Source organism: Ranitomeya variabilis, chromosome 5 (genome assembly GCF_051348905.1).
Source record: "Ranitomeya variabilis isolate aRanVar5 chromosome 5, aRanVar5.hap1, whole genome shotgun sequence".
Classification (NCBI taxonomy): Eukaryota; Metazoa; Chordata; class Amphibia; order Anura; family Dendrobatidae; genus Ranitomeya; species Ranitomeya variabilis.
Genome location: NC_135236.1, coordinates 101,838,146 through 102,126,503, shown reverse-complemented (window position 1 = coordinate 102,126,503; position 288,358 = coordinate 101,838,146). Strand labels below are relative to the sequence as shown.

Genomic DNA, 288,358 nt, shown 5'->3' with positions numbered 1-288,358 from the left:
TTTCCGTGGTCGGATCAAATTTCTCATGGGCTGTGAGAATACCATCACAAGGGTGAGCTGAATCATTTTCTTTTTTCCTGTTCAGATGTAAAGTTGACATGTGGGAAATGTTATTTATTAACTATTTTGTGTGATATGACTGATTTAAGGGCATAAAAATTAAAAGTTTGAAAATTGAAAATTGTCAAGATTTTTGCCAAATTTTCATTTTTTTGATAAATAAACGCAAGTTATATCGAGTAAATTTTACCACTGACATGAAGTACGATATGTCACAAAAAAAAACAGTCTCAGAATCAGTGGGATACGTTGAAGCGTTCCAGAGCTATAACTTCATAAAGTGACAGTGGTCAGAATTGTAAAAATTGGCTTGATCATTAAGTACCAAAAATATTAGACTTCCACAAATGCATAATGAGGCAAATTATTCTGCCACACTTCTCAGAAGTTACACATTAAAAGCAGCTGTGTGTCTGAGTATGATAGAAAGAGATTGTCACACTTAGCAAACTAATCAGAAACAAAGTTAAGAAAACAAGTAAAGTGATAAGATCCAGTTACAATTGCATTCTAAGGGTACTGTCACACTCTGCAACTTTCCAACGATCACGACCAGCGATACGACCTGGCCGTGATCATTGGAAAGTCGTTGTGTGGTCGCTGGGGAGCTGTCACACAGACCGCTCTCCAGCGACCAACGATGCCGAAGGCCCTGGGTAACAAGGGTAAACATCGGGTTACTAAGCGCAGGGCCGCGCTTAGTAACCCGATGTTTACCCTGGTTACCATCGTAAATGTAAAAAAAACAAACCGTACATACTCACCTTTCGGTGTCCGTCAGGTCCCTTGCCGTCCGCTTCCCGCTCTGACTGAGTGCCGCCGTAAAGTGAAAGCAGAGCACAGCAGTGACGTCACCGCTGTGCTGTGCGTTTACTTTCCGGCCGGCAGTCACAGTCAGAGCGGGAAGGAGACGGAAAGGGACCTGACGGACACCGAAAGGTGAGTATGTACGGTTTGTTTTTTTTACATTTACGATGGTAACCAGGGTAAACATCGGGTTACTAAGCGCGGCCCTGTGCTTAGTAACCCGATGTTTACCCTGGTTACAAGCGAACGCATCGTTGGATCGGTGTCACACACACCGATCCAACGATGACAGCGGGAGATCCAGCGACGAAAGAAAGTTCCAAACGATCTGCTACGACGTACGATTCTCAGCAGGGTCCCTGATCGCTGCTGCATGTCAGACACAGCGATATCGTATGGATATCGCTGGAACGTCACGGATCGTACCGTCGTAGCGACAAAAGTGCCACTGTGAGACAGTACCCTAAGGTAAAATCACTTATCTTAATGGATAGCAGTGTAATCGCAGAAGCAATGACTGTTGTCCGTTACCAGTCACATTGTATTGTAAGGCTACTTTCACACTTCCGTCTTTTTAGATCCATTGAAATGCGTCGTTTTGGGAAAAAAACGCATCCTGCAATTGTGCCCACAGGATGCGTTTTTTTCCCATAGACTTGTATTGCCGACGGATCGCGACGTATGGCCATACGTCGCATCCGTCGTACACTGGATGCGTTGTGTTTTGGCGGACTGTCGTCACGAAAAAACGTTCAAGGGAACGTTTTTTCGTATGTCGCATCCTGCACTTTGAAGTGCGCATGCCCGGGCGGAGATCTCTAGCTCCTCCCCGGGACTTTAGAATGGGCAGCGGATGCGTTGAAAAACTGCATCCGCTGCCCACGTTGTGCCGAATTTTAACAACGTCCATCGGTATGTTGCGCCAACGCTTTGTGACGGCCCCGTACCGACAGAAGTGTGAAAGAAGCCTAAGATCAATCTTCATCATGTGATTAACAACACAAATACCCTACCACCACCTGTAAGTCAGTTTTAAGTTATTAAAAAATGGCATCGAAAAGCTCTCTCATTTACAAGGGCTGATAAAATAGAGGGGTATATTGTAGCCTGGAGGGGTATAGTGTTCACCTAGGCTATTTTACACCTCTGGGTATAGTTTGGCCTAGGAAAGTTTATCCTTTTGGGTATACTCTGTACCAAACTATACACCTGTATACCTGTGCCAAACTGTATTTGGGATTTATCTGGATAGGGGTTAATATGACGTGTTACAACGGGTTCAACAAATTCCTAAAACATTGATTTGCATCCATCAATCAATTCACTCATATCTACATACACTGTGTGCACAACTATTAGGCTGTGTGCACACGGTCAGGATTTTTCACGTTTTTTTTCACGTTTTTTCACTATAAAAACGTGATAAAAACGCTTAAAAACGCATACATATGCATCCCATCATTTATAATGCATTCCGCCATTTTTGTGCATATGTTGCATTCTTTCTGCGAAAAAAATGCATTGCGGTAAAAAACACAGCATGTTCATTAATTTTGCGGATTTTTTGCGGATTTCCCACTATATTATTGCATTGGAAAATCTCCGGGAAAAAAACGAAAAAAATCCACGCAAAAAACGCATACGGATTTATTGCAGAAAATGTCCGGTTTTGTTCAGGAAATTTCTGCAAGAAATCCTGACGTGTTCACATAGCCTTAGGCAATTGGTATTTCTGATTAATTTTTATTATTTATTTATTTATTTTACTCATTTATGTAGCACCATTAATTCCACAGCACTTTACAGACATCATCACTGTCCTCATTGGAGCTCACAATCTAAATTCCCTATCAGTATGTCTTTGGAGTGAGGAGGAAACCCAGGCAAACACAAGGAGAACATACAAACTCCCTGCAGATGTTCTTGGTGGGATTTGAACACAGGACCCCAGAGCTGCAAAGCCACAGTACTAACCACTGAGCCACCATGTTGTCCATTATTGAACAGCTACAGTGCTGTCAGTCAACGTCAAAAGGTTAAACTTGAAACCTGAGTATTTAAGAAAGTAAAACTGAAGTGTTGTCTTTCTTAAGAAAATACCTACAGTATATGTGCAGAATTATTCTGCAACTAAATGAAAAACGTAAATTTTCCTATCTCTATGGGAGGTGGAGCCGCATATTCATCACTGTAATGGGTGGCACCACGTGACCGCTCATACAGGAGAAGCAGCGGCGCGGAGAGGAGAGAGGAGACATCGCGGGAGCTAGGTGAGTATTTCTCTGCATCTGCAAGGGGCCGGGCGGCGCACTGTGAATGGGAGGACACCAGCAAAGTTTATTTTTAACAAAAAATTAGAAAAAATTGATCTTTCATCTCTTCTCTCCAGCGAACGCTGCGGAGGAGAAGAGATGAATGCAGCCTTCAGCATCACACAGGGGGGACAGCGCTTACTGCAAGGCTACGTTCACATTAGCGTTGCGTCAGGCGCAGCCGCGGCGACGCATGCGGCATCCGCCCCTATATTTTACATGGGGGGCGCATGGACATGCGTTGCACTTGCGTTTTGTGACGCATGCGTCACTGTGGTGCATGCGTCAGGGCGCAGAGGACGCTGCATGATGCAGTTTTTTCTGCGCCAAAAACCATGCAAAAGTGGACGCATGCATCACAAAACGCTGCGTTGTGCATGCGTTTACACTTGCGTTGTGCGTTGCGTCGCCGACGCTGCACCGCACAACGCAAATGTCAACGTAGCCTAAGCGCTGTCTCCAGTCCAGCACGGCACAAGGACAACATCCGTGTGCGGTACGTGTTTTACACGGACCCATTGACTTTAATGGGTCCGTGTAATCCGTGCTCTCCCACGAACACTGACATGTCTCCGTGTTTTCCAAACGGACACACGGTCCGCGAAAACACGCTGACATGTGCAGAGACACATTGATTTTAATGTGTCTACGTGAGTCAGTGTCTCCAGTACGTGAGAAAACTGACACCTCACGTACCGGAATCACTGACGTGTGAAACCGGCCTAAAATGGTTCCACAAGTTCTCAACAGGGTTTAGGTCAGGTGAGGAAGCAGCCATGTCATTACTCTTTCATCTTTAATGCCTTTACTGGCAGCCAAGCAGTGGAGACGTCGATGTGTGCTGCATTAAATTAAGATCATGATTTTACTGAAGGATGCACACTTTTTCCTAAACCATCATTAAAAATAATATGGTCAAAATACTCACTTGCCTAATTTGTGTATTGTATATAATGTGTCCACCATGTGTTTCCATTTCTGCAACTCACCCTTGGGGAAGAAGCAGAAGAGCTGCACCAAGGTGTTGTAATGGAAAATTTTGGGTAAATTCTGTTTGAGCTATACAGTTTTATATGCACCTTGTAAATAATTGCTGTGCAATATAGATACGAATCACGAGCAGCACAATGATCCAAATAGAATGAGAACAAAATAATCCTGCAATTATATAAAATGTTTATAAGAGGAATGATAAGATAATGTACAAAAGGGTGTATGTCTGAAAATTGTAGTAATTTTTTTCAAGCTTGACTTTAACCCCTTTACCCTCTTGCCTGTTTTCACCTTCGTGACCAGGCCATATTTACAATTCTAAGTCTGACCAGTGTCACTTTATGAGGTAATAACTCTGGAACGCTTCAATGGATCTCACTGATTCTGAGATTACTTTTTTAGTGTGACATATTGTACTTCATGATTTCATGATAGTTGTAAGATTTGTTTGATAGGACTTGCGTTTATTTGTGAAAAAATTGGAAATTTGGTGAAAATTTAGCAATTTTTAGACTTTGTATTTTTATCGCCTTAAATCATTGTTATGTCACACAAAATAGTTAATAAATAACATTTACTGCATGTATACTTTACATCAGCACTTTTTTAACATATTTTTTCTAGTTATAAGGGTTAAAATTTGACCAGCAATTTTTCATTTTTCAAACAAAATTTACAAAACCATTTTTTAGGGACTACATCACATTTTAAGTGACTTTGAGAGGCCTATATGACTTAAAATACCCAAAAGTGACATCATTCTAAAAACTGCACCCCTCAAAGTTCTCAAAAGCACATTCAAGAAGTTTACTAACCCTGCAGATGCTTCACAGGAACTGAAGTGTTGTGGAAGGAAAAAATAAACATTTAACTTTTTTTTCAGAAACATTTTACTTTAGACCGATTTTTTTATTTTCACAAAGGTAACAGGACCAATTGGACCTCAAAAATTGTTGTGCGATTTCTCCTGAGTAGGCTGATATCCCATATGTGGGGAAAAACCACTGTTTGATTGCACAGCGGGACTCAGAAGGGAAGGAGCAACATTTAACTTTTTGAATGAAAATTGGCTGGAATCGAGAGCGGATGGCATGTCATGTTTGGAGAGCCCTTAATGTACCTAAACAGTAGAAAACCTTCACAAGTAACCCCATATGTGGGGAAAAACCACTGTTTGATTGCACAGTGGGACTCAGAAGGGAAGGAGCAACGTTTTGGCTGGAATCAAGAGCGGATGCCATGTCATGTTTGGAGAGCCCTTAATGTGCCTAAACAGTGGAAACCCCCCACAAGTGACACCATTTTGGAAACTAGACCCCTCAAGGAACTTATCTAGATGTGTGGTGAGCATCTTGAACCCCCCGCTGCTTCACAGAAGTTTATAATGTAGAGCCGTGAAAATAAAAAAATCACTTTTTTCCACAAAAATTATTTTTAGTTCCAAATTTTTTATTTTCACTAGGGTAACAGGAGAAAATAGACTCCTAAAATAGTTTTGAAAATTCTCTTTAGCATGCTGATACCCCATATGTGGAGGAATATCTTAGTTTGACCGCACGGCAGGGCTTGGAAAGGAAGAAGCACCATTTGACTTGTTGAACTCAAAATTGCCAAGTGCGAACGCCATGTCACGTTTGGACAGCCCTTGATGTGCCTAAAAAGTGGAAACTGACCACAAGTGACCCCATTTTGGAAACTAGACCCCTCAGCAGTGTCGAACTTGGGTGCTAAGGACCCATCAGTAACCAACTCGAGGGTGCCATTATCAGCTACATACAAATGACACATTATCCTCAATCACAAGTTTATAATACAATGAACTGGACAGAATGATAAATGAATAAAATGCTGCATTTGTACATAGTGATCCAAGTATCTTGTGCCAAGTACTGCTCATATAAGAGGGTAGTGGCCCTCTCTTCCACAGGGGCCCACCGGAGGATTTTCCTGTGGGCCAGTCCAAACCTTCCTCTCAGGGAACTTATCTATATGTGTGGTGAACATCTTGAACCCCCAGGGGCTTCTCAGAAGTTTATAGCGTTGAGCAGTGAAAATAAAAAATCACATTGAAAGGGAAGCAGTGACGTTTTGGAATGCAGGCTTTGATGGAATGGTCACATTTGGAGTGCCTGTGATGTGCCTAAAAAGTGGAAATCCCCCACAAGTGACCCCATTTTGGAAACTAGTCCCCGAAGGAATATATTTAGCTATGTGGTGAGCACCTTGAACCTCCTGGTGCTTCACAGAAAATTAAAACTTTGAGTCGTGAAAATAAAAAAATCTATTTTTTTCCCACAAATATTATTTTAGCCCCAAATATTTTTATTTTCTGAAGGGTAACAGGAGAAAGTAAACCTCAAAATCTGTTGTGCAATTTCTCCTGAGTAGGCTGATACCACATATGTGTGATGAAGTTCTAGCTTCTTCACTAACTCCATGAGAAGAACCAGGCCCCAAATCATCTTCATTTTTTCTGCGTCTACAGGGTTCTATTAGAAAATTAAGTAGTGGTGTTTTGAGCCAAAAAATACTTTGATAAAATTCCTTTTCTGTGACTCAAAATCTTTGGGGGGGGGGTGAGGTCCATATGGGGCCAGTGACTGTGGGCTCTGGTTCTCCTCTCCCTCACTATCAGTTTCTGGGGTAAGGAAAGCATATGCCTCCTCCACTGAATACTGGGTTTGACACAAGCATGTACCAAATTTTATTCACTAGTGTTTGTGTGTGAGTGTTCGGTGTTAATTTTTTTTTAGAAAAAGATAAAAATAAAATAGAAAGAATATAAAAAATTGGTAAAAGAAAAAACAAACGTACTAAATGTACGTCAGTAACAAAAAATAACTGAGCATCAATGAATTTCTGACACTAACCCTGATTAAATTCAGTAAAAAATGCTGTAGTAGTCGCCAATTTGTGCAGCATATTTTTTCTGTCCCTAATCTAGTCCTATCAACTAATCTATTATTTATTTATTTTTTACAAAAAAATAAACACAACTGGAGGTTGAGCAGTGATGTGTTGCTGATCAGCACTCGACGGCTATAGGAGGCAAGAACGGATGTAATTGTTTTTTTCTGCGCTATCTGACACTAACCCTGACTCAATTCAGTAAAAAATGCTGTAGTAGACGCCAGCTACTACAGAATATTTTTACTGTTCCTAATCTAGTCCTATGAGCTAACATAATTTTTTTTTCACACAAGAAACAGAAACAACCATAGGCCGATCACTGATGTACTGTAGAATCGTAGGATGCACGCACGGATGTGATTCTTTTTTCCCACGCTGACACTAATCCTAGCTAAATTCAGTAAAAAATACAGTAGTAGATACAGGTTGCTATATATCTTTACTATCACTAATCTAGTCCTATCAACCAATCTAAATTATTTTTTTTATATATTTTTCATACTCTTTACTATCTAATACTAACCCTGACTCGATTCAGTAAAAAATACTGTAGTAGACGCCGATTGCTACAGTATATTTAGCCGTGACATACCCATTACTGCCCTTACTGTTGTATGGGGCCTGGTGAGCAGAAATAAGAGTGGGGGCCCTCTTCTGCTTCTGCTCACTGGGCACAGGGTATAACGAAGCAATGTGTGCTTGTGCGCCACCCAAGGCAGTGCACATCTCGGTGCAGAGAGTCTTCCTAGAGCTGTATAGAACAGGTATGCAGCTCCAAAGGAGCTTCTGTGATGTGCTGATTATGTCATCACATAGACGAGCCACTCACCATTACACGAAAAGTGGAGCTGCACATGCAGAGGATCATATGAAAGGTAAGCATGAAAAACTTATTTTTTTCTTTTAATAAAATTAACTAGCTGGGCTTGGGGGAGAGCAAATGATGATGAATTGAGGGTATAGGATGGTGGACAGAGAATGATGATGTATTGAAGTGGGGAGCACAAATAATGATGAATTGGTATGGGAGACAGCAAATGATGAATTTAGGGTGGGGGACAGCAAATGATTAATTGAGGGTGGGAAGAGCAAATGATAATGAATTAAGGGTGGGGGGAGCAAATGATAATTAAGTGAGGGTGGGGGGCTGACACCGGGCCCCCCCTTCCTGCCCAGAGGCCCCAAAGAAGCCAGGTGGCAGAGCAGGAAGACCGAGTCTCCCTGATCTGCTGCAGTGTGTGACTGTATGGGTGCTTCGTGCACACCGATACAGTTAAATAGCGTAGCTCCGGGTGGGCCCTTCAGAGCATGGGACCAGGGGCGACCGCCACTTCTGCCCCCCCCCCGGTAGCTAAGCCACTGTCAGGAAGGGGTTAATAGGAAATGTGCAAAACTTTACTTTTGAGGAAGGCATAATTATATCACAGATTGTACCACAATGATTCTTCAGTGAGGAGCTGTGAGAATTAGATAACAGAAAGGTTTAATCAAATGAATGTTTTCTGTGCTAAACTGCTTTGAAAAAAACAATCCCATCTGTAAAATCATCCGCTGTGTCTTGCTGGAAGCGTTGCAAACTTAATCACTTATTATCTTGTTAAAATTCTCCCTCCTGCTTTGTTTGCCTGCGGCATAACACAATGTTGAGAAGATCAGACATAAGATCTAATGCTAAAGTTTCTAATTATGAATCACTAACTTATTTTTTTATATGAATTAAAGTTAAAGAAATGTTAAGAGGCCAAAGATTGAAAAGTGTGCTGAGAAAAATCGTGACATCTATATGCATGACTTATGCTACAAAGTAATTGTGGTAGAAAATTTCACACATTATTGTAATACAAATACCAAATGGCGAATTCATGTAAACATGATATCCATAGTTGCTGTTATGTATAGTAGGCTACAAGCTGAGGTGGACACTGTAAGCCCAAGGTCCGAGTGGGCACACGAGCCACGGGAGCAACAGCCAGATAGAGCACATGGAACATGCACACGTAAAATGAAAACTAGAAATTTAATAAAGTCCTGAAAACTACAGGAAGATAGCAGACTTATTGTACACCTCAGACAGATAGCAGAGTTACTAAAGAACATAGGCAAACAAGAGGTGTCATGAAGACACAGACAGAAAGCAGACAAAAATCCAGAGTAAAAAGAAAGTCGAATACCATGCAAGCCCACACAGCCAGGAAGACGTCCAGAAAATTGCAGAAGGACATGTAGAAAAGGTCCTAGAAGACTGGGGACAGATAGCAGACAGAACTCCAGAGTGGCAAAGTCTAATACCTTGTAAGCCGCTGACAGCCAGGAAGACGTCCTGGAAATCGCAGGCAGGTTAATACTGAAATCTGCAGGGAAGTTGATACTCGAAACTGCAGGCTGGTTGATAATGGAAACCGCAGAAAAGGGGTGTTGCTATACTGGAAACTGCAGGCAAGTAAGTAGCCATACTGGGAATCACAGGCAGGTAGGTAGTGATACTGGAAACTGCAGGTAAGTAGGAGAGGTCTTCACACAAACAGGTAGCAAGGTTACTCAGAGACTGGAAACCACAGACAAGCAGGAGATTTCCTGATGAATATGGACTGGAACTGTCATGTTGGAACATCCAACTACGTCCCATTTGCCTCCAGTATTTGCTGATAACATGCTGCATTCATTTTTCCTTTAACTTTGACCAAGTTTCCTGTGCCTTTGTACAGTAGATCACACATCCCCAAACATCAGCGATCCACCTCCGTGCTTTTCAGTAGGAATGGTGTTCCTTTCATCATAGGCCTCTCTCCAAATGTAATGCCTATGTTTGTGGCCAAAAAGTTTGGTCTCATCACTCCACATTACCTTGTTCCAGAAGTTTTGAGGCTTGTCTCTGTGCTATTTTGCATATTGTAGGGGCGATACTTTGTGGAATTTGCACAGTAATGGCTTTCTTCTGGCGACTCGACCATGCAGCCCATTTTTCTTCAAGTGCCTCTTATTGTGCATCTTGAAACAGCCACACCGCTAGTTTTCAGAGAATCCAGTGTTTCAGCTTATGTTATTTGTGCATTTTTCTTTGCATCCCAAACAATTTTCCTGGCAGGTGTGGATGGAATTCTTGTTGGTCTACCTGACCGTAGTTTTGTTTCTACAGAGCCCCTGATTTTCTATTTATTATCCACATTTTGAACGCTGCTGACTGGCATTATTAATTCCATGGATATCTTTTTGTATCCCTTTCCTGTTTTATACAGCTCAACTACCTTTTCCCGTAGATCCGATCACGATTATTTTTCTTTCCCGATGACTCACAATCCAGAAACGTCAGTGGCTGGATGAAGCATGCAAGAGTCTGTCTGGATTCAAGAAACTCACTCAGCTTTTATGCACACACACTGATTACAAGTAAACAGGTCACAGGTGAGGATGTTACCTTTAGTAGCTATTAAAACCCATCTGTGTCAACTTCTGTGCATATTAACAGGCCAAAATCACCAGGGTATGTGAACTTTTGATCAGGGTCATTTGGATGTTTTGGGTTGTCATTATGATTTTAAAAAACACAGTAGTTTGACAATAATTGGCATCACCCAACCACTAACCATGAGAGGAGAATAATTTTTTGGTGTTATCATTCATATTCTCTGAAAAAACTCCAAGACAGCAAAAATTCTGCCAAGGTATGTACACTTTTGAGCACAACTGTATATATCAGTGAGTCCTGGTTGCATTATACTATATGATGGGGGCATCATTATACCCTATGAGCGGACTGCATTATACCCTATGAGGGGAGCAGCATTATACTCTGAGGGGGCTGCATGATACCCTATGAAGGGGGCTGCATTATACCCTATGGGGGGCTGCATTATACTCTATGAGGGGGGCAGGATTATACCGTATGAGGGGGGCTACTTTATACCGTATCAGGGTGACAGCATTATACCCTAAGAGCAATTGTTACCATCCACCTTTCGTGTCTTCCCTATTTCCTCATAGATTGTAAACTTGCGAGCAGGGCACTCATTCCTCTTGGTATCTGTGGATTTATTTGATTATTGTTATGCTGTAATGTCTTTTATTGCACAAGTCCCCACTAAAATGTAAAGTGCTGCGGAATATGTCAGCGCTGTAGAAATAAAATTATTATTATTATTATTATTATTAATGCCGTAAAAGCAAAGTCACAGAGTTTACCCTCCTTACAAATAAACATAGGACAGTCTTGTGATAAGCAATATTTAGTCATGCATACAAACATATATCAGGCTATTTACTGAAACTTGTCAGCAGAACAAACTCACACGGCACATAATTAGCTCCACTAGAGTAACTATAGTTGCAGAGGAACTTTGAAGTCTATAGGTAACTCTGGAACATTAACACATGGGAACCATAAGCAGGTTAGACAGGGGTATGATGAGATATCACTAGTGTTGAGCATTCCGATACCGCAAGTATCGGGTATCGGCCGATATTTGCTGTATCGGAATTCCGATACCGAGATCCGATACTTTTGTGGTATCGGGTATCGGTATCGAAACAACATTAATGTGTAAAATAAAGAATTAAAATAAAAAATATTGCTATACTCACCTCTCCGACGCAGCCTGGACCTCACCGAGGGAACCGGCAGCGTTGTTTGCTTAAAATGCGCGCGTCTCCTGCCTCCCGTGACGTCACGGCTTGTGATTGGTCGCGTCGCCCATGTGACCGCGACGCGACCAATCACAAAGCCGGAACGTAATTTTAAAATACTGAATGCCTAGAAGGACCTGAAAATTACGTCACGGCTTGCTGTGATTGGTCGCGTCGCGGCCACATGGGCGGCACGTGACCAATCAGAAGCCGTGACGTCACGGAAGGAAGGAAAAGCGCGCATTTTAAGCAAACAACGCTGCCGGTTCCCTCGGTGAGGTCCAGGCTGCGTCGGAGAGGTGAGTATAGCAATATTTTTTATTTTAATTCTTTATTTTACACATTAATATGGTTCCCAGGGCCTGAAGGAGAGTTTCCTCTCCTTCAGACCCTGGGAACCATCAGGGATACCGTCCGATACTTGAGTCCCATTGACTTGTATTGGTATCGGTTATCGGTATCGGATTAGATCCGATACTTTGCCGGTATCGGCCGATACTTTCCGATACCGATACTTTCAAGTATCGGACGGTATCGCTCAACACTAGATATCACGCTTTCTGCCCAAGGGTCGTCAGGTGCTAGGTATTCTGTTGTATCCCTAAGCACTAGTGACATGGGTTCCTCCAAGTGTGTGCGATGTGATACCACTGTGCCATGGGTCACGCTGGTGGATGCAGAACCACTGCGCCATGGGCATGGCTTACTCTGGAGGGGCATAACTAAGCGACTATGTGGTCCTTCACTAGAGCCTCTGATGATGAGGTAAGGCTTCAGCTGCAGGTAGCCGGCAGGTACCACTCTTAGGCAGCTACTGATGCTGCAGAAAGTGTCCCCACGGGTCATGGACGCAGATACTGACTCAGAGTGTTAGGCAGGACAGGATCGGAATCACTGACTGTATGGATATTGGTGCTGGTTAAGACAGAACAGTTCAGGTTTGGACAGAGTGGATGATTCAGACAGGATGGTTTCCATTTTCTTACAAAATGGCTGGTTCTGACAGGACAGGCTCAGAATCACTGGACAGGTGCTGCTGGTACAGAATGAGTTCAGGAACAGGGAACTGACAATGGACCCAGTAGGTACTACAGTGGTCAATCTATGCCCACTAGCTACTATAGTTGCTCAGGCAGGATCGCAGAATGGGTACAGGAACAAGAAACTGACAATGGACCCAGTAGGTACTATAGTGGTCAATCTATGCCTGCTACGCCCTCAAATGAAACACTTTTTTTTCTGGTGCATGCAGGCGACAGGATGTTCTGTGGAATTTCATAAACCCGAGTACCGCTGGATGAATGGTGAGACCAGAACAAGTAGAGGTGGTTTTAGATTGGATGAGATTGGCTTCAATTCCTTCGTTTTGTCTTCCACCTAGTCCCCTGCTAAAATGGCAGATGTGTCACGGCGGCGGCGACCCGGTTTGTGGCCCTTGGCGCTCAAGTAAAAGGGAAAGGTCTTTAAAGGGGTTTGAATAAAGTTTGTGTTCGTGATGCCACCTGTGGTATTCGGTAAGGGATGACCGACGCTGCTTAAAGGGGTCCTCTGGGGTGACGTTGTGGCAGCAGGGATGGTATGGCTTCCCACAGGTGAAGCTGGGTCCCCAGGGCTCCCGGTCTATAGATAGAGATGGTGAATGATGTAGCAAGAAACGGAGGACACGGGGTTGCAGTCTCTTTTACCTTTTTGCTGTGGAATTCAGGCAGCCACAGTCCAGGGTACCAGATTACATATGCATGTGTGGTCTGGCCAGCTTGGAAGAGAGTTGGGAGTTCCCCTTTCCAGGTGGGGTTAGAAGCTTTCCCTCTAGCATGTGCACTTTACCCCCTACACGATACCTCACATTTGCACCTTGTCACTTTATTGATTGCACTTTATTTACCTCATTTAGCGGTGTATATATACATGGCAATTTTGATTGTTATGTCTTAATAACAAATCTTAAATATTTATTATTTTACCACTTTCTGCTATATCAACTTGCAATCAACGTTGTCCCTTGTATTGTGCCCTGATTTTTTGGTATTTGTTTCCCACCCTTTCCCACTTTTGTTGTATATTTCATAATAAATATTCTTATATATTGAATTATTGGACATTTCTTCGGTTTTCCCTTCGTTGTTTTTTCTAATTTCCCGATTTGTCTTTTGCATTGTCCAGTGGTGAACATATGGTGGTGTTGGTATTCCCAGCATATGATATTGGTATAGCCACAAAAACTTGTTTTATGTGCACCTTGCCTTGAGTTTTAAGTGTTTAGTCGAGGATGGTAGACCAACTTCTGCAGCCACTGGAATGTCTTCTCCTGGCCAAAGTGGGCTCATCTCTCATTAGCTTTGATGGCCACCACACTGATTAGTTTTTTGAGAAGAACCACTTGCCAAGTGACCCCCAGCTCTTGTGCTAGCTGCACTTTCCCGTACAACAGGCCATCTTCCAACTGAAGCCTCTCCCATTGCCGGAGGATCTGCAAGGTTCTCGCGGACAGGGCCTCCCTCTCTTGTCGGCTGGGAAGCTGTTTCAATGCCACCCACTGCCTCAACTGAACAAGTTCCCCATCATTTTGCTGAAGCTGGACCCAGTCATCATGGGGTTGTCCCAGGGTGTGTTCTGCGGACGCCTCCCCGATCTTTCCCTGCATTGCCGCCAGCGTCCCGGCGTGGTTTCAAAACCCAGGGATCTTCATCCCAATTATGCCCAGGCAGCTCATGAGTCACTCTGGATAGAGCTTCTGCATGCGTATTCTCAGATCCTCTCCGATATGCGATCTTTTATCGGTACTTTGCCATACGGGCCACCCATCTCTGCTCCAGAACCCCCAGTTTTGCATTTTCCAGGTGGGCCAGAGGATTGTTATTGGTGTGTACCAAGACTTCAGACCCGGCCAGATACTCAGCGAATATCTCGGTCATTGCCCACATTAAAGCCAGCAGTTCCAGCTTGTAAGAGCTGTAGTTATCACCTTGGCCTGCCACAAATTATTGTATTAGCTGCTACAGAGCACCGAGGCCAGTTCCTAGCCATTACGTTGGCTGCTACTGTGAGCAGCGGCCGACCCCTAGGCATTGCATCAGCTCCTACAAAGCTCTAAGTCTTGCCCCTAGCAATTATATTGGCTGCTACTGCGCACCGAGGCTGGACCCTAGCTATTACATCAGCTGCTACAAAGCACCAAGTCCTGCCTCTAACCATTACTCTGACTGCCACTGCACACCGTGGCCAGCCCCTAGCTATTTCTCAATCCATGTTGCCTTGTCCTGCTACTCTGCTTACTCCACCATCTCCTCCTCCCTTTGACTCTGCCCTGTCCTTCAAACCGCAAATCCAAGCTCTTTCCACATCCTGTCACCTCCAGATCAAAAATATCTTCAGAATCCTTCCTTTCCTCAACCTTCAATCTACTAAAATGCTTGTGCATGCCCTCATCATCTCCCTGTCACGGGAAGACTAGGTGGGCAAGAGCTAATAACCCGGGCCCCTGCAATTTCCCTCAGACTAGGGAAATCCTGACTGACCCTCTACCTAGAGTTTACACTGATGGTGTGCATGTCTAGGCCTCGACCCTCGCCCTGTCTCCTGTTTCAACCCTAGGCTGAAACCACTGCCCACCACCCAGTGAAAAGACCATACACCAATACCCACAGTTAGCACAGACAAGGATAACGGAAAATATACACCACGCCGCAGTCACTCAGGAATACACTATAAATGCGCAGGGCAAATAAATACAAATATAGGAAGGAGTAAACAAGACAAAGGGAAATACACCACCAGATACGATACTCCAACTCCTAGCTCACAACTCCAGACCGAGATAACCAAGCACTAGACAGAAGCTATAATCGGCGACGCCCAATGTTCAGAAGAACTATTTAAAGGCAGTGGGTGTGGCCCAGCTTCCAATCCGAGCACCAGCTAAATTAACCCCGGACCAGCTAGATAAAATCTAGCCGACGCCACTGAGCACATAGTGGACAAAAGCGGAATTACCGCTGTCTGTCGAACGCCCTGGTATGAACAGCGTCCGACATGACAGTACCCCGCCTTCTACGAGGGACCCCAGGGCCCTCACGGCTTATAGGACCCGGCTTGTCCGGATGACGGCGGTGAAACATACTGACCAGCCGGTCCGCATGAACGTCCGAGGCTGGTACCCAGGACCTTTCCTCAGGCCCATAACCACGCCAGTGAACCAAGTACTGTAAAGTGCGGCGCACTACACGAGAGTCAACCACCTTGGAGACTTCGAATTCCAAATTACCATCCACCAAGACTGGAGAAGGCATAGGTGTCACGTCCACAAGACCCACCGCCTTTTTTAGCAACGATCTGTGGAACACGTTGTGTATCTTATACACCGTAGGAAGCTCCAATCGGTACACTACAGGGTTAATGACAGCGGCGACCCTAAATGGACCAATAAACCTTGGACCCAATTTAAGGGATGGTATCTTGAGTCTTATGTTTTTTTGTGGATAACCACACCCAGTCATCCACACTCAGGTCCGGACCTGGCACATGCCTACTGTCAGCCACACGTTTGTACCTAGCACCCACACTCAACAGGCGCTGTTTAACTCTCCTCCAGACTGATGACAATTGTGCTCCTAACTGGTCTTCCTCCGGAACACCGGAAGAGCCCCTCTGACTCAAAGTACAAAATTGAGGATGTAGCCCATAAACACAAAAAAACGGAGACTCCCCTGATGACTCCTGGCGGTGATTATTGATGGCAAACTCAGCCAAAGGAGGGAACGTAGACCACTCCTCCTGGTTATCAGAGACAAAGCAGCGTAAGTACTGTTCCAAATTTTGGTTCATACGCTCAGTCTGACCATTTGACTGAGGATGAAGCGCCGAAGAATGAGACAACTTGATCCCCAGCCGTGAGCAAAATGCTTTCCAAAATTTTGCCACAAACTGAGTACCTCTATCAGACATGATGTCAGATGGAACCCCATGAAGTCTGACCACCTCCTGCACAAATACCTGAGCCAGAGTCTTAGCGTTAGGCAACGAAGGCAAAGACACAAAGTGCGACATTTTTGAAAACCGATCAACAATCACCAAGATGACCGTGTTCCCAACTGAGGAGGGCAAATCAGTGATGAAATCCATGGAGATTTCCGTCCATGGCTTACTAGGTACCTCAAGAGGAAGTAGTGTGCCAACAAGACCGGAGCGGGGCGTCTTAGCCCTAGCGCAAGTGGTACAAGCTGACACGTATGAGACCACGTCCTGTCGGATCTTGGGCCACCAAAACCGACGTGACACCAACTCCTAGGTACCTCTAACCCCTGGGTGGCCAGCCAGGACAGCATCATGATGCTCCGCCAAAACCTTTAAGCGGAGATGAAGCGGTACAAAAGATTTGTTGATGGGAAGCTCAGATGGTACCTCCTCCTGAGCCTCAGCAATTTCAGCCTCAACCTCGGTAGTGAGAGCCGAAACCACAACACCCTTTTGGAGGATGGGTACTGGATCCTCCCGTGGTTCTCCCCCTGGAAAACACCTGGACAGAGCATCTGCCTTAGTGTTTTTAGACCCCGGTCTGTACGTGACAACAAAATTGAACCGTGTGAAAAACAATGCCCAGCGAGCCTGCCTGGGGGACAGACGCTTGGCTGACTCCAAATACAGCAGATTCTTATGATCGGTAATAACAGGAACCTGATGAACCGACCCCTCCAAGAAGTGTCGCCATTCCTCAAAGGCCAACTTGATTGCCAACAACTCCCTGTTGCCGATATCGTAGTTACGTTCGGCGGACGACAGTTTCTTGGAAAAATAGGCGCATGGACGCAAATCACTCAAAGATGAGCCTTGTGATAGTACCGCCCCCACACCAACCTCAGACGCATCGACTTCCACAACAAAAGGTTTTGATACGTCTGGCTGCACAAGAATGGGGGCTGAAACAAAACTGTTCTTAAGAAATTCAAATGCGCTCACAGCAGCCTCAGGCCAAAAGGAGAAATTGGTACCCTTTTTAGACATGTCAGTTAGCGGTTTAGCAATGATGGAAAAATCCTTGATAAATTTCCTATAGTAGTTAGAAAACCCAAGGAACTGCTGAAGTGCTTTCAGGTTATCAGGACGTTCCCAACGCAGCACCGCCTGCACCTTAGCGGCGTCCATTTTAAAACCAGAAGCAGACACAATATAACCCAAGAAAGGCAACTCTTGAACAGAAAATACACATTTTTCATGTTTAGCATACAGCTTATTCTCTCTGAGAAGCTGTAACACCTGCCTGGCATGATCTAAATGAGTATCACGGTCGCAAGAATATATGAGAATGTCATCTAGGTACACAATAACGAATTTCACCAAAACATGCGAGAACACATCATTGATGAAATGTTGGAACACTGCAGGTGCGTTAGTCAACCCAAACGGCATCACCAAATTTTCAAAATGACCCTCAGGGGTATTAAAAGCCGTCTTCCACTCATCACCTTGACGGACTCTTATGAGGTTGTACGCCCCCCTGAGGTCAAGCTTGGTAAACCACTTAGCACCCGCCACCTGGTTGAACAAATCTGGTATCAGTGGCATAGGGTATGGATCACGAACCGTAATCTGGTTCAATTCCCTGAAATCCAAACACGGGCGTAATCCACCATCTTTCTTCTTCACGAAGAAGAACCCTGCTGCCACAGGCGAGGATGAAGGCCTGATGTGCCCTTTGCTCAAACTTTCAGCAATGTAATCCTTTAACGCTTGTCTCTCCGGACTGGAGATGTTAAACATCCTTGCTTTAGGCATTTTGGCCCCTGGTTTAAACCTGATAGTACAGTCATAGGGGCGATGTGGTGGCAACTCTGAACAACCCTTCTCAGAGAACACATCCACAAAATCCAGAAGTGACTCCGGAATGCTTGAAGTCACAGCAGACACACATGTGGCCAGGCAATTCTCCTGGCAGAACTCGCTCCACTGAATTATGTCCTGAGTTTTCCAGTCAATTACCGGGTTGTGCATAGACAACCATGGAAAACCCAAAACCACCTGAGCAGGAAGATTCCTGAGCACCTTACATGTAACCTGCTCGGAATGTAGAACCCCAATGTGGAGTTTCACCTCAGCCACAAATTCAGTAATCTCACCCTGTGAGAGAGGAGCAGCATTGATGGTGACCACGCGGATAGGATGAGGCAGTTTTCAATCCTAAAACTTGCTGTGCGCGCAAACTACTCATCAATGAGATTTGTGGCTGAACCACTATCCACAAAAACAGTAATTGGCAGCTTACTGCCAGCGATAATAACCTTAGCAGGGAGCATGCATTGAGAAACCACCATGGAGGATATACATAAGCTCAGATTGGTCTCCTCCACACCCTCTGAGCTTAGAAGTTTTCCGCCGTAGCGTTTTTCTTAGACAGCAGAGGACAGATGTTAATAAAATGACCAGTCTTACCGCAGAAAAAACAGGCTCCCTGCTTCCTGAGCTCAGGGGCTCGACGCTTCACATGTGACACCCCTGCAATTTGCATAGGCTCCGTGGGCTCACCTGCAGCAACCACACATGAACCTAAACCCTCTCCCATAGGCGGTGTCTCATGCTCCCCCTGACGCAAACGGCGATCACTGCGGACAACCAGACTCATAGCGGAATCTAGAGAAGTAGGAGTCTCGTACATCAGAAGGGCTTTTTTAACTCTTCCAGAAACCCCATGAATAAACTGACTCCGCAGTGCTGGATCATTCCACTGTGTATCGATCGCCCAGCGATGAAATTCAGAATAGTAATCCTCTGCAACTCACTCCCCCTGGCGAATAGTGCGTATCTTAGATTCTGCTAGAGCCATTCTGTCAGGCTCATCGTAAATGTTTCCAAGAAAGAAAAAAAAACTCTCTACAGAGTCAAATGCAGCAGAATCAGATGGCAAAGAAAACGCCCATGCTTGGGGATCCCTGCTTAACTATGACAACACCAGGCCCACACGCTGAGCCTCATTACCTGAGGAGATCGGGCGCATACGGAAATATAGTTTGCAAGCTTCACGAAAAGAAACAAATTTACTGCGTTCCCCAGCAAATTTTTCAGGCAAAGGAAACTTAGGCTCAGCAACTCTACCTGTCACTCCAGCTTGCACATTAGATACTGCTAGTCCCTGTTGCTGCACTGCCCCCCTCAACTCAGTGACCTGTAGGGACAGCGCCTCCAACTGGCGGGTTATGGAAGTCATGGGATCCATGACAAAACAAAAAAAAGGAAATCCCTTTTTTTTTGCTTTTAAGGCCGATTATAATGTCACGGGAAGACTAGGTGGGCAAGAGCTAATAACCCGGGCCCCTGCAATTTCCCTCAGACTAGGGAAATCCTGACTGACCCTCTACCTAGAGTTTACACTGATGATGTGCATGTCTAGGCCTCGACCCTCGTCCTGTCTCCTGTTTCAACCCTAGGCTGAAACCACCGCCCACCACCCAGTGAAAAGACCATACACCAATACCCACAGTTAGCACAGACAAGGATAACGGAAAATATACACCACGCCGCAGTCACTCAGGAATACACTATAAATGCGCAGGGCAAAATAAATACAAATATAGGAAGGAGTAAATAAGACAAAGGGAAATACACCACCAGATACGATACTCCAACTCCTAGCTCACAACTCCAGACCGAGATAACCAAGCACTAGACAGAAGCTATAATCAGCGACGCCCAATGTTCAGAAGAACTATTTAAAGGCAGTGGGCGTGGCCCAGCTTCCAATCCGAGCACCAGCTAAATTAACCCCGGACCAGCTAGATAAAATCTAGCCGACGCCACTGAGCACATAGTGGACAAAAGCGGAATTACCGCTGTCTGTCGAACGCCCTGGTATGAACAGCGTCCGACATGACACTCCCGCCTCAACTACTGCAACATCCTTTTCTGTGGTGTCCCTGCTAACTCTCACTACACCTTTGCTGCCCAAATCTTTTCCGCAGACCCTGATTTGTATCCGCACCACCCCTGCGACCGGTATGGGAAGTTGATTGGCGGCCGTCAACCTTACCACTTGTCCTAATTCAGGCCTCATTACTTCTGGAAAGTTTGTACTGTAATAAGCCTCGGGCATCGTGGTTCCTTTGAGAGCCAGTATCCACTAGACAAAGCATGGCCTGTCCATCAATTTTGACCCAAACTAAAGGACACACTGAAACTATATTACAGGGACTTCTGGTTCTCTTTACTGGCTGTTCTGGCTCCGGGCGGCGTCCCCCAGCCTCGGAGCCTCCTAGTTTAAAGGGTGGCACTCTAGGGGCCGTCCCCACTGTGGGCACACCTGAGCCATATGCCCCGGCTCTCCACAGAGTAAGCAGGTTGCGAGTTATTCCCGACGAGCCGCTCTTCCTCCCCTTCTTGGCTCTGAATAGGTTCTGGCCCCCGGGGTATGTAGCGAAGCCACCTTCATTTTAGTTTCCGTCAGATCCTCTGTCATAGCTAAGATTTCTCTGCGCAGATCTTCTGCCCATCCTGGTCCAGCCACTGAGATCACAGCTACTTCTCCACTTCGGACCCTCACCACTGGAACTGTCACCCTCTGCTCCTGCTCTTGGGCCCGCGCTTCACCTCCCACCTCCGCAAACGTCATGTTTGGGTTCACTCTCAAGCGCTCGCAGGGCCTGTTTTAGCAGTGCGTCTCTCAGTCCGGTCACTAATTGGTCCTGCGGTACTTCATCAATCGGGCCTATCCCCACTCCGTCTTTTCTGGTTACGGCTGTATGAATCTCCTGTAAGACATTCATATACTGGGTCACGGTCTCCCCCTCCCTTTGCATGAGACTAAATAAACGTGACTTCAACTCCCTTACATTCGTGGGGTCCCCATGTGTCTCCTCTAGTATACGTAGGACCTTGTCAAATGTGTCACGCTGTTGGGGGGGTCGAAACATCACAGAATCTTTTGCCTCTCCCTCCAGTGCCATTATTGCTACCTCCGCTTGCAGTGCGGGTACCATGGGGTGCATCATCATCATCCCCCTAATACACTCAGTCCAGCTCCACAACATGGAATTGTTCTCATGTTCCCATGGAATTGTACCAAACTTTGGTAGGTTGGTTAACATGGCCCCCAAGGAGATGTTAGACCTGGGGTACTCTGCGGACACTTGGTCTGCCCCCTCCGCACTAGAAGACTGCATCCTGCCGACTACGCCAAGAGAAAGCAGGCACAGGAATGCAGTAACGGTCGCAGGCAGAGCAAGGGTTAATGTGGGAATTTACTATAACAGGTATACTCCGCACAGGGAGGAAGTGTAACATAGACAATATGGTAGAACAAGTGATTGGAAACTTAAGGGCAACAGGTGTAAAAGGAGGGAAGGTAGAGTTCAAAGAAATCAAACTTATTGATCCGGCGATGTGGAGGAGCAGTCTCTGAGAAGATGGCGATGGCGTCCCGGCCTGGAAGCTTGAAGGATCCGGTGTCGTCCTGCTGTGGAAGGAGGCCGGGGTTCCAGCGTCATCTGTGATCCTCTGAAGTCTGGTCACAGTTCCTGCATTCGGAAGGAGAAGACCTGGGAGGGAAGTAGTCCTTCTTGTTCACAGCCGGCACTGCCAAGAGTATTTCTGCTGATCCCATGGTTACCCAGATCAAGTGCTGACTGACAGAGTTCCATCCTTCGAAGCATAAGTCTTCCATCCCTGTGACCCCCTGAATCCAATGCTGCCCGGCAACCTGAGTACCCCACTCTGGGCTATACATAAACAAGTGGAGGTTCTAATGCCAGAGACATGTGTGACAACACTTGCCACTGTGAGCAGGTTGCGGGATGCAGTAACAGATAGGAGGCAGAACAAGGGTTAAAATTAACTTTACTATAACAGGGGTATACTCCACGCTGGGAGGAGGAAGGGTATAGACGGACGGTATTAGCACTTTCATTACACCGATGGAGGGAGTGAGGGCAAAGGGTATAAACAATGTTCAACAGTAGTAAACTTATCGTTCCGGTGTCTACAGAGTGAAGAGTCTCAGGTGTGCACGGTGGTGCCAACACGGTCAGCATGTGATGGAAGCGATGCAGGCTTGTAGGCATCGGTGGTTCGGTTATTGGCGATGATGGAGATTCCTCGATATCTGCCCTGGGGTCTTGAGTAGCAGGGAGAGAAGAAGTACTGTGCACTGCCGGGGCTGGACAAAGCCTGGCAGAAGTAAGCGGGTGAGTAAGGGTAAAGTTCTTGATAAGTCAACCGGTTTCTTTTAGGTGGCACGCGCGCGTTATACGATGGCCCAATACGAGTAGTTACTTGAGCAGCAGGGGCCAATGGGTGGAAAACGTTTTTCCAGTCACAGTCTTTGTAGGGAGCAGCCAGAACAATGTAGCACGGTCCTGCGCTGTCATGATGCTCAGAGGACGTAGCACCTAAAATACCCTGCTACGGGCTGCGTCTTCCCGCCAAACCTGCCTGCCATTTCGCGCTCTCTGCCCTTTGTATCCTCACTCTGCCCCCTGCTGTCAAGTGCAAAGGTCGGTCCTGGTCTGTAAGCTTTCCCCCGCATAACAAAGTTGACAGTCCCGACAGTGGCGTTAAAAAGGTACCCCCGATCCGGGCTCTCTTCTTACACCACGATGAAGGGGAAGGAAGAATCATGCATATAGTACTGACATTATTTCTTTTTTTTTTACTCTACTAGGTTGTTTTTAAAAAAAGTCGACCCCAAAAAAGACCCAAGATACGCAACTGCAGAACTGCGAATGCTGCTGTCAACTGCCAGAGTTGGGCCTCAGGATGCATTGGTTGTTGTGGTTGCATATCTCTGTGTCTTTGTATCCTCCTCATCTTCCTCTTCCTTCTTCTCTGCTGAGCTACTCAGCTGCATGCCTCTGGGTTTACACAAAGTGTGATCTTCTACTGTTAACACCACGCTGGAGTCCTGCCCCGACAGGCAGGGTCTCCGGCGTGTCACTTCACTTACTTGTGGTGCGGTCAGTTCTTCCCTTCCAAATGCTCTGCATGCTTCCAGCCGGTCCTCTAGCCATGTCCTTAGGGCACACGCGCGTGCACTCCCACCCTCTTAAAGGGTCAGCGCATGCACTTGCTATTTCCTCCCCAGCCAATAGCTGTGGGACATTATGTATATATTGCTTCCTCCCCACTGGGGAGGTGCCTGAGCAACCTTACTGGTTTGCAGTCTAAGTTATGTAAGGTGTAAGGTTGCATACCTGTCCCTACTGCACTTCGATGCAAATCCTGACTGCTGCATTCTGGTGCAAATCCAGCCTGCTGCACTCCGATGCAGATCCTGCCTGCTGCTCTCTGGTGCAAATGCTGCCTGCTGCACTCTGGTGCAAATCCTGCCTGCTGCACTCTGGTGCAAATCCTGCCTGCTGCACTCTGGTGCAAATCCCGCCTGCTACACTCTGATGCAGATCCTGCCTGCTGCACTCTGATACAAACACTGCCTGCTTGTAACAACTCTGCTGGCATCACGGCATGGCCTCTCATCTCTCACATTATCTTACCCACTGCTCCAGGCCATGATGTGGTTTCTGTTTTATGCCAGCTCCATATTCTGTGTCTCTGCTCTCTGCATGCTTCCTGGCTGTGTGCATAGGAGTGCGGTGCCTGAACTCTCTGGTTCTTATAGGAATCAGGTGCATCTGTCTAATCTGTTCCTGACCAATTGCCAGGAGGCCTCCAGTATTTAGTGCAGCTCCACCCAGTGGACTGGGCCTGTGCAATGTGTTAGCTCAGTTTGTGTTTAGCTTCTGAGTTTGCCAGGCCTTGCTCTGTGTTACTCCCTCTTTGGAGGCTTTACTCTGTATTCTTGCCTTGATCTTGTTGTCCGCCCTACAGGAGGCAGAATATCCTGGTCCCTGTGTCTTTGTCCTTGTTTCTTGTCTTGTTCCATTTCCTTGTCTGAACTTAGTCTTATCTCAGTCTCCTTGTCTGTGGCTTCCTTCCCTGCTGTGTCTTTCCTCGTGTTCTCAGTCTGCTTACACTCTGCACTCTTGCGGCTCTGCCTGCTCTGTACCTTTGTGGCTTTACCTCTGCTCCGCATTCCTGCGGTTCTGCTCCTTTCTACTCTGCTTATCTTCTGCTGCTGCAGTAATCTCTTGCTGCAGCTCCTCTCCGCATTCCTTGCGGTTCTGTTCTGCTTTGCTGCTGCAGAAACCTCTTGCTGCGGCTCCTCTCCACATTCCTTGTGGCTCCGCTCTGCTTAGCTTCTGCAGCTGCAGTAATCTCTTGCTGCAGCTTCTCTCCACATTCCTTGTGGCTCCGCTCTGCTTAGCTTCTGCAGCTGCAGTAATCTCTTGCTGCAGCTCCTCTCCACATTCCTTGTGGCTCCGCTCTGCTTAGTTTCTGCTGCTGCAGTAATCTCTTGCTGCAGCTCATCTCCATATTCCTTGTGGTTCTGCTCTGCTTAGCTTTTATTACTGTGCTATCTCTTGCTGCTCTACCACTCCTATCCACAGCCTTGCGGTTCTCTTCCAGTCTGAACAGGTCCCAACCTGTTCCTTCATACCTCATTCCTTTCTGCTTGTTTCCTTTCCTGCACCTCCTGTGTGAACAGGTCCCTATATGTTCCTCCATACTTCATATCCGTTCCTGCACCTCCTGTGTGAACAGGTCCCTACCTGTTCCTCCATACTACATATCCGTACCTGCACCTCCATTGTGAACAGGTCCCTACCTGTTCCTTCATACACCATATCAACCAGCCCTGTGTTCCTGCTGTCCCTGCCAGTCCTGTGTTCCTGCCAGCCCTGTGTTCTCTGCCGAGCCTGCCAGCCCTGTGTTCTCTGCTGTGTCTCTGCCAGCCCTGTGTTCTCTGCCGTGTCTCTGCCAGCCTTTTGTCTCAGCCGTGCCAGCCTACTTGTCTGAGTTTCAGCTGTGCTCTTCTGCCAGTCCTGCCTGATGCCTGCACCTGTCCTAGTGTTCCTGTTCTCCAAGTGGGATCAGCAGCCACAGCCAGACATCACCCTGGAGTAGCAACTGGCAGCTGCCTGCTGCACAAGCCTGATCCCACCATCAGAGGCTCCAGTGAAAACCCAGGCAGCTGTCATAGTCACGCCCCTTCCAGGGTAGTCTGGTTTGTGGCACAGTGGGGCCACAAACCCCCTGAGCTCACGCCCACCAGTCAGGGCGTGAGCGTGACACTGCTTCACTCTAGTGCAAACTCTGTCTGCTGCACTCTGATGCAAACTCTGCTGCTCTCTGACGTGAACTCTGTCCTCTGCACTCTGACGCAAACTCTGCTGCATTCTAAATCAAACTCTGCCAGCTGCTCCCTCCTGTCTGTCCTCTGGGTCCAGCTGCTGCACGTCTGTTGGTCTGTCCTGGAGTTGCACCTGGCATTCATCAGGAGCTAAGTCTAACCTCACTATCAGAAGCTCTAGTGAACAGTCAGGTGTTCGCTTAGTCACACTCCTCCAGGCTCTCCACGGTCTGTGGCACAGTGGTTCCACAAACTACGTGCGTGACAACTACCTCATCGTCATCCTCTCTGTTCTCCCACTCCTCGCCCTGAGAGTCACCCTCCTCCTCTTCCTGCCTTGACAGAACAGTACAGTCTGCGGGCGCCTCAAGTATCTGAGTCTCGTCACAAATGGATCACCCTCACCCAACGGGGTTTAGATCTGTTGACGAGGGTTTGGTTTATGCTCTGACCAAACTTCGTATGGCCATGGATCAAAGTGAGAAAAAATTTGGCCTTCGGTGCAGATGTTTTCCTACTCTTGACCTTGTGAATCTTTAGAATACACTTCCTATGCCCATGGCATACAATGTGTGAAGAGATCCGCAGACTCAGCCATCTGTGGTTCCCAACAGTCAGTTGGGCGCTTGAAGAGTTGTGATGTGGGGAAAAAAAGGGTAATTGGAGTGCCACCACTGAGGCCTGTACTGTGTATGATGTTAAGGTGGAGGAAGAGGAGCATAGGACACTCGATGCAGCGCTTGCCATCAACTGGAGCACATGTTCTTTATGGCCCTCATCTACAAAGCCTACCGTTGTATGGCTGCCAAAGAAAGGGAGCAAAGTTGCCTGTCCAGTTGTTAAAATGCTGCGCAAATTCTGACTGCAGCAAAACGAACCGACTTCTCATCCCTCATATCATACGTGTCTCACAACTGTAAACAGCTATTTAGTACTTTCTATCCTGCGTCCACCAGCTCCCCCTCCCTCTCCTCTCATCTCAGCTGAATACTTTGCCTCACCACCTGTGAACTTGACACAATAATGTCCCACCTCATTCCAAACTTTACCACAGTCTTCATCACAAGCATAACCCACCTCTTCAACCTGTCAATAACAACTGGCAGAGGTGTATCTAGGTTTTCTGGCACCCAAGGCAAGAATTCATTTTGGCGCCCCCCCTTCCCAAGGACATATGCAACTTGCACATGTACCCACGAGCTCCTCTCCCTAATGCTCACAAGGTTCAGTGAAAAACTGAGAGAAGCAGGAAGAGAAGCTCGTCGTCACAGGACCATAAGTATGAAACTCGCATATGAGTGAGGTGTCCATGTGATGAGTATTGGAACCTGCAGAGCTGAATCCTGACATCACAGGCTTCTGAATTCTTACAACTAATGCACTGCACACTTTTAGGATTCTCCCTTGTCGGTGGACAGTCATGTCAGTACAAGCATGTGATTTGTATACCTCTGACCACATTCTGACTAGACGTGCCAGGCCTCACTCAGTTCATTTTCATTGACTGAGGCCACACATGTCTAGTCAGCGCATGACTGCATGTATGTAAATCGCCAGCACGAGAGAATCCTGACAGCGTGCAGTGCGCACTGTGAGAATTCAGAAGTCTACAGTCACACAGAATGACTGCAGACTCATTACAAACCTGGACAAACCCTTTAATGCTCCTAACATAAATAAAAACATAAGAATTAGCTAGTATCACAAATAACATTTACATCCAGGTACCTTATAGATGACGTCGTCTCTGGAGTCGTTATCCTTCTTTTCTTCATCTTGTCCAGACCCCATGATGAGTTTTCTCATCCACAGCTCGTCTCTACAGACTTCCATCTTCTCCGCTCTTTTGCAGAAAATCTCCACAAGATGCCCTTAAAGATATAAGTGTCATTATAAGGCTCCTGAATAAAAAATGGTCCCTTACTATATTGTCTGCACAAAATATGACCCCCGCACTACATGCTCTTCACACTGACCTCTCCTTTCCATACCGGCCCCCTCTTCACACTGTCCTTTCATTCTGTGTCCCCCCTATAGGGCCCAGTATTTATACTGTACTCTCTCATCACACTCCCCCTCCTTGGTATACTGTCCCCTCCTGGCTGAGCCCTTACACTGTCCCCCCCATGCTATGCCCCCACTACTCAGTTTCTATTCTGTGCCCACTCACTTTTCTCCCCCCATACTGTCTCCTCACACTATTCCCCTCCCTCCTCATACTGTCTCCTCTCACATCCCCCCTGTTCACCATACTGTCTCATCATATATTTACCCCCTCACTTTCTATACTGCCTGCTCACCTGGGAGCTTCTTTCTGTCTCTATCTCACTCTTCTTCTGTTCTTTCTGTCAGGAGCTGCAGACCCTCATGTCTACTTAGCTCCTCTTCCTCCCTACTCTCACTTTCCCTCCTAATTAGCTCCTCCCCCACTCTACTTACCCCACTCACTCGCAACACTTATTCCTATCCAGCTGGGGATGAGGCATTCCTCCCTTAGGGTACACCTAGATGCCCTAACTGGAGTGTTGTGTGTCATGATTCCCAATGGCAGGGACATGGGCAAAAACGGACTAGCTCTAGGAAGATGGTATCTCAGGTAACCGCGATGCTGAACCTAACATGCAAATAGAAGTAGCCAGGGGGTGTGCCTACGTTGATCTCTAGACACCTCGCGCCAGCCGGAGAGCTAACTACCCCTAGAAGAGGAATACACAGACCTGGCTTGCCTCCAGGGAAACCCCAAAAGTTATAGTAGCCCCCCACATGTAATAACGGTTAGGCAAGAGGAAAACACAAACGCAGTATGAATATAGTTTCAGCAAAGTGAGGCCCTCTGACTAGACAGATGAAAATACAAAAGAGGACTTCGCGGTTACCTCAAAACCCTAAGCAGCCATCCTGAAACTACCTTAACTCCGTTATCAACTCATGACACCGGAGTAGTAATTTCAGATCACTAGAGCTTCCAGCAGCACAAGAAATATAAATGCATGCTGGACAAAACAAACACAAAAAAGGCCAAAGATTCAACTTAGCTGAATTGCAGACTTGGAGCAGGTAGCAAGCAACAGAGATGCTCTGGTAACATTGATTGCCGGCACTAGAGTGACTGAGAAGCCAGACTAAATAGGAAACTCCCAATTTCCTGATGAAAACAGGTGCACTGGAAACACAAGACCAAAGTCAACCAGTACCACCAGTAGCCACCAGAGGGAGCCCAAAAACAGAATTCACAACAGTACCCCCCCCTTAAGGAGGGGGCACCGAACCCTCATGAGAACCACCAGGGCGATCTGGATGCGCCCTATGAAAGGCGCAAACCAAATCAGAGGCATGAACATCAGAGGCAGTCACCCAAGAATTATCCTCCTGACCGTATCCCTTCCATTTAACCAGATATTGAAGTCTCCGTCTGGAAATACGAGAGTCCAAAATCTTCTCCACAACATACTCCAATTCACCCTCCACCAGCACAGGAGCAGGAGGCTCAACAGAAGGAACAACCGGTACCTCGTACCTCCGCAACAACGACCTATGGAAGACATTATGAATGGTGAAAGATGCTGGAAGGTCCAAACGAAAAGATACAGGATTAAGAATCTCCAAAATCTTATAAGGACCTATGAACCGAGGTTTGAACTTAGGAGAAGAGACCTTCATAGGGACAAAGCGAGAAGACAACCACACCAAGTCTCCAACACGGAGATGATGACCCACACGACAATGACGATTAGCAAACTGCTGAGTCTTCTCCTGAGACAACTTCAAATTGTCCACCACATGACTCCAAATCTGGTGCAGTCTATCCACCACAGAATCCACTCCAGGACAATCCGAAGACTCCACCTGACCAGACGAAAAACGAGGGTGAAACCCTGAATTGCAAAAGAAAGGAGAAACCAGAGTAGCAGAACTGGCCCGATTATTGAGGGCAAACTCTGCCAACGGCAAAAAGGCGACCCAATCATCCTGATCAGCAGACACAAAACACCTCAAATACGTCTCCAAGGTCTGATTAGTTCGCTCCGTCTGGCCATTAGTCTGAGGATGGAACGCAGATGAAAAAGACAAATCAATGCCCATCCTGGCACAGAACGCTCGCCAGAACCTAGACACAAATTGAGATCCTCTGTCAGACACGATGTTTTCCGGGATACCATGTAAGCGAACCACATTCTGAAAAAATAAAGGAACCAACTCCGATGAAGAAGGCAATTTGGGCAAGGGTACCAAATGAACCATCTTAGAAAAACGGTCACACACCACCCAAATGACAGACATTTTCTGAGAAACCGGGAGATCCGAGATAAAGTCCATAGAGATGTGCGTCCACGGCCTCTTCGGAATAGGCAAGGACAACAACAATCCACTAGCCCGAGAACAGCAAGGCTTGGCCCGAGCACAAACATCACAAGACTGTACAAAGGTACGCACATCCCGAGACAGGGAAGGCCACCAGAAGGACCTGGCCACCAAATCTCTGGTACCAAAAAGTCCAGGGTGGCCCGCCAACACAGAAGAATGAACCTCTGAGATGACTCTACTGGTCCACTCATCTGGAACAAACAATCTCCCAGACGGATAACGATCAGGCTTATCAGTCTGAAACTCCTGCAAAGCACGTCGCAAGTCTGGGGAGACAGCAGACAAAATCACTCCATCCTTAAGGATACCCGTAGGCTCAGAATCACCAGAGGAGTCAGGCTCAAAACTCCTAGAAAGAGCATCTGCCTTCACATTTTTCGAGCCCGGCAAGTATGAAACCACAAAATTAAACCGAGAGAAAAACAATGACCAGCGCGCCTGTCTAGGATTCAGACGCCTGGCGGACTCAAGGTAAATCAGATTCTTGTGATCAGTCAAGACCACCACCTGATGTCTAGCACCCTCAAGCCAATGACGCCACTCCTCAAATGCCCACTTCATAGCCAAGAGCTCCCGATTACCGACATCATAATTTCGCTCGGCGGGCGAAAACTTTCGAGAGAAGAATGCACATGGTCTCATCACTGAGCAATCGGGACTTTTCTGCGACAAAACCGCCCCCGCTCCAATCTCGGAAGCATCAACCTCAACCTGAAAAGGGAGCGAAACATCAGGCTGGCGCAACACAGGGGCAGAAGAAAAGCGGCGCTTAAGTTCCCGAAAGGCGTCCACAGCCGCAGAGGACCAATTGGCAACATCAGCACCCTTCTTAGTCAAATCAGTCAGAGGTTTAGCAACACTTGAAAACCCAGTTATAAATCGACGATAGAAATTAGCAAAGCCCAAGAACTTCTAAAGACTCTTCAGGGAAGTAGGCTGCGTCCAATCACAAATAGCCCGAACCTTGACAGGATCCATCTCAACAGAAGAAGGGGAAAAAATATACCCCAAAAAGGAGATCTTCTGAACCCCAAAGATACACTTTGAGCCCTTTACAAACAGAGAATTGGACCGCAAAACCTGAAAAACCTTCCTAACCTGTTGAACATGCGACTCCCAGTCATCCGAAAAAATCAAAATATCATCCAAATACACAATCATAAATTTATCCAGGTATTTACGGAAAATATCGTGCATAAAGGACTGAAAGACTGAAGGAGCATTAGAAAGACCAAAAGGCATTACCAAATACTCAAAATGGCCCTCGGGCGTATTAAATGCAGTTTTCCACTCATCTCCCTGCTTAATCCGCACCAAATTATACGCACCCCGAAGATCAACCTTAGAGAACCACTTTGCCCCTTTAATACGAGCAAATAAATCAGTCAATAGTGGCAAAGGATACTGGTATTTGACTGTAATCTTATTCAACAGGCGATAATCAATACAGGGCCTCAGGGAGCCATCTTTTTTACCCACGAAAAAAAACCCTGCTCCTAAAGGGGATGAGGATGGACGGATATGTCCCTTTTCCAAGGACTCCTTAATATACTCTCGCATAGCAGCATGCTCAGGCACAGATAGATTGAACAAACGACCCTTGGGAAACTTGCTGCCCGGAATCAAGTCTATAGCATAATCGCAATCCCGGTGAGGGGGGAGAGAACTAAGTTTAGGCTCCTCAAAAACATCACAATAATCAGACAAAAATGCCGGAATTTCAGAGGGAGTAGATGAAGCAATGGAAACCAAAGGTACTTCCCCATGAGCCCCCTGACATCCCCAGCTTAACACAGACATTGTTTTCCAGTCAAGGACTGGATTATGAGTTTGCAACCATGGCAATCCAAGCACTAAGACATCATGCAAGTTATGCAACACAAGGAAGCGAATCACCTCCCGATGGTCAGGAGTCATACACATAGTCACTTGTGTCCAGAATTGTGGTTTATTCCTAGCCAAAGGTGTGGAGTCGATACCCTTCAGAGGGATAGGAACTTCCAAAGGCTCTAGGCTAAACCCACAAAGTCTGGCAAAGGACCAATCCATAAGACTCAAGAAAGCGCCAGAATCCACATAGGCATCCACAGAAATAGTTGATAATGAACAGATCAAAGTTACAGACAAAATAAACTTAGACTGTAAGGTGCCAATTGCAAAAGACTTATCAACCTTTTTTGTGCGTTTAGAGCATGCTGATATAACATGAGCAGAATCACCACAGTAGAAGCACAACCCATTTTTACGCCTATAATTCTGCCGTTCACTTCTGGACAGAATTCTATCACATTGCATAATCTCTGGTGCCTGCTCAGAAGACACCGCCAAATGGCGCACAGGTTTGCGCTCCCGTAAACGCCGATCAATCTGAATAGCCATAGTCATGGATTCATTCAGACCTGTGGGCGTAGGAAACCCCACCATGACATCTTTAACGGCGTCAGAGAGACCTTCTCTGAAATTCGCCGCCAGGGCGCACTCATTCCACTGAGTAAGCACAGACCATTTTCGAAATATTTGACAATATATTTCAGCTTCATCATGCCCTTGAGAGAGGGCTATCAAGGCCTTTAAAGCCTGAATCTCCAAATTAGGTTCCTCATAGAGCAACCCTAGTGCCAGAAAAAACGCATCCACATTAAGCAGCGCAGGATCCCCTGGTGCCAATGCAAATGCCCAATTCTGGGGGTCACCCCGCAACAAGGAAATAACAATTTTAACCTGCTGAGCGGGGTCTCCAGCAGAGCGAGATCTCAGAGAAAGATACAATTTACAATTGTGCTTAAAATTCAAAAAGCGAGATCTATCTCCAGAAAAGAACTCAGGTATAGGGATCTTGGGTTCAGACATAGGAGCATGTATAACATAGTCTTGGATATTTTGAACCTTAGAGGCAAGAGTATTAAGATTTGAAGCTAAACCCTGGATATCCATTTCTCAACAGCAGAGGTCTGAGCCATTCAGGGGTTAAGAGGAGAGGAGAAAAAAACAGCAGATTGCAATTATGGCTAGACAGAACCTCTGAGTAAAAAAAAAAAAAAAAAAAAAAGTGTCAGAAACTTCTTTTTTCTCTCCTTCTTTAGCCAATACCTTTAATACATTATGGCCGGCAATACTGTCATGATTCCCAATGGCAGGGACATGGGCAAAAACGGACTAGCTCTAGGAAGATGGTATCTCAGGTAACCGCGATGCTGAACCTAACACGCAAATAGAAGTAGCCAGGGGGTGTGCCTACGTTGATCTCTAGACACCTCGCGCTAGCCGGAGAGCTAACTACCCCTAGAAGAGGAATACACAGACCTGGCTTGCCTCCAGGGAAACCCCAAAAGTTATAGTAGCCCCCCACATGTAATAACGGTTAGGCAAGAGGAAAACACAAACGCAGTATGAATATAGTTTCAGCAAAGTGAGGCCCTCTGACTAGACAGATGAAAATACAAAAGAGGACTTCGCGGTCACCTCAAAACCCTAAACAGCCATCCTGAAATTACTTTAACTCCGTTATCAACTCATGACACCGGAGTAGTAATTTCAGATCACTAGAGCTTCCAGCAGCACAAGAAATATAAATGCATGCTGGACAAAACAAACACAAAAAAGGCCAAAGATTCAACTTAGCTGAATTGCAGACTTGGAGCAGGTAGCAAGCAACAGAGATGCTCTGGTAACATTGATTGCCGGCACTAGAGTGACTGAGAAGCCAGACTAAATAGGAAACTCCCAATTTCCTGATGAAAACAGGTGCACTGGAAACACAAGACCAAAGTCAACCAGTACCACCAGTAGCCACCAGAGGGAGCCCAAAAACAGAATTCACAACAGTTGTGGTGCTGGATGCTGGTGTGGAGTCCCGGTTAGTGCCCCCTCCTTACCCGAGAGCGGAGTCCCACATCTCTGGATGAGGTGCAGCACCACTGTTGGGACCAGACCTCAGGGGTGCCACATATCCCCCCCCCCCCTTAAACACAGCACGTCTTCAGGCTGGAACAGAGTAAAATACAATCTTAAAACATGCAAGTTTTTTTAAAATGCATTTCAACAAATTTTACAGTTAACTCTTCTTCCCTTTATGGGAGGCACTTTCAATTAAACGTTGCTGAGCCCCCAGTCAGATTAACCCCTAATAAACAGAACTCTGATTAATACACTGCCAGGTCTGTGACATCATGCAACCGCAAGCATATGCTATCGTTTGGATGTGTGTAGGACAACAAATGGAGCCCACATCGAACTGCACTGAATAGGTAAATAGGTATGAAACTGGGAGAGTTTTTCTTGTATTTGGAGCAGATTTCACATTTCTATTGTTTTTTTGTTGCTTTCCAGTGACTGGTCAAAAGTGCACCATGACTTTACGGACACACTGTATATATATAAATATAACTCTAATAAAGTTGTTACTTAATTAGCTTTACCATTATGAAAACTATCAAAAATATAAAATATACTTATATTGTCATAGAAAATATCTGCACATAGAATATAACTGTACTATCAATAAAACTTTTCTATCAGATGCAATGGAGTCAGTATATTCCCAAACTGAGGTAGTCCTTTTCTTTTCTTAAGTGCAATAGGGGGGACCCATCTCAAACCCGCAAAGTAGGCTTTGGGCTTGACTACAAGGCATAGCTAGTCAACTCGTTGGACCACTTTTTCGGCCATGCCAGACAGTTTTTGTTCTTTGGTCAAGTGCAAAATAGAGTGTCTCATTTGAACTCTTAAAGATGTAAAACCAACAACGAGCACATTAAGATGTGCTATTTACAGTAAAGAGTTCTGATCACTCACCGTCTATGATCCTATTGTCTTTCAAACTTTCAAATGCTAACTTTAGACAGTAACTTTACCTTTTAACAGCAGTCATAGAAATTTACTTCTTCCAGAGCAGGTCATCAGGCCTGCAACCTCCTGACTGGAAAAGTTTAGGATCAAATAGCGCACCATACAGTGCAAGTAAAGTTGACTCTACCACCGGTGTCTGAGTGGCTTGAGTCCACTGGGTGACTGACTGGGCTGCGCTTTCAGTGGTTGGGGCTGCTGCCTGGTCCGCAGCTGTTGGTTTCTCTGACATGGAAATACATTTTTGAAAGTTCAAAATATACCACCCCCTTTTCTAAAGAAAGTCAATCACCACCCCTTGCAGCAATGGGTCTTGGTTATTGCATTTGCTCTTTCGGGCTTGAGCTTTAGCCGGCAGGTTTCTCTTCTCCCTCTCCTCCTGCCGGGCCCTCCTTTCTGCATCATATTTTGCTGCCTGCGATGTTCTTTCCACGTGACAACCAGGGTCTCCCCCTAGAGCTTGATCATATCAGTCCCCTGGGGTCCCAATTTAAATACCACTAGCTCAGCGTGCACCTCCTGTGGCCCACTCATTGGTGTTAGCAGGGCTGCCATCCTGTCCAGGATGCCGGGCATCTGGTCCCAGGATGCATTTATGGATGCCCAGCCGGGACTACAGGCTGTCGGGGTTGGAAGTGGGCCTACTAAAGTCCCGACAGTCACCGGAGCAGGGTCGGTTGCCGGCACAGGGTCGGTCACCAGGGCAGGGTCGGTCACAGTACCTGCTGTTGGTATCTCACCGGTGCCGGTCTCCCCCTCCGCTGGGGTTGAAGACGTTGGTCGCAGAATCGAATGCTGCTCCTCCAGCTTGATCTTCCTCTGCAGGACTGATTTCCACCTGCTCACCGCTGCCAGCTGAGTCTGCATGAGCTGGCGGGCCAGCTCCTCCACCTCCGCGTCCAGGAGGTCTTGATCCACCGCAGGCGACTTGTACAGGTCTTCCGAATCTCAGCTGGGGGAATCCTCCGGTTCCATGCCATGCACCGGCGCTGGTTCACTTCCTTCCGCCATCACGTCCATGTGTTGTTTCTGCTCTCTCCTTCGTGCAGGCCCCACGGGTGGCTTCTGCACTTCCCATGCCCCTAAAACCCGTTCTGTCCTTCTGGGAGCTTCTTTCTGTCTCTGTCTCACTCTTCTTCTGTTCTGTCTATCAGGAGTTGCAGACCCTCCCTCCTTCTCTCACTTTCCCTCCTAATTAGCTCCTTCCCTACTCTACCTACCCCACCCACTCCCAACACCCATTCCTATCCAGCCTGGGATGAGGCCTTCCTCCCTTAAGGTACACCCAGATGCCCTGACTGGAGTGTTGTGGTGTTGGATGCTGGTGTGGAGTCCCAGTTAGTGCCCCCTCCTTACCCAAGAGTGGAGTCCCACACCTCTGGATGAGGTGTAGTACCTCTGTGGTGACCAGACCTCAGGTGCGCCACACCTGCCTGCATTTTTCATCCCTCCTTCGGGCTGTAGCAGCTTACCCGCTGTAGGTGGCTCAGCTGCCACATTCTGTAGGTCAGCCACTTCTTAGTCCCTCCTTGGGTCACAGTTTTTACCTGCTGCCACTTGTCCAAATAAGGATTTGGTAGGCCACCTAGTTACGCCCCTTCCAGGCTTTCAGAGGGATACGGAACAGTGATTCCACCATGTTGCCCGTTACAGTCTCCATCTGCTGGGTTGGCTGTAGTGGAAGAGGTGTCGGACCCCGCTATACCTGTTCTACTCTATTGCAATTGATACCACTTTGTTGGTGTCTGTCACAAATTTTTGTTTGTCTCCTTCATGCATGTTGCCTGTACAGAAGGCCTCCACTTCGTTGGAGTCAACTACCCATGCTACTATCCTTACATGTTTCTGACAATGGTAGTGAGTCGCCCACAAGGGCAATGGGGATACTCGGTACTGGGTCCAGTCGCTCTTAAAGGGGATGTCAGAGTGGCTGCGACCCGGTCCGTGGCCCTGGGACTCAAGTAAAGGGGGAAAAGTCTTTGAAGGGAATTTGGTAATAAAATGTATTTGTGACGCCACCTGTAGCTCTCGGTCAGAGGGACCGACGCTGCTTAAAGGGGTCTTCTGGGGTGATGTTGTTGCAGAAAGATGGCGACGCTTCCCACAGGTGAAGCGGGGTCCCCAGGGCTCCCAAGGTGTATGGCAAGGATGGTGGGTTGCCGTTAAATAATGGATGACACAGAATTGCAGTCTTTACCTGGTTTACTGATGGTAACAGGCCTCAATCCAGGGTACGGGCAACAGGTGCAGAAGGAGTCCAGGCAGCCTGAAAACAGGTAGTAATCTCCCTTGGTAGGTCAGGTTGGGAGCCTTCCTCTATGCGCTGGTTTTCTGGACCCTTGCTACCTGTAGTTCGCTGGCAAGGTAAACCTTTCTCTCTCCTGTCCTGGGACAGTACCTGCATGGCAGGCAGCGTGAGCTGTTCTCTTGGGGTCTCTGACAGGGTGACTCCAGGCTCTATCTGCTGCTGGAGCTCAGGTATGGTAAGGGCAATTAACATACAATCCTATGCCCTCCAGTTCTACTGTGGACCTTGCAGATATCCACAATCTCGGGCTCCCAGTGCCTGGTTTCTGTGCTCTGGCTCACAGGAGGCCCAATTGCAGCCTCCCTGAGCTCCTAATCACTCCTCTCCCTTCACTGTCTGCTCCAAACTGAACTGACTCTTCCTCCAGACCAGGATGGATATCAGGGAAGTTCCCCTAAAACAGGGCTTTGAGCTCCCCCTTCTGGCCTGGAGTTAGAATATGTTGTAAGATTTACCTGCCAATTTACCTGTCTCCAGGCATGGCACTACCCTCCCCGAGAGGAAGGCAGCATCACTGTGGTACCCGAACTTCTGGAGTGCCACAGTAGTCTACAAAATTTATATTTGTGCCACCTGAGTGTGGCTCAGCATGAAAGCAGGTAGAGGTGTTGCATGTGGTATCAGGGCTCCCTGCAAATGATACCTACACCGATCTTTCACCTGCCTCATCTTACTGTGACGTTCAAATGAAAGCTGTAAATGCTGTCCCAGACCCTGATACCTCATGCCTGGATGATTGCTGCAGTGCCATGCTAAAATTTGTACTGTGGGTGTATTGAGGCCACTTTCCTGGTGCCTGTCCCTTGTTTGATGTGTTTTGGCAGCATTTGGAACCGTTATAAGGTGTTGTGCATGTGTTTGTTTTTGCCTCTCATTGACCTGAATGGCGTTCAGTTATGTTCAGCGAATATTCGACAAATTAATCGGCGAACATTGCAAATTTGGCTATCGTAATCTGAACCGAACATTGAAATATTCGCTCATCTCTATTGGCAAGGAAGGATTCTGATCATTTTATAAAAATAAAATGAACTCTACTGTTGGAGCTTGTGAAATAAATATTCAGTAGGTAGCAGGTATAAATTTTGTGCTTCACGTGTTTTGTTATACACAGATATATCAGTTTCATGTTTTGTCACTTCACTTGCAAATAGCATTTCAGATATATAACATAAATAAATGGAATCCTCCATTTCATCTACCTGTCCTTAACTGTCCACAGCTCACTTAAAGGGAACCTGTCACCAGGTTTGGCCGATATACGATACGGCCACTGCCTTTCAGGGCTTATCTACAGCATTCTATAATGCTGTAGATAAGCCCCCGATGCAACCTGAAAGATAAGAAAAATACGTTTTATTATACTCACCTGGGGGGCAGTCCGGTCCAAAGGGAGTCACAAGTCTGGGTTCGGCGCCTCCCATGTTCTTATTATCGCCGCCCTACTGCTTGCTTCATGGCTCCCTGGCATCGCGCCCCTGCGCAGGCGTACTTATCTGCCCTGTTGAGGAAAGTACTGCAGTGCGTAGGTGCCGGGAAAGGTCAGAGAGGCTTGTGCACTGCAGTACTTTCCTCTGCCCTCAACATAATGTGCTGAAACACATTATGAAAAGAGATGGGCAGACCCTGATTGTTTGGGTTTGGCCGAACAGTTAAAAAAGTTCGGGTTTGGGTACCAGAACAGTACCCGGACCCCATTGACTTGAAAGGGGGGCCTGAACATCCAGTGTTTGCCACGCTGTCATGTGCATGACAGCGTGGCAAACACAGCTTCTGATTGGCAGTAAAATCATTACCGCCGGTCAGACAGTCGAGGTTCCCACACTGTCAAATGACAGCGTGAGCCCGCAGCTGTGATCAGAGGTATAAAGTTTACCTCAGGTCACAAGCGTGGACTAATGGAACTACTGTTCCTAATAACAGTGAGAGCAGGCAGCGGAGTATTTATTTTAAATAAATAATTAAATAAAAACGACATGGTTCCTTGTATTTTTGATAATCAGCCAGGCAAAACTGACAACTGGGGGCTGCAACCCTCAGCTGTCAGCGTTAGCAAGATTGGTTAAAGAGAATAGAGAGGTCCCCACTCTGTTTTTTTTAATTATTTAAAAAAATAATTTAAAAAACGACATGGGGGTCTCCCCCACTTTTGACAACCAGCTTTGCTAAAGCAGACAGTTAGGGGTTGGTATTACCAGGCTGGTAAGGGGCCATTGATATTGGCCCCCCAGCCTAAAAACAGCAGCCCACATATGTCCAGGCACATCTATTAGATGCGCTAAATCTTCGCCCGGCTCTTCCCACTTGCCCTGTAGCGGTGGCAAGTGGGGTTCATATATGTGGGGTTGATGTCACCTTTGTATTGCCCGGTGACATCAGGCCCATGGCTTAGTAATGGAGAGGTGCCTATAAAGCACCTATCCATTACTAATCCTATAGTTATTTTGTAAATAAACACACAGCCAGAATAAGGTCCTTTAATTGAAAGAATGACACAGACTCCTTTAATGATTCTAAATTAAACTATACTCACTTCATCGCCCATTAAATTGAAGCCATCGTCTCCTGTAATTAAACAAAAATAAAAAAACAACCATATCCCTACTAAGGCTGTGTTTCCAGCTGGGCCAACGAACTGCAGTTACCTCAGTGAGATCCCCACTAGCACAGTGAGAAAAGGACTCACGGTGCAGTACTGAGCTCAGAGAGTTCACCGCAGTTTATTGTGAAAACAATTATCCCGGTGAACTCATCGCTGCACTCTGAGGCTTTTTCTCACTGTGCTAGAGGGGATCTCACCAACGCCACCACAGTTAAGGGGCCCAGCCGAGAACGCAGCCTCAATGATCGGTGGTAACCCTGATGACGTCACCGCTGCTCACTGATCAGGGTCGGACTGGTACAAAAAAACAGCCTTGCCACACAAATCCCACCAGCCCACAAACAATCCCCACCCCTGATCAGTGAATTTTGCTTTACTTTGTCGTGCCCCTCACTCTCCTAAAAGGAGTTATTTGAAGAGCCATGGAGGTCCCAGCAGTCAGATCTCCAGCCATTGGAAAGGTATTCCCTAGCCAGAGGAAAGTGGATTACTTGGGATAATCCATTTAAACAGGTTTTCCAAATATTTTATTTTTATTTGGCCATAGTAATATTGAAAACACTAAACCAGTATTAACCCTCCCAAAGTCCAATGTCACCTCTTCGACAACAGGACAGGAGGAGTGGTACTGTGCAGTGTATATATACAGGACAGGAGGCATGGTACTGTGCAGTGTATACAGTGTCAGCTCCAGGATTTCGTGGCCCTGGGCGAAAGAGTCTCAGTGGGCCCCTTTAACACATGCCACGATTTATGATGCACAGATACAGCAGAAAAATATAGGTGTAGTACATTGCCAAAGATTTCAATTCTTACATTATAGTGTTATCTATTGTACATTGTACAATAGCTCAGAAACCAAACAGTATAGTCATCCATACAGTATTATGGGCCCCACATAGTCCTCCATACAGTATCCTGGGCACCACATAGTGCTCCATACAGAATAATGAGCAATATACATGGCTCCGTACAGCATTATGGGCACCACATAGTGCTCCATACACAATAATGAGCCTCATATATGACTCCATACAGTATAATGAGCCCATTACAATGCCCCATATAGTATTACGGGCACCACATAGTGCTCCATACAGAATAATGAGCCTCATTTATTGCTGTATACAGTAATATGGATGCCACATAGCGCTCCACACAGAATAATGAGCCTCATATATTGCTCCATACAGTAATATAGGCACCACATAGCGGATATATTTTGCTCTATACAGTATTATGGGAACCAAACAGTGCTCTAAACAGAATAATGAGCCCCATATATTGCTCCACATTAATATTATGGGCAGCACATAGTGCTCCATACAGAATAATGAGCCCCATATATTACTCCATATAGTATAACGAGGCCCATATAATGTTTCAAACAGTATAATAAGCCCCATATAATACGCCATACAGTATAATGAGCTCCATATATTGCTCCATACATAATGGGCCCCATATAATGCTCTATACAGTATAATGAGCCCTCTATAATGCTCCATACAGTATAATGGGTCCCATATAAAGCTATATACAGTACAATGAGCCCATATAATGTTCCATACAGTATATGATGGGCCCCATTTATTGTTCCATACAAAATAGGTCCCATATAATACTCCATACAGAATATGATCGGTCCCATATAATGCTCCAGTATATTATGGGCCCTATATATTGCTCCAAACAGAATGGGCCCCATATAATGCTCAATACAGTATATAATGGGCACCATAAAATGCTCCAGTATATGATGGGCTCCATATAGTGCTCCAAAAAGAATGGGCCCCATATAATGCTCTATATATAATGGGCCCCATATGATGCTCCTTATATAATGGGCCCCATATGACGCTCGATATATAATGGGCCCCATATGATGATCCATATATAATGGGCCCCATATGATGCTCTGTACATTAGGTTCCCCATATAATGTTCCAGTGTATGATGAGCCCCAGATATTGCTACAAACATATAAAAAAACAAAACTGAAATACCTCTCCTTGCTGGCCGCTACTCTGCTCCAGACTCCTCAACGTCTTCTGGCTCTCTGCACAGTGACTATTCAGAGTACAGGGTGCACACTAGTGTCATCATTGCGCACTCTGACCTGAAAAGTCACACTCAAAAAACATGGAAGAAGCCATAGCGGGGAGAAGTAAGTATCGCAAGTGCCGGGGCCCTGAGCAAGCGGGGCGGGGTGCTCACTCGCGGTAACTGGCACTGTCACCGGGCCACCATAGCGCATCGGTGTTCCGATGGGCCCCCCTGGCACGCCGGGTGCTGACGCTGGCTCTGAGTGTATATATATAGGACAGGAAAAGTGGTAAACTATGCAGTGTGTATATATACAGGACAGGGGGAGTGGTACGGTGCAGTGTATATACCGTACACAAGAGAAGTGGTACTATGCAGTGTATATACAGGAGAGGAGAAGTAGTACTGTGCAGTATATATATATATATATATATATATATATATATATATATATATACATATATACAGGTCCTTCTCAAAAAATTAGCATATAGTGTTAAATTTAATTATTTACCATAATGTAATGATTACAATTAAACTTTCATATATTATAGATTCATTATCCACCAACTGAAATTTGTCAGGTCTTTTATTGTTTTAATACTGATGATTTTGGCCTACAACGCCTGATAACCCAAAAAACCTGTCTCAATAAATTAGCATATCAAGAAAAGGTTCTCTAAACGACCTATTACCCTAATCTTCTGAATCAACTAATTAACTCTAAACACATGCAAAAGATACCTGAGGCTTTTAAAAACTCCCTGCCTGGTTCATTACTCAAAACCCCCATCATGGGTAAGACTAGTGACCTGACAGATGTCAAGAAGGCCATCATTGACACCCTCAAGCAAGAGGGTAAGACCCAGAAAGAAATTTCTCAACAAATAGGCTGTTCCCAGAGTGCTGTATCAAGGCACCTCAATGGTAAGTCTGTTGGAAGGAAACAATGTGGCAGAAAACGCTGTACAACGAGAAGAGGTGACCGGACCCTGAGGAAGATTGTGGAGAAGGACCGATTCCAGACCTTGGGGAACCTGAGGAAGCAGTGGACTGAGTCTGGTGTGGAAACATCCAGAGCCACCGTGCACAGGCGTGTGCAGGAAATGGGCTACAGGTGCCGCATTCCCCAGGTAAAGCCACTTTTGAACCATAAACAGCGGCAGAAGCGCCTGACCTGGGCTACAGAGAAGCAGCACTGGACTGTTGCTAAGTGGTCCCAAGTACTTTTTTCTGATGAAAGCAAATTTTGCATGTCATTCGGAAATCAAGGTGCCAGAGTCTGGAGGAAGACTGGGGAGAAGGAAATGCCAAAATGCCTGAAGTCCAGTGTCAAGTACCCACAGTCAGTGATGGTGTGGGGTGCCATGTCAGCTGCTGGTGTTGGTCCACTGTGTTTCATCAAGGGCAGGGTCAATGCAGCTAGCTATCAGGAGATTTTGGAGCACTTCATGCTTCCATCAGCTGAAATGCTTTATGGAGATGAAGATTTCATTTTCCAGCACGACCTGGCACCTGCTCACAGTGCCAAAACCACTGGTAAATGGTTTACTGACCATGGTATTACTGTGCTCAATTGGCCTGCCAACTCTCCTGACCTGAACCCCATAGAGAATCTGTGGGATATTGTGAAGAGAAAGTTGAGAGACGCAAGACCCAACACTCTGGATGAGCTTAAGGCCGCTATTGAAGCATCCTGGGCCTCCATAACATCTCAGCAGTGTCACAGGCTGATTGCCTCCATGCCACGCCGCATTGAAGCAGTCATTTCTGCCAAAGGATTCCCGACCAAGTATTGAGTGCATAACTGAACATTATTATTTGATGGTTTTTTTTGTTTGTTATTAAAAAAACACTTTTATTTGATTGGACGGGTGAAATATGCTAATTTATTGAGACAGGTTTTTTGGGTTATCAGGAATTGTATGCCAAAATCATCAGTATTAAAACAATAAAAGACCTGACAAATTTCAGTTGGTGGATAATGAATCTATAATATACGAAAGTTTAATTGTAATCATTACATTATGGTAAATAATGAAATTTAACACTATATGCTAATTTTTTGAGAATGACCTGTATATATATAGGACAGGAGTAGTGGCACTGTGCAGTGTATATATACGGGACAGGAGGAGTGGTACCGTGCAGTGTATATATACAGGACCGGAGGAGTCAGGGCCGGACTGGCCATCGGGCACTTCTGGCAAATGCCAGAAGGGCCGGTGCCAGTGGTGGGCCGCTCGATCCGCCGCCCCCGCCGTCGCATTCAACTATACCAGCGTATAGACGCCGGTACAGTTGAATGCAATGATGGAGGAGAGAGCGTCTACAGACGCTCCTCTCCCATCATTCCCCGCTCTGCCTCTGACACTGCGGGTGCGCGATGACGTCATATCATCGCGCACCTGCTGTGTCCCGGGCAGACTGCACGCTGCTGAGACAGGAGCAGGAAGGCGGAAGCAACGCTGGCAAGAGGAGAGATGAGGAGAGTTTTTTTTTTTTTCTGGACTGTGGGGCCATTCTCGGAGGAGGGGAGGGGAGGAAGAGAAGAGATGTGGGCTGTATATAGTTCTCTGTGGGCTGTGCTCTGTGCTGTATACTACTGTGGGCTGTATATAGCTCTCTGTGGGCTGTGCCCTGTGCTGTATACTACTGTGTGCTCTGTGCTATATATAGTACTCTGTGGGCTGTGCTCTGTGCTGTATACTACCGTGGGCTGTGTGCTATATATAGTACTCTGTGGGCTGTGCTCTGCTGTATACTACTGTGTGCTGTATATAGTTCTCTGTGGGCTGTGCTCTGTGCTGTATACTACTGTGGGCTGTATATAGTTCTCTGTGGGCTGTGCTCTGTGCTGTATACTACTGTGGGCTGTATATAGTTCTCTGTGGGCTGTGCTCTGTGCTTTATGCTACTGTGGGCTGTATATAGTTCTCTGTGGGCTGTTCTCTGTGTTGTATGCTACCGTGGGCTGTATATAGCTCTCTGTGGGCTGTGCTCTGTGCTGTATACTACTGTGTGCTGCATATAGTTCTCTGTGGGCTGTGCTCTGTGCTGTATACTACTGTGGGCTGTATATAGCTCTCTGTGGGCTGTGCTCTGTGCTGTATACTGTGGGCTGTATATAGTTCTCTGTGGGCTGTGCTCTGTGCTGTATACTACTGTGGGCTGTATATAGCTCTCTGTGGGCTGTGCTCTGTGCTGTATACTGTGGGCTGTATATAGTTCTCTGTGGGCTGTGCTCTGTGCTGTATACTACTGTGGGCTGTATATAGTTCTCTGTGGGCTGTGCTCTGTGCTGTATACTACTGTGGGCTGTATATAGTTCTCTGTGGGCTGTGCTCTGTGCTGTATACTACTGTGTGCTGTATATAGTTCTCTGTGGGCTGTGCTCTGTGCTGTATACTACTGTGGGCTGTATATAGTTCTCTGTGGGCTGTGCTCTGTGCTGTATACTACTGTGGGCTGCATATAGTTCTCTGTGGGCTGTGCTCTGTGCTGTATACTACTGTGGGCTGTATATAGTTCTCTGTGGGCTGTGCTCTGTGCTGTATGCTACTGTGTGCTCTGTGCTATATATAGTACTCTGTGGGCTGTGCTCTGTGCTGTATACTACCGTGGGCTGTGTGCTATATATAGTACTCTGTGGGCTGTGCTCTGCTGTATACTACTGTGTGCTGTATATAGTTCTCTGTGGGCTGTGCTCTGTGCTGTATACTACTGTGGGCTGTATATAGTTCTCTGTGGGCTGTGCTCTGTGCTGTATGCTACTGTGGGCTGTATATAGTTCTCTGTGGGCTGTGCTCTGTGCTTTATGCTACTGTGGGCTGTATATAGTTCTCTGTGGGCTGTTCTCTGTGTTGTATGCTACTGTGGGCTGTATATAGCTCTCTGTGGGCTGTGCTCTGTGCTGTATACTACTGTGTGCTGCATATAGTTCTCTGTGGGCTGTGCTCTGTGCTGTATACTACTGTGGGCTGTATATAGCTCTCTGTGGGCTGTTGTTATGACCCCAATGGCGAGGGTCTCAGAGGAACGTGGAAGTCTGCAGAATACAAAAATCCAGCTCATAGGGCAGTGGTAACTGGGTTGACCATATATCTACTCCTAACACCAACACTAGAAGTAGCCGGGGATCATTCCTACGTTGATTCTAGATGACACGCGCCAGCCGGAGAATCTAGCTACCCCTAGTAGAGGAAAACAAAGACCTTTCTTGCCTCCAGAGAAGGGGACCCCAAAGCTGGATAGAAGCCCCCCACAAATAATGACGGTGAGGTAAGAGGAAATGACAAACACAGAAATGAACCAGGTTTAGCACAGAGAGGCCCGCTTACTGATAGCAGAATAAAGAAAGGTAACTTATATGGTCAACAAAAACCCTATCAAAATCCACACTGGAAATTCAAGAACCCCCGAACCGTCTAACGGTCCGGGGGGAGAACACCAGCCCCCTAGAGCTTCCAGCAAAGGTCAGGATATAGATTTGCAACAAGCTGGACAAAAATACAAAACCAAAACAAATAGCAAAAAAGCAAAAGGCAGACTTAGCTGATATAACTGGAACCAGGATCAGTAGACAAGAGCACAGCAGACTAGCTCTGATAACTACGTTGCCAGGCATTGAACTGAAGGTCCAGGGAGCTTATATAGCAACACCCCTAACTAATGACCCAGGTGCGGATAAAAGGAATGACAGAAAAACCAGAGTAAAAAAAAACTAGTAACCACTAGAGGGAGCAAAAAGCAAATTCACAACAGTACCCCCCCCTTAGTGAGGGGTCACCGAACCCTCACCACGACCACCAGGGCGATCAGGATGAGCGGCATGAAAGGCACGAACTAAATCGGCCGCATGAACATCAGAGGCGACCATCCAGGAATTATCCTCCTGACCATAGCCCTTCCACTTGACCAGGTACTGAAGCCTCCGCCTGGAGAGGCGAGAATCCAAGATCTTCTCCACCACGTACTCCAACTCGCCCTCAACCAACACCGGAGCAGGAGGCTCAGCAGAAGGAACTACAGGCACAATGTACCGCCGCAACAAGGACCTATGAAATACATTGTGAATAGCAAACGACACAGGAAGATCCAGACGAAAAGATACAGGATTAAGGATTTCCAATATCTTGTAAGGCCCAATAAAACGAGGTTTAAATTTGGGAGAGGAGACCTTCATAGGAACAAAGCGGGAAGAAAGCCACACCAAATCCCCAACGCGTAGTCGGGGACCCACACCGCGGCGGCGGTTGGCAAAGCGCTGAGCCTTCTCCTGTGACAACTTCAAGTTGTCCACCACATGATTCCAGATCTGCTGCAACCTATCCACCACAGAATCTACCCCAGGACAGTCAGAAGGCTCCACATGACCCGAAGAAAAGCGAGGATGGAAACCAGAGTTGCAGAAAAAAGGCGAAACCAAGGTGGCGGAACTAGCCCGATTATTAAGGGCAAACTCAGCCAACGGCAAGAATGTCACCCAATCGTCCTGATCAGCAGAGACAAAACACCTCAAATAAGCCTCCAAAGTCTGATTGGTTCGCTCCGTCTGTCCATTAGTCTGAGGATGGAAAGCAGACGAAAACGACAAATCAATGCCCATCCTACTACAAAAGGATCGCCAGAACCTGGAAACGAACTGGGATCCTCTGTCTGACACAATATTCTCAGGGATGCCGTGCAAACGAACCACGTTCTGGAAAAACACAGGAACCAGATCGGAAGAGGAAGGCAGCTTAGGCAAAGGAACCAAATGGACCATCTTGGAGAAGCGATCACATATCACCCAGATAACGGACATGCCCTGAGATAGCGGAAGATCAGAAATGAAATCTATGGAGATATGTGTCCAAGGTCTCTTCGGGACAGGCAAGGGCAAGAGCAAACCGCTGGCACGAGAACAGCAAGGCTTAGCTCGAGCACAAGTCCCACAGGACTGCACAAATGACCGCACATCCCTTGACAAGGAAGGCCACCAAAAGGACCTGGCCACCAGATCTCTGGTGCCAAAAATTCCCGGGTGACCTGCCAACACCGAGGAATGAACCTCGGAAATGACTCTGCTGGTCCACTTATCCGGGACAAACAGTCTGTCAGGTGGACAAGACTCAGGCCTATCAGCCTGAAATCTCTGCAACACACGTCGCAGATCCGGAGAAATAGCTGACAAGATAACTCCATCTTTAAGAATACCAACAGGATCAGCGACTCCAGGAGCATCAGGCACAAAGCTCCTAGAAAGAGCATCGGCCTTCACATTCTTTGAACCTGGTAAATACGAGACAACAAAATCAAAGCGGGAGAAAAACAATGACCAGCGGGCCTGTCTCGGATTAAGGCGTTTAGCAGACTCGAGATACATCAGATTTTTGTGATCAGTCAAGAACACCACACGATGCTTAGCACCCTCGAGCCAATGACGCCACTCCTCAAATGCCCATTTCATGGCCAACAACTCCCGATTGCCCACATCATAATTTCGCTCGGCAGGCGAAAACTTCCTAGAGAAAAAGGCACAAGGTTTCATAACAGAGCAACCAGGGCCTCTCTGCGACAAAACGGCCCCTGCCCCAATCTCCGAAGCATCCACCTCAACCTGAAAGGGAAGTGAGACGTCAGGCTGGCACAAAACAGGCGCCGAAGTAAACCGGCGTTTCAACTCCTGGAAAGCCTCCACGGCAGCAGGAGCCCAGTTAGCTACATCGGAGCCCTTCTTGGTCATATCCGTCAAAGGTTTCACAATGCTAGAAAAATTAGCGATAAAACGACGGTAGAAGTTAGCGAAGCCCAAGAACTTCTGAAGACTCTTAACTGACGAGGGCTGAGTCCAATCAAGAATAGCTCGGACCTTGACTGGGTCCATCTCCACAGCAGAAGGGGAAAAAATGAACCCCAAAAAGGGAACCTTCTGTACACCAAAGAGACACTTTGAGCCCTTGACAAACAAAGAATTTTCACGCAAAATTTTAAAGACCAACCTGACCTGCTCCACATGCGAATCCCAATTATCAGAAAAAAACAAAATATCATCCAGATAAACAATCAAAAATTTATCCAGATACTTCCGGAAAATGTCATGCATAAAGGACTGAAAAACTGAAGGCGCATTGGAGAGCCCAAAAGGCATCACCAAGTACTCAAAATGACCTTCGGGCGTATTGAATGCGGTTTTCCATTCATCACCTTGCTTAATGCGCACAAGGTTGTACGCACCACGAAGGTCTATCTTGGTGAACCACTTGGCACCCTTAATCCGGGCAAACAAGTCAGACAACAGCGGTAAAGGATACTGAAATTTGACAGTGATCTTATTTAAAAGCCGATAATCAATACAAGGTCTCAAAGATCCGTCCTTTTTTGCCACAAAAAAGAATCCCGCACCAAGAGGGGAAGAAGACGGACGAATATGTCCTTTTTCCAGAGACTCCTTGATATATGAACGCATAGCGGTATGTTCAGGTACCGACAGATTAAACAGTCTTCCCTTAGGAAATTTACTGCCTGGGATCAAATCTATAGCACAGTCACAGTCCCTATGAGGAGGCAGTGCACTGGACTCAGACTCACTGAAGACATCCTGATAATCAGACAAATACTCCGGAACTTCCGAAGGCGTAGAAGAAGCAATAGACACAGGCAGGGAATCCTCATGAATACCACGACAGCCCCAACTTGAGACTGACATAGCCTTCCAGTCCAGGACTGGATTATGGGTCTGTAACCATGGCAGCCCTAAAACGACCAAATCATGCATTTTATGTAAAACCAGGAAACGTATCACCTCGCGGTGTTCAGGAGTCATGCACATGGTAACCTGAGTCCAATACTGCGGTTTATTTGCTGCCAATGGTGTAGCATCAATACCCCTAAGAGGAATAGGATTTTCTAATGGTTCAAGAGTAAATCCACAGCGCTTAGCAAATGAGAGATCCATGAGACTCAGGGCAGCACCTGAATCTACAAACGCCATGACAGGATAAGATGACAGTGAGCAAATCAAAGTTACAGACAGAATAAATTTAGGTTGCAAATTACCAACGGTGACAGGACTAACAACCTTAGCTATACGTTTAGAGCATGCTGAGATAACATGTGTAGAATCACCACAGTAGTAGCACAAGCCATTCCGGCGTCTATGAATTTTCCGCTCATTTCTAGTCAGGATTCTATCACATTGCATTAAATCAGGTGTCTGTTCAGACAACACCATGAGGGAATTTGCGGTTTTTCTATCACATTGCACCGAATTAGGTGTCTGTTCAGACAACACCATGAGGGAATTTGCGGTTTTGCGCTCCCGCAACCGCCGATCAATTTGAATAGCCAGTGCCATAGTATCATTCAAACCTGCGGGAATGGGAAAACCCACCATAACATTCTTAATGGCTTCAGAAAGGCCATTTCTAAAATTAGCGGCCAGTGCACACTCGTTCCAATGTGTCAGCACGGACCATTTCCGAAATTTTTGGCAATACTCTTCAGCCTCGTCCTGCCCCTGAGACATAGACAGCAAGGCCTTTTCTGCCTGAATCTCAAGATTGGGTTCCTCATAAAGTAAACCGAGCGCCAGAAAAAATGCATCAAGATCAGCCAATGCCGGATCTCCTGGCGCCAGCGAAAAAGCCCAATCCTGAGGGTCGCCCCGTAAGAACGAAATAACAATTTTTACTTGCTGAGCAGAATCTCCTGATGAACAGGGTCTCAGGGACAAAAACAATTTACAATTATTCACGAAATTCCTAAACTTAAACCTGTCTCCGGAAAACAGTTCAGGAATCGGTATTTTAGGTTCTGACCTAGGATTTCTGATAACATAGTCTTGTATGCCCTGCACACGAGTAGCCAGCTGGTCCACACTTGTAATCAAGGTCTGGACATTCATGTCTGCAGCAAGCATAGCCACTCTGAGGTAAAGGGGAAGAAGAAGAAGAAAAAAAAAAAAAAAACTCAGAATCTTCTTTCTTATAATCCCTCTTCTGCAATGCATTAAACATTTAATACAGGCCTGGCAAACTGTTATGACCCCAATGGCGAGGGTCTCAGAGGAACGTGGAAGTCTGCAGAATACAAAAATCCAGCTCATAGGGCAGTGGTAACTGGGTTGACCATATATCTACTCCTAACACCAACACTAGAAGTAGCCGGGGATCATTCCTACGTTGATTCTAGATGACACGCGCCAGCCGGAGAATCTAGCTACCCCTAGTAGAGGAAAACAAAGACCTTTCTTGCCTCCAGAGAAGGGGACCCCAAAGCTGGATAGAAGCCCCCCACAAATAATGACGGTGAGGTAAGAGGAAATGACAAACACAGAAATGAACCAGGTTTAGCACAGAGAGGCCCGCTTACTGATAGCAGAATAAAGAAAGGTAACTTATATGGTCAACAAAAACCCTATCAAAATCCACACTGGAAATTCAAGAACCCCCGAACCGTCTAACGGTCCGGGGGGAGAACACCAGCCCCCTAGAGCTTCCAGCAAAGGTCAGGATATAGATTTGCAACAAGCTGGACAAAAATACAAAACCAAAACAAATAGCAAAAAAGCAAAAGGCAGACTTAGCTGATATAACTGGAACCAGGATCAGTAGACAAGAGCACAGCAGACTAGCTCTGATAACTACGTTGCCAGGCATTGAACTGAAGGTCCAGGGAGCTTATATAGCAACACCCCTAACTAACGACCCAGGTGCGGATAAAAGGAATGACAGAAAAACCAGAGTCAAAAAAAACTAGTAACCACTAGAGGGAGCAAAAAGCAAATTCACAACAGGCTGTGCTCTGTGCTGTATACTGTGGGCTGTATATAGTTCTCTGTGGGCTGTGCTCTGTGCTGTATACTACTGTGGGCTGTATATAGTTCTCTGTGGGCTGTGCTCTGTGCTGTATACTACTGTGGGCTGTATATAGTTCTCTGTGGGCTGTGCTCTGTGCTGTATACTACTGTGTGCTGTATATAGTTCTCTGTGGGCTGTGCTCTGTGCTGTATACTACTGTGGGCTGTATATAGTTCTCTGTGGGCTGTGCTCTGTGCTGTATGCTACTGTGGGCTGTATATAGTTCTCTGTGGGCTGTGCTCTGTGCTGTATGCTACTGTGGGCTGTATATAGTTCTCTGTGGGCTGTGCTCTGTGCTGTATGCTACTGTGGGCTGTATATAGTTCTCTGTGGGCTGTGCTCTGTGCTGTATGCTACTGTGGGCTGTATATAGTTCTCTGTGGGCTGTGCTCTGTGCTGTATGCTACTGTGGGCTGTATATAGTTCTCTGTGGGCTGTGCTCTGTGCTGTATACTACTGTGGGCTGTATATAGTTATCTGTGGGCTGTGCTCTGTGTTGTATACTACTGTGGGCTGTATATAGTACTCTGTGGGCTGTGCTCTGTGCTGTATACTACTGTGGGCTGTGCTCTGTGCTGTATACTACTGTGGGCTGTATATAGTTCTCTGGGCTGTGCTCTGTGCTGTATGCTACTGTGGGCTGTATATAGTTCTCTGTGGGCTGTGCTCTGTGCTGTATATAGTTCTCTGTGGGCTGTGCTCTGTGCTGTATACTACTGTGGGCTGTATATAGTTCTCTGTGGGCTGTGCTCTGTGCTGTATACTACTGTGGGCTGTATATAGTTCTCTGTGGGCTGTGCTCTGTGCTGTATACTACTGTGTGCTGTATATAGTTCTCTGTGGGCTGTGCTGTATATAGTACTCTGTGGGCTGTGCTGTGTATAGTACTCTGTGGGCTGTGCTGTATATAGTACTCTGTGGGCTGTGCTGTATATAGTACTCTCTGGGCTGTGCTGTATATAGTACTCTGGGCTGTGCTGTATATAGTACTCTGGGCTGTGCTTTATATAGTACTCTGGGCTGTGCTGTATATAGTACTCTCTGGGCTGTGCTGTATATAGTACTCTGGGCTGTGCTGTATATAGTTCTCTGTGGGCTGTGCTGTATATAGTTCTCTGTGGGCTGTGCTGTATATAGTTCTCTGGGCTGTGCTGTATATATTACTTTGTGGGCTGTGCTGTATATATTACTCTGTGGGCTGTGCTGTATACTACTGTGTGGACTGTGCTGTATACTTCTACGTGGGCTGTGCTGTATACTACTGTGTGGTCTGTGCTGTATACTACTGTGTGGTCTGTGCTGAATACTGCTGTGTGGGCTGTGTTATCTACTACGCGAGCTGTGCTATAGTATGCAGGCTGTGCTGTATACTATGCGGTTTGTGCTATATAATATGCGGGCTTTGCTATATACTATGGGGAGTATATTATATTCTATGGGGGAGGCCATGTTATGTACTATGTGGCTGTGTTATATACTATTGTGGGGGTATATTATATTCTATGGGGGAGGCTGCATTATATACTATGGGGGGCTGCATTATATTCTATGGGGGGCTACATTATATATTATGGGGAGGTGGGCTGTATTATATTCTATGGGGGTTACATACTCTGGGGTGGCTGCATTATACTCTGTGGGGTGGCTGCATTATACTCTGGGGTGGCTGCATTATACTCTGGGGTTGGTGTATTATACTCTGGGGTGGCTGCATTATACTCTGGGGTGGCTGCATTATACTATATGTGGGCTGCATTATACTGTATCGAGGACTATGGGGAATACGTTATACTATATGAAGAACTATGGGGTGCATTATACTATGGGAAGTGAATTGTACTACATGGATGACTGTGGCGGTGCATTATACTATATGGAGCACTATGAGGATTGTATTATGCTATATGGAGGACTATGAGGAGTGTATTATACTATGTGGAGGACTGAGCAGTGTATTTTAATATATGGAGGACTATAGGGAGTGTATTATACTATATGGAGGACTATGGAGCACATTATAATATATGGAGGACTATGGGGTGTATTTTACTAAACAAGTAAAATGCTGCATATTCGGATTGTTTTTGCTGGAACAAAAAGCCTTGTTGTCAGCAGCACATTGCCAGTGTAAACTGTAGATGTGCTGCTGAAAACATGATACTGTATGGTGATCTGTTAGTGATCTATTAGTGATCGTTCTGTCTCATCATTATTCCTCAGCTGGTGGAAAGAGGCCGGGAAACAAGCATTGAACAACTTCAGTATTGTCGATCAAACTCGTTTAGCGGCCTGAACTCAGCGCACGTAAATACAACAGAAAGGCTTCTGTGTGATGTGCAATATGTTAGCATTTGGGGACCCATTTTAAACTTTGCCTAGGGCCCCACTTTGCCTAAAACTGGCCCTGCCTACAAGTGTACAAAGATATTATACAGTCACCATGTGACAAGTGGGCCTGTGTAACTTCAAATGCCAGGGCTGAATTTTAGTCCCAGTCCGGCCCTGGGAGGAGTGATACTGTGCAGTGTATATTTACAGGACAGGAGGACTGGTACTGTGCAGTGTATATATACAGGACAGGAGGAGTGGTACTGTGCAACTGTGCAGTGTATATATACAGGACAGGAGGAGTGGTACTGTGCAGTGTATATATACAGGACTAGAGGAGTGGTACTGTGTAATGTATCCACTCACTGGCGACTTTATTAGGTACACCTGTCCAACTTCTTGTTAACACTTAATTTCTAATCAGCCAATCACATGGCGGCAACTCAGTGCATTTAGGCATGTAGACATGGTCAAGACAATCTCCTGCAGTTCAAACCGAGCATCAGTATGGGGAAGAAAGGTGATTTGAGTGCCTTTGAACGTGGCATGGTTGTTGGTGCCAGAAGGGCTGGCCTGAGTATTTCAGAAACTGCTGATCTACTGGGATTTTCACGCACAACCATCTCTAGGGTTTACAGAGAATGGTCCGAAAAAGAAAAAAAATCCAGTGAGCGGCAGTTCTGTGGGCGGAAATGCCTTGTTGATGCCAGAGGTCAGAGGAGAATGGGCAGACTGGTTCGAGCTGATAGAAAGGCAACAGTGACTCAAATCGCCACCCGTTACAACCAAGGTAGGCCTAAGAGCATCTCTGAACGCACAGTGCGTCGAACTTTGAGGCAGATGGGCTACAGCAGCAGAAGACCACACCGGGTACCACTCCTTTCAGCTAAGAACAGGAAACTGAGGCTACAATTTGTACAAGCTCATCGAAATTGGACAGTAGAAGATTGGAAAAACGTTGCTTGGTCTGATGAGTCTCGATTTCTGCTGCGACATTCGGATGGTAGGGTCAGAATTTGGCATAAACAACATGAAAGCATGGATCCATCCTGCCTTGTATGGAGCATCTTTGGGATGTGCAGCCGACAAATCTGCGGCAACTGTGTGATGCCATCATGTCAATATGGACCAAAATCTCTGAGGAATGCTTCCAGCACCTTGTTGAATCTATGCCACGAAGAATTGAGGCAGTTCTGAAGGCAAAAGGGGGTCCAACCCGTTACTAGCATGGTGTACCTAATAAAGTGGCCGGTGAGTGTATATACAGGATAGGAAAGGTGATACTGTGCAGTGTGTATATAAACAGGACGGAGGGAGCAGTTCTGTACAGTATATATACAGGATAGGAGCAGTGGTACTGTGTAGTGTATATACAGGAGAGGAGGAGTGGTACTGTGCAGTGTATAGATACAGGACAGGAAAGGTGGTACTGTGCAGTGTGTATATAAACAGGACAGGAGGAGTGGTACTGTGCAGTGAATATATACAGGACAGGAGGAGTGGTACTGTGCAAGTGTGTGCAGCGCCCCAGAGTCCTGGTCGTTGCAGTAACGTCGCTCTGCCACTAAGGGGAGTGATGTTACGTCCGATTGCACTAAAGGAGTTCACCTGATCAGGTAACACACACTACACTTCACACTCCGGCCACTAGGGGGGGGGGGTTCTATCTAGTAGGCCACTCCTCACACTCTGGTAAAACTGGGGGTTGGACAGGAAGACAGTGAGAAGTAACTGGGGAGAGCTGGAGAGAGGACCTGTCAGGGATGGGATCCTGGCAGACTCCTGAGAGCAGAACAAACCAGTGAGCAATGGGAATACAGTTGAGAGGCATTAGGACCAGAAGGAGTCGTGCTGTTAGATCGAGGCAACATCCTTCTGAGGCGCAAACAGTCGGTGGCCGGAACGCCGAGCAAGTAAGAGACTCTAAGCTATACTGCAAACCACTGCCGGACAGCCAGTTATAGGGTGGCTGTCTCACACAAATCACCTAAGCAGACAACGGAGGCAGCTGTGGGAGAGGGGCGATTCTAGGGTCCCGGAAGAACTCCAGGCCTACCCCGTCATACGGGTGCGTCCTACCATACCGTCTGGGGGACGGAGAGAACGAATATCAGAGACAGACAGAATCAGTTGTGAGGACTATCCCGGGAGCTCAGCAGGGAAGGACTACAACACACAGGCGCTAGAAGGTAGACACTGATTCCCACCTGTTAAGGGAACTCCTGATGTGCCTTCGGACCGGCCGGTCTCAAGCAGCCCTGTTGACAGCGTATTCCGGACTGAGGACCTAAAGCCTTCAGTAAAGAGGTAAAGAGACTACAACCTGGTGTCCTCGTTATTTACTGCGACCGGCACTTCACAACTACATCTTCACTATACAACAGACTTTCACTGGACGCCCCTCAGCAGGGTCACGGACCGGGTCTAGCCACCGTGACAACCCCAGAACAGAGACTCAGAGGCCCGGTACCGGGTACCCCTCGGCCCTGCGGTAGTGGGGGCGCTCCATTTTGGCGTCACGAACAGGATCTACTTAAGCCTGAAGAATCAGGTCATGTGTGCCTTGGAACTGTGATTTACTGTGCTTGGACTGTGATTTATTACAAAGACTGCGTGTTGCCAATTGCCGCCAAGAGTTCCCGCCATAACGCGCCATTGCCGTGCGCGGAGGGAGGAGCCTTAGTTTCGTGGGCGGACCCGGCCAAAAGAGGCGCGGAACGAGAAAACGCGGTAAAGCGCCAATCCCGGAAGAGGAACTCTGACCTCCAGCAGGTTAGTGGGAGGAAGGGACAGCCATGTCCGAGTCGGGAGGAGAGAAGGTGGCGGTCGCAGCCGTGGACGCAGGGGCACCCCTGGTCCCCTCGGTGGGCGAAGCCGCGGCCCTAATACCACCACCGGTTGCCGCAGAACCCGCTGCCCCCATCAGCCAGTCGGACGCGGCCGCTACCACAAAAGCCATAATGCCCTTCTCTATGCCGTACCTGCCCGGAGCGGCCTGGCTCCCACGATACTCTGGGGAGTCGCATACATTCACTGACTTTAAAGAAGGGCTCTGCAGCCTGCTTGAATTCTATCCCCTGACAGAGCCTCAGAAGGTTCATATGATAACCGGCCAACTCTTTGGGGCGGCTCTGAGAGAAGTGAAGTCCTGGCCCGCCGCGGATAAGGGAACGGCAGAGCAGATTTTTGCGAAGCATAAAGCCACCTTCGACACCCGCACTGCTACAGAAATTAAATTGACTTTCTATGGATGCAAACAGAGACCGCAGGATAGCTTACAGGACTATGCCCTTAATCTCCAGGAGGCGATGCGGGCCATTAAGCAGAGTGACCCCGGCAGCATGCAAGATGAGGATAAACTCCTGAAAGAGCGGTTCATTGAGGGGCTCCTGTGCAGTTACCAAAGGGGCCAATTATACTTCCTGGCCATGCAGAATCCAGATTTGACTTTTGCGCAATTCAAAGATAAAGCTATCCAGGCGCTGCAGGAGCGACAACCCAGCCGCATAATACCACCCAGGCGTCCCGCTCTCACATACCACCAGGAGGTGGCGTCGGATGCCCCAGTCGCCGCCGAGGCCGACGCCCAGAGCCTAGAGGACGACTCCCCTGCAGGACTCCGCCTCCAGATGCAGGAGCTGACCAAGAGCGTTGCTGCCCTAGCCCGGACAGTGCAATCCCTACAGGAGGCCCCTAAGGAAAAGATTCAACTGGCCTCCAAACCAGAAGATGTCCCTTGGATGCGACAGAGGAGGACTCCGCCGACCAGAGGCCGGAACGACGATCGCTTCCACCAGGACGGACGACCCATCTGCCGCCGCTGTCACCAGGTGGGCCACCTTGCAAGGTACTGTCCTTTAAACGAGCAACCCCTGGGGCAAAGGGCCAACCCCCAGGAGTAGGACGGTCAGGCCCGCAGCATTGGAGAATCAAGTACATTGGAGGACGACCAGTTCTCCCTGTAGTGGTTGATGGAATCCCCTTGAACGCTTTGCTGGACACCGGTTCTCAGGTGACGACTATACCTTACGTGCTTTATAAATGGTATTGGGAGGACACCAATATTACTCGTGGCCCTGACGATGATTTCACCATAATAGCCAGTAATGGTCAGCCGTTGCCACAAGTGGGGTATAAGGAGGTCACCATCAAGGTGGGGCGGGTGGAATTGAAAGCCCAAGGGATTGTGATTGTTGATATTGATCATCGAGAATGTAATCCCATGATGACTCTTGGTACTAATGTTATAGAAAATTGTCTTGCAGAAGTTATTGTTTTGTTGCAACAGGTGGCAGAAACCGCTGGCCACAGTGAGCAACGTGCCCTGCAAAAAGAAATCAGAGCTCTGATGCAGAGACAGCAGGTAGAGCTGACTGGTGGTGAGATTGGTCGTGTCACTGTGAGTGATTCAAACCCCATCGCGATACCCCCCAGGAGTGAAATGTTAATATGGTGTCGGGCAGCCATAGGCCTCAGGGGAAAGGACTACCAGGCCTTGGTAGAACCCGTATATTCAGACAATAGGCCTACTATTCTGACAGCCCGGGGGGTGGCCGACGTTCGCCAGGGGAGGGTGCCCGTACGTGTCCTCAATTGTGGGGAGGAAGAGGTTCACCTCACCAAGTATGCCACGCTCGCAAAATTGTTCACTGTTAATAATAGTGTGATACAGACACCTGGACCCTTGGTCCCGTCGAACGTGGCGGAGAACAACGGTTCTGCAGAGCACTCGAAAGACTGGTGTCGGGAATTGCATGTGGGCACTGACTCTACCCCATCCCATCAAAAACAGGGGGCCTACAGGGTGGTACACGAGTACGAGCAGGTATTCAGCAAACACCCCTTAGATTTTGGGCAGGTGAAAGGGATCCAACATCATATCCCCACGGGAGATCACCGACCCATAAAAGAGAGATATCGCCCTGTACCCCCAGCTCATTACCAGTGTGCCAAGGACATGTTGCGGGACATGAAGGAGGCTGGGGTGGTGAGAGACAGCTGTAGCCCCTGGGCAGCTCCATTAGTCCTTGTTAAAAAGAAAGATGGTACAATGAGGATGTGTGTTGATTACAGGCAGTTGAATCGCATTACACATAAGGACGCATACCCACTGCCCAGGATAGAGGAGTCTCTGGCTGCCTTAAAATCTGCTAACTATTTCTCTACCTTAGATCTCACCAGTGGGTACTGGCAGGTTCCTGTGGCGGAGGCGGACAAAGAGAAGACGGCCTTCACGACACCAATGGGTCTCTGCGAATTCAATTACATGCCCTTCGGATTGTGCAATGCCCCCGGGACATTCCAGAGGATGATGGAGTGCTGCCTGGGACACATGAACTTCGAAACCGTGCTGCTGTATTTGTATGATGTCATTGTCTTCTCTAAGACCTACGAAGACCATCTGAAGCACCTGGCCGAGGTGTTTGAAGCCCTGTCCAACTTTGGCTTAAAGGTGAAACCGTCCAAGTGTCATCTGCTGAAACCTAAAGTGCAGTACCTGGGCCATGTGGTGAGTGCTGAAGGAGTGGCCCCAGACCCTGACAAGGTCACGGTGATCAAGGACTGGCCAAAGCCCAGTGACCTCCACGAAGTCCGGCAGTTCCTCGGGCTGGTAGGCTATTACCGGAGGTTCATTAAGGACTTCACCAAGAAGGCCGCACCCTTGCAAAACCTGTTGGTGGGCCAACCAAAGAAGACCAAGGGGAGGAACACCCCCTTTGATTGGAACGAGGAGCTGGAGGGATCCTTCACTTGTTTGAAGTCGGCACTGACAGGAGAAGAGGTACTGGCTTACCCTGAATACGACCAACCGTTTGTGCTGTACACAGATGCCAGCAATGTGGGATTAGGAGCCGTGCTGTCCCAGGTCCAGAAAGGCAAGGAAAGGGTGATCGCTTACGCCAGCAGGAAACTCCGTCCCATGGAAAGAAACCCTGACAACTACAGTTCCTTTAAGCTGGAATTCCTTGCCATCGTCTGGGCAGTAACAGAGAGGTTCAAACACTACCTGGCCTCCGCGAAATTCACCGTCTTCACGGATAACAATCCGCTAACGCATCTGGATACTGCCAAACTCGGGGCCTTGGAACAGCGGTGGATGGCCCGGCTGTCTAACTACGATTTCACCATCAAGTACCGGGCAGGACACAAGAATGCCAATGCCGATGCCTTGTCCCGAATGCCCAATTTGCCAGAAACGGGAGAAGACCCAGAGGCACTTGAAGAGGTGGAGCTGCCTGCATTCCATCGCCCCAAAGCCACTCAGAACTCTCATCATGTGAAGAACAGGCACAGGAACCAACCGGATGCCACGCTGAATCCCCTGCCCCATCACGGGTGGGCAGAAACCCAGAATGGTGACCCCGCGGTCCGTCGGGTGAAAGAGCTCTTGACGCAGGCAGGGTTGCATCCCGGCCCAGATGATCCACAGGAAACCCAACAGCTGTGGAAGGGGAGAAGCAAACTGTTTATCCATGATGGCAAGCTGTGCAGGAGGAGCATCGACCCACGTACTCATGAATTGGTGTGGCAGATAGTGGTGCCAAGGCGAGATGCGCCCATGGTTCTGGGAGCCTACCACGATGGAGCCGGACACTTCGGATGGAGGAAGCTAGAAAGGCTACTCCGAGGGAGGTTCTATTGGATTGGCATGAAGAGAGCCATTGAGAAGTGGTGTCGGGAGTGCGGTCCATGTAGCCTACGCAGGAAGGACCGTGGCAGCCAACGGGCTCCCCTGCAGCCTATCATCACCAAACGGCCGCTCGAACTGGTCGCGCTGGATCATGTGAAGCTGACACCTAGCCGGTCAGGCTATATCTACGCTCTTACCATCGTAGATCACTACTCCAGATTTTTGGTGGTTGTACCTGTCAAGGATCTAACGGCCAGGACGGCCGCCAAGGCCTTCCAGCAATACTTTTGTAGGCCCCATGGCTACCCGGAGAAGGTACTGACCGATCAGGGACCAGCATTCGAAGCAGAAGTGTTCCAAGAGTTCTGCCAACTGTACAGGTGTAAGAAGATCAGAACCACACCGTACCATCCTCAAACCAATGGGATGTGCGAAAAGATGAACCAGGTGGTGATCGACTTATTGAAGACCTTGCCCGTAGAGGAACGGAACCTGTGGCCGACAAAGTTGCCTGACTTGGTAGATATATACAATCACATCCCAGTAAATTCCACCAACTGCACTCCAGCCTACCTGATGCGCGGAAGGTCTAGCCAGTTACCCGTTGATCTGGACATGGGGGTCCTAGTCCCCGAAGATACCTCGCCGGATGCAGATTGGGATGCAGAAAGGCAGCAAAGGTACCGCAAAGTACAGGAGTGCGTGGAAAGAAGTCTCGCCCAGGCTAGGCAAAAACAAGAAAGGGACTACAACCAGCACGCTCCTGCGATTCCCCTGTCACCTGGTGAGCAAGTACTTAAACGAAAGAGGAGACTACACAAGCTCGATGACCAATGGGAAGCAGAACCGTATACCATCCTGCCATCCGATTTCGACAACACGAAGGTCTGCCTCATCAGCAAGGACAGAGGGGAGACCTCGACAGCGGTATCCAGGGATCACCTTAAGGTCTGCCCCGATAAGTTGAGAGAGAGGGACACGGCCCCAGGAATCTCCCCGCCGGTGGAAAAGGAGAAGATGATCCATACCATCCTTGGTGACTTTCCCCAGTCCTGGACTCATAAATCAGGCCATCGTGGTACCTGTTCTAACGTTTCAACAGCCGGACCCACCAGAAACAATGGTGGTACCAGATCATCCGGTCCCGCTACCTCAACAAGCCCTACTTGAAGAAGCCGTGCCGACCGTTGAACTGGCAAATCCTCCCTCTGCTATTGGTGAGCCTGCCGTACCCACTGTTGCTGGCAGCAGCAGCCCTGAGAGCTCCAGCCTGCCAGTGCTACCCAGACTCACTAGAAGTGTAGCTAGAAGGCAGTACACTACACCAGCGGTAGCAAGTATAGTGGGCCCTGTTAGGCCCGTAGCAACCCCTGCGCTGCGAAGGTCCACACGCAGCACTCAGAATCAAACTCCCCTCCGCTACAAAACTTGGAGGTATTAATAAGGGCTGCTATTTAGTTAAAAATGTTTGTGTGCATATCTTTTGTTACAGGTTTTAAAATGGACAATATCGTAATGGACGGTGAATTGCTCAAAAACTTTCAAAAGGGGGACCCCTTTGTTTACCCGGGGTCCCCGCTGTTTCAATCACGGAACTGAGAGTCATAAACTGTGCATGACCTAACTTTTGCAACGTTCAAGAGTCCTCACCTCCCATAAAGGGAAGCACTGTTATGTTTGATTGTTTATAATATTTCAAAATGTGGTGCGTTTTCTAATAACATGTGTTATTGTTCTTGTTTTTTCCCAGTCCGGGAGTACTGGATTTAACCGGGGGGGAGTGCAGCGCCCCAGAGTCCTGGTCGTTGCAGTAACGTCGCTCTGCCACTAAGGGGAGTGATGTTACGTCCGATTGCACTAAAGGAGTTCACCTGATCAGGTAACACACACTACACTTCACACTCCGGCCACTAGGGGGGTGGTTCTATCTAGTAGGCCACTCCTCACACTCTGGTAAAACTGGGGGTTGGACAGGAAGACAGTGAGAAGTAACTGGGGAGAGCTGGAGAGAGGACTTGTCAGGGATGGGATCCTGGCAGACTCCTGAGAGCAGAACAAACCAGTGAGCAACGGGAATACAGTTGAGAGGCATTAGGACCAGAAGGAGTCGTGCTGTTAGATCGAGGCAACATCCTTCTGAGGCGCAAACAGTCGGTGGCCGGAACGCAGAGCAAGTAAGAGACTCTAAGCTATACTGCAAACCACGGACGGACAGCCAGTTATAGGGTGGCTGTCTCACACAAATCACCTAAGCAGACAACGGAGGCAGCTGTGGGAGAGGGGCGACTCTAGGGTCCTGGAAGAACTCCAGGCCTACCCCGTCATACGGGTGCGTCCTACCATACCATCTGGGGGACGGAGAGAACGAATATCAGAGACAGACAGAATCAGTTGTGAGGACTATCCCGGGAGCTCAGCAGGGAAGGACTACAACACACAGGCGCTAGAAGGTAGACACTGATTCCCACCTGTTAAGGGAACTCCTGATGTGCCTTCGGACCGGCCGGTCTCAAGCAGCCCTGTTGACAGCGTATTCCGGACTGAGGACCTAAAGCCTTCAGTAAAGAGGTAAAGAGACTACAACCAGGTGTCCTCATTATTTACTGCGACCGGCACTTCACAACTACATCTTCACTATACAACAGACTTTCACTGGACGCCCCTCAGCAGGGTCACGGACCGGGTCTAGCCACCGTGACAACCCCAGAACAGAGACTCAGAGGCCCGGTACTGGGTACCCCTCGGCCCTGCGGTAGTGGGGGCGCTCCATGTGCAGTGTATGTATACAGGACAGGAAGAGTGGTACTGTGCAGTGTATATACTGTATACAGGACAAGAGGAGTGATACTGTGTAATGTATATATACAGGATAGGAAAGGTGGTACTGTGCAGTGTGTATATAAAAAGGACGGATGGAGTGGTTCTGTGCCGTGTATATATACAGGATAGGAAAGGTGGTACTGTGCAGTGTATATATGCAGGACAGGAGGAGAGGTTCTGTGCAGTATATATACAGGATAGGAGAAGTGGTACTGTGTAATGTACAGTCATATGAAAAAGTTTGGGCACCCCTATTAATCTTAAGCTTAATGTTTTATAAAAATTGTTTTTTTTTGCAACAGCTATTTCAGTTTCATATATCTAATAACTGTTGGACACAGTAAGGTTTCTGCCTTGAAATGAGGTTTATTGTACTAACAGAAAATGTGCAATCTGCATTCAAACAAAATTTGACAGGTGCATAAGTATGGGCACCCTTATCATTTTCTTGTTTTAAATACTCCTACCTACTTTTTACTGACTTACTAAAGCACTTTTTTTGGTTTTGTAACCTCATTGAGCTTTGAACTTCATAGCTAGGTGTATGCAATCATGAGAAAAGCTACTTAAAGTGGCCACTTGCAAGTTGTTCTCCTGTTTGAATCTCCTCTGAAGAGTGGCATCATGGGCTCCTCAAAACAACTGTCAAATGATCTGAAAACAAAGATTATTCAACACAGTTGTTCAGGGGAAGGATACAAAAAGCTGTCTCAGAGGTTTAACCTGTCAATTTCCACTGTGAGGAACACAGTAAGGAAATGGAAGAACACAGGTACAGTTCTTGTTAAGGCCAGAAGTGGCAGGCCAAGAAAAACATCAGAAAGGCAGAGAAGAAGAATGGTGAGATCAATCATGAACAATCCTCAGGCCACCTCCAGAGATCTGCAGCATCAACTTGCTGCAGATGGTGTCACTGTGCATCAGTCAACTATACAACGCACTTTGCACAAGGAGAAGCTGTATGGGAGAGTGATGCGAAAGAAGCCGTTTCTGCAAGCATGCCACAAACAGAGTCGGCAGAGGTATGCAAAAGCACATTTGGAGAAGCCAATTTCTTTTTGGAAGAAGGTCCTGTCGACTCATGAAACCAAGATTGAGTTGTTTGGTAATACAAAAAGGTGTTATGCAAGGTGGCAAAAAAACACAGTGCGTTGTATAGTTGACCGATGCACAGTGACACCATCTGCAGCAAGTTGATGCTGCAGCTCTCTGGAGATGGTCTGAGGATTGTCCTTGACTGATCTCACCATTCTTCTTCTCTGCCTTTCTGATGTTTTTCTTGGCCTGACACTTCTGGCCTTAACAAGAACTGTACCTGTGTTCTTCCATTTCCTTACTATGTTCCTCACAGTGGAAATTGACAGGATAAATCTCTGAGACAGCTTTTTGTATCCTTCCCCTGAACAACTATGTTGAATAATCTTTGTTTTCAGATCATTTGACAGTTGTTTTGAGGAGCCCATGATGCCACTCTTCAGAGGAGATTCAAACAGGAGAACAACTTGCAAGTGGCCACTTTAAGTAGCTTTTCTCATGATTGCATACACCTGGCTATGAAGTTCAAAGCTCAATGAGGTTACAAAACCAAAAAAAGTGCTTTAGTAAGTCAGTAAAAAGTAGGTAGGAGTATTTAAAACAAGAAAATGATAAGGGTGCCCATACTTATGCACCTGTCAAATTTTGTTTGAATGCAGATTGCACATTTTCTGTTAGTACAATAAACCTCATTTCAAGGCAGAAACATTACTGTGTCCAACAGTTATTAGATATATGAAACTGAAATAGCTGTTGCAAAAAAAACCAATTTTTATAAAACATTAAGCTTAAGATTAATAGGGTTGCCCAAACTTTTTCATATGACTGTATATATACAGGACAGGAGGAGTGGTACTGTGCAGTGTATATATACAGTACATGAGGAGAAGTGAACTGTGCAGTGTATACATACAGGACAGGAGGCTTGGTATTGTACACTGTATATACCGTATATAAGAGAAGTGGTACTGTGCAGGGTATATTTACAGGACAGGAGGAGGAGTGGTACTGTGCAGTGTATATTTACAGGACAGGAGGAGTGGTACTGTGCAGTGTATATATACAGGACAGGAGGAGTGGTACTGTGCAGTGTATATATAAGAGGATATAAGAGGTAGAGAGGTATCACATACACCTAGGGAGGCCTCTCTTACCTGGCCTAGGTGGAGAAGTTTTCCGGACGTTCAGGACAGGGTCGAAGCAGATAGGAGGCACTCCCGCAATAGAAGCAAAGCCCTTGAGTGCGTCTCTCCTTAAGTTGATGTTCTGACATCCTGAGGCGATCGATTTGCATCGGTTCAGGAGCAGACGCCGTGGAGGACGTTCCGAGTCGAGGACTGGGTGGTCTATGAGTGGATGGTGGAGGGCGAAGAAGTCTCCTCTCCAGGGCACGCTCCTGGAAAATGAATGTCAATACGGGTAGCCAGGGAAATCAAATCCTCCAAGACAGTTGGAGTGTCACCTCACCTGCAAGCTCATCTTTTATATGCCCAGAGAGACCCCGCCAGAAGGCTCCCACCAAGGCCTCATTATTCCAGCCCAAATCAGATGACAGAGTACAAAACTGGATAGCGTACTGGCCTACAGTTAGGGACCCTTGGTGGAGGTTAGAGAGAGCCTCTGTAGTAGAGGCCAGGGGTCCCAGTTCATTAAAAACACGACGAAGGGTCTCCAGAAATACAGACAACTGGGAAACCACGGGATTGTCAAGCTCCCAGAGAGGATTAACCCATGCCAAGGCATCCCCCTCCAGGTGGGAAATCAAAAAGGCCACTTTAGCCCGATCAGTAGGGTATTGCAGGGGCAAAAGTTCAAAATGGAGGCGACATTGATTCAGATAACCTCGACACAGTGTGGGATCACCATTGTACTGAGGTGGTTTAGCAAACGGGGAGGAGGGTGGGGAGCAGAAACTGAAGCAGAAGTAGAAGCGGCCGACTGCAAGGAGAGCAACCGGTTGTCCACCGAGGCCAAATAACTGAGAATATGAGCCTGGGTGTCTCGCTGCTGAGCCAGTTCCTGTTGTAGACCAGCTAGCTGAGAAGCGTTCCCAGAATCAGAAGACTGGAGCAAGGAGAGTCGGGAGTCCATAGTTTTCGTGAAGGACACGATACGGGTCTGATTCTCCAAGACCAGCTCTTTCTGGGTGGCAGAAGCTCCAGCGGGGTCCATGGCCTGTGCTTACTATTAGGATTCTAGATAGGAACCCGAGAGTGGACCCACTGGGTCGTGGCTCTAGAGCCCCCGAGGGCGAGTGGGCCAGATGGAACCACCCCATATACAGGGAGCGTTAGGGGCAGGTCCAAGGGGGATGGAGACACAACAGCTAGAGAAAAGGGGCAACTACAGGCAGGTCAAGAGAAGAGACTGGGGAATGAACGGACTGGACAGGCGCAGGGAGAACTGGGAATATGGGAGACGAGTGGAATTCGGGGAACCAGACACAGAACGGTACCATGCTGCAAAAGAGAAAACGAAAAATAGTAGAGACTGGCAGATAAGGGCGGAACTGGCGGACAAGACTATACACCTGGCTGGCACAGCAGAGACGAAGGGAAGGCATGGCGGAGACACAAGGTAGGCACGGCTGAGTCACAGGGTAGGCATGACAGAGACACAGGGCAGGCACAGCAGGGACACAGGGGAGGCACGGCAGAGACACAGGGGAGGCACGGCAGAGACACAAGGGCAGGCACGGCAAAGACACAGGGAGCCTGAGGATGGAAGAGAACGCTGGCAAGGATTCCAGCATACCACCCTAGAAGCACAGGCGTCTTACCTCAGAAGATGCTGGGAAGAAATACTCCGTGTGGGCGCCGCCATGTTGGGGTGGAGCAACCGGGTAACGAGCTCCCAGGGAACCCAGCGGCAGAGGAAGCGCGATCGCGCATGCGCGAAGTGCAGACGCGCCACGATCCAGAGAAGCCGGACGAAGAGCGGTGAGGGACCAAGTCGGGAACGCGCCGAGGGATGAAAGAAGGAAGGTAAGTATCCGAGGCCGTGACAGATGCACTCTACACTACTCACGTATGACAACCTAAGCACTCTACACTACTCATATATGCTCTGCCCCCAAACTGTAGTTTTCCTCAACATTAAGGTATCAGCGTACTCAGGAGAAATTGCACAACAATTTTTAAGATCCATTTTCTCCTGTTACCCCTATGAAAACAAAAAATAATTTGATCTAAAATAATTTTTTGGGTAACAAAAAATGAAATATTAATTTTTTTCTTCCATGTTGCTTCAGTTCTTGTGAAACACCTGAAGGGGTAATACGTGTCTTGAATGTGGTTTTCAGCATCTTGAAGGGTGCAGTTTTTAGAATGGTGTTACTTTTGGATATTTTCGGTCGTATAGGCCCTTCAAACTCACTTCAAATGTGAGGTGGTCCCTAAAAAAATGATTTTGTAAATCATGTTGGATAAATGAGAAATCGCTGGTCAGCTTTCAAGCCTCCTAACTTCCTAATAAAAAAAAAATGTACTGTATGTTTCAAAAATTGTGCAGATGTAAAGTTGACAGGTGGTAAATGCTATTTATTAACTATTTTGTGTCACATAACTATTTGATTTAAGGGTGTAAAAATAAAAATTTTGAAAATTGATACATTTTCCAAATTTTGCCAAATTTCCATAATTTCACCAATAAACGCAAGTCGTATTGAACAAATTTTACCATATCATAAAGTACAATATGTCATGAGAAAACTTTCTCAGAATCAGTGGAATCCGTTGATATGTTCCAGAGTTATTACTGGTCAGAATTGTAAAATTTGGCCTGTCATGAAGGTGAGAACATGCTTGGGGGGTAAAGGGCTGCTAAATTTGTACATATTCAAATTTGAGCACGAATTTAAATTTTTTGAAAACTAATTTAGAAGGAATCTGTCACCAGGATTTTGATATGTAGTTTGAAAGCAGCATGGTGTAGGAGTAGAAACCCTGATTCCAGTAATATCACTTGCTAGTCTGCATGCTGTCATTTTGATAGAATTACTGCATTCTCTCCTGCAGATTTAGCAGAGCTAGAATGCTGAGCCCTGAAAAACCCGACCACACCACTTATTAGCAGCTTTCTGGGTACATTATACATTCATAGGAGGCTGCTAATCAGTGGACGGGGTTACAGAGAGCAGTTGACTATGACGCACAAGACACCCAGACCTGTCGTGATAATCTCCTGCTGATAAAACACTGATTTTATCAAAACTGCAACACAAAAACCTAGTAAGTTACACATCCCTAGAATCAGGGTTTCTGCCCCTACGTTATGCTGCTCTCAGATTGCATAGCAAAAACCTGCCAACAGTTTCCCTTGAAGACGTCTAGAATTTTGACTACAATACATGTTGGTTATATAAAATATCAATTTTTATATATTTAGTTTAATTTCTATCTCCAGTTTCAATCAGGCTTTCATTGATTTCCCCTGGATAGAAGTGTGCAACAGACCATGTTATTTTGCCCACTAGATGCAATGCAAACCTTAAACAATGGATCCATGATTTGAGGTGAGAGATGGCCTTGAATAGTCAGACATATTCATGTCCACTAGAGGTCATCTATCTAAGCAGAATCCTTGAACTACCAGTTTTGTCATATTTTTAGGTCCATACACAAAAACATTAAAAATATATTAATAAAAACGTATCTACTGTTTAATATTGCCCAGTAAATATCACATCAGTGTAATAGGAACAATCCTTGCTATGTAATTTTAATAAAGGACATAATTAATATTTACTCTAATCTGTATCTGCCCTGATTTTAGTATTGGCCCAACTAGACAGCTCCATGCATAGTGTGCTTTGACCTGCTTAGCTAGAAAGAGTCCCCAGAAATGTGCAGACTGCTCAAAGTACGGTAACTACTCTCATACTTTGAGACAAGTAAGAAAGCTTGAAGGTTCTTATAAAGTGGCCATTTTATAGTCTACTACTAAGACTATTTCCGTCATTTTAATAGGGTTGACACTGGTCAAACTGGGGCGCAGACTAATGCAAACCTGTAATTCACTCTTAAAACGGGAAAGGAAATTTAGAAATTCCTCAGCTGGAGCCCAGGTAAGGGCCACTGTCCCTTATTAACAAGAAATTGCTTGAGGCAGAAAAAAGTAATTGCTCCAGGAGTCAGAACCCAACAGTTAGGGGTCTCCACCACAGACCACACTGTACCTGCCATAGTCTAAATTTACATCATGACTCCAGCACTTACGTTACTTATGAATTTGCAAGATTATTACTGGAGCAATGTTATTATGGCACTGCCATTATTAAGCTTATGATGAACATATAACCCAGGCCCATTCTCCTACACGTAGGGTGAGCTACACTTCATTGAACATTCAAACATGCTTACCATTTGGCTATTAAGCCAAATTAAATCAAGAAGTGTCTCTTATTTTTTCTTTAAAAAAAGATCAACTTTTATTTACAAATTCATTAAAAGATTTACACATAACAATAAAATAGTGCCTCCAAACCAATAACTACACGTAATTGAAGGTCAGCTGAGCAATATGCACATCAAATCAGGAGAAAATATGGGACAAAAAAAAAATCTCTTATGCCGCTCCTAATCCTAGAGAGCAAAGAGCCAGAGAAATCTTAAGAGATATATTTAGTGTATGACACAGATGTAAATTAATTAAGATGGAATACCATATAAATATCGCAAAATTGCTATACAGTTGGTTACATTCCAAAAAACTTCAAATGCACTGTGAACGCGCCGCTCCTGAGCTATGTCAGATGGCTCACTCAGATGAAATCATCACCAATCAGTCTATTATAAAGTTACCACGGTGCACGGCATAATCACACATATTCAAACGCTTTATAACACAGCTTGTAGAAAAATAAGAGTCCCAAACAACACATATTACCTGAATGGCTGCACGAGTTCACAGATAAGGTGCCGAGTGACACGCCAGGCCTTCCAATGCCTGCCGCGCGTTTCGCAATATGCTTCTTCCTAGGGAGCATTATTAAGCTTAGTAGGTGAGTTGGATCCTCGAAGCCCAAAGTCCGGGTGGGCACAGGGGCCATGGTCGTTGGTGCAGGAGACAGATGACTCATGCGGGAAAAAGGTAGCAGAGGTATGGTAGACTGGAGAAAGGTAGCAGAGGTCCTGGAAGCCGCAAGCAGAAAGGAGACGTCCTGGAAGCCACAGGAGGACACGTAGCAGAGGTCTTGGATGAACAGGAATAGGTTGCAGATCTCCTGGAAGACTTGAAACAGGTTGCAGAGGTTCTGGGAGAATGGGAACAGGTAGCAGGGGTATTGTGAGACTGGGAATGAATAGCAGATGCATTGGAAGATCGGGAACAGGTAGCAGAGGTCATGGATGACAGGAAACAAGTAGCATAGGTCATTGAAGACCGGAAACAGGTACTAAAGATTCTGGAAGACAGGGAACAGGTAGCAGAAGTCCTGGAAGACCAGGAACAGCTAGCAGAGGTCATTGAAGACTGGAAACAGGTGGCAGAGGTTACAGAAGACCAGAACAGATAGCAGAGGTCATGGAAGACTGGAAACAGGTATAAGTCCTGGAAGATCGGGAACAGGTAGCAAATCTACTGGAAAACAGGAAAAAGGTAGCCAAATTCATGGAAGACTGGCTGTAATGCTTGCGTGTGTATCGTGGACCTACTGTGCCATGAACTGAGCACAGCATGGAAGGACGAGACTAGGCAAACACTAGCTATTCGCTAGAGCCCCTGATAGTGTGGTTAGACTTGGCTCCAGATGGACACCAGGTAGTACTCCAGGATAGACCTCAGACACACGGCAGCTGACCCCAGAGGGATAGGAAAGCAGAACCGGAGCAATGATTCAGACAGGAACCTGCTAACAGGGGGAATGGATGCTGTACGGCTGGTAGACAGCAAAGGCAGGTACTGTATAAACAGGATGGGTTCAACAACAGGTACAGCAGAACGGATAGGACCCATTTCAGACAGGAACAGGTTCAGGAAGAACTAGGTCACGGCAGGAGAGATATAGGACTGCAAGTGCAAACAGACAAGGAACTGCAGGTGCGGACAGACAAGGAACCGCAGATGCAGAAAGACTGGGAACTGCAGGTACAGGCAAAAAAAGGAACCGCAGGGGCGGACAGAAAAGCAACCACAGGTCCGGACAGACAAGGAACCGCAGGTGCAGACAAGCAGGTAACTGTACGTGCGGACAGACATGAGACCGCAGGTGCAGACACGCATGGAACCCCAGGTGTGGATCCGCAGGTACGGAGAGGCAAGGAATCACAGGCGCAGACAGATCAGACAGAACTAGGTACAATGGGAAAAAGGTATTTAGTCAGCCATCAATTGTGCAAGTTCTCCCACTTAAAAAGATGAGAGAAGCCTGTAATTGACATCATAGGTAGACCACAACTATGAGAGTCAAAATGAGAAAACAAATCCAGAAAATCACCTTGTCTGATTTGGCAAGATTTATTTTGCAAATTATGGTGGAAAATAAGTATTTGGTCACCTAAAAACATGCAAGATTTCTGGCTCTCACAGACCTGTAACTTTTTCTTTAAGAGGCTCCTCTGTCCTCCACTCATTACCTGTAGTAATGGCACCTGTTTGAACTTGTTATCAGTATAAAAGAAACCTGTCCACAACCTCAAACAGTCACACTCCAAACACTCTCATCAGTGTTTGATCAGTGTCCATTTTAACTGGAGCGCCCCCAGATGCAGGGCTGCGGGGTACTCGTTACCGGGCCTCTCAGTCTCAGTCCTGGGGTTGTCACGGTGGCTAGACCCGGTCCGTGACCCTGCTAAGGGGCATCCAATAAAAGGTGTGATGGTGGTGCGTGGTGCAAGTCGCGATGAATAACGAGGACACAGGGTTTGCAGTCTCTTTACCTCTTTACTGAAGGCTTCAGGATCCGCAATCCAGAGTACTGCTAACAGGGCTGGCTGAGACCGGTCGGTCCGAAGGCACATCCAGAGTTCCCTTTGCAGGTGGAAATCAGTGACTACCTTCTAGCGCCTGTGTGTTGTAGTACCTCCCTGCTGAGCACCACGGGATAGTCCTCACAACTGTTGTGTCTGTTTCTGATGTTTTTTCTCCCAACTTGTATCTGTTCTGATGTTCTTCTCCGTCCCCCAGATGATATGGCTAGGACGCACCCATATGACGGGTAGGCCTGGAGTTCTTCCGGGACCCTAGCGTCGCCCCTCTCCCACAATTGCCCCCTATGTCTGCTCAGGTGATTTAGGTGAGACAGCCAACCTAAAGTCAACTGCCCTGCCGCTGTTTGAAGTACTGCTTGGAGCCCAATACTTCCTCGGCGTTCCGGCCACCGGCTACGCGCCTCAGTAGGATGTGCCACGATCTTAAGGCACGACTCCTACTGGTTTATCTCCTTTTTGCTGCGATCTCGTTTCTCACTTCTCCACAATAAACTTCGCTTCGTTTCCTTTCTTAAGATGCCGCCGCATTCGAGTGCAGGCACGGCTCTGTAACGTTCTGTACTGTTCGCTAGGTCACTGCAAGGATCCCACCCCTGACAGGGACCCCCCTGAATCTTCTCCCGCAATACCCTCTGCCACAGGATGTTGCCTGGATCCAACCCAGTCAGCTTCTCGCTAACTTCCTATCCAGCCCCTAGTTTTACCAGATTGTGAGGAGTGGCCCAATACATAGAACCCTTTGCTCCCCCTGGTGGCCAGAGTGTGAAGTGTAATGTGTGACTGTGATACCTGGTCAGGTGAACTCCTTTAGTGCCATCAGATGTACCATCACTCCCCTTAGTGGCGGAGCGTCAATACTGCAACGACCAGGACTCTGGGGCGCTGCATAACCATCTGTGATTTTCACATAATGCAAATATTCTCCTATCCTATACAATGTTAATCATGGACCGCACACGGATGTCAACCAGAGAGATAAGACACTGGGGTGATGATTACGACACAGTTTTATAGACAGCACTCTTTGTCTCACTCTCATCTTTATCCTACAATAAAGACCAACCTGATTGTCCTTCACAGGAGATTGGTAATTTAAGTATAGTTTTCCCCTCTCCGATCAAAAACATTGAGAGATTTGCACAATCCCTGTACACAATGCAAATTGTCAGGGCCCCTTTCACTGTGACTTTCAAAGGATCATGCTTTCATTGACTTCTTAATTAATGTTTCTTACTGATGTGTCCTTCCTTACCGTTCATCTTAGCTCAGGGACATGCTCTTCAGGCCAAGACCAAAATTTATTCAACACTCTCTAAGAAGTGGGTGTTCATTGCAGGTTGCGGGTGTTCCAAGGTGGGACTTAAAGGGAACATGTCACCCCCAAAATCGAAGATGAGCTAAGCCCACCAGAATCAGGGGCTTATCTACAGCATTCTGGAATGCTGTAGATAAGCCCCCGATGTATCCTGAAAGATGAGAAAAAGAGGTTATATTATACTCACCCAGGGGCGGTCCCGCTGCGGTCCGGTCCAATGGGCGTTGCGGTCCGGTCTGGGGCCTCCCATATTCTTACGATGATGTCCTCTTCTTGTATTCATGTTGTGGCTCCGGCGCAGGCGTAATTTGCCTGCCCTGTTGAAGGCAGAGCAAAGTACTGCAGTGCGCAGGCGCCGAGAAAGGTCAGAGAGGCCCGGCACCTGCGCACTGCAGTACTTTGTTCTACCCTCAACAGGGCAGACTAAGTACGCCAGTGCTGGAGTCGCAGCGTGAAGACAAAAAGAGGACGTCATCCTATGAAGATAGGAGTCCCCGGACCGGACCGTGTCACCCATCGGATCGGACCACCCACCCACGTGAGTATAATCTAACCTCTTTTTCTCATCTTTCAGGATACATTGGGGGCTTATCTACAGAATTCCAGAATGCTGTAGATAAGCCCCTGATGCTGGTGGGCTTAGCTCATCTTCGATTTTGGGGGTGACAGGTTCCCTTTAACGTGTATTCTCAAGTTTAACAGTTATTCTCTAGCCACGGGATAGGGGATAACTTTCCAATTGATGGGGTTTCGAGAGCCTTGGCCCCCACCAGTGTTGAGAATCAGCCTGGCTGAATAGAGCTGAAATTGGTCAAGCACACTTTTGCTCCATTCATTCTTAATGAGAGCGCCAGTCGCCAGATATTGCTGATCGTAGCACTCAACTGATATTCAGCGCTCCTATTAGTATGAATGGAGCCATATTACGCATGATCGACTTCCGATCTATCCAGCAGGGGTTCTTCAGAGCCCAGGTTTTCAGGATCGAAGAGGGCCACTGTCTTCAGAATCCCATTGATCAGATAGTTATTCCTTATCTTTTGGATAGAAGATAACTTTTAAACTTGGGGATACCCCTTTAAATGTCTCTTTTCCCCTAAGACTAATTTTGGTAAGTATACAAGATCAGTAGAGCAAAATTACCAGCTTTGAAAAAAATGTTTGCATTTCTCACAAGACCTGATAAAAACCCATAATCTCGTTTTACCAACCTCTGAATATCTCGTTCCAAAGTAAAAGGCACTGTGAGATAGCGCTCCTTGAGTGGGTTGGGGGACACTCGCTTTGCAATGGGATTAAAACACTCAGGAACAATTTATTGGTTTATTTAGATGTCATAAACTGCACCGTAGGCCATGTTGTACATCACAGGCCTACACATAGACCATAGCACTTTAACTAGCCGAACAGTTCATTAACACAACACAACAAGCACCAACAGTCTGTTCCAATGGCAGATACTTCTCTGCCTGAAACCCCCTTTATCTGGAGTTACCTTACAGGAGCTCCTGCTCCACACACTGACTCCTGTCAGTTCTGGTTCCCAGGGAAACTGCCGAACTGGGATCACCGTCCTTGTGACCAGGGCACTTCAGATAGTCCAGACCTGCAGACGGAAATATAGCTTCCCCAACCCAGTAGCCATCATAGGCTCTGCAGATATGGCCTATCCAGTCCACTCCAGGACATTCCAACACACAGGCCATTCACAGGACCTCACACTCTGACCATTCAGGTCCAAACACTCTCAACCATGTGACTCAAAACCTGGTCACATTATGTAGTTGTAATCACTCCCATAGGTGGGAGGTGTGTGTGGCTAGTTTGACCCGTCCAGCTCTCAAACTAGCCCTGCAAGCCTCCCTTTAAAACTAAGCAAATATTTGTGGGACTACATGTCCCAGAACAACATTACTGGCTTACAGCGCAGACTTCCTCTGTGACACATACCGGCCATTTACAATCATGCCGGACACTGTTTCATTATCATCGTTACAGATATGCCTAAATGCGTATCCTGAGGCACACATACAGCGCCCCCTAGCTGTAGCATGGGTCACTGCATCACAGCACAGAAGGACGTATCTTTCTATAGATGAAGGTACCCTCATGATTGGCACTTCCGGACATTTCAGGTTTAAAGATTCTACAATTTCATGGGGTTAAATCATAAGAATTCAGTGCTATGGAGAACATCACATCATATCAAACAGTGATGTAACATGCTTCAAATGTCTCCATGAGATCAGTGCTGGGATGATGTCATTTCTAATATTAGAGATGATGTAATTGTCAGTGTATGTAGAGGCTGTGATCAGTGGACAGCGTATGTATGGATTCAGGCTGAATGTCATTGTGCGTCCTCTCAGTGTTGTATGAACGCCTCATGAATGCCCATTATGTTTAACACGTTGATTGAATTAAATTCCCCTATGAATGTGTTAGGCCATGTAACGCACTGTGCGACCTGCAAGCCACTCCGCATTGTCCTACTGATCTGAGACAAACATTCATTTATTTGTTCCCTGCAGGTAAGCTTCTAAATCTGATGTACCAGAACCGCAAGAAATGAAAAAGTAGAAAAAAACTGCAGAAAATTCTTGTCAATTAAAATTGATTCAGTAGAAACAGGGCTGGGAATTATGATCTACTCTATGCCATACAAGCAGTGGTTAACTCCCAATCAGCCACAGCTGTACAGTGTTACCGTCTTCGAGCCCCCGTACACTCCCAACCACAGCCAGAGGGGCGCCTGCAACGCAGCCCAAACCGCGCTAATCAGTATGTAACATGGCTAGAGGTGCACCTGCAATGCAGCCCAAACCACGCTAATCAGTGTGTAACATGGCCAGAGGTGTGCCTGCAATGCAGCCCAAACTGCGCTAATCAGCATGTAACATGGCCAGAGGTGTGCCTGCAATGCAGCGCAAACCGCGCTAATCAGTATGTAAAATGGCCAGAGGTGTGCCTGCAATGCAGCCCAAACCGCGCTAATCAGCATGTAACATGGCCAGAGGTGCGCCTGCAATGCAGCCCAAACCACGCTAATCAGCATGTAACATGGCCAGAGGTGCGCCTGCAATGCAGCCCAAACCACGCTAATTAGCATGTAACATGGCCAGAGGTGTGCCTGCAATGCAGCCCAAACTGCTCTAATCAGTATGTAACATGGCCAGAGGTGTACCTGCAATGCAGCCCAAACTGTGCTAATCAGCATGTAACATGGCCAGAAGTGTGCCTGCAATGCAGCCCAAACCGCGCTAATCAGTATGTAACATGGCTAGAGGTGCACCTGCAATGCAGCCCAAACCACGCTAATCAGTATGTAACATGGCCAGAGGTGTGCCTGCAACGCAGCCCAAACCGCACTAATCAGTATGTAACATGGCTAGAGGTGCACCTGCAATGCAGCCCAAACTGCGCTAATCAGTATGTAACATGGCCAGAGGTGTGCCTGCAATGCAGCCCAAACTGCGCTAATCAGCATGTAACATGGCCAGAGGTGCGCCTGCAATGCAGCCCAAACCACGCTAATCAGCATGTAACATGGCCAGAGGTGCGCCTGCAATGCAGCCCAAACCGCGCTAATCAGTATGTAACATGGCCAGAGGTGTGCCTGCAATGCAGCCCAAACTGCGCTAATCAGTATGTAACATGGCCAGAGGTGTGCCTGCAATGCAGCCCAAACTGCGCTAATCAGCATGTAACATGGCCAGAGGTGCGCCTGCAATGCAGCCCAAACCGCGCTAATCAGTATGTAACATGGCCAGAGGTGCACCTGCAATGCAGCCCAAACTGCGCTAATCAGTATGTAACATGGCCAGAGGTGTGCCTGCAATGCAGCCCAAACTGCGCTAATCAGCATGTAACATGGCCAGAGGTGCGCCTGCAATGCAGCCCAAACCACGCTAATCAGCATGTAACATGGCCAGAGGTGCGCCTGCAATGCAGCCCAAACCACGCTAATTAGCATGTAACATGGCCAGAGGTGTGCCTGCAATGCAGCCCAAACTGCGCTAATCAGTATGTAACATGGCCAGAGGTGTACCTGCAATGCAGCCCAAACTGTGCTAATCAGCATGTAACATGGCCAGAAGTGTGCCTGCAATGCAGCGCAAACCGCGCTAATCAGTATGTAAAATGGCCAGAGGTGTGCCTGCAATGCAGCCCAAACCACGCTAATCAGCATGTAACATGGCCAGAGGTGCGCCTGCAATGCAGCCCAAACCACGCTAATCAGCATGTAACATGGCCAGAGGTGCGCCTGCAATGCAGCCCAAACCGCGCTAATTAGCATGTAACATGGCCAGAGGTGTGCCTGCAATGCAGCCCAAACTGCGCTAATCAGCATGTAACATGGCCAGAGGTGCGCCTGCAATGCAGCCCAAACCGCGCTAATTAGCATGTAACATGGCCAGAGGTGCGCCTGCAATGCAGCCCAAACTGCACTAATCAGTATGTAACATGGCCAGAGGTGTGCCTGCAATGCAGCCCAAACCGCGCTAATCAGCATGTAACATGGCCAGAGGTGCGCGTGCAATGCAGCCCAAACCGCGCTAATTAGCATGCAACATGGCCAGAGGTGTGCCTGCAATGCTTCCCAAACCGCGTTAATCAGCATGTAACATGGCCAGAGGTGTGCCTGCAATGCAGCCCAAACTGCTCTAATCAGTATGTAACATGGCCAGAGGTGTACCTGCAATGCAGCCCAAACTGTGCTAATCAGCATGTAACATGGCCAGAAGTGTGCCTGCAATGCAGCCCAAACCGCGCTAATCAGTATGTAACATGGCTAGAGGTGCACCTGCAATGCAGCCCAAACCGCGCTAATCAGTATGTAACATGGCCAGAGGTGTGCCTGCAACGCAGCCCAAACCGCACTAATCAGTATGTAACATGGCTAGAGGTGCACCTGCAATGCAGCCCAAACTGCGCTAATCAGTATGTAACATGGCCAGAGGTGTGCCTGCAATGCAGCCCAAACTGCGCTAATCAGCATGTAACATGGCCAGAGGTGCGCCTGCAATGCAGCCCAAACCACGCTAATCAGCATGTAACATGGCCAGAGGTGCGCCTGCAATGCAGCCCAAACCGCGCTAATTAGCATGTAACATGGCCAGAGGTGTGCCTGCAATGCAGCCCAAACTGCGCTAATCAGTATGTAACATGGCCAGAGGTGTACCTGCAATGCAGCCCAAACTGTGCTAATCAGCATGTAACATGGCCAGAAGTGTGCCTGCAATGCAGCGCAAACCGCGCTAATCAGTATGTAAAATGGCCAGAGGTGTGCCTGCAATGCAGCCCAAACCACGCTAATCAGCATGTAACATGGCCAGAGGTGCGCCTGCAATGCAGCCCAAACCACGCTAATCAGCATGTAACATGGCCAGAGGTGCGCCTGCAATGCAGCCCAAACCGCGCTAATTAGCATGTAACATGGCCAGAGGTGTGCCTGCAATGCAGCCCAAACTGCGCTAATCAGCATGTAACATGGCCAGAGGTGCGCCTGCAATGCAGCCCAAACCGCGCTAATTAGCATGTAACATGGCCAGAGGTGCGCCTGCAATGCAGCCCAAACTGCACTAATCAGTATGTAACATGGCCAGAGGTGTGCCTGCAATGCAGCCCAAACCGCGCTAATCAGCATGTAACATGGCCAGAGGTGCGCGTGCAATGCAGCCCAAACCACGCTAATTAGCATGCAACATGGCCAGAGGTGTGCCTGCAATGCTTCCCAAACCGCGTTAATCAGCATGTAACATGGCCAGAGGTGCGCCTGCAATGCAGCCCAAACCACGCTAATCAGCATGTAACATGGCCAGAGGTGCGCCTGCAATGCAGCCCAAACCGCGCTAATTAGCATGTAACATGGCCAGAGGTGTGCCTGCAATGCAGCCCAAACTGCGCTAATCAGCATGTAACATGGCCAGAGGTGCGCCTGCAATGCAGCCCAAACCGCGCTAATTAGCATGTAACATGGCCAGAGGTGCGCCTGCAATGCAGCCCAAACTGCACTAATCAGTATGTAACATGGCCAGAGGTGTGCCTGCAATGCAGCCCAAACCGCGCTAATCAGCATGTAACATGGCCAGAGGTGCGCGTGCAATGCAGCCCAAACCGCGCTAATTAGCATGCAACATGGCCAGAGGTGTGCCTGCAATGCTTCCCAAACCGCGTTAATCAGCATGTAACATGGCCAGAGGTGTGCCTGCAATGCAGCCCAAACTGCTCTAATCAGCATGTAACATGGCCAGAGGTGCGCCTGCAATGCAGTCCAAACTGAGCTAATCAGAATGTAACACGGCCAGAGGTTTTGCATGCAATGCTGCTCAAACCGTGCTAATCAGTATGTAACACGGCCAGAGGTACGCCCGCAATGCAGCCCAAATTGCGCTAATCAGCATGTAACATGGCCAGAGGTGCGACTGCAATGCAGCCCAAATCGTGCTTATGTAAGCAGGTCCCAGGATGCAGTGATGCAGGGAATGCAGAGCAAGGGTTAACAATAATACAATTTAATTATAACAATAGGGAAATCTCCTCACAGGGAGACAACAAGTAGTTAACAAAGGAAATTACAATATAACACAACAGTCTTGGTATGAAACTTATTGTGACTCCTATGGTCCTCAAACGCATGTAGTCAGGTGGGGGTGGTAGTCCCAGCAACGGCCGGCACATGTCTTCAGGCATCACCCGCCCATGCACAAACAAGCTTCTGGCTGCAAAAGGCGGTCTCTGGTTTTGCCCGCTGAGCCCCTAGTCCATTAATCTGTGCTACAAAAGTGTGGGGAATGATTGCTGCAAAGGTCTCTGTCCTATGCGTGCTCTGTTGCACACCTGTGAAAGATGGGGAGCACACGGCAGGGTCCGGCACCTGGCACCCGCTTCTCAATGCGAGCACCGTGCACTGCTTAGCGGAGTGCCCGACACTCTGTGCGGTCACTTACTTTCGGTGGCCCTCATGCAAGCTCTGCTGAGGCATGACTCCACTCTGTCTCTCTTGCTGCGGAACCCAATCCACCCCTGCTGCTTCTTCCTCTGCTGGTGGGAAAACTCTCCTTTTTTCCCCGCACTTCCTGGTCTTACCACACCCCCTCTTACCAGGTCATGGGTCCTGTCCAGTTCCCCATTCCTTCCCCCCAGCAACATTGGATGCAGCCTCGAAAGATCCGGACCCAGCATCGCAAAGGTACTTGCAGCCCGGTCTTCCTCCTTACACTCCCACCCTTCTTTAGCTCGCCATTCTACGAGCGAGAGCTTCTTCATCAGACGTTCACAGTCGTCCACTCCTTGAATAATTTGTTGCCAAATAAATTGGTTTTGTTCATAACGAGTAGGAGGTACTCCGGCTGTCATCAAGTCCGGCCGGCGTAACTCGGATTGCTTCATAGGAGGCGAGAGAACATTTTGGTCCGATGAATCTGCTATCACTGCTGCTTCGGGCTCGGACGCCTCCTGGGGACTGGTGGAGGGTGAATCATTCAAGTCTGGGGCTGGGGCGAGTGTCTCTTCCTCATCACAGTCAAGATCCATTGGAGTGGGGGCTTCAGTGGTGTCTGGCACTCTTTTGCCTTACTCAGGATTCTGTGACAGAGAGGGCCGCAACATGCTGCGATGAACTATTCGAGTAGGTGCTTCTTCTTCTCGCTCAGGTTGGACTTCATACACCGGTCCATCAGGGTCGACTCAGCGCTTCACTTGATACAGGGTCTTCTCTCATCGATGATCCAGCTTCTCCCCGGGCCACTTGTCCCGAATCAATACCTGATGTCCAGCCTTCAGATCTGTCCCACAAGTGGGCGGTGTTCCATGGTGCTCGAGTTCTTGGAACTTCATTTGTATCAGTCGGTGAAGAGTTTGTAGCAGATGTCGGTGTTCCCAAACCCAGAAGGACACCCCAGTCCGTGGGTAGTCCTCTTCTGGGTCCAACTCCAGCTCAGTGATCTCTCGTCCCTTCCGGCCAAACAGCAAGGTATACAGGGTGTATCCAGGTGTACTGTGTACCTGGTTGTTGTACACCCACACCAATTCAGCTACGAACTCAGGCCACCGCACTTTTCGATCTTCCTCTAATGTTCAGAGCATCTGGATCATCGTCTGATTGAAGCACTCACAAGCTCCATTCCCCTGAGGATGATAGGGCAGAGTCCTTGACTTCTCAATCCGGTACAACTGATGTAACTCCTCCAATACTCGACCTTGGAAGCAAGCACCTTTATCAGAATGGATCCACGTCGGGCAGCCATACACCCGGATGAAGTCTCGGCAAATGGCCTGAACAGCCAATTCAGCAGTCTGATCTCGAGTCAGAGTCACTACAGCGAAGTTGGTGAAGTGATCGGTCATCACAGACAATATTCATATCTGAGATGTGCTGGGCCTAAGGCCAAGTAGTCGATCATCAATAATTCTAGGGGGCAGAACTCATGATGATCTGAATCAGGGTTTGCTGCTCTGGAGCTTTGGCCATCTCACAGTTCCAGCATTTTTGACAGGCTTCCTCTATGGCAGTCCTCAGTCGAGGGTGATATACCATCTTCTGCAACCTCTAAAACGTCTTGTCTGGACCAAAGTGGGCCCCTCTTTCATGGGCCTCCATAGCCAAAACACGGATCATCTTTTCGTGGAGCACTACTTGCCAAATGACCCCCAATTCCCGAACTAGTTGTACTATTCTGTATAACAATCCATCTTCCAGCTGAAGTCTCTCCCACTGTCTCAGGATCTGTAGCGATCACGGGAATAGAGCGTCTCTCTCTCGTCGGCTGAGCAAGTTCTTCATCTTCCTGTTGAAGTTGCACCCAGTCATCTCGAGGTCGTCCCAGCACCTGTTCTCCATATGCACCACCGATCTATCCTTGCATCGCCACCAATGACCTGGCCAAATCCCAAAACCAAGGAATCTCCTCTGCCTCCACCTCTTCATCTCGGTCACGTTCAGGCCTCTCATGAGTCACTCGTGACATAGCATCAGCGTGTGTGTTCTCAGCCCCAGTCCGATAAGCGATCTTGTAGTGATACTTCGTCATGCGGGCCACCCATCGCTGTTACAGGGCCCCCAGTTTTGCATTTTCCATATGAGTGAGAGGGTTATTGTCGGTGCGCACCAAGACTTCAGACCCTGACAAATATTCTGAAAACTTTTCAGTCATTGCCCACACCAATCCCAGCAGTTCCAACTTGAAGGAGCTGTAGTTGTCTGGGTTACATTCCGAATCGTGAAGGGACGGATTCGCATAGGCTATCACTCGTTCTTTTCCTTCCTGCATTTGTGATGGAATGGCCCCCAGACCGTGTAGACTCCCATCAGTGTGGAGGATGAAGGGCTGTGAGAATTCCGCATGGTCGAGTATTGGGGCCTCTGTCAAGGCCATCTTTAAGGCTCTGAAGGCTTCTTCCTGGTCGCTTCCCCATTGAATAGCTCGATTCTTCAAACCAGAAGGCACTCCCTTTAGTAGCTCCAGCAACGAGTTAGCTATACGGGTGATATTCTATACGAACCTTCGTTAGTACCCGGTGAGTCCCAAGAAGGCCTGAACATCTTTCACAGTTGTCGGGTTGGGCCAGTCCTGCAAAGCCTCTATCTTTTCACATGCCGACCTCACTCCTTCAGCAGATACGATGTGTCCTAGGTACTCAATTTGTTGACGAAAGAGGTGGCATTTCTGGGGCTTCACTTTCAGACTGTGACTCTGTAGCCGACTCAACACTTGTTCCAGCAGCCAAAGATGTTCCTCAAAAGTGGGCGCATAGACAATGATGTCATCGAGGTAGATGAGTGTTGCTTCGAAATTCAAGTCCCCTAAGTGGAGCGCCCCAAGGGCTAGGGGTACTCGGTACCGGGTCCTTCGGTTCTCAAAGGGGATGTCACGGTGGCTGACCCGGTCCGTGGCCCTAGGGACGTCCGTTGTAAATGGGGGAAAGGTCTTTAAAGGGATAATGTTCGTGACGTCACCTGTGGTATTCGGTTAGGGGACCGACGCTGCTTAGGGGTCCGCTGGGGTGATGTTATGGCAGCTAGATGGCATACCTTCCCACAGGTGAAGTGTATCCCCAGGGCTTCCCAGAGTGTAGATGGTGGATGGTGTGAGGCGCAGTGAAGAACGAGGACACAAGGTTGCTGTCTCTTTACCTTTTTACTGAAGGCTTCAGCATCCACAGTCCAGGGTACAGACCACAGGGTAGGCAGAGTCCAGCCGGTCTGAAGGCAAATCCAGAATCCCCTTATCCAGGTGGAAATCAGTAGCCTTCCTCTAGCGCCTGGATGTTGTAGTACTTTACTGCTGAGCCTCTCATAAGGTCCTCACAACTGTTGTAGATGTTTTAGATGTTATGTCTTTCTCTCTGTCCCCCAGATGGATAGGAACAAACCGTATGACTGATGGCTTGAGGCTTTTTACAGGGATTCTAGCATGCCCCAGCCCCCACAAGTTGCCACCGTGCCTACTGGTTATAGGTCGGGCAGGTAATGTGGAATTATCTGTCCTGCCAGTCTCTGAAGTAAAGCGTAGAGATCCTTACTCCCTCGGTATTCTGGCTACCGGATTCCTGCGCCTCAGAAGGAAGCAGCTTGCTCCTGGCTGATCTCCCTCTGATATTCCTCTCCTGTGCTCTGCTTTTCTGCACACTCTCTGCAGTATGTTCGCTTTTAGTGTCTTTTCCCAGGAGCTGCAGCACTTCAGGCTAAAGGACTCAACTCCTTCCTCTGTCTTCCTGACAAGAACTGAACTCTGAACTCCTTTTCCCTCCAGATCAGGATATTTTATAGGGGAGTTCACCTAAAAACAGGCTTAGAGCTCCCCTTCTGGTCTGGAGTGTGAACATGTTGCATGCTTTGTGTTACCTGATAAAGAGATCTCCTTTATTGCCTTCAGACGTAACATCACTCCCCCTGGTGGAAGAACGACATTACTGGAATGACCAGGACCTTGGGGTGCTGCATAAGCGTCTTTCCATCAACCGCTGAAATGTCCCGGGAGTGTTAGGCCAAAAGGCATCCGATTAAACTTGTACAATCCCATGGGCAGTATGAACGCCGTCTTTGGCCAGTCATGTTCAGCCATGGGCACCTGCTAGTACCCGCTGGCCAAATATAGTGATGAGAAGTACTTCGCCTTCCCCAAGGCAGACAGGGATTCCTGAGTCCTGAGCAATGGATAGGAGATCTGCACCCTACAAGCATTTAGTTGTCTATAATCAACACAGAAACGCAGGGTTCTGTCTTTTTTTCGGACCAGAACAATACTGGCCCCCCACGGCCTCTGACTCTTACGTATGACTCCGCTTTGCAGCATGTGGGCCAGTATTTCCTTCACCTCCTTATACATCTGAGGCCATATCTGGCGATATTTCTCGAAAACTGGGGCAGCATTCCCATAAGAATTTCGTGGGTGATGGCCGTGGTGCACCCAAAGTCATCTTCATGGTGAGCGAAGACCCCCTGGTTGTGCTCCAGTACAGCTTCCACCTGTTGCACCTGTTGTGGTGAGAGTCCCGTCAATTCAGCCCTCATATGCTCCAAAATCCGCTGATCCTCCTTCATGCTTCCAGGTGACTGCTTCAGTGTCATTGTAATGGCTACAGTCCATGGGTCTCCTTGCCTTACTGCCAACTTACGGCCTCCAGTTGCATCAACTCTTCCGGCATTCCCAGTACCTGAGCCACTTCACTCTCGGATGGGAGAGTAAGATTGTCTTCCCCAAGGTTGACGCACCGCACCACAACGTTACCGTCATGGATGGTGGCTAATGTCCGAGCAACAAGGAGTCTGGAGGGTATCTACTCCACCGATGTTGGCTCTATCTGCACTTCTACTCATTCAAGAGGCGTACTGGCGCATACGGGCAAAGTGAGCACAGTCCGATGAGGTGGTAGAATGAGTTTAGCAGCTGCAGGAACCAACACCTTCCCCAGAACCTTCCCGTCACTTGACATTTCTTGGGTGTGGGCAGCCTGTATCAGTTGCTGGAATGCCTTCCTCTGGTGGGTGCGCGGACTCCAACGATCCAAGAATGCCTCTTGTGGTTCACTGATCAGAAGGGTTCCGATTTCCTTTAGTACATTCATTCTAAGAGTTCCCATTCCGGCCATGACACTTCTGGAAAATGACGTCTGAAATACGCTTCCCACACGGTGGTCACTTGTGATCCAGTATCAATCAAGCAACGGACAACTCGCTCATTCACTTCCTCCCAGACAGTAGAGCTTGTGGAAACTAGATTTTCGGCACTACCTTCTCTCCTCTTTAATATCTCCGACTCCGGGTGGCGTCCCCCAGCCACGGAGCCCACTAGTTTAATGGCTGCTGAGGTAGGGACCGCCCCCGCCTCACACACCCTGAGGCATAGTGTCCAGTATTTCTGCACCTAAAACAAGTCGGACTCCATTCTGTACAGGGTTGTCCCACTCCCTCGCGAGGTTCAATGAACAAGTGAGACTCCAAATCAGTCCAGTCTCTAGGAAATACTTGGGCTGTGGTGGAGGCTCTTCTGAGGCCAGACCACTCTTCTCACATTTCTCGTATTTCCCTCTGGACCTGCCTGGCCCACTCTGGCTCAGCGGTGGACGAGGCGGGTACCTCATTGCTCCGGACAATCCCTGCCAAGGCTGCTGTCCCCTCCTCTTGCTCCCTCACGCGCACTTCCGCACCAATCTCCAGGAACATCATGCACAGATTGGTACGAAGGCGCTCACACAAAGGTTGCTTAAGCAACGCATCCCTGAGGCCCGCCACAAGTTGGTCCCTCAATAACACATCAGGAGGCCCCACTCCTATTGCCCCCACATCATCCCGTTTGGTGATAGACGCGTGCAACTCCTGTAACGCATTCATGTATTGGGTCAATAATTCCCACTCCCCCTGGACGCAACAAAACAATCACATCTGCAATTCCCCAACATCAGTGGGATCCCCATGCATCTCTTTCAAAATTTGCAACACCTTAGTCAGTGTCCCATTCATACGGGGGCCGAAACATTACAGAACATCCAGCCACCTCGTCCAGGGCCATCACAGCACTGTCCCCTTGCATAGCAGGGGTCACAGGATGAATCCTCAACATGCCTTTAACCCACTAAGTCCAGTCCCATAGCATTATATTGCTCCCTGTGAATTTCGGGAGATTGCTAAGCATGGCCCCAAGTGGCAAGCTGGCCCTCGGGGCACTCATGACCGATTGATCTGCGGCCTCTGTGTTGAAGGACTGTATCCTGCCGACTATGCCAAGTGTAAGCAGGTCACAGGATGCAGAAACGCAGGGAATGCAGAGCAAGGGTTAACAATAATGCAATTTAATTATAACAATAGGGAAAACTCACAGGGGGACAACAGGTAGTTAAAGGAAATTGCAATATAACACAACAGTCTTGGTATGTTCCTCAGACGCATGTAGTCCAGTGGCGGTGGTAGTCCCAGCAACGTCCGGCACAGTGTCTTCAGGCATCACCCGCCCAAGCTTCTGGCGGCAACGGGCTGTCTCTGGTTTTGCCCGCTGAGCCCTTAGTCCATTAATCTGTGCAACAAAAGTGTGGGGAAGGGTTGCTGCAAAGGTCTCTGTCCTATGCGTGCTCTGCTGCGCACCTGTGAAAGATGGGGAGCATACCGCAAGATCCAGCACCTGGCACCCACTTCTCAATGCGAGCACCGCACGCTGCTTAGCGGAGCGCCTGACGCTCTGCGCGGTCACTAACTCTCGAGGGCCCTCACACAAGGTCTCCTGTGGCACGACTCCACTCTGTCTCTCTCGCTGCCGAGCGCAATCCACCCCCGCTGCTTCTCTCTCAGCCAGCGGGAAAACGCACCCTTTTTCCTGCGCTTCCTGCTCTCTGCCTGGTCTTACTATGCCCCCTCTCACCAGGTCATGGGTCCTGTCCAGTTCACCATTCCTTTTCCTTGACAACATTGGACGCAGCCTCGACAGTTCCAGTTCCAGACCCGGCATGGCAAAGGTCTTCCTCCTTACACTAATCAGCATGTAACATGGCCAGAGGTGCGCCTGCAATGCAGCCCAAACCGCGCTAATAAGTATGTAACATGGCCAGAGGTGCGTGCGCCTGCAATGCTGCCCAAATAATGCTGATCAGCATGTAAAATTGATTTCTCCTAGAATCAATGTGATGGTAATGGTTACAACAGTAAACTGATGTTTAGTAGTGATGAGTGAACGTGCTCTGATAAGGAGTTATTCGAGCATGCTCAGTTGCTGAGTATCTTCGGTGTGCTTGAAATATATGTTTCAGTCCCAGCTCCTGCCTGTCTTGCTGCTGTTCAACAGCTCCAACACATGCACGGTAGGCCTGTTAGATAGGCAATCCCTGAATGTTTTGCGGCTGTTGAACAGCCGCGAGACATGCAGATGCGGGGACATGAACATATTTTTTGAGCACGCCAAAGATACTATGCTAGCACTTGAACATGGTTGGATAACACCTTATCCAAGCACCTTTGTAAGGAGGAAGACCGGGATGCGGTTACCTGCATTGAGCCGAGTCCAGAACTGTTGAGGCTGCGTCCCATGTTGCCCGGGGGAAGGAATAGGGGACCGGACAGTTCCTATGACCCTGGAAGAGGGGGCGTGTTTAAGCCAGAAACAGAGCTGAAAGCGCCCAAAGCAGCAGTTAGTTTTCTGCCATCAGGGAGAGTGCAGGAAGGTGAGCAGCGAGCTCCAAACACCGAGCAGCAGTGCCACAACATACTGCAGCCGACATCCCATCAGGGCTGCTGATGTTCTGCTGCTGGAGCTGACACACATAAAGAGGCAGAGTTCAATTCCAACTTTAAAAGTAAAACTTTACTTATTTTCAATCACAGCACGTCCACATCAGTTACAGCATCAACACAGAGTACTGCACTGGTCACATCCTTCACTTTCTCTGTGCTCTTCCCTATGTCCTTCAGTTTGTACCCGGTTCGTCCCGTCTCGACAGGTACCACAGCGTTCTCCCTGTCCAGCTTCACTACATTCAGGAATTCCCTTGTCTGTTTCGCACCACCCAGGGGGGGCATCTGCCCATGTAGAAAGCTGCCACATCTTGGAGCGACCTGCGTCCTTATTCTGTTGTAACCTTCTGGCCCAATGGCCCTGGATGGCAGGGCCCTTTTCTTAAACGTTGCGGAGCGGACCGCCCTGACTGGGCTCTAAGGCCCCTACTGACTAGGAACAGGATACCCTCTATCTTATCCACGGTTAGCTCCTTCTATATGAACTATATACACTATTATACCCCATCTAGTGTCCAACTTGAGGTACTGTACTCTCCTTATCTACTCAATATATAAATATATGTACATAGTAGCTTAGAAACATATATAAATAATTATATACAAAAGTACATTTAGCAGCATTAAGAAACATACAGTGAAATACAGTCAACATTTACCAACGTTTGAAAGGGACGTGCTTGGGGCAAAGGATAGTCTCTGTGACCCCTTACACTCCCCCATCCTTTAAGAATGGTTGTCCCTGACCATAACGCGAATAAAAATGTAATATTTACATTAAAGTACTCCACACAGGGAGGCAAACACTCATATGAGGTAGTCCTTTGATAAAACAAGAGGAAAACTGTTTGTGGTCAAAGAAAGTCTCTTATTCCACAATAAAGTCTGTTTTTATCTTAAGCAACAGGTGCTTGGCTCTCAGTCCTCCAGGTGACAGCTGTCCATGTCCATTAGGCCCTGGTCCCGTCCATCCACAAGACCCGAGAACATAAACTGTCCATAGTTAACTTTCCACACAGTTCTTTATTTACATGACCTGTCCGTCAGGTGCCTGGGAGGATTTCCCCCTCACCATTTGTGTAAAACACTGCCCTTCCTTCACATGTGTGTTGCCTATAACTGAGGTACAGTCTGTTGTCACAGCCACACACGTTCCGTTCCCAGTCCAAGGGCATAGTCCTGCCATCCAGCAGGAAAAGCGCACCAGGCGCAACAAAACAAATAAACAAAGTAAACGTTTTCTCCTGGCCGTACTGGCCTTATTGCACCCGACTCTGGGGGTGCCTCAGGGCTCCTGTGCCCACCGTGATGCGGAAGAGTCTCACTTCATATTTTTTTTCCTAGGATGCAACAAGCACAACTTTTCTAACAGCAAGTTTTCCACAGTTCAACAACACGCGTCCCGTGTCGTCTTGTCCGCCTTTGGACTCCGGGCCTGGGTTCAGACCAACAGCGACTCTGCAGCCGCAAGAGCCGTGGTCTGCCAAGGCAGCACAGAGGCAGAGCTGGATTGAGCAGTGGCCCGGACACAGGGAGCCGACTGGGTCTGCTCCGGAGCTGCATACTGCTCCAGATCTTCCCCTTGGTACAGGGTCATAGCCACTGTGAAGTATCCCCGCGGACTTTCCTCTTTGACAAAGTAGACCCAATCCCCTTCATCCAGGAGTCTGCAATTTTTGATGGAAGCGGCATTGACATACACTTTATCATTAGTGCCTAACTCCCATATGAAACTGTATCCATGGTCATTGTCCGCGTGGACTAGCTGCCCACGAGTGCGACGCCCGGCCAGAGTGCCCCCTCCTGGTCGGTGGAACTCCACCCAGAACTCCTTCTCATGCTGTTTTTTGCATTCAATAACTCCCACAATCCAGAAGGCCTGCCCTTGAGATGGAAACGGGTCCCCCGCTGCTTGATGAAATCGCGACACGCCAAGAGCCGAGTTGCCACTGGACGGGGGTCTGGCCTTCAGTGTTTGATTAGGGTGAGACAGGCCAAGAGGCACAGGACCACTATGCAGGGGCTCGCTCCCTGTACTGAGAGGCCGAGCGACAGACTGGCCTTCTGGGGTGAGGAGTCAGGGTATCGACCAGCCTTCCGGGGTCAAGGGCCGAGGTGCATTTGCAGCGCCCCAGAGTCCTGGTTGCTGCAGTAATATTATTCTTCCACCAGGGGGAGTGATATTACGTCTGAAGGTAATAAAGGAGTTCATCCTTCCAGGTATCAGCAAACATACACCACACATCACACTCCAATCCACCAGGGGGAGCTATGCTCCTATCTAGTAGGGCACTCCTCACAGAAGGGTAAAGCTGGTGGTTTGGATAGAAAGTGAGAGAGATGCTGGCTGGGCTTTGCCCAGAAAACACCTGTCAGGCAGACAGGGAGAAAGGAGGAACATTGGAGCTGCAGACAGAGGGTCCCTGTCAGGGGTGGGATCCTGACAGAGGCCTAGCGGGATAGAAAGCTATGGAGCTGCGCCTGCCCCACATGCGGCAGCATCCTAAGAAAGGACATGAAGAGAAGTGTATTGTAGAGAGTGAGAAACGAAGTCACAGCAAAAGGAGAAAACATCGGGAGGAGTTCTGCCCTGTAAAGGCTGCCTCCTTCTGAGGCGTGTAGCCAGTGGCCGGAACACCGAGGGAGTAATTGACTCTACGCTTTACTTCAGAGACCGGCAGGACAGTCAATTCCAAGTTGGCTGCCTGACCTAAATACCTATGAAGATACAGTGGCAAATTGTGGGGGTCTGGGCGTCTCTAGGGTCCCTATAAACAAGCCTCAGGCCATCAGTCAAACGGGTTTGTCCTATCCATACCATCTGGGGGACAGAGAGGAAGAAATAACATCTAGAACATCCACGAAAGTTGTGAGGACCTTACCGAGTTGCTCAGCAGGGAGGTACTACAAGACACAGGCGCTAGTAGGAAGGCTACTGATTTCCACCTGGATATGGGAACTCTGGATTTGCCTTTGGACCGGCCGGACTCTGCCTGCCCTGTGGTCCACACCCTGGACTGTGGATGCTGAAGCTTCCAGTAAAAGGTAAAGAGACTGCAACCTTGTGTCCTCGTTATTCACCGCGCCTTACATCGTCCACTATCACCACCTACACTTGTGGGAAGCCCTGGGGATACACTTCACCTGTGGGAAGGTATACCATCTAGCTGCCATAACATCGCCCCAGCGGACCCCTAAGCAGCATCGGTCATCCTGACCGAATACCACAGGTGGCGTCACGAACCTTATACAAACTACACCTTTAATTGGACGCCCCTCAAAGGGCCACGGACCGGGTCAGGCCACCGTGACATCCCCTGAACCGAAGGACTCGGTACTGAGTACCCCATTACCCTTGCGTGGGGGCGATGCATACTCACCATCTCCAATTCCAGCAGCCTGATCGCGCCCATCCCGTGACCGCCAGATCCTTCCTCAGGCGCAGCTGCGCACTCCGGCTCCCGATGCTAAAGTTCCGGCTTGGCCTTTATTTCCTTAATGGGCTCCTCCGAGGCTGTCGCTATTTCCGGTCCACAATGGCATGAAAGCACGGTCTCTGAGCAAAGAGGTTTGGGCTCCCAAGAATGGTGTTCTGGCTCCGGCAGCCACTGGCAGCTCTCCTCCGCAGGTACAGGGCACCAGTCCGTGCGGAATTCATAGGCGACTTCCCTTAGTTCTTTGGGTCGGGCCTTCTCCTCTTCTTGCTGCCATTTCCACTCTACGTGGCATATGCCCTTGCAATGTCGGGTACAGGAGTGGTCCATCTCTGCCAATGCCGTGTCTCGCAGTGATACCGGGCAGCTGCACCTGGGGTTTTCTTCTGGGCCCACCCATTCCAAGGTGGGGTTGCCTCCGGCCACTCCACCCATGGGCAGACCCGGGGATGTCACCAGCCGGATTTTCACGCCATCTCTGAGTCGGTACGCCCCTGAGGGGTGGGATCAAAGTTGTTTTCTCCATTTTGGCGCCATTATCCACCAACTTTATAGCCGCCGTCTTGGTCACACATACAGTGTCGGTCAAGTCCATAGTTTCAGTCACATCCAATGTCTTAGTCTCATCCCGGGTATCAACATTTTCATTCTTCATGGCATCTCAGCTTTGCAAGGCTGTGGGATCCTGCCGCACTATGCCATGTGTGAGGGGCGCCAGGGCCATAGTCGGCAGGATGACATGTATTGCTCAATTGTGCCATGATTACCTGTCACGTAAATACAATGTCCTTTTTTTGGCATACCTTCTGCGTCACCCTCTGCACCGTCAGGGTCTCATCGGGGCTGCAGAAGTTCTGCTGTTGGAGCTGTTACACATAAAGAGGCAGAGTCCAATTCCAACTTCACTTATTTTCAATCGCAGCACGTCCACATCAGTTACAGCATCAACACAGAGTTCTGCACTGTTCACATCCTTCACTTTCCCTGTGCTCTTCCCTATGTCCTTCAGTTTGTACCCGGTTCATCCCATCTCGACCGGTACCACAGCGCCCTCCCTGTTCAGTTTCACAACGTTCAGGAATTCCCTTGTCTGCTTCGCTACAGACAGGAGGGCATCTGCCCATGTAGAAAGCTGCTGGTGATTCAAACAGGTGCAGAGAGAAACTCAAGTCCACAACACTTGGTGCAAATATCAAATGCCGCTCAGCAGCCTATAGGAAACTTCAGAGGAAAATGCAATCACGCAGAAAGTTTATGAAGCACAATTATTTGACACGAATAAGTCCTTGCTTAGTCCAAAACACAGATAGATATGCTTATAAGGCAGTTCAAATAATATCTTAGCTCAACCAGGGAGGTCTGGGTAATAGTCTCAGGTTCTTGCAGAGCAGCAACAGCTTACATGTCCAGCAAATGCAGATGGAAGCAAACACGAGCAGCAGATGAAGGAGGATTACTGGAACTGGTGTATGCAGCAGGAACTCAGAGCAGAGTAGTAGGATAACACCACAGGTTCACAGGAGCAGGTATATAGCCAGGGAGTCACCAGAGGTCAGGAGCTGGATGCAAGGCAGAATACTCTAGCACAGACTGAAGGCTGGGGTGGAGTTTTATAGCAGGAAGACACAGTGCACATGAGACCAAAGACGCCATCTTGGAAAAGGGCAGTAATGCACAAAAAGGTAATAAAAAATGTTCAGAGTCCTGACAGATGTTTTGGTCACTTTTGAATGTTGGTTATGCTTTCACACTCCTGGTAGCATGAGATGGACTGTACAACCCACACAAGTGGCTCTGGTAGTGCAGCTCATCCAGGATGGCACATCAATGCGAGCTGTGGCAAGAAGCTTTGCTGTGTCGGTCAGTGTAGTGTCCAGAAGCTGGAGGCGCTACCAGGAGACAGGCCAGTATACCAGGAGATGTGGGGTGGTGTAGGAGGGCAACAACCCAGCAGTAGGACCACTACCTCAGCCTTTGTGCAAGGAGGAACAGGAGGAACACTGCCATAGCCCTGCAAAATGACCTACAGCAGGCCACAAATGTGCATGTGTCTGAACGAACGGTTAGAAACTGACTCCATGAGGATGGTCTGAGTGCCCGACGTCCACAGATAGGGGTTGTGCTCACAGCCCAACACTGTGCAGGATGCTTGGCATTTGCCACAGAACACCAGGATTGGCAAATTCACCAATGGTGCCCTGAGCTCTTCACAGATGAAAGCAGGTTCACACTGAGCACATGTGACAGATGTGACAGAGTCTGTAGACGCCGTGGAGAGCGATCTGCTGCCTGCAACATCCTTCAGCATGACTGGTTTGTCAGTGGGTCAGTAATGGTGTGGGGTGGCATTTCTTTGGAGGGCCACACAGCCCTCCATGTGCTCACCAGAGGTAGCCTGACTGTCATTAGGCACCGAGATGAGATCCTCAGACCCCTTGTGAGACCATATGCTGGTGCGGTTGGCCCTGGGTTCCTCATAATGCATGACAATGCCAGACCTCATGTTGCTGGAGTGTGTCAGCAGTTCCTGCAAGATGAAGGCATTGAAGCTATGGATTGGCCCGCCCGTTCCCCAGATCTGAATCCGATTGAAGACATCTGGCACATCATATCTCGCTCCATCCACCAACATCACGTTGCACCACAGACTGTCCAGGAGTTGGCGGATGCTTTAGTCCAGGTCTGGGAGGAGATCCCTCAGGAGACCATCCGCCGACTCATCAGCAACATGCCCAGGTGTTGTAGGGAGGTCATACAGGCACGTGGAGGCCACACACACTACTGAGGATTATTTCCTTGTTTTGAGGCATTTCCACTGAAGTTGGATCAACCTGTAACTTTATTTTCCATTTTGATTTTGAGTATCATTCCAACTCCAGACTTCCGTGGGATATTAGTTGTGATTTAGGTTGACAATTTTTAGGTTTTATTGTTCTCAACACATTCCACTATGTAATGAATAAAGATTTACAACTGGAATATTTCATTCAGTGATATCTAGGATGTGGGATTTTAGTGTTATCTTTATTTTTTTGAACAGTGTATTTTAATGAAGGAACAAATGGAATAAAATGTTTTCTGTCGGCACCTGGGTACACACACTGCTATTCATCATTAATATTTTACAGAGCAAATGAATGGCCAAAGCGCTTCCTGCCATAGAAATCCCAAGCACAGTGACACTCAGATGGAAGGGGGAGTGCTATAGGAAACTTCTGTGAAAATGTCTCTTGTCAAGATCGTATAAATATCTGTCACACTCACAACTCATGGTCAGGATGACCCAAGGAAATGGCATCTATTTGGGATTCATATTTCCCAAGTCCGGAGCCTCTTTAAAGCTGATTTATCCAGCAAGTCAGAAAAATGTAGTATTATATGGTACAGAAATCATTTTCAATAATATGAGTAGCCCAGATGATATGCTTATATGGTAGGATGCTACTATTTTGACCTCATTCATCAAAATTGTCTTTCTTTCTTGCCGAAAGGTCAAGTTCACATGGAGAGTAAATGCTGTTTTTTTTCTGCTGCTGTTATCCTCATGTGCAGGTGTCTGCGCTAAAATACACATTTTTGCCACACGGAATTGCATCAAATCCGCAGTGTAGTGCACAACCAATGTAAGTCTATGGGAGTCACAGACTTGTTGTGCACATGCTGCGGAAAAAGCGGCACCGAAACGCAGCTTTTTTTTTCCGCAGCATGTCACTTCTTTTATGCGGAACTGCAGCGTTTCTACACCCATTGACTTGCATTGAGTTGGGCACATCCACAGCAAAACCGCAGATGTAAAAAAGATCTGCAGTTTTGCTGCGGGTGTGGGTCCGAGAAACGCTGCAGTTTGGGAGGAGGGAAGTGTGTGGGCAGTGACTGTGTGCGTGTATGAGTGTGCGGGTGGGGTCTGCGTGCTGTTCGGATGTGTGCGGGTGTGTGCGGGACTGTTCGGGTGTGTGCGGGGCTGTTCGGGTGTGTGCGGGGCTGATCGGGTGTGTCCGGGGCTGATCAGGTGTGTGAGGGACTGTTCGGGTGTGTGCGGGGCTGTGCGGGTGTGTGCCTGGCTGTTCGGGTGTGTGCGGGACTGTTCAGGTGTGTGCGGGTCTGTGCTGGGGGTCTTTGGGGGTGTGTGTGCAGGCATCATCCAATGGGAATACAAGAAGGCAGCATCCAATCTGCAGCTAATCCGGATGTAAGGACAGTGGACACGCACTCTACACTATACATACATCTATCAATAGATAAATCTATCCAGATATATCTATAGATAGATATATGAAGATAGATGTATGCATCTATAGATCTATCTATATGTAGATGTGTCTATCCATCTCATCTATCATCTATCTGTGTGTGTAATGGAGTGTGGGTTGGACAAATGTAAAAGAGGAGGTTGGACAATAATGACATCACAAATCTTTGTTTTTTGTTCAATAATACATCTTTATTTAGCTTTCAAAAACACATACAAAAACGCATACAAAAGTGCACAAAAACACATAAAAACCGCGCAAAAACAAATAAAAAAAATGCATCGAAACTGCGCAAAAAACGCACCAAAAACTGCATCAAAACCGCGCAAAAACCACACCAAAAAACGCATCAAAACTACACCAAAAACTGAATCAAAACCGCACCAAAAACGCATCAAAACCGCACAAAAAAACGCACCAAAACTGAATCAAAACTGCACCAAAAACTGAGTCAAAACCGCGCAAAAAAACGCACCAAAAACACATCAAAACTGCACCAAAAACTGAATCAAAACCGCACAAAAAACACACCAGAAACTGCATCAAAGCCACACAAAAAACGCATCAAAACCGCGCAAAAAACGCACCAAAAACTGAATCAAAACCGCGCAAAAACCACGCCAAAATCTGAATCAAAACCGCGCAAAAAATGCATAAAAAATGCACCAAATTGTATGTTATATGTTGTATGTTCTGTTATATGTTGTATGTTGTATGTTATATGTTGTATGTTCTGTTATATTTTGTATGTTGTATGTTATATGTTGTATGTTCTGTTATGTGTTGTATGTTATATGTTATATGTTGTATGTTGTATGTTCTGTTATACGTTGTATGCTGTATGTTCTGTTAAATGTTGTATGTTCTGTTATATGTTGTATGTTCTGTTATATGTTGTATACTGTATGTTCTGTTATATGTTGTATGTTGTATTTTCTGTTATATGTTGTATGTTCTGTTATATGTTGTATGTACTGTTATATGTTGTATGTTCTGTTATATGTTGTATGTTCTGTTATATGTTGTATGTTTGTGTTTTTTTTACATTCAACACATTAGCCGGATGATGTCCCATCATTGGCTAATGTGTCAATCACTGTCACTGTAGCAGGCATAGCCCGATGGGACTTGTAGTCCCATCGGACGATGCCTGCACACACACACACACATACACACACACAAAGACCTCGGCAGCCCGCACAGACCCCAGGCAGCCCCGCACAGACCCCCGGCAGCCCGCACAGACCCCCGACAGCCCACACAGACCCCCGAGAGGCCCACACAGACCCCCGGCAGCCCGCACAGACCCTCGGCAGCCCGCACAGACCCCGGCAGCCCGCACAGATCCCCGACAGCCCGCACAGACCCCTGAGAGGACCGCACAGACCCCCGGCAGCCCACACATACCCCCAGCAGCTTGCACAGACCCCCGGCAGGCCCGCACAGACCCCCAAGCAGCCCCACACAGACCCAAGGCAGACCGCATAGACGCCCGCAAGCCCGCACAGACCCCCGAGAGGCCTGCACAGACCCCCGGCAGCCTCGCACAGACCCCCGGCAGCCCCGCACAGACCCCCAGGCAGCCCGCACAGACCCAAACAGGCCCACACAGACACGCACAGTCTCCGCCCACACTCTGCCCACACACTCCCCCCTCCCGATCTGCAGCGTGTCACCCGCAGCTAAACCGCAGATCTTTTTTACATCTGCGGTTTTGCTGCAGATGTGCCCGACTCAATACAAGTCAATGGGTGCAGAAACGCTGGAGATCCGCACAAAGAATTGACATGCTGCGGAAAAAACAACGCTGCGTTCCCGCGCGTTTTTTTTCTGAAGCATGTGCACTGCGGATTTGGTCTTCCATAGGTTTACATGGTATTGTAAACCGCATGGGAAACTGCTGCAGATCCGCAGCGTCAAAAACGCAGCTGATCCGCGGTAAAAACAGCAATGTGTGAACATGGCCTTAAAAACACATCAAAAACTGAATCAAAACCGTGCAAAAACCGCACCAAAAACGCATCAAACCCGCACCAAAAACTGCATCAAAACCGCAGCAAAAGCTGCATCAAAGCTGCGCAAAAACGCACCAAAGCCGTGCAAAAAAAAACGCAGCTGCGTTTTCTGCCAAGAGATGCAGATTTTGTGCAAAACATTCTGCACCCAAATCTGCAAAGTGTGCCTGAGGCTGTGTGCACACGATGCGGAATTAGTGCGGATCCTCAGTGGATTTTTCCGCGCAGAAACGCTGCAGTTCCGCAAAGTGATTTACAGTACAATGTAAATCAATAAAAATGCTGTGCTAATTGTGCGGAAAATTCTGCATGAAAACCGCTGCGGATCAAAAGAAGTAGCATGCTACTTCTTTTGTGCGGACCTGCAGAGTTTCTGACCCCTTCCATTATAGAATTCCGCAGGGGTAAAAAAACACAGAAAATCCGCATCAGTTCCGCAACAAAAACGCACAAAATCCGCTGCAAATCTGCACCTGCGTTTTCTGCCAGGAGATGCAGATTTTTTTCCCGAAAATTCTGCACCCCAATCCGCAACGTGTGCACATAGCCTAAAACTGACCTGCCATTATGATTCTCCAGGTCATTACGAGTTCATAGACACCAAGCATGTCTAGGTTCTTTTTTTATCTAAGTGGTGAAAAAAAATTCCAAAGTTTGCTAAAAATAAATAAATAATTGCGCCATTTTCCGATACCCATAGCCAGGGCCGGTTTTAGACAAAGTGGGGCCCTAGGCAAAAATTTAAAGTGGGGGCCCCAAATGATAACATTGCACTGTGGCCCCCATATTTAGGGGCCTTATATCAGCCAACAGGTCTGCCACTACACTGTTCCAAATTATTATGCAAATAATATTACCTCATATTTTCTCTAAATTACTTATCAGAATTGCAGTCATTGTTATTTTCCAGTCATCTACTATTCTAGTATAATTGCAATGTTTTGGAACAAACTGCCTATGAAAACAGTATCAAAACACTCAAAATGCATGTTCCAAATTATTATGCACAGCAGAGTTTTCAACCTTTTTTTTTTATTTTGAACAAAAAAATGGTCAACTGTGAAGTTATAAGCATTATCAGCTTATTACAAAATGAAATCAAACAGTTTTCAAGTGAAAACTTTATTCTAGGTGATGTTACATTTGCACATAGGACCCCTTGTTCGAAAGAAGCTTCTGAACTCTCTCGTCCGTTGAATTTGTCAGTTTTTGGATGGTTTCTGCTTCAATTGTTTTGCATGTGGACAGAATACCCTCCCAGAGCTGTTGCTTAGATGTGAACTGCCTCCCGCCATCATAGACACTCCTTTTGATGATTCTCCAGACGTTCTCAATGGGGTTGAGGTCAGGGGAAGATGGTGGCCACACCATAAGTTTGTCCTCTTTTATGCCCATAGCAGCCAGAGATGCAGATGTGTTTTTTGCAGCATGAGACGGTGCATTATCATGCATGAAAATGATCTTGCTGCGGAAAGCACGGTTCTTCCTCTTGAACCATGGCAGGAAGTGTTGTTTTAGAAACTCCACATAGATTATGGAGTTCATCTTTACCCCTTCAGGGATCATAAAGGGGCCGACAATCTCTCTCCCCATGATTCCATCCCAAAACATTACTCCACCTCCTCCTTGTTGGTGCCTTAGCCTTGTTTTCATGGGGTGTCCATCCTCCACTCCATCCATCTGGACCATCGAGCGTTGCACGGCACTCATCGGTGAACAAAACAGTTTGGAAGTCAGTCTTCATGTATCGTTTGGCCCACTGGAGCCGTTTCTGCTTGTGTGCAGTGGATAGAGGTGGTCGACAGGATGGCTTACGCACCTCTGAAGAACCCTGCATCTTGTTGTTCTGGGGACGTTTGAGGCACCAGCAGCTTCAAAAACTTGTCTGCTCCTATGACAAGGCATTTTTGCAGCTGCTCTTTTAACCTTACGCAATTGCCTGTTGGAAAGAGTCCTCAATTTTTCCTTATCAGCACGCACACGTGTGTGCTGGGAATCAGCTACATACTACTTGATTGTGCGATGATCACGATGAAGTGTCTTGGCAATGTTGAGCCCACCTCAAAGCGGGGGATACTGCCAGCTGAAGTACTATTCCGTCAGCTGGCAGAAAGGGGTTAATGAACAATATGTTTCAGTTTAAAAAAAATGGAAAAAAAATGGAGTGGGCTCCCGTGCAATTTTCTGCGCCAGAGGGGGAAAGCCGACGGCCGGGTGCCAATATTTGTAGCCTGGGAAGGGGTTAATACCCATGGCCCCTCCGAGGCTATGAATATCAGCCCGCAGCTCTCGGCATAGCCTTTACTGGCTATTAAAATAGGGGGACCCCCCCAAAAAAATGATATGGGGTCCCCTATATTTTATAGCCAGAAAGGCTACACAGACAGCTGCTGGCTGATATTCATAGCCTAGAGAGGGGCCATGAATATTGGCCCCCCCGGCTACAAATACCAGCCCACAGCCGCCCCAGAAACGGCGTATCTGTAAGATGCGCCAATTCCGGCACTTAGCCTCTCTCTTCCCACTCCTGAGTATCGGTGGGATATGGGGTAATAAGAGGTTAATCTCACCTTGCTATTGTAAGGTGACATTAAGCCCAGTTAATAATGGGGAGGCGTCAATAAGACGCCTATCCATTATTAATCCTATAGTAGTGAAAGGATTAAAAAAAAATTAAAGACACAGCCAGAAAAAAGTATTTTAATATTCTTAATTTAACCATACTTACCATACTCGATCGCCTGCAAAAAAATGAAAATAATAAACCAACCGTATTCCTCCTGTCCGCCGTAGTCCAATTAATAACGAGTGTCCCACGACGATCTCCCCTATAGAACAGTGACATCAGGTGATGTCACTGCTCTGTAGGGCCTCCAGTGACACACTGACAGGAGACAATGGCTCCTGCAGGGCATCACTGAGGTTACCTGAGTTTACTCTCTCGCTTTATGGCAATGCTGCATGGGAACTTTCTCACACAGCAGTGCCACAAGTGAGACTAGGGACTATTGCTCACAGGGGCGGAGGAATACAGTGTGGAAGGATACCTTCTGTCATTGTATTCCTGGAGCCCCTGGAAAGCGGTCGCATCAGCTGATGCTGCTGCTCTCCACGGGAGATCGTCGTGGGACACTCGTTTTAATTGGATATCTGCGGATCAGGGAGTATATTGTTTGTTTATTATTTTAATATTTGTTACAGGTTACACTGGCTTCGGGGATCAAGGTGACAAGGTGAGTATGTACTCTATGTTTTATGTATTGTATGTCTATATGTATGTACTGTATGTATGTACTGTATGTCTATATGTATGTTGTATGTATGTACTGTATGTATGTACTGTATATACTGTATGTTGTACGTTGCATGGTGCATTTTGTATGTCGCATGGTGCATGTTGTATGTTGCATGGTGCATGTCGCATGTCACCTGTTGGATGTCGCATGGTGCATGTTGCATGTCGCATGGTGCATGTTGTATGTCGCATGTTGCATGTCACATGGTGCATATTGTATGTCGCATGGTGCATGATGTATGTCGCATGACGTATGTTGCATGTCGCATGGTGCATCTTGTATGTTGCATGTCGCATGGTGCATGTCGCATGGTGCATGTTGTATGTCGCTTGTTGCATGTTGTATGTTGCATGTCACATGGTGCATGTTGTATGTCACATTTTGAATGTCGCATGTTGTATGTCACATGTTGCATGTCGCATGTTGTATGTCACATGTTGTATGTACTGTATGTGTGTACTGTATGTTGTATGTACGTTGCATGGTGCATGTTGTATGTACTGTATGTGTGTAATGTATGTTGTATGTGTTTTTTTTTTTACATTCAACACATTAGTCGGATGATGGGACTACTACTGTCCCATCATTGGCTAATGTGTCACTTACTGCCACTGTAGCAGGCATAGTCCGATGGGACTTGTAGTCCCATCGGAAGATGCCTGTACACAGAGACACACACACTAATGACCCCCCCGCCCCGCCCGCACATCCCAGCGCCGCCAGCAGATCCCAGCGCCACCCGCAGACCCACCGCGCAGATCCCCCCCGCACGCAGATCCCAGCACCGGCCGCACAGCCAGCAGACTCCCCCCTGCCCCACCCACAGATCCCAGCACAGCCCAGCATGCAGCCCCCCAGCACCGCCCACAGCCCAGTCACTCTTGATGAGTGACCGCTGTCTGTGTCTGGAAATTGATGTGACGTCAGTGGAAATTAGCAGCGGCTGCAGCCTGGGGGTCACGTGACCCGGACTCAGCCGCCAGCATAGTGCCCCTCACAGGCTAAACCGCCAACATAAAGTATTTACAAAATTCATTAGGGGCCCCGGGGGGGATACATTGGGGGTTAATTGAAAGGAGTGGACAACCCCTCTAATGTGAGTGGGGATAGGGGGATTTAATGTGTGTTGGGAGAATTTGAGTAGGGATGGGGGATTTATTGTGTGGGGGGAGAATTGGAGTGGGGATGAGGGATTTAATGTGTGGGGCGATTTAATATGTGTGGGGGGGGAGATTTGTCATGGGCATGGGGGTGTTTATTGTGTGGGGGGGAGATTTGGAGTGGGAATGGTGGATTTAATGTGGGGGGAGATTTGGGGTGGGGATGGTGGATTTAATGTGTGTGGGGAGATTTGGAGAGAGGATGGGGGATTTAATGTGTGGGGGAGATTTGGAGTGGAGATGGGGTTATAAGTTGTGTGTGGGGAGATTTGTAGTAGGGATGGGGGATTTAATGTGTGGGGGAGATTTGAGGACACAAAAGAATAGCAAAGGGGAGATTGGGGCATGTATGAGGAAAAAGTATGGGGGAATGGGGGCATGTAGGAGGAAACAGTATGGGGGAATGGGGGCATATATGAGGAAACAGTACGGGGGAATGGGGGCATATATGAGGAAACAGTACGGGGGAATGGGGGCATATATGAGGAAACAGTACGGGGGAATGGGGGCATGTTTGAGGAAACAGTACATGAGAATGGGAGGAATGTATGAGGAAACAGTATGGGGAATGGGGGCATGTTTCAGGAAACAGTACAGGAGAATGGGGGGCATGTTTGAGGAAACAGTACAGGAGAATGAATGAATTTTCACCCATTCATACAGATGTATATTTTTGAAGTCAGAATCTTAGACACTGGAGATGAGGTCCGGGCTCTTTGCGGCCGGTCATGTTCTTCTACATTCAACGCCCCCCAGCCATGTCTTTATGCATCTTGCTTTATGCACTTGCGTACAGTCATTGGGAACAGAAAACGGCCTTCCCCAAACTGCTCTCACAAAGATCAAAGCCAAAAATTATACAAAATGTCTTGTATGCTGAAGCATTTAGATTTCCATTCACTGGAGGTAGGAAGTGGACCCATAAAAAACAACCCAATATTATTATCCCTCAGCCACCAAACTGTACAGCTGACATCATTCTGACAGTCAAGTAACGTCTAACCAAATCTAGACCTGTCCATAAGATGCCAGAGAAGCGTTATTCATCAATCTACAGAACATGTGGCAGTATGCCTTACACCACTACATCTAACACTTGGCATTGTGCTTGGTGATGTAAGGCTTGCATGCAGCTGACTGGCCAAGCAAAACAATACTATAAAGCTACCGGAGCAAATATTGTGATGTTAATATCAGAGGAGGTGTGAAGGTCTGCAATTACTGAGTCAGCAGTGCGCTGGTGACTTTTATGCAGTATGATCATTAGCACTGACCTCCGCCTGTAACTTTACATCTTATCTGTCATCTCAAGGTTGACTTGGCAACCACTCTGAGTTCACAGAAAGGATAATCTGTTGGCTGAATATTTTTTATTACCTGAATGGCCTGTTTCTAGAAGGAAATTTACAGTATTACACATAACATGAAAAACAAATAATTACCGTCAGGGTTGGGATTGTAAGAAGCCAGAAAAGGCAGCTACTTGGAAAAGAAGTCAAAATCGTTTCCCGAAAATATTGAATTTCAATCTGATGTTTCCACCTCCAAGTGGAATCTTCTGACAATGTTATATGTACGAGGCCTTAAAGATAAGGATGGATTTTCTTTGTCCAATTTTATTTTTCCCCTTTGAGAAAGAAGTGGCACCACAGCCGTCTGGCAAATATATATATCCTGAATACGTGAACTCTATTATTGTTGGGGACATGAACGGAAACCAGGTGTAGCTGGTAGTTAAAACCTTGTTTGGGAAAGATGGGTGGACAAGGGTATTCAGCCCTGGAGAGGGCAACATCCCCCAACTTATACTACAAAAAAGAACCATCAAGGGCCCACACACCTTTACTAATTAATTAACATACTGTTCACTTCCCCAGTTCCGATAAGGCATGACGTGGCACATGGAGAGGTAAGACGTTAGTGATAGGGACCACCCAATATGTCGTGGCTAAATCTTTGATCACTAAGAATGTTCTGTTTTTTTTTTTACCTGTATAGCAATATTGGAGTTCAGGCATTCATTACTCCCAGAGTGTTGATGCATAATGTATGTATATTTTTGTATATTAGCGTTATTTGTGCACCTCCATGTTAATGGTGTGCGGGCCCCTAAGGCTAATATCTACCGTCTACCTACTGCGTACAATAATTAATAACATCCAATGTGATGTTTTCCATCAGGAGTTATGTACAAAGAATATTCTACGATTTTCCATGACCTTTGTAACTTTATTTAATCAGCATAATAATGATCACATAGGAGCCGCGCCATGTGATTCTAACAAACCTATGAATATTTAATACATGTTTTGTTCCCATTAACTGAAGCTAGGTGACGTACATCAAAAGAGAAAATGGAATATTCGAGATAAACTCGATGTTTATTGTTCCGCACTGAAATACAGGAATAAATCCGGGTGTTGAAAGCATTAAATTCGTTGTTAACTTTAGCTGGACAAACACAAGGGGTAATTTTCAGTGTAAGAGTACTGTATATGATACAGGTATGGGTCAACTCATCGGTCACCTAATGTCCGCTGCTGGGGGATACAGGGGCGGACATATAATTGGTCCAACATGTGCGGCCATACAGGGGCCCAAGAGGTAAGGGGGCCCATTTATACCTCCAAAGAAGGCGCAATTTTGCATTTTTAGGAACTCTTAGGCTGCAAAGGGCCCATATATTGTTCTTGCAGAGGGGCCCTTTTCTGTCTGTGTCCGTCAGTAGGTACAGGGAACGGACAGGTCGTATTCTAACATCTGTTGTTTAACCACTAAAAAGGAATCAGTCACTCGGATTATGCCACACTATATGAGGAAAGAATAAACTAGTGATAGAGACCATAATCACAGGAGTGTGCCAATGATGTAGCATAGGTTTTAGGTTCGAGGGGCAAAACAAGTATATTGCCCCCCCAACCCATGAACCTACCATTTATCTAGCCAGTACTGAACCCCTTATCACCCAAACACTTGTATTGTATTTCAAGAAAATATTGATGTAATTATAGTTTAGACTTTCACCCTTCATTTTTCTTCTAATTTTTACTGGAAATTGACATAATAAAAATAAAAAATACAAAAAACAAAAATACTACATTGTTATTACTTTTATTACATTATTTTCATGTAACTCTTATTACCTTAGTCCTAACCCTAGTCCTAACCATAGTTAAGGTTAAAAAAAGTATGTCAAAATGTAAACCTCACAGAGGACACTTATTTTAAAATTTTTGCTCAGAGATGCGGGTGAGAACACCACAGCAGATGTGCAATGCGTATGATTCATTTCCGTCACCCCCTTTTCAGAGCGCAGCAGGTGAGATGAGTTTAACATTGGCTGCTGCGCTCCACATAGGCAGTCATTCATCTTTCTGACTACATCTGGATGACGCTCAATTAAAAAGCAGCTCAGTGCACTGGAGTCTTGGCTCATTTGACAGGGGTGGTGGGCGGTGAAATTTTGCTCTCACATTGAGTTTAGCTCTTAGGGAAACTTCCCATGTTACTTTCCCCATGCAGTGTGTCACACACTGTAGCGCAAGCTGAGCCAGTAATCTTCATATCCATGAGCAGTGGACCACCAATCCAGTGATCCAAGCCATCCATGTACTGGCCATTATTTCACAAACTGAAAAATAAAAAAATAATACATTGTTATAATCTTTTTTTCTATATTGTTTATTACATTATTTTATGTAACTAAGGCTGGTTTCACATTTGTGGACGAGTGCTTTGTGGAGGGCTGCGTAGTTCCTCCGTGAAGCCACGCTCACTGCCGCGCCTCTTCCTTCAGCTCCACCTACGTCTGCATGCATCCTGCGTACCCTATCTTTAACATTGGGTACGCAGGCCATGCGGATGTATGCGGATGCCTCCGCATGCGTCGTCTTGATGCTGCGCTGACCTGGGTCAAATGCAGCATGTTAGGATTTTGTTGCGGTCGGCGCATCTTCAAAACGACGTATACGGAGGTATCCGCATATATCCGAGTGGCCTGCGTACCCAATGTTAAAGATAGGGTACGCAGGTCGCATGCAGACGTAGGCAGAGCTGAAGGAAGAGGCGCGGCAGTGGGCGGGGCTTCATGGAGGAAGAAGGCTTTTGTCCACAGCCCTGCCGAACGCTAGTGTGAAACTAACCTAAGGAGAAGCTTTTATGTTTTCTAAGTAGACGCTTAAAAAACTAGGAACTGGGAATAACTGAGTAGTAGGAAAAGGATGGGAGACAATAAATTGTAATTTGGTCCAAACCTAGCTGCTCAGAAACATCCTAAGTCACCAAAAACTTCCTCTCGTGAAAAATAATAAAATAGAAGAGAGCAAGAAAGGGGATGTAGATGTACTGTATCACATCATGGGGGAGAACATAAGAAGGACAATAGAGGGGAGGTATATGGCTGATACATTTCCTAGATAGAAAGATTTTAGCGAACTACGAAGACAGAGATATGGCAACAAGTATTCCACATGGATGACAATTAAAGAAAAATAAAAGGGGTCTTGTCACATACCCATTAGTGATGAGCAAATATACTAATTTCTCGAGATTTCTCGAGCACGCTCGGGTGTCCTCCGAGTATTTTTTAGTGCTCGGAGATTTCGTTTTTCTTGCCGCAGCTGAATGATTTACATCTGTTAGCCAGCATAAGTACATGTGGGGCTTGCCTGGTTGCTAGGGAATCCCCACATGTACTTATGCTGGCTAACAGGTGTAAATCATTCAGCTGCGGCAATAAAAACGAAATCTCCGAGCACTAAAAAATACTAGGAGGACACCCGAGCGTGCTCGAGAAATCTCAAGTAACGAGTATATTCGCTCATCACCAATACCCATCCATCTCAGATGCTGATTGACAGGTCTGGTCACATTTCCATCCATCTCATGGGTTGATGGACAAGTCTGGTCACATGCCCATCCATCTCAGAGGCTGATGGACAGGTCTCGTCACATGTCCATCCATCTCATGGGCTGATGGACAGGTCTCGTCACATACCCATCCATCTCATGGGCTGATGGACAGGTCTCGTCACATACCCATCTAACTCAGAGGCTGATGGACAAGTCTGGTCACATGCCCATCCATCTCATGGGCTGATGGACAAGCCTAGTAACATGCCCATCCATCTCAGAGGCTGATTGACAGGTCTGGTCACATGTACATCCATCTCATTGGCTGATTGACAGGTCTGGTCACATGTCCATCCATCTCAGAGGCTGATGGACAGGTCTCGTGTCTCGTCACATACCCCATCCATCTCAGAGGCTGATGGGCAGGTCTTGTCACATAGGAATTTTCGGCACAGAGGTGAGGATTACTTTGCATTTTTATTTTGATATTAATGGGTAAATGAGGGTCTGGGAGTTTTTATTTCAAATAAAAGACTTAATCTGTGTTTGTCTTTATTACATTTGACGATGGGGTTAGTAAGGGGGTATCTTATAGACACCTCTCTCCATTACTAACTCCTGGGCTTGATGTCAGCTGACATTACAAAACTGACATCAACCCCAATAGAAGTGGTATTAACCAAAAAAGGATAAAACAAAGGAATACTAATGGGAGCAAGGTGAAAAATTGTGAAAATGAGAATTATATCCAAGTGGATAAAAGTTTAAACCCTGCAACCACAAGAGTAAGACAGTGTGAAACTAATCACGGACCATCGGAAAATACCAAAGGGAAATATAAAAGAGACAATCCGACAAGAAAGTCCAAAAGATAGTATAACAAAATTGAATATTTTAATGAATAATCATTATAAAATCAGAGAGACAATAATGGGAGCAAAAGAAAACAATGTATGCAAGGACAATTGAAAAACTAGGCCGCACATCCAAACATATTATCCTTTTGGCCATTTGATTTATGCCTGGATGTGTGGCCTATTTGTTTCAATTGTGTGTCTCTTTTATATTTCCCAATGGAAGTGGGAAGAGCCAAGGCTAAGCATCAGAATTGGCGCATCTAATGGATGTGTCATTTCTGGGGCATCTGAAGGTTGATGTTCTTAGTCTGGGAGGGGGCCTATATCCATGGCCCCTTCCTAGGCTATTAATATCATCCCGAAGCTATCTGCCTAGTCTTTGCTGGTTATTAATAATAGGGGGGACTCTACGTAATGTTTTTTGGAGGTCTTCCCTTATTAGTAACCAGTAAAGGGTACGTAGACAACTGTTAGCTCATATTAATAGCCTACTAAGCTCTATATTTATTTCCCCCTTCCAAGACTATAAACATCAGCCCCCAGCTGTGAACAGCTGGTTAATAAAAATTAGGGGGAACCCACGCCAATTTTTTATTTTATTCTTTCTATATATCTATTCTATTCTGATGTTTCACGCTGTAAATTTACAGTACTTGGGTGATAAAATATTGGTTTCCTATGAGATGAATGAGTAAAAATCACACAGCACCTGCATAATCCATGTGCTGTGTAATTTTTTTCTCACACCCATTGACTTGCATTGCCGAGTCTCGTCCGATATATGAGGTCACTTCTAGCATGCAGCTATTTTTTTCTCAGTCCAAGCAGAGGGGAGCAAAAAATTGCAGATGATCAAAGAATCATTGACTTACACTAGTCAGAGAGCAATCCGATTTTTCATTGGATTGCAATAGTCTATTTTAAGTGCAGAGGAGTATGAGCCCTAATAGTGACTATTTTAAAAATATTTTTACCCTACTCATTATATAATGTGCACTTTTTTTTTAACTACTTCAGGACTGCCCATAGACTTTAAACATCTAGACAGCTCCCATTCTATTCTGAAGTGACGTTTTAAAACTGCGTAGCAGAGGAGCTGCTCGACATTGTGCAGCTGCAGGGAGAAAGGAGTTGGCTGTCAGGCACAGCCAGACACCATGCAGAGAAGGCAGACATCATTTATTATCATATCTACCTTCATAAACGCTGTATACACAGCCCTGAACAAGCACTGTGTATACTGATAGTAAGTACTGACCGTGTTCCTCCTCTGGAACCGGAGATCATGCGCCCTAGGAAACGCAGTCAGACCTGCTGAGCACAGAAGAGCCTGATTTTCCAGTTAGGGCTCATTCACACATTAGGGTTTTCACGTGCGAGTGCTATCTGTGTATTTCATGGATAGCATTCGTACCTAAGATAGACTATGGGACTGTTCAAGCAAAATCATGGATACATGTCCGATATTGATGCGAGTTTTGAATTAAACTAGGCTATGGGTTCGTGAAAAATTTGGGCAGCACTCGGATGCCATCTATGTGCTGTCTGTTTTTCACAGACTAAGGTTACGTTCCCATTAGGAGCTTTTGGTGAGTTTTAGATGTTGCAGATTCTCTAAATTTCTGCATCCATTAAGGCTACTTTCACACTGGCGTTTTTTTGCATACGTCGCAATGCGTCGTTTTGGCGAAAAAACGCATCCTGCAAAGTCGTCTGCAGGATGCGTTTTTTCACCATAGACTAACATTAGCGACGCATTGCGACGTATTGACACATATCGCAACCGTCGTGCGTCGTGTTGTGGCGGACCGCCGGCAGCAAAAAACGTTACATGTAACGTTTTTTAGTGCCGACGGTCCGCCATTTCTGACCTCGCATGCGCGGCCGGAACTCCGCCCCCTCCTCCCCGCACTTCACAATGGGGCAGCGGATGCATGGAAAAAGAGCATCCGCTGCCCCCGTTGTGCGGCGCTTGCACAGTATGCGTCGGTACGTCGGGCCGACACAGCGCGACGGCCCCGTACCGAATCTAGTGTGAAAGTAGCCTAAGTAAAATAGGTTACTTGCATTTTTTTAAAAATACACAACATAAAAAAACTCACAAAAAAATCATCCTCGGAATGTAGCCTAATAGGAGAAAGCGGAGAAACTGTGGAAACTGATAAAACTCGGTTTGATTTTCTCATATGAGCAAACCACTGACATGTGAATGAGTCCTAACTGGAGCTAATATACCAGTGACTGGTCTAATTAATTCTGAGGCTCATGTGAACACTGCTTTAGGGTATGTGCACACAAGAATTTTTCCAGGTGTGTGAACTGCTGAGTTTTTTCTATTAAAGGAAGACGCTTCGGGGAAAGGAAGGCATTTTTTTCCCATTAACCATTTCTTTTAATGTCTTTGGTAATTTGATAATTTAATAGGCTGGTGTTTTTTTCAGTGTTTTATGCTTGTATTTTTACTTCATTCAACATTGAAGAAACTGCTAGAGATTCTTGAAGAAAAAATATCGGCAAAAAATCAAAAAGACGCCTGGGCCTTTTGAGCTTTCTCGTTAACTTGGATTGTAAAGTATAGAGTGTCTTTCTTCAGGGCAGAATTATTCATGTCACTTAGGCTACTTTCACACTTCCATCTTTTTTAAGACGTTGCAATGCGTCGTTCTGTGCAAAAAACGCATCCTGCAAAGTCGCCCGCAGGATGTGTTTTTTGCACATAGACTTGTATTACCGACGCATCGTGACGTATGGACACACGTTTCATACGTCGTGCACTGGGTGTGTCGGTAATTGGCGGACCTTCGTCACAAAAAAGTTCAATGTAACGTTTTTGTGTGCGACGGGTCCACCATTTTCGACCGCGCATGCGTGGCCGAAACTCCGCCCCCTCCTCCCCGAACTGCAGAATGGGCAGCGGATGCGTCCATCCGCTGCCCACGTCGTGCAGAGAATTCACAACATCCTTCGGTACGTCAGCCCGACACATTGCGACGGGCCCGTACTGACGGAAATGTGAAAGAGGCCTTAGTCATGTTGAAGGTTTCCAAAGACACAAAGTGGTTAACACTTTCATCTCCGAGCCTGTTTTCACCTTCATGACCAGGCCAAATTTTAGGCTATGTGCACACGCTACGGATCCGCAGCAGTTTTCCATGAGGTGTACAGTACCATGTAAACTTATGGAAAACTAAATCCGTAGTGCACATGCTGCGGAAAAAAACACGCGGAAACGTAGTGGTTTATATTCCGCAGCATGTCAATTCTTTGTGCGGATTCCGCAGTGGTTTACACCTGCTCCTCGATAGGAATCCGCAGGTTTAAAACCGCAGGTGGAATCCGCACAAAAAAATGCAAAAAAACGCGGTAATTTCGTGGTAAATCCGCAGAGCGGTTTACCTGCGGATTTACCAAAATCAGTGCAGAAAAATCCGCACACCATTCCTCAGCGTATGCACATATCCTTACAATTCTGACCAGTGTCACATTTTGAGATAATAACTCTGGAACTCCCCAATGGATCCCACTGATTCTGAGACTGTTTTTTGTGACACATTGTACTTTATGTAAGTGGTAAATTTAGGTCTGAAATGTTTATTTGTGAAAATATTGGAATTCTGGTGAAAATTTTGAAAATGTGGTAATTTTCAAACTTTCAATGTTTATATCTTTACATCTTATGTTTATATCTCACCCCCATACTTACCAAGCTCCGGTGCCCCTCCCGGTGTCCGTCCGTCTTCTCCATGGGCGCGCCATCTTCCAAAATGGCGGGCGCATGCGCAGTGCGCCCACCGAATCTGCTGGCTGGCAGATTCATTCCAGGTACATTTTGATCGCTGTGACAGGTTCTATCACAGCGATCCAAATAAAAAAATAATAAATAAACCCCCCCTTTATCACCCTCATAGGTAGGGACAATAATAAAATAAAGAAAATATATTTACTTTTATTTTTCCACTAGGGTTAGGGTTAGGGTTAGAACTAGGCTTAGGGTTACAACTAGGGTTATGGTTAGAACTAGGGTTAGGGTTAGAACTAGGGTTAGGGTTAGAATTAGGGTTAGAGTTAGAACTAGGGTTATGGTTAGAACTAGGGTTAAGGTTAGAATTAGGGTTAGGGTTAGAATTAGGGTTAGAACTAGGGTTAATGTTAGAACTAGGGTTAGGGTTGCAATTAGGGTTAGAATTAGGGTTAGGGTTGTAATTAGGGTTAGGGTTAGAATTAGGCTATGTGTAGATGGTGCGGATTTGGCTGAGGATCCGTAGCAGTTTTCCATCACGTTTACAGTACCATGTAAACCTATGGAAAACCAAATCCGCTGTGCCCATGGTGCAGAAAAAAACGCGTGGAAACGCTACGTTGTATTTTCCTCAGCATGTCAATTCTTTGTGCGGATTCTGCAGCGTTTTACACCTGTTCGTCAATAGGAATCTGCAGGTGAAATTCGCACAAAAAACACTGGAAATCCACGGTAAATCTGCAGGTAAAATGCAGTGTGTTTTACCTGTGGATCTTTCAAAAACTGTGCGGAACAATCCTCACACGAATCCGCAACGTGGGCACATAGCCTTAGGGTTGGAATTAGAGTTAGGGATGGAATTAGGGTTTAGGTTGGAAATAGGATTAAGATTAGGGTTATGGTTGTGTGTTGGGGTTAGGGTTAGGCTTGTGGTTAAGGTTATGGTTAGGGTTGGGATTAGGGTTAGGGGTGTGTTGGGGTTAGGGTTGTGGTTAGGGGTGTGTTGGAGGTAGGGTTGTGATTAGGGTTATGGCTAGAGTTGGGATTAGGGTAGGGGTGTGTTGGGGTTAGTGTTGGAGTTAGAATTGAGGGATTTCCACTGTATAAGCACATCAGGGGTCTCCAAGCGCGACATGGCGCCACCATTGATTCCAGCCAATCTTGCGTTCAAAAAGTCAAATGGTGCTCCCTCCCTTCCGAGCCCCGACGTGCGCCCAAACAGTGGTTTACCCAAACATATGGGGCACAAGCGTACTCAGGAAAAATTGCACAACAACTTTGGGGGTCTAATTTCTCCTGTTACCTATGGGAAAATAAAAAAATGGGGGCTGAAAACTTATTTTTGTGGTAAAAAAATGATTTTTTATTTTCACGGCTCTGAGTTATAAATTTCTGTGAAGCACTTGGGGGTTCAAAGTGCTCACCACACATCTAGATAAGTTCCTTGGGGGGTCTAGTTTCCAAAATGGGGTCACTTGTAGGGGGGGTTTGGATTAGGGTTTCAGTTATAATGGGGGGGTTTCCACTGTTTAGGCACATCAGGGGCTCTCCAAACGCGACATGGCGTCAGATCTCAATTTCAGCCAATTCTGCGTTGAAAAAGTAAAACAGTGCTCCTTCCCTTCCGAGCTCTCCCGTGCGCCCAAACAGGGGTGTACCCCAACATATGGGGTATCAGCGTACTCGGAACACATTGGAGAACAACTTTTGGGGTCCAATTTCTCCTGTTACCCTTGGGAAAATACAAAACTGGGGGCTAAAAAATAATTTTTGTGGAAAAAAAAATATTTTTTATTTGCACGGCTCTGCGTTATAAACTGTAGTGAAACACTTGGGGGTTCAAAGCTCTCACAACACACATCTAGATGAGTTCCTTAGGGGGTCTACTTTCCAAAATGGTGTCACTTGTGGGGGGTTTCTACTGTTTAGGCACATTAGGGGCTCTGCAAACGCAACGTGACACCTGAAGACCATTCCATCAAAGTCTGCATTTCAAAACGTCTACTTCCCTTCTGAGCCCTGACGTGTGCCCAAACAGTGGTTCCCCCCACATATGGGGTGTCAGCGTACTCAGGACAAACTGTACAACAACTTTTGAGGTCCAATTTCTCCTGTTATCCTTGTGAAAATAAAAAATTGCTTGCTGAAAAATAATTTTTGAGGAAAGAAAAATGATTTTTTATTTTCATGGCTCTGCGTTATAAACTTCTGTGAAGCACTTGGGGGTTCAAAGTTCTCACCACACATCTAGATAAGTTCCTTGGGGTGTCTAGTTTCCAAACTGGGGTCTCTTGTGGGGGGTTTCTACTGTTCAGGCACATTAGGGGCTCTGCAAACGTAACATGATGCCTGCAGACCATTCCATCAACATCTGCATTCAAAAACATCACTACATCCCTTCCGAGCCCTGACGTGTGCCCAAATAGTGGTTTCCCCCCATATATGGGGTATCAGCGTACTCAGGACAAACTGGACAACAACTTTTGGGGTCCAATTTCTTCTGTTACTCTTGTGAAAATAAAAGATTGCGGGCTAAAAAATAATTTTTGAGGAAAGAAAAATGATTTTTTATTTTCACGGCTCAGCGTTATAAACTTCTGTGAAGCACTTGAGGGTTCAAAGTGCTCATTGCACATCTAGATTAGTTCCTTAGGAGGTCTAGTTTCCAAAATGGGGTCATTTGTGGGGGATCTCCAATGTTTAGGCACATCAGAGGCTCTCCAAACGCGACATGGTGTCTGCTAACGATTGGAGCTAATTTTTTATTCAAAAAGTCAAATGGCGCTCCTTTCCTTCCGAGCTCTGACGTGCGCCCAAACAGTGGTTTCTGACCACATATGAGGTATCGGTGTACTCAGGAGAAATTGCCCAACAAATTTTAGGATCCATTTTATCCTGTTGCCCATGTAAAAATGAAAAAATTGAGGCTACAATTTTTTTGGGCCAAACAAAAAAGTACTTTTTCATTTTTACGGATAAATTTGTGAAGCACTTGGGGATTCAAAGTGCTCACTATGCATCTAGATAAGTTCCATGGGGGGGTCTAGATTCCAAAATGGGGTCACTTGTGGGGAAGCTCCAATGTTTAGGCACACAGGGGCTCTTCAAACGTGACATGGTGTCCGCTAACGATTGGAGCTAATTTTTCATTCAAGAGTCAAATGGCGCTCCTTCCACAGTGGTTTACCCCCACATGTGAGGAATTGGTGTACTCAGGAGAAATTGCCAAAAAAATTTAGGATCCATTTTATCCTGTTCCCCATGTGAAAATGAAAAAATTGAGGCTAAAATAATTTTTTGGTGAAAAAAAGTACTTTTTCATTTTTACGGATCAATTTGTGAAGCACCTGGGAGTTCAAAGTGCTCACTATGCACCTAGATAAGTTCCTTGGGGGGTCTAGTTTCAAAAATGGGGTCACTTGTGGGGGAGCTCCAATATTTAGGCACAAAGGGGCTCTCCAAATGCTACATGGTGTCCGCTAAAGATTGGAGCCAATTTTTCATTCAAAAAGTCAAATGGCGCTCCTTCTCTTCCGAGCCCTGTTGTGCGCCCAAACAGTGGTTCCCCCCCATATATGGGGTATCAGCGTACTCAGGACAAATTGTACAATAACTTTTGGGTCCACTTTGTCCTTTTACCCTTGGGAAAATAAAAAAATTGTTGCTAAAAGATCATTTTTGTGACTAAAAAGTTAAATGTTCATTTTTTCCTTCCATGTTGCTTCTGCTGCTGTGAAGCACCTGAAGGGTTAATAAACTTCTTAAATGTGGTTTTGAGTACCTTGAGGGGTGCAGTTTTTAGAATGGTGTAACTTTTGGGTATTTTCAGCCATATAGACGCCTCAAAATGACTTCAAATGTGAGGTGGTCCCTAAAAAAAATGGTTTTGTAAATTTTGTTGTAAAAATGAGAAATTGCTGGTTAAATTTTAACCCGTATAACTTCCTAGCAAAAAAAATTTTGGTTCCAAAATTGTGCTGATGTAAAATAGACATGTGGGTAATGTTATTTATTAACTATTTTGTGTCACATAACTCTCTGGTTTAACAGAATAAAAATTCAAAATTTGAAAATTGCTAAATTTTCAAAATTTTAGCCAAATTTATGATTTTTTCATAAATAAACGCAAAAATTATCAACCTAAATTTACTACTAACATGAAGCCCAATACGTCACGAAAAAACACTCTCAGAATCGCTAGGATCCGTTGAAGCATTCATTAGTTATTACCTAATAAAGGGACACTGGTCAGAATTGCAAAAAACGGCCAAGTCATTAAGGTCCAAATAGGCTGGGTCATGAAGGGGTTAATGACACACAAAGCATCCAAGTCCCAGGCATGCCTCACAATTTGGTTGAGGTTTTAGTCTTGGTGGGTTTTGCTTGTTTACAGCCTCTTTTGATAGGCTGTGAGCTGACAAGTAGCAGATTGAGCCTCTTTGGCAGCTACATGGCAGGAAGACTAGTCAGAGCAGGGCCGGCTCCAAGTTTTTGAGGGCCCCGGGCGAAAGAGTCTCAGTGGGCCCCCCCCCTTTAACACATACCACGATTCATGATGCCCAGATACAGCAGAGAAATATAGGTATAGTACAGTGCCAGATTTCACTTCTTACATTACATGAGTGATATCTATTGCAAATTCTGCAGTGTATATATACAGGACAGGAGGAGTGGTACTGTGCAGTGTATATATACAGGGGAGTGGTACTGTGCGGTCTATATATACTGGGGAGTGGTACTGTGCGGTGTATACATACAGGGGAGAGGTACTGTGAAGTGTATATATACAGGACAGGAGGAGTGGTACTGTACAGTGTATATATACAGGGGAGAGGTACTGTGCAGTGTATATATACTGGGGAGTGGTACTGTGCAGTGTATATATACAGGGGAGAGGTACTGTGCGGTGTATATATACAGGAGGAGTGGTACTGTGCAGTGTATATATACAAGGGAGAGGTACTGTGCGGTGTATATATACAGGGGAGAGGTACTGTGCGGTCTATATATACTGGGGAGTGGTATTGTGCAGTGTATATATACAGGGAAGAGGTACTGTGCGGTGTATATATACAGGGGAGTGGTACTGTGCGGTGTATATATACAGGGGAGAGGTACTGTGCGGTGTATATATACAGGGGAGTGGTACTGTGCGGTGTATATATACAGGGGAGTGGTACTGTGCGGTGTATATATACAGGGGAGAGGTACTGTGCGGTGTATATATACAGGGGAGTGTGTTGTGAACTCTGTTCTTGGGCTCCCTCTTGTGGTCACAAGTGGTACTGTGTGAGTGCTATCTTTGGGCTCCCTCTGGTGGCTCTTTTTGTCATTCTGCGGGTCTGTGGCTGGGATCAGCTGTCTCGTTATCTGCTAGTTGGTTTCCTATTTAGCTCACCTGGACCTTCAATTGTTGCCTGCTGTCGATGTATTCAGTGCTCTTCTGATCTCTCCTGACTACATTCGTTATCAGTCTCTCCAAGAGAAGCTAAGTTTCTGTTTGTTCATTTTTTGCTCATCAGTGTTCAATATGTTTCTTTGTTTATGATGAGTTCTGTCCAGCTTGCTTATATGTGATTTCCTTGCTTGCTGGTGGCTCTAGGGGGCTGAGTTTCTCCCCTCACACCGTTAGTTGGTGTGGGGGTTCTTGAACTCTCAGCGTGGATATTTTGTATAGGGTTTTTTACTGACCGCACAGCTTCCTATCTATCTTCTGCTATCTAGTATTAGCGGGCCTCATTTGCTAAATCTGTTTCATTTCTACCTTTGTATTTTCCCCTTTACCTCACCGTTATTATTTGTGGGGGGCTTTCTATATCTTTGGGGTTATTTCTCTGAGGCAAGTGAGGTCTTTACTTTCTCTCTAGGGGTAGCTAGTTTCTCAGGCTGTGTCGAGACGTCTAGGAATTCTAGGCACGTTCACCGGCGACCTTTAGTGTGTGCGGTTAGGATCAGGATTGCGGTCAGTCCAGTTACCACCTCCCTAGAGCTCGTCCTATGTTCAGTTACTTAGCTGGTCAGTTCTGCAATCCTCAGCCACTAAGGATCATAACAGTACAGCAGGCCACAAAGTGTTTAATGCATCGCAGAAGTGGGATAGAAGTCCTGAGTGCATTTTTTTTTTTTTTCCTTTGCTGCAGTTTGTCCAGCTTCTCTCTTCCCCTTAATCTCTGGGTGGCTCTGAGTTCAGCTGCAGACATGGATATTCAGAGTCTGACTTCTAGTATGGATCATCTTGCTGCAAGGGTGCAAAGCATTCAGGATTTTGTTGTTCACAGTCCTATGTCAGAGCCAAAAATTCCTATTCCTGAGTTGTTTTTTGGAGATAGATCTAGGTTTCTGAATTTTAAGAATAATTGTAAATTATTTCTTTCTTTGAGACCTCGTTCCTCTGGTGATTCCGCTCAGCAAGTTAAAATTATTATCTCCTTATTACGTGGTGACCCTCAAGATTGGGCATTGTCCCTGGCGCCAGGAGACCCTGCATTGCTGAATGTGGATGCGTTTTTTCTGGCGCTTGGATTGCTTTATGAGGAACCTAATCTTGAGAACCAGGCAGAAAAGGCTTTGCTGGCCCTCTCTCAGGGTCAGGATGAAGCGGAGTTGTATTGTCAGAAATTTAGGAGGTGGTCGGTGCTTACTCAATGGAATGAGTGTGCTCTGGCTGCAAATTTCAGAAAAGGTCTTTCTGAAGCCATTAAGAATGTTATGGTGGGATTCCCCATGCCTGCAAGTCTGAATGAGTCAATGGCTTTGGCCATTCAGATTGATCGGCGTTTACGGGAGCACAAACCTGCGCACCATCTGGCGGTGTTTTCTGAACAGAAACCTGAGTCTATGCAATGTGACAGAATTCTGACCAGAATTGAGCGGCAAAATCATAGACGTCAAAATGGGTTGTGCTTTTACTGTGGTGATTCTGCTCATGTTATCTCAGCATGCTCTAAGCGCTTAAAAAAATCGCTAAATCTGTCACCGTTGGTACTATACAGCCTAAATATCTTTTTGTCTGTTACTTTAATTTGCTCTCTGTCATCCTACTCGGTTATGGCTTTTGTAGATTCAGGTGCTGCCCTGAATCTGATGGATTTGTCATTTGCCAGGCGCTATGGTTTTATCTTGGAGCCTTTAAAATTCCCTATTCCACTAAGGGGAATTGATGCTACACCATTGGCTAAGAATAAACCTCAGTACTGGACTCAAGTGACCATGTGCATGACTCCTGTACATCAGGAGGTGATTCGCTTTCTTGTGCTACATAATTTGCATGATGTTGTCGTGTTGGGTCTGCCATGGCTGCAGGTTCATAATCCAGTTCTGGATTGGAAAGCTATGTCTGTGTCAAGCTGGGGTTGCCAGGGAGTTCATGGCGACGCTCCTTTGGTGTCGATTGCTTCTTCCACTCCTTCTGAAGTCCCTGAGTTTTTGTCGGACTACCAGGATGTATTTGATGAGCCCAGATCCAGTGCCCTACCTCCTCATAGGGATTGTGATTGTGCTATAAATTTGATTCCTGGTAGTAAGTTCCCTAAGGGAAAACTTTTTAATTTGTCTGTACCAGAGCATGCCGCTATGCGGAGTTATATAAAGGAGTCTTTGGAGAAGGGACATATTCGCCCGTCCTCCTCCCCTCTTGGTGCAGGATTCTTTTTTGTGGCCAAGAAGGATGGTTCTCTGAGACCTTGTATAGATTATCGCCTTCTAAATAAAATCACGGTCAAATTTCAGTATCCTTTGCCATTAGTGTCTGATCTGTTTGCTCGGATTAAGGGGTCCAGTTGGTTCACCAAGATAGATCTTCGTGGTGCGTATAACCTTGTGCGTATTAAGCAGGGTGATGAATGGAAAACAGCATTTAATACGCCCGAAGGCCATTTTGAGTACTTGGTGATGCCTTTTGGACTTTCTAATGCTCCTTCTGTGTTTCAGTCCTTCATGCATGAGATCTTCCGAGAATATCTGGATAAATTTATGATTGTGTATCTGGATGATATTTTGGTCTTTTCTGATGATTGGGAGTCCCATGTGAAGCAGGTCAGGATGGTATTTCGGGTCCTGCGTGCCAATGCCTTATTTGTGAAGGGCTCAAAATGTCTCTTCGGAGTCCAGAAGGTTTCCTTTTTGGGTTTTATTTTTTCTCCTTCTACTATTGAGATGGACCCAGTCAAGGTCCAGGCTATTCATGACTGGACTAAGCCTACATCTGTTAAGAGTCTTCAGAAGTTCTTGGGTTTTGCTAATTTTTACCGTCGCTTCATCGCTAATTTTTCTGGCGTGGTTAAGCCCTTGACGGATTTGACCAAGAAGGGTTCTGATGTGACTAATTGGTCTCCTGCGGCCATGGAGGCCTTTCGGGAGCTGAATTGCCGGTTTTCTTCGGCTCCAGTCTTATGTCAGCCAGATATCTCTCTTCCTTTTCAGGTCGAGGTTCATGCTTCTGAGATTGGAGCAGGGGCTGTTTTGTCGCAGAGAAGCTCTGATGGCTCTGTGATGAAGCCTTGTGCTTTCTTTTCAAGAAAGTTTTCATCTGCCGAGCGGAATTATGATGTTGGTAATCGGGAGTTGTTGGCAATGAAGTGGGCATTTGAGGAGTAGCGACATTGGCTCGAGGGAGCTAAGCATCGTGTGGTGGTCTTGACTGATCACAAAAATCTGATTTATCTCGAGTCTGCCAAACGGCTGAATCCTAGACAGGCTCGTTGGTCGTTGTTTTTCTCCCGTTTCGATTTTGTGGTCTCGTACCTGCCTGGTTCGAAGAACGTGAAGGCTGATGCTCTTTCTAGGAGTTTTGTGCCTGACTCTCCTGGAGTTTCAGAGCCGGCTGGTATCCTCAGAGAGGGAGTGATTTTGTCTGCCATTTCCCCAGATTTGCGACGAGTGCTGCAGGAATTTCAGGCGGATAGACCTGACCGTTGTCCACCAGAGAGACTGTTTGACCCAGATAGATGGACCAGCAGAGTTATTTCCAAGGTTCATTCTTCGGTGTTAGCGGGTCATCCTGGGATTTTTGGTACCAGAGATTTGGTGGCTAGGTCCTTCTGGTGGCCTTCCTTGTCGCGGGATGTACGTTACATTTGTGCAGTCCTGTGGGATTTGTGCTCGGGCTAAGCCTTGCTGTTCTCGTGCCAGTGGATTGCTTTTGCTTTTGCCTGTCCCGAAGAGGCCTTGGACGCACATTTCCATGGATTTTATTTCGGATCTTCCAGTCTCTCAGAGAATGTCTGTCATCTGGGTGGTGTGTGATCGTTTTTCTAAAATGGTCCATTTGGTGCCCTTGCCTAAGTTGCCTTCCTCCTCCGATTTGGTTCCTCTGTTTTTTCAGAATGTGGTTCGTTTGCACGGCATCCCTGAAAACATTGTGTCTGACAGAGGATCCCAGTTTGTGTCCAGATTTTGGCGGACCTTTTGTGCTAAGATGGGCATTGATTTGTCTTTTTCGTCGGCCTTCCATCCTCAGACGAATGGCCAAACCGAGCGAACTAATCAGACCTTGGAAACTTATTTAAGATGTTTTGTTTCTGCTGATCAGGATGATTGGGTTACTTTTTTGCCATTGGCCGAGTTTGCCCTTAATAATCGGGCTAGTTCTGCTACTTTGTTTTTGCCTTTTTTTTGTAATTCTGGTTTTCATCCTCGTTTTTCCTCGGGTCAGGTGGAGCCTTCTGACTGCCCTGGGGTGGATTCTGTGGTGGATAGGTTGCAGCAGATTTGGAACCATGTGGTGGACAATTTGAAGTTGTCACAGGAGAAGGCTCAGCGCTTTGCCAACCGTCGTCGCTGTGTGGGTCCCCGACTTCGTGTTGGGGATTTGGTATGGCTGTCTTCTCGTTATGTTCCTATGAAGGTCTCCTCTCCTAAGTTCAAGCCTCGTTTCATCGGTCCTTATAAGATTTTGGAAATCCTTAACCATGTGTCATTTCATTTGGACCACCCAGCATCGTTTGCCATTCATAATGTGTTCCATAGGTCTCTGTTGCGGAGGTATGTGGTGCCTGTGGTTCCTTCTGTTGAGCCTCCTGCTCCGGTGCTGGTTGAGGGAGAATTGGAGTACGTGGTGGAGAAGATCTTGGATTCTCGTATTTCTAGACGGAGGCTTCAGTATTTGGTTAAGTGGAAGGGCTATGGTCAGGAGGATAATTCCTGGGTTGTCGCCTCTGATGTTCATGCGGCCGATTTGGTTCATGCCTTCCATATGGCTCATCCTGATCGCCCTGGGGGTTTTGATGAGGGTTCGGTGACCCCTCCTCAAGGGGGGGGTACTGTTGTGAACTCTGTTCTTGGGCTCCCTCTTGTGGTCACAAGTGGTACTGTGTGAGTGCTATCTTTGGGCTCCCTCTGGTGGCTCTTTTTGTCATTCTGCGGGTCTGTGGCTGGGATCAGCTGTCTCGTTATCTGCTAGTTGGTTTCCTATTTAGCTCACCTGGACCTTCAATTGTTGCCTGCTGTCGATGTATTCAGTGCTCTTCTGATCTCTCCTGACTACATTCGTTATCAGTCTCTCCAAGAGAAGCTAAGTTTCTGTTTGTTCAGTTTTTGCTCATCAGTGTTCAATATGTTTCTTTGTTTATGATGAGTTCTGTCCAGCTTGCTAATATGTGATTTCCTCGCTTGCTGGTGGCTCTAGGGGGCTGAGTTTCTCCCCTCACACCGTTAGTTGGTGTGGGGGTTCTTGAACTCTCAGCGTGGATATTTTGTATAGGGTTTTTTACTGACCGCACAGCTTCCTATCTATCTTCTGCTATCTAGTGATTAGCGGGCCTCATTTGCTAAATCTGTTTCATTTCTACGTTTGTATTTTCCCCTTACCTCACCGTTATTATTTGTGGGGGGCTTTCTATATCTTTGGGGTTATTTCTCTGAGGCAAGTGAGGTCTTTGCTTTCTCTCTAGGGGTAGCTAGTTTCTCAGGCTGTGTCGAGACGTCTAGGAATTCTAGGCACGTTCACCGGCTACCTTTAGTGTGTGCGGTTAGGATCAGGATTGCGGTCAGTCCAGTTACCACCTCCCTAGAGCTCGTCCTATGTTCAGTTACTTAGCTGGTCAGTTCTGCGATCCTCAGCCACTAAGGATCATAACAGGAGTGGTACTGTGCGGTGTATATATACAGGGGATAGGTACTGTGCGGTGTATATATACAGGGGAGTGATACTGTGCGGTGTATATATACAGTTGGAGAGGTACTGTGCGGTGTATATATACAGGGGAGTGGTACTGTGCGGTGTATATATACAGGGGAGAGGTACTGTGCGGTGTATATATACAGGGGAGTGGTACTGTGCGGTGTATATATACAGGAGAGAGGTACTGTGCAGTGTATATATACAGGACAGGAGGAGTGGTACTGTACAGTGTATATACTGTATACAGGGGAGAGGTACTGTGCAGTGTATATTTACTGGGGAGTGGTACTGTGCAGAGTATATATACAGGGGAGAGGTACTGTGCGGTGTATATATACAGGAGGAGAGGTACTGTGCAGTGTATATATACAGGGGAGTGGTACTGTGCGGTGTATATACACAGGGGAGAGGTACTGTGCGGTGTATATATACAGGGGAGTGGTACTGTGCAGTGTATATACTTCAACAGCCGCCCAGCCCAGGCCCCCAGCACCTGTCCTGTATATATATTATATACACTGTATCTATACAGGCTGTGCTGGGGGCCTGGGCTGGGCGGCTGCTGAAGTATATAATATATATATATATATATATACATACATATATATGTTAGCTGCAGCCGCTCAGCCCATGGCCGCCCCAGGTCACCCAGACTGTCAGAATATACAGCGATAGCATGGCACCCGGTAGGAGCTCCTCCGGAATCTGCTTGATAAGTTCAGCACTGCAGCCAGGGGCGGGAGAGCAGAGCAGGAAAACGTGCTCTCTCCGCCCACAATGTCACGCTGGCTGTGTCCTTAACCCCTATGTGCCTGGCCCTGCACTGACTGAGAAGATGCCTGTGCCAGCGCAAACTGAAAGGGTAAGCGGCCAGATGGATCTATGACTGCGTGAGTGGGCCCCCCGTCTCGCCAGGGCCCCGGCACTTGCCCGGGTGCGCCGGGTGCTGACGCCGGCCCTGAGTCAGAGGCATGTCTCTGCCGCCATCTCCCTACTATGTTGTGCTTGATCTACAGGTCTCTACTTCTGTGTGTATGGAGAAGTATCTATCAATCATGTAGAGTAGGGTGGGGAGAAGTCAGCAGGGACATGCCTCTGTGACTAGTCTTCTTATCTGAATAGCTGCAGGGTTTCAAAGTAAAACATAGGTGTTTGAACAGAGGGAGCTGGTCTCTCTTTCATGCTGCCTGTAAATAAGGTGTTCTCCTTTTGTTGATGTTATATGATTGTTGAAATTTTTCTAGGAATCAGGCAAACAACTCAGCAGTTTTTTAAAGTAATAAAGTATCAATAAATAGATGGAAATGTGTAGAACCGTTCAGCATGTCCAAAGCAAATTAAATAAAACAAGAAAGCAAAAAAAAAAAAAAAAAACAGCAGTCGGGAAAGACTATGGGATATGAAAAAAATTAATATATTTTAATTGCTGCAACATTTACTAAAACTATAAATGTGAGGTTCTTAGCGCATATTTTAATGAAATTGTGCGAGCCCATCTGCCAACGACAAGGCGACCTCTTCGGATGGGGCCCTACACTAACACAACACTAAAGTCCCTATGCCTAAAGCTGCTGATCCAGAAGAAGGCAAAAACCCTGGACATGTTCAGCCAATTTATGACTTAGGGAAAAAATTCCTTCTTCACCACGGGAAAAGGCGATCATTTCTAAAACCCTGGATCAAACTCTACTGCTAATACTATGGTTATTAGTTTTCTGCTGTTATCATCATCATTATTATCCTACATTTATTATTAGTACCCTAAAACTTCTGTTTTATTTTTACATTAAAACTAAAAGTATTACTATCACACTAGGTTGAATCAAACCTGCTTTTAAAACTACTGCAACTGTATCTACTGCATTAATACATTATTTATTTTGCTATTTCTTTTAATAAATATTATTATTGCTATTTTTACTTATATTATTATACTTATTACACTTATAACTATTATTACTTTCTTGCTTCTTGTGACTCTTATTCTGGTGCTCCTCCTGGCCTTTTTTTCTGGTGTCGATCTTAATTCTGATCTTGAACTCTTTCTTCTTTTCTTCCGTCTTTTCTGCTTTCTGTTATTCTTCATCTTCATCCAGGTCCATACACAGTTCTTTAGCCAACATTGCCCATGCTTCTTGTTTTGTGATCTGCATCTTCTGGATGGTGTAGGCTGCTCTTCATATTCATGCCTTGGTAGATGTTTCCTCTGGGCTGCAGGGCTTGTCGGCATGAGGCGCTAAGAAGACAACAGATTAATTTAGTAATGTAATAAGCCATTCCTATACACCCCTTTGTTTTTAAAAATAAAGGCAGCGGTATAGTAGTCTTGTCACTAACCTCCATCTTGTGCAGAGGTGATGGGAGAAGCTTCACACAGAAGGCCAGTCTTCTTAGTGTCTCCTCCGGTGTGATATTAACTGAAGAAAAAACAACCAAACATAAGAATCAACCATAACCGTACCAAGAGGGTGTGACAGAGCGGCACTTCTGACACCAATACTAGAAATCACCTCACTAAGTACAAAGAGAGGAAAAGTCAGCAAACAGAATTGTGTAGTGAACGGTGACTGCGATAGCTCTTTGCACCACTCCATTGACTGAAAGCGAGAGGCTGCAGGGATAATATGAGTTTACTTTCTCCCTGTAGCTGCTAATTCATTAAGGCAGGCAGATATGATTTTAATGCTATTTACCTGCACGTTAACCGTATATCTGCAGATAAATAGCATTTCTGAACATGACAGAATCCCTTTAAATTTTCCAGATTTTTTTACAGCAAGACTGAGACAGTCTGCAGTGATAACAATTACTCTGAAATGCTGGAAACCTGACATATCCCCTGAAAGAAAAAGAAAAGCTGTAGAGATCTAACTGACCACAGTACAGAGAGTGGTCGCTTAACAGAATCTCACCTGATCCAACGCAGGCTGAATGTTCGATCCCCATGGTCTCCACTGTAATCCAATAAAACATCAGGATCAGTCATATTAGATTTATCTACATGGTTAGAAAGTATTTGACTAATGTGCACTGTTACTCAACAAACTGTCTATAGTATCAGGCACCATTACTTACAACTGGACAATGCTAAGATATGAATTATTATATATAACATCTGTGGTGTGTATGGAGCACTTTCTATCATGCAGGGATAGTAGGAATAATAGACTTCGGGCAGTTCTCTGCGCTGCAGCCGCCGTTCCCTATAGAGGATGGAACTGTTATTAAATATTGCACTCTCATCACTGGATGCATCAATATGGACAGGGCCATATTTGCCACTAGGCACGTGAGGGCACGTGCCTAGGGCGGGGACAATGCAGGGGGCGGCACCTGAGCAAGGTTTGTTGTTTTTTTTTTTTTTTATAAAAGATGGGTCACCTCCCGACCGACCCCTCGTTTGGTGAGGAACAGGTAAGTATGAGGGACAGAGGGACGGGGGTACAGGGGAGGGGGGATGAAGGAGGACGGTAAGCCGCGCCATTCAAGATGGGAGCGGGGGGTGGGGTGGAGAGATGAGCCATGCATACGGGGGGGGGGGGGAATATGAGCCATGCATACAGGAGGGGGAAATATGAGCCATGCATACAGGGGGGGGGGAATATGAGCCATGCATACAGGAGGGGGAAATATGAGCCATGCATACGGGGGGAATATGAGCCATGCATACGGGGGGGAATATGAGCCATGCATACGGGGGGGGGGAATATGAGCCATGCATACGGGGGGGAATATGAGCCATGCATACAGGGGGGGGGAAATATAAGCCATGCATACAGGAGGGGGAAATATGAGCCATGCATACAGGGGGGGAATATGAGCCATGCATACAGGATGGGGAAACATGAGCCATGCATACAGGAGGGGGGGAATATGAGCCATGCATACAGGAGGGGGAAACATGAGCCATGCATACAGGGGGGGTGAAATATGAGCCATGCATACAGGAGGGGGAATATGAGCCATGCATACAGGAGGGGGGATATGAGCCATGCATACGGGGGGGGGAATATGAGCCATGCATACAGGAGGGGGGTCATTATACAGTATTAAGCATCATGTGGGATCATTATACAGTATGGAGAACTGTGTGGCCATTATACAGTATTGAGCATCATATGTGGCCGTTATACAGTATGGAGCATCATGTGTAGCCAATGGCCATAATACAGTATGGAGCATCATGTGTGGCCGTTATACAGTATGGAGCATCATGTGTTGCCAATGGCCATTATACAGTATGGAGCATCATGTGTGGCCGTTATACAGTATGGAGCATCATGTTTGGCCATTATACAGTATTGAGCATCATGTGGGATCATTATACAGTATGGAGAACTGTGTGTGGCCATTATACAGTATGGAGCACTATGTGTGGCCATTATACAGTATGGAGCACTATGTGTGGCCATTATACAGTATGGAGCACTGTGTGGCCATTATACATTATGGAGCATCATGTGTGGCCATTATACACTATGGAGCATCATGTGTAGCCATTATACAGTATTGAGCATCATGTGTGGCCATTATACAGTATGGAGAACTGTGTGTGGCCATTATACAGTATGGAGCATCATGTGTGGTGGCCGTTATACAGTATTGAGCATCATGTGTGGCCATTATACAGTATTGAGCATCATGTGGAGCCATTATACAGTATGGAGCATCATGTGTGGCCATTATACAGTATTGAGCATCATGGGTGGCCATTATACAGTATTGAGCATCATGTGGGGCCATTATACAGTATGGAGCATCATGTGTGGCCATTATACAGTATTGAGCATCATGTGTGTCATTATACAGTATGGAGCGCTGTGGCCATATTTTTTTTTGCTTATAATTATTGTATATAAAACAGTGTGATCAGCAGTGCTAAAGGGCTGTGGTTGGGACGTGGATATGGGTGTGACTAGTTGTGAAATGGGTGTGGTCAGAGGCGTGGCCTAAAATTTACCGCAGCGCACTACGCATGCCGCAAACTTTATACCTCCTTCCCTTCTTCAAAAGTTGGGAGGTATGGTACCGCATTTGCCAGATCATGGCAAGTGCCACAAATCCCATAGGGAATGAAGGAGGCCGCCGAACGCAGTGTTGCCGTAAGTGATCCGTTACGCGGCAGATGCAGAAAAACTGCCCGATCTGCTGCAAAAGGCGACTTTCACATCAGCGATTTTTGCCAAAGTCACTGCCGATAGTGTCATACTCACCAAAGGGGGAGGCAGCACTAAAAGTGCCTAGGGCAGCAGAAACTCTAAATACGGCCCTGAATATGGACGATATGACAAGTGGTGAGAACTATCAGCCCCAGCTTCTTATCATGGACATGTCTCTATGGAAAGTACATGGTAATAATTAGTAACATAACGTCTTGGCTTCTTCTGTTCGGACATGTGATGAGATAAATCGACCGTCACTTATATAATATACCTGATCTGTAGCCGCAGGTGTCTGTCTTCACTGTCTGCTGAGATACAACAGACTGTGGATGACTGACTTTTTTTTCTTTCAAATTCAAAACCAGCAATTTATTGAGATGGTAACAGAAGTCACTGATAGTTTAAAGAGACATGACGCTGTTATTTCACTATAGTGAATTTTACTATATATTCAAAAAAATAAAGGGAACACTTAAACGACAGAATACAACTCAAAGTAAATCAAACTTCTGTGAAATCAAACTGTCCACTTAGGAAGCAACACTGTTTGACAATCAATTTCACATGCTGTTGTGCAAATGGAATAGACAACAGATGGAAATTATTGGCAATTATGAAGACACCCTCAGTAAAGGAGTGGTTCTGCAGGTGGGGACCACAGACCACATCTCAGTACCAATGCTTTCTGGCTGATGTTTTGGTCACTTTTTAATGTTGGTTGTGCTTTCACACTCGTGGTAGCATGAGACGGACTCTACAACCCAAACAAGTGGCTCAGGTAGTGCAGCTCATCCAGGATGGCACATCAATGCGAGCTGTGGCAAGAAGGTTTGCTGTGTCTGTCAGTGTAGTGTCCAGAGGCTGGAGGTGCTACCAGGAGAAAGGCCAGTACAACAGGAGATATGGAGGGGGCCGTAGGAGGGCAACAACCCAGCAGCAGGACTGCTACCTCAGCCTTGGTGCAAGGAGGAACAGGAGGAGCACTGCCAGTGCCCTGCAAAATGACCTCCAGCAGGCCACAAATGTGCATGTGTCTGCACAAAGGGTTAGAAACCAACTCCATGAGGATGGCCTGTGTGCCTGACGTCCACAGATGGGGGTTGTGCTCACAGCCCAACACCGTGCAGGACGCTGGACATTTGCCACAGAACACCAGGATTGGCAAATTCACCACTAGCGCCCTGTGCTCTTCACAGATGAAAGCAGGTTCACACTGAGCACATGTGACCGACGTGACAGAGTCTGGAGATGCCGTGGAGAGCGATCTGCTGCCTGCAACATCCTTCAGCATGACAGGTTTGGCAGTGGGTCAGTAATGGTGTGGGGTGGCATTTCTTTGGATTGCTGCACAGCCCTCCATGTGCTCGCCAGAGATACCCTAACTGCCATTAGCTACCGAAATGACCCCTTATGAGACCATATGCTGGTGCGGTTGGCCCTGGGTTCCTCCTAATGCAGGACAATGCCAGTTCTCATGTGGCTTAAGTGTGTCAGCAATTCCTGCAAGATAAAGGCATTGAAGCTATGGACTAGCCTGCCCGTTCCCCAGACCTGAATCTGATTGAACACATCTGGGCATCATGTCCCACACTATCCACCAACGTCACATTGAACCACAGACTGACCAGGAGTTGGCGGATGTCTTAGTCCAGGTCTGGGAGGAGATCCTTCAGGAGACCATCCGCCGCCTCATCAGGAGGGGGACTTGTCTGCAATATGGGGACATGGTTGGGGGACATAACAACAAGAATGGGACCAGGATGGGGCCATATCTACAAGATGGGGACCAGGATGGGACACATTACTACAAGATGGGGACCAGCATGGGGCATTACTACAAGATGAGAACCAGCATGGGGCATTACTACAATATAGGGACCAGCATGTGGCATTACTACAAGATGGGGACCAGCATGGGGCATTACTACAAGATGGGGACCAGCATGGGGCATTACTACAAGATGGGGACCAGCATGGGGCATTACTACAAGATGGGGACCAGCATGGGGCACATTACTACAAGATAGGGACCAGCATGGGGCATTACTACAAGATGGGGACCAGCATTGGGCATTACTACAAGATGGGGACCAGCATGGGGCACATTACTACAAGATAGGGACCAGCATGGGGCATTACTACAAGATGGGGACCAGCATGGGGCATTACTACAAGATGGGGACCAGCATGGGGTACATCACTATGACAGGGACCAGCATGGGGCACATTACTACAAGATAGGGACCAGCATGGGGCATTACTACAAGATGGGGACCAGCATTGGGCATTACTACAAGATGGGGACCAGCATGGGGCACATTACTACAAGATAGGGACCAGCATGGAGCATTACTACAAGATGGGGACCAGCATGGGGCATTACTACAAGATGGGGACCAGCATGGGGTACATCACTATAAGACAGGGACCAGCATGGGGCACATTACTACAAGATGAGAACCAGCATGGGGCATTACTACAAGATAGGGACCAGCATGGGGCATTACTACAAGATGGGGACCAGCATGGGGCATTACTACAAGATGGGGACCAGCATGGGGTACATCACTATAAGACAGGGACCGGAATGGGGCACATTACTACAAGATGAGAACCAGCATGGGGCATTACTACAAGATGGGGACCAGCATGGGGTACATTACTACAAGATAGGGACCAGCATGGGGCACATTACTACAAGATAGGGACCAGCATGGGGCATTACTACAAGATAGAGACCAGCATGGGGCACATTACTACAAGATAGGGACCAGCATGGGGCACATTACTACAAGATAGGGACCAGCATGGGGCATTACTACAAGATAGAGACCAGCATGGGGCACATTACTACAAGATAGGGACCAGCATGGGGCATTACTACAAGATGGGGACCAGCATGGGGCATTACTACAAGATGGGGACCAGCATGGGGCATTACTACAAGATGGGGACCAGCATGGGGCACATTACTACAAGATAGGGACCAGCATGGGGCATTACTACAAGATGGGGACCAGCATTGGGCATTACTACAAGATGGGGACCAGCATGGGGCACATTACTACAAGATAGGGACCAGCATGGGGCATTACTACAAGATGGGGACCAGCATGGGGCATTACTACAAGATGGGGACCAGCATGGGGTACATCACTATGACAGGGACCAGCATGGGGCACATTACTACAAGATAGGGACCAGCATGGGGCATTACTACAAGATGGGGACCAGCATTGGGCATTACTACAAGATGGGGACCAGCATGGGGCACATTACTACAAGATAGTGACCAGCATGGAGCATTACTACAAGATGGGGACCAGCATGGGGCATTACTACAAGATGGGGACCAGCATGGGGTACATCACTATAAGACAGGGACCAGCATGGGGCACATTACTACAAGATGAGAACCAGCATGGGGTATTACTACAAGATAGGGACCAGCATGGGGCATTACTACAAGATGGGGACCAGCATGGGGCATTACTACAAGATGGGGACCAGCATGGGGTACATCACTATAAGACAGGGACCGGAATGGGGCACATTACTACAAGATGAGAACCAGCATGGGGCATTACTACAAGATGGGGACCAGCATGGGGTACATTACTACAAGATAGGGACCAGCATGGGGCACATTACTACAAGATAGGGACCAGCATGGGGCATTACTACAAGATAGAGACCAGCATGGGGCACATTACTACAAGATAGGGACCAGCATGGGGCATTACTACAAGATAGGGACCAGCATGGGGCATTACTACAAGATGGGGACCAGCATGGGGCACATTACTATAAGATGGAGACCAGCATGGGGCATTACTACAAGATGGGGACCAGCATGGGTCATTACTACAAGATGAGAACCAGCATGGGGCATTACTACAAGATGAGAACCAGCATGGGGCATTACTACAAGATGGAGACCAGCATGGGGCATTACTACAAGATAGGGACCAGCATGGGGCATTACTACAAGATGAGAACCAGCATGGGGCATTACTACAAGATGGGGACCAGCATGGGGCACATTACTACAAGATGGGGACCAGCATGGGGCATTACTACAAGATAGAGACCAGCATGGGGCACATTACTACAAGATAGGGACCAGCATGGGGCACATTACTACAAGATAGGGACCAGCATGGGGCATTACTACAAGATGAGAACCAGCATGGGGCATTACTACAAGATGGAGACCAGCATGGGGCATTACTACAAGATAGGGACCAGCATGGGGCACATTACTACAAGATAGGGACCAGCATGGGGCATTACTACAAGATAGGGACCAGCATGGGGCATTACTACAAGATAGGGACCAGCATGGGGCACATTACTACAAGATAGGGACCAGCATGGGGCATTACTACAAGATAGGGACCAGCATGGGGCATTACTACAAGATGGGGACCAGCATGGGGCACATTACTATAAGATGGAGACCAGCATGGGGCATTACTACAAGATGGGGACCAGCATGGGTCATTACTACAAGATGAGAACCAGCATGGGGCATTACTACAAGATGAGAACCAGCATGGGGCATTACTACAAGATGGAGACCAGCATGGGGCATTACTACAAGATAGGGACCAGCATGGGGCATTACTACAAGATGAGAACCAGCATGGGGCATTACTACAAGATGGGGACCAGCATGGGGCACATTACTACAAGATGGGGACCAGCATGGGGCATTACTACAAGATGAGAACCAGCATGGGGCATTACTACAAGATGGGGACCAGTTCAAAAGTTGTATAGAGAAAAATATGGTATCACTAAAAATGTCATTTTGTCATGCAAATAATGCGGCTGCCGAAATTATATGGTTTTCTGTGTGCGGCCCATGTACCCAGCCCAGTTTGAGACCCCTGATTTAGACGGAGTATCCCACTGAATTGCAGTCAGCTACCAGAATCCCAGTCATTGTACAGTGCTATACCTCATAGTGTGAGCCACACAGTATAGCTACAAGGAGGCTGAATTGTGTAAGTCCGCAGCCATAGAGGGTCAGGGATGTGACACACAACAGTATGTAGGTCATGAGCACAGGCTCAGGTAAGAACACAGCAGCGCTACGGCGAAGCCCCAGAAGGACAGGCAGATGGCTCACCGCAGCCTCTCGGGAATTGTAGTTCCTGCTCCCGACACGCCTCATAAAGCAGCGCTCCCAAAAGACTACATGCCCCAGCGTGCATTGCGCGGCCGGCTAATACAGCGCTGTAGCAGAGGATTTTTGCTGTGCCGCTGCTTGCGCCCTCCTCGCACGCTCGCAGCCGGCACTGTGCACTGGGAAGGGGCATCTCCGAGGCGGGAGGGGGCTCTGCCATCCTGCTGATGGAGCTCTGTGCTGATCGGTAGCAGGGGTAGGGAGGAGGGGGCAGGATTTTTGTAAATCTAAGTCATTTCCTGTTCAGGATCATTTCCTGGTTAAGCCCCAGTTATCAGCTGCTGTCCCCATACACCAGAGCCCAGCATATTCTCCATGGGGCTCCGCGCTGCCCTGCTCCCCAGCCCCCCGCCGGCTGCCTTGTGACCGGGGTGTGATGTGTGTGTATGGGGCACCAGCCTACAGCCAGCGCGCTAACCAGTCCTGGGTGACACCTCCATCCATGTCATAGGCAGGATGCAGCGCTAGGCGAGCACCAGTGTGTAGGGCTGTCACCCGAAATCCCAGCCCCACACCCGGATCTGCCCTCCTGGGCTGCTGCTGCACAGCTCCCCCTCTGCACAGCTTGGCATCCACAGCAGCAGGCACAGGGGTGGGCAGTCTATTGAATGAATCATTTGGCCTGATCCAAAGGAAAAGGCTACAATTGTATTTCCTGATCAAGTCTTTAGTATTTTTTTTTGTTTTGGGGTGGGGGGGGTTGTAATGAACATGAAGAAGTTCTTTGACTCCCGACGTGAATTGGGTGGCTCTGGATCTGGAATAGTTGGAGGGTCTTCCAGCGGCCTGGGCACTGGATACATTGGCAGAGTGTTTAACATTGGGAGGCACCAAGTGACTGTGGATGAGGTTTTGGCAGAAGGTAAGAAATTGATTTGTCATATTGGTGATGATGCTATCACTCGTAAAGGAATTATACGAAATGACAAAGTCTATTTGTTTATATGCGTATGTAGTGTATCCACCTATACTAACATACTCCCCGCTGTATCGATTGGACCATCCGCTGTTCAAGAACTGAGCTTCTGTCCAACCATCTCAGGATACTTGTTATTTTGGGAAATATTATCACCCATTATATATTATATCGCTCTCCATAACAGCATCCACAGTGGTCGACAATACTTCTCATAGTACCTTAAGTACCCTGGGACGGTTGCAGAGAAGCTCAGACCTTGAACAGCAGATGCTCCAATAGACACTGTGGAGAATAATTTAGTATGTGTATATATACTGTATATTTATCTCCTCCTTGATACCATGCTTTGTATATGGTTAAATATTCTCCTCTATATATCTATTGTGCCATCAGTTGGTCAAAAATTCAACTTCTCATCTACCACCCTAGGATCCATAAGTTACTTTGATAAGTGTTATCAATAGTGTTGAGCGCAAGTACCCTCTACTCGAGATTCCTTCAGGTGCTCGAGTGATATGCTTGAGTCCCCACCCCGCGTGTATTGTGGCTGTTAGACAGCCCCCCAAAAAACATGCAGGGAATGCCCGTATATGGCAGACAATCCCTGCATGTGTTTTTTGGCTGTATAACAGCCACAATACACGCGGGGTGTGGACTCGAGCACCTGCGATACTCTGCAAATACCTGAGCACCTCATGCAAACCCAAATAGCGAGCACTTGCCGTTCAATACTAATTATCAACCATAGTGGATTACTGGACGGTCTGAAGACCCTTTTTTTTTTTTGTAAATTAAAATATTAGCTTTAAACAAAAAATGTTCAGAAGAGGATGTCACACGTAAGAGTTTGCAAAGCTGTAGTTTGGTGGTCATGAGTTACCAAAGGGGGGTCCCGCTAATGTTTTTGTTCAACTGTGCCGTTCAAGGATTGAAACTCTCTCCAGCTTGATGGTCATAGGATATTATAAAAACATTTTCTTTTAAAACTTTATCTCTCCTTTGTCATATGCTTTTGATTCTACTTTATTTTGCAGATTGTAGCTAAAAATGGGCACTACCGAGTTTCTGGATTATTTGATCCCGGTTTTCTGTATTTATACTGATAAGCTGCCATCTATTTGTATATATTTTGTTTATTAGCATATGTGCTTATTCATTGCCTTTACATTTCTGTGAACTACTCCCTAGTTTGTATCATACTTAAAACAGCTGACATATCTCGTTTTATGGAATACGTAATACATCATTCCCCTGAAACCCCGGACACTTATAAATGTAGTCACCTTCAACACATTGAATTTTTTTTCCTTCCTACTATAAATCCTTGATCTTTGACTGCCAGTAGTGATATCATCATGTAGAATTGTTTTGCTTTTCTGCAAGTATCTGGTTACTTTTTTTTTTTTTGCTTATGATTTGGTTATTTGCGCTTCTTTTCAACCATATTGTGTGTTAATAGACTGTAAGTTATATAGGGGCATTGTAACCACATGCCCTCTAACTACATACTGCAGATGTATAGTGCTGGGCATTAGCAGCCATAAGTACTGATCAGCAACATATGTTGGTATTGATGGAATCACCAGAACATGAAGATTCAGTGTGATAATCTGTGGCAACCGATCTCATTTGTTGGCCGTCGGCACTCGCATAGGCTATTCGTTAACGACTCAATGTTGGAAAACTACTATGGCCTCTGGTTTATACTGGAGTGCCTCTATAATCACTGCTAGACCTACTGGGCAACTTTAGTTCTGGCACTGGTCCCGTGGACTAAGATTGCTGTATGACACTACTACATTGCAGCATAATAAGAGTGAATGGAGTCGCCTGGTACTGCACCAAGTATGGCGCAAAAAGTCAAACCAATTGAAGTATTTGCAACCTTGCGGTTGACAATGTGACCCCATATAGCCTGGTCTATAGCTGTAGGCGGGGAATCACTATTTGACCACATTTAATGTGGCAGACTTGATGCAACTATATCTGCAACGGTCTCATGTGTATATGGTTGGGGTTTGCAGAAACGCATGCACGTGCCGAATAAACATTCTCCTTCACATTTATAAGATGGATTTAAGAAATGTCTGCTATAATCTATAATATAGATGTGGTTATATGGTTGTTCTCGGCATACCCGGCCCAGCCCGTTCGGTCCTGAATTCACACATTGTCATTTTTACTTAGTTTCTGTGGTCTGCCATCATTGACAGTGTTTTGTATTGAGCTCTTTTTCTGAGGGACCCCTTTGACGCATGCGGCCTGATGTATTCAGAGGTCTCGCTGAGGCGTGATAATATTTTTTTCCATGAAGCAATTTCCAGTCAGTGTAGCCTATAAATATGGCCGTGTCAGGAGTTTCTATTTATTCCTGTGTTTAAACATGAGGTAAACATGTTGTATAACAGTGCTTGTCATCGTCACACGGGGCAGGTATATATATTCGATCATATGATAAAAGATCAGTCACACTGTGTACTGATGAGTATGGCTCTAGCCCACAAAATGGCTGACTCTGATCCTTCAGATCTTCCATGACTCTCGCATGGCCGTGATATATTGCTTCATATAACATACATACATGGACAACCAGTGTAGAGTGAGATTTATAGAGCTATAATCTCAGTAAAACCTGTCACAAGGGAGATTCATAAAATCTGGTGTAAAGAAAAAGTGATAACTGCGGAAACCTAGCTTGGTCTTTAGGCCTTTTGCACATGGCTGTACGCGGAGCTTTGTGTGCCGCCATATGGAGCTTTGTGGAACAAAACATCAAGAGAAAAATGTCTCCGCATTCTACCCTAAAAAACAAACAAACATATTTTTGGACTGAGTGCAGGCTAGAGTGCACACGGACCTATTAAGCTGTGTTCCTCCTAGTTTTTACTCGTATCTCCAGTCTGGGTGGGAAAAAAAAAAAATGTCAACATGCGCCAGAACGATGAATATAAATGGTAGACCGCTACTGTACCCATCCACTGTGCCTGTGAACACACACAGCCAGACACACTGACTGGCATGAGTTTTTACAACGGCCATGTTCACTAAGGCCACGTTCACACTTTGAGTGTTTGAGTTTTTTTTACCTCAGTATTTGTAAGTCAAAACCAAGATAGGAACAATCAGAGGAAAAGTATAATATTATTATTATTATTATTATTATTGTTTATTTATATAGCACCATTAATTCCATGGTGCTGTACATGAGAATAATAGAAACATGTCGCCACTTCTGTATTTATCACCTACTCCTGGTTTTGGCTTACAAATATTGAAGTAAAATACTGATCAAATACTGATAGTGTGACCATAGCCTTAATCTTTTCCTCTGATTGTTCCTCTCCTGGTTTTGGCTTATACTGTGGTAAAAAAACTCACCAAATACTCAGTGTGAACGTGGCCTTAGCCTATGGTCGAAAGTAATAAGACACTTCTTTTTGTGATCCGAGTCATGGACGCTCAAAGATCTGTGGGGAAAAAAAAACAACAAACAAATGGTGGCACATGGATGCCTTCTGTGTGATAGATAGTCTATCTGATGTGTTGGGGTAGAGAGTCCCTGAGGAGGGGGGATGCGCGGGAGAAATCTTGTATGCGATTGTGGGAAGAGGAAATAAGAGGGGAGTCGAGAAGGAGATCTTGTGAGGATCAGAGGTTGCTTGCTGGTAGGTACCTGGAGATGTGGTCACAGTTGTATGGAGGACACAGGTTGTGGATGGCTTTGTATGTCATGGTTAGGGTTTTGAACCGGAGTCTCTGGGTAATGGGAGCCAGTGAAGGGATTGGCAGAGAGGAGAGGCGGGGGGATAGGTGGATTAGTCGGGCAGCAAAGTTTAAAATTGATTGGAGGGGCATGAGAGTGTTAGAGGGGAGGCCACACAGCAGGAGGTTGCAGTAGTCAAGATGGGAGATGATGAGGGCATGCACTAGAGTTTTTGCAGATTCTAGGTTGAGGAATGTAGGGATCCGGGAGATGTTTTTGAGTTGAAGTCGGCTGGTGGTGGAAAGGGCTTGGATATGTGGTCTGAAGGAGAGATCAGAGTCAAGGATTACACCGAGGCAGCAAGCTTGTGGGACTGAGGAGAGTGAGCAGCCATTTACTGAGATTTGTTGGGAGAGTCAAGTGAGATGGGGGAAAGATAATGAATTCTGTTTTGTCCATGTTAAGTTTTAGAAATCTAGCAGAGAAGAAGGATGAAATAGAGGACAGACATTGTGGGATCTTGGTTAGTAAGGAGGTGATATTGGGTCCTGAGAGGTAGATCTGTGTGTCATCAGCGTAGAGGTGATACTGCAAGCCTTGAGATTCTATCTATGTATCTCTGATGGTAGAAACTGACACACGAGCCGAAAACGGATGAAAATCTTATCCAAAACACTGCTGAAAAGTGTTTTTAATGTGAGGTAAATGGAGGTTTAGTAACGCCTCATACACCACTATGGCTGCCCGATTATGGCCCTATATAAGGCGACAGTGTGCACAAGGCCTTTGCTGTCTGTACACAGGTTGCTGTATCACGCCTCGCTCTCTGTCCTGCAGGCAGGGTAAAATGGAGCGCATTTAACCATGTATGCAAAGGGACCATTGCCAAATATATGTACAATTGTGTAGGATTGGCATAAATTGAGCGAGCATATAATTGCCGTCTACTTGCTATTCTGTGAGTGTTCCTCCCCAGTACAATGCTTCACAGAAGGTTTCTTTTTCTGAAGCCATGGTGGAATTTCTGTGATTTTTGGTTAAGGGGATCTTACGGTTACATATTAATAGCCCCCCCAATAATGGAGCACGTGTCATATTCACACTTATTACGATGGGAGGTGTTAACATTCAGACCAGGCGAGCCGGTCACCACAGTAGAAGGGGCTGTTTATCTTGTCCTTCCGTATAGGTGGTCTCTTTCTTAAAAATTCACTGCTTATTTCGGTGAGGAGCTGGGCACATTTCCTATCTATCCACCTCATGGGTGAGCAGATGGCACATACACAACATACAGGAAAGCCAAGGCCTTTTGCAAATAATATATGGTTCTGAATGCTTTCATTGTTTGTTGTTCTTTTCATACAATATAGAAAATTATGATTAATGATCAGGAACACCATGTCTTGGTTGCCATCAGTCTTCCTATTTTCTGCTTGCCGACGGACAGCCTTGGAGCTGACAATCCAGCCGTCAGTTGAGACAGAGTGGTTGCTAGGGTTTCGCTGCCTAAGAACCACCATTCTTTATATTATGTTGTCATGAGCAACCAGTCTGTCTTAAACTACTCAGGTTTTATGCTGTTTCCACTGCGCGATTCATGCTGTTCAATAACTGCAAATCTGCTGTATATAAGCCAAATGTTCTGATCAATTACTGGTGTTTGCAGATGGGCGGGAGATAATTGTATGGTGCAGAATGGTGGTCAGTACGATTGTCCAGTGCCCCATAAAATCATGTTATCGGCAGCACATGTCCAGTTTACTTGGAGCAATGTGCTGCCGAGAGTGATGATTTTTTATCCTGAATTTTGCTTCAGCAATGAGCGTTAATACAAACGATCTAAAATGTGTCTTTAAGGTGTGTATGGTCACATGGGTGTTTTTGGGTTGCTGAAAAATCCACTTAAAAATCTAAGCCAATTCAACGTTGCCTCTGCACCCTTTTACCCTTTTCTCAGGAATAAAAATGGTTAATAGTGACCTTACTTGTGCCTTATTGCTTTTTTTTTTTTTTTTAATTAACTTTAGTGCACAGTGAGTTTTGTGTGGCTTTTTGACGCTGCGTATTTTCACTGCATCAAAAGACACAGCGTCTTACAGTTCTAGCAAAGTGGATGGGATTTATAGAGATCTCATGCCCAATTTTTATTTTTTTTTTTACTCTGCATTAGTGATGAGCGCAATTGCTCATTAGTTGAGTTTGCGTAGGGTGCTCGGGAATGCACCAAGTAACATGGGTGCTCGAGTGACATGTTCAAGTCCCCTCGGCCCCATGTTTTGCCGCTGTTAGACAGCCACAAAATATGCGGGGGTTGCCTGACAAACAGGGGCAATCCCGGCAGGTTTTGTTCTTAAATATGTTACTCGAGCACTCGCTTTACTCTGCGCAAACTCGAGTAACGACCACTTGCGATCATCACTACATGGCATACACGGACTTCTGCAACATGCTAATTTCTCTTGCAGGTATGCTGAGTTTTATGTACAGATTTCTTCCCATAGACTTGCATTAGATGCGTAAAATCCACAGGTAAAAAAGCGCAAATGCGGTGGAACTGCATAAAAAGCGAATGTAATCCACATATCACTGTATCCTCACCAAATAACAATATCAAGAACAAAACCGCTCTGTTTATGACAAAGCAACAAGAGACAAAAACCGCTGCCTCAAAAACATGATAAAAACACAATGAAAAAAATGCAAGCAATATACGTAAGAGGTGCAAAAAATCTACAACATCAAAAGCTCATCATGGAAATGTAGCTTTACTTGGATTTCTCGTTGATTTTTTTTTTTTTTAATCTCCTTCTTTTGTGCTTTGAACGCATGGTTCAGTCATCCAGATCCTTTAGGGTACGTACCCATGATCAGTAATAGAGGCGTTTTGGACGCAGCGTATTTATGCCAAGAGATGGATACATTTCTGCACCAGGTTACAGGTATTAAGGGCAAAAAAACCTCTACATTTTACAGTACCAGCAAAAGTGAAGGACACCTGTGAAATCTCAGGCTCCTGATGCTTATTTTTTCCTTATGGATATAAACCATCAAAGCCCTTCTTCAAATCTGCATCATGCCAATTCTTTCAGCTTTTTTCACTCATTTGAATGAATGGTAAAAAAAATTACATGTCAAAACAGGTGTCCTTAATGCAATATTTTTCCTGCCAAAACTCTGGGTTGAACATGTTGAGTATTTGCTGAAGAATATTCTGTACCAAAAACCATAGTATTGTTTTTCTGCTTCACATCCTAGAGCAGATAGAAGCTCTGTGTGTATTTTGGCCATGCCTTTCTGTGTGCTCATATCTAGGTATCTAATCAATACTGAACACTGTGCTCATAGCACCAAAGGGAGCAAAGTGGCCCTTCCGGTTGGTCTACTTGTAAGATTGTTGCAGCTTTTCCACAAGCACAGTAATGGGAAGATTGTTTAAAGGGCTGACAGCAGTGAAATGATCAGGTAGGAGGTTACGGAGTGTTAGATTGCAACATACAGTCGGTTTCGGCCTTCATGTCTGTTTCTGTGTACTATATAGACTAAAGGTAGACCAGACTTCCTATTAAACAGGTTTGGGCATCTCAGATGATGGTGAACCACAAGCCAAAATATTACCTTGGATGTTAATCCACCACAATGATGATCCAACATTTACTTGGGTATCTGAAACCATCATTGTCAGGGTTTTGTTTTTTTTTCACTGTAAATTGAAAAAGTTTTTTTTTCCCTCTGATCACTGTCTGCAAAATCCGTACAGTGCGAGAAAACAAAAAAATTGCATGTCATATGGACCATCAGTATGTCATACAGACCTTCAGTATGCCATTCGATTTTTATGGATAAATTACAACTCTAGCATAGGAAACTGTAAAGGGTCCTGTTAAATACTAAAAGCTGCTTAGTAAAAAAACAGATTGTATGTGGATGACAAGTGAGAAAATCGTCCCACTTTCCTGGATGAGAATGGGGTCGATACCCAAAAAACTTGCAATATGCATATCTGGTTAAACTGTCGTGACATTACTTCTGCAGTGCGCTTTTACTGTATGCACCAGGTGGTTTACTGGCAAATATGCTTTAGGCCTCAATTAGACTTCTGAGTGATGAATATTTGTGCTTTTTACAGATAAAATGTCCATTTTTGATTCTAGTCACAAATCAAACTTGCCCTGTTTCTAGTCCAGGAGAATCACGGACAGCATAGGGATGTCTGTTCGTGTACGGTCTCTGATTAATGTTGCATTGCAGTTTGTGTTTTGTTTTTTATGTTTTTTTTTTTTTTTTTGGCCTTTGTTTTGCAGGTCCCCAACCCCCTTCCTTCTATATGGAATAATGTTCTAAAGAAACATTAGGTAAAGAAACAAACCCATCAAAGCTATATGTGACGGATAGCACTCAGTGTCATCTCTTAGACATACTTGTCTGGTTTTCCATTTCAGCACAGTGTCACTAATTCCACAGATTGATCAACCATGGACATTCAGTGGGACTAATCTGTAGCCTTTTAACACAAAGTTCATTGTTTTCCTTGTATTTCACACTTAAAAACGATGTTCACATGTTGCGTTTTTGCACCGTGTTTTTTGCTGTGTTTTACATAGTTACATAGTTATTGAGGTTGAAGGAAGACTTTAAGTCCATCTAGTTCAACCCATAGCCTAACCTAGCATGCCCTAACATGTTGATCCAGAGGAAGGCAAAAAAAACCCATGTGGCAAAGAGTAACTCCACCATGGGGAAAAAAAATCCTTCCCGACTCCACATACGGCAATCAGACTAGTTCCCTGGATCAACGCATTATCAAGGAATCAAGTGTATATACCCTGTAACATTATACTTTTCCAGAAAGGTATCCAGTCCCCTCTTAAATTTAAGTAATGACTCACTCATTACAACATCATACGGCAGAGAGTTCCATAGTCTCACTGCTCTTACAGTAAAGAATCCGCGTCTGTTATTATGCTTAAACCTTCTTTCCTCCAGACGTAGAGGATGCCCCCTTGTCCCTGTCACCGGTCTATGATTAAAAAGATCATCAGAAAGGTCTTTGTACTGTCCCCTCATATATTTATACATTAACATAAGATCACCCCTTAGCCTTCGTTTTTCCAAACTAAATAGCCCCAAGTGTAATAACCTATCTTGGTATTGCAGACCCCCAAGTCCTCTAATAACCTTGGTCGCTCTTCTCTGCACCCGCTCCAGTTCAGCTATGTCTTTCTTATACACCGGAGACCAGAACTGTGCACAATATTCTAAGTGTGGTCGCACTAGTGACTTGTATAGAGGTAAAATTATGTTCTCCTCATGAGCATCTATGCCTCTTTTAATGCATCTCATTATTTTATTTGCCTTTGTAGCAGCTGCCTGACACTGGCCACTGAATATGAGTTTGTCATCCACCCATAAACCCAGGTCTTTTTCATTGACGGTTTTGCCCAGAGTTTTAGAATTAAGCACATAGTTATACATCTTATTACTTCTACCCAAGTGCATGACCTTACATTTATCCCCATTAAAGCTCATTTGCCATTTATCAGCCCAAGCTTCTAGTTTACATAAATCATCCTGTAATATAAAATTGTCCTTCTCTGTATTGGTTACCCTGCAGAGTTTAGTGTCATCTGCAAATATTGAAATTCTACTCTGAATGCCCCCTACAAGGTCATTAATAAATATGTTAAAAAGAAGAGGGCCCAGTACGAGTAAACCTTATGAGATTTCAAATATCTCATGCACACACATTGGCTATATTTTCCTGACTAATTTGGAAAACCGCTGCGTTTTTGATAACTGCACCACGTCACGTCATGTATCAGTTTTTGGTGCAAAAATTTAAGGAAGTTACCGTAAATCATTCCCTTTTTTTATTTCTTTTTTTTATTTTGTTTTTGGGGGTCCAGAAACTTTATCAGCATTCCCAAGAGGCAGCAAAACCTGCTTTTTGCCACGAGTGCAGGCTTTTTTCAGCTCTGTGCGGAGGACACGTTCTTTCCCTGCCTATGTCTGGGCTAGTGGTGCTGAAGATAGTACCGTAGAGCTTTTCTGGGATCCATTTCTTAGCAGTTCTGATGGAGAGATTAGAATAAAAAAAATGTTCCAATGTGACTACTTAGAATGACGCAGATGGTGCATTAACCTCCAATTTTATCCTTTTGTACTTTTATTTATTGACCGTCTCTTACTGTAAAACATTTACATTTTTTTTTTTTTTTTTTTTTCCTTTGCACAAGTCATTCCTCCTCATCGGCCACGTTTTTGCCTTACTCATGTTTCTCCATCCTCCCCTGAATCCCTCTCGTCTCTCTCTGTATATAACGTGCTGGCTCAGCGTGTTTCTCTGGCTGATGATGGTTTACAAAGCTTCATTATAAAATGCCCATGGGATACCCGGGCCTCTCCTCTTTCACTTCATTCTCAAAACCAGCGCAGTCATAGTCCCCGGCAGTGCTCTGTACAGGGATGAATAACCCCTTCACAGCCACATAGCACTAAAAACAACCCAAAACGGGACAACATTGGCTCATTTATGTACCAAAAAGAAAAATGTAGCTTCTAGGAACCAGCCGAGGTAGTACTAGCTTGGGAGGAGGAGAAACGTGACAATCTATTTTATGTCAAGATTTCTATATTTCTATATATATTGTCAGATTACCGCATATCGATTTAATTTTAGAGAATTGCTTACGCAGCAAAATAAATATATATATATATAATATATATTGCCCTCACTGCAGTTTGGACGTCACGGTAATAACCAGCAAGTCACCTTGGGAAATTTCTTGTGGTTTCCGGTTTGCAGAGATGGTAATGATTTCCCAATACAGACTATAGATTGAATATACTGGCGCTGCTTCATTGATGGAGGGTTGACCACTGGGACCCAGTACGATGACTGGGGGGCACAATGCCTTGTTCTTGGCTGAGAACGTTCTTCACTCTAGGGAATGGGGAACGTGGAAACCAGAAGATTAATCTCCCACTGATTATAATGAATTGTGTTCTCACATGCTCGAGGATCCCAAACAGAGCCCGTTGTGCTATGGGATTTTAAGAGTGAAATAAAATTTAAAGGGTTCCCTTCCCATGGAAACTGATAAGAGAACGATCATTAATGTCATTGTTCTGTCCCCATTCAGTACATGATATCATAATATCGCCAGCACATCGCTCACAACCCTGACAGGCTGAGAGAACCTTTTCACTAGCACCAGTGAAGCCCGGTAGGACTGCCACCAGTTCCTCTTTAGATATAAGCCCAGTCCGTTAGCTGGAATCTATCAGCTAGAAACCAGACCTGGTAGCAGGGCTGTGGAGTTGGTGAGCCAAAACACTGACTCTGACTCCAACTCTGCAATTTCCCTGACTTCCGAATCCACAATTCCGACCCCACAGCACTGCCTCACTACTGAGCATGTACACAAAGTGCAGCACAGATTCATCTCAACTAAAACCTGAGATCCTTAGATCAGGAAAAGAACATAGGACATTTCAGAACTTTCCCAAATTATTATGAAAACATGTACAGCACAGATCTAACACTGAACTACTGTACCCAATTTATTTATATATTAGAATTTGGTCCTTTTTTTTTTAGACTCCACCAAAGTGGACACAGACTCCAACTGCACAGCACTGCCTAATAGCATGTGACATTAAACGGAGAACACGGATGTGAGGATTCATGGATTGAGATAAGAGCATCCTAAGGTTAAATTATATATTTAGTCGCCTTAAGGGCACAGTAGACAATATACTATATACACAATGGATATACATAAGCGGTGCTCAGATATACAAATACAGGTGGTAATACAATAAGTATAAACATATGATAAAAAAGTCAGTTACCAGTTGGTTGTCAGGCTTTTGTGTTGGCAGCCACATAGGAGGGACGGAAACCAGTTTCCAGTTTCTTCCAACATGATACATGGCGTGATCTCCCTTAGAAGAGAACAGGAGACACAGCCTTGCATGAGCACGTAACCCCCTGATTGGTCACTTCCTTTCCCGCTCCCGGGATGTTCTTGGTTCCTCTCCCCTCAGGTCTGGTAGCTTAAACTCCAAAACCTACAATGGATCATAACTTCTCAAAGGAAGCTCACAGTGAGGCAGTTTTGGCGCTATCTGATCTGACCAGACCCCCTTTACGCTTGGAGACCAAACATTGCTTTTCTACCTGACTTCTACTAGCCATTCTACAAAATTTCCTCATCCCGGGGTACTAGAACGGGTGAAAAATGTAACTGGGATATGGCAAGGACATACGAAAACTCCATCACTCCTTATGGAATTACGGCTCCCATACATCTGGGGGGATTTTTGAAGCCGTTAAGCAGCTTACGTTCCCAGCAGAGGTTCAACCTGCCTAAAAGGCCTTGGTAGCAGTCTGCTAGGGATGCGAGCTTTTCCACATGCACCTTTTGAAGCTGGTCCACCAGCTGAGCCATGTGTCCTGTCTCAGCTTCACACTTTGAAGGAGGTCCATAAAGTTGGACCAGATATGATACAGTTGATTGGCATGAAATTATATCCCCCATATTCTTCACAAAATCCCTCTAGTGGTAACGGCAAAACCAAAGAAATGAGCTGGACTATAAGATGGAATACATGCAAATGTAAGAGCAAGTTCACACTGGCCATTTCTGACAAAAGCCAAGAATAAAATAGCATATTCCCTACATCACGTAAATAAAAACTGATAGTAAATGTTGTGGCGTTGCGCCTACTGTTTGTTGGGTGACACTCGCTTGGCACAGGATTAACGTGGTCAGGCACGGTTATTCACACAAATCAGTCTATACGGTTTATTTTATACAGGATAAACCGCATCGTAAGCCAGGTTGCACATCACCGGCTTACACATAGTCCATTACTTTATCACATATGAACATATCACGACCACCAAGTCTGTTCATGCAGCAGATAAACTTCTCTGTCTTTTATTACAATCCCCCTTGTCCGGGGTTACCTTCCAGGAGCTCCGCTCCTCACGCTGACTCCTTGTCAGTCGCCAACACAAATGCTGTCCCAGGCTCTGTAGGTACACGGCTTCTCCAGGTGCTTCCAGGAAGTCTCCACTCACAGGAGCTTCCAACACAAACTGTCCAGGTTCACGGTCTCTCCAGGTGCTTCCAGGAAGTCTCCCCTCACAGGAGCTTCCAACACAGACCGTCCAGATCCACAGTCTCTCCAGGTGCTTCCAGGAAGTCTCTCCTCTCACAGGAGCTTCCAACACAGACCTGACCTCTTCCAGGACCTATAGTACAGACCATTCACGTCCAAACACTCTCAACCATGTGACCCACACCCTGGTCACATTATGAAGCTGTAACCACTCCCACAGGTGGGAGGTGTGTGTGGCTAGTTCTACCCGCCCATCTCTTCAAACTAGGTCAGAGAGCCTCCCTGTATAAACTATACAGATACTTGTGGGACTACAGGTCCCAGAACAACAATACTGCAGGCTTACTGCGCAGACTTCCTCTGTGACACATACGGGCCATTTACAATCCTGCCGGACTTTGTCTCATCACCACAGTTATACCCACGACTGCCATGCCATGGCCTCCATGCATATTCTGAAGAGACCATGCAGCGCCCCCTACCTGTAACAGGGGTCACTGCAACACTAAGTTTATAACAACATAGGGTAATTTAGTTAAAGAAGCACTCCTACCATTAAGGTTTTTATCCTGTTTAATATATTTCAATCACCATATTATATAACACAGTATTTGTAGGCCAAAGCCAGGAGCAGGTGATAAAAAGAAAAGTGGTGACGTGTTTCTAACCAAAGAAACGAGCCGGAGCATAAGCTGGTATACGTGCAATGTGTAAGAGCACGTTCACATTGCGGCTATTTTACAGACAAAACTCAAGAAAATAAAATGAGCATATACCCTACAACAAATAGTAATGGTACATGTAAATAACATGGGTACTTGGTTAACGCTATTCGATTAACATGTCGTGGCGGGATGTCTGTTCTTTTGAACAAAATGGCATCAACTAAGTACCCTATGTTATTTACATGTACTATTACTATTTCCTTGCTGTAGTGTATATGTTCATTTTGTTTTTTTGTTTTTTTCCCTCTATAGTGGTAGCTTGAATAGGCCCAAATTGTTTTACTTAAAGAAGACCTATCACCACTTATTTTATTCCCACTGCTCCCTAAGGAGGAAGTCTATTTATTTTTATTTATTAATCCATCATGCGGTCCAGACATATGGCTCTTTTTGTTTTTTTTGCTAATGTTTATGGTCTTTATTAAGGGGGCATACCTCACAGGAAATAATTCAATGCAATCTAAAGATCCCACCCCCAGAGAACCCCGTGAGCCATGCCCAATTGAAAAAGACCCCAAATTTTTAATCTGGTGACAGGTTCTCATTTATGCCTTTTCCACTGGATATGCCATAAGAATCTGTTTAGATGTAGTTCCCATCTCATTGACATGCCACCTCACTGCTGACTGACCCATCAAGGCAAAGTTTTTATGGTGAGCTGTCCATGTGTCGTCTTGTGAGCCGTGAAACGGCCATTATTGCTTGGTCAGCCACACTCTACCAGGAGTGAATGGAGAAAGCCGGACACCTCAAAACTTGTTCCTCTGGAAGCAGTGGGCAACTAAGCAAGGTCTGGGGACCCTGTTGTGTGTGTGTGTGTGTGTGTGTGTGTGTATATAGGTGGACATACCAGAAGCGGGATCCTCCTCTATTGGACACTTATGGGAATTGGATATCACTTTTAGCAGTGGATCTGAAGCTCTGTAAAATTATATGAAATTACGAAGCATAAAATCTTTTACTTGTCTATATAGTAAACCAAACATACTGAGGACTACTCTTATTATTATTATACATTCAAATAGCGCCATTTATTCCATGGCGCTTTACATGTGAAAGGGGCAAATATAGTCAAGTACAATTAACATGAGCAATACAAGTCACACACAAGTACAGAAGGAGAGAGGACCCTGCCCGCGAGGGCTCAGTCTACAATGGATGCGTGAGGATACATTAGGAGAGGGTAGAGCTGGTCGTGCCGCAGTTCAGCAGACTAAGGATCACTTCAGGTTGTAGGTTTGTCGGAAGAGGTGGGTCTTCAGGTTCTTTTTGAAGGTTTCGGTGGTAGGCGAGAGTGTGATATGTTGGGGTAGAGAGTACCAGAGTATGGGGGATACACGGGAGAAGTCTTGTTTACAGTTGTGGGAGGAAGAGATAAGAGAGGAGTAGAGAAGGAGATCTTGAGACGAGCGAAGGTTGCGTGTGGGTAAGTACTGGGAGACCATGTCACAGATGTATGGAGGAGCCAGGTTGTGGATTGCTTTGTATGTCATAGTTAGGGTTTTGAACTGGAGCCTCTGGACAATAGGAAGCCAGTGGAAGGCTTGGCAGAGAGGAGAGGCTGGGGAATAACTGGGAGACAGGTGGATTATTCGGGCAGCAGAGTATAGGATGGATTGGAGTGGTGCCAGAGTGCTAGAGGGGAGGCCAGAGAGTAGGAGGTTGCAGTAATCGAGGTGGGAGATAAGAGCGTGCACTAGCGTTTTTGTGGTTTCATGGTCAAGGAATGCACGGATCAGAGAAATATTTTTGAGTAGGCAGGAGGAGGCTTTGTGGCTTGAAAGAGAGGGCAGAGTCGAGGATCACCCCGAGGCACAGAGCATGCGCGACTGGGGAAAGTGAACAGCCATTGACATTGATGGATAGGTCTGGTGGAGGGGTAGAGTGAGATGGGGGGAAAGATGATGAATTCTGTTTTGTCCATGTTCAGTTTTAGAAAGCGAGCAGAAAAGAAAGCTGAAATAGCAGACATTGTGGGATTTTGGTCAGTAAGGACGTGAGGTCTGGTCCAGCTGTTTAGATCTGTGTGTCATCGGCGTAGAGATGAGACTGTAAACCGTGGGATTTTATGAGCTGTCCCAGGCCGAGGGTGTAGATGGAGAAGAGCAGGAGCCCTAGGACTGAGCCTTGGGGAACACCGACAGACAGGGGGCGAGGTGAGGTGGTGTGGGAGAAGGAGACACTGAATGTTCTGTCTGTTAGATATGACGAGATCCAGGATAGGGCCAAGTCTGTGATGCCAAGAGATGAGGGAATCTGTAGCAGGAGGGAATGGTCGACAGTGTTGAAGGCAGAAGACTGGTCCAGGAGAAGGATGACAGAGTAGTGGCGGTTAGTAGGTCATTGGTGACTTCAGTTAGGGCAGTTTTAGTTGAGTGATGCGGTTGGAAGCCAGATTGTAACCGGTTAAAGAGGGAGTAGGTGGAGAGGTAGGAGGACAGTTCACGATGGACATGCTGTTCCAGTAGTTTTGAGGCATAAGGGAGAAGATATATTGGGCGATAGCTAGACACGGAGGATGAGTCGAGGGAGGGCTTTTTGAGGATGGGTGTGATCTTGGCATGTTTGAAGGATGAGGGGAAAACACCAGTTGTGAGTGAGAGGTTGAAGAGGTGTGTTAGGGTTGGGATGAAGACTGTGGTGAGGTTAGGGATGAGGTGGGATTGGAGCGGGTCCAGCATGCAAGTGGTGAGATGTGATCTTGAGTGGAGAGCTGATCTTCTGTCATGGTGGAGAAGCTGGTTTTGGTAATTTATACTTGTAGATTTCTTTTTTCGTATTATTCTAGGAGGATATGTTTTTCATTGCTTTTTTATTTTTTTACATAGTAAGGTGTAAGTAGTCACATAATAGTATTTCTAGTATTGGCTTTTACATATTTGTCATTTACAGCCTCTACTTTATATTATAATGGTTTTCATGCAATGACTTTTTTCATCATTGCCAGGAGCACTTTGTGCTTGTAGGTCAAGGCCGCCATAAATTACCAGTAAATGCCAGTCACGAAGAACTTCAGGCTAATCCATTATGTCTGGTTTGTGATTTTATGATGTGTGCACATGTCACATGTATGTTTGCTGGGAAGGAGGGGGATATAGGTTACATTTATAAACCACAAAATTGCCAATAACGATTATTCTGGCCATTTATCAGTTTATACGTGAGTATGTCTTAATTTTAGACTGACGTTCCCTATTCCCATCTGAATGGTTTCTTACTAGACAGCCATGGCCGAAAACGTTGGCACTATTGAAATTATTTCTCCCTGAAAATTATTGCAGTTACACATGTTAATTTAGAAACATATTCGTTTCCTTTTGTGTGTATTGGAACAACACACAAAAAAGAGGGGGAAAAAAAGTAAAATCGGGCATAATTTCACACACCGCCCCAAAAATGGGCCAGAAAAAAATGATGCCTTTCTAAAATTGTGGGGTACCCAGTTTGTTTCAAGCATGTGATGCTCGTTCAAAATCGGCTGTGACAAGTAACAGGTGTGGGCAATATGAACATCACACCTGAAATAAGATTAAAAGGGGAGAATTTGACTCAATCTGTGCATTTTGCCTTTGTGCCACACTAAGCATGGAGAACAGAAAGAGAAGAGATCTGTCTGAGGACTTGAGAACCAAAATTGTTGAAAAATATCAACAATCTCAAGGATACAAGTCAATCTCCAGAGATGTTGATGTTCCTTTGTCCATGGTGCGCAACATAATCAAGAAGTTTTACAACCCATTTCACTGTAGCTAATCTCCCTGGACGTGGACGGCAGAGAAAAAATGATGAAAGGTTGCAATGTAGGATAGTCCGGAAGGTGAGTAAGCAGTTGGAAACAAGCTCCAAATAAATTCAAGCTGTCCTGCAGGCTCATGGTGCATCAGTGTAAGCATAAACTATCCGTTGACATTTGAATGAAATGCTTTGGCAGGAGACCCAGGAAGACCCCACTGTTGACAGACTTAAAAAGCTACACTGCCGTTTGCAAAAACGTATGTCAGTAAGCCGAAATCCTTCTGATAGTGTCTTTTGGACTGATGAGGTTTTTGGTAAAGCTCATGATTCTACTGTTTACCGAAAATGGGAAAAAAAACACAGTACCTACAGTTATTAACCCCTTCATGACCTTGGGATTTTTCGTTTTTCCGTTTTCGTTTTTCGCTCCCCTCCTTCACAGAGCCATAACTTTTTTATTTTTCCGTCAATTTGGCCATGTGAGGGCTTATTTTTTGCGGGACGAGTTGTACTTTTGAATGACATCATTTGTTTTACCATGTGGTGTACTAGAAAACGGGAAAAAAATTCCAAGTGCAGTGAAATTGCAAAAAAAGTGCAATCCCACACTTGTTTTTTGCTTGCCTATTTTGCTAGGTTCACTAAATGCTAAAACTGACCTGCCATTATGATTCTCCAGGTCAGTACGAGTTCATAGACACCTAACATGTCTAGGTTATGTTTTACCTAAGTGGTGAAAAAAAATTCCAAACTTTGCAAAAAAAAAAAAAAAAATTGCGCCATTTTCCGATACTCGTAGCGTCTCCATTTTTCGTGATCTGGGGTCAGGTGAGGGCTTATTTTTTGCGTGCCGAGCTGGCGTTTTTAATTATAGCATTTTGGTGCAGATACGTTCTTTTGATCGCCCGTTATTGCATTTTAATGCAATGTCGCGGCGACCAAAAAAACGTATTTCTGGCGTTTCGATTTTTTTTCTCATTACGCCATTTAGCGATCAGGTTAATGCTTTTTTTAATTGATAGATCGGGCGATTCTGAACGCGGCGATACCAAATATGTGTAGGTTTGATTTTTTTTTTTTATTGATTTATTTTGATTGGGGCGAAAGGGGGGTGATTTAAACTTTTATGTTTTTTTTATTTTTTTCACATTTTTAAAAACTTTTTTTTTTCACTTTTGCCATGCTTCAATAGCCTCCATGGGAGGCTAGAAGCAGGCACAGCCCGATCGGCTCTGCTACATAACAGCGATCATCAGATCGCTGTTATGTAGGAGAATTGCAGGTGTGCTGTGAGCGCCGACCACAGGGTGGCGCTCACAGCCACCGGCGATCAGTAACCATAGAGGTCTCAAGGACCTCTATGGTTACCATTCAGAAGCATCGCCGACCCCCGATCATGTGACGGGGGTCGGCGATGACGTCATATCCGGCCGCCCGGCCGGATGCGGTAGTTAGATGCCGCTGTCTGCGATTGACAGCGGCATATAACTAGTTAATAGGCGCGGGCAGATCGCGATTCTGCCCGCGCCTATTGCGGGCACATGTCAGCTGTTCAAAACAGCTGACATGTCCCGGCTTTGATGCGGGCTCACCGCGGAGCCCTGCATCAAAGCAGGGGAGCTGACCTCGGACGGTATAGTACGTCCGAGGTCAGTAAGGGGTTAATGGTGGAGGTTCAAAGATGTTTTGGGGTTGTTTTGCTGCCTTTGCAAAACATCATGAAATCTGAAGATTACCAACAGATTTTGGGTTGCAAGTACAATGACACCATACATAGTTCAAGAAGCACCCAGAAATGGATGGAAGCAAAGTGCTGGCGAGTTCTGAAGTGGACAGCAATGAGTCTGGATTAGTGATGAGTGAGTTTACTCGTTGCTCGGGTGGTCTCCAAGTATTTGTAACTGCTCGGAGATTAAGTTTTCATCGACTCAGCAGCATGATTTGCGGCTACTAGACAGCTTGATTACATGTGGGAATTCCGTAGCAACCAGGCAACCCTCACATGTACTCAGGCTGGGTAGTAGCTGTAAATCATTCAGCAGCGGTGATGAAAACTAAATCTCCAAACATTAACAAATACTCGGAGACCACCCAGGCGTGCTCGGGAAAACCCGAGCAACGAGTACACTTGCTCATCACTAGTCTGGATCTAGATCCCATTGAACACCTGTGGAGAGATCTTAAAATTGCTGTTGGGAGAAGGCTCTGTTGAACTATGAGAGACCTGGAGCAATTTGCAGAAGATGAGTAGCTAAAAATTCCACCTGAGAGGTGTAAGAAGCTTGTTGATGGTTATAGGAAGCAATTGATTGCTGTTAAGGATGTGCAACCAAATATTAAGTTAAGGGTGGCAACAATTTTGTCCATCCCATTTTTGGGCTTTTGTGTGAAATGATGTCCAATTTGTGTTTTTATTTTCTGTGGGTTTTTTTTTTGTGTTATTCCAATACATAGGAACTAAACGTGTATAAGAAAACATGTGTTATTGCAATAATGTACTGGAACAAATACTTCATTTTCTGGAACAATTTCATAGGTGACACTTACGGACATTACTGTATTGATGGCATAGCCATAGTGAATTGTGCAGTGTTGGTAGTCGCTTCAGGGAAAAAAAAACATTAAAGGGTTCTTCCGCATATAAAAATTCAGGCAAATTTGCAAGTTCTTAACCACAGTTCAAGACCACTACATCTGCCAGCTGTAGATGAACCAACCAAGGGGGTAATCTGCTGGATCTGGTTCTGTCAAATAGAGCAGATACAATTTCAGATCTATAGGTCAGGGAGCATTTGGGATGCAGTGACCATAATATGGTAAGTTTCACTGCAATTTTCAATCAAACATTCAAAAGGTGGAATGCAAAAACCTGGAACTTCTAGGGAAGCTGGTTTCAGCAAATTAAGGGAAGAGCTTAATGGAGTAGACTGCGACCATAAATACGTGTGGTCTTTCCTGATGAAGACCTTTTGTACTATGAAACACGTGGAAAAAGCCCCTATCCATTTGACAATCTGGGATATAGGCCCCATCATTGATCAGCAAGCGTCGAAATCATCCACAAACCTCTTTTTCTTTCCTGGATATCATTTGGTCATTTACTGACCCGTGGATCTGCTGCAGGTGATGTGATTTATTGCATGCTTTATAGATTCACATAAAAGGCGAGTGTAAATTTGATTTTATCACTGCCATACTCCTCAGATAAGACCCTATGTTGCGCTGATCTCTCCTACAGCTCTGTGACCACAAGAGGTAGTAATGGCAGACACTATAACAGCTTTTAATGGCTGGATGATTTCCTCAATACATATAACATTGCTGGTTATAGTTAATTTAGTGACAAAATGAACAATTGGTGGAGAGGAGTTGAACTTGATGAACCTAGGTCTTTGTTTCAACCTATGCAACTAAATCATCATTAAATAGTAACAGGGATAACGTATTAAAGTACCACTCCAGTGTGTTTCTTATTTCAGCATTGGAATGGTGCCATTAATGTAAGCCGTGGTATTATTCTTACCAGCAGCCATCTTCAGCTCTTCCCAGTGCCGCTCGGTCCCGACCCACCATCTTGTGACCTGAACTTCTGACTGTCCAGAAGTCAGAGGGTAACAGTCGTAACCTCTCAGTGTAAGTCTGAGAGCTTCGTTCTGGCCTCATTCTGGCCCTCTTAGACTCACCTTGAGTTGTGGCCTCCGGATCACCCAGCAAACAGTGGAGCGACCAAACAGGTTCTAAACTGTAGAAAACTACTAGAGCGGCGCCGATAACAGATGGGACGGCAGCGGGTAAGTGTCATGCTGGGAACTTAAGGGGTTAAGCCACTCCAGTGGCACCACTCTGTCCTGAAATAATTAAAAAACATATATGTATGATATGTGTACAACCTTTTTAATATATACTGGTTATGTGAGTTTAAAAGGCCAAAAGACCTTTTTGGGCCAGTCCTATTCGCAGTTCCGTGTGCAGGCGATGCTTACCATGACATGCACTATGGTCTATAAGTCTGACCAAAATAGTGCATGCTGCATCTTGTATCCACACGCCCCAACAGCCTTTGTTTGTTACTCCAATATCCAAAAAAATTGTCTTCTATAGCCAAGCTGTATGTGCATTGTGACTCCTTTCTAATTGCAAAGGTTAGCACAGCATGGCATAGCAATGCTACTGTGTCCACCATGTGTTATGCCTAAATAGGACATGTACAGTATGACCCGGTACGATTATGCTCTATCATAGTTATTATAGGGAATCTGTCAGCAGGTTTTTGCTATGTGATCTGACAGCAGCATGATGTAGAGACAGTGACGCTGATTCCAGCGATGTGTCACTTATTATACTGAGTGTAGCAGTTGGGACAGAATCGCTGTCTTCTCTGCTGCAGAGCTCAAATGCTGAGCGGTGTATAACCACCCCCCCAAATTCCTGATTGGCAGCTTTCTATGTACACTGTATATTGACAGAGAGCTACTACATTAACCCTTTAACCACCGCCGATGCACCTTTTAAAGGCAGCAGTTAAGGGTACTTATTTCTCAGTGCCGCTTTTTAAAATTCTCCGGGGTCTCCGCCACCGAGGGGTAGCGGAGACCCCAGAGAACATGACTCAGGTTGGTTTTTACCAACCCCAGTGTTGCGATCACCTATATTCACAGAATAACGGCAACTGCCAAAAAAAGTCTGATTTCAAATTTAATTTCTCTCTCCTCTGATATTATCTAGAACATCAGAGGAGAGAGAAATGGGGGTCCCCTGAGCCACCCCCTGGTGTCCCTGGACCCTTCTGCATCCCCTGGTCCTGTCCCCTGACCATCAACATCTTCCAGGAAGAACATGTCGGGCGCATGAACAGTGCGCCCTCGGAGATCTACCGGTCGGCACCAGGCAACAATAGGAAATTTTTCCTATTGGTTCATTTTGATCACTGTGATGGACCTGATCACAGTGATAAAAAAGAAAAAGAAAAAGTAAATCAAACCCCCCTTAGTTAGGTAAAAAATAATAAAATGAAAAAAAGTATTTCCATTTTTCTATTAGGGTTGGGGATAGGTTTGTGTTGATGTTAGGGTTGGGGCTAGGATTATGGTTAGCGTTGGGGCTAGGGTTATGGTTAGGTTTGGGTTGGGGCTACGGTTTGGGTTGGCGCTACGGTTAGGGGTGTGTTTGGGTTGGAGTTAGAATTGGGGTTTCCACTGTTTAGGTACATCAGAGATCTCCAAATTTGACATGGCGCCACCATTGACTCCAGCCAATTTTGCATTCAAAAAGTCAAGCGGTGCTCCCTCCCTTCTGAGCCCTGCCATGCGCCCAAACAGTGGCTTTCCCCCACATACAGGGTATCTGTATATTCAGGAGAAATTGCACAACAAAATTCTCTTGATACCCTTGTAAAAATAAAAAAAATTTGCTTCCAAAGTAAGTTTTTTGTGAAAAAAGTAAAATGCTCATTTTTTTTCCTTCCACATTGCTTTATTTCTCGTGAAGCACCTGAAGGGTTAAAAAACTTCTTGAATGTGGTTTTGCGCACCTTAAGGGGTGCAGTTTTTAGAATGGTGTCACTTTGGGGTATTTTCTGTTGTATTGACCCCACAAACTCACTTCAAATGTGAAATGGTCCCTAAGATAGAACGGTTTTGTAAATTTTGTTGAAAAATGAGAAATCGCTGGTCAACTTTTAACCCTTATAACATCCTAACAAAAAAAATATTCCAACTTTGTCCTGATGTAAAATTGACGTGGGAAATGTTATTTATTAACAATTTTGTGTGACACCACTCTGATTTAAGGGTACAAAAATGTAAGTTTGAAAATTGCAAAATTTTCTGCCAAATTTCCGTTTTTTTTTAAGAAACAAGCGCAAGATATTTAGAAGAATTTTTACCACTAACATGAAGTACAATAGGTCACGAAAAAAGTCTGAATCAGTGGGGTTCGTTGAAGCATTCCAGAGTTATAATTTCATAAAATGACAGAATTGTAAAAATTGGCTTCGTCATTAAGTATCAAATTGGCGCTGTCACTAAGGGGTTAACTCAAAACTGAAAATAAAGGTTAAACAACAACCACAAGACGGATTTCATCACCTAAGGTATCATTTTACTTAGTATAACAGTGCCGACCTGACACTGTGCAGGTTACTCAGCACAATCCTGTTGACAGGTTCCCTTTTATTGTTTTCTAGGAACACTTCAACTTTACTAGAATGTAAAGTTTTGAAAAATTGATAGTCATGGACTGAGGTTTGCTAGAGTATGGATTCTTCTTCTTAATATTTCCCTGATTATATGACCTTTGCAGTGAGGACAGTACAGAAGAGTGGGGAGCGTTCTGTAGTGCTATTTGCTATTAAAAATGACACTTTGTAAGCAGACTGGATAACTCCTTTAACTCAGTTTTTAGAGTTAGAATTCTTCTACTCCCCGACCAGAACCCAGAGGATAAAATTCTAACCACAGACCAGACTCTTCTATTTACTCCCAGCTCCTCTACAGCAGCACAGGGTCCTCTTCAGCCTTGGCTGGCCCTCTCCCACCCCTTTCCCATCCTCCCCTTGGAAATTTATTATATAGTGTCCAGAATTAGCTAGATTTCCCTTTACAAATAGAGACAGTCACGTAAATTTGGGACTGGGCAGCAAGTACATTAGGATGTTGTGATAACAGCTATGCTTCTCTTAAATTTAGATTCAGGCAAATAAATAGTTTTCAGCTATATTAATTAATGGATGGATTCTAAAGCCACTTTATGGTATACTAGCTGAAGAGCCCGGCGTTGCCTGGGCATAGTAAATATCTGTGGTTAGTTATAGCACCTCACTTCTCTTATTTTCCCATGACGCCTCTCATTTTCCCCATCACATCTTTCATTTTCCCCCTCACATCTCTCATTTTCTCCCTCACACCTCTCATTTTCCCCCTCGCTCCTCTCATTCCCCCCTAACACTTGTCATTTCGACCTCACATCTGTCATTTTCCGATCACTCTACTATTTTCCCTCACTCCTCTAATTTTGCACTCACACCTTTTCATTTTCACCTCACACCTCTCATTTTCACCTCAGTATAAAAAATGTTTGTCATCTCCCTTATATATAGTATACACCTGTATGTCATCTCCTGTATATAGTATATACCTGTATGTCATCTCCCCTGTATATAGTATATACCTGCTGTGTCATCTCCTCTGTATATAGTATATACCTGTATATCATCTCCTCCTATATATAGTATATACCTGTATGTAATCTCCTGTATATAGTATATACCTGTAGGTAATCTGCTTCTGTATATAGTATATACCTGTGTCATCTCCTCCTGTATATAGTATATACCTGTGTCATCTCACCTATATATAGTATATATCTGTGTGTCATCTCCTCCTGTATATAGTATATACCTGTATGTCCTCTCCTCCTGCATATAGTATATACCTGTATGTCATCTCCTCCTGTATATACTATATATCTGTAGGTAATCTGCTCCTGTATATAGTATATACCTGTGTGTCATCTCCTCCTGTATGTAGTATGTACCTGTATGTCATCTCCTCCTCTATATAGTTTATACCTGTGTCATCTCTCCTGTATATAGTATATATCTGTGTGTCATCTCCTCCTGTATATAGTATATATCTGTATGTCATCTCCTCCTGTATTAGACCTCATTCACACGTTATTTGGTCAGTATTTTTACCTCAGTATTTGTAAGCTAAATTGGCAGCCTGAGAAATCCCCAGCCAACAATAAGCCCACCCCCTGGCAGTATATATTAGCTCACACATACACATAATAGACTGGTCATGTGACTGACAGCTGCCGGATTCCTATATGGTACATTTGTTGCTCTTGTAGTTTGTCTGCTTATTAATCAGATTTTTATTTTTGAAGGATAATACCAGACTTGTGTGTGTTTTAGGGCGAGTTTCGTGTGTCAAGTTGTGTGTGTTGAGTTGCGTGTGGCGACATGCATGTAGCGACTTTTGTGAGATGAGTTTTGTGTGGCGACATGCGTGTAGCAACTTTTTGTGTGTCGAGTTGCATGTGACAGGTTAGTGTAGCAAGTTGTGTGCAGCAAGTTTTGCGCATGGCGAGTTTTGCACGTGGCGAGTTTTATGTGTGGTGCCTTTTGAGTATGTGCAAGTTTTGTGTGAGGCAACTTTTGCATGTGTTGCAACTTTTGTGCATGTGGCAATTTTTCTGCGTGTGCAAGTTTTGCTTGTGGCGAGTTTTCCATGAGGTGAGTTTTGCACGTGTGGCGAGTTTTGCATGTGGAGTTTTGCGCGTGGCGAGTTTTGAGCGGCGACTTTTGTGTTTCGACTTTTATGTGGCGAGGTTGGTGTATGTGTGGTGAAATGTGCGCTGAGGGTGGTATATGTGTTCGAGCACGTGGTAGTGTGTGGCGCATTTTGTGTGTGTGTTCATATCCCCGTGGTGGTTTGGTGATTATCCCATGTCGGGGCCCCACCTTAGCAACTGTATAGTATATACTCTTTGGCACCATCGCTCTCATTCTTTATGTCCCCCTTGTTCACATCTGGCAGCTGTTAATTTGCCTCCAACACTTTTCCTTTCATTTTTTCCCCATTATGTAGATGGGGGCAAAATTGTTTGGTGAATTGGAAAGCGCGGGGTTAAAATTTCACCTCACAACATAGCTTTGACGCTCTCGGGGTCCAGACGTGTGACTGTGCAAAATTTTGTGCCTGTAGCTGCGACGCCTCCAACACTTTTCCTTTCATTTTTTCCCCATTATGTAGATGGGGGCAAAATTGTTTGGTGAATTGGAAAGCGCGGGGTTAAAATTTCACCTCACAACATAGCTTTGACGCTCTCGGGGTCCAGACGTGTGACTGTGCAAAATTTTGTGGCTGTAGCTGCGACGGCAGATGCCAATCCCGGACATACACACATACACACATTCAGCTTTATATATTAGACTAGCTGTACTACCCGGCTTCGCCCGGGTTAATGACTGCTGTTAGCAAAATAGAATGTGTTAACAAAAATTTATTCTGCACACAAAAACCACAAAACAAATAGATAGAAATGTAATTATTAAAAGGCAAAAACTAAGCTAATAGAAGAATTTCACAACATATATTAGCTTTGTTATACTGAGAATGTCTTTGTTGCCTATATTAACCAATCAGAGCTCAGATTAATTAACTGTAGCAAAATAGAAGCTGAGCTGTGATTGGTTGCTATTGGCAGCCTGATAAATCCCCAGCCAACAGGAAGTCCTCCCCCCTGGCAGTATATATTAGCTCACACATACACATAATAGACTGGTCATGTGACTGACAGCTGCCGTATTTCCTATGTGGTACATTTGTTGCTCTTGTAGTTTGTCTGCTTATTAATCAGATTTTTATTTTTGAAGGACAATACCAGACTTGTGTGTGTTTTAGGGCGAGTTTCATGTGTCAAGTTGTGTGTGTTGAGTGGCGTGTTGCGACATGCATGTAGCAACATTTTGTGTGTCGAGTTGCATGTGACAGGTTAGTGTAGCAAGTTGTGTGCAGCAAGATTTGTGCATGGCGAGTTTTGCGCGTGGCGAGTTTTATGTGTGGTGCGTTTTGAGTATGTGCAAGTTTTGTGTGAGGCAACTTTTGCATGTGGTGCAACTTTTGTACATGTGGCAATTTTTCTGTGTGTGCAAGTTTTGCATGAGGTGAGTTTTCCATGAGGTGAGTTTTGCACGTGTGGCGAGTTTTGCGTGAGCCTAGTTTTGCATATGGCGAGTTTTGCATGTAGCGAGTTTTGAGTGGTGACTTTTGTGTTTCGACTTTTATGTGGCGAGGTTGGTGTGTGTGTGGTGAAATGTGTGCTGAGGGTCGTATATGTGTTCAAGCATGTGGTAGTGTGTGGTGCATTTTGTGTTTGTGTTCATATCCCGGTGTGTGGTGATTATCCCATGTCGGGGCCCCACCTTAGCAACTGTACGGTATATATACTCTTTGGCGCCATCGCTCTCATTCTTTAAGTCCCCATTGTTCACATCTGGCAGCTGTCAATTTTCCTCCAACACTTTTCCCTTCACTTTTTCCCCATTATGTAGATAGGGGCAAAATTGTTTGGTGAATTGGAACGCGCGGGGTTAAAATTTCACCTCACAACATAGCCTATGATGCTCTCGGGGTCCAGACGTGTGACTGTGCAAAATTTTGTGGCTGTAGCTGCGACGGTGCAGATGCCAATCCCGGACATACACACATACATACATACATACATACACACATTCAGCTTTATATATTAGATATACCTGTATGTAATCTCCTGTATATAGTATATACCTGTATGTCATCTCCTCCTGTATATAGTATATACCTGTATGTCATCTCCTCCTTTACATAGCATATACCTGTATGTCATCTCCTCCTGTATATACTATATACCTGTAGGTAATCTGCTCCTGTATATAGTATATACCTGTGTGTCATCTCCTCCTGTATATAGTATATACCTGTGTGTCATCTCCTCCTGTATATAGTATATACCTGTATGTCATCTCCTCCTGTATGTAGTATGTACCTGTATGGCATCTCCTCCTCTATATAGTATATACCTGTGTGTCATCTCTCCTGTATATAGTATATATCTGTGTGTCATCTCCTCCTGTATATAGTATATATCTGTATGTCATCTCCTCCTGTATTAGCCCTCGTTCACACGTTATTTGGTCAGTATTTTTACCTCAGTATTTGTAAGCTAAAATGGCAGCCTGATAAATCCCCAGCCAACAGTAAGCCCACCCCCTGGCAGTATATATTAGCTCACACATACACATAATAGACAGGTCATGTGACTGACAGCTGCCGGATTCCTATATGGTACATTTGTTGCTCTTGTAGTTTGTCTGCTTATTAATCAGATTTTTATTTTTGAAGGATAATACCAGACTTGTGTGTGTTTTAGGGCGAGTTTCGTGTGTCAAGTTGTGTGTGTTGAGTTGCGTGTGGCGACATGCATGTAGCGACTTTTGTGAGATGAGTTTTGTGTGGCGACATGCGTGTAGCAACTTTTTGTGTGTCGAGTTGCATGTGACAGGTTAGTGTAGCAAGTTGTGTGCAGCAAGTTTTGCGCATGGCGAGTTTTGCGCGTGGTGAGTTTTATGTGTGGTGCCTTTTGAGTATGTGCAAGTTTTGTGTGAGGCAACTTTTGCATGTGTTGCAACTTTTGTGCATGTGGCAGTTTTTCTGTGTGTGCAAGTTTTGCGTGTGGCGAGTTTTCCATGAGGTGAGTTTTGCACGTGTGGCGAGTTTTGCATGTGGAGAGTTTTGCGCGTGGCGAGTTTTGAGCGGCGACTTTTGTGTTTCTACTTTTATGTGGCGAGGTTGGTGTATGTGTGGTGAAATGTGCGCTGAGGGTGGTATATGTGTTCGAGCACGTGGTAGTGTGTGGCGCGTTTTGTGTGTGTGTTCATATCCCCGTGGTGGTGTGGTGATTATCCCATGTCGGGGCCCCACCTTAGCAACTGTACAGTATATACTCTTTGGCGCCATCGCTCTCATTCTTTAAGTCCCCCTTGTTCACATCTGGCAGCTGTTAATTTGCCTCCAACACTTTTCCTTTCACTTTTTCCCCATTATGTAGATAGGGGCAAAATTGTTTGGTGAATTGGAAAGCGCGGGGTTAAAATTTCACCTCACAACATAGCCTATGACGCTCTCGGGGTCCAGACGTGTGACTGTGCAAAATTTTGTGGCTGTAGCTGCTACGGTTCAGATGCCAATCCCGGACATACATACATACATACATACATACATACACACACACACACACACACACATTCAGCTTTATATATTAGATTGTCGCACAGTAGGGGACACCCAAAGACTATTACAGTTGGGCACAAAAATCTTAGGAGCCCCAATTTTTAAAAAAATTTAGAACAAAAATCAAAGTACTTATTCCCCCCCCTCCTTTTTCTTGAAATTTGTGTTAGTGGCGTGACTACTGCTCAAGATTCGGGGCACATGCCCAAGACTTCTGTTCCAGGCAGGTCCCCAGGGTCTACAGGCGAGGGCCAACTGTATTGACTGTACAGTTGGATGCTGAGGTGGAGCAGGGAGCCATTGGCCCCACCATTCTGTCCTGTTGGCCACAAGCTGCTGTAGGCCTATTGTCTACAAGGCAATGGTGTCCCGGTCCTCTGATTTAAGAGGGCATTCATTATTACTGAATTGGTTGAGCAATTTCTGGCTGGCCACACTGCATGACAATAAAATGGCCTGACCCCATTTTCCGACCACTTTTCATTGAGCCGTTGTATTGCATTTTCCTTTGCTTACAGTTGTTGTGATTTGTTGCCATCACTAGGGCACTGCAAGCTATGAAGTATCATGGTCTCAACATTAGGATTGAAGACTTATGTGTGTCTGAATCCTTTTCCATACAATGCATCCTCCTTGAACTTTACAGGCTTGTGTAAAATGGCGAGCAATGTCCCCTGTCAGGCCATCACATAGGCCTCCATTGTGCTGAGGAACCTTCCTCACTTGTTTCCATGGTAATACCATCAGTCATAGATTTGGGCCCATATTTCCTCAGACATATAGAGAACATTTTTCTCCTCATAAGTGGCCAAAACATGTGTATATACTACTAGTCTCTCTGGATTTCCCGTTCTTGTGTAATTTTCCTCTTCTGAGGTATAGCTATTAATGGACGGTTTACATTTACAGTAAATGTGTAGAAGGAAACACTTTGGGGCCGAGGATAATTTTTTTTCTTTTCTTTTTGTGCTGGTTATTTGCCTGACTTGATGCAGGGAGTCAATATCTCCCTCACGTGAAGTCTAGACCTCATTCAGACGGCTGCTATATACTACAGACTAGGTGATAAAAACCTGGTGAAAAATCCCTTTAAGTGTTCCAGTCGTATGTAATTGCCCTTTACCAACACACAAAAAATTTGTCAATACCAAACACGCAGTTCATCTGTAATAACCACGATGTGACCGGGGATCAGTTCCACATATTGAAGCTGGGTGCAGATCTCAGCCCTATGCATTCCTTTAGAGGACGCTGTAATCCATAAACCACTAAGGACCGTGTCACGTCTGAACGAGCAGGTCCTGACGTTTATTTTATCCTAGCTGAGAATTGACCATGTAGCCTACAGAAGTGAGCAACATGACTGTGTCATGAGACATAGATGCCTCACCTACTTTTGCCTACTGTCACTTGTATTTTGGATTGAGAGCGCCTGGGTATATGCTAGGTACTGAACGTAAATCCAAATTGATGTCCTTTTTAACCGAACGTCATACTTGCTAACATTCTCGATACTTTGGGCTCGCTGACTCTTAAAACTGGAAAGCCGTCCTGTTCTTCATCATGAGCTTGAGCCTTGCTGTGCAGTCACACATTCAGGGGCCAGAACACTGTGTGGAAAAGCCATGACCTAGACTTTCACCCCACACTCCTGAGTCTCCAGTGCGTTAATTTTCAAAAGGTTCCGAGCTTTCGATATTGTTTGTGCTAATACAGCTGCAGTAATATCTGTGCCCCTACTGTTACAGCTGTGGACCATACTATATAGACTCTGAGCACAGCTCTAGTGCTGTCTTCATCTTGTTACGGAATTATTTCTGTCACTCTGGTTTTCACATGAGATCTGCCAGACAAAAAAAAAGCTCCATATCCCTCTGTGTAATATCGAAAACATACGGAAGCCTATGTAAGGCTCCATATAAATTGTTGATGATGATTTATTGATGATGATAAATTGATGATTGAACCCATTATGGTTCCTTACTACTTGGATGTACCGTAATACACGTTTATCCTAAGTCATGTGACAAGGCTCGTTAAAGGGTTGACATTGACTGTTGGAAGTAGCAATCCTAATAGGTGGCACTAGAGTTCTAGTCCTCTTCCTCTCTGAAGAGGCAATTTACACTTTTGTGTGTCACGTTTAAAAGGCTTTTTTCGAGATGCATAAAAATCAACCCACAGCCACCATTTCTGATAAAATAAGTACATTATACATACTCTCCCTTTTTCTTCAACTCCATTTTAGTGCCACGTCCGTTACATCTACGCACTGGTGTTTGCTTATTTTGGCAATCATGCCCCCTGTCCCCCAGGGTGGCTGCGGCGTCCACGCCCCCTGTCCCCCGAAGGTGTCTCCTTGGCCACGCTCCTTGTTTTCCCAGGGGTGGCTGTAGCGGTCACGCACGCTCCCTGTCCCCCCCCCCCCCCCCGGGGGTGGCTGTGGTGGCCACGCTCCCTGTTCCTCCAGGGGTGGCAGTGGCGGCCACGCTCCCTGTTCCTCCAGGGGTGGCTGTGGCGGCCACGCTCCCTGTTCCTCCAGGGGTGGCTGTGGCGGCCACGCTCCCTGTTCCTCCAGTGGTGGCTGTGGCGGCCACGCTCCCTGTTCCTCCAGGGGTGGCTGTGGCGGCCACGCTCCCTGTTCCTCCAGGGGTGGCTGTGGCGGCCACGCTCCCTGTTCCTCCAGGGGTGGCTGTGGCGGCCACGCTCCCTGTTCCTCCAGGGGTGGCTGTGGCGGCCACGCTCCCTGTTCCTCCAGGGGTGGCTGTGGCGGCCACGCTCCCTGTTCCTCCAGGGGTGGCTGTGGCGGCCACGCTCCCTGTTCCTCCAGGGGTGGCTGTGGCGGCCACGCTCCCTGTTCCTCCAGGGGTGGCTGTGGCGGCCACGCTCCCTGTTCCTCCAGGGGTGGCTGTGGCGGCCACGCTCCCTGTTCCTCCAGGGGTGGCTGTGGCGGCCACGCTCCCTGTTCCTCCAGGGGTGGCTGTGGCGGCCACGCTCCCTGTCCCTCCCGGGATGGCTGCGGCGGCCATGCTCCCTGTCCCCCCGGGGTGCCTGTGGTGGCCATGCTCCCTGTCCCCCCGGAGTGCCTGCAGCAACCACTTCGAATTTGTATGTCGCCATTGCAAACAATGTGAACAGAAGCACGGCAGAGAAATATATCCAAACTTATGATCTGCTGATTAAAATCGCCTATTCAAGTCAAAGTGTCAAGGAAAAAAAAAGGACAGCACACAAATGCCATCCATGTTAGATTCCAGTGCTCTCTTTTTTCCCCGCTGTCTAATGGATAAGAGAAGTTTCAAAGTTAAGTGTTTGTTGTTTTTTTTTAGCATATGAGAAAAACAGAAGCCACGCTAATGTTAAAAATGGACCAAAAATAGATGTAAATTGTTCAATTTTTTTTTTACTTTGGTGCAAAAAAAAAAGCGTCTGATAAGCAGAATATAAGCAGCTGGATGTGTCTCTTCCCACTGTTGGGCTTTGTTTCTTTTTTGACAAGCAATGCAAGTTAGGCCCGTTCTGTGTTTGTTCAGCCATTTCCTGACAGACTTCGAAAAATATAAGGAATGTCTGCATTTTGTGGTGCTTATTTTATATATACAGTGGGGGAAATAAGTATTTGATCCCTTGCTGATTTTGTAAGTTTGCCCACTGACAAAGACATGAACAGTCTATAATTTTAATGGTAGGTTAATTTTAACATTGAGAGATAGAATATCAAAAATAAAATCCAGAAAATCATATTGTATAAATTTATTTGCATTTTGCAGTGAGAAATAAGTATTTCATCCCCTACCAACCATTAAGAGTTCTGGCTCCTACAGACCAGTTAGATGCTCCTAATCAACTCATTACCTGCATTCTTACATAGTCACCATTAGGCTATGTGCCCACGTTGTGGATTCGTGTGCGGGTTTTTCCACTCAGTTTTTGAAAAATCCGCAGGTAAAACGCACTGCATCGCGTATTTCCTGCGTTTTTTGTGCGGATTTCACCTGTGGTTTTACACTTGCGGATTCCTATTGAGGAGCTGTTATAAAAGAATTGACATGCTGCAGAAAATAAACCGCAGCTTTTCCGCACAGTATTTTCCGCAGCATAGGCACTGCAGATTTGGTTTTCCATAGGTTTACATAGTATTGTAAACCACATGGAGAACTAATGTGAATCCGCAGCGGCCAATCCGCTGCGGATCCGCGGCCAAATCCGCAACATGTGCACATACCCTTATAAAAGACTCCTGTCCACAGACTCAATTAATCAGTCAGTCTCTAACCTCTACAACATGGGCAAGACCAAAGAGCTTTATAAGGACGTTAGAGACAAGATCATAGACCTGCACAAAGCTGGAATGGACTACAAAACCATTAAGTAAGACACTGGGTGAGAAGGAGACAACAGTTGGTGCAATAGTAAGAAAATGGAAGAAATACAAAATGACTGTCAATTGACATCGATCTTGGGGCACTATGCAAAACTACACGGGGGGACTTGTTAATGATCTCAAGGCAGCTGGGACCACAGTCACCAAGAAAACCATTGCTAACACATTACACTGTAAAGTTTTAAAATTCTGCAGTGCTTGCAAGGTTCCCCTGCTCAAGAAAGCACATGTGCAGGCCTGTCTGAAGTTTGCCATTGAACACCTGGATGATTCTGTGAGTGATTGGGAGAACGTGCTGTGGTCAGATGAGATAATAATTTAGCTCTTTGGCATTAACTCAACTGACTGTGTTTGGAGGAAGAGAAATACTGCCTATGACCCAAAGAACACTGTCCCCACTGTCAAGCATGGAGGTGGAAACATTATGTTTTGGGTGTGTTTCTCTGCTAAGGGCACAGGACTACTTCACCGCATCAATGGGAGAATGGATGGAGCCATGTGCCGTAAAATCCTGAGTGACAACCTCCTTCCCTCCGTCAGGACATTAAAAATGGGTCGTGGCTGGGTCTTCCAGCAAGACAATGACCCAAAACATACAGCCAAGGCAACAAAGGAGTAGCTAAAAAAAAAGCACATTAAGGTCATGGAGTGGCCTAGCCAGTCTCCAGACCTTAATCCGATAGAAAACTTATGGAGGGAGTTGAATCTCCGGGTTGCCAAGCGACAACCTCAAAATCTTAATGATTTGGGGATGACCTGCAAAGAGGAGTGTACCAAAATTCCTCCTGACATGTGCGCAAACCTTGTCATCAACTACAAAATACGTCTGACTGCTGTGCTTGCCAACAAGGGTTTTGCCACCAAGTATTAAGTCTTGTTTGCCAGAGGGATCAAATACTTATCTCTCACTGCAAAATGCAAATAAATTTATATAATTGATACAATGTGATTTTCTGGATTTTATTTTTGATATTATATCTCTCAATGTTAAAATTAACCCTTAAAATTATAGACTGTTCACGTCTTTGTCAGTGGCAAACTTACAAAATCAGCAAGGGATCAAATACTTATTTCCCCCGTTGTGTGTGTGTGTATATGTATATATATATATATATATATATATATATATATATATATATATATATATATATATATATATATATATATATATATATATATATATATATATATATATATGTGTATATATATATATGTATATATATATATATATATATATATATATATATATATATATATATATATATATATATATATATATATATATATACATATATACATATATACATATATACATATATACATATATACATATATACATATATACATATATATATATATATATATATATATATATATATAAATATATAACCTGGCCTCCACAGTCACCAGACCTGAACCCAATCAAGATGGTTTGGGGTGAGCTGGACCGCTGAGTGAAGGCAAAAGGGCCAAAAAGTGCTAAGCATCTCTGGGAACTCCTGCAAGATTGTTGGAAGACCATTCCCGGTGACTACCTAGTTTTGATGCCTTCAGTGTGAATGTACAATTTTCATAGTTATATATATATTCATCCCAAGCATAACACTGTTTGCTAGTTTCTAATTATAATCTTTCATCTTCCTAGTGGACAATTTTCAGTATATGTAACAGGTTGCACTTGGATTGTTTTTGTTATATATCTTTTTAAATGGTACATTTTTCTGTCTGGCTGTCTTTTTTTTTTGTTTGTTTTTCATCATGTAAAGTGATGCACCACGTTTATTTCTGTTTCGTGTTCAAATGTAAAATTTAGCCTCTTAGTATTAGTTTTTCACTCCCCCCCCGAAACCATCAAGGAGTAGTTATCTATCTGTTGTTGCCTGTTTTTATATTAAACTCTGTAAATTCTTCTCTTTTGTATAACTGAAGCCTCTGTCACTCCAGCTCTATTCCTGACCCAGTGCTTCCACCTCTTGAAGTCGTCGGTCAAGCAGGAGGCGGCGGCGCTGGGTGGGGAATGGAGCTGGAGTGACAGATACTTCAGATCTACCATAGCTCTTTAGCCTCGTTTGCATAGCAATTAAATCACGGATTTCTCAGTAATGTAAAGTTATTACTGATAATCTTTATTACCATGTAAAGGAATTGCTGCCTTTGTCTTAGAAAGAGCTACATTCACACATAAATAGTTTGGGGTGTGAAATGTGCTATCTTTGCTCTGAAGCAGCTTGTGAGCCAGCCAACCCCATTCACAGTGGCATAACTAGAGTCCCACTGGCTCCTGTGCAAAATTTTGACCTGGGCTCCCCTGCACATACGCACACCCAAAATTTCCACCCCGCAGATTTGGGCAGATATATGGGCATCTGTAGCGTGTTAAATCCTATAAGGACATATGCGTGGCTCTCACCCTCCCCCATTATGTATTAGTGTCCCCATCCTAGACTCCTTCCTGCTGGACATGGCCCTCATCCCGGACCCTGTCCTGCTGGACATGGCCCTCATCCCGGACCCTGTCCTGCTGGACATGGCCCTCATCCCGGACCCTGTCCTGCTGGACATGGCCCTCATCCCGGACCCTGTCCTGCTGGACATGGCCCTCATCCCGGACCACGTCCTGCTGGAGATGGCCCTCATCCCGGACCCTGGCGTTCTGGACATGGCCCCCATTCTGCTGCTGTTTTATAATGCATAGAAAAAAAATACCGTAAATGCTTCTACACCCCTTGACTCTGCTCCCCCGTAGTTGGGCATCCTCTTCTGAAGCTGGCAGCTGACTTCAACATGCATACTGACGTCAGCTGCTGGCCTCGGACTCCTGTGCAGCAATACACTTCAACTGAATATGGGTCTGAGGACGCACATTCGGTTGAATTTTGCGCTGGTGTCTGTGGGCCCGTTACCTGAAGGCGATCGTTACGCCCCTGCAAATTCATGTTCAGAAGTTACTGATTATGGACATAGATCCCCTTTTTTTCACATACAGAAAAAGCTAATGAAAGAACGTAAGGAATGCAAAAGGTTAGGAACATACAACACAAATATTCTATCTCTTTTATTTTTGCTAATTGTGAAATTGCCCACAGACACTGAAAATAGCTGATTATTGGGGGTACTGAAAGTTGGGCCTCTACCAATCTAACATTGATATAGTCTACAATTTGGGATAAAATTTCTGTTAGTTTCTGTTAATTTTTCCCTATAGGAAAAGGAGACACAAAATTGGTGGACTTTTTTCAATGGTGGCAATGTCACTTACAACTTTGGAAACCAAGAAACAAAAAAATTAGAAAAAAAATTGAAAAGTTTCAGTAATGCTGCAGATAATCCACATTTTGCTTTGGACAACAGGAAGCATTAGTAGGGAAAAAGACTTGAATCCATTGTCTCGCTTCACCAATCCGTTTTTTTTGTATAAACAGCTTGAAATGTCTCGATTTGCGTAGCTCCAAAGTTGCACAATAACTTTGCCTTTTTTCTTACAATTTGTAGTCCAGGTCCAGCCAACTCTCTTTAAAGTGGATGAAGTTGAGGCGGGATGGGGCATGACCAAGCGCACCCTGGACTGGAGGGCCACACTCCAGTTGAAAGAAGCGACAAAATCCTTAATCTGCACACTCGCCCCTTAATTTGGCAAATCTTATTCCAGAGCACGCTTCATAAAGACTAGAGTACAAAACATGAGTTTAGATGAATCAGGGCCTATGTTTATACTTGACGGTGTTCACACTACTGACTTTATTTCCGTGATTCTACTTTGTCATTGGAAGAGACAAAAATTAATACGTTCAGTTACCGGACCCACTCATAAAATGTCACCTGTTTGCATCGGTTTTGTCTGTGGTCTGATTTTTGGACAGACAAAAAAAAATCTGTCAGATGGGTGGAAATCTAATTTAAAATGATGTCTTTTGTTTGTTGAATGATGTCTATAACCTTGAATAGGTCTTATGTGTACAAAAGAATGATAATGACACGTATGCCGAGTTTAACACAAGCACATGGACCCATAAAAATAATATATACAAATAACGGATGTGTGAATGGCTCCAATAAAACTGTCACTGTGTTGTCAGTGTTGATTCAGGCTTACAACTCATTCACATGTCCGTGTCTCACTTACTTGTTCCCTATGTGTTTTTCGCAGGGGCTGCTCACCATCAATTTTTTTTTTCATCCTAGTTCATGGATCAGACTTGCCGCTTTCAAATCCATCGGGCACCACACTGATGATATATATTATAATAAAAATTAATTAAAATCTGACCCCCTGGACCAAACATTAATGTAAATTGTTCATTTTTTTTTTATTACCATAAAAACTGGACATCTGAATGAGGCCTTATTGTGTGATCTGTAAGCTACTGGTTGCCATCATAAAATGAACCTCCCATCTGGACTCTTTCCTTATAAGTGGGCAAATGTGACCTCTGTAGAGCATTCGTGTTCTGCTGCAAACTGCAAGCAATCCATACAGTACAAATGGCTGACATGTCTAGGGATTGGCAGCTTTTACTTCCATGCTCCATGCCAGAGATGATTTTCTTCTGACCAGGTTGGACATTCCAGAAGGCGTACTAAGTAGTCGTTCTCCCGAGTTGGATCTTCAGATATACATTTGTGGATTGGATTTTGCTTCGTCATCAGGGCTTTTAGTCTTGCATCTGGTAGGTGGCTAATGATTTAATGATAATTGGTTTATGTGTAAACCTCAGAGCTATCAATCACCGCTGGAGAATGTCTTAATGTCGATAGACTTGTTTGGTGGTTTTTGTTTTGAAGCTGAAACCTTGTTGAAGGTTTCATTCATGTGTTTGGGTGGTGGCACTAGGGAACCAGGTCACTGTTCTGTAATTACCATGGCCAATCACTAGACGTAAGATCATAAGACAGATGTGGGTCAGGGGACATGTTCCTCTGCAGCTGTGAAGCCTCATGCCAATGCTTGTATTACACTCACACCACCTTCTTGGGTATGGTGATCAGGTGGAGGGCACATGTTCAAGAATTACTCTATTAAAGCAGTTTAGATATATATATATATATATGCTATGTGCAAAAGGAAAAAAAGCATGAACCGCACATCCCAAAATCATACGTTGATCTAAAGCCGCTAGGCAAAAGTTTAAATACTGAACATGAGGTTTTCAGTTTAACATTCTGATCAGACTGTATGAAGCCCACTGCCCCTTCACGGCAAACCTCGTAGTGGGTCCTAACGCCCTAACGGAGCGGAGCCGTGCAGCAACCACCGCCGCAGCGGCCATGCACCAGCAGGGCGGACGGCCTGTTGCCCCACAGCTCCCTTCATTTTGGTGCTGGTGCTGTGTGGCGGCCATTGTTGCTGTGGCTTTGTGCTGGTGGGGCGGCGCGGTCTGGAGTCTTGGGGACTCAGTCTCGCAGCATGGGTGCTGTGGGGCAACAGGCCGTCCGCCCTGCTGGTGCATGGCCGCTGCGGCGGTGGTCGCCGCACGGCTCCGCTCCGTTAGGGCGTTAGGACCCACTACGAGGTTTGCCGTGAAGGGGCAGTGGGCTTCATACAGTCTGATCAGAATGTTAAACTGAAAACCTCATGTTCAGTATTTAAATTTTTGCCTAGCGGCTTTAGATCAACGTATGATTTTGGGATGTGCGGTTCATGCTCTTTTTTTTTCTTTTTGCACATAGCATGTACTTGTCTCTTTTTTTGGACCAGCACTCCTCCCATTTGGCTCAGGTGATTTTAATTAGCAGGAGACTGCAAAGTAAGGGGTCTAGCCCATTTTGGCTCACTGAAGAGCTGGAGGAAGGTGAGTTTAAATGCTCCCTTCATTTTGGTGCTGGTGCTGTGTGGCGGCCATTGTTGCTGTGGCTTTGTGCTGGTGGGGCGGCGCGGTCTGGAGTCTTGGGGACTCAGTCTCGCAGCATGGGTGCTGTGGGGCAACAGGCCGTCCGCCCTGCTGGTGCATGGCCGCTGCGGCGGTGGTCGCCGCACGGCTCCGCTCCGTTAGGGCGTTAGGACCCACTACGAGGTTTGCCGTGAAGGGGCAGTGGGCTTCATACAGTCTGATCAGAATGTTAAACTGAAAACCTCATGTTCAGTATTTAAATTTTTGCCTAGCGGCTTTAGATCAACGTATGATTTTGGGATGTGCGGTTCATGCTCTTTTTTTTCTTTTTGCACATAGCATGTACTTGTCTCTTTTTTTGGACCAGCACTCCTCCCATTTGGCTCAGGTGATTTTAATTAGCAGGAGACTGCAAAGTAAGGGGTCTAGCCCATTTTGGCTCTCACTGAAGAGCTGGAGGAAGGTGAGTTTAAATGCTCCCTTCATTTTGGTGCTGGTGCTGTGTGGCGGCCATTGTTGCTGTGGCTTTGTGCTGGTGGGGCGGCGCGGTCTGGAGTCTTGGGGACTCAGTCTCGCAGCATGGGTGCTGTGGGGCAACAGGCCGTCCGCCCTGCTGGTGCATGGCCGCTGCGGCGGTGGTCGCCGCACGGCTCCGCTCCGTTAGGGCGTTAGGACCCACTACGAGGTTTGCCGTGAAGGGGCAGTGGGCTTCATACAGTCTGATCAGAATGTTAAACTGAAAACCTCATGTTCAGTATTTAAATTTTTGCCTAGCGGCTTTAGATCAACGTATGATTTTGGGATGTGCGGTTCATGCTCTTTTTTTTCTTTTTGCACATAGCATATATATATATATATTTGCTCGAAGGCACAAGCGCTGCCAAAATGGCTTTAAAACAAAAAATTCCACTTTTTCCGTCGCCATCTCCTCCCCACCAGTCTTCTGTGTACCTGGCAATGACATGGTGTCAGGCTTTACATTGATGCGGCTGCACATAAGCCAGTGATGTTCTTATGCAGACTTGTACATGGTGATGGTGGGCTTTCAGGGACAGCGGGCTGAACAAGCCCCAATTCCTGTCTACCAAGGAATCTGACTTTGTGGAGACTTGTATGTCATTTTCTGTATCTGCTCCTCACTGCTGGGGATTATTTAAACACAACTCGTGTAGTAATCTACCATATGTAATATACAGTATAATACCTGTGGCCTGGCGCTCTGTGTGAGTATATGGCGCAGGTTACTGGAAGCACTACAATGTAATCACCCCAACATGGTAACATGACAGAACGATGGCATAATGGCGACGGGATTAGCAGCAGCAAATCAGATCTGGTGCTGCTTATATCTGCCATGAAACTGCTAGTGTAGAACATGTACGCTTTATGAAAAGTATATGTAGACTTGTCCCCATACTATGTAGAAAAGTCTGGGGACACGTCTACATTACACCTACAGGAGCATTTAAGATTTCCCATACTAAATTCATAGCCATTAATACAGAGTTGGTCATCCATTTGCAGCTATAACAGCTCCCACTCTTCTGGGATGACTTTCTATTAGATTTTGGAAGTGTCTGTGGGATTTTTTGCCCTTCCATCCAGAAGAGCATTTGTGAGGTCTGACACTGATGTTGGAGAAGAGGACCAGGCTCACAATCTTCTATTTATTGGCATCTGCAGTTATGGATTCAGCAGACTTTTATGCCCCTCGGCACTCTGTAAGGCTAGTTTCACACTAGCGTTTTGAGGAGCTGCAGAGGGCTGCGGACTTCTCCGTGAAGCCCTGCCCTCGGCCGCACCTCCGCTGCTAGCTCCGCCTACTTCTGCATGCGGCCTGCGTACCTGTCTTTAACATTGTGAGGAAACGCCTACTATAATTGGACTTGTTACACTGGTGAGGTCCTGTTAGAGGACTATGTTGGTATCAGTGGTAGCAGTGGGATAAGTCTTACATGAAACCTACACACTCATAAATGGCCTATAACGTTTTATTGTGAGCGGTTGTCCTGTCTAATGTCAGTCTGACTGTAGACTTGTGAATCCTCACAGCGTGCACACTGATTGCTCTGGGGATGCTCCGCTGTTGTATAATTGCGTTCATGTGACCCCTAGTATGCGATATGCGCAGTCCTGGCCACAATCCGACTAGCTGGGCACTGCCTCACTCAATGCAAGTGTATTGCACGATGCTGGAAACAGTCTAGTCTGATTCTGGCAGGGACTGTGCAAATTGTATACTTGTGGTCACATCACCGCTGTTCCCGGTACTGACGCGAGGGGGAATTCCACAGCACTCTGGTGTGTATGCTGTGAGGAATCACAAGTCTACAGTCATATAGAGTGACTGAAGAATTGTCGCTTTTAGACCAGACAACCCTTAGACATATGAGGTTTAGTTATGTGGAAAATCTGTAGACCACAGACATCTTTATTAAAGCTAGGATTTGATGTGTTCCTGGGCTGAGGAACCAGCAAACTGCTCCAGATGGCACATAATTGAAGGGTGCACCCTGAGCCTGCAGGACAGCTTGAATTTATTTGGAACTTGATTTGGGCTGCTTATCCACTATCCGGACTATCCTGCGTTGCATCCTTTCATCAGTTTTTCTCTGCCATCCACGTCCAGGGTGATTAGATGCAGTGCCATGAGTTCTAAAGTTCTTGATTATGTTGCGCACCGCGGACAAAGGAACATCAAGATCTCTGGAGATGGACTTGTAACCTTGATATTGTTGATATTTTTCAACAATTTTGGTTCTCTAGTCCTCAGTTTTCTTCTCTACTTTCTGTTCTCCATGCTTAGTGTCACACATGCTGACACACAATGCAAAGATTGAGTCCACTACTCCCCTTTTTTACCAGTTTTCAGGTATAATGTTAATATTGCTCACACCTGTTACTTGCTATAGCGGAGTTTGAACAAGCATCACATGCTTGAAAAAAAGTTGTTTACCCACAATTTTAGAAGGGTATCAACGCGTTTTTCTGCCCATTTTGTTTTTTTTTATGTGAAATATGTCCAATTTGCCTTTTTTTGTTTTTGTGGTGTTCCAGTACACGCCGAGGAAACAAATGTGTATAGCAAATGTGTATGACAAAACGTGTAATTGCAATAATTTTCAAGGAAAAATACTTCATCATCTTGAACAATTTCAAGGGTGCCAAAACATTCGGCCATGGCTGTATAAATCTCTCATGCCCATTGTACTTTTGTACTTTTTTTTAATTTTTTTTTTTACACATGGTAGACTGACCCGCGGTGCGTGTTTCAAATTTAAAACACATTCATTTTCCCGCACTTATGCTGAATGTTGTGTGCGAATTTTCCCCATAGAATTGCATTTGCTGGAGAAAATCTGCAGTTAACAAACGCGTATGTGTATATAGTGTGTTTCCGCTACAGACACACATTAGAAACAGACAAAATCCACACGACTGTATCCATAAAATTTTATTAAAGTACCATAAAATTATGAAAAACAATGCCACTTTATTTCAAATGACATATCAAAAAGAGACAGAAACATTGGCATCAAAAACACAATAAAAATGCAGGTTTAGAAAAGCAAGAAGATAATAAGGGAATGGGTGCAGAAAATGTGCAACGTCGAAAAATCACCTCTCGTTGTAGGAATGTAGTCTCGAGGATCCTTTTATTCTCACAATTGTCAGTAAAGGCAGACGGCATGGTGAGGGGCTGGATATTCTATTCCTGTGGTAATGGCACTGATGGAAAAACCTGGATTTCAATTAATTTCCATTTGGGAGGTTTGTCTTAAAGCTTCTGTCCATATTGTGTATTTCGGATACATCTGGGTTTGTGTAGAATGGTTTATGTTGGTCAATTTCACCCTGATCTCGGCCTTTTCTCTCTTGGATAAATGGTTTATAAAAGATCTATATCACTTTCTATATACAGACTAAGAAAAGGCAACCGCCATTGAGGTCTGTGGTTGCTGCCTCAGCATTTTTCTGTTTACCGCTGACCTTACAGATGACTTGTAATTCCTTTTAATTTTCTAATCGGGGGTTATATAAAGCTGTTTTCTCATCTGTGGAGATCTACATCATCTTTGCCTTAATATCCTGTGGCTTGTTCTGTACGAGTCCTGTGATACAAGAGATATTGCTGCTGGTTTATCAGTATGTAGTAAGCAAAGGTTAAGCTCTGTCCAACATGATTTGCCAACACTGGCCAAAAGATTGGCTCATTTTTGGTGGAAAACATCACCAATGACCCCCTATAAGAGTTACCTCTGTCCAACATCCTGTCCAGTAGTACCTGATGGAAGGAGTTGGCTCAACCCCAAAACCCATTGTCTTCAATAAAAGTCATCTTGAAATACCACCATTCTCCGACAATAATTGGCAGCGCCCGGGATATGCCGCACCTTTTTCTCATCTGAATGTCACCTGTGGACAGGTGAGGTGGTATTTTCGGAAGAAAGTAATAATGTTTTACTAATCCTCTACTGATCTTTGGCTGATTCATGGAGAGAAGTTGTAGGAAAGACAACCAGCTGTGATAAAATGCTCAGGGGTTACCTTGTATCGGAGTCGGGTTTCTGTGGGACATCTTCCCTTGAAGATAAAGCCATACTGTATTACAACCCCTGGCAAAATTTTTGGAATCACCGTCCTTGGAGGATGTTCATTTGGTTGTTTAATTTTGTAGAAAATAAGCGGATCACAGACATGGCACAAAACTAAAGTCATTTCAAATGGCAACTTTCTGGCTTTAAGAAACACTAAAAGAAATCAAGAACAAAAAATGTGGTAGTCAGTAACGGTTACTTTTTTTAACCAAGCATAGGGGAAAAATTATGGAATCACTCAATTCTGAGGCAAAAATGATGGAATCCTAAAAAACAAACAAAAAAAAACACTCCAAAAAATCACTAGTAATTCTGTTGCACCACCTCTGGCTTTTATAACAGCTTGCAGTATCTACGGCATGGACTTATTGAGTGTCAAGCAGTACTCTTCATCAATCTGGCTTCAGCTTTCTCTGATTGCTGTTGCCAGATCAGGTTTGCAGGTTGGAGCCTTGTCATGGACCGTTTTCTTCCAACTTCCACCAAAAATGTTCAATTGGATTGAGATCCGGACTATTTGCAGGCCATGACATTGACCTTATGTGTCTTTTTTTCAAGGAATGTTTTCACAATTTTTGCTCTATGGCAGGATGCATTATCATCTTGAAAAATGATTTAATCATCCCCAAACATCCTTTCAATTGATGGGATAAGAAAAGTGTCCAAAATATCAACATAAACTTGTGCATTTATTCAAGATGTAATGACAGCCATCTCCCCAGTGCCTTTACCTGACATGCAGCCACATATCATCAATGACTGGAAATTTGCATGTTCTCTTCAGGCAGTCCTCTTTATAAATCTGAGTGGAACGGCACCAAACAAAAGTTCCAGCATCATCACCCCATTGCCCAATGCAGATTTGTGATTCATCACCGAATATGACTTTCATCCAGTCATCCACAGTCCATGATTACTTTTTCTTAGCCCATTGTAACCTTTTTTTTTTTTTCTGTTTAGGTGTTAATGATGGGTTTCGTTGAGCTTTTCTGTATGTAAATCCCATTTCCTTTAGGCGGTTTCTTACAGTTCGGTCACAGACGTTGACTCCAGTTTCCACCCATTCATTCCTCATTTGTTTTGTTGTGCATTTCCTGTTTTGGAGACATATTGCTTGAAGTTTCTAGTCTTGACGCTTTCATGTCTTCCTTGGTCTACCAGTATGTTTGCCTTTAACAACCTTCCCATGTTGTTTGTATGTGGTCCGGATTTTAGACACAGCTGACTGTGAACAGCCAACATCTTTTGCAACATTGCGTGATGATTTTCCCTCTTTTAAGAGTTTGATAATCCTCTCCTTTGTTTCAATTGACATCTCTCGTGTTGGAGCCATGATTCATGTCAGTCCACTTGGTGCAACAGCTCTCCAAGGTGTGATCACTCCTATTTAGATGCAGACTAATGAGCAGATCTAATTTGATGCAGGTGTTATTTTTGGGTATGAAAATTTACAGGGTGATTCCATAATTTTTTCCTCAGAATTGAGTGATTCCATAATTCTTCCCCTATGCTTGGTTAAAGGGAATTTGTCACCCCAAAAATCGTATATGAGCCAAGGCGACCGGCATCAGGGGCTTATCTACAGCATTCTGGAATGCTGTAGATAAGCCCCCGATGTAACCTGAAAGGTAAGAAAAACAGGTTATATTATACTCATCCAGGGGTGGTCACACTGCGGTCCGGTCCGATGGGCGTTCCGGTCCGGGTCCGGCGCCTCCTATCTTCATACGATGACGTCCTCTTCTTGTCTTCCTGCCGCGGCTCCGGCGCAGGCGTACTTTGTCTGCCCTGTTGAGGGCAGAGTAAGGTACTGCAGTGCGCAGGCGCTGGGTCTTTCTGACCTTTCCTGGCGCCTGCGCACTGCAGTACTTTGCTCTACCCTCAACAGGGCAGACAAAGTACGCCTGCGCCGGAGCCGCGGCAGGAAGCAAAGAAGAGGACGTCATCGTATGAAGATAGGAGGCGCCGGACCTGGACTGCAACGCCCATCGGACCGGACCGCAGTGGGACCGCACCTGGATGAGTATAATATAACCTGTTTTTTTTACCTTTCAGGTTACATCGGGGGCTTATCTACAGCATTAACGTGTGCACATAGCCTTACAGAATGCATTACAGAATGCTGTAGATAAGCCCCTGATGCCAGTGGCCTTGGCTCATATACGATTTTTGGGGTGACAGATTCCCTTTAAAAAAGTAACCATTACTGACTACCACATTTTTTGTTCTTGATTTATTTTAGTGTTTCTCAAAACCAGAAAGTTGCCATTTGAAATTACTTTAGTTTTGTGCCATGTCTGTGATCTGATTTTTTTTTTTTTTTTTCCTACAAAATAAAACAACTGAATGAACATCCTCCAAAGCCGGTGATTCCATATTTTTTGCCAGGGGTTGTACATGTACTAACCTGATAGAAAGTCCTTTGGGAGGTAATGCAGATATGATCTGTGGCTGAAATCTTTATATCAAATGTTTTGATGCATCTTATTCCACACAATGCACAAAAAAATAAATAAATTGTATATTGCAGAAAAAAACTGCAACCTGACTGCAACATGTGTGACAAATCTTTTTGCCAAATTTCCCTTCTGATTTCAGTCTATAAAGGCAACACTAGCAAATGGGACTGCTCACTGACCCTATTGTAGTCCGCTGACCTTCAGATGAACCATTTTAAAGTTAGACCGTGGAATCTATTTTCTGGATGAAAATTGTCAATGGGAAAAGAAAAAAATAAATCAGACAGATGACCTACAAAAAAAGTTTGTGTTTTTTTTCTAAATCCGTTAAATAGCTGTTATTTTTGTTTAGTGACACAATATAAAGAGAATAGAAGACAAGGACAAATCTTATAGCTATGTAATAAGGTACAAAGAAGGTCTAAGTATGCGTGAAAATCACACACAACTGATACCAACATTCTCCACGAATCATAGAATCATAGAATGGTAGAGTTGGAAGGGACCTCCTGGGTCATCGTGTCCAACCCCCTGCTCAACGCAGGATCAACTAAACCATCTCAGACAGTTATCTGTCAAGCCTCTGTTTGAAGAATTCCATTGAAGGAGAACTCGCCACCTCTCGTGGCAGCCTGTTCCACTCATTGATCATCCTAACTTTCAAAAAGTTTTTCTAATATCTAATCTATCTTCTCCCTTTCAGTTTAATTCCATTGCTTCTCAGGTTTCCATGTGTAAATGAGAATGATGATCCTGCTACACTGTGACATCCCTTCAGATATTTGTAGACAGCTATCAAAGGGAACCTGTCACCCCCAAAATGGAAGTTGAGCTAAGCCCACCAGCATCAGGGGCTTATCTACAACATTCTGTAATGCTGTAGAGAAGCCCCGATGTATCCTGAAAGATGAGAAAGAGGTTAGATTATACTCACCCAGGGGCTTTCCCGCTGCGGTTCGGTCCAATGGTCGTCACGGTCCGGTCCAGGGCCTCCCATCTTCATAGGATGACGTCCTCTTCTTGTGTTCACACTGCGGCTCCGGCGCAGGCGTACTTTGTCTGCCCGGGCTTCTGACCTTTCCCGGCGCCTGCGCACTGCAGTACTTTGCTCTGCCCTCAACAGGGCAGACAAAGTACGCCTGCGCCGGAGCTGCGGCGTGAAGACAAGAAGAGGACGTGATCGACAGAAGATGGGAGGCCCCGGACTGCGACACCCACCGCAGCGGGACCGCCCCTGGCTGAGTATAATCTAACCTCTTTTTCTCATCTTTCAGGTTCCATCGGGGGCTTATCTACAGCATTACAGAATGCTGTAGATAAGCCCCTGATGCCGGTGGGCTTAGCTCAACTTCCATTTTGGGGGTGACAGGTTCCCTTTAAGTCTCCTTTTAGCCTTCTTTTTTGCAAGCTAAACATTCCCAGATCCTTTATCCTTTCCTCATAGGACATATTTTGCAGTCTGCTCACCATCCTGGTAGCTCTTCTATGAACTTTCGTATCCTTTTGTGAATATGGTCTTAAAGTGGCTCCAAAGTTTCATATGCAGTAATGAGGTTGCCCACTTACACCAGGCTTCAGCCTATGTACAAGGGAAGTTCATTAAAGATTTCCCCTGACCCACTTCCTGTGGACTGAGAACAATGAAACTTGGCACAGTTAATTAGTCTTTCAATACATAGGTGTCACCTAGGGACACACACTTCTCCCATCTCATTAAGCAGCTGTAAACACCTCACTTGTAGAAGTCGACAGGTTGCTCCAAAAGCCACGTTGTGACTTTGGAAATCAGAGTCTCATCATCTGGAAAATGCTTGCCCTTCAAAAATAACTTAATTGTTGGAAAGAGGTGGAAGTCCAATTGTGCGAGGTCGGATGAATAAGGAGGATGCGGTAGAATTTCAAAGCCGCAGGAGCAAGCTTCCATTTGGGGAACATGTGAGCTGTGAACTGGTGCATTGTCTTGCAGAAGGCAGACGTCTTTCGTGAGCGTGCCACATCTCTTGGTTTTGATGGCCTCTGGCAGTTTCTGCAGCAGTCAAGCATAGATTGCCCCAGTGATCATGGTACCCTTTGCTAAGAAATCCATAAATACTACTCCGTGCTGGTCCCAAAATACTGTGAGCATGACCTTGCCTGCCGAGGGTTGGGCATGTGCCTTCTTTGGAGGCAGTGAGTCATGATGCTTCCATTGCATCGACTGGACTTTAGTCTCAGGATCATAGTGATGGACCCAGCTTTCATCCTGTGTGATCAGTCTGTTGTCTCCTCTTGGTTTCCATAGCACATCGTCAATAGAGCCTGAGGGTATGTGCACACGTTGTGGATTGGACGCTGCGAATTTGCAGCAGGTTTCCATCAGGTTTACAGTACCATGTAAACCTATGGAAAACAAAATCCGCAGTGCACATGCTACGGAAAATACCGCGCAGAACGCTGTTTTGTATTTTCTGCAGCATGTCAATTCTTTGTGCAGATTCTGCAGCGTTTTTCACCTGTTGCTTTATAGGAATCCGCAGGTGGTAAAACTCAGGTGCATTGCGCAGTGTGTTTTTTACCTACGGATTTTTCAAAAACTGAGCGGAAAAATCCGCACAGAAATCCGCAACGTGTGCACATAGCCTGAGAGCATTCCACTCGTTCCTGCTTCTGGAAAGGTGTAAGCAGCTGGGGAATCCAGGGAGCGGATACCTTATGCATGTGAAGATGGTCTTGGATGATTTTTTTTGCATGGACCCCACACTAATCTTCACATTTTGCGCTAGGTGGCAAATGGTTACGCAGTGATTTTCCTAAATGGCAACCTCCACTTGTTGGATGGTGTGTTCCTCAATAGCAGAGTGGGTCGCCCTGGAATCGGAGCTATTTGCACCGAAGTCCGACCACATTTGAGTTGACCGTGCCAGTTCTTGACTACATCATGTGATGGGGAATCAGCATAAACCTCTTTGACCTCATCGAACGTCTCCTTTGGTCTGCGGCCTTTCAAGTAAAGGAACTTGATGACTGCTCTGTATTCCACTGGATCCATTATCAAACCTCACACCACTTCAGCACCTGTAAAATCAACACCGTTATCAGTTCTGAGTTGCAAATTGGCACGTAACCTATAGAGACTTATATCATTACACATATGCAGTTTCAGCGTCCAGTGATAAATAGAAGGGGAAATCTTTAAAGGGCCACTGTCACCCCCCCCCCCCCAGCCGTTATAAACTAAAAGAGCCACCTTGTGCAGCAGTAATGCTGCATTCTAACAAGGTGGCTCTTTTAGTTTTTGATTCATTTATTACCTCAAAAAAGCGTTTTAAAAATTGGCCACACATACCAGATATTATACCTGGAGGCGGTCCGAAGCGTCCTGTATGAATCCCCCAACTGCCGTCACTCATCTCTTCAGGGCCGATGGTCCCCGCCCCCTGAGCGCTGTTATCGTCTGAAATCCCGCGCCTGCGCTGTGCGTGCTTCTGCCTGGGGCCTGCGCAGTGTTCATTGTCAGTGCGGCCACACTGTTGCTGAATCCCCCGCCCCGCACTGTTATTCATTATGCACAGTGCGGGGCTGGGGTTCCTGGGAAGGCGGGGGAGCTGGGGAGCGTCGGAGCTGGGGAGCGTCTAAACAGCGCAATGCGCACGCCCAGGAACCCCAGCCCCGCACTGTGCATAATGAATAACAGTGCGGGGCGGGGGATTCAGCAACAGTGTGGCCGCACTGACAATGAACACTGCGCAGGCCCCAGGCAGGCACGCACAGCGCAGGCGCCGGATTTCAGACGATAACAGCGCTCAGGGGGCGGGTACCATCGCCCCTGAAGAGAAGAGTGACGGCAGTTGGGGGATTCATACAGGACGCTTCGGACCGCCTCCAGGTATAATATCTGGTATTTGTGGCCAATTTTTAAAACGCTTTTTTGAGGTAATAAATGAATCAAAAACTAAAAGAGCCACCTTGTTAGACTGCAGCATTACTGCTGCACAAGGTGGCTCTTTTAGTTTATAACGGCTGGGGGGGGGGGGGTGACAGTGGCCCTTTAATGACCGCCCCTCGCACGTCTAAAAACCCAAACTCTGCTGCTGGGCCTCTGTCGTTTAGGGGACCTCTCTGTGATAGCGCTGCAACAGCTTGCTGATCTAAGTGGGTTGCGCCATTACCGCTGCAGCCAAACAGACACACGGGCAACGACATACACAGCTGAATCTGGGGTGGATGCGTAAAGGTCGGTTTCTTTGAATGTTGTTTGTTTAAACACCTAACTGATCCTGCAGGCAGAAGTTTTATGAAAGGGGTCAACCATGTACATAATTTATTAAAGGGACTCTGTCACCCCCTCCAGCCGTTATAAACTAAAAGAGCCACCTTGTGCAGCAGTAATGCTGCATTCTACCAAGGTGGCTCTTTTAGTGCTCTTCTGCCTTGGGCAGGCGCATTGAGCATTGGCCGTCTGACCTCACCTGCTGGGTTGCAGACTGCGCCTGTGCGGGCAGTGCGGCCACCCAGTTACTGAATCCCCGCCCCGCAGTGTGTTATGCATTATGCACAGTGCGGGGCTGGAAGGCGGGGGACCTGGGGGAGCGTCTGACAAGCGCAGAAGAGCACAGCGCAGGCGCCGGATTTCCGAGGAAAACAGCGCTGAGGGGGCGGCAACCAGTGCCCCAGAAGATATGACTGACGGCAGTTGGGCGCTTCAAAGAGGGGGGTTCAGACCTGCCTCCAGGTCTAAAGAAAGGTATTTGGGCAGAATTATAAATACCTTTATTTGGGGAATAACAACAACAAAAACTAGAAGAGCGACCTTGTTAGAATGCAGCATTACTGCTGCACAAGGTGGCTTTTAGTTTATAACGGCTGGAGGGGGGGGTGACAGTGTCCCTTTATCTATACACAGGATAAATGTACAGTTGATGGATGATTGACGACGTTCTCAATCCAAACAGGATCACTTTAAAATATTTCCACTGGGGGAACAATCTGTATACAGCCATTTCTCAGGTCATGAGGGTCTGTATGAAGTTATATACTGACCGCCCAATAGTGGTGGCTACAGGAAGCCGGTATTTTTACGTGTAGGCAGATTGGGATGGTGCTCGGCACCATAACAGCTTCCTCAGATACACAAATCATCCAGAGCATGTATTCTGCTGGAATATTATGACAGCGAGTTAATTGGGGAATGTAATTAGATGCACATATTAAATCTGCTGATTAATAGATTCAGTCACAAAGAAAAGGTGCAGCGCTACGGTGTACAATTATTTACTGGGAATTTGAAAAAAGTCTGCGTTTATGTGAGTTTGACAGCGCATTTCCTGGCTGCAGAAGTTTCTCTCGAAAGACATTTAAGAATCCTGCGAGGAGCCCATCTGTTCCCTGTTACTGATCATCCACACCTTGGAAGCTTGCATTTTTCTGGATGTATAAATAACTCCCAGAGAAGAACGAACCTAAACCTCGTCTTCACCACTTCCTGCATCTACTCCAGAACAGAACCATCCCCAGGTGATGGGAAGCCGTTCTCGGCCCGTAATAAGTGCAGCGCCCGCAGGAAGGCACCGCGGACCATTATACACAATCTCATTTACATCCTAGATTGCAGGTTTGACAAGGAGAAATCGCAGGATGGCATTGCACCAATGTAAATAACAGTATTGGGATTTGACCCCTTTTTGAAGATTTATTGAATGTAAAGTGCAGCCTGTTCTAACAATGCATTAGGGCAGGTAATATTCCCGAAAGGGCTCGTGTATAGGGCTGTATTACAGGTCCATAGTGGCATTTGTAGTTACATGGAGTTGTATTGTATTTCCGTGTACTTCTAAATATTGTGGCATGCTTCAACACATTATATTATATAAGTACCAGTCATTGGCAAGTACTGTAGTTCTGTCCCTGTCCATAGATACACAGAGTAATGGCAGTAACTATTTGTGGACCACCAGGATAAAAAGATTCTCCATTCTTTCAGTCGGTAAAAACCCTGGGAACAGCAGCTGATCGGCAGAGGTGTTGTGTGTCGCACCCTCCACCGATCACACAGTGATAGTGTTAAAGTAGTGGACCACCCTTATGTTTCGAAAGCAGTCTGATGTTGCATCATTTTTACCACCCCCTGCCTAAAACTATTGATTATTGCTGTTTATCAAGTCTTGTAGGTCCTAATGGTAAGTGATTTGCCTCTAAACAGAAGAGGCTTTTAGTGTACCCATGATGCCGTTATTGTGTCAGATACTGCAGCCATCCGGTTTGGGGTCAGTGGTACTCCAGTACTCCACTAGGCCAGCTCATGTTAACACCTAATGAGACATTTCTGACATCTGTTAGTAAATGAGGTATTGGGGGAATAAGGCCAGGCTTGAGTGCCGACCGTGATACCTGGACTGACTGTGGATCTTCTCACCTGCGATCATTCCTGAAGTTGAGGTCCATACTCGGACTGTAAATCACGGGCGTCAGATTGATCTGTTGGTGGATTTGACACTAAATCTGTATTTCGTTTTTCTCTCTTTGAACAGGTGGATTTGCCCTGGTCTTCCTTGTCCGCACCAGTAATGGCATGAGACGGGCTCTGAAGCGCATGTATGTGAATAGTGAACATGACCTTCAGGTTTGCAAGCGAGAGATTCAGATCATGGTAAGGGGGCTGGCGTGAAATGGATGACGGTGTGATATTAACCTTTTGATGCTGCCTTGAAAAGGAAGCCGAATTCTGAGTAATGCATCGCAGTAATGGCCTGCTAGATTACGGCCTCCTCTGTCCAAGTGGCAAGAATAGAGGACGTTCCCTCAGAATATTGCCGGAGGACTGCTTTCAGTTATCAAATAATTTGGCTTAGAAAAAGGGTATGGAGCGAATACTTCACATTCCAGGTATCTTGTGACAGCATTATACAGTAACGCCGTGGTCGTAGATACTCGCCAACACAAACATCTAAAACGCTAATATTCTGTTATCCAGGGTCACCATGTGCTCACATCATTTGGTTTTCAGGGAATGTAAAAGTAGTCATTTTTTGCAGATCGAGTTTGAAAAATCTTTCTTTTCATATCCTGTATTTATTTTATATTTTCTGAAACCTGAGTGCGCCTTTAATAATTAACCTTCCATATATAAACATGTCTATATCCGTATTTTGGTGTTTTTTTCCATTTGCCTGTGAACTGCTGTGATCTCTTTTCCTGTATTCGTCTTCGGGCATAAATGTATGTATAGCAAAATGATGGTCAGCAAAGCAGGATGGATTGTAAAGGCGATTTCATACACGTGGACGTAAAAGGAAATATACAGATGAAAAAAGGAGGATCATTATCAAGAGCATTAAAGCAATTCTTTCACCAGATTTCACAGTGCAATCCGTGTCAATTTAAGGACTTATTTCTTAGGGTACTGTCACACAGTGAAATTTTCATCGCTATGACGGTACGATTCGTGACGTTCTAGCGATATCGTTACGATATCGCTTTGTCTGACACACTACTGCGATCAGACATCACGCTGAGAATCGTACGTCGTAGCAGATCGTTTGGAACTTTCTTTCGTCGCTTGATCACCCGCTGACATCGCTGGATCGTTGTGTGTGACACCGATCCAGCGATGTGTTCGCTTGTAACCAGGGTAAACATCGGGTAACTAAGCGCAGGGCCGCGCTTAGTAACCCGATGTTTACCCTGGTTACCAGCGTAAACGTAAAAAAAACAAACAGTACATACTCACATTCCGGTGTCTGTCCCCCGGCGTCTCAGCTTCTCTGCACTGTGAGCGCCTGCCGGCCGGAAAGCGAGCACAGCGGTGACGTCACCGCTCTGCTTTCCGGCTATGGCGCTTACACAGTGCAGAGAAGCAGAACGCCGGGGGACAGACACCGGAATGTGAGTATGTACTGTTTGTTTTTTTTACGTTTACGCTGGTAACCAGGGTAAACATCGGGTTACTAAGCGCGGCCCTGCGCTTAGTAACCCGATGTTTACCCTGGTTACCCGGGGACTTCAGCATCGCTCCAGCGCCGTGATTGCAAAGTGTGACCGCAGTCTACGACGCTGGAGCGATAATCATACGACGCTGCGACGTCACGGATCGTGCCGTCGTAGCGATGAAAATGGCACTGTGTGACGGTACCCTTAGACCTGATGTGGCTGGTGTGCCTGCTTTGTAAATCAATCGCAGAATGGCTGAATAATCTTTATTAAAGCTCTCTTCCCATGTGTGTTAGAAGTCCCTCTGCGCAATTTAATATCAGGATTATGCATTGGCCATCTTGATCTTCAAGTAAAGTACACCAGCCTCATCATGTTTAAAAATAAATAAATACAAAAAAGTCTAGTGAATAATCTATACAATTGTTATTATGAAAGCAGATAACTGATCTGATTTAAAGATGTTTCTGAGCCTAAAAAAATAATCACGTCTCCATTGGATTTGCATGTAACAATATCGTAAGTCAGGAAAAAGCCCTTGACCTAAATGTAATTTTTTTTTTTTTATATATATGTGTCTGCCCCTCCATACTTTCCACTTGACAGTAGACAGCAGATACAGAATAGAGTTCTGTATTAGTTGCACTTGAAGTTTTCTACCTCTGATACATTTTTTTGCAGTCATCCTCCTCACTGATCCTCTAGTTAGTACTCTTCTGGTTATTGTCCTCCACGAGTTGTTGTCCTCACGATCCATGAGTTATTGTTGTCCTCACCGATCCACCAGTTATTGTCGTTGTCGCTGATCCTCCAGTTATTGTTACTCCTTGCTGGTCTTCCAGTTCCTGTACTCCTCGCTGGTCTTCCAGTTACTATACTCCTCACTGGTCTTCCAGTTAGTGCTACTCCTTGCTGGTCTTCCTGTTACTGTACTCCTCGCTGGTCTTCCAGTTACTGTACTCCTCGCTGGTACTCCAGTTACTGTACTCCTCGCTGGTCTTCCAGTTAGTGTTACTCCTCGCTGGTCTTCTAGTTACTGTACTCCTCGCTGGTCTTCCAGTTACTGTACTCCTCGCTGGTACTCCAGTTACTATACTCATCGCTGGTACTCCAGTTAGTGTTACTCCTCGCTGATTTTTCCAGTTGTACTCCTCACTGACCCTCCAGTTATTGTTACTCTTTGCTGATCTTCTGTTTTTTGTACTCCTCACTGGTCCTCCAGTTATTGTACTCCTCACTGATCTTCCACTGTTTTATTTTGTTTGCAGAGGGATCTCTCGGGGCACAAGAACATTGTTGGGTACATAGACTCCAGCATTAATTCTATGAGCAGTGGAGATGTTTGGGAAGTCCTTATCCTCATGGATTACTGTCGAGGTGAGGTTAAAGAAAAGGGATTTATATTGTTACTTCTATGCAGTGAATGAGGAATACGGTGGTTTATTTGTCAACGTGTTTCAAGGTTTCCAAACCTCTTCATCAGGACTAAACCACAATGATAAGTTATGCTATCAGATAAGACCCTATTTGCACTTTTTGTCTCTCCAGCTTTAACGTTTGTTTTTATTGTTACTTCTATGACATAGTAGAACTTCAACAATTAGGCAGTAATTATTTTTGGCTAATTTTAGAATATTTTTTTCTGTGGAATAGCTATTATGAGAAGGCTGTGGGCACAGTGGTGAGCCATTTATTGTGATCACTTTTTATGTAGCACCATTAATTCCACAGCGCTTTACAGACATTATCATCACTGTCCCCATTGGGGCTCACAATCTATTTTTCCTATCAGTATGTTTTTGGAGTGTGGGAGGATACTGGAGAACCCAGAGGAAATCCACACAAACATGGGGAGAGCATATGAACTTCTTGCAGGTGATCATATACCTATTTCACAGGACAGCTTATATTTTATCCAGTTTTGAGTGCAGGTTTTTGAAGAAAGTGCTCCATAACCTGACATCTTTTCCCAAGTATTCTGCCATGCTCTTACAGGAAGATGGTGTTACCTATGGAGTTACCAGGAGTGTCTATTAGAGATGAGCAATTCGATTTGCGCTGGCCCTGGTCCAGTCTGATCCTCCTTTGCTACTGGTCTTCACTTCTTTGCCCAGCATTCTGGACGTCTCTGTTGCTTACTAGGCCCTGTGACGTTATGATGCCTTTTTGAGGCCTTGTGACGTGTGCAAATTGAATTTCTCATCTCTAGTGCCTATGGATCTCCTATACAGGCCTGTACAGACTCTAAGTCACACTGGAAGGTCTATAGGCATTGCTTTTCTGTGTACATAAAGTCTTAAAGGGTAGGACACTAAAAATATATGTAACGTCATGTCAACAGAGCAGCGGCTTGTCTTCTCCTCTGCTCCGTTGCCAGGTTGTGACTGCCGATGTCATGCTGATTGACAGCCGATGGCTCCCCGCTGGCTGTCCATCGGCATAACGAAAGGATCAGCTGCTGGAAATCGAAGATGCCGGATTCTTCTTTACCCCAACATAATCTGACTGGAGATTGTCAAGAGGACCCGTACACAATAGACTGTCGATCCCACCGATATCTGCACGTTGTTCTGATTTTTAATTTAACGTGTCTGGGGCCATTGATTGTTGTTCACTTCTAAAGATTGTTCATCTCCATGTGATCAGTAGGGATCTGACGTCCAGGAACCCCTCTGATCAGCACAATGCAGGGCCCAAATTACATGCAGGAGTGCCAAAGCCCATCTATTGTACTGATGAAATATTGCTGGCCCCTGCTAAGGGTAGTATATCAGTGTTTAGGAATGTCAGAAAGTATAATGGTTTGTTTTTATATTTGGCGCACACGTGTTTTCTGGGGGGTATCCTGTCCCTAATAATTATTACATTTTTACTCTTGTTTACGCCAGATTTTATCCTTGGGTGCTTGTATCCTGCAGCCATCATGTCTTAGTTGTATGTTTGGGTTTTTTTAATACTTAGCAATCTTTCGCCATCTGGTAACAATGTATTGTAGCGTTACTAACATCACATTTAAAGGGGTATTTCAATTAGAGACATTTTGTTGTCTGTTGTATTGCACATGGGGATTAACAGAAACTTCGTTACCCCCAATAGTTGGGGTCCCAAAGGTACGTAACCTGTTAATCTTTATTATTTCAGGGGGGCAGGTAGTAAATCTAATGAACCAACGTTTACAGACTGGATTTACCGAGACGGAGGTGTTGCAGGTATTTTGCGACACATGTGAAGCAGTGGCTCGTCTTCATCAGTGCAAAATTCCTATCATCCACCGGGACCTCAAGGTAATACTTTATTTAATAATCCACCTAATGCAATCATGCCTTATCAGATGTCTCTGCAAGAAAATATCCTTGGGCTTCTTCATACTGGGACAGGGTGCCAATGCACGGTGGATGCCTGGTGACTTTCTGTACATAGTCCCTCATAGAATAAATGCAACAGTATTTGAGCAAGTACGAACATTCCTGCAAATAATCTCTGCTTCTTTTGATAAGTAAGTGAACCTGCTCCATACATCAGAGAATGTAATAGCTAAAAAAAATTGTCATCTCTTCACTTATTAGCAGTTGTCATCGGACCCCGGCTTTGCATAAATGGAGCATTTTTCTCATGTGAAAGTGACTTTTTTGAATTGTAAAATTGCTCTGTTTATATGGGTACATGGCTATCTGATGTATCAAATTGGGGGAAAAGGGCTAAAATACGCAATGAAAAAATCTGTAACATAAAGGGAACCTGACACCAGCAGAAAACACTATTAACCTTCAGATATGGGGGTAACCTGCAAGTTAATAGCATTACTAACCAACATGTAGCCGAACGTTGCAGGGAGAAAATGTGCTTTATTCTTCCTAGCAGCATTCTGTTTGTCACTGGGGCGGCTCTGACGCTGGTTCAGCCACCGCTGTATATACAGAGGAGCAACTGGGGCGCGATTACAGCGGCCGCTCTGTATACTCAGCGGTGGCTGAACCGGCTCCGTCCCCCATGACTGAAACCAAATGCTGCCAGGGGGAATAAAGTCAGAAACATTGCGCCCTGTCGTCAGTGGGTGGTTTCTGCCTAGCGGTAGAAGCATTACACAACCGCTTTTACAAATTAATCCAGTAATAATCAGCTGATTGGGGCAGTTGTGTTCTGCTAAAGTAAAAAAGCTAAATATTTCCCCTTGTAGAGGCTACCATAGCAGAAAGGTAGCATTACATGGAGGCCATGCACGGGAACGGCTGTCAGTGTGATACCTGGACAGGTAGGGCCCATCACTATGTGCTCTAAACTGCGGAGTCCTGACCAAGTGAATGCCGCTGTATAACCATGTAGAAAAGAGCTGTCTTAGCGAGAACTCGCCCACATTTTTTTTTTTTATTATTAATCACTAGGAAACATTGGTATCTATGATGGCCAGGGTCCTCTCACTCAGTCATCTTCCAGCAGTCCCTTTTTGCCATCTTAATTCACTTTATTTACTGCGTCTAAACTTGGAACACTGTCAACTCTGCAGGAGATGAACAGGTCCTATCTGTGGTGGATTAATACATTAATCCTTTGCTTTCTGCAAGTGCTACAGGCTTGGATCAGCTTTCTACTGCCTGGAATGTGATACTGCCAGAAATCCTGACACTGAGGACTAATTTCCTACGTCTCCGTATGGGCCGATTTTCCATCCTCCCTATTTCTTTGTGACATAATAGGACACACAATGCATGCGCTAGAGCTAAGGATACACCATGATGGCGTGTTATAGCACTCCTACAGCTATGTGTAAGGTCTTACATGCCATGTGCCAACATCATATGCTTCACTCCTCTTTTATCAGCTGGTTTCCATTCCAAGGAATCATACGAAGAATGGATGACAGCTGACTCATTTCCATGTGCTACCATGAGCTAATATTTACATGGGTTAGGCTCAGTTCTCCCAAACAGACGATTTCTGTTAGACTCAAAGAAAACTTCGCCCCAGGCGGCACCACCATGCAGGGTGCAGCAGTTAACATTTCCATTTTGTCTCCAAACTTGTTCTCTTTTCATAGGCTCATCATTAGCATGAGCCAGCTACTGCAGAGATGATGGGATTGAGTATCCATGGGGGACTCATCCTTTAACTCCTTCCTACCCCAAGAGATTTAGTGAGATGCGCCTAATACTTTAAGAAGTGCACACCACTTAAAGTATTAGGCGCATCTCACAAGTCCCATCTCCGCCATAAATGTCAGGGACAGGAGTACATTTTTGGCCAAATTTACAGGTAGCTAATGTCTCTCTCTTCTACATTATGCAATTTCCCACCTTTTTCCCCAGTATTCAAACACTTTGTAAAACACCTATAATGGTACAAAATATAGAAAATATGGATGGCATCGGCCATTCTTTACAACCTGCATTTAGGTATATTGCCTACCTGAGAGCGTGAATCCCTGTGGGACAGTGACTCAGGCAACTAAGTAAAACGTCTTTTATTGTCCAAATACTGCAGACAAGAAATTGCTCACCCCTGGAACGCAGCTGGGAATAAGTGAATAAGGTCCAGTGCCGCTGGCACTTGCACTCCTGTGAGGTTCACGGGTGCTGTCGTGTTTGTCCACGTCTCTGACTCTCGTCTGTGTTGGCTTCACACAGCCAGTCATACATCCACAGCACCTTCAGCTCCGCTACAAGTGAAATCCAAACACAAAACTGGACTTGAGGGAGCGATCCGTCCCACTACCATTCTACAGATATCTCCAAAAATAAAAGCCCAAGACAAGCTTTCCTAAGCTGACTTGATCAAATAACTTAACCCTGTCAACACTTATTTTATATATATATATATATATATATATATATATATATATATATATATATATATATATATATATATATATATATATATATATATATATATATATATATATATATATATATTCAACACCTCTCTCTGCAGCTCAGTCAGCTTTTCTAAAACTAAATCTCCGAGCACTCACAAATGCACGGAGACCACCGGAGAAACGAGTATACTCGCTCATCACTAGTGTTTATCCTTGGCAGTTAAATACTGTCCAATTGTAAAGGTGGATGACACTTCCCTAAATAGTTGTAAATAGATCAATAATGAAAAGTGCCTACGCAGACCATAAATACACGATGGAAGGAAAATGACAGTGGAAGGTTCTGTGGCTTATGTTATTATTTGTGTGTGTGTGTACATATATACGTGTGTGTGTAAAAAATATCACTCACTCACTCGTGGCCAAAAGTATTGACACCCCTGCAATTCTGTGAGATAATACTCAGTTTCTTCCTGAACATGATTGCGAACACTAATTCTTTGGTATTATTATCTTCATTTAATTTGTCTTAAATGAAAAAAACACAAAAATAATTGTTCTAAAGCCAAATTGGATATAATTCCACAAAAAACATAAAAAAAGGGGGTGGACAAAAGTATTTGCACTGTTCGAAAAATCATGTGATGCTTCTCTAATTTGTGTAATTAACAGCAGATGTAACTTACCTGTGGCACCTAACAGGTGTTGGCAATAACTAAATCACACTTGCAGCCAGTTGACATGGATTAAAGTTGACTCAACCTCTGTCCTGTTTCCTTGTGTGTACCACATTAAGCATGGAGAAAAGAAAGAAGACCAAAGAACTGTCTGAGGACTTGAGAAACCAAATTGTGAGGAAGCATGAGCAATCTCAGGGCTACAAGTCCATCTCCAAAGACCTGAATGTTCCTGTGTCTACCGTGCGCAGTGTCATCAAGAAGTTTAAAGCCCATGGCACTGTGGCTAGCCTCCCTAGATGTGGACGGAAAAGAAAAATTGACAAGAGATTTCAACGCAAGATTGTGCGGATGTTGGATAAAGAACCTCGACTAACATCCAAACAAGTTCAAGCTGCCCTGCAGTCCGAGAGTACAACAGTGTCAGCCCGTACTATCCTTCGGCGCCTGAATGAAAAGGGACTGTATGGTGGGAGACCCAGGAAGACCCCACTTCTTCCCCCGAGACATAAAAAAGCCAGGCTGGAGTTTGCCAAAACTTACTTGAAAAAGCCTAAAACGTTTTGGAAGAATGTTCTCTGGTCAGATGAGACAAAAGTAGAGCTTTTTGGGCAAAGGCATCAACATAGAGTTTACAGGAGAAAAAAAGAGGCATTCAAAGAAAAGAACACGGTCCCTACAGTCAAACATGGCGGAGGTTCCCTGATGTTTTGGGGTTGCTTTGCTGCCTCTGGCACTGGACTGCTTGACCGTGTGCATGGTATTATGAAATCTGAAGACTACCAACAAATTTTGCAGCATAATGTAGGGCCCAGTGTGAGAAAGCTGGGTCTCCCTCAGAGGTCATTGGTCTTCCAGCAGAACAATGACACAAAACACACTTCAAAAAGCACTAGAAAATGGTTTGAGAGAAAGCACTGGAGACTTCTAAGGTGGCCAGCAATGAGTCCAGACCTGAATCCCATAGAACACCTGTGGTGAGATCTAAAAATGGCAGTTTGGAGAAGGCACCCTTCAAATATCAGGGTCCTGGAGAAGTTTGCCAAAGAAGAATGGTCTAAAATTCCAGCAGAGCATTGTAAGAAACTCATTGATGGTTACCGGAAGCGGTTGGTCGCAGTTATTTTGGCTAAAGGTTGTGCAACTTGAGTTTTGTGTGAAATGATCAATGTTTTGCTTTTTGCTTCATTCTCTTCTGTGTTTTTTCATTTAAGACAAATTAAATGAAGATAATAATACTAAAGAATTTGTGATTGCAATCATTTTCAGGAAGAAACTGAGTATTATCTGATAGAGTTGCAGGGGTGTCAATACTTTTGGCCACAACTGAGTGTATGTGTATCTCCATCTCTGTAGTGGGTGTGAAACCTACTCTGAAATTATCAAAGTAAAATTATAATATAACAAGAAATAGGCTGATGCTATACAGAGTCTCTGGCCTATATGGGCTTAAAGTATAATGGGGTAGGAGAAATTGAGAAGAGTAGCCTTGGGGTTAGATGGTGGGATAGAGTTGGATAAAGACCAGGAGGATCCATTAGGTGAATAGTGACCTGGAGGAATAAAAGTTGGGGGTAATAAAGTCTGAATGAAGGCTCTGAGATGGGATAAAGAGAAGTGGAGGCTTTGAGGTCTGAAAGAGACTGTGGGGGGGGGGGGGGATAGAGAGTGGTAAGAGCGATAGCTCTGGAGTGGCACATGGGATGGGGGGCATCTCTGGAGTGGCACATGGGATGCAGGAGTCTGCTCTGGAGTGGCACATGGGATGGGGGGCAGCTCTGGAGTGGCACATGGGATGCAGGAGTCTGCTCTGGAGTGGCATGTGGAGTTGGGGGGTTAGACTCTGGAGTAACACGTGAGGTGGGGGTGCTCCGGAGTGGCACATGGGATACAGGAATCTGCTTTGGAGTGGGTGGTTAGGCTCTGGAGTGGCACATGGGATGGGGGGGGCGGCTCCGGAGTGGCACGTGGGATACAGGAGTCTGCTCTGGAGTGGCACGTGGAGTGGGTGGTTAGGCTTTGGAGTGGCATGTGGAGTTGGGGGGTTTGGCTCTGGAGTAGCAAGTGAGGTGGGGGGTGCTCCGGAGTGGCACATGGGATATAGGAGTCTGCTCTGGAGTGGGTGGTTAGGCTCTGGAGTGGCACATGGGATGGGGGGTGGTGGCTCCGGAGTGGCACGTGGGATACTGGAGTCTGCTCTGGAGTGGCACGTGGAGTGGGTGGTTAGGCTCTGGAGTGGCATGTGGGATGGGGGGGTCGGCTCTGCAGTGGCAAGAGACAGAGAAAGTGGATTTTTGGAGCTAAATTTAACTATTAGGTGGTTATGATGTATCGGTTTATAGGTTATCATTTGGCAACACTAAATTTTCTACAAACTAAATCTTCTGCACCCCCAGTATTTCGTCTAGCCTTTTAATTTGTATATGCATAATAAAATAATGATAGTAAACAGTGCTTATTAATGGAAGCTTTACTTCTGTCATTAGGTGCCTAATTACTTGTTCCTAAGTGATTATCACCAAGTACAATTAGTCTATGAGGGGCTTCGTCAATATCCCGGTTATAGAAAGCCCACACTAATTGTCAGGTATGTGCTGAACGATGTTATATTGTAGATAAAGAAGCAGGTAGGCTGCTTGTAATTATCGTGAATGGAGGCTGCTTGGTGAGAAAGCAGCAGGGTCACTACTAGTAATTGTGAAGCAATGGAGGCGCTCAGTGGAAAGAAATTGAAATAAAGGGAAATCGAGCAAGTCAAGAACTTCTAAGTATTTTTGTAGAGTGTCTCTCCAGCCTTTTCATTGATGCTGAATACAACAGTTCAGTACTAGAGTATTTCTAGGAGTAAATGTGTCCCTATACACAAGATGACAGTCTGATGAATAGGCCAAGTCTTCCATTAAGGATGGCGAGAACAACCAAACAATACATAGAGCATATGGGGAATTTGCTGCTACTATTTGGCTGCGGTTGTCTTTTTGAGATTCATAGACTTGATTATAACATTGTCAGGTTGTGTGTGGGCCGCGAACTGTGATTTCAGCTGCAAAGTTTTGGAAGAAATGTGAGGAAATTAGTTTTAAAGAAACTGGATCAAGCTGACTTTTATGAGCCAAAAGTAGGTGCAGCACGGGAGAAGATCAGGGCTGGACAATGTAAGGAAATGATCATGGATCTGTGACCAGACTAAGGCCCCTTTCACACTTCAGGTTTTTGCTGTCAGGCACAATGCGGCGAATTTTCCAAAAAACAGATCCGGCAAAAGTTTCCGCCGGATCCATTTTTCTTTCTCATTGACTTGTATTAGCGCCGGATGGCCTCACGTTACATCCGTTTTTTTGCCGGATCCGTTGAAAATTTGTTTCCCGGCAGCTGGAGAAAACGTACATAGGAACGTTTTTTTTCTGTCCGGCGAAAAAAACGCACAGCGACGGATCCCGCGAAAACCAGGCAAAACGTGAGGTGAAATTATGGAATCCGGCGACCGATTCAGTTTTTCTAAGCAAATCATGCATTTCCATTCTGGTCTCTCTCTATCTCTATATATCTCTCGAATAGGATATCCAAACTCTATCCCCGGCTTAAGAAGAAAAAAAAAAAAGTCGGATCCAGCAAAAAAACAGATCCTTCGTATCAGTTTTTCACAATTTGCAACAGATCCGTTTTTTTTTAAATTCACCGGTTTGTGCCTGACGTCAAAAACCTGATGTGTGGAAAGAGCCTAAGAGCACAAAAGGGTCGTCAGACAGCCATAAGGGTGGAGGTGTACAAAGCTGAAGCTGCATCATGGTGGACAGGTTTGTGAATAAGATTCTAGAGATGAGTAACCAGTGTTATGACCAGGCAAAAGCTGCTGTAACAGGAGGCAGCGTGCTTCACCGTCATCCCCTTATATCCCATTTCTGTCTCTCATGGGCACAAAGGGAATTACTGCTTTTAAGTCCCGACCACCACGAGCAGAGTTACGGAAACAGTTGAGCACAGTTTGCTATCCTGTTATTGGCGTAGTTCCCTGGTTGCCGAAACAGCATAGCTTGCTGTCCCGAGCCATTTCCAAAACTCCCATTCCTTTCTATGGGATGTACACAAACAGTGTAGTTTGGCTGCTTTTTAATAAGAAGCGGCTATTCTCATTTTGTCCTCCGTACATTACCGATGTGACCATTTGTTATGTGGCAGTCTTCAGATGAAGTGATGAATGGGCAGCTTTTTCTGGTCTTCCACCCTCATTACCTCAATGGTCATGTCTATCCCTATCAGAGTGCATCTGTCATTAAGACTGGGTCAGCAGCTGCCATTACTTGGGTGATGGGGTGCAGGAGCTAAGGCGCTAGTCTCAAATACAGCTGACTACTTTGCCTATAGGCATTGTTAGCTTTGGACAAGCCCTACCTATTAGGCCGGCGTCACACTCAGCGTATGTAAATACGGTCCGTTTATTATGGCCGTAATACGCAGAAATGTTCCCAAAATAGTGATCCGTATGTCCGCCGTAGGCAGGGTGTGTCAGCGTATTTTGCGCATGGCATCCTCCGTATGTAATCCGTAAGGCATCCGTACTGCGATATTTTCTCGCAGGCTTGCAAAACCGACATCTAATGGATTTATGTGCTCAAATGTTCGTTAAAACATATATACAGTATGTGTGTGTATATATATATATATATATATATATATATATATATATATATATATATATATATATATATATATAATGTATGTGTGTGTATGTGTGTGTATATATATGTATGTGTGTATATGTATATGTATATGTATATGTATATGTATATGTATATGTATATATATATATATATATATATATATATATATATATATATATATATATATATATATATATATATATATATAGTATTTATATTTAATTCAGCGCGAGATGTGTGAAAAGCCGGTAATTCAATTGCCGGCTTTTCATTTCTCCTTCACAAACCCGACATGATAGGAGACATGGTTTACATACAGTAAACCATCTCATATCCCTTTTTTTTTTTTTGCATATTCCACACTACTAATGTTAGTAGTGTGTATGTGCGAAATTTGGGCGCTGTAGCTGGTAAAATAAAGGGTTAAATCACGGAAAAAAATGGCGTGGGCTCCCGCGCAATTTTCTCCGCCAGAGTGGTAAAGCCAGTGACTGAGGGCAGATATTAATAGCCAGGAGAGGGTCCATGGTTATTGGCCCCCCCGTGGCTAAAAACATCTGCCCCCAGCCACCCCAGAAAAGGCACATCTGGAAGATGCGCCTATTCTGGCACTTGGCCACTCTCTTCCCACTCCCGTGTAGCGGTGGGATATGGGGTAATGAAGGGTTAATGTCACCTTGCTATTGTAAGGTGACATTAAGCCAGATTAATAATGGAGAGGCGTCAATTATGACACCTATCCATTATTAATCCAATAGTACTAAATGGTTAATAAAACACACACACATGATTACAAAGTATTTTAATGAAATAAAGACACATGTTGTTGTAATATTTTATTAGACTCTTAATCCACCTGAAGACCATCGTCCTGAAACAAAGTGAAAAAAACAAACAACAATATTCCATACCTTCTGTTATGTCCCACGAAGTAAATCCATCTGAAGGGGTTAAATCATTTTACAGCCAGGAACCCCGGGTACTGAATGGAAAGCTGGGTGATCTGTAGTTACCTTGAGTTGCGGTTTTGCGCCCTCTGCTGGATGTCCTCATGAACTGGAGCCTTGGAAAAGTTCCCACGCTCGAGTTCATATGAGGACATCCAGCAGAGGGCGCCTCACCGCAACTCAATGTAACTACAGATCACCCTGCTTTTCTTTCAGTACCCGGGGTTTTACAGGCACGAGCGCGTGCATTAGCACAGCTCCTGGCTGTAAAATGATTTAACCCCTTCAGATGGATTTACATCGTGGGACATAACGACGGAAGGTATGGAATATTGTTGTTTGTTTTTTTTAACTTTGTTTCAGGACGATGGTCTTCAGGTGGATTAAGAGTCTAATAAAATATTACAACAACATATGTCTTTATTTCATTAAAATACTTTGTAATCATGTGTGTGTTTTATTAATCATTTAGTACTATTGGATTAATAATGGATAGGTGTCATAATTGACGCCTCTCCATTATTAATCTGGCTTAATGTCCCCTTACAATAGCAAGGTGACATTAACCCTTCATTACCCCATATCCCACCGCTACACGGGAGTGGGAAGAGAGAGGCCAAGTGCCAGAATAGGCGCATCTTCCAGATGTGCCTTTTCTGGGGTGGCTGGAGGCAGATGTTTGTAGCCAGGGGGGGCCAATAACCATGGACCCTCTCTAGGCTATTAATATCTGCCCTCAGTCACTGGCTTTACCACTCTGGCGGAGAAAATTGCGCGGGATCCCACGCCAATTTTTTTCCACCATTTAACCCTTTATTTTACAAGCTATGGCGCCCAAAGTTTGCACATACACACTACTAACATTAGTAGTGTGGAATATGCCAAAAAAAGGGATATGAGATGGTTTACTGTATGTAAACCATGTCTCATATCCTGTCGGGTTTATGAAGGAGAGAGGAAAAGCCGGCAATTGAATTACTGGCTTTTCACTAACACCGCTGCGTATTTCTCGCAAGTCACACTGCTGGTCCGTGTGGAATCCGTATTTTTCTCACCCCCATAGACTTTCATTGGCGATTTTTTTTTTTTGCGCAATACGCTGACAAACTCAGCATGCTGCGATTTTCTACGGCCGTACAAGACCGTATATTATGGATGCGTAATATACGGCAGATAGGAGCTGGGCCATAGAGATTCATTGGGCCGTGTGTAATACGTATTTTACGGATGTAGTTTATGCGCTCATATGTCCGTAAAACTCGCTAGTGTGAGGCCGGCCTTAGAAGGATCCCCTTTCCCTGCTGACTTCACCATCAATCAGTTATAATCTGTGTGCAAATGTCAGTCATTGGCCCACTTGGACAACCCAATAACCAGAGAACAAGCGTTTGCAGGGCTCTTGACTATCTGCCCAAGTAAACTTGTTGGATGCAATGCCTTTTTAGAGGGCATAAAAACCATAATTATCAGTAGCACATCGTTCCCCGAAATTATGGCAGCATAATTTACTAGCCACGATGTGAACGTCTCTGAGAAAGTGACCACTTCTGTGTGAGCATCTTTCCTGGAGACCCTTTCTGATGACATCAGCTACTCTCCAGAGTCGCCTCATAGGATGAGTCACAGAAGCACTTCCTGAACCACCTTCATCATCCTTTTCCAATGAAATCCTGTCCTCCACATCGCAGAATCATCTGCTATTATCCTAGTTCTAAAACCTCAGCTTGTTAGGTCTTTGAATAGTCATCATTTCTGCTCATTCAAAGCTGCTTCTTGTTATCCCACACAATGGTTTCAACTGGGCTCTACCGATGTAACTACTTAAACAGGCCCATAACCCAAGCTTCTGCTTGTGGCACCGTCTGGTCTTGCAATTGTTTCCGTGTCCTAATGAAGGAATAGTTGAATTTCATTATATAGAGTGCATACTTGTTTTTTTGTGTGTGTGTATGCAAAGCTTGTCCTAAGTGTTACAAAGCATTTGTTCTGTTACTTTTTTTTTACTTTTTAATAAACTGGCAACACTATGAAAACCTCTGCTACCTAATGTGGAGAAACCCAAACCTCAGGTGCTGGCGAACTTGAGCAACCTTGAATTATGGTCACCATAAGAGTGAAAATACATAATGCAATATTAAACTCTTGGATTTATGTTGCTGTCTAGATGCTGAACACACCCACTCCTTCAATAACAACCTTCTTTGGGGTTATGTTTGTAGCAACCACTTCTCAGTTTAAAATAGTATTTCAGGTCATTTTATTTTCATGTATAATGCAGCATTTTAGTAGCTTAATTTAGTTTTATTCTAGATCAGTTGTTTCCATACATTTTCTTACTTTCATTATGTGCATCTGTGTAATGTTCTCTCAACTCTGACCACCAGTCTGGTATTTACTCTCCTATGCAGATAGGAAGTCAGTCTCTGATTTCCTGTGAACTGCAGGATGAAATCATCACCTGTCTGATCTCTCCTGGCTGCTTTCATACTTCTCGCCTCGCCATCTAGATCCACCCTGTCCTTCGGTTGGTCCTCTCATGCAACTAAACATATAATTTTTCTGGTAATATAGCGAGTCCATACAATGGTTAGCTGCACTAATAAATCTCCCCTAAATTATACTGCTAGTCTGTCATTTAGAATCTCTAGTGTACTTCCATGAGATGCAGCTTTTTCAATTCTAAGATCTGCCTGGGAGAAAACTATCACCAGCAGGAGGCAGTGAAGACATACTGAAGTTGCGTAAAGTAATGAAAATAATGGGCAGCATGGTAGCTCAGTGGATAGCACTGCAGCCTTGCAGCGCTGGGTTCAAATCCCACCAAGGACAACATCTGCAATGAGTTTGTATGTTCTCCCCGTGTTTGCGTGGGTTTCCTCCGGGTACTCCGGTTTCCTCCCACATTCCCAAATTCCAATTCTAAGAGCAGTCGGGGAGAAACATATCACCAGAAGGAGGCAGAGAAAATGGGCTGACACTCATCAAGTATTGTACACAGAGAATACTTGGATGCATATGTTCATTCAGTATATGCTTTCCTCCTATATAGAAATGAGCGAACCCGAACTAGAAAGTTTGGGGTTTGTGCCAGACCCTGAACACGGACTTTACTGCATGTCTCGTTTCCTGTTCGGGTTCACTAGTCTAATAAAGCTTGTTGAAAGGCTGCAGTGCAGTGCAGCTTTTAGACTGTGAGCACTTACAGAGCCATCTCAGCCATGCCAAGTATTAGCATGGCTGTGATTGGCCTGCGCAGTATGTGAACCGGCCACTATAAAGGCCTGATTATGAGTGCCACCTCCATTATTCTTTCATTAGTGTAGGGATAGGATGCAGCTGGAGTGAGGGACAGATAGTGACTGCAGTGCACACTCTACAAGAAAAATGCTGTATGTATTCTGCAACCCATATCTGTGATAGTACTGTGCTAAAAGCTGCTGTGTGTACTCTGTACCCATATCTGTGGGAGTACTGTCCTTTTAAGCCACTGTGTACTCTGCCCCCCCCCCCCCACCGCTTGTGGGAGTACTGTTAATTTAAGCTCCTGTGTTTTTTATAGTAGTCTGAGAAATAATTTATTGATATCAGCCATTTCATTGCCATTAGTAGGCCAAAGAAATCATTTTTCAGGACTGCCATGTATTTTTCTAATAGTTTTGCAAATCAATGTACCGCATCAGCCGTCTAGTTGCCATTTCTAGGCCAAAGAAATCATTTTTCAGGACCGCTGTGTTTTTTTTTTTTAGTACTGTTGCAAATAAATAAATGTACTCTTCCACCATCTAGTTGTGACTAGTGTTTAGAAAATCAACTTCCAAAAATGAGGAGAGCATCAAATAAGGGATGTGGATGTGACCATGGTTGTGGAGGTGTTGTAGCTGACGCAGGGAGAGGATGTGGTCGTTCTGTACCTGCTATGTGCCTAAATACAACACCTTCCTTTGGTGCACGCAGGCGATAAGACATTATGCGTCGTTTCGTGGGCCCGAATACCGCTGCAAAATGGTGAGGCCACAAAATGTTGAAAAGTGTTAGATTGGATGAGTGCCTCCAGTTCCCTCACTTTGTGTTCCACCAGGTCCTCTCTTAATCATGGTCCCAGTTTGAACAAACAAAAAGCTAGAAACGGAGTGCAATTCCATTATCCCTAGCTGAAGTATTCATGTGTGGTTGCCTGCTTTGAACAAAAATTTTTCAAGGGAAACTCTTTGGGCCCCCCGGAACCCTAAGGCAACAGCATTGGAGAGGCATCTCAAGGCAAAGAGGCTGAGACCGGCGTTAGCCAGCCTTGCGGTGGACAGCTTTCTGTTTCCAGAATCAAACCATAAGTTTTTTTTGTTTTTTTTATCTGGTAGCTCTACTGTACACTACTGAATATAAAAGTTTGGCTCTGTGGGTTAAATTTGTAAGCTGCTTCTGATGAGGGGGTACTCCGCCCCATGCTCTGTGTGTGAAAATTGTAAGCTGTTAATGTAGGGGTTCCTTGCCCCATGCTCTGTGGGTGAAATTAACTGGACTGAAAGTAGCTAGCCTCCATTTCTGTGAGGGCACTGTTACAATTTTTATGCTATTTACTTCCTATTTTTCCATGATTGCTATGGTGTCAGAACCCCTTTAAGTCATTTCTCGATCCACATTTGTTTGCAGGGCAATTGTGCTGCTCATACCCCCATTGTTCTTCCTTTTTCAGCCCCATAGCTCAGACTATGACCATTTTACACCCATTTTAAAGCACTGAAGTTCGGGTTCCCAATGACTTCTATTGGTTCCGGGTTGTAACTTTAGGAAGCAATGCTGTGAATGATGTGGCAGGCATTCGAGCTAAGCATGCACAGCTCTGTACTGCAGTTTGTAAATGGAATCATGAACAATATATCCTCTCGATATCTGTATAATTGATGGCGATGGGGTCTTTTTTTCTTTGTTTGCAGGTGGAGAATATCCTACTACATGATCGTGGTCACTACGTTCTATGTGACTTTGGGAGTGCAATAAATAAATGTCAGAATCCACAGACTGAAGGTGTTGCTGTGGTGGAGGACGAAATTAAAAAGTAAGTATCGATGAGACTGAAAGAGGAGGCTGAATGTGGTCTCGGGACATAGGGGGCTCACCTTACAGGAATTGTACTGGGATAGTGAGCGCTGCAATCTGAGTAGTGTATGGGCAGCAATTGCACATACGCCAGTTTGACACATCCACGAACACAGGTTGTGCTTGCGGGGTGATACCCAGCTCAGCCATCGGGTCTCCTGACCTGCGCTATCTCCCTCACCAGTATGTAGGAGGCAGATGGCTACGCTAAGGAGACCAGGACATGTGAGAACGGTCTGCTTTTCATGGACGCCTGGAACCCGCCTTGCGATTAATTTTATGATGTGTTTGCACTGTATGCTTGACATGTGTATGGGGAAAGTTCCCTGCTTCCACATCAGACATATGCACAGGTCCCCATTCAGCCAAGCTCCTTTAATAGTGGATATATGTGATCACTATATTATTGTGCATAGCAATTCATACTATTGGACATTCGTTGGCAGGCCAGAGCCATCATCAAAAGTCAAATCAGTCATGTTCTTTTTAGCAGCTCTTTTTACCCATCTCCAAACCAACGATTTTTTCCATTTAGCATGCAGCAATACTGACAAAGTATGTTCATACCCAGCAGATTGCACAAAATTCTACTACTGTTCCGTTAATCTGATAGGAGCGTGCAGAAAGCCTTGCATGTGCTTGCAGAACTAAGAAGTGGATTCTTACTTGTAGAAATTTCTGCAATAGATAAACATTACATTGGAGCCTTATTAATTAAAGGGTTTGTCCCCCCAACAAAGTCCATTTTTATTAATAGATCTTGGAATAATAAGTTCCACAATGAGATGTATTAAAGAAAATGTTCCTGTGCTGAGATAATCATGTAAGTGTGCCCCTGCTGTGTACTGTGTAATGGCTGTGCAGGCACATGGTCTGATCGCACATCAGCTCCTGGCCAAGGGAAGAAGAATAAGTGATCATGCACACAACATAGGCGTGGCTTACAGCTGCTGCTTTCTGTGAGGTAAAACATTTTCCTGCCTGTTTTATCACAGGAGCAAGTGTTTTTTCTGAGCTCATCATAAATCAAGTCAGTGAGGTAGTGGTAGCCAGTGCTGATACCTCACGCGTTCATGTCACTCTATTGATTTATTTATGATGAAATCAGTGGTGAACTCATGGCAGAAATGCTGTGATAAAACAGGCAAGTATTCTCTTGTGACCTATAGACTGCACTGCATACGCCCCTTTTCCAAAGATGAAAAAGATAAAGGGTCATATCTCTACAACTGTACAGCAGATTGAAAAAACAAACAAAATCCCTGAATACTGATGGGAGCAGGGGCAATAAAGTGCAAGCGAGAACTGGTCACTGTTGATCCGGTAACAGGTGTTTTTTAACAGGTTTTTTTATTCCAGGTATACCACACTTTCTTATCGGGCACCGGAGATGGTAAACCTCTACAGTGGGAAAGTCATCTCTGCCAAGGCTGACATATGGGTACGTCTCTTCAGCCACTCACTTCTGCAAGTTATATGGTTATAGGTACTCACAATGGGGGGGGGGGGAGAAATCACACTTGGCAGTATTTTTGCCACTGAGAACTAGTTCCATGTATGTATCTACCGGTAAATGGGACTTGCCAAAAGCCATGCACACATTGCATAAACAATGCCATTCATGTGTTGCAAATTCCGCACTGTGGAAAGAATGTGTGCAAATATCCGGCCGTGCCCATTCTTTTGGTGACTTTCACTGCAAATATGACCATATTCAGTGCTTTGTTGTGGAATAGGGAGAAATCCGTTACCAGATCAGTGATTAAATCTGCACATAACACACGCACATTTTGTTGTGGCCAAACAAGTGGCAGAAATTTTCAGCAATATTTGAACATGGCCTTATTCCTTTTATTTATCTACCTGATGGGTAAGTTCACACATTGTGTTTTTCTGCAACAGAATCATGTGTTAAAGACTTGTTTTACTACATGCTTTGTTGAAGATCTGGTGCATATTTCACTTTTTCCATTGCTGTGAAATCCATCCTGATTCTGCAGAGTTGACATTATGCAGAGTGTAAAATCCACACTGTGGGTCAATGTCTGCTCAGAGATTTTCAGCAATGGGTGGATGAGGTTTCTTGCTCTTAGCTGGTACTGTATATGCTTATTGCACACTTAGCTTATTTGGTGCTTAATCCATGCAGATTTGTGTGCAGAAAATCCACAAGATTTGAGTTTACCCTAAGGGAATTGTCTCTCGCAGCCGACCAGGGGGTTTATTGCCTTCAGTCCACAATCAGTCACTAGCATGAGATTGCCTTTGGTGCTTCGGACACACTATTAATTGTTTGAGCTTTTCTTGTGTTATTTTAATGTCACCATGTTATTGCTATTGATTTTTTTTATTTTTGTCATTTATATTGAGACTGTAGAGCACATCTGTTTTCCGGACTTAAATTGCCAACACCGAAAATGGTCTTATGATTCATACCGCTAGAGCATCTATTGACTTTATAATGACCTCACGCATTGATTTGTGCTAACAAATGTAGTGTAAGGTTAGGATATATCAGGTACTTGCTTATATAGTGGTGCTATGAGAAATCACCCTTGAGGTGCTATTCCTTGTCATGACTTGACAAATCCTTAGACCTTGCTAGCCGATACTTCTTTTTTTCAGTCCAAATCTGAATAGGCCCATTAAGGCCTCTGTAAACAATAGACTAATGTCGGCCGAACCCACTGATATTGACTGGTTTGACCAATAATGTAATGTGTATGGAAACCCCGAACATCTCATCTTCGGGAGAGATGTTGATCAGGCAGGAGATGCCGATTGCCGCCTTCTCTCGGAGATAAGCGGCTGCCAGACATGTCTGGTGACTGCTCTTTCTTTGAGAACACCGGAGCACTCAGCGCCTGTCCGACATCCGTCTGGTGTGTATGGCGGCTTTAGGATGTGAGCTCCTCTGAGCAGATGGACCCATGTAAGTGATTATCTGTGTTCAGAGCCTTGTATTGTCATGTACTATGAGAACTAATGCTCCTCTTGTCTGACAGGCCCTGGGATGTCTGCTCTACAAGCTATGCTTCTTCACGCTGCCCTTCGGGGAGAGTCAGGTCTCCATCTGTGATGGGAATTTTACCATTCCTGACAACTCCCGATACTCCCATGACATGCACTGCCTCATCAGTAAGTGTGTGGTGGATTACTAACAGCACACAAACATGGTATTCAGTGTGTTATTATTATTATTGGACCCTACAAGGAAGGGAGCGGTCTGATGATCTCGCCTCAAGCTGAGGAAAGCAACAATTTTATTCATCTAATTGTGAAAACGAGAATCCATTGTCCAGTGACGTTACATTTCCACCTGGTTATCCATGGGCTCCTGACACACCTCACTGTGTTTTTATAGAAGATTATTCTAATTATCTACATTTTTCAGCATTAAAAGGACATAAGTGCTTTCTTGAAGGAGTATTGTCGCTACCTTTTCAGGGGAAGAAGTTAGTTTGTTGGAACTTGCACTGATTTTGAAGGGGTTGTCTCAAGTTCCTGTCCTCAGGAGCGCAGTGCTCCACTGCCTCCTCGCTTCCTGCTTGTTGGAGACGCTTCTGAAGCTGGACCGTTCGGGCTGGTTGGCATGGCTGAGCGTCGGCCCGAACTGCCTGCTCTCTGATGCTGCTTAGCCTCTGTAGCATTGGTAGGGTGCAGCAGACTGACGCTGGGTGGATCCAGCGATCTGGCCAGCCTCAGAGCGGCGCTTACAATCACGCACTTTTTGCATAGGAATCTAGACATATAGGCTTACAAGCAGTACTCTGTAGAAATAAAAACAATTCCGTTCTTGAGAATAGAGAGGTTTCTGATTGGAGATAAATTGCAGAACTGAAGCGGCCACAATAATATGGAATACCGTCTTAATAGCCTTTGCTGCTCTTTTGTGATAAGCAAGCCTGTGAAACAGACTCTTTAGACAGGTAACAGTGGCCATGTTGGTTGCAAGCCTGTACAAAAAATGGATAGGAGTCAACAATCTTGTGCAGATCCGGCATTTGTGCCATAGCTTGTCTGTCTCTAGAAAAGCAAATCTACATAGGTATAGGATTTGGAGGGACCTACATAACTACCGTAGTCTTTTTAGTATTCAATATATATAAGATTTAGCTGTATTGAAGATTGATCAGCATTTAAAAGGACTTTATAGCGTAGTGTATCACAAAGGCATGACACGACTCACTAGTGGATGTCTGGGACTTCAGCAGTGCAGTAAAATTATAAAGGAGCCACCTATTTGTGGATCCTTAAGAAAAAGAAATGATAGCGTATCCTAGTGGCATATCATAACATGTTTGGAAGGACAACTCTTTTAAAGGGAAGCATATTAGGAGCTAATTCATATTGATGGGTAAGGTAATGAAAGACAAGTTCAAACATACCTTCTAAGCGGCCTATGCCGACCCCTATAAAACAGCCCCCTATATCATTGTCGCTACTCCACCAAACTTTACAGCAGTCACAATGCAGACCAGCAGGGAACGATTTCCTGGCATGTGCCTAACTCAAACGCCTCCATCAGATGGCACGATAGAAAAGAGTGATTCGCCACTTCACAGAGTCCAGTGGCGGAGGCTTTACACCACTCCATCTGACGCATGGCATTGTGCTTGGTGATATAAGATTTTCTTGCAGCTGGTCAGTCATGTAAACCCATAAAGCTTTGGCGACCTTTATGCACTATCCCCCTCAGCGCTTGGTGGCCTGGCTCTGTAACATTATGTGGTCTCCATTTTTTGGCCGAGTTGCTGAGATTATTAAATGCTTTCACTTTTTGTATAATATCACGCACAGGAGATAGTGGAGTATTTATGAGGAAAAAAATGTCATGAAATGACTGCTTACAGTGGTGGTGTTCTACTACAGGACCACGCTGGTATCGGGACCTCTTTACAATGAGCCATTCTGTCACACTTGTCTGTGGCCTACGTCATTTCCTCAGTGTGCCCCAATGGCGCTCCTGCGCAGGTGTGCTGCTCTCTTCCCTGCCGAGGGCAGAGCAAAGTATTGTAACTCACATGGACGGTGAAAGGCCACAGAGCGCTGGCACATGCACGCTACAGTACTCGGAGAAGAGCGCCTGTGCAGGAGCGCGATGGAACACTGTGGATGGTGTAGGATGCCTCATCCACATGAAGCAAGACGAGAAGAGGCGCTGGGTCAAGACCAGTGATGCCCATCGGACCAGACCCTGCCGTAGGGGAGTATACTGTACCAACAACTATTGTTTTATGCTGACCTACATACTGCATCCTAGAATGCTGAGAATGAGGGCGTACAGGTGCTGACCCTACCTTACATGGAATAACCTGGTTCCCTATAAAAAAACATAAAACAGGGTTTTATCTTCACCAGTGCAACTGATATATGGAAGCGAAACAAAAATACAGTAAATGTATTGCTGGAGGGAACCATATTGTATGACATGAAGGATGTCTCGCTAGCTCTAGTTGTAGATGGTAACCCATTAATGATACCTTTCATAACACATATATTTGTATCTCAGGGTACATGCTCGAGCCAGATCCAGACAAGAGGCCTGACATCTATCAAGTATCCTATTTTGCCTATAAGCTAGTGAAGAGGGAATGTCCTGTACCTAATGTACATGTAAGTGCCAATGCCGATGCTGTGGCGGTGCAGGAGTAGCTGTCGCACCTGGGCCGTATTACACAGATTACACAGATTGCACTGGGGCTCAGAACCTTCTCGCTATCCCTGCCCTTGGTTGTCTTTATTCTTACCAAGTAGTTGGGGAGCGAGCCTGGGGATTTTACTTGGCCTGTTGGCTTTGGGTATTTGCGGTGTGTTCTATTGGGGATTTTCTTCACATACTCCATGATACTACACTTTTTATATTTTTATTTCTCTCTCGCTTCATTGGGGGACACAGGAAACCATGGGTGTATGCTGCTGCCACTAGGAGGTTGACACTATGCAAAAAAAAAAAAGGGTTAGCTCCTCCCCATACCCACCAACTGTCAGAAAGCTAATCCGTTTTAGTTTAGTGTTAGTAGGAGGTGGACGCAGGGCTGCCTCAGCCCCATTTCTACCTTATGTTTTCTTTTTAGATTTTTATTTTTATGAAGGAAGGATGGGTTAAATTTTTGAGGATTTGCACTGTTGTCTTATTTAGGACTCCATCATCCCTGCAAAGTTACCTGAACCAGTGAAAGCAGCAGAAGCCGCAGCTAAGAAATCCCAACCAAAGGCCAGGTAAGTTCCATGAAGTTTTGATTTATGAGAGCATTTGTTCTGTTGAGGCCAAACATGGTCTGATTTCCTAGATAAAGACTTCTGTAAAAAGTAGTAGAGAATGCATAATTATTTTTTTTTAAATGTCTGGGGGTCCTTGTTGGGAGCACACAGTCCTCTAGAGTGGGAGCTACTCTTACGCTAGGTTCCCATTGCGTTAGGGCAATCTGTTTAGCGCTAAGCGCTAACGCAATGTCTTTTTAGGGGTCGCGTTAAACGTCCCCGCTAGCGCAGATCCCCGATCTGCGAGAGCGGGGAACAGACCTCGGGCGCGCCGCGGACAAGGCAAGCAGCGTCCGAGGCGCGCTACAAAAGAACGGAACATCGCTAGCGCGTGCCGAAAATGACACGCGCTAGCAATGCGCTTTAACATTGCCGGCAATGTGAGCGCTAACGGACGCGTTGCACGGCGTTAATTTCGCCGTGCAACACTGTCCATTAACGCTCACACTAAAACGCAATGGGAACCTAGCCTTAAGCAGACCACCATACACTCATGTAACCGCATGAGACAAACTCTCTTTTTTTTATAGAAGGTTTGGCCTAGCTGTATAGTGAATTTTCCCTGGCCCTGTTTTGCAGGCTGACGGACCCTGTTCCAACTACTGAAACTTCCATTGCACCTCGTCAAAGACCAAAAGCGGGTCAGACCCAACCAAACCCAGGAATGCTTCCGATTCAGCCGGCCCTAACTCCACGAAAAAGGGCTACAGTGCAGCCAGCTGCTGCCCCGTCAGGTATGTTGGGCTCTTGATGACACTGGCAATCTCACTGCCAAAGGTTTCTGAGAACAAAAGGATTGGGCATGTTAAAATCCTTCATACCTGACCATACTTTCATCAACATCTGCTTTTGGGTGACAGTCGGACACTCCCAAACACCTGAGAAACCCAAGCTAAATTATGTAGAGTACGTCCATTAATCTACAGATTATTATATATATATAGCCATAGTGGTCACCTACAGATGTTTATATATAAAATCTTTCCTTTATTTCCAACTATATTACCATCAGTGTCCTTTGCTCTTTCATACTCTTACTGCTTTCATAATTTTAGCCTCCTCTTCTCCATATTTCATCCATGTGTTTTCCTATAGCTGCTCCTATCCAGCCCACAGCCCCTGCTCCTGTACAGCCTCCTGCAAAACCAGTTACTCAGCCTCAGCAAACTTCTAAACTGGCCCAACCTTCTCCGCAACCGTCCACTCCAGTGACCACCGCTCCACAGACCGCAGCTCCTGTGCAGCCATCTGCAACTCCATCTCCCCAGCCAGCATCTCATCCGCAGCAGCAGCAACTTTATCTCAAGCAACAGCAACTTTTGCAGCAACAACTTTTGCAGCAGCAACAGGCGGCAGCATTGTATCAGCAGCAGACGCTCCAAGCTCAGCAGGTGAGGTTTATGCCCTAGAAAATGACCCATGTGTGTGCGCTCACTAAGTGCTCTTGAATAGCTGTCTGGTATTTATGGTCATGTACCAGAGTATATGCCAAGGGCATTGTGGCCTGCAAATATACAGTACTTTGCGAAAGTATTCGGCTCCCTGGAACTTTTCAACCTTTTCCCACATATCATGCTTCAAACATAAAGATACCAAATGTAAATTTTTGGTGAATAATCAACAACAAGTGGAACACAATTGTGAAGTTGAACAAAATTTATTGGTTATTTTACATTTTTGTGGAAAATCAATAATTGAAAAGTGGGGCGTGCAATATTATTCGGTCCCTTTAACTTAATACTTTGTTGCGCCACCTTTTGCTGCACGTACAGCTGCAAGTCGCTTGGGGTATGTCTCTATCAGTTTTGTACATTGAGAGACTGAAATTCTTGCCCATTTTTACTTGTCAAACAGCTCCAGCTCAGTGAGGTTTGATGGAGATCGTTTGTGAACAGCAGTTTTCAGCTCTTTCCACAGATTCTCAATTGGATTGAGGTCTGGACTTTGACTTGGCCATTCTAATACTATAATATTGGATGTGTTTATTTGAGAACCATTCCACTGTAGATTTTGCTTTATGTTTGGGATCATTGTCTTGTTGGAAGACAAATCTCCGTCCCTGTCTCAGGTCTTTTGCAGAATCCAACAGGTTTTCTTCAAGAATGGTCCTGTATTTGGCTCCATCCATCTTCCCATCAATTTTAACCATCTTCCCTGTCCCTGCTGAAGAAAAGCAGGCCCAAACCATGATGCTGCCACCACCATGTTTGACAGTGGGGATGGTGTGTTCAGGGTAATGAGCTGTGTTGCCTTTACACCAAACGTATCGTTTGGAATTGTTGCCAAAAAGTTCGATTTTGGTTTCATCTGACCAGAGCACATTCTTCCACATGTTTGGGGTGTCTCCCAGGTGGCTTGTTGCAAACTTTAAACAACACTTTTTATGGATAGCTTTGAGAAATGGCTTTCTTCTTGACACTCTTCAATAAAGGCCAGATTTGTGCAGTGTACGACTGATTGTTGTCCTATGGACAGACTGCCCCACCTCAGCTGTAGATCTCTGCAGTTCATTCAGAGTGATCATGGGCCTCTTGGCTGCATCTCTGATCAGTCTTCTCCTTGTTTGAGATGAAAGTTTAGAGGGACGGCCGGGTCTTGGTAGATTTGCAGTGGTATGATGCTCCTTCCATTTCAATATGATCGCTTGCACAGTGCTCCTTGGGATGTTTAAAGTTTTGGAAATCATTTTGTATCCAAATCCGGCTTTAAACTTCTCCACAACAGTATCACAGACCTGCCTGTTGTGTTCCTTGGTCTTCATTATGCTCTCTGTGCTTCAAACAGAACCCTGAGACTATCACAGAGCAGGTGCATTTATACGGAGACTTGATTATACACAGGTGGATTATATTTATCATCATTAGGCATTTAGGACAACATTGGATCATTTAGAGATCCACAATGAACTTCTGGAGTGAGTTTGCTGCACTGAAAGTAAAGGGGCCGAATAATATTGCACGCCCCACTTTTCAGTTTTTGAATTTCCACAAAAATTTCAAATAACCAATAAATTTCGTTGAACTTCACAATTGTGTTCCACTTGTTGTTGATTCTTCACCAAAAATTTACATTTGGTATCTTTATGTTTGAAGCATGATATGTGGCAGAAGGTTGAAAAGTTCCAGGGGGCCGAATACTTTCGCAAGGCACTGTAGACCTTCTCCCGGCAAAGTCCTGCATACATGTGCATATGCAAACTTGCCTACAGCAGTAATGTAGGAGTGATTTGACATATTGATGGTACTGTAACTACACACTGGTGTTTTTCAAGTCAATTATTTTGAACTGCATATGCAAGAGCAGAGGTAGGGGGCTATATATCAATTGTACAGATATAGTCAGACTGAATAAAAAGTGTAATCGTAATCTCCGTTCTGGGTAATGGTTGCTAACGCTGCAAAATTTGAAGTTGTCACTTAATAGGTGCTCACATACTGGTAACACATTTGGTTTGACTACAAGTGTAGCCAGCAGGACTGTGGAGTCGCTAAGCCAAACCTCTAACTCGGACTCCCTACTCCGACTCCACAGAACCCCACTGATCAGCAGCACATAGTAAGCCCCATGTTAAATAAAACATATTTTTGGAAATAATAATTACCCTTTAAGTTTAAACTTAGATAAGCGTCTGGGAAAAGACTAAGGTTGGAGCTGTCATAATTTGACCCTAAATGACATTGAGCAGTGCATTGTAATTCATGCAAGCTGTAGATGTGAAGTAGTGAAACATTATTCATTTTTTTCTTTTTTTTACATTTGTACACTGCATGTTTAAATTGGCTATCCAACATGCTAGTAAAAGGCATTTCTGCGATATAGTTATCACAAAACTATTCTCATTTTGCTTGTGATCCACAGATGCAGGCCATGCAGCAACAGCAGATGCTTCAAGCCTATTTCATACAACAACAGCAGCAGCAGCAGATCTTGGCCCAGCAGGTTGCAATGCAGCAGAAAGTGGTGGCCCCAATGCAGGCTCCCACCCAGCCACAACCTTTACCTACAAATGTTCAAGTCCCTGCTGCTCAAGAACAGGTATATTTGTGCTATTTGTGTTGGTGGTTTATATACTATGCTAGGGTGGATTTCATACAAACAAGACTTCACGTACGTTGCGATGGACTGCTTCAGTCACTCATATCCTATGTTATTGTACATGTTATTTCGAGTGACTATTCTGTAACCGGCCCTTCCTGGATGAGATAAGGAATCCACAGTCCTCCAGGAACACCATAATTTACCGCTGATATCATTTTTAACTGGTTTCTTGTATACAATAGATCCAAGCTCCGCCAAGAGCCTCTCAAAAGGTGCAGTCAGCAACAACACAGCCTGCTGCAGGACCTAAGCTGGGCTCCTTCACCCCACCATCCTCTCCGAAGACTCAGCGTGGGGGACACAGGAGGATTCTGAGCGATGTCACACACAGCGCTGTCTTTGGTGTTCCCGCTAGTAAATCTACACAGCTACTCCAGGCGGCAGCGGCTGAGGCAAACCTCAATAAGTCGAAGTATGTATAAATGAGCCCATAACTGCCCAGTGTAAGTAATGGTTAGAGGTAGAGATGAGAAAAATGATTTGCAGGACCCTGGTCCAGCAGGTATGTTGATAGTCCATGGCCGCCGGACCAGTGCCCTATGAACCTCCGTCTGTCTTTCAGCCTCCCTGTTGTCTGGGACCTGCTATTGCAGATGCATTGGGGATTCCAGCAAGTAAAAGAAAGGTTGCAGGGCTCTGATCTGGCGGCCATGGACTTCTGAAGTGGCCACTGGATCACGTCCTGCACATCCTTTACACAACTTGATGGCTTTTGCTTCGCAAGCATTTACCTTTTATCTGATTTTGGAAAATGACCGGAACCGTGCTCGCTACACCGTCAGAATTAGATTCAGTGAAGTCCATTTTGTTTAATTCCTATAAGGACCCTTGTGTACTATTAAAGTAGTTGTCCACTACCTGGTCAAGTCTTTCTTAAGTGAAACCATGCCCCATGTAAAATAAAAGCAGATTATACTCGCCTCCCGGATTGGTGCCACTCCAGCGATGTCAGCACAGTGTCTGCAGGCGCCCAACTGACATCATGCCACGTAAGCACTGCAGTCTATTAGCGGCTGCCGATAGGCCGAAGCGCAAACACGGCGCAATAATATCCCGCTAGCATCGGCAGAAGCAACCCTGTCATTGCTGCAATGCTCTTATTATTTTACATAGGGCATGGTTTCACTTACACGGGATTGACCAAGTGATGGACAACACCTTTAAGGCCTTTGTTTGTCTTTCCATCTCCAAGGTCAGCTACTACAACCCCCTCTGGATCTCCAAGGACCTCACAGCAGAATGTCCACAACCCCCCAGAGCCTTCTGGCTGGAACCCATTTGATGACGACAACTTCTCTAAGCTCACTGCTGAAGAACTTCTCAACAAGGATTTTGCCAAGCTGGGAGAAAGTAAGATACAATGCTTGCCATGATTTTTTCTAAAATTACATTTACTAAATTCTCTTTTGCTAAATTTTGTATATGTGTCTGTTTGAGATGTGAATGAGGCGTCTCCACTCCACCTGTCAGAGGGGTAGGTTTGGTTCAGGAGACCTCCTACTCGCCAGAGAATGTGCTTGTGATGGAATCTTAATGTTTCAGAAAGATGCTAATGAAAAAAACCAGCCCCGACTGACAGATATAGACATATTGGATGCACGGATAATTTGTGTCCTTTTGTTCTCCAACAGTCTCTTCTATTTTTCATGGCTTTCCTTAGGTAAACCTCCAGAGCAACTGAGCAGCTCCGCAGAGGATCTTCTGTCCGGATTCCCCGCGCCCCCCGCTGTCTCCCAGGCTGATGCTTTTGGACCTTCTCTGTTTTCTGGTGGAACAGGTAATTGCAAATTTCTTCTGTTAGCCGATTGATGGTTGGAAATAGGAAAGTAGTGAGATTTTTTTGTCAGTTTCCTAGAAGAAAACTGTGTCTTAATGACTGGTATTAGTTCAGGCATATTTTCCCACAGATAAGTAAAAGTGTCAATTTAGCGCATCACTTATGTGCTGGAGAGAAGTATCCCAGGAGACTTCCAGGGTATATGGTCTGTGGTCGGTGCACGGAGTATGCATTGGTCTGGCTTTCAGGTCAAAAAGCTCTCAATCGTCCAAAAAAAGGTTATGTCCAACAGCAAAGGAAAGTAGTTACAGCTTAGGCTTTAATCATGTAGGATAAAAAAGGGAGAATGTTCACACATTAAAAAAGAAAACCCATAATGCTTAGGCATTCTTCCACTGTTTTATCCTATATGATTGAAGGCTACGTCTTACATACTTTCCTTTTGGTGCTGGAGATCACCGCGTGTTGGACCATTGAGGGATGATTTCCCACCACTTTGCCTAATGTGCCCTCAATTGATCATTTACATTCTTCTGTAAACCAACCCTAACCTAAACCCTCCCAGACGTTTTCACATGGGGATAGTCAGAAATGAATGGGCGCGTCGTCACCTTTCTCCTGACAGGATAGATTTGTCCTATTTTGTTGCTGTTTCACCCAGAAGGTCGTAGCTGTGCCTCGTGTACAACCTGCCACTGCTAAACTGTACGTTTGGTAAATCATAGGGTTTCATTTTACTTGATCTTTTCCCAACATAAACTGATAGAATACTGACCAGCTATGACATCGGTGTGCGATCAAGGAGGGCACAACGGATAGATTTAAGGCAACGTGCAACACCCACAGTGGCTTTTATAAGCCGCTCCACTCCTCACCCAGAGCAATGGCAGAATGGCCACATCCCTGTAAAAAATGGGGTTAAAGGAAATCTATCACCAGTTTTTGCCACGTAATGTAAGAGCAGCATAATTTGGAGGCAAAGACCCCAGTTCAAGCTGTGTGTCACTTACTGGACTGTTTGCTGTAGGTTTGATAAAATGCTTGTTTTATCAGCATGAGCTTATCCACAGAGGACTAGAAAACTTGCTGCAATGTAGTTTCCCATATGCAGGACCTCTGTATAACCCTGTGCCCACCACTGATTGTAGCCTTCTGCCTATGCAGAGTATACACAGCTGCCAATCAGTGGTGTGAGTGGGGTTATACAGAGCTCGGCATTCAGAGAGCTGCTAGATCTGCACCGGAGAAAACTGTGATTTTATCAGAGTAACAGCAAGAAGCCCAGTAAGTGACAAATCATTTGGAATCGGGGGCTCTGCCCCTACATCATGCTGCTCTCAATTGGGGTAGTGAAAATCTGGTGACAGATTCCCTTTAAACAATGTAGGCACTTGTATTGTTTGCGGTCAGAATTATGGGTGAAGGAGTCAGGGAGCGTTGTAGATGATTCATCCGGTGGACTAGGATCTGTCTGCACTCGGAGTTTAATACTTACAAACCCATCTTTCGAGCTGTGACCACAGACACTGCTACAGATACAGGCAAACTCCTGATACCACTCGGCTGGAGAACCTACCAAGGGCCACAGACAGTTAGTGCGTGTGTGTCTTCAGCTTTTCTTCTGACTTGTCTTTCTCTCCTCTCATTCCTTTTCTCCCCCTTTTTTCATTTCTTTCTGGGCCTCAGCTGTGGATAAACCTGTTGATGTGCAGGGTCAGGATCCCAGCCCTCCGCTCCACAAAACTCCTGACCCCTTCTTGCCTCTTCCTCTCTCTGAAACTCCAGGTAATGATACGGTCAAAAGGAATGCGACCATTGCCCACATGTTTTACCCCTTGGTCTCTGTACTTGTACCCACAGGGATATGATGCTGGCGCAGTGACACGTTAATGACGGGCAGCAGGTATTCCCATCACTGGGGTCTCATGGGTACTGCCAGTGCTCCCTGCTTCTGCCACATTGTCTTGGAACAGACATAACTACAAAGCCTTGAGTTTAACCCCCTAGATGCCATAATGACCGCGTGCTCTATCAGCGAGTCATAACACAATCACAAGGCTCCGTGACAGCCAAGGACCTAGTAAATGCCTGGCCTAGTAACACTGGCAGAAGTAATGCTTTGAAATAGTGTGTTTTTCACACCATTATAGAAGTCTTCCACATCCCAATATTTGGCATCATACTCCACTTATCTGTACTTTTGAAGGTGAAGTTTCATGTGTGCTTACCATACGCTATACTGGCAGACAAATTCTTGTTCCTCCTTTCAATGTTGCAATTTCATTTTCATCTTTTATTGATAATCTTGATCTTCCTCATCTCCTAAACACTGTGCTGCGGGGAGGTTGCCCTTTGCCAGTTTATGCTTCTTTTATAAGCTGCTCTCAACTGCTGCTCAACAAGATCATATACTTCATTCCCGCAGTAAGTGTACAGGACTTTCCTTCTGTCAGTACGGCAGAGGGGTACAGAGGGGCTCGGACTGGATATGTCCTGTACTCTGAGCTGCTGGAAGCCACTTCTAAAGGATCATTGGCAATGTGAACCAACCCTGCAGTGTAGTGTTTGGGAGAGCAGGGGGCAAAATAGGGTCATGAAGTATATTACAAAAAGTCACAACTTTGCAAAGGCTTATCAACAATTATGAATATTGATGAGCCTTAACAAATCTTATCTTTTAAGGTTCACTAGCAGTGACTTAAGGTACCGTCACACTAAACGATATCGCTAGCGATCCGTGACGTTGCAGCGTCCTGGCTAGCGATATCGTTTAGTTTGACACGCAGCAGCGATCAGGATCCTGCTGTGATAACGCTGGTCGCTGAATAAAGTTCAGAACTTTATTTGGTCGTCCGATCGCCGTGTATCGTTGTGTTTGACAGCAAAAGCAACGATACCAGCGATGTTTTACAATGGTAACCAGGGTAAACATCGGGGTACTAAGCGCAGGGCCGCGCTTAGTAACCCGATGTTTACCCTGGTTACCAGTGTAAAATGTAAAAAAAACAAACAGTACATACTTACATTCGCGTCCCCCGCCGTCCGCTCCCCACACTGACTGAGCGCCGCAAAGTGAAAGTGAAAGCACAGCACAGCGGTGACGTCACCGCTGTGCTTTCACTTTCACATTGCGGCGCTCAGTCAGTGCAGGAAGCGGACGCCGGGGGACGTGAATGTGAGTATGTACTGTTTGTTTTTTTTTACATTTTACGCTGGTAACCAGGGTAAACATCGGGTTACTAAGCGCGGCCCTGCGCTTAGTAACCCGATGTTTACCCTGGTTACCCAGGGACTTTGGCATCGTTGGTCGCTGGAGAGCGGTCTGTGTGACAGCTCTCCAGCGATCAAACAGCGACGCTGCAGCGATCGGCATCGTTGTCGCTATCGCTGCAGCGTCGCTTAATGTGACGGTACCTTTAGTAAAGTCATGATATGAACTGTCAGTAGCAGCTAGTCTGCATGTTGATAGTTTACCGGAAATTTTATTTCCACATTTAACACTATAAATTGTGATATTTTTTTTAGCAGCTCATATAGTCAGTGTTTCTCTGAGTAACAGACTGACTTAGGATGAAATTACTTGGCTCATTGATTTTGATCTTGTGAAATTTGCCAGTCACAGTACCATCATTCACTTAAAGGGTTTTTCCAGGACTTCATTTTTAATATAAAAAAACAAACAAGCAAATAGTTTCTAACTAGGTAGTTGTCTGTTCTATCCAGCACAGAACGATCATTGACCGCTCCTGCAGGTGATTCAGCTGCTTAAAGTGAACAGAGCAGCTCTTCTTCTTCCGGGCTGCTTTGTCGATGGGGCGTGACTGCTGACGTCATGCTGATTGACAACCGGCACTTCATGGTGAGCCAGCTGTCAATCAGAGCGAGATCAGCAGTTATGCCCCATGAGCAGAGCAGAAGAAAAGCTGCTCCTCTGTTGATGTGAAGTCTTCGGAAGTAGCTGAATCGCCGGCAGGGGCGGCCTGTTACCACTGTCTGCCAGCAGAGATCAGCCCCAGGCACAATAGGAGGGTAGGTAGCAACGACCTGGTTGTTAGTTTTTAAGCCAACAGTAAAAAGAAAATAGTGGATAAACCCTTTAAATCATTCTGCAATGTAGCACGTATTTCCGGACCCCAACCCGAGCTACTGTCCTCAGATAGTTGATTGGGATTCCCATACAAATAATTGGTGTGGCACACGTAAGAGCCCTGTTCGTGAGATAAATGCTGGGAACCTCTTTTCATATAAGTGGCATAAGAATTCCCCTTTTAAAGCAATGTCTGATTATCTTGGCTTATAATTTACATACCTACACATGTAGCAGAGCTGGGTTTATCATTTTGGACATTTTTTGCTGCTGAAATATCAGGGCTACAGGTGAAACCTAATCTTTTGTCAAAGAAAGTGTTGTCATGTCCAGCTCTGCTACAATTCCGATTGTGTTTTCGGTACACCATACCTGACTACGAGCAGTGCAATGAAAGCCTTGAGAAGGTTTCTCGTGTTGGGTAATCTGTCGTGAACCTGTCGGGAGGATTTTACTATTGAAACCAAGCTCTATAGGTCCTAATGCAACAAACAAAATATGTAATGTGTAGTAATCCTACGTGAAAGTGCTGAGAAATCAAGCTTTGAAGCCACATGCAAATTTGCCTGAAAGTGCACTAGAGGCGTGTCTGCACCCACTAGATCTACACTTCCCCAATGCACTTCCCTGGTAATTTACATGTGGCCAGTAACCTTGATTATTTTTTTTTAAGGCTGGCACATTGAATTATTATTAAACAGGTGTTTTTATTGTTTCTGTGCTATACTAGGAGTTTTACAGGCATACAGTAGTTTCGGTAGTAAGATTGTCCTGACAGGTTCTCTTTAAAGGGAACCTGTCCCTTAATTTATGCTGCCCAGATCATTGTCAGCATCACTAAGAGCCTGGCTACACGATTGCAGCCAGGTGTGTATTTCTCTGAAACAGTCTGACTTTTCAAAGAAGATGGAGGATCCAGCTGGGAAAGATAGCCACACACTGGACTAGTCTGGTGCCGCTCCTGGCCTGTTTCTCCCAGTATCACTCTGGATGATTGACAGATCTCTCGCTATGGGAGACGCTTGTCCATCACCTGGAGAGGCACTGGGAGAAGCAGGCCAAGAACCGTAGTCAGAGACTAGACTAGCCCACCCCAGCCTGGGTCCCCTATATATTTTCTCTCAAACTCCAGAGTGGTTCAGAGATGTAAATACTTGGCTTCAGTCATGCAGCGCGGCTCTGATCCATGCTGCTGGTGCTATGGAACAGAGGACAGGCTGCCTTTAAGAATTTGTACCTTAAAGTGAATGCAATCGTTATTGTGCTTTATTCCTGTGTGTGCTTATTATATAAAGTGTACCTCGACTTTTCACCCAGTGATTGAATGAGCAGAACTCCAAATTTTAGCAATTAAACAGTCTATTGTAGAAACTAATTAACATGGTGTGTGTGTGTGTGTGTGTGTGTATATTTGTATGTACATATGCGCATATATACATGCATGTATTATATAATTTGTGTGTGTATGTATGTGGGTGTCGATGGTGTGTGTGTGTAAGTTTGTGTTATGGGTGTCAAGAATCTATGTATGTTCGTGTCGTGAGTGTGTGTATGTGTGGTAAGTGTGTGTGTGTATAGCTCTGTGTATAGATGTGTGTATGCATGTGCGTTGTCTAGGGTGTGTTGAGGATGTGTGTTTGTATGTATGTGGGTGTGCTTGTCGATTGTGTGTGTGTGGTAAGTGTGTGGATAGATATGTGTATAGATATGTATATATGCTTGGTAAGTGTGTGTGTGGATAGATATGTGTATATGCGCGGTAAGTGTGTGTGTACAGCTCTGTGTATAGATATGTACATGTTCGTTGTCTAGGGTGTGTTGAGGATGTGTGTGTGTGTATGTATGTGGGTGTGCTTGTTGAGGGTGTGTGTGTGTGTATGGACGTGTGTATTAGTACTGTGTATGTGTATATCAGATAAAGAAGTCTCCACAGACTGTATATTTTCTACATCCGTGTAAGTGCCCCTCAGATTAATGACACTGGCTCAGTGGTACTGACTCTATCAATACACTTGTAACCCACGAACGTAATCTTGACGCATTTGCTGAGGTTTTTCACAAAGCGTTATCAGGAGAAGTGCGGCCGAGTGCAGCCAGTTTACCTGTGGGGCTACATTCTGTGAATTGTGAAGGTACACTTTATAGATGGCCGTGCCAAGCACCACCTCTCTGCCGTCCGCCGCAGTGTTTCTGCCTGTCATGTGCATGCTGTGCCCTGAGCTTCGCTTGTCCCTCATGAAATGTTCTTTTTTTATCCTTCCTCCTTTTTGTTTTCTTTCTATTTTTTCCTTCTTGCTTGACCCAGAGAAATTGATTGAGGGTCTGAAATCTCCGGAACCACAGCTTCTGCTTCCTCACCTTGTACAGCTGGCAGATCCTTTTGGGAGCACCTCAGAGACACTGAATGGTAAAGACCTGTGGGATGGATGGGGCAGCACATAACCTTTTTTTTGTTGTTGTTGATTATTTGGTTGATGTTGCAGTCTAACCACACAGTGCCGGCAATACAATGCCAAACGTTTTAGAAGATAAGTTTAGTTTAAAACAAAGTAGAAAATGTTAAGGCTGTATGTAAGTTATTTTATTTTATTTTTTTTTACTTTTATTTTTTTTGCAGTTCTTCCTATTATGCTAAAGCTTCATGATAAATATTAAACTAAGCAACTTTCTAAATAGACTTGATGGGAAATATCCTACGATTTGTGTATACAGCTCTGTACACATCTATGTCTCTACATGATTCCAAACTACAAAACCATCCTTGTGTAATGTCTAGTTCTGGAATCCTGTTTGATTCCCCTTTTCTTACATACAGAAGAGGAGGCAGTGGTGTAACACTTGGTTGAAGCACTTAAATACTTGCAAAAATTCACACCCCATTTATTAGAAAAAAAAAAAAAAGTAGCAAAAATTCTCATAACCTCTTTGGATTAAAATGAGTTTTTTACTCTTATAGAAAGAGACTTATATCCTGATAGTAGTATAATGTACCGTACATTTCCAGTATAGTTGCATTAAAGGGAAGCTATCATCCGAAAACAACCTATTGTATAAATCTGTTTTGTGTTAAATATATTTTTTTGTTTAACATGTCCCAATCTGTATATAGAACTCCAGCAATTCTCACACTGACCACTAGGATTTTTTTTTTAGATTTTTTTTTATTGTTTCAGGAAATAACACATGTATAGAGCCACAATGGTCCGACTCTATCTTTAGATTTGAAGCATGTAATGAGCCTGTGCAAGGGTCATTTTGTGAAGCGAGAGAGCAGGGTCAGCCGTGATATCGGCTATTGTGATTGGTGGATCCTGTTATCAGCCGTGTACAGCCATGCAACCTGCCATTGTAATTCTGCCTCTGATGATAAGGAGCCTGCTGTTAACTCTTCCCGAAAAGATAGGAAGTATAAGGGTATGTGCACACGTTGCGGATTTTGCTGCAGATTTTTCCGCAGCGGATTTAGAAAATCCGCAGTGCAAAACCACTGCGGTTTTCACTGCGGATTTTCACACGGTTTCTTCTGCGGATTCCTCTGCGGGTTTTCAACTGCACTTTCCTATTGGTGCAGGTTGAAAACCGCTGCGGAATCCGCAGAAAGAAGTGACATGCTACTTCTTTTTTTCCGCAGCGTTTCCGCGCTGAATTTTCCGCAGCATGTGCTCTGCGGTTTATGTTTTCCATTGGTTAACATTGTACTGTACACCGCATGGAAAACTGCTGCGGATCCGCAGCGTCAAAACCACTGCGGATCCGCAGCAAAAACCGCAACGTGTGCACATACCCTGAGTCTGAAAAAGCCACAGTGACCTGTGTGAAAATTGCAAAATTATTGATTTTCTTTTTCTTTTTTTTTTTTTAAGTAGAGGTCATAATATGACTTTTGAAAATCAGCAGGCCAGATCCTTTTCTTCCCTGACATCATCACTGTTGGGGGAGATTCGGGAAGCCCCCATTCACATTAGACGACTGGACGGATTTGGATGATTTTTGTCTAATGTGTATGTGGCCTTTAAATGCCTCCTAGTAAAGGGCTATCATAACTAAAAGTGTTCACTACAGCTATGTGATCACCACCTTCCATGATCAGACAGGCTCTGACTTCATGCTCGTTTGTAGGAAATGGTAGAATTAGAAAAAATTGCAACTCGGGCATTAGTAATTTGTTGTTGAATATCTCAATTAAAAAATCAACCTCCAGCCATAGGCAATTTAGTAAAGGTAATCAAATTATGAATAATTTTACTTATGTACCTGACTCTTATCAACTTCTTACCAAATTACTAGGACATGCCATCACTTCTTGACTGACTTGGCTGCTTCAGTCTCAGGATTGATGGTGGACTTTTTGAGTTCAAAACCCCTCGATAGAACATAGTAGCCATATCATAGCAATTATGAGATGAGAATTCGGATGAGGGGTCAAACCTCTGGGTTCTCCATCGGTTTTGAGAATGAAGGGGTCATGGAAAACCCATAAGGTCAGTCTCCAACCCATCCTAAAGTGAAGGCACATCCTAGTGATTAGCCATCAGTTAGTGAAATTGGAATACCCCTCTTAATGATGAGCCACTTAATTATGAAAAATCAAATTATAAATGGTAAATAGAGACAGGAGCTGTCCGTGTTGTGGAAGAACCTGAAGAATAGCTCCGATGTTACAAAGGAATGACCTTTTCTAGTAAGATTATTCTCGCTTGTCGTCCTTGTCAGCTCTGACCGCTGACTTACATTGCCTGCATTATCACTGAGGATTGTCTGCACATGCTCACAATGCAATCTCTGGAAAGCGCACATTTCCGCTGAATGTCAGCAGTGAACTTGTGCTAAATGCCAAATATTAAATGTCCCGCAGACATTTACTGCTTCACAGATAAGCCGCTGACATGTGGTATTCACCTTGGGTTCGGGATGTGTTGTGTAGATAAAGAATCTGCTCAGATGATGGTGAGCACAAAGCTCAGGCCATGAAAGGTGGGCAACAATAGAATTCTTAAATTTGAGTATTGAAGAAGTAATGAACATTGACAAGGATATAGGCTATATTCTATGTAGAGGAGGACAGGTAGTCCTAATAGTGACCACCTCATGACATGGACTTTAATATTGGTTACCTATGCTTAGGATAGGTCATCAGTATCATATTGGTGGGTGCAGACTACTGGCGCCAGCACAGATTGCAGGTTTAAGTTTAATAAGAGGACTCAAAAATAAAATATGAAGGAAAAAAAGGGTTTTATAAATAAAAAAATATATAAAAATTGTAATCATTCCCCTTTTCTCAGTTGAAACATAAATAATAATTGTTAATGTCGTGGTCTATAAAAATGTAAACGTAATTAACCCAAATGGTTAAGGCCATAATAGGTCTTGTACACCCCAAAATGGTATCACTAAAAATGTCAGCTAGCCACGCAAAGAATGAGCTCTCACACAGGTTCATCAGTGGTAAAGTAACAGTGTTCTGGATCTCAGAAGATGTCAACACAAACAAAATATAGTGGTTTTATTTATTTTTATTTTTTTTTCTCAACTCTTTTGCAAATGTATTCGTTTGAAAAGTTTAGATGCTAATTTTCCCCTCAAGCAAGGGCTTTGGCAGAGATTCTTCTCTGGGGGCCCTCTTGGTTACAGTGGAAATTAGTATTAACTTTACAAGCTAATATCTCTGCAAGCAAGATGAGAAATAGTAATAATAATACAAGTAGTTTTATTCTGCTTTTCAGCCCCTGTTCTATGATGTAGGATGTTTAACATGTAGAAAGTGATGAAAAGTCCAATTAATACCACTGTAAGCTACAAAATGGCTGTGTTATTGGGATGTACAGAGCAGGATGTGTAAATGATGCTCCCGCGTGTGACATCACTTCCTGCTCTGCTGCTATTGGCTGCAGTTATAGTTTCCTGACTTCTCGCGCCTCTTGGTCGCACTTTGCGCATGTTACTGGGAGCTTTCTTCTCTCATTTTTGCTTTCTGGTCCAAATGCAAAGTAGGAAATGTGAGTGGTGCAACTTCAGCCTCTTTGATGCTGGAATTGGGGGGTGAAATGCTTTTTTTTCTGGATTTAAGCCGTACAATGCAGAATTATCTGCGTTTGTCTTTTGTGTCAGTGATCCATAATGCAGCTATCATAAAGATGAACATAGGTGGGGTATGTGAGTGGAGTACCCCGACATTTCTGAGAACGTATGGGTTGATTTCTGAGCGATGTTGCTTTTCTAAGCGTGCTTGCTCCTTGCTTTTCAATCCTTAAGGAACTATAGGGCTAAATGAATTTGGTGGATAATGTAAGTCTTACGTGGGCTGACTATATCACTGCTGATCTTTACTAATAAAAATGGTCGTTTGGGATTTCTTACCTGTCTCATTTCTACTTTTCTCTGCTGCTGTGATCTGCTCCCTTCTTTCGTGTTACGTGGTGATTTCCACCATCTCTCACCACACAAGGCAAGGCAGAGCCTGTGGTGGAAAGCCTCATTCCTGGGCTGGAGCCTCCCATGCCCCAACGCCTCTCTTCCCAGGCAGACTCCATTACTTCAAATCGCACAGGTTGGTGTTGGATGTTTTTGTAGAATATTTTGCATTTGCCATACAGAAATGCTGGATGTTTTTGCCAAGGTCCTTCCACTCCGGTGAGGGGAACGCCAGATCTTTTTGCTGCTTGATCAGCATTCCAAGAAAGTGACGTTTTAAGGTTACCTATCATTGTTGAAATGTTTTGTCTGTGAGGGTCTCTGTGTTAGGACCTCAGTCTTTCCATGGTCCTCTTAATGCTTTGTTCGTTGGACTAGATGTACACCGCTGATCATACTCTCCAAGGAGGGCTGAGAGCATAACCATCACATGTTACACCAACAACCATCGGAAATGTCTATAGGACATGTTAAAATATATATATATATATTTTTTTTAAAGATAAATAGCCTTTATGATTAAGGGGTTACTCCCAATATAGAAAGGTATCACCAGTCCACAGGCTAAGCACTGACTTTCTGATTGGCGGGGGTCCGACTGCTTTGATCATCACCGATCCTTTAGGATAGTGTTTTGAAATACCGGGTCAGAATAGAGCAAGTGCCACCAGTCACCATTCATTAACTATAGGGCTGCCATAAATGCTAGAGTACATTGCTCAGCTTTTTCATGCAGTCCCATGTAACTTAAACGGATCTGTTAAACACAAGTGCAGCCACCACAGTGCTGACCTAGGATTTTCAGAGCCCTGATCTCAGCACCGGTAGGCATCCCAGGTGGTCTGACCCCCCCGATCAGAAAATGATCATGTGTATTGTGTGGAATGGTGATGACATTCAATGTTAGGAATGACCCTGCTATAAGGCTCAATATGCCGTTTGGCGCTCTAGCATCACCTGTGTACCATCGCTTCATATACTTGTGACTCTTGGTGCCTATCACTATTCCATAGTGCGTGTATGGTGTAGCTTTCCTGTGATTACCTGGACTGATGCTTCTAACCCTTTCTGTTCCTCTAATGCCTCCCTCTGGACTCTTCAGACTCCCTTACCGGGGAGGACTCCTTGCTTGACTACTCTATTCTGTCTAACCCTGCCGCTGACCTCCTTGATGAGTTTGCTCCAGTAACTCTCTCTGCTCCAACATCTGCAGGTAATACATGGAATCGCTAGTGAACCTCCTCTGGTATCATACTGTATTTATACCTTACATATTTTATTTATACCCATTCATCTGTTTGCTCCATAAGACATTAAAGTAAAGCTAATGCTGTCCATGACATGGGGGGGGGAAGATACAGGCTGCATAGTGGCACGGAATAATGAATGCTTCCGACATGGAGAACCTGTAACCATGTTTGCTGCTCGTCCTTATCCGTAACATCTGAGATTGTCCTAGGACAGATTCTCTCCCACTGTTCACTGACACGTCTGTCTGTCCCTAATGTGACCTGGTAGAGATGAAAAGTCCAGTACGGAGCCTTGTGAGGTCCCAATGATGTGTACTCATCCCTCTGGTGCTGCCAGAGAACACAGGCAGGTTATGTGAACCACTTGTATAGGATCAGTTATGATACCATGGTATAATGGGAGTTGTTCATAATTAAGAAGGGTTGTTCCCTTTCAGATAATCTGTCCCAGCTGCAGTTTGTTTAAAAAAAAAAAGTAACAAACCGCGCTTTACTCGCCTTCCCTGGGTCCACCGTTGAGTCTCAGCCTCTTCCCCTGTTTGATGTGGACTGTGCTGCTGACATCTGGAGAGCTCAGCAGGAAATCGGTGAGCTCAGTGTCTGTGCCAGTGTGAGTCTTGGAGCTCACTGATTGGCTGACGACGTGACCTCACCGCCGCAGCCAATGCCAGACACTGGGTGCAGTGGCAGAGACTCGCTGGTGGACTCGAGGGGAGGTGTGAAGATAACGTGTTTTGTTTTTGTGTTTTGCTTTTTGTAGTTGCTTTTTTTTTTTTTTTTTTTTTTTTTTTAACAAATTGCAGCCTAGACCGAACATTACATGAATGGAAACGCCTTAAATTGCCTCTGAACAATAGTGGTGTGTTTTTTTTGTTTTGTTTTTTTTTTTTACACTTTTACTGGTATTTGCCCTATGTGAAAATAGTGACTCCTGCTACTTTGTGATACTACTTTTACCAGCAATGATCATGAAATTAAATGCGAAAGAAACAGGTAAAAGTGATTATATTGGGTGAGATTTATCAAGCTGAATGCTCCCCCAAAACTTGTCTTTTATGACTCGCACCACATTTAGAACATGTTTTAGATACTTTGTGTTTTCTCCATGGTTTAGCATAAAAGGGACTTTGGCTTAATGTGCAGAACTGCGTGTCAAACGGTGCACCAACACTTCAATGCAAATTTCTGGCTAAAAGTACCTCCTAAGTGGTGTAAACTCAGACTAGACTTTCTAAAGATGTGCCAGATCTAACAACATGCACACGAAGATATATCTAGTGCATTTTAGGATTGTTTAGTCTTAAGTTTGCTCTGCTTTAAGATTTAGATGTTATTGATAAATCTCCCCCAGTGTTATGCCCAGTGCAGGACCTGAAGGATGGTGCATTACATGTATTCAAAGACCACCAAAGAAAGGATCACTCTGTAGGCCCTCCAGTAACACAATGAAAACGTCTCCACGCCTTTTCTATGTTTACCTGAGAGATCATGAACAGAATCATTGGCTGTGGAAAGAACAGCAAAACCAAAGCATGCCAAGTGTTGTGTATACTTTGTCTCAATAAGATGTAACATCCCACTATAGTCTACTGAGCTATGCCTATACAGCAGAATATGTTTAAGGACCCCAAAAAATGTCTCCACACCCGATGATCATTTGATATGTTGTGGGGGGGGGGGGGGGTCTTTCAACTCTCCCTTACAGATAGTCAGGAGATGGCATGATTGGGCAGTTGGAATTTCAATGCCCGATCTTTGTTTTCAAAAGGGAAGAGCTCCTTCCAGGAAGGGAGAAAGGACCTCCTGCCAAGAGCAGGTTGGGGAGGGGAGGACCTCCTGCCAAGGGTGGAGTGGGGGAAGAGCAGCTCCTGCCAAGGTCGGGATGGTGGGAGAGCAGCTCCTGCCAAGGGCGGGATGGAGGGAGAGCAGCTCCTGCCAAGGTCGGGATGGTGGGAAAGCAGCTCCTGCCAAGGGCTGGATGGGGGGAGAGCAGCTCCTGCTAAGGGCTGGATGGGGGAGAGCAGCTCCTGCTAAGGGCGGGATGGAGGGAGAGCAGCTCCTGCCAAGGGTGGAGTGGGGGAAGAGCAGCTCCTGCCAAGGTCGGGATGGTGGGAGAGCAGCTCCTGCCAAGGGCGGGATGGGGGGAGAGCAGCTCCTGCCAAGGTTGGGATGGGGAGGTAGCAGCTCCTGCCAAGGGTGGGGTGGCGGGGAGATCAGCTCCTGCCAAGGGTGGGGTTGAGGGGAGAGCAGCTCCTGACAGGGGAGGAGAGGAGCCCCTCAAAGAGGTGCTTGGCAGTTCCACTTTGTTCTCTTAAGCCAGCAGCTATCTCTTGTATGGCCAGTTTTACTTCGGATTTATACAGAAAGGGTATTTCTGGGGCAAAATAAATAAATATGTCAATGACCGACACTGTTGTACCCAGTGCCGGTCATTGACCGCTCCTGCCAAAGATTTAACTGCTCCCTCTCAACAGAGCAACAGTTTCTTGTCCTGTTGACAGGACAGGACTACTTGTGTCATGCTGATTGACAGCTGGCCTTCCCGAGTTAGGCAGTGGAGAGCCAGCTGTCAATCAGCATGACACCAGTAGTCCCGCCTTGTCTACCAGAAAAGAAACTGCCGCTCTGATGTTACATCAGCGAAAGTCTGTGACAGCTATGTGTCGGCGGAGAACGGCGCTGGGCACAACAGGGAGGTAGGTAGCAGGTACCCGCCTGTTAGTGCTGAGGCACATTCTTCATTGTACCTTTAAAGTATACTCCTAATGTGTTACTCTGACATAGCCAAGAAGAGGACACCCTGCCAAACATTAACTTGGTTTAGATGATGACTGTGAGACAGTATTTGCGGATTGTGAAGATGGAGGATGATCTACAATTATTTTTATCCTGTCCTCTACAGCAGCTAGCTGGCTTTGGTTTGGCTTTCACATTAGTGTATCTTTAATTATTAATCCTTCTAATCCAGATGTAAAGAATTTGAAGAAATATAAGTACACAGGAAGTTTGCCCGCCCTTTCTGTTAGGTCACAAATATCTGACATTTCCTGATTTTACATTTCCAGAAATAGTTTCTGTAGTCTGAAGATCATTTCTTGTACTGTGTGTATTTTGTTTTTAAGTGGGAAAGGCAAAACAAGCCATGTACAGATATTATGTTCTTGATCCATGTCGGATAAATGCAGTCATTTGTTAAGTTTAAATGTATATACATTGAATACAAAAATTCTACACGCCCCCTGTTAAAATGCCAGCTTTTTGTCGTGTAAAAAAGTTACCCAGAAGAATCATTCCAGAACTTTTTCCACCTTTTTTAATGTCACCTATAATCTGTACAAATTCGTTTAGTAATAAACTGAAATCATTTTGAGTGGATAAAAAATAACACTAAAATAATGTGGTTGCATAAGTTTGAGTACTTTCTTAAAATTGGGGATGTGGTTGTTTTCAGAATTGGCATGTCATATTTACACTCATGTAACTCTATTTAAAGTTTAGCTATTCTAGGAAGATTTTCTTGATATTTTCTTAGTTGCATTTTGCAGCAAAAGCCATGGTCTGTAAACCACTTACAACACAGCAAAGGGATTTTATTATCAGTGAGGAGATGGGTGAAAACAAAAGAAACGTTTCCAAGACATTAGCTATATCATCTGTGAAGACTGTTATATCACTTAAATTTGGTACAACATGTCATTGCCTACAACTGAATGTCCCTCATAAATTGATGAAGAGAAGAAAATTGGTCCGGGCGGCTGGCAAGAGGCCTATAGCAATATTAGTACTGGTTGTGTTCTGCATGTGACAACAATCTCTCACGCTATTCATTGTCTAGTTTAGTGGGGTAGGGTAGCAAGCAGTGATGTAACTAGAGTCTGGTAGGCCCCACTGCAGGATTTGGACCCCCCCACCCAATCCTGATAGAGCGTTATATATAGATATATGTCTATGGATCTATGTTCTCCATCCTGGTATATACAGGTGCTTCTCATAAAATTAGAATATCATCAAAAAGTTAATTTCTTCCAGTTCTTCACTATAAAAAATGAAACTCATGTATTATATAGTGCCATTACAAACAGAGTGATCTATTTCAAGTGTTTATTTCTGTTAATGTTAATGATTATGGCTTAAAGCTAATGAAAACCCAAAAGCCATTATCTTAGTAAATTAGTATACTTTAGTTCTTTTTCCTCCTTGGCTCAGGTAAGACGCTTCTGGTGTTGTCTATTGGTCATGAGTGGGTTGACACAAGGAATGCAACACTTGTAGCCCATGTCCTGGATACATCTGTGTGTGGAGGCTCTTGAAGCAATGACTCCAGCAGCAGTCCACTCCTTGTGAATCTCCCCAAATTTTTTGAATGACCTTTTCTTAACAATCCTTTCAAGGCTGCGGTTATCCCGGTTGCTTGTGCACCTTTTTCTACCACACTTTTTCCTTCCACTCAACTTTACATTAATATGCTTGGATACAGCACTCCGTGAACAGCCAGCTTCTTTAGCATTGCCCTATTGTGGCTTATCCTCCTTGTGGAGTGTGTCAATGACTGCCTTCTGGACATCTGTCAAGTCAGCTGTCTTCGCCATTATTGTGGAGCCCTTGCAGGTGTTTTTTTTGTTAAAGGGAACCTGTCACCCCGTTTTTTCCATATGAGATAAAAATACTGTTAAATAGGGCCTGAGCTGTGCATTGCAATAGTGTATTTTGTGGACCCCGATTCCCCACCTATGCTGCCGAAATACGTTACCAAAGTAATCGTTTTCGCCTGTCAATCAGGCTGGTCTGGTCAGATGGGCGTGGTGTCTTCCCCCAGATCTTGCTTAGTTTTCCGTTGGTGGCGTAGTGGTGTGCGCATGTCCAAGGTCCCGAATCCACTGCACAGGGGAGTGAAAAGAGCGCGATGTGCACTATTTCATTGGTGATCGGTGGGGGCGGCCATCTTCCTTTGGCCGCGCGTGCGCAGAAGCGGCACTCTGCTGGCCGCGGGATGCCGCGCGTGCGCAGATGGAGATCGCGGCGGCCATTTTCCTGAAGCCGAGATGCGAACTCTGCTCCGCTGCGCAGTGTCCTCTTCTGAAGCCAGCAGCTGACTTCAGCGTGCAAGCGAAGGAAATGCATGACGTCACTGCCCTGCGCCCCCAGTCACATGCACGCTGACGTCAGCTGCTGGCCTCTGGCAAGCAGCATGTATTGCTATGCACAGATCTGTTGGGTCCGAGGACACACATCCAATTGTAGTTTCTGCTGGTGATGGCAGAATGGTCACTAACACGGGACCGGTCATGACCTCTGCGACCGCGAGGTGCCCCTGGTTCAAGATGGAAGCTTTTTCTTACACGGAAAAGCATCCAAGCCTGGCTTTATTTTGCCAGAGCCTACATCAAGTCTTGACAAAAACGTGGGAAAGCATGTTATGGTCTGATGACAACAAGGTTGAACTCTTTGGTCATAATTTCTTACGGTATGTTTGGCACAAAGCCAGCACTGCACATCACCAAAAGCACTCCATGCACACAGTGAAACATGGTGGAGGCAGCATTATGGTTTGGGGTTGCTTTTCGTCAGCTGGAACTGGGGCTTTAGTCAAGGTGTAGAGAACTATGAACAGTGCCAAATATCAATCAATTTTGCATCAAATCCTTCAGGTCTCTGCTAAAAAGAGGGAAGAGGATTTTCACCTTTCAGCACAACAATGACACCAAGCATACCTCCAAGTCAACAAAAGAATGACTTCACTAGAAGAAGTTCTGTTTTAGAATGGCCCAGACAGAGCCCAGGTCTGATTCCAATTGAAAAACCTGTATTTTTTTTTTTTTCCTGAAGAGAGCGCTGTACACGTATGCCTTTGCAGTCTGACAGATTTGGAGCACTACTGCAAGGAAGAGGGCAAAGATCTAGATGTGCCATACTGACAGACTCCGACCTTAAAAAACTAAAAGCTGTTTAATACTTTATTGCAGTGCCCTTTACATTATTACCGTAGTTTTAAAGGTGCGCATATTTATGCAATCACATTATTTTTGCTCTCTTATTTTTATTTTTCCATCCAAAACGATTTCTGTTAGTTTTTCAATTTAATTGTACAGTTTATACGTGACCTCAATGGTGGAAAATGTTCTGAAATGGTTTTTACAAGGCAAAACCTGTCATTTTAACAGGGGTGCGCAGACTTCTTAAAATTCCCGCAAGTATTTTCAGGGAAAATATAAGTTCAATTTTGCATCCATTGTCTTATTTAGGACAATAACGTTGTGTGATCCATAGTCTGGTGCTTTGGCGTATTCTCGCTTGACAGTAACATGAGATGGAGTAAGCGTGCCGATAATGAGGATCAGACTAAATTACATCCTCATTGAGAACTCATCTACTATATTTTCTTTCTAGGTTTTTTCCTTGCCTATTGAGCCACAACGTTCTGTAATAATGTCTGCAATTGTTTTACGTGTTTAATCTCGAATTGTCTTTGTAGTTTGGTGAAACTAGAAGTAGTTGGTGCAGTAGTTTTCTCATTCATGTAGTTAATGTCTGCATGCGTGTATGCAATGTGTGCATGTATGTCTGTATGTGTGGAGTATGTAATTGGTGCCAATTCATGAGCCTTCAGGAACAAGAGACCTATCTGGTGGTTGTCTTCTCGTGACACGTGGATTGGACGGGGGGTATTGTCCATGGCTGACCCATTTGTTTTCTGGTGGTCTACTCCTTTACTCATATCATTTCAATATATTACTTAATATTTTTCTCCATATTGTTCTCATAAGGCCACATTCACACTTTCAGTATTTGGTCAGTTTTTTACCTCAGTATTTGTAAGCCAAAACCAGGAGTGGAACAATCAGAGGAAAAGTATAATAGAAACATGTCACCACTTCTTCTGTATTTATCACCACTCCTGGTTTTGGCTTACAGATACTGAGGTAAAATATTGACCAAATACTGAAAGTGTGAACATGGCCTAATACTTTTCCTCTGTGAGATTGAGTCTGTAGTTATATTGCTTGGATGACATAATCTTTTATCGATCTATTTACATTACCTTCATCATTGAATGAAATAGGCCCCGATTCTTCATTTTTATTTTTGTTTTGTTTCTCTCTTTGAGGTAAAAGTTTAGATTTTTTAATTTAAACATCATGCACCATTTTGGTGTTAAATCTTCCAGAGTAAAAAAAACCAAAAACTAAAAATGACGTAAATTAAACGCAATTGATGAATTGAGGCCATAATATTTCAGGTTTTCGGACCAATGTTATTCAACAGGACAGTGCAGATGAACACAGATTATTTTTTTCACTGAATCTGTGTGTGAAAATTAAAAATTGTAGCATGCACTAGCTTCTTCCGTGAGTCTGATGATACTCACCCATTTTTAAGTTTATGGGTGCGCAAAAAGAAATCTGATGCCATACGGAGCCACAGTGTTAAATCCGATATATTGCAACTCTGTAAAGTAGGAAACCGTAAATGGCCCTGTAAATGGTTAATAGCTGCTGCTGAAGAAAAAAAAAAAAAAAAAAGAAAGCAACATGCTGCATGGGGATAAGTGAGAATAAAAATCATCCCACTTTCCTAGATAAAACTCTGAACAATGTTTTATATGCTCGTGTGAACTTGCCCTGAATGAGTGTGTAATGAGGGGTTTATATGGGGTGATAATCATCCAAACAATTGTTTGTCTTGATATTGGATCATTTTTTTGCCATTGATCAGCTAAGCATACTGTTATAAGAACAGTATAGGTGGACAAAATAAAAGAAACCCCTTTCAGTTATTGAAATATGGGTATGCATGTTAAAAAAAAAAAAAAAAAAAAAAAAAGCACATTTGAAATTACCGCCCATTTATCTGCTCACGCAATAGGTGCCTTCCACTGATAATTAATATGTAATTAGTAGTGATGAATGAGCGTCCTCGTGTGCTAACCAAGTGTCTTCGGCGTGCTCTAATACTATGTCCGAGTCCCCGCGGCTGCATGTCTTGTGGCTGTTCATTAGGCAATCCCTGCGTGTGTTGAGGCTGTCGAACAGACGCGAGACATGCAGTTGCGGGGTCCTGGACATAGTATTAGAGCACGCAGAAGTCACTCTGTTAGCACCCGAACATGCTCCGATAACATCTTATCCAAGGACTCTCGCTCATCACTAGCCATTAGTGCTTACATGGATAGCATCTCATTAAATCCTCACTGCAAGACTTATCAAAGCAGCTAATCGCTTTATCTTTGTTTACTTCTAACCCATTGCAAATTGAGCCTTTTGTGTAAAAACAATACTATGAAAAGTTTTATTGCACATACAAACCAATAATAATACAATGTAACGTACAAAAAAAACCCGGAATAAAGCAGTCACAAATAACTCTGTTAGCTTTAATGAAAACGCATAAAAAACAAACAAAATATGTCAAAAATGATTAAAAAGAGAAGGTAAAACACAGGTTAAATTGACAAAGAGTTCAAATAGTCAGAAACCTTAATTACCATATCGGGAGGCAAATTAGATATGTGTAAAAACATATATATATATATATATATGTTAGTGTGCCTTGACAAAGTGTTTGGCTCCTTGGAACTTTTCAACCTTTTCCCACATATCATGCTTCAAGCATAAAGATACCAAATGTAAATTTTTGGTGAATCAACAAGTGGAACACAATTGTGAAGTTGAACGAAATGTATTGGTTATTTAAGTTTTTTTGTGGAAATTCAAAAACTGAAAAGTGGGGTGTGCAATATTACTCAGCCCCTTTAACTTAATACTTTGTTGCTCCACCTTTTGCTGCGATTACAGCTGCAAGTCGCTTGGGGTATGTCTCTGTAAGTTTTGTACATCGAGAGACTGAAATTCTTGCACATTCTTCCTTGGCAAACAGGTCGAGCTCAGTGAGGTTTGATGGAGATCGTTTGCTAACAACAGGTTTCAGCTCTTTCCACAGATTCTCAATTGGATTGAGGTCTGGACTGTCACTTGGCCATTCTAACACCAGGATATGTTTATTTGTGAACCATTCCATTGTAGATTTTTCTTTGTTTAGGATCATTGTCTTGTTGGAAGACAAATCTCCTTCCCAGTCTCAGGTCTTATGCAGAATCCTACAGGTTTTCTTCAAGAATGGTCCTGTATTTGGCTCCATCCATCTTCCCATCAATTTTAACCATCTTCCCTGTCCCTGTTGAAGAAAAGCAGGCTCAAACCATGATGCTGCCACCACCATGTTTGACAGTGGGGATGGTGTGTTCAGGGTGATGAGCTGTTGCCCTTACGCCAACTGTATCATTTGGCATTGTTGCCAAAAAGTTCGATTTTGGTTTCATCTGACCAGAGCTCCTTCTTCCACATGTTTGGTGTGTCTCCCAGGTGGCTTGTTGCAAACTTTAAACAACACCTTTTATGGATATCTTTGAGAAATGGCTTTCTTCTTGCCACTCTTCCATAACGGCCAGATTTGTGCAGTGCATGACTGAATGTTGCCCTATGGACAGACTGTTCCACCTCAGCTGTAGATCTCTGCAGTTCATCCAGAGTGATCATGGGCCTCTTGGCTGCATCTCTGATTAGTCTTCTCCTTGTTTGAGATTAAAGTTTAGAGGGACGACCGGGTCTTGGTAGATTTGCAGTGGTATGATACTCCTTCCATTTCAATATGATCACTTGCACAGTGCTCCTTGGGATGTTTAAAGTTTTGGAAATCATTTTGTATCCAAATCCGGCTTTAAACTTCTCCACAACGGTATCATGGACCTGCCTGTTGTGTTCCTTGGTCTTCATGATGCTTTCTGTGCTTCAAACAGAAGCCTGAGACTATCACAGAGCAGAACTCTGAGACTATCACAGAGCAGGTGCATTTATACGGAGACTTGATTACACACAGGTGGATTATTTTTATCATCATTAGGCATTTAGGACAACATTGGATCATTCAGAGATCCACAATGAACTTCTGGAGTGAGTTTGCTGCACTGAAAGTAAAGGGGCCGAATAATATTGCACACCCCACTTTTCAGTTTTTGAATTTCCACAAAAATTTAAAATAACCAATAAATTTAATTCAACTTCATAATTGTTTTCCACTTGTTGATTCTTCACCAAAAATTGACATTTGGTATCTTTGTTTGAAGCATGATATGTGGGAAAAGGCATGACATGTTGTTAATTTTTAAATACTCCTTGGATAAAGAAAATCTGATATCAGGTTTCTATGGGCAAAACTAACTAAACTGAACAGCGAATAGCAATACACTTAGGGCGCAGTCAGACGGCCATGTAAGTCGTGTAATAATGAGAACAAGTGATATATTTACTAATGAACATTAGAAAAATTAATAAACATTAAAACGCCCATGGGGATTGTGACAAACCTGACAAGAAGAAAAATCCTTGGTGATAAGAATATCCTATCCAGACAGTCCAGTTGCGTAGATTGTAGTCATAAGAGGGATTACAATGGTAGATGCAAGAATAACCGTCAATATTGGCTATAACGTCCAAAGACTCCCAGTCTAGATTGACTGACAATACAAATTCTTTCTTGACACGGATTCCCAGAATTGGCATCAAATATCCATCATATATAGACATGTGTGCATATGTTTTACTACAGGAAATCAGTCTGTCAGGGAAAAAATGGACAACATCTCTGGCGGTGGAATCCATGCATAAAAAAAAAAAAAGCCTAGTGCCTTCAAAATAAGACCTATATTAGTACAGATACATAATATCCAAGTAATGATATTTAAAGTAATAGTGTTTAAATAATAAAGTGCTTAGTGCTCATGTTTTTTCGATACCTTAATGGTGTCACATAGCTCATGCGTGTTTCGCATCTTGCTTCATCACAAGGCGTGTCAAGCCTATCTTTCAAGCCTCATTTTTTTCCCAATCCTGAATAATTTTTGAAGGCCAATATAACCTGGTATGCGGTCACTTACATATAGATGATTTTCCCATATATCTATCCTTGTATAAATTAGTGGTAAGTTTTACCATTTTACCATTCAAGTGGATTTTTTGGACTTTAACAAAACTTGGCCGAGAGTAAGGGAATAGTGTAAAATAAGGAAATAGTAATTTCCCTCCAGCTCTGCTGGTCCCTGACAGATTAGTCATCCATCATTCACATGACTGCTTCAGCCAATCACTGCCCTCAGGAGTCACATGGCACGCATGCAAATGTAGCCCCTGAGGTCAGTGATTGGCTACAGACAGCAGTCACCCGAATGATGAAGAGCACTCCTCACTGCAGGACTGTAGGTGACCAGTTTCACAGCAATGTCCAGCAGGCAAATATTATTTTTCATTCTAACAGTCTCTAACTTTCAGCCAATTGTTGTAAAATCTTGTTATACCCATTTGATAAAAATGCCAAAAACTACTGATCTTGTTATTTTATTAGCAATATTACTCGATCCTACTCTTTAGTGCATGTTCTTTCTTTATCAGTGGAGGACTATGCTTAGCACATGTCCTATCACTCTCCATCCCGGTCTGCGTTAGTAATCAATTTTCCTCTTCTGGGGGGAACGTTTCCTTTAGTTATTGGATATAACAATAGTTAGAGAGCCACGTAGTCTTATATTCATCCACTTAGTTAAAATAAATAGTAATTTCCATACCGTCTTACTATGTAACACAACATTATTTTTTTTTAATTTATATTTTTTATTGGCGGTGTTGGTGACACGAATATATACAAAGAAATATAGGGGTGGCTGAAGGCACAAACATACGGCAACAGTAAAAAATAACGTCCTGAGGCCTATTCAGCTTAAAACCCCATACTTTTAAAGATATTTTATGATTGGGTCACATTTGGAAAGGGGAAATTATCTCTGTATCAGAACATAAATTTTTGTCTTTTCATGTACATGAAATTCTCTGCCAGTTGTTTGGAAACTTTACATTGGTAACAAAAAATTTTGTTTGTGCCAATTTAATATTTTTACATGGTTATCAGTTATTCTGAAGTCACATATGAGATTGTCCTTTTGTTGGTGCCACTATGGACACCTTAGGATTTAAGTGGACAGTCCGATCTCTTGGTGTGATTGTGTATTTCATGGTCATCCACTGAATCCATCGGCATCTTTAATTACATTTCTACTTCATGGGGAAATGTGGACGTGTTGGTATCTTTATATGTATGGGGTTGTCAGCAGGATCCATAGTGAGGACCTGAGAGCGTACGATGGGGCTCTTCACCACACACATCTCCTTGGCCATTCCCTTGTGTTGTTGTTTCCCGAGTTCCCCCCCGTACCCCGCTTGGCTCGTATGTAAAAATGCTAACAGGCTTCTCACTTTCGCTGTCTGAGCTTCCCGCTTCTCTCTTTCTCCTCCGCACGCTGCAGATGATACTAACCTCCTAACGGGCTTTGATATCCCGGATGACACAGAAAAAAGGGCTGATGATGAATTTGATCCTATTCCGGTACTGGTTTCCAAAAATTCCCAAGGTAAGACAGAAAAGGGAGATGATCAGTGGGGTCGAAGACTTTGAGTTAAAGCAAGTAATTGCCTTGCACCATTAAAGAACAAAGCGGACTTTTCTGGCATGAAGGGGTTAAAGCCGAGCCCTTAAAACTTCTGTAATTATCTGTCAGGGACCATAAACAAAATTGACCCAACTAAATTGGGTCACAAGTAACTTTCACAGTTATAAGACAAGGTCATCTTATAGCTGAGAAGGCGATGAAGTCGCATTGCGAGTCCTTGACCCGGTAACATAACACATTGATCTGTACATAACAGAGGGCAAATCAAACATTGGAAATTCAATAAAATAGGAAATTTGTGAATGTTGCCCAATGCCTTTTTTATATTGTATTAACCTGTAATATTAGTTTATTGGTGAAATTTAAAGTTTTTATTTTTTTTAAGAATTGTTTAGAAGGAAAAATTATATTTTCTCTTTAGGACCTGTCATTTTGTGTATTACACACGCAACCAATTGATTTGAATGGTCTCTATGCAATACTCCATTTTTGCTGTGGAGGCACTGCAGGGAAATCGAACAATCACTTCTGGGTTTCTTCACAGATTACAGCTGATCACTCAGGGTCCCAGCAGAATATGTATATTATATACACACGCGGTAGGAACTTCTATGGGAGACATATGGCAACTCCATATAACTTTGTATGGAGCTAAAATATGGTCACGTATGTGAGCAATTGTTTGCAAAGTTTTGGAACTTTATGTACCGCATTTAAAAAAAAAAAAATAATAAATAAAGAGAACCGGGATCTGTAGATTTTAGTTCGGGGTTCAACTCCTTGAATAGAAGCAATTTTCAGAAAATTACCAATTAAATAAATCTGGTACTGGTGTTTAAAAGTATTATTTAGAAATGTGTCATTTTTTTTATTACATATATAATAACGAACCATCTGTATATGTAAAAAAAGCTGAAATTTAGCAATTTTCACACTGGCCACTGTTGAATTTTTTTTTTTTAGACTCTTGCTTTTGTATCAGGAGATCCACATGTACATGAGCCACTATGGTCAGACTCTGACCCTATCTGTTGGCTTCAAGTGTTTTATGTGTGCAAAGGTCATTGTAAAGGGAATAAGAGTCTAAAAAAGTTCCTGTGACCATTGTAAAAACGGCAAGATTACAATTTTTTTTATATTCTTAAATTCATGATATAGACGGGAAAAATGGCACAATTTTAAAAATAAACAATACATGAACATAAAAACTTGATTTTAAACTGTCACTTTCTGATGATGGCTGCCCTTTAACATGTTATGACAATGGATAATACAGCCAAGGTCCTCTTAAAAAATGCATTGCTCTATGGTGAGACTGTCTAATCCCATGGTAAGTGTGTGGACGCATTAACCCCTATGTGCCAGAACAGATCGCACTGCTTAATTCCACCTGCTTTGAACAGCAATGAAATTGATGTTTCCGGGCTTGTTCACATTCAGCATTTTAATCACATAAAGGGGTTGTCTGGCTTAAAGCTATAGTCACTCTGTGACTGTAGACTTGTGACTCCTCACTGCGAGCTGTGAGGATTCTCCGATGCCGGGAGCGGCGGGCATTTGACCAGATACATGCGGTCACGTACCGACTAGATGGGTGCGACCTCACTCAATTTAGTTTATTGAGCGAGGCAGGACAGTGTCTAGTCCGCATGTGTCCAGGAGTATGAAAATTGCATACTTGCACTCACATGACCGCCGTAACCAGCATCGGCACCAGAGAATCCTCATAGCGTGTAATGTGCGCAATGTGAAGATTCACAAGTCTGCAGTCACATAGAATGGCTGCAGACTTGTAGCCTGAGATTGGACAACTCATTTAAGCTAAGTTTTACTATCCATCTACTTTCACTGGAAGCCAATAAATCTCCAAATAAAATGCCAGGTATGAACAAGCCCTTGTAGCTAACGTATGTATTACTGCTGTCTCTGCCCTCTCTCATTTCTGCTCTCTCACCTTCTACGCAAGCTTTCTGTTTTTGTTTTTTTCCAAACACATACTGAATCCCTCTCTTTCCCCCACTTTCCAGGTCCTCACGCTAATAACAGCAGTGGGAACTCTGAGTCCAGCCTACCAAACATGACCAGGTCACTCCTACTGGTGGATCAGCTCATAGACTTGTAAAGCGCGCACATGCTAGCTAACCTCCTAACCTCCCCTCCCCCACAGAGGAGTATCCCTGCATATATATATATATAGATAGATAGATATGTACATCTCTTTATTTTTTATTTCGACCTTCTGTGCACATCAGTATAGTGTGGATCTGCTATGGAGCCTCTGGCTGAATCTGAATACATATCCTTACCAGCTTTTTTTTGTTTTTGTTTTTTTTTGTCGTGTACAAACTGCTTCAGTCTTAAGTGATTAAAAAGACCTGTGGGATGGAAGGACTATGCTGGATTGGACGACTGTGTGTCGAGTGGGAGACAAAGAAAATCTTAAGCTGTGGATATGCGAAAATTCCATGTTTCTTGTTCAATTGCCGTACCCTATATCATTACATCTTATAAGCTGATGGGTTTTTTGTTTTTCTTTTAAAAACAAATCTAAATTTGCTTGCCTTGTCGTCTAAATGTTCTGAAAGAGTCACACCGGCCCGTCTATTTTGCTGTCCTGAGATACTCGTGTATGGGACAGAACATAACCAAATGACGGCACAGCTCATTTTTGACCTTGAGGATGGCGATGCTCGGGACTTTGCCTAAACATATCCAGTGTTAGTATTTGTATCTCAGGAAGCAGAATATATTAGATTTTTTGCTTAGAGGAGTTCACTTATATGTATTTTTTTTTTTTACAAAAAAATCTAATTAGTAATGCAGGGTGAGATGGGAATGCCAGGGATTGACAGCGTTGAGGCAGACCGCTTACTGTGAATACAGACTTCAGTAGCTAAATCCGGACAGCATATCCCTAACACTGTTTGAGGACCAAGAAGGGATTGCAGGATCGTTACCTTGCAGTTTCCTGTTTCGTAATGTAATGCTAATCAGATATTTTTTTTTTTTTTAATAAATGCAAGTGGAGAATTCCTTTCCATTTTTGTGTTCTATCTGGGATTCCACCGCCTGGCAACAGTAGTGTTTGGAATTCAATGAAATGTGGCGTATACCACACTAAACTGAAAATTCAAGGAGTTTGTGATGCTAATGGATCCATGTCTTCTGCTATGTTCTCTGATTTACTTCTGTTTCCTCCAACAAATTTTCTGAAGGAATAAAGAAAAGTCACGTTTGGCTGCTTGGCACTTGTAAAATGTGGAAATGTCATAGATTGATAACCAATTAAAGAGTTTCATTATTATTTGCATTTGTGACGTGCCACAATGGTCGGGGTATGTCAGCTAGCCTTGAAGGGTCATCATTCCCTATTTTGGAGGCCCAACACTGATTTAATAGGAACATTTGCTATTGTTTTTGCCATTTGGAGACTTAATTGGTGGCCAAGGCCAGTTCAATCTTGACCCCCCCCGCCACTGTAATTTTTACATATCTAGCTGTCTTGAAAGATAAATATTAAAAAAAAAAAAAAAAAAAAAAAAAAACTTGAGCTATCAGGTCTGATGTCATGGCTATTTGAAAGATCAATAATATACCGTATATCATATTTAAGTAGGGAATATAAGTGTATAGGCAGTAATGGTAATTGGAGAGATGTGTGAATGATCTGATGAGTGACCTGTATGATGTACGTAGAGATCAGGTGCTTTTATCTGGTTATTTTTGGTGTACCAAAGCTTGCTATGCAGACTGGACCTCTTCTGTAAACTGCCGGTTTACATTGCACATGATTTGCCTACGTTCATTTATATAAAATAAATATTGAGGAGCAGAGGGCTTCAGAAACACCGTAACATCATTTCAGATAAATATCACTTTCTGGAAGGATAACACAAGGTTATAAAACATATGAACTCCTGATATTTGCAGTAGACAGATTTGCCTTTTGCTTGTGTGCATCATTTTTGTACATAAATGGTTTTTTTCTGGACATGCTTCCTTTAGATTTGGGATACCTGTATGAAATCCTATGAAACCTTGATAATTGGCTACAGTCTCACCCAACGAATAATCCCCTTATAAATAAAGTTGGAATAAAGTTCTCCATGATGGTTTAACAGCTTTCCCCAACATCAATTTCTGTGAATCGGGGAAGGGATTATAGTATTAGATGAAGTTGAGGGTAAACTTAAGGCTGTAGAAGTGTTCCAGAAGTGGCTCTACAGCAGAAAATTGTGGCTGGGACCAAGAACTGATTTCAATATGTTCCCTTCCCCTTTAGAAGCCTTTCTTTGCCATATATATATATGTGCTATGACGAGTCATAACATTGAGTCTAATCAAATATGAGGCTGTAAAAACGAAGATTTCTCATTAATCAAGATGAAGGTAAAAAATGTCTTTTTGAAGTGTTGGCCAATATTTCCTACAAACGGAGAACATTTCTGTTCAGACCACACATGATGGACACACTGGATCTACAATGTAGGAGAGACCTCTTTGCTGTCAGAAAACGGAGAACAATACTGCAGGACTCGTTTTTTCTAATCTGTAATCTAATCTGGTATTTGGTAGTGATGGAGCTAACCAAGAGAGCGGTACACTTTCAAAACCCATAGGCCAAAAAAAAAAATCTATGAAATTTCATCAGTAATTCTGGTATTCAGTTTCCTCGTGATTCCTTGAGACACTTTTTTTCTTTGCTTTCTTTCTGCACTCCATTGTGTGCACCAAATAGGAAGTTTGGTTTGGGATGAAGAGCAGCCCTTGGCTATGAAGTACATATCAATACTGTTGTGCTGTTGTTCGCGTAACACCTTAAGAGGAGCCTCTTTCCTGTAGAATATAATGGATTGTGAGACCCTCAACCTGTCCTATACCTACTATCCAAGTGATGTTCAGCTCTTCTGTGATCTAAATAAATTGTCTAGAAGGCACAGGAGTCAACCTTTCTTGGTGACTGTTTCCCCGGTAAAACATTTTCTTTCAAGAAGTGAAGTTAGCACCTATTCATAGGATTAGGAATTCTACCACTAGGACTCCTGCCAATTTCGAGGACGGGGCTATGAAGATCATCTTCTCAACGGAGTATTTGCGCCTTTGCTCCATTTATTCTCAATGGGCGTGCCGGAGATAGTGAAGTGCTCTACTTGTCGATCTTATTTTCACTGTACCGGGTTCCTATGAATGGAGTCTAGGTGTGTGCTTGACCTCCGCTGCACTTTTTGGAGCCCCAGTTATCATCAATTGGATCCCCATCGATCTGGAAGATATCCCCCATCCATGGGGTAGGGAATAACTTCACATCTTGGGACCAACCCTTTAAATTTACAAAAATGGCAAAAATAAAGGAAGAAAGTCCAAATCCGAATATAAATGTCTAATTATGATGACAAAAATATGCACGTTGTCCCTAGCAAATGGGCATAACCAGTCGTTCTGATATTATCTCCCTCCTAGCATCGAAGACCTTAACATTGCAGAATTTCCCAGCACAATATGTCAGTCTGTGGATCTGCCATCTCTTACATTGTACTGGTGACCTCCACCTCTTTACTCTGCATGGGGGGATACTTGTGTGGGCCGATATGCTTCTATTATTTCTGTTATTTAAGAAAAAGTATTTAAAGCTGTATCTGTGCGTATGTGTGCGTGCGCGTGTCCTGCAAGATCAGTGTAACCTTTGTTTGTGCAGATGTCCGTGCGAGTTTCCTATATATCTGTATCCTGTACACAAGATGTACAACTTGTTGGGTGGTCTATCGCTGTCTCTGGGAAGCTCTCCATGCAATGTACTGGATTTTGTTTTCTGTACATAGAATTATAAGCCTTCTAAGTCTGCGGGGATCTCCTCTGTATAACAAATTTCTACCTGTGTCCAATACACTGATCTTAACTTTATTCTTATGTATTGTATGGAAAGAAAAAAAAGTTTTCTCAACCCGAGATAATTTATCATTATTGTAGGCAAATAAAAATAAATTCCTTTAGTGAAGTGGTTGGTAGAATTTTGACGTGTGTATATATAAATATATAAATATATTTTAGTTCCTGCTCCTCTCTGTCTTATCAGTTCAGATTCCCTCCAGGTCTTGAAATTTTCCAAAAAAGTAAAAAAAGAAATAAAGTTAACTTAGAGATGGAAATAAAAGCAAAAATGTCATTTACAACCTGCACATTTCCTGATTGTATAGTAGATTCCAATCTATTTCTGTGAATTAAAGTATTTTAAAGAATGGCAATGGCCTCGGACTTGTGTGGTTTTAATCAGAGGTTTGTGTGAAGTCTTTCTTCTAATGGAACTCGTGGTAACGCTTTCCATATAAATTACGTTATAAAGTATGTGAACAAATTCAGTTGGTGATATATTAAGTATTAAAAAAAAAATATATATATATATATATATATATATATATATATATATATATATATGTCATCTTCCATAGTGTAATTAAAAATCCCCAGGTTCATGGTATGTGAATCCATGACCCCAAAAAATGGCTTAAGGATGTTAGAGAAAATCAATAAATAAATACTAAATGTGCAAAAATTTCCAGACATCAACATAATAGAAAAAATTGGAACAGCACAAATCCTTTACTTATCTTCGGGTGCAAGGCCCAGGCAACCCGTCCCTTGGTTGCTTTCAGTCCATATAAGTCACAAAAATAGGCAGCACTCCATATTCTCAAGATAATCTGCAGGTCTTTATGAGCCCACATCTCGTGCAACGTTTCAGCTCTCAACTGAGCCTTTCTCAAGCAACAAACAGACCTTTTGACAGTGTATATATACTGCTATGCAGAGGTCTAGAATGGATGCGCCTGACTCGAAGGGGTGAGGGGCACCCTATAGACACTGTATGAGTGCCAGGTGAGGATCTGAATCAAGATACTCTCTGTTAGCTCAAGGTAGGATTATGCACATCTCACATTGGTCCTTATGGCATATGAGCAGCTGAGCTGCCTTAGTGAACATAGAAATGGATAAAATGGATTTTACCATAAGGGTTAAAGAATGTATTCTATATTATAGTGCTGGCATTATTGATATATAGGCACTTGGTGGCACTTTATTTATTTATTCTTATATAATGTGGCCCTGAAAATGCCATATACAACACTAAGTGATGTTGAGTAATATCGCTGCCATAGGCGCTACGGCGCATGCGCTTTAAGTCCTGAAGGAACTAGATTCCATTACCAAGATGGGGATCATGAGCGCTACTGCGCAGGCGCGTTATGACAAATGGAGAATAGTGGCTCCTATTGACCCTCTATATATATGTGACCATGAGTCACAGGAAAACATTGGAGTTTATTATCAATATAGAGACTCCGAGCGCTACTGCGCAGGCGCAATACGCCGTGTGGAAAATAGCGGTTCTTATTGGCCCTCTACCTAACACGTGATCATGAGTCACATAGGAGGATTAGGACATGCGCAGTAGCTGTCCGGGGACGCCGAAAACATGCTGCCTCCTCCTTGAAAGCTATGTCTCTCCAAGGGTATGTTTAATTCAGTAATTGTCCTATATGATTTTAATAGTACACCGCTGGCACTTAATACACTTTATGATGCAATGTAATTGTCCGTAAATTTATGAAGTTCACTGATTGGCTGCACAGAGGGGATGTTGGGGAAATGTCCCTCTATATATACACTGTCAAAAGGTCTGTTTGTTGCTTGAGAAAGGCTCAGTTGAGAGCTGAAACGTTGCACGAGATGTGGGCTCAATAAAGACCTGCAGATTATCTTGAGAATATGGAGTGCTGCCTATTTTTGTGACTTATATGGACTGAAAGCAACCAAGGGACGGGTTGCCTGGGCCTTGCACCCGAAGATAAGTAAAGGATTTGTGCTGTTCCAATTTTTTCTAATATATATATATATATATATATATATATATATATATATATATATATATATATATATATATATATATATATATATATATATATATATATATTAATGTATTTTTCAGATTATAAGATGCACTTTTGTTCCCCCAAATTTTGGGGGAAAGTGGGGGGTGCGTCTTATAATCCGAATCTGTGTGCTGTGCTGTAGAGGAGGGGGGCGGCTCTGGAGTGGTGCCAGGGGGCTTGGGAGGGCTGGCTGCGGGCCGTAGAGACAGCAGGAGGTCCTGTGCTCCCACTCATTAGCCTCATGTAATATTCATTGCACCTGCTGTCCATCACCTCAGTGCTGAAGCCGCGCTGAGTTGATTCACAGGGGAGCAGCGAATATTACATGTGCCTGCACTATCCCCCCCCCCCCCCCTCTGCCATCATGGATATGGCCCCCACGTCACTCTTGTATGCCCCTACTGCAGGCAGGCACATGATAAAATAACAAACACTTAACTCACCTTCTGGTGATAGCTCTGTGCTCCCAGCTCCTTTGTTGTGCTTTTGTGTATATTGCCCAGTCACGTAGTATACAGCACAGAGCCACGTAGTATACTGCCCAGTCACGTAGTATATTGGGCAGTCACGTAGTATGCACCGTATCCCTGTTAAAAAAAAGTGTGTGTGTGTGTGTGTGTGTGTGTGTGTGTGTGTGTATATGTATGTATGTTTGTATGTGTGTATGTATATATATGTGTATGTGTGTGTGTATATGAGTGTATGTGTGTATATATATGTGTGTGTGTGTGTATGTGTTTTTGTATGTACTGTATATGTTTGTATATGTGTGTGTATGTGTATACAGTCATGGCCAAAAGTATTGACACCCCTGCAATTCTGTCAGATAATACTGTTTTTCCTGAAAATGATTGCAATCACAAATTCTTTGGTATTATTATCTTCATTTAATTTGTCTTAAATGAAAAAACACAAAAGAGAATGAAGCAAAAAGCAAAACATTGATCATTTCACACACAACTCCAAAAATGGGCCAGACAAAAGTATTGGCACCCTCAGCCTAATACTTGGTTGCACAACCTTTAGCCAAAATAACTGCGACCAACCGCTTCCGGTAACCATCAATGAGTTTCTTACAATGCTCTACTGGAATTTTAGACCATTCTTCTTTGGCAAACTGCTCCAGGTCCCTGATATTTGAAGGGTGACTTCTCCAAACTGACATATTTAGATCTCTCCACAGGTGTTCTATGGGATTCAGGTCTGGACTCATTGCTGGCCACCTTAGAAGTCTCCAGTGCTTTCTCTCAAACCATTTTCTAGTGCTTTTTGAAGTGTGTTTTGGGTCATTGTCCTGCTGGAAGACCCATGACCTCTGAGGGAGACCCAGCTTTCTCACACTAGGCCCTACATTATGCTGCAAAATTTGTTGGTAGTCTTCAGACTTCATAATGCCATGCACACGGTCAAGCAGTCCAGTGCCAGAGGCAGCAAAGCAAACCCCAAAACATCAGGGAACCTCTGCCATGTTTGACTGTAGGGACCGTGTTCTTTTCTTTGAATGCCTCTTTTTTTTCTCCTGTAAACTCTGTTGATGCCTTTGCCCAAAAAGCTCTACTTTTGTCTCATCTGACCAGAGAACATTCTAACAAAACACGTTTTAGGCTTTTTCAGGTAAGTTTTGGCAAACTCCAGCCTGGCTTTTTTATGTCTCGGGGTAAGAAGTGGGGTCTTCCTGGGTCTCCTACCATACAGTCTCTTTTCATTCAGATGCCGACGGATAGTACGGGTTGACACTGTTGTACCCTCGGACTGCAGGGCAGCTTGAACTTGTTTGGATGTTAGTCGAGGTTCTTTATCCAACATCCGCACAATCTTGCGTTGAAATCTCTTGTCAATTTTTCTTTTCCGTCCACATCTAGGGAGGTTAGCCACAGTGCCATGGGCTTTAAACTTCTTGATGACACTGCGCACGGTAGACACAGGAACATTCAGGTCTTTGGAGATGGACTTGTAGCCTTGAGATTGCTCATGCTTCCTCACAATTTGGTTTCTCAAGTCCTCAGACAGTTCTTTGGTCTTCTTTCTTTTCTCCATGCTCAATGTGGTACACACAAGGACACAGGACAGAGGTTGAGCCAACTTTAACCCCTTAATCCCGTTTGACGTACTATCCCGTCAAGGTGACCTGGGACTTAATTCCTGGTGACGGGATAGTACGTCATACGCGATCGGCCGCACTCACGGGGGGAGCGCGGCCGATCGCGGCCGGGTGTCAGCTGCCTATCGCAGCTGACATCCGGCACTATGTGCCAGGAGCGGTCACGGACCGCCCCCGGCACATTAACCCCCGGCACACCGCGATCAAACATGATCGCGATGTGCCGGCGGTGCAGGGAAGCATCGCGCAGGGAGGGGGCTCCCTGCGGGCTTCCCTGAGCCCCCCGCAGCAACGCGATGTGATCGCGTTGCTGCGAGGGTCTTACCTCCCTCCCTGCAGGCCCCAGACCCGGATCCAAGATGGCCGCGGATCCGGGTCCTGCAGGGAGGGAGGTGGCTTCACAGAAGCCTGCTCAGAGCAGGCACTGTGAAGCAGCCTGCACTTCTCGCAGATCGGTGATCTGTCAGAGTGCTATGCAAACTGACAGATCACCGATCTGTAATGTCCCCCCCTGGGGCAAAGTAAAAAAGTAAAAAAAAAAATTTCCAAATGTGTAAAAAAAAATTAAAAAAAAATATTCCAAAATAATGAAAAAAAAATATATATATTATTCCCATAAATACATTTCTTTATCTAAATAAAATAAAAAAAACAATAAAAGTACACATATTTAGTATTGCCGCGTCCGTAACGACCCGACCTATAAAACTGGCCCACTAGTTAAGCCCTTCAGTAAACACCGTAAGAAAAAAAAAAAAAAAAACGAGGCAAAAAACAACGCTTTATTACCATACCGCCGAACAAAAAAGTGGAACAACACGCGATCAAAAAGACAGATATAAATAACCATGGTACCGCTGCAAACGTCATCTTGTCCCGCAAAAAACAAGCCGCCATACAGCATCATCAGCAAAAAAATAAAAAAGTTATAGTCCTGAGAATAAAGCGATACCAAAATAATAATTTTTTCTATAAAATAGTTTTTATCGTATAAAAGCGCCAAAACATAAAAAAATGATATAAATGAGATATCGCTGTAATCGTACTGACCCGACGAATAAAACTGCTTTATCAATTTTACCAAACGTGGAACGGTATAAACGCCTCCCCCAAAAGAAATTCATGAATAGCTGGTTTTTGATCACTCTGCCTCACAAAAATCGGAATAAAAAGCGATCAAAAAATGTCACGTGTCTGAAAATGTTACCAACAAAAACGTCAACTCGTCCCGCAAAAAACAAGACCTCATGTGACTCTGTGTACTTAAATATGGAAAAATTATAGCTCTCAAAATGTGGTAACGCAAAAAATATTTTTTGCAATAAAAAGCGTCTTTCAGTGTGTGACGGCTGCCAATCATAAAAATCCGCTAAAAAACCCGCTATAAAAGTAAATCAAACCCCCCTTCATCACCCCCTTAGTTAGGGAAAAATAAAAAAATTAAAAAAAATGTATTTATTTCCATTTTCCCATTAGGGTTAGGGTTGGGGCTAGGGTTGGGGCTACAGTTAGGGTTGGGGCTAAAGATAGGGTTAGGGTTTGGATTACATTTACGGTTGGGAATAGGGTTGGGTGTGTCTGGGTTAGGGGTGTGGTTAGGGTTACTGTTGGGATTAGAGTAAGGGGTGTGTTTGGATTAGGGTATCAGTTATAATTGGGGGGTTTCCACTGTTTAGGCACATCAGGGGCTCTCCAAACGGGACATGGCATCCGATCTCAATTCCAGCCAATTCTGCGTTGAAAAAGGAAAACAGTGCTCCTTCCCTTCAGAGCTCTCCCGTGTGCCCAAACAGGGGTTTACCCCAACATATGGGATATCAGCGTACTCAGGACAAACTGGACAACAACTTTTGGGGTCCAATTTCTCCTGCTACCCTTGTGAAAATACAAAACTGGGGGCTAAAAAATCATTTTTGTGAAAAAAAAAAAGAATTTTTATTTTCACGGCTCTGCGTTATAAACTGTAGTGAAACACTTGGGGGTTCAAAGTTCTCACAACACATCTAGATAAGTTCCTTGGGGGGTCTAGTTTCCAATATGGGGTCACTTGTGGGGGGTTTGTACTGTTTGGGTACATCAGGGGCTCTGCAAATGCAACGTGATGCCTGCAGACCAATCCATTTAAGTCTGCATTCCAAATGGCGCTCCTTCCCTTCCGAGCTCTGTCATGCGCCCAAACAGTGGTTCCCCCCCACATATTGGGTATCAGCGTACTCAGGATAAATTGGACAACAACTTTTGGGGTCCAATTTATCCTGATACCCTTGTGAAAATACAAAACTGGGGGCTAAAAAATCATTTTTGTGAAAAAAAAAAGAATTTTTATTTTCACGGCTCTGCATTATAAACTGTAGTGAAACACTTGGGGGTTCAAAGCTCTAAAAACACATCTAGATAAGTTCCTTATGGCGTCTACTTTCCAAAATGGTGTCACTTGTGGGGGTTTTTAATGTTTAGGCACATCAGGGGCTCTCCAAACGCAACATGGCATCCCATCTTAATTCCAGTCAATTTTGCATTGAAAAGTAAAATAGCGCTCCTTCCCTTCCGAGCTCTGCTATGCGCCCAAACAGTGGTTTACCCCCACATATGGGGCATCGTTGTACTCAGGACAAATTGCACAACAACTTTTGTGGTCTAATTTCTAATCTTAACTTTGGGGAAATAAAAAAATGGGGGCGAAAAGATCATTTTTGTGAAAAAATATGATTTTTTTATTTTTACGGCTCTGCATTATAAACTTCTGTGAAGCCCTTGTTGGGTCAAAGTGCTCAACACACATCTAGATAAGTTCCTTAGGGGGTCTACTTTCCAAAATGGTGTTACTTGTGGGGGGTTTCAATGTTTAGGCACATCAGGGGCTCTCCAAACGCAACATGGCGTCCCATCTCAATTCCAGTCAATTTTGCATTGAAAAGTCAAATGGCGCTCCTTCCCTTCCGAGCTCTGCCCTGCGCCCAAACAATGGTTTACACCCACATATGGGGTATCAGCGTACTCAGGACAAATTGCACAACAATTTTTGGGGTCCAATTTCTTCTCCTACCCTTGGGAAAATAAAAAATTGGGGGCGAAAAGATCATTTTTGTGAAAAAATATGATTTTTTATTTTTACGGCTCCGCATTATAAACTTCTGTGAAGCACTTGTTGGGTCAAAGTGCTCACCACACATCTAGATAAGTTCCTTAGGGGGTCTACTTTCCAAAATGGTGTCACTTGTGGGGGGTTTCAATGTTTAGGCACATTAGGGGCTCTCCAAATGCAACATGCGTCCCATCTCAATTCCAGTCAATTTTGCATTGAAAAGTCAAATGGCGCTCCTTTCCTTCCGAGCTCTGCCATGTGCCCAAACAGTGGGTTACCCCCACATATGGGGTATCAGCGTACTCAGGACAAATTGTACAACAACTTTTGGGGTCTATTTTCTCCTGTTACCCTTGGTAAAATAAAACAAATTGGATCTGAAATAAATTTTGTGTGAAAAAAAGTTAAATGTTCATTTTTATTTAAACATTCCAAAAATTCCTGTGAAACACCTGAAGGGTTAATAAACTTCTTCAGAGTGGTTTTGAGTACCTTGAGGGGTGCAGTTTTTAGAATGGTGTCACACTTGGGTATTTTCTATCATATAGACACCTCAAAGTGACTTCAAATGAGATGTGGTCCCTAAAAAAAAATGGTGTTGTAAAAATGAGAAATTGCTGGTCAACTTTTAACCCTTATAACTCCGTCACAAAAAAAAATTTTGGTTCCAAAATTGTGCTGATGTAAAGTAGACATGTGGGAAATGTTACTTATTAAGTATTTTTCATGACATATGTCTGTGATTTAAGGGCATAATAATTCAAAGTTGGAAAATTGCGAAATTTTCAAAATTTTCGCCAAATATTCGTTTTTTTCACAAATAAACGCAAGTTATATCGAATAAATTTTACCACTAACATGAAGTACAATATGTCACGAGAAAACAATGTCAGAATCGCCAAGATCCGTTGAAGCGTTCCAGAGTTATAACCTCATAAAGGGACAGTGGTCAGAATTGTAAAAATTGGCCCGGTCATTAACGTGCAAACCACCCTCGGGGCTTAAGGGGTTAATCCATGTTAACTGGCTGCAAGTGTGGTTTAGTTATTGCCAACACCTGTTAGGTGCCACAGGTAAGTTACAGGTGCTGTTAATTACACAAATTAGAGAAGCATCACATGATTTTTCAAACAGTGCCAATACTTTTGTCCACCCCCTTTTTTATGTTTGGTGTGGAATTATATCCAATTTGGCTTTAGGACAATTCTTTTTGTGTTTTTTCATTTAAGACAAATTAAATGAATGATACCAAAGATAATAATAATACCAAAGAATTTGTGTTTGCAATCATTTTCAGGAAGAAACTGAGTATTATCTGACAGAATTGCTGGGGTGTCAATACTTTTGGCCATGACTGTATGCATGTATGTATGTGTGTATATTTGTGTATGTGTGTAAATGTATATGTATGTGTATATGTATGTATGTGTATATCCTACTATATAATTGTCTAAGGGGTACTTCCGTCTGTCTGTCCCGGATATTCATTGGTCGCGACTCGCGACCTCTGTCTGTCATGGAATCCAAGTCGCTGATTGGTCGTGGCAAAACGCCCACGACCATTGCCATGACCAATCAGCGACGCGCACAGTCCGGAAGAAAATGGCCGCTCCTTACTCCCCGCACTCACTGCCCGGCGCCCGCATACACCCCTCCGGTCACCGCTCACACAGGGTTAATGCCGGCGGTAACGGACCGCGTTATGCTGCGGGTAACGCACTCAGTTACCGCTGCTATTAACCCTGTGTAACCAAGTTTTTTACTATTGACGCAGCCTATGCAGCGTCAATAGTAAAAACATCTAATGTTAAAAATAATTAAAAAAAATTAAAAATGATTATATACTCACCTACGCCGCCTTTCCTGCTCCTCGCGATGCAAGCGACACGTTCCGGTGGCAAGGATGGCCTGGCAGAAGGACCTGCCATGACGTCACGGTCATGTGACCGCGACGTCATCACAAGGCCCTGCGCGGAAAGGACCTGCCGTGACGTCATTATATCCAATTTGGCTTTAGGACAATTCTTTTTGTGTTTTTTCATTTAAGACAAATTAAATGAGACAATAATAACAAAAAATCTGTGTTTGCAATCATTTTCAGGACGAAACTGAGTATTATCTGACAGAATTGCAGGGGTGTCAATACTTTTGGCCACAACTGTATGTGTGTATATGTATGTATATGAGTGTATGTGTATATGTATGTACTGTATATGTGTATATATAATCTTTATCAGTCATGGCCTAAAGTGTTGGCACTTTTGAAAAGTATCAGAAAATGAAGTATTTCTCCCTGAAAATTGTTGGAATTGAACATGTTTTATTATACACATGTATTTCCTTTTTTCTTTATTACTGGGTAACACTATTTTTGCGTATGTGGACCTCCACGGACTCCTGAGGTCACTGACCGGAAACAGTTTAAGGGCTATGTTTACACTTTGCTTTTTTTGCTGCTTCTTTTTTTGCAGGCAAAAATCTGCTTTCTTGACAGTGAAGAAGCTGGTTAAAAAAGGAGCTTTTTGCTGTGTTGTTTGTTTTTTTTTTAATTGTCTCTTGTGCATGCTAATAAAGTTTAATTCTTCCCCCCCCCCCCCCCAATAATAAATGATGCAACTTCCATAAGATTTTGCACCAGAAATGCAGCAAAACCCGATAACGTTTTTTTTGCTGCGGTTTGCACTTACTCATTTTCTTTATGGGTGCAAAAAACATTGAAAGAAGTGACACGCTGCAGTTTGCAAAAACCCAGTTTCCAATTCGGTTTGGAAAAAAACAAGTGCAAAACCTCTGGCCGTTGGGATGGAAACAAGTTAGTCAAGCACCCGCGATACTCTGTGCATACCTGGGCATCATAGGCAAACTGGAGTAGAGCGCACTTGCGCTCATCACTATCGTCTATCGTATAGATCTGATAAAGAAGCACTCCTGACAAAATTTCTAGTGTCTAAACCTTTTTGTAAGTATGTCTGTAATGTAATGTTATTCGTATTAAAATATATCCGGATCGTCCTCATCCCATTTCCAGCACCGCTTTGGCCGCCCAATGGGTCACTTGGGCGTTCCTCTCACACAGGGACTGCTGTGTAGGTTGATGCTACTTACATCAGTGTAAGCCTATGGAGCCCCAGAATGAGGGTCCTTAGTCTTACATTGTGAAAGAGATTTCCGGTCCACACACAGACTCCTGTGTCATCCAGCCAGTCTGATATGAAGTAACGTGATCCAGAAAAGGACTCGAGCAACACTGGAAATTGGGGAAGATGGCGATCTGTAAGTATTTTAATATAACTACATTACAGACATTCATATAATGGTTTAAGGATAACATTTGTTGGGAGTTTTTATTGAATAACGTTTGGGCTCAATTACTGGTTTTAAAAATAACCCCCCCAAAAACATAAATATTATTCAAATATTTTTTTCATTTTTTTTTTTGCATACAATGAAGAATACATTTGTAGTAGTTAACTTCTTGCCCCTAGTTTCAGACTTTTCTCATGTGGGTCCATCTCCAACTGCTGGATATGAGGTCTTTGTGTCCAGTCTTCGCTAGCTCTCATGTTTTAGCACAGCTTGCTTCCTAGATCTCCCCTCTTATAGCTCATGAATAATGAGGAGTGAGTGTCCTCGATCGAGCTTCGTGGTACTCTGGTATGCTTGTTTCTCGATCTAGTATCACAGGTGCTCTAGCGCAATGATAGAGCCCCAGACCCCCATGTATCGAGGCTGTTAGATAGCCAATAAACTTGTGGAAATTGCCCACCATACACTGTAATACTGTAGCCATGTTGGCTATTGGCATTACTGTGATTGACCGGCTTCACCATATCATGGGGTGTTATAGGACCCTATGAAGTGATTCTCAGCACACTCTCCTCAGGAAACCGTTCAGGGAGAGTTGTTACAGGAGGGAGATCTTAAGTTTAACCTAATAAATAAAATGAGGGATTCCCCCCTATTTTTAATAACCAGCCAAGGTAAAGCAGACATCTGGGGGCTTATATTATCAGGCTGGGAATGTCCCAGGTTATTGGTCCCTTCCCTTCCTAAAAATACAAGCTTGTAGCCCACCCCAGAATTGGCACATCACAATAGATGCGCCAGTTCTGGCACTTTGCCTGGCTCCTCATATTTACTTTGGCAATCGGGGTAATATTTTTTGGGGTTGATGTCAGCTTGCATCAAGCCCATGGGTTAGTAATGGAGAGGTCTCTATCAGACACCCCCATTATTACCCAAGTAAGTTAACAGGAAAAAAAAACTTAAATATTTTAGAAAAGTTCCTGATTCACCAATTTATTAATAAAAAAAAGCCATGCTGTTCCAAAGTAATCCAAGGATTCCGACCTAGTCTACAAATGGCAACCTGAAAGGCACGAAAAGAAAGAGTTCCTTGTAAACCAATTTATTAACCCCACAGCTCTGACATAATCCATGGCATTTCCATGACGTCCAACGATTATGTAGTACAAACTATGCCGCCTTGTTTTGAGAACGGAGCTTCAAAGCTTGTACTCCATAATCGGTGGACGTCGTGAGAATGCCATGGGTTGTGTCGGAGCTGCAGGGCTTGTTTTTTAAAATAAATTGGTGAACCAAGGTTTGAGTGTGGTGTTTTCTTTTTTTTTTTTATAAAATATTGGTGTTTTTCTTTTTTTCTTTTTACTTACTGGGATAGTAATGGTGTTGTCTGATAGATGCCTCTCCATTACTAACACTAGTGCTTGATGCCAGGTGACATCAACCAAATAAACCATTACCCCAATTACCAACGCTGAGGGCAATCGAGAAGTCAAGGCAAAGTGCCAGAACTGGCACATCTAATGTGATGCGTCAATTCAGGGGCAGATACGAGCTTGTATTTTTAGGCCCAATAACCTGGGACCCTCCCAGCCTGATAATTTCAGCTCACAGCTGTCTGCTTTACCTTGGTTGGTTATCAAAAATGGAGGGACTCCCACTTTTTTTTTTTTTTTTTTAAATCATGTATTTTGTTCCGAGCAGCGACCTGGGAGTCAGAGATGCATCCAGGCTTCATCCTTATGCTGTTCTTATTCCGTTTGAGTGCGATTTACCAAACATTCAGCAACTTTCCTACTCCCCCAGCTCTCCTGTTAGGGCCTGCAGGAAAGATTACTAGTTTCCCATAGGCTTCCATTATACTTGTTACTTGTTTTGAGCCTTCCAACCTGCTCTATTTGAATATTTTAGTGCTCGATCATCTCTACTCATGAAGGATCATGCGCTTTCTTCCATAGTTACAGCACAATTGAGCTTCTGTTCCTAAAAACGTGAATGCTTTTTCTCCTCCCTGATCTGTGGTGTGTAAATCCAAAGCGCTGTGGAATTAATTACACTATATGTGAGTAAAATAAATATGTAAATGAGGCTTAAGTGCTTTCGGTGCGTGGAAGATCTTTCCAAGCCTCTCTGACTCTATTCCCTTCCCAGCTCTATTTCCTCCTGCTTGACTGACTAATAAATCCTTTGCTATGACATATTAACTTTATTCTGCAGATAATTATGATAATACACAATTAATATACTTTTTTTTTTCATTGTATAGACCTGCGACCTGTAACGTCACGATGCTAACATGTCAGTATGACTAAAAAAAAAAAAAAAAAAATTCTAGAATCGTTTTATTTTGTACGTTCCACCCTCAAAAAAAAAAATAAAAAAAAATCATCTTTGTATGTGCCAGAGAATGGAATCGCTGAAAACTACATCTCGTTCTGCAAAAAAAAAAAAAAAATCCCCCATACAGTGCCATTAACAAAAAAATGTAAATCATATGGCTACTGAAAACTAATTTGTTTAGTTACCGCCTTATTTGTGAAGCAGAAAATGCAAAGCCTCAAAAAACAATAGCAGAAACCACAAAGAGATAATAAGAGATGGGTTATAAATTAAATGCACAAGACGCTGCCATTAACAAATGCGACTCCTCCTAAGAAAAACCCCAAGCCTTCACACAGTGGCATCATTGATGGAAAAATAAGAAATATTTCAGTTCCTGGAATGTGACAATGAAAAAATTTGCTTGGTCCTAAAGGCCAAAATGGGCACTTCCTTAAGGAGTTCATTTTGCATTTTGGTAGAAATGGGAACCATAGCAATGAAGAGAAAAAAAAAATCCATTTAGGATCAGTTAGATAATTAAGGAATGGGTCTGCTATGTAATCTGAGAGCAGCATAACGGAGGGGCGAAGACCCTGATTTGAGCGATGTTGCTTCCTGGGCTAAAGAATGTCCGTTTGTTACAGTCCCCGTGTTCTCTCCTCCCGATCCATCAGGGCTTAAAGAGGTTGTAAAGTATTTTAGCATTGATGACCTATCCTGAGGATTGGTCATCAATGTCTGATGGGCACCACCACTGATCAGCTGCTATGGGTGTCGGCGGCCAGAAGTCCTCAGTTGCGGATTTGTCAGTCTCCTGCTAGTAGTACCGAGCCTCAGCCACATATCTGCCTCCAAATCAAATCAATAGGAGGCCAAAGTGGCTGCCGCAGGGTACTGCCCAATCTGAACGCGGAGCAGCTCCGCGGATGAGTAATTACAGCCGGAGGCAACTGCCGCCAACACTGATAATAGCTGATTGGCGAGGGTGTCGTGTGTGGGACCCCGATGATGACCTATCCTAAGGGATAGGTCATTAATGCTAAAGTCGTGGACAACCTCGGCAAATGCTGAGCCTTGTATAACTTCACCCCCCCACACACGCTACTAATTGACAGCTGCCAATGTGAAGTGTACACAGCTGCCAATCAATGGTGGGGGTGGGGTTACACATAGTTGACTAGGAGGCATGAGACACCTAGTTCGGCAGTGATAATCTGCTTCTGATAAAACACTGATTTTAATGGAACCCATAACCCAGTAAGTGACACATTGCTGGGATCAGGAACTCTGCCCTTACATTATGGTCCCTTCAGGTTGCATAGCAAAAATCTGCTGACAGCTTCTCTTTAACTATAAAACACATACAATTCACCAGAGTGATAGTGGGACACATTTGGATAAAGGTGAATTTACACTAATGGCATAAATATCATTAGACAAAGCTGAGACTTCATTTACGATGAGCTTCCACCTTGTGTGCACTTCCCTGGAGACTTCAGACCACTTCTCTCTGACGTCAACTTTTCATAGTCATTTCTAATGATTTCTTCCTAAATTTTACCTGCAATTCATGTCGTCCAGGTAAGCTCCGTTATGTAGGTCACATATATGTTGGTTCCAGTGTAATGTATATGAAGTTCTGCAAACATGCGAAATGTGTATTATGATTTGGTCTTTAAAAGTTTCTGGAAATTCCACACTGTTTAATATATAGAGTGAAGCCGTCCAGAAAAAGGCAGTAGAAAATGGTCTTCTGTAGGGGTGGTCTTCTCATAGAAGAAGCCAATATACAAGGGATTCAGGGAATTAGAAAATGTCTTCTAAATTGGGGTCTGGAGTAGATTAGCGGTGGCCTTTCGGCTGCTTTTTTGAGGACCACTGTGTGTCATTTGCAAAGTCTGTTTTTTTTTTTTCTGGAAGCAATATCATCGGCACTTTGCAGTAGACTGCAGCTTGCCCTCATCACTGCCATGTTTATAAGCCTACATCTCCATGTATTTTGATATGTGATGTGTTTTTTTCCTACTCTTCCTTTTGTTGTTTGGTTATCCCTTTGAGGAGGATCCCAAACCTGACCATTATGTCATTTTGTCACAGTGCCATCTTGATCTTGTTTGACGGCAAAGTATGTGAGACATGAATGTTTTTTGTCCTAACGCTATAAGTATTGATTTCCTAGCATTAGTAACATTAGTAATTCTAAACCTTTCTCTCTATTTGTAGGTGTACTACAAGCTTCTCAGTCTTTCCATATGGGAAATGATGGGATTTTTAAAGATCCTAGTTCTGAAACCTGCCCCTTATCTGAATTAGAATTAAAGCTGGAGAGTCCATCCAAAGGTCCATCTAGTTGTAGTTCCTTTCATAGCAGTGAAGGAGAAGGCACTGACCAAGAGCCAGACCTTTTGGATTGCAGCGGTTCTAGACCTCTCTTAATGGAGTCAGATGAGGAGGAAGGTTGTAAGAAAGTTAAGGATGTGACATTTCCCAATTCTGAGGAGCCAGTTTCCATGCAAAACACTCCTATCTACACTCCATCTGAGAGAAGGGCCCAGATGCCTGCAGGAGGCTTCAGTACAGATGTTGACGTCTTTTCTACAGCGCCATTCAAGAGCTCAATAATTTCAAAGGATGATTCTGATATATTTACCAATGCACCATTCTTGGCGAAGTCGTCTTCTTCTTTAAACCAGCTTGAGGAACCTGATGTGTTCCTCCGGGCGCCTTTTACAAGAAAGATTAGTGTTGAAGACCCCACTTCTTCTCCTCAAGCTCATCATTCTGTAAAAGAAGCTGCGGCTGTAGGAAATTCTACATTCCGAAATAGTGACTTGAAGGTGGGAGGCAGTTCCATGAAGACGTCATACACTACTGGAAACCTGTATGTACATTCCAGCAGAAGCAATGAGATGGCTGAAGCTTCTCTGTATCTAAACGCATCCAAGGAGCCACACAGTGCTGAAAACCATAGGACCCCTGGCCACGAGACATCCCAAGAGACTGTGTTTGGGACTGTGGTAACCAAGCCATTCCGCCCTCAGTCTTTGTCTAAGTATTCCCGACACTATAGCCCTCAGGAAGGGCCGGCTGTGGATGCACAGCCCATTGCTGCTTACAAAGTAGTGTCTCATTCTGCAAAAGCCTCAGTAGCTGGATCTGTTCCCATCACCCCTGTGACTTACAGAACTTCAGAGATCGCAGGTGCAGACCCATTTGGCTTGGCTCCATTTCCTGCCAAAGCTGGAAGACAAAACCCCTAGAGTATAGGTGACGCTTCTACCTTCGAGCCCGTGCCTCCATTTTGCAGTGCATTTCCTATTGATGTATTAATCCTTTTTCTGCTATAAGCAGCTCTGTTATCTTTTTTTTTTTTTTTTTCTTTCTCAGCAAAGGGGTTTCTTCATTAAAGTGCACCTGACACCTACACACTGCAGAGTCAGCCATTTTATGGACTGATTTTGTTATTTAAAGGGTTTATCCAGTTTTTTTGTTGATGCCTTATATTTGACAAAGCTGCGATACCGAGCTCAGACGGTTCTAAAATTGTGGTTGTGCATTTTGGAGCTGTGTAAAACCATGAAAAAAAAAAAGGCATCAGTGGAGTTGTGAATGTTGGATGCCTTCCTATTGATGACCTATCCTATGGATAAGCCCGTTAAAGGGGTTGTACAGGATTAGAAAATGATGGCTGCTTTTTTCCAAAAACACAACTTGTGCCCAGGTGAAGAGCTGTCTGGTATTTCAGTTCAGCTCCTTTTGATGTGAATAGGGACTCATTCAGACAGCTGTTCTGCAGATGCATTTTATCACCCGTATTATGGCCTCAAATCTCGGCCCGACACTATGGATCTACTGATCCCAACTAACCTCATCATTGATCCCTATGGTACTGTTTAATTGGGGGCTATAAAACCCACCGACAGACCGGGACTTGCTATTTCAATACTGATGCTAGAATTCACACACATTACTGCCGACTGACATTTTAGAGTGAGATCCAGTGCCATAGTCTGTGGACCGGAGTGATATTTTTTTTCTTCTTTTGGAATAAAGTAGCCAAATTCTACTAATCCTGTAAAGTGATTGATAGTTAATAGTGATGAGCGAATATACTCGTTAATCGAGATTTCTCGAGCATGCTCAGGGGTCCTCTGAGTATTTTTTAGTGCTCGTAGATTTCGTTTTATTCACTGCAGCTGAATGATTTACATCTGTTAGCCAGCATAAGTACATGTGGGGGTTGCCTGTTTGCTAGGGAATCCCCACATGTACATATGCTGGCTAACAGATGTAAATCATTCAGCTGCGGCAAGAAAAACTAAATCTCCAAGCAGTAAAAAATACTCGGAGGACCCCCGAGCGTGCTCGGGAAATCGCGAGTAATGAGTATATTCGCTCATCACTAATCGTTAAATGAGATGTCGATCTTTAAGAACAGAATCATTGCCTCCATATTGAGATCTTTAAGACTGTAAATTATAGCGAGTAAAGATTGCTTTTTTGTCACCCAACTTAAATCTTTACCGATGAGCGGTCGTTTCATAGCCTACTTCACACAAATGAGCACTGAACGATCTGTAATAGATCACTCGGTCACATAGGCTGCCGTTGTTCTCAGTAGCACGAACTATTGACACAAGATGATGTGCTGCCGAGAATGATCTTTTGTGCACCACAGAAGATCGTTTCACCTGACGAACAAGTGTTTGCTTGTTCTTCGGGTGATAGGCAGCCTGTTTACAAAGGAAGATTGTCATGACATGAGCACTCCTAGGAACGCTCGATCACGATTAACTTGGTGTAAATGGTCCTTACGTCTAAGATCTCAGCTCCTGGATTGCAGTGGGAAAACATTAACATTTTGAAGTCCAGTAGAAGGAACCTCTGCAGTCACATTCATGACAATCCGTAATATTTGTGAGCCATCTACCTGCATCTCCATCTTGTCCTCCTACCTGGGTGTAGAGGAAAGATTTGCTTTACCCCTCGCATTGCTGGAAGTACAATGTCCTTGTAAGTCATCTCTCTCATAGATTAATGTGATCATTTTTTTTTGTGCCGGTGTTAGTCTTTTAGTGGTAGATTTTGTCGTGCCTTATTTATGGAGATGACTGATTTCCATCTGATGAATGGGGTCTGGTGTTCTTACAGCATCTCCCTAAGAATCATTGTGTCACGAGCCCTAGAAATATGAAAGCAATCCTTCATCTCGACCTTGGCGTTTAATTGTATCATTATTATTTAGTTCTCCCCCCGGCCTCATTCATTTTTTTCCAAACACATCAAATAGAGTTTGAAATAATTTCTGCTGACCCCTTGTAGATATCATCCACCACATTCTCTGGCCATATTATTCCACTCTTTGGGTCTTGTGAGTGCAGATAAAAAGTGGAGATATAGTGATGAGTGACCGTGCTCTGATGAGGTGTTATTGAAGCACACTCCTGTGCTAACCGTGTTACTCCGGCGTGCTCGAATAGTATGTTCTAGTCCTCGCGGCTGCATGTCTCGAGGGTGTTCGACAGCCGTAACATCTGTAGGGACAGCCGCGAGACCTGCAGCCGTGGGGACTAGAACATGGTATTCGAGCACGCCGAAGTCACTAGGTTAGCACCCGAGCGTGCGCCGATAACACCTTATCCGAACATGTTCCCTCATCACTAGTGGAGAACTTACCACCAGGGAGAGTGGAGTAAGCCACTGCCAAACATTAGATGATTGGATGGTTCGGCACAAACTTTCTCTCCGGTCCTGTTGACAATCATTGTTTTCCCTTCTACACGATGAATCAGGCAAACACTAGATTCCAAGTGGGTTACTACACTGAGATCATGTAACGTGACCTATACTTTTTTTTTTTTATTTGGTTTGGCAAAAAGAGAATATCTAACTTTTAATCTTCATGTGTTTTTTTATATCCAACAATCTGTGCTGGTCAATGTTTTATTTTATCTTTATAGCATCTAAAGCTTTTTTCCTGATACAGACCTCGAAATGCCGCTCATAGAAAGAGTTAAATGATAACATTTTCCACCACTAGGGGGCGCCTGCTGCCTACAGTTTATTTTTTACTTCTATGTATGCAGTGTGTTGCGGAGCGCCCTCTGGTGGTGGCCGTGGGCAGACTTTATTTTTATACTTTAAATACATAACTTTCAGATGAAATGTTGCTCTGTATTAAAACAATGGGCAGCTGTAAAGTTATTTTATGAAATTGGCACAGATTTTTGGTTCTGTTAAAACTTTCGAAAGGAAAATTATTGGGGTTGGACATTCCTATTGCAGTGAATGTCAAGTCACAAGAAATTATTGTTTAACCTGAGACTCTTTCAAGTCATTCCAGAGTTGCCACCAAGTTGATTCAGTGCGTAATTATAGGTGCAACTATCCGTTTGGCCATGGCCGAAAATAAAAAAACTTTAAATGACAGCTAGAAAATTATCATTTCTATTAGGTGAGTTACCATGTAGGGAGATGAGGAGTAAGAGTGTAGAGCTGACGAGTTGGCTTGGGTGCTACCAGGGCAGTCTGGAGCACTGAAGCTATTATAAGCTGCCCATACACTTTAGATATCTGCTGATTGCTCGTTTAGCCAGCCTGTTGGAGCAAAGGATCAGGCATATTGAAATCTAGTATGTCCAATCCTTCTTTTATCTGCTGTCTGAGGAAAGTCTGGTTCTCCCAGTAACACTAGCTGACTGACTAATCAGGTTGATCTGACATTTACAGGCTATTTTAGATGTGCATCTTCCCAGGCATCGGCGGTTTATATGACTGGTCCGCGACATGTCGGTGGCCCACAGCTGAGTTATCTGCTGTTGACATTTTCAATGATATTTACAGTTATACTAGACGTTAATGTAGCCTGTCAAAGATGGGTATCGCACTCATCAGCAGGCCACAAATTTGTTGCCGAGCACATTTTGATGCTTTTTTTTGTTTTATCATGTCTCCATCAGTAAGGAGCAGCTCCTCAAATATTAAAAAAATAAATAAATAGCACCTATTACCAGCAATATTTGGCCAGAATTCGGTAGCTGAACATACGATGAATCTCTCTTTTTTTTTTCCCGCACATTATGACTGTTTAAACCGAGCACAGGCACGCAGAACTTACTTGTTCTCAGTCTGTCTTCCTCTTCCTCTGCCTACTGTAAGGTCCAAGCTGTCATTGAAGGGAGAGATGGCATGGAGAGGTGGCATGGAGAGATGGCATGGCCAAATCGTGAACTGCACCTTCCCATTTACTTGTTTTCCAAGGGAGCACTGAGCAGCTGTGCTTGGTTTGTTAAGTCATTTTGTGCTGACAGATTCCCTTCAAGGTAACTTGACAATCAGCCATTTCTGGGTCGTATGCTGTTTTCTTTTTTTCTTTTGTTTTAACTTCTCAGCTACATTTTCTGATCACTTTTGCAACATACCTCAGCTAAACAAAGGTCTTCATGTGATTATAGGGCAGAGCCAATTAAGTTGGGGCATAATAGGGTAAGGCTTTGTGGGTACAGTGGCACCCAATAAAAGGAAGCTGAATGGGGGAACTGTAGCCTACCCTGCAGGGTCTGGGACGGCCATGTGCGGCCCCGAGTCTCTGCTCACAGGACGCCCTCTATACTACAAGACCATATGTATGCACATGCTCATTAGAAGAGCGCCCCCTGTTGGACAATGCTCTTCTCCAATGATAAAGTGTGTGGGACTATATAGTTTGTTTTCAGCAAAGCAGCATATTTCTTCTGGAAAAAAATAATTTTGGGGTAATAAGACTTTACATATTTTGGAAAATTAAGTACTGATCCCATCCATCAGTTATCATTGCATTTTCTGCTTTCTCATCTGGATAGATCCCGTCACATTACAGATTCTTCACTCCGTCACATCGTACATGCGGAGTGCAGTACTGGGGAAAAAGGGATCACACTGCCACCAACCAGTATCCCCCACCATAAAGCCGTATTCCCGCCATGGAGCCTTCTGTAATGTGACCAGACGTATGTCCCGTTCTCTGATCAGCTTGTACTGTAAATTCAGGTGTAGGTATTTATTAGGCAGACACTCCTGCCACATCCCTAGGGTGTACCGAATGGTGTGTACCGTGGTCACCATGACACGTGGCCGCACAACATGGAGTCAGAAGACGCATCTGTTTTGGTGTACCACCTTAGTGCTGCTCCCCTGTATTTCTCAAGGGGCAAAATAAAAAATGTAATAAACACCTGATTGGTTGGACGTTTCTGCCTCATGTTTATTTGCTTGATTTACTTTTTTGTGTTTCTTTAGAGGGGTTTTCTGGGGATATAAAGGAGCTGTCTCAAGATGAATTTTACTGTGCGCCTCGGCCGGCCGCCTACTTTGATGGGGGCAATTCGCTCCTCAAGATTGGCAGGTCAGACTGGCCTCATGGGGCCCCGTGGGTCCAGCGTATGGGGACCAAGGCTATTTGGATCCAGCAATCTGGCAAGCTTCAGAGTGGCACAAGCAGGCTGTAAAGCATAGAGCTTCTGTGTCTCACACTCCTTGCAGGTAACTGGCAATGCTGGGCCTGTAGGCTGAACCAAGGCAATGGACAAAGGCATCGGACCCCCACCAGTTTTATATTGATGACCTATCTTGCATAGGCGATCAATGTTAGTACTTGACAATCCCTTCAATTTCAGATCGACCCCGCGGCACTCCTACCGATCAGCTGATTGAAGGTGCCACAGCACAGTGGCATAGATCTGTACATGATGTAGTGGCCATGAACGGTACATACAAGTGAACAAGAAAAAAATTACCATTTCATTCATGGCACTGCATGCTCCAACAGGAGTAAATCCTGTCCATGCTGAATAATATCTTTACTGGCCTTCCAACCTGAGAGGAGAATCTATAGCTTCACACGTGGGATTTCTGCTGTGTATTTCACGCCATGATTTACAGTGCCATCATAATCAATGAAATTTCTGAAATATTATGCACGCACTGCTTTTTTGCCTATACACAACATGTGAATTTATTTACTTTACTCACTTATGTAGCACAAAAAAGTGCGGTTCACCATAGTAGACATCCTTAGGTGTTCGGAGCAGGGAGAACACTGTGTCAAAGCGTGAGGCAATCAAAACATGAGAAATCCAGCTCAACGCACTTGTGAGCAAACTCCTTTATTCACCATAAGGTTTTCTGCTGAGGACCTTATGGTGAATAAAGAAGGAGTTTATTCACAAGGTCATGGAGCTGGATTTCTCATCTCTTAAGTAGCACCATCATATTCCGCAGCACTTTACTGCCATTGTCATCATCCTTGACCCCATTGGGACTCACAATCTAGTAACATAGTTATCAAGGACGAAAAAAGACATTTGTCCATCTGTGAGGGGGATCCCTTAAAGTGAGATCTAAATGATTGCTTGTACCTGACCAAATACAAGCTGAGTGCTAGGTTAGAGGCAAAGGATGTATCAGATATACAGAGACAGATACACACTCCTCTCTCAGTCAAAGATGGTAGACAACTGAACTTTATATTTAGAACAAAGGAATATACTACAAGCAGCAAATGGGGAGGTTGCACAACTTCTGAACAGCTAGTCACTTTGTAATTGGTTCATGTCCAACTTCATTTCCAAATATGGTGCCTTGGTGTATTCCAGTGTCTTCACTCCTGCATTCCAAAGATTCCTTCCAGGACAGTTCCAAGGACTTCCACGACCGTTTCAAAGACACAATCGCCATCTTGCTACACCATATCTGAACTGACTTACATAAGGTTTAATAATTGATTTCATTAGCCATTTTTCTCTTCGCCACGACAGCACCCACTTGAGAGAGGGGATCCGCCCCTAGGAACAGGAAACCCTATGGAGAGATAAAAGGGGCGGTCCCCCTCGCTCCCACAGTTGGTTTCCTGTTCCTACGGGAGACGCTTGGAGAGAAGAGGATACCCAGCCTGGATGCCGCTTGCGCAGTTTACCTTTATGGGACGGCAAGGGCTCCAGAAGCTGGAAGCAGCGTCGGGGGTCCTATGGCAGCTTCCCCCCTCTGCTGGCAGGTACCGTGAGGCCGGGTCCGGGGAGTCGCCTGGCTCACGAAGATCCACCCAGCGGACCTGCAAGGACCGAATCGCTGGGTAAGGAGATCCTGCGGCGCCATCTCTGATGGTGCGCAGGCAGCGTGGGTCCGGTACACTGTCTCCCGGAAGTAGTATCGTAACTTCCGGGGTGATTCAGGAGAGACGGCGCCTGCGCTGATGCTGGTGGAGGCGCAGGTGCATACAGCAGAGCCGCGACCCGGATGTAGCGGTCACTTCCGGGTGCGGCAGGAAGCAAGATGGCGGCCCCCATTAGAAAAGGACGCCGGCACTGATCCTCCGGCGTCCATCATGGCATCTCCGCAGGACCCGGCGATGGCTTCATCCGAAGTCACCGCTATTGCCCCTGGTAGCCGGACAAGCAGCAGTCGCAGATCATCTTCTTCTAAAAGCGCCAAAGATAAGAAATCAGGCCGGTCGGTTCCATCTGTGCCTCCGTCTCCTCCTCATCAGCCGGTATTGTAACAACAACCTCACTGGGTGAGTGTGTGTGTGTGTACCCCCTTAGGCTGATTATACTCCCTCTCTTTGTCTATATTCCTTAGGCAAAAAGAACGGGGAAAACCAAACACATAAGACTGATCTCTTCCATACCATTGATCAGAGGAGCTACAGCCTTTTTAGCGGATTCCTCAGCTGATTCCATACGGCTAGCTGCCAAATCGGCAGGTCTGACTAACGCCGCTCGTCGAGCCTTATGGCTAAAGGGGTGGAAAGGAGATCCCCAAACAAAGTCAAAATTATGTGGTCTTCCATGCCAGGGTGAGTACCTATTTGGTACCAAGTTAGATGAGATACTAACTAAAGCGGGTGAGAGGAAGAAGGGGTTCCCCAATAATACTTATCTTCCATCCTACAGGAGAGCGTTCCGAAAGCCCATGTTTAATAGGAGAAAAGACTATAAAAACCAAGACCGCTGGGCTAATAAAGACTTTAAACAGAAAGGAGCGTTTTTCGGAAAACGTCCATTCAAACCTGAGGATAAACCCCGTTAGGACAGATCTACCCGTTGGTGGTAGGTTGTCTTTCTTCTCTTCACAATGGCTGACAATGACTTCCAATCCATGGGCAACTAGCCTTATATCTACGGGTCTAAAATTAAAATTTGCCCGAGTCCCTCCGGACTCATTCTTATTGACTTCCTTAAGGTCTCAGTCACAACAAGAGGCCTTAGAACAGGAAATAATAAATCTCCTGTCCAAAGGGGTACTAGTGGAAGTCCCTTTTCATCAAAGAGGAAGGGGGTTTTATTCCCCTTTTTTTTTGATTCCGAAACCAGACGGATCGTTCAGAACGATAATTAACCTGAAAAGACTAAACGTCTTCTTAAAAAACCAAACCTTTAAAATGGAATCTATACGATCAACTATAAAGCTTCTGTTTCCCCATTGCTTTATGGCAGTACTTGACCTTAAAGATGCGTATTACCATCTACCAATCTTCATCGAACATCAGCAATATCTACGGGTGGCAGTTATGATGGAAGGTCAAGTAAAGCATTATCAATACACAGCAATGCCCTTTGGACTGTCGATAGCTCCGAGAGTCTTCACAAAATTAATGTCAGAAGTAATGTCATATTTAAGATTAAAAGACACACTGGTAATACCATATTTAGATGACCTTTTGGTAGTGGGCAACTCCTTTTCCCAATGCCATCAACGTTTACTGGATACAATTTCATCCCTGCAGGAATTGGGGTGGTTAGTAAACTGGGAAAAATCCAAATTGTTCCCCACAACTCGACAAACATTCCTAGGGCTTATTCTAGATTCTACAAATCAAAGGTGCTTTCTTCCCGACTCTAAACAATCAACAATTATAAACAAGGTACAATCGGTGATTAATAACCCCCTAATTTCTCTAAGAGAAGGGATGTCCCTTCTTGGTTCTTTCACATCGTGTATTCCGGCTGTCCCGTGGGCTCAATTCCATAGTAGGAAATTACAGTATCAAATTCTACAGGAAGAAGAGAGGTTACAAGGCCAATTAGATAGTCGGTTATCTTTACCATCAGACGTGTTAAATTCTCTTACCTGGTGGTTAGACCAGAGTCATTTTACCAGTGGGGTTCCCTGGGTGGTTAAACCTTCAAAAACAATCTTTACCGATGCCAGTCCTAGTGGTTGGGGAGCACACTTAGGAGATCAAATAGTTCAAGGTCTGTGGTCTCTTAGAGAATCGAATGATTCTTCTAATAAAAAAGAACTGAAGGCTATCTATCATGCCATATGTAAATTTCTTCCGCAGTTACACGGAACGCATACAAGAATCTTTTCAGACAACATGACAGCGGTGGCATACATAAACCACCAAGGGGGAACAAAATCAGAAGCTCTCATGTCTATAGCCGGCGACATTCTATCCATAGCAGAGGAGCACCTCCTATCCTTATCAGCACTGCATGTAAGAGGAGTCGACAATCCAAAAGCGGATTTCCTCAGCCGCCACACTCTCCGCCAAGGAGAGTGGGTTCTCAGCCGTCGTATCTTTTTAATGATAATCAAAAAATGGGGCACTCCCGAGATAGACCTTTTCGCGACGAGACAAAACAGACAAGTCAAAAGGTTCGCTTCTTTGTTCCGATACGACAATCCAGATATCTTCGATGCTCTGCAAGTCCCATGGACATTCCAGAAAGCATATGCCTTTCCCCCATTAATACTTCTTCCAACTGTGATCAGGAAGATAAGGGAGGACAGAGCAAACGTGATCTTAATAGCTCCGTTTTGGCCCAAGAGGCCATGGTTTTCCTGGCTGAGAGCCATGTCGATCTCAGACCCGTGGATCCTTCCGGAGGATCAGGATCTTCTCTTCCAGGGCCCCTTCAACCACCCTCATGTGAAGGGTCTGCGGTTGACAGCCTGGCATTTGAGAGGCAGCTGCTAAAAATGAGAGGATTTTCTAACAAAGTAATCGACACTCTGCTACTAAGTAGGAAAAAATCCACCACATCCATTTATGTGAGAGTGTGGAAAAAATTTTTAAACCTCTACCCAACAGCACTATCAAACAAAATTCATATCCCTATGATTCTAGAATTTCTTCAAAAAGGGCGCGATTTGGGTCTGGCAGTCAGTACCTTAAGAGTGCATATTTCTGCGCTTGGTGCTTTATATGGTCACGATATTGCAGGTGACAGGTGGGTAGCCAGGTTTATCGCAGCTTGCCAAAGGTCAGAGACAGTTCAAATTCCCCAGGTACCACCTTGGGATGTTAATTTAGTCCTTGAAGCTCTAACAGACCACCCCTTCGAGCCACTACATTCAGCTCACATAAAACATGTCTCCATCAAGACAGCTCTTCTTGTCGCGTTAGTGTCAGCCAGAAGAGTGAGTGACATACAGGCATTATCGATAGATCCACCGTTTATGTCTATATTTCCAGATAGAATTGTCCTAAAAACAGACCCTTCCTACTTACCCAAAGTATGCACTAAATTTCATAGATCACAAGAAATTTTTCTTCCCTCCTTCTATGATAACCCTACGAATCAGGAAGAACAAAAATACCACACATTAGATGTGAGGAGAGCCATATTAGCCTATTTAGATAGAACTAGCGCCTGGAGGAAGAGCAGGGCTCTCTTTATTTCCTTCCAGGGCCATAGAAAAGGAGATGGAATCACGAAGGGTACTTTATCTCGGTGGATTCGGGATGCAATATGTCTGGCCTATTCATCAAAAGGGGAGAACCCGCCTGAGACCGTAAAAGCACATTCCACTCGGGCGATAGCATCATCCTGGGCCGAGCGAGCTGAAGTTCCAATAGAACTAATATGTAAGGCCGCAACCTGGGCTTCTCCTACTACCTTCTATAATCACTATAGATTGGATTTATCTTCTTCATCTGACCTGTCCTTTGGTAGATCAGTTCTTAACACTGTGATCCCTCCCAAATGACTATCTCTGAAAGTCTCTCAAGTGGGTGCTGTCGTGGCGAAGAGAAAACACCGGATTACTCACCGGTAATGCTCTTTTATAGAGCCACGACAGCACCCCTTTACTTCCCACCCTAATGAGTTATTTTTATAGAAGCACAATTAAGGGTGTTTTGGTTCTTGTAGTTAGCCATACTTAAGTTAACTAATGATAAATGATGAAATCAAATTGCCTACTAATTCTGGTGGGCGGTTCCTCGCAATCTCTGTAACCCAACTGTGGGAGCGAGGGGGACCGCCCCTTTTATCTCTCCATAGGGTTTCCTGTTCCTAGGGGCGGATCCCCTCTCTCAAGTGGGTGCTGTCGTGGCTCTATAAAAGAGCATTACCGGTGAGTAATCCGGTGTTTCTCCTTCAGACATCTAGTTCAGCCTATATTCCGTCAGTATAAATCCCCAGATCTACGTCCTTCTAAAGAACCTAATAACTGTAAGATACAATATTGTTACGCTCAAAGAAGACATCCAGGCTTCTCTTGAACCCCTCGACTGAGTTTGCCATCACCACCTCCTCAGGCGAGAAATTCCACATTCTCACTGCCCTAACAGTAAAGAATCCTCTGATATGTTGGTGAAAAACCTTCTCTCCTCCAGACGCAGAGAATGCCCCCTTGTGACCATCACCTTCCTTGGTATAAACATCCTCAGAGAGATATTTGTATTGTCCTCTTATATACTTGTACATGATTATTAGATTGCCCCTCAGTCGTCTTTTTTCTAGAGTAAATAATCCTAATTTTGGTAATCTCTCTGGGTATTGTAGTTCCTTTATTAATTTTGTTGCCCTCCTTTGTTCTTGCTCTAGTTCCATTATATCCTTCATGAGAACTGAAGCCCAAAAATGTACACAGTACTCCATGGGCGGTCTAACCAGGGATTTGTACAGAGGCAGTATAATGGTCTCATGTGTATCAAGACCTCTTTTAATCTACAGATGCTTATCACAAAATTAGAATATCATTAAAAAGTTAATTAAATTCAGTTCTTCAATACAAAAAGTGAAACTCATATATAGAGTCATTACAAACCGAGTGATCTATTTCAAGTGTTTATTTCTGTTAATGTTGATGATTATGGCTTACAGCCGATGAAAACTCATAAGTCATTATCTCCGTAAATTAGAATAATAAACAAAAAACACCCGAAAAGGCTTCCTAAGCTTTTAAAAGGTCCCTTAGTCTGTTTCAGTAGGCCCACAATCATGGGGAAGATTACTGACTTGATGAATGTTCAGACGGCAGTCATTGACATACTCCACAAGGAGGGTAAGCCACAATAGGTCATTGTTAAACAAGCTGGCTGTTCACAGAGTGCTGTATCCAAGCATATTAATGGAAAGTTGAGTGGAAGGAAAAAGTGTGGTAGAAAAAGGTGCACAAGCAACCGGGGTAACTGCAGCCTTGAAAGGATTGTTAATAAAAGGCCATTCAAAAATTTGGGGGAGATTCACAAGGAGTTGACTGCTGTTGGAGTCATTGCTTCAAGAGCCTCCACACACAGACATATCCAGGACATGGGCTACAAGTGTCACATTCCTTGTGTCAAGCCACTCATGACTGATGATAATGTGTAATATGATTCTTAGTTGTCCCTGTTAGCACACCATTGTGGGCTCTGACCCCTCCTCTCTGTTTCTGCGGGCAGAGATGTGTGTATGTGGATCCCAAATCGCTTATGGCCCCCCCACAAGAATTTTTATTGCGCTTGTAGCTGCACAAATCTCCCAGCTGAAACTGGTCTGCTATCCCTCTCAAGACATGAGGTTCTTTGTTCTGTTATAGTAAGATATTGGGCCTCCGATTTGGGCTAGAAAAATAATAAGTACATATTGCTAACTTCCATCGGTAGATCTGTCAACCACTGTAACCACTAGCAGCTAAACACAAGTAAAAAGTACTGATTTCTCCAGAACCGTGTCAATAGAGAGCTAATTTTAATACAAGATGGATGAGGTGTGTGTTATGACTCTCCCAGATTCTCGAGCGAAGATATGAGAGTTATAAGAATTGTGGGAAAAACTGTACAGCTGAGGAGAGGGGAGGGCGATGTTAACTCAACCCCATTAGTGATGTCACAAGGCTGCAGTTATAAGTTTCTGCCCTTCACCCAGCATTCAGTCTTGCTTGAGGAGCTGTTACAGCAGGTCTTATCTCATGAATTGGGGCTCCGCCTACCAGCATGGTTGCCTGAAATGATCTGAGCACATGTGAGTTTTATCTTCTTTAATCCATGTTATTTTATAATTGCTTTGTACATACATACTTTGTCTCACATTGTAACATCTTTATATACCTTTTTATAAACACTGCTTGATCTTTATGGAGTAGAATATTTAAAATACTAGCTTCATTCTCCTGCTCTAAAACGTACCCTAAGTCTTCTGAAGGGAATTACGCTACTGTTTTGGGTTAGCTTCGGACCCTTTAATCGAAGCTGGTGGCGGCATACCTTGTCCTGCGCTTTTGGGAGTCGTCGTAGCCACGGCGACGTTGATAATTATTGTTCCTGCCTGAGTGGGAGTAGTTATATCCCTCGCTGCAGCGTGCCCAATAGCCAGTACATAGCAGACAGCCTTTCTGGCGACTAATTACCCTAGGTGCAGTACCTAATCTTACCTGGGGATAAGGGGGCGCCAGAGAGCTGCAAGTTTTCAAGTGGAACTGTAAAGTGGGATATACATAAATCCCTGCAGTTCGATAGCCTTGTTTGTGTTTACATCACATTGGAGCAGTGGAGGGATAACTAAGATAAGCCCCCTGCACAAGCGATAACAGTGGGCTGGCCAAAGGTCACCCCGATCGTGATGTACGGTTGACAGTCACGGTGTGAATCGTGACAATGACCAAAAGACAATGCCAATAGCTTCTTACCTGGGTCAAGGAGGAAAAGAACTGGACTCTTGCTCAGTGGTCCAAGGTGTTGTTTTCAGATGAAAGTAACTTTTGCATTTCATTTAGAAATCAAGGTCCCAGAGTCTGGAGGAAGAGTGGAGAGGCCACAATCCAAGCTGCTTGAGGTCTACCGTACAGGGATAGGTTTGTTTTTTAATCCTCTCCAAGCTTCAAAAACTGCATTATAAAACCTTTATGTGTACTGGCCCCTAATCACTATTCACATCTTATTGGTCTGATCTTGTGACGGTGTTGTCTGTCTAGGAGTGGGATATATTAATCAGTGCTCATCTACATGAAGTTGATGTGTTAAAAGCTAGAAATGTGGCAAAGATAATGGTGTATTTGTAGGGATGGGGACTGTCTTACCCCGTTTCTGCCCTTGAAGACAACAGCTGCACTGTGAGAATAACGTGCGGTTTTATATGTGAAGTAATGTGTGTCTAATGTAATGCATTATGGTGGTGTACAGTATGTAAACGTTAGAGCATAATGTGAGTATAGCATAAGGACAAGCTTTAGACCACATAGGATATGACACCTGGCATGGATATAGGAAATTATTATTATCATTATACATTTATATAGCGCCATTTATTCCATGGCGCTTTACATGTGAAAGGGGCAAATATAGACAAGCACAATAAACATGAGCAATACAAGGCACACACAAGTACAGAAGGAGAGAGGACCCTTCCCGCAAGGGCTCACAGTCTACAGGGGATGGGTGAGGATACACTAGGAGAGGGTAGAGCTGGTCGTGCGGCCATTCAGCAGACTAAGGATCATTGCAGGTTGTAGGTTGTCGGAAGAGTTGGGTCTTCAGGTTCTTTTTGAAGGTTTCCGTGGTAGATAAGAGTCTGATGTGTTGGGGCAGAGAGTTCCAGAGTATGGGGGAAGCATGGGAGAAGTCTTGCATGCGGTTGTGGGAAGAAGAGATAAGAGAGGAGTAGAGAAGGAGATCTTATGAGGAAGGTTGCATGTGGGTAAGTACTGGGAGACCATGTCACAGATGTATGGAGGAGACAGGTTGTGGATGGCTTTGTATGTCATAGTTAGGGTTTTGAGCTGGAGTCTCTGGACAATATGAAGCCAGAGAAGGGCTTGGCAGAGAGGAGAGGCTGGGGAATAACGGAGAGACAGGCGGATTAGTCAGGCAGCAGAGTGTAGGATGGATTGGTGGTACCAGAGTGCTAGAGGGGAGGCCAGAGAGTAGGAGGTTGCAGTAATTGAGGCGGGAGATGATAAGGGCGTGCACTAGCGTTTTTGTGGTTTCATGGTGAAGGAATGCACGGATCTGGCAAATATTTTTCAGTTTGAGTCAGCAGGAGGACGCAAGGGCTTGGATCACCCCGAGGCATCGAACATGCGGGACTGGGGAAAGTGAGCAGCCATTGAAATTGATGGATAGGTCTCGTAGAGGGGTAGAGTGAGATGGGGAAAGATGATGAATTCTTTTTTCTCCATGTTCAGTTTTCTAAAGCGAACAGAAAGCTGAAATACCAGACAGACATTGTGGGATTTTGGTCAGTAAGGACGTGAGGTCAGGTCCATATAGGAAATGGTTATGGTTAGGATTACCCACTGGGAGGGCAGTAGTGCTGATGAGAAGGGGGCACTTACTGGCTAGTGTGAGTTCAGGTGGGCTGCTAGGGGCAGCATGGGCCAAACGTTCAGGGCAGTGGGCGGCCAAATGGAGATCCCTGATGAACATTTCAACGTCTGGTTCCTAGGGCTCAGGCCAGGTACCATGGAACGAGCCTGGTCTTCTGACATCAGTAGGTCATGGAGTTACATAAGGGGCAGGTGGCTGGTCCCGAGTGCTCTGACGGTGTAGACAATGAATCCCTGGGGGTGATGGAGTCAGTGGGCTTTGGGATAGTACAGAATGAACATGTAGCAGAACAGGAGTTGTACTAAAGAGGAAGGAACTATGAATTGTTGTGCTCTATCCCACCTGTATCCACCTGATGGACTTGGACTGTTTAGTACCGTTTCACTTGTGCAAGGAACCTGGTGTCCCCTGCGGCGGCTCTTGAAGATGGAGTCCTGGAGGCAATGGAGGCCTACAATTGAGTGTGATGCAACCTACAGCACTCTAGGACTGGGACAATCCTTGTCAGTAAAGTGCTAGAGCGCAACTGGACAGCAGGTAGGTCGTGATAACCACTCTGCAGCACTTTGAATATGTAAAGGGAGAGGTACTAAGTCCTGTGCCAAATACCGCACTGCACAGCCACTGTCTTTTCTGTGATATGTTTAGTAGTTGTTTGGTTTAATGGTGGTTTACATGTTTCACCACTTACAACCGCAAAGCCGTTAACTGCATTGCAAATCTAGCAGTTCATGATAAAAAGTGTGCCGTTTTAGATCGCATGGACTTTCTCTCCACTCCCACGCAAAAGAGCTGCTACAGCGAAAACTGCTGAAAAACGCATTTCTGGCTATAAAAAGGTCTTGAAGCAACAAAGTGCGTGGCCTCCTGTTGCCTATCCACAGACTGGTCACAGTGCCCACACTCACCCCATCTGCCAGTGAAAGCACCTACAGCAGGTATCAGAATAAGAGCTGGCAATGGAGAAAGGTGGTCTAGTTTGATGAATCATTTTCTTTTACATGATATGAATGGTTAGGTATGTGTGTCGCTCACGTAGAAGAGTGATGGCAGCAGGAGCCACTATCGAAATAAGACTAGCTGGCAGAGGCCATGCAATGTTATGCTGGGTCCTGCCATGTGGATGGTAATATGACTTTTGATTTGTGAACATCATTGCAAACCAATTATCCACCGTTCATGATAATGGTAGTAATGGCAGTGGCCTCATTCAGCAGGAAAATTTCCGCTGGCCACACTGCAAAAAGTGTTCGCGGATGATTTGCGGAACATGACAAAAAAGATCAAAGTCAAGACTTGTCCTGCAGATTCTCCAAATCACAATCCCATCGAGCATCTGTGGGATGTATTGGGGAAAAAAAGTTTGATCTATGAAGGCCATGCCTCACAACTTACAGGATTTAACGGGGTTGTCTCATCATATTTATGATATACTAGCTGTACTACCCGGCTTCGCCCGGGTTAATGACTGCTGTTAGCAAAATAGAATGTGTTAACAAAAATTTATTCTGCACACAAAAACCACAAAACAAATAGATAGAAATGTAATTATTAAAAGGCAAAAACTAAGCAAATAGAAGCATTTCACAACATATATTAGCTTTGTTATACTGAGAATGTCTTTGTTGCCTATATTAACCAATCAGAGCTCAGGTTAATTAACTGTAGCAAAATAGAAGCTGAGCTGTGATTGGTTGCTATTGGCAGCCTGATAAATCCCCAGCCAACAGGAAGCCCTCCCCCCTGGCAGTATATATTAGCTCACACATACACATAATAGACAGGTCATGTGACTGACAGCTGCCGTATTTCCTATATGGTACATTTGTTGCTCTTGTAGTTTGCTTATTAATCAGATTTTTATTTTTGAAGGACAATACCAGACTTGTGTGTGTTTTAGGGCGAGTTTTATGTGTCAAGTTGTGTGTGTTGAGTTGCGTGTGGCGACATGCATGTAGCGACTTTTGTGAGATGAGTTTTGTGTGGCGACATGCGTGTAGCAACATTTTGTGTGTTGAGTTGCATGTGACAGGTTAGTGTAGCAAGTTGTGTGCAGCAAGATTTGTGCATGGCGAGTTTTGCGCGTGGCGAGTTTTATGTGTGGTGCATTTTGAGTATGTGCAAGTTTTGTGTGAGGCAACTTTTGCATGTGGTGCAACTTTTGTACATGTGGCAATTTTTCTGTGTGTGCAAGTTTTGCATGAGGTGAGTTTTCCATGAGGTGAGTTTTGCACGTGTGGCGAGTTTTGCGTGAGCCTAGTTTTGCATATGGCGAGTTTTGCATGTAGCGAGTTTTGAGTGGTGACTTTTGTGTTTCGACTTTTATGTGGCGAGGTTGGTGTGTGTGTGTGGTGAAATGTGTGCTGAGGGTGGTATATGTGTTCAAGCACGTGGTAGTGTGTGGCGCATTTTGTGTTTGTGTTCATATCCCCGTGTGTGGTGAGTATCCCATGTCGGGGCCCCACCTTAGCAACTGTACGGTATATACTCTTTGTCGCCATCGCTCTCATTCTTTAAGTCCTCATTGTTCACATCTGGCAGCTGTCAATTTTCCTCCAACACTTTTCCCTTCACTTTTTCCCCATTATGTAGATAGGAGCAAAATTGTTTGGTGAATTGGAACGCGCGGGGTTAAAATTTCACCTCACAACATAGCCTATGACGCTCTCGGGGTCCAGACGTGTGACTGTGCAAAATTTTGTGGCTGTAGCTGCGACGGTACAGATGCCAATCCCGGACATACACACATACATACATACACACATTCAGCTTTATATATTAGATATACCTGTATGTAATCTCCTGTATATAGTATATACCTGTGTGTCATCTCACCTATATATAGTATATATCTGTGTGTCATCTCCTGTATATAGTATATACCTGTATGTCATCTCCTCCTATACATAGCATATACCTGTGTCATCTCCTCCTGTATATACTATATACCTGTAGGTAATCTGCTCCTGTATATAGTATATACCTGTGTGTCATCTCCTCCTGTATATAGTATATACCTGTATGTCATCTCCTCCTGTATGTAGTATGTACCTGTATGTCATCTCCTCCTCTATATAGTATATACCTGTGTGTCATCTCTCCTGTATATAGTATATATCTGTGTGTCATCTCCTCCTGTATATAGTATATACCTGTGTGTCATCTCCCCTGTAAATAGTATATACCTGTGTGTCATCTCCTGTATATAGTATATAGCTGTATGCCATCTCCTCCTGTATTAGCCCTCGTTCACACGTTATTTGGTCAGTATTTTTACCTCAGTATTTGTAAGCTAAAATGGCAGCCTGATAAATCCCCAGCCAACAGTAAGCCCACCCCCTGGCAGTATATATTAGCTCACACATACACATAATAGACTGGTCATGTGACTGACAGCTGCCGGATTCCTATATGGTACATTTGTTGCTCTTGTAGTTTGTCTGCTTATTAATCAGATTTTTATTTTTGAAGGATACCAGACTTGTGTGTGTTTTAGGGCGAGTTTCGTGTGTCAAGTTGTGTGTGTTGAGTTGCGTGTGGCGACATGCATGTAGGGACTTTTGTGAGATGAGTTTTGTGTGGCGACATGCGTGTAGCAACTTTTTGTGTGTCGAGTTGCATGTGACAGGTTAGTGTAGCAAGTTGTGTGCAGCAAGTTTTGCGCATGGCGAGTTTTGCGCGTGGCGAGTTTTATGTGTGGTGCCTTTTGAGTATGTGCAAGTTTTGTGTGAGGCAACTTTTGCATGTGTTGCAACTTTTGTGCATGTGGCAATTTTTCTGCGTGTGGCAATTTTTCTGCGTGTGCAAGTTTTGCGTGTGGCGAGTTTTGCACGTGTGGCGAGTTTTGCATGTGGAGAGTTTTGCGCGTGGCGAGTTTTGAGCGGCGACTTTTGTGTTTCTACTTTTATGTGGCGAGGTTGGTGTATGTGTGGTGAAATGTGCACTGAGGGTGGTATATGTGTTCGAGCACGTGGTAGTGTGTGGCGCATTTTGTGTGTGTGTTCATATCCCCGTGGTGGTGTGGTGATTATCCCATGTTGGGGCCCCACCTTAGCAACTGTACAGTATATACTCTTTGGTGCCATCGCTGTCATTCTTTAAGTCCCCCTTGTTCACATCTGGCAGCTGTTAATTTGCCTCCAACACTTTTCCTTTCATTTTTTCCCCATTATGTAGATAGGGGCAAAATTGTTTGGTGACTTGGAAAGCGCGGGGTTAAAATTTCACCTCACAATATAGCTTTGACGCTCTCAGGGTCCAGACGTGTGACTGTGCAAAATTTTGTGCCTGTAGCTGCGACGCCTCCAACACTTTTCCTTTCACTTTTTCCCCATTATGTAGATAGGGGCAAAATTGTTTGGTGAATTGGAAAGCGCGGGGTTAAAATTTCACCTCACAACATAGCCTATGACGCTCTCGGGGTCCAGACGTGTGACTGTGCAAAATTTTGTGGCTGTAGCTGCTACGGTTCAGATGCCAATCCCGGACATACATACATACATACATACATACACACACACACACATTCAGCTTTATATATTAGATAACAGAAGAACGCAGCACTTGGCAAATTATTACATTTATTAGACCAAATGACTGAAGGAGAAATCACAAGTATTTCAACCAAAGTGCATTTAACCAATATATTCCATAAAATGTCCCCACGCTGAGCCGACGTAATCCAACATTCCCCGAATCCTGCTCGTGCGAATAGCAGTGAGTAATGTTCCTGCTATTCATAGGCGCCGGATACTGACATCACTGCTGTTCAGAGCCGCCGGGTTCTGGTTATGAATTTACTGTACTTGGCTGATGAAATTTCGTGGTTCTTTTCGAGATGTGTGCATAAAAATCGGATGGCTCATGCATGGTCTGTGTGAAGTCCGATTTTTTTCCTCGCAACCAATGACTTGCATAGGCAAATGCGATCCGATTCTCCCATCCACTTGCAGCATGTTGCGATTTTCTTTTTTCAGTCCGATTAGAGCTGAGGAAAAATATTGCAGATGAGCCCTGACTCATTGTATAACATCGGTCAGAGTGCAATGTGATGTTTCCTCGCATTGCACTAGTCTGCTTTATACGCTCATGTGAGCGAGCCCACGGGAGCATTGCTGGTTTGGATGCAATTTCATGGAATGTGTTAACGCTTTTTTTTTTTTTATGCATTTATGCGGGTATAAAATTATTTTTTTCAATTTGGTTTAATTAAAAATATTGCACCACTTGGCTTTTACAGGATCCTTTATCTCCCTGAACATTCAACTTTGATGTCATCTGTGGTCATAAATTAGCTGAGTGGAGCTAAAAAATAAGCCCAACAAGATTTAGAAAGTCTTCCATTGCACCATGAGAATGAGATCAGTGATGGAATCACTCTGCAGACGGTAACAGATGAGCTATAGAAGGCACGCGGTGTAAAAATAATAAGATCTAATCATTAGTGATGAGCGAATGTGCTCGGATGTCTTATCCGAGTATCTTGGGAGTGCTCATATATTATGTTCATGTCCCTTCGGCTGCATATTTGTGGCTGTTCATCTCAGCACATGTGGGGATTCCCTGTTTGTTAGACAGCCTGAATACATGTGGGGATTCCGAAACAGCTGCAAATCATGCAGCCGCAGGGACACAAACATAATATACGAGCACGCCCAGATGCTCGGAACACCCAATCGTGCACATATAAGACGTTATTCGAGCACGTTCACTCATCATTCAGGCCATGTGCACACGTTCATTATTTTTCGCGTTTTTTTCACGTTTTTTCGCTATAAAAACGTGATAAAAACGCGAAAAAAATGCTAACATATGCCTCCCATTATTTTCAGGGTATTCCGCATTTTTTGTGCAAATGTTGCATTTTTTTCCGCGAAAAAATCGCATCGCGGAAAAAAAACATGTTCATTAAATTTGCGGAATTGCGGGATTCCGCACACCTAGGAATGCATTGATCTGCTTACTTCCCGCACGGGGCACACCATGCGGGAAGTAAGCAGATTATGTGCGGTTGGTACCCAGGGTGGAGGAGAGGAGACTCTCCTCCACGGACTGGGCACCATATAATTGGTAAAAAAAAAAATAAAATAAAAAATAGTGATATACTCACCTTCGATGCCCCCCGCAGTCTTCCCGCCTCTCAGGTGCACGCTGCCGCTTCGGTTCCTATAGCTGGTGTGTTGTGAAGGACCTGCGATGACGTCGCGGTCTTGTGATTGGTCGCGAGACCGGTCATGTGACCGCTCACGTGACCGCGACGTTATCGAAGGTCCTGCACACACACATCATCTATAGGAACGGACACCGCTGAGATCGGCTGTCTGCAGGTGAGTATAACCATTTTTTTTATTACTTTTAAACATTCTATCTTTTACTATTGATGCTGCATAGGCTGCATCTGTAGTAAAAAGTTGGTCACACTTGTCAAACACTATGTTTGACAAGTGTGACCAACCTGTCAGTCAGTTTTCCAAGCGATGCTACAGATCGCTTGGAAAACTTTAGCATTCTGCAAGCTAATTACGCTTGCAAAATGCTAAAAAAAACGGGAAAAAAACGGGAAAAAAACCGCAAAAAAAAAGCGGATTTCTTGCAGAAAATTTCCGGTTTTCTTCAGGAAATTTCTGCAAGAAATCCTGACGTGTGCACATACCCTCAATCAATTATTTTTAACCAAGAAATTCTAAGAAATAAAATTGTCCCCAAAGGTGGACAACCTGCCCGAATATATGAGCTGATCATTAATTGATGGAGCGTTTAATCAGTAGCCTGACAAAAGGCCATGTTCACATGTTCAGTATGTGGACAGTATTCTACCTCAGTATTTGTAAGTCAAAGCCAAGAGAGGAACAATCAGAAGAAACGTATAATAGAAGCACGTCACCACTTCTGCATTTATCACCCATTTTTCCGAGTTTTGGCTTCCAAATACTGAATGTGTGGACGTGGCCTTACTCTGTGGAGCAAACATTCCCCAGCTGCTCGTGCCTTTCATATGGATGAGGACTTGTGGTGAGCAGATCATTATTACATGTAAACAAGGAAAGTGCCACCAACCATGGGCACCGACCATTTGTCCCACACATCGCAGAAACACTTTGAAGCTGGCAAAGCAGCCGATACTCCACAGCAAAAGCCCATTGCAGCGGAGTTTTGGCGGGATATGACCGGCCACAGTGTGCGACCACCAATGCTGTTTGCATAGGTCCATATAAAAGAAGCCTAATGGTATGTGCCCACGTTGCGGATTCTGCTGCGGATTTTTCCGCAGCGGATTTGGAAAATCCGCAGTGCAAAAACCACTGCGGTTTTCACTGCGGATTTTCTCGCGGTTTCTTCTGCGGATTCCTCTGCAGGTTTTCAACAGCACTTTCCTATTGGTGCTGGTTGAAAACCGCTGCGGAATCCGCAGAAAGAATTGACATGCTGCGGAAAATAATCCGCTGCGTTTCCGCGTGGAATTTTCTGCAGCATGTGCACAGCGTTTTTTTTTTCCCATAGGTTTACATGATACTGTAAACTTTGGGAAAACTGCTGCGGATCCGCAGCGTCAAATCCGCTGCGGATCCGCAGCAGAATCCGCAGCGTGTGCACGTAGCCTCAAACGATTGTCAATCACCGCAACATTGTTAGAAAGCACAAGCAATGGTGCTGATGTGGTAATGTGCACACATATATCTCTCCATGTACATATATATCTCTCCGTGTACATATACATCTCTCCATGTACATATATATCTCTCCGTGTACATATATCTCTCTGTGTACATATATATTTCTCCATGTATATACAGCATATATCTCTCCATGTACACATCTATCCATTTACATATATATCTCTCCATGTACACATACTGTATATCTCTCCTTGTATATACAGTATATATCGCTCCATGCACACATATCTCTCCATTTTTATACATGTTGACCTACTCCAAGCTGTTCAGGCTTTAGAGCCAACTACCAATTAAGTAAATCAGGTGATGTGCATCTCTGTAATGAGGAGGGGTGTTGTCTAATGACATCAACACCCTATATAAGGTGTGCTTCCTTTCCTTTGGCAAAATGGGTCAGAAGAGAGATTTGACGGGTTCTGAAAAGACCAAAATTGTGAGATGTCTTGCAGAGGGATGCAGCAGTCTTGAAATTGCCAAACTTTTGAAGCGTGATCACCGAACAATCAAGCGTTTCATGGCAAATAGCCAACAGGGTCGCAAGAAGCATGTGGGGCAAAATAGACGCAAAATAACTGCCCATGAATTGAGGAAAATCGAACGTGAAGCTGCCAAGATGTCATTTGCCACCAGTGTTGCCATATTTCAGAGCTGCAACGTTACTGGAGTAACAAAAAGCACAAGGTGTGCGATACTCAGGGACATGGCCAAGGTAAGGAAGGCTGAAAAAGGACCACCTTTGAACAAGAAACATAAGATAAAACGTCAAGACTGGGCCAAGAAATATCTTAAGACTGACTTTTCAAAGGTTTTATGGACTGATGAAATGAGAGTGACTCTTGATGGGCCAGATGGATGGGCCAGAGGCTGGATCAGTAAAGGGCAGAGACTCTGACTCAGACGCCAGCAAGGTGGAGGTGGGGTACTTGTATGGGCTGGTATGAAAGATGAACTTGTGGGACCTTTTCGGGTTGA

General features: G+C 44.8%; 2 protein-coding genes across 20 annotated transcripts; one reads left to right on the top strand and one right to left on the bottom strand.

The window, feature by feature from the left end:
• Positions 1 to 106,305: 106,305 nt before the first annotated feature.
• Positions 106,306 to 133,890, bottom strand: LOC143775204 (uncharacterized). 2 transcript variants are annotated; one of them, XM_077263075.1, is made up of 5 exons: positions 133,674 to 133,890; positions 126,290 to 126,331; positions 125,715 to 125,794; positions 125,338 to 125,613; positions 106,306 to 106,442 (listed from the first exon to the last, which is right to left on the bottom strand). In XM_077263075.1, the coding sequence occupies exons 1-5, from the start codon at positions 133,888 to 133,890 to the stop codon at positions 106,431 to 106,433; spliced, it is 627 nt and encodes a 208-aa protein (XP_077119190.1). In that variant the 3' UTR covers positions 106,306 to 106,430. The 2 variants fall into 2 exon arrangements, with proteins under 2 accessions (XP_077119190.1, XP_077119189.1); XM_077263074.1 differs by lacking the exon at positions 106,306 to 106,442 and having other exon boundaries at positions 125,204 to 125,613.
• On the top strand, positions 133,745 to 264,622 carry AAK1 (AP2 associated kinase 1). 18 transcript variants are annotated; one of them, XM_077263066.1, is made up of 21 exons: positions 133,772 to 134,592; positions 187,488 to 187,606; positions 190,155 to 190,263; positions 192,028 to 192,170; positions 205,912 to 206,033; positions 207,434 to 207,515; positions 209,080 to 209,212; positions 211,587 to 211,690; positions 212,217 to 212,296; positions 212,918 to 213,072; positions 213,434 to 213,729; positions 216,197 to 216,373; positions 216,619 to 216,848; positions 217,629 to 217,786; positions 218,097 to 218,213; positions 219,900 to 219,998; positions 224,606 to 224,707; positions 228,749 to 228,850; positions 229,817 to 229,927; positions 242,314 to 242,418; positions 244,485 to 245,767. In XM_077263066.1, exons 1-21 carry the CDS (start codon positions 134,436 to 134,438, stop codon positions 244,577 to 244,579), a joined length of 2,796 nt encoding a protein of 931 aa, XP_077119181.1. In that variant the 5' UTR covers positions 133,772 to 134,435; the 3' UTR covers positions 244,580 to 245,767. The 18 variants fall into 18 exon arrangements, with proteins under 18 accessions (XP_077119170.1, XP_077119182.1, XP_077119181.1 ...); XM_077263054.1 differs by lacking the exon at positions 244,485 to 245,767 and adding an exon at positions 263,420 to 264,622 and having other exon boundaries at positions 133,986 to 134,592; XM_077263055.1 differs by lacking the exons at positions 219,900 to 219,998; positions 244,485 to 245,767 and adding an exon at positions 263,420 to 264,622 and having other exon boundaries at positions 133,745 to 134,592.
• Positions 264,623 to 288,358: the final 23,736 nt, after the last annotated feature.

Coding starts and splice junctions, on each gene's coding strand:
- LOC143775204 (XM_077263074.1), bottom strand. CDS start 133,890: ATGGCAGAGCCCCCTCCCGCCTCGGAGATGCCCCTTCCCAGTGCACAG. Junction 126,332..133,673: donor ACAATTCCCGAGAGGCTGCG/GTGAGCCATCTG, acceptor ATTGGATTACAG/TGGAGACCATGGGGATCGAA. Junction 125,795..126,289: donor TTCAGCCTGCGTTGGATCAG/GTGAGATTCTGT, acceptor TTTTTTCTTCAG/TTAATATCACACCGGAGGAG.
- AAK1 (XM_077263054.1), top strand. CDS start 134,436: ATGAACATGAAGAAGTTCTTTGACTCCCGACGTGAATTGGGTGGCTCT. Junction 217,787..218,096: donor TTTTGCCAAGCTGGGAGAAA/GTAAGATACAAT, acceptor GGCTTTCCTTAG/GTAAACCTCCAGAGCAACTG. Junction 219,999..224,605: donor TCCTCTCTCTGAAACTCCAG/GTAATGATACGG, acceptor TGCTTGACCCAG/AGAAATTGATTGAGGGTCTG.